Source organism: Leptodactylus fuscus, chromosome 9 (assembly GCF_031893055.1).
Source record: "Leptodactylus fuscus isolate aLepFus1 chromosome 9, aLepFus1.hap2, whole genome shotgun sequence".
Classification (NCBI taxonomy): Eukaryota; Metazoa; Chordata; class Amphibia; order Anura; family Leptodactylidae; genus Leptodactylus; species Leptodactylus fuscus.
Window position 1 is genome coordinate 66025850 of NC_134273.1, and position 243793 is coordinate 66269642.

The 243793-nt window shown below is 42.5% G+C and overlaps 5 protein-coding genes across 5 annotated transcripts; 2 read left to right on the forward strand and 3 right to left on the reverse strand.

Annotated features, from left to right (window-relative positions):
- Nucleotides 1–8090: 8090 nt before the first annotated feature.
- MYOC (myocilin) lies at nt 8091–22785 on the reverse strand. The gene is made up of 4 exons (XM_075287187.1): nt 22125–22785; nt 15196–15270; nt 11179–11307; nt 8091–9623 (listed from the first exon to the last, which is right to left on the reverse strand). The coding sequence occupies exons 1-4, from the start codon at nt 22660–22662 to the stop codon at nt 8839–8841; spliced, it is 1527 nt and encodes a 508-aa protein (XP_075143288.1). The 5' UTR covers nt 22663–22785; the 3' UTR covers nt 8091–8838.
- A 32999-nt stretch (nt 22786–55784) lies between these two features.
- On the reverse strand, nt 55785–78156 carry VAMP4 (vesicle associated membrane protein 4). Its single transcript, XM_075286237.1, has 8 exons — nt 78031–78156; nt 75507–75643; nt 70521–70567; nt 66169–66219; nt 61767–61867; nt 60231–60310; nt 59839–59890; nt 55785–57549 (listed from the first exon to the last, which is right to left on the reverse strand). Exons 2-8 carry the CDS (start codon nt 75570–75572, stop codon nt 57521–57523), a joined length of 426 nt encoding a protein of 141 aa, XP_075142338.1. The 5' UTR covers nt 75573–75643; nt 78031–78156; the 3' UTR covers nt 55785–57520.
- An 11577-nt stretch (nt 78157–89733) lies between these two features.
- On the reverse strand, nt 89734–96988 carry ITPA (inosine triphosphatase). The gene is made up of 9 exons (XM_075287820.1): nt 96834–96988; nt 95255–95312; nt 94584–94648; nt 93525–93598; nt 93106–93137; nt 92292–92407; nt 92095–92171; nt 90743–90855; nt 89734–89817 (listed from the first exon to the last, which is right to left on the reverse strand). The coding sequence occupies exons 1-8, from the start codon at nt 96894–96896 to the stop codon at nt 90750–90752; spliced, it is 591 nt and encodes a 196-aa protein (XP_075143921.1). The 5' UTR covers nt 96897–96988; the 3' UTR covers nt 89734–89817; nt 90743–90749.
- A 2584-nt stretch (nt 96989–99572) lies between these two features.
- METTL13 (methyltransferase 13, eEF1A N-terminus and K55) lies at nt 99573–114263 on the forward strand. Its single transcript, XM_075286394.1, has 8 exons — nt 99573–99757; nt 101395–102148; nt 103704–103903; nt 105584–105779; nt 106227–106391; nt 107483–107695; nt 112885–113016; nt 113897–114263. The coding sequence occupies exons 1-8, from the start codon at nt 99605–99607 to the stop codon at nt 114169–114171; spliced, it is 2088 nt and encodes a 695-aa protein (XP_075142495.1). The 5' UTR covers nt 99573–99604; the 3' UTR covers nt 114172–114263.
- A 2758-nt stretch (nt 114264–117021) lies between these two features.
- DNM3 (dynamin 3) lies at nt 117022–243494 on the forward strand. Its single transcript, XM_075286183.1, is given in 18 exon segments — nt 117022–117086; nt 119739–119779; nt 119782–119897; nt 120166–120311; nt 126093–126228; nt 126741–126808; nt 127905–128043; nt 129353–129439; nt 130352–130422; nt 138604–138652; nt 139347–139378; nt 141282–141348; nt 147670–147783; nt 186822–186931; nt 209527–209635; nt 235534–235701; nt 242388–242602; nt 243254–243494. Coding segments are annotated over 18 exon segments (1974 nt in total).
- Nucleotides 243495–243793: the final 299 nt, after the last annotated feature.

Sequence of the window (243793 nt, forward strand, 5' to 3'; positions counted from 1 at the left end):
CAGTCATGTAGGTGTATGGCATGTAATCACTGCAGCAGTCATGTATGTGTATGACATGTAATCACTGCAGCAGTCATGTAGATGTATGGCATGTAATCACTGCAGCAGTGATGTAGGTGTATGGCATGTAATCACTGCAGCAGTCATGTAGGTGTATGACGTGTAATCACTGCAGCAGTCATGTAGGTGTATGGCATGTAATCACTGCTGCAGTCATGTAGGTGTATGGCATGTAATCACTGCAGCAGTCATGTAGGTGTATGGCATGTAATCACTGCAGCAGTCATGTAGGTGTATGACATGTAATCTCTGCAGCAGTCATGTAGGTGTATGGCATGTAATCACTGCAGCAGTCATGTAGGTGTATGACATGTAATCACTGCTGCAGTCATGTAGGTGTATGACATGTAATCACTGCACTAGTCATGTAGGTGTATGGCATGTAATCACTGCAGCAGTCATGTAGGTGTATGGCATGTAATCACTGCAGCAGTCATGTAGGTGTATGGCATGTAATCACTGCAGCAGTCATGTAGGTGTATGGCATGTAATCACTGCAGCTGTCATGTAGGTGTATGACATGTAATCACTGCAGCAGTCATGTAGGTGTATGGCATGTAATCACTGCAGCAGTCATGTAGGTGTATGGCATGTAATCACTGCAGCAGTCATGTAGGTGTATGGCATGTAATCACTGCAGCAGTCATGTAGGTGTATGGCATGTAATCACTGCAGCAGTCATCAACTGTTAGGTCATGATGTGATGTCATAATGCCACAATTTGTATTCCGCACACACAGTGCACCTGCTACAGTCTTGTCCTGTTGGCACAGAGATGCGCACCGTTCAGCTGCAGCTCTTGTGACCCATCCACATTTACATACAAGGGTAGCCAAGATACCCCAAAATACACTTAGGAGAGCAAGGTAAGTACACTAAAGAATATGAAAAAGGTCGAGGGATGTAGCTAAGTAGGACTGTCAGTTCAGAAAATTTAGATAGAAGTTTAGGAAGGAGGAATTCACCTTTAGTCCAGGTGCACGAATGCTTAGATATAGCTCTGCAACTTCTTCCTCCGAAACGGCCAAATCAGTTGAACCCTACAGATGTGACCACTAGTCATTCACATGGAAAATATGGAGAGTGAATCTCCCGATGACTCATTTTCTCCTAAAGTCTTAGGGCTGGACCCAGAGTCTTTACTCCCTTTCGGGTTCTTTGGTGTATCCATGTTTAGGGCTTCAAATTTACCATCAGCAAAAATTTTGTAAATATTCTACAAAATGTTAAAAGTGTAAGGCTGAGGCTCCATGTTGCAGAAATGCAAGTTTTATTGTTGCAGATTTTGCTGCAGTTTTTTTTTAGCCAAAGCCAGGAATGGATTGAGCAGAAGGGAGAAGTATAAGAATTTCCTATATATATCCCATTCCATTTGTAGCCATTCTTGGCTTTGGCTCAAAAAATCGCAGCAAAATCTGCAACAAAAAAACTGCATTTCCGCAATGTGGGGCCTCAGTCTAAAAGTGCTGAAAATTTATCTCTGTATTACAGCAACCAATCAGAATCCAGTTTTACTTTATCAAGGTAGGTTTTTAGATAAAGTAATGGTCTGACTGGCTGCTATGACAACTCTGGAACTCTTTCGTGCAATAGTGTGACATCACAGACGGATGTGGTTCCGAACATAACCATTATAGTAAGATAAGATAAGATAAGATAAGATAATCCTTTAATAGTCCCACCTTGGGGAAATTTCAGCGTGTTACAGCAGCATAGTAATACAGATACAGGATAATACAGAGTAATATGTTACAGACGTAGACACAGATAAGCTGAGAAGAGAAGATATACTAGGAGTCCATGGCAGCTAAGGAAAAACAGAAGAGAAAGAGGAAGACCTCATGGTCATCCTCATAATCATTAGTTCTCTGTGCGGAGAGCTCTTCGTTTGGTCTGATGTAGATTATACAGCCTGGTCGCGGTTGGTCACACTTGGGGTGAAGCAGACGGTCACATACAGTGCTGCCAAGTCCCATCAGGGTCCCATACATGGGGTGGGATTTGTTCTCCCGCATGGAGGTCACCACGGACAGTATCCTTCTGTCACCCACCACCTGTACTGGGTCCAAGGGGCTCCCCAGGACAGAGCTGGCCCTCCTGATCAGCCTGTCAAGTCTATTTCTGTCCCTGGTTGATATACTGCTTCCCCAGCAGGCCACACCGAAAAAGATGGCTGAGGCAACCACAGAGTTGAAGAAGGCCCTAAGAAGTGTCCCCCGGACTCCGAAGGCCCTCAGCCTCCTGAGCAGGTAGAGTCTGCTGTGGCCCTTTCTGTGCAGCGCCTCCAGGTGATCAGCCCAGTCTAGTTTATTATTGAGGAGCACGCCCAGGTACTTATAGGTCCTGACTATCTCAATACATGTCCCTTGGATCTCCACCGGGGTTGGAGCACCTCTCCGTTTACTAAAGTCCACCACCATCTCCTTGGTCTTCCCAGCATTAATCCTGAGCTGGTTCTGCTGGCACCATTCAACAAAATCCCGTATATAACGGATTTATATAATATAACCACTCTTCTATATAGTAATGTACAAAATTATAACAAACTAAAAGTAAAATTGTAACCTGTAATTATGTATTTCAGATAATCACAAGGATGGGATGATAATAAAGTCAGTAATAAGACAGAAGAGACATACGCTAGGAGACAAGAACACCGAAAACTGAAAAACAACAGAAAGTGACCTAAGTAAGGGTCAGTCACTGCAGAGGCGTTTGGGAAGGCTGTCTCAGACAGTCACTGTGTAGGCATTTGGGAAGGGCTGTATTGGACAGTCACTGGAGAAGCGTTTGGGAAGGCTGTCTTGGAAAGTCACTATGGAGGCATTTGGGAAGGCTGTCTCAGACAGTCACTTTGGAAGCATTTGGAAAGGCTGTCTTGGACAGTCACTGCAAAGGAGTTTTGCAAGGCTGTCTTAGTCAGTTACTATGGAGGCGTTTGGGAAGGCTGTCTCGGACAGTCACTATGGAGGCATTTGGGAAGGCTGTCTCGGACAGTCACTGTAGGTGTTTGGAAGGGCTGTATTGGACAGTCACTGGAGAAGCGTTTGGGAAGGCTGTCTTGGACAGTCACTGTGTAGGCATTTGGGAAGGCTGTCTCGGACAGTCACTGTGGAGGCGTTTAGGAAGGCTGTCTCGGACAGTCACTGCGGAGGCGTTTGGGAAGGCTGTCTTGGACAGTCACTGCAAAGGTGTTTGGAAGGGTTGTATTGGACAGTCACTGGAGAGGTGTTTGGGAAGGCTGTCTCAGACAGTCACTAAGGAGGCATTTAGGAAGGCTGTCTCGGACAGTCACTGTGGAGGCGTTTGGGAAGGCTGTCTCGGATAGTCACTGCAAAGGAGTTTTGCAAGGCTGTCTTAGTCAGTTACTATGGAGGCGTTTGGGAAGGCTGTCTCGGACAGTCACTATGGAGGCATTTGGGAAGGCTGTCTCGGACAGTCACTGTAGGTGTTTGGAAGGGCTGTATTGGACAGTCACTGGAGAAGCGTTTGGGAAGGCTGTCTTGGACAGTCACTGTGTAGGCATTTGGGAAGGCTGTCTCGGACAGTCACTGTGGAGGCGTTTAGGAAGGCTGTCTCGGACAGTCACTGCGGAGGCGTTTGGGAAGGCTGTCTCGGACAGTCACTGCAAAGGGGTTTTGGAAGGCTGTCTTAGTAAGTCACTATGGAGGCGTTTGGGAAGACTGTCTCGGACAGTCGCTGCAGGCGTGTTTGGGAAGGCTGTCTTGGACAGTCACTGCAAAGGTGTTTGGAAGGGCTGTATTGGACAGTTACTGGAGAAGCGTTTGGGAAGGCTGTCTCGGACAGTCACTGCAGAGGCGTTTGGGAAGGCTGTCTCAGACAGTCACTGCAAGGGAGTTTTGGAAGGCTGTCTTAGTAAGTCACTATGGAGGCGTTTGGGAAGGCTGTCTCGGACAGTCACTGTAGGCGTGTTTGGGAAGGCTGTCTTGGACAGTCACTGCAAAGGTGTTTGGAAGGGCTGTATTGGACACTCACTGGAGAGGTGTTTGGGAAGGCTGTCTCGGACAGTCACTGTGGAGGCGTTTGGGAAGGCTGTCTCAGACAAGTCACTATGGAGGCATTTAGGAAGGCTGTCTCGGACAGTCACTATGGAAGCATTTGGAAAGGCTGTCTCGGATAGTCACTGCAAAGGAGTTTTGCAATGCTGTCTTAGTCAGTTACTATGGAGGCGTTTGGGAAGGCTGTCTCGGACAGTCACTGCAAAGGTGTTTGGAAGGGCTATATTGGACAGTCACTGGAGAAGCGTTTGGGAAGGCTGTCTTGGACAGTCACTCCAAAGGAGTTTTGGAAGGCTGTCTTAGTAAGTCACTATGGAGGCGTTTGTCTCAGACAGTCACTGATGGCGTGTTTGGGAATGCTGTCTTGGACAGTCACTGCAAAGGTGTTTGGAAAGACTGTATTGGACACTCACTGGAGAAGCGTTTGGGAAGGCTGTCTTGGACAGTCACTATGGAGGCAATTGGAAAGGCTGTCTCAGAGAGTCACTGTGGAGGTGTTTGGCAAGGCTGTCTAAGACAGTCACTATGGAGGCATTTGCAAAGGCTGTCTCGGACAGTCACTGCAGGCGTGTTTGTAAATGCTGTCTCGGACAGTCACTGCAAATGAGTTTTGGAAGGCTGTCTTAGACAGTTACTGTGGAGGCTTTTGGGAAGGCTGTCTCGGACAGTCACTGCAGACGTATTTGGGAAAGCTGTCTTGGACTGTCACTGTAGAAGTGTTTGGGAAGGCTGTCTCGGGCAGTCACTGCAGAGACTTTAGGAAGGCTGTCTCTAACAGTCATTACACAGACCTATGCAGTGAATGCAGTCATAGCCAGTCATTGCATACACATGCGTGAAGGCTGTCTTGGACAGTCAATACATCTTCTAAAATCATTACATTAAATCCTATAAGCCAACAAATTAGTTTTTTCTCTGTTTTTGGCTGGTTGGTGTCCTGTGTACACAGGCCAATAGTCAGAAGCAAGAGCTGGGTTTGCCCCATCACTGGCTCCTGCCTGCTGTAAGTCACCTACTGCTTGTTTCCTACAGCCCCTTAATGCCCAGAGGGAAGGGCAGTCCTCCAGCCATGGTTCCCCAGAGGTTTCCCCCACAGGGGGTTTTTCCTCTCCTGAGTGCTGGTGGATGGCTCTTCGTGAGTCCGGGGTTGGGGTATTATGTGATCCTTTTATGACCTCATCAAACAATTTGCCTGACAATTATAATTATTACAAATAAATGTTTTCTTTTGTTATTGTAATACAATGTGAGTCGGTTCCATTATTACCAGTGTATAAGTCTTCTACCCTTCCAAAATCCCTAATACCTGTTAGAACTGCCTATATTCCCTATTTATACATAGAAGGTATTATAATAGTTCCCCTGCATGAATAGTAACTTCTTAATATTATGTCTGCCTATGTATGTAGACCTCTCCAGGTGTCCTGTAGTATCTGGTACCAAGAGATTGGCAGATCCTCTTCACATTTTTTAGGTGCAGCCTCCATGAATCAGATTAGTTTTTACAGAAAATCTCAAAGATGATCTTACTTTAGAGGCCAAGTCATCACCTGGACCTCTGTCCTGTTCCTCAAACCATTCCTAAGCAGACTTTTCAGTGTAGCAGGGTTCATTATCCTGCTCTAAGAGGCCACTAAGACACTGGGGGAAACTATTGCTATGAAGATGCCTACTTGGGTCAGCAACAAGGTTATACAGGTGGTTCATGTCAAGTAACATCCACATGAGAACCAAGATCCAAGCTTTTCAAGCACATCATTGCTCAGGACATCACACTTGCCCTCTTCTTGAAGTGCATCTCCTCCCCAGGTAAGTGAAACACACACCAAACCGTCCACATGATAAAAAAAAAATAGGACAGGAACAAACCAATGTTCTTGTTGTATGGTTTGGTTCTATTGCTCACGTGCTCATTGTCGGGATGATATGTATTACAGTATTTCTTTTGTGTTGTCCAACTAAACAAGCTAGACTTCATTCCCTATGTGTGAGTCTTGGGTATCAATGACCCTTATTTCTGGTTCATTGGCTGTCCTTTCTTGGACTACTTTTGGTGAGACTAACCATTGCAAACTGGACGTGACCTGCCAGTCTGGCCTTTGTCATTCATCCTTTTTTCTGATTCTACCACATCAGCTTCAAAAACAGTTTAGTTGCTGCTGAAGATATCCGCGCCATCTACCATTGTACCCGGATATTCACTTCACACGTCAGTGGCTTTAATGTTATGACCGATCAATGAAGATTTGCTCTAGATTGCATTGCCTTACATGCCTTAGCTCAGGAACTTGGCACTTACAGAACTGTGGCTGAGCTGAAGGACAGAATGCAGGACATGGCAGGCAATACTAAAGAGCCATATCCTATAAAGACTGTGGCATGGCAATGCTGGGACAACGTTCTACTTAGTGCCAGAGGTAAATGCTGAAGTGAAAATTATAATATCCAGAGATCACTGGTTATATGTGCGTATCACATTGAAAGCAATAGGTAAAAAAGCCTCCCATTCATTTCAATGGGTAGCGTGCGAATGCCGGCACCCATAGAAATGAATGGAAGCTGCTTTTTAGGCGCTCATTCTGAACAAGTATTATGTTCAGAATGAGCAGAGCTGAAATTTATACTTGGGAGATGTATGAACGCTGGGGGACTTGTCTCACCATCTTATTAAAGAACTGTATGTCCGATGCCTAGCTGCATCGGGAGCGCGCACGCAAAGCCAGCGGCATAGAAGTGATGTCATCTCTTCGCTTGCTTTGAATATGAAACCCCACCCACCAATTGATGCCAAAAACCAGGAGGAAAGAAGTCTTTACAGCAGCGAAGACTGGTGAGCCAGGGACATGGGAATACCCCTTTAAATAAACTACGTCAGTGTTCTTCCTCCTCGGCTGAGAGGGGAACTAATACCAACATTGTGTGTCTGGTGTCATTTCCTCACTGCTGGCACTCCGCCTTACTAATTAGGACGACGACAGGTACCTAGAATTACGGGTCAATTGGTCATGAACACGGCCTCTGACCTTATCACAGACATTGTGTGAAAATGACATTTACTACTGAAGAACAGGGCAGTTCAGCAAAAACAGAAACCAGCAAAGGAAACGATAGAAAATATTTCTTTTATTTTTAGAACATACAAGATTTTTAAAAGCAACAACTGCATTTTATATTTTCATATATTTTGACCAAGAAAGAACAATATTCTTCATATATGCATCTAATAACGAAACCTGTAGTAAGGAGAATCCTAACGTGACATTGGAATGTATTTCTAAATCTTTTACCTGTATGATGAAGATGAATTTGTATTTGTCAGTAAAAGCTGTTCTAAGTGTCAGGTAAGCTCATGTATAGATATAGCTCCTACCTTATATAGGGTACATGTGAGATCATTATACAGGTTACATTCTGAGAGTCGTACATTGACAGTGCACTTTGTGTATATATATATACGTCTGTAGTGGCATATGCTTTCTCATGTGTACATTAAATCCCTTATTACTTAGATGTTCAGCAGCATTGACTTAGTAAGGACCCAGTAATAGGGCTGAAACCCCATAAAACTAGCAACTGGTCAGCAGATGGCAATGGTAATGGTGGGAAATATTTCTTGTAGGTTGTCTTCTGAAGGGGTTCTCCAGAATTAGAACAGCATAGTTACTATATCTCAGAAATAGTACTATAAACGTCTTCAGACCCTTCAGGCACCATGCACAAGTGGCAATCCAGACCACAAAATTCATCTGTATATTATTGGGACTCCTAGCGTCACAGTGAGGAGTCCTTGCCTGACCATAACTGTATACAGTACAGCCAGTAGACTTGTGAGGAGGCAGGGACTCCCAGCATCATAGATCGCAGTGTTACAAGGAGGTCCCCTGACTGCATTGGAGCCAGGAAACCCGGCCAATACATGGAACAGGTTTGCTAGCCTGGATTGCCTGTGTGCATGGACCTTAGGGTATCCACATAAGGTAGGTGGGGTTCTCAAATAGTATTTTACTTGGCCAATAATGCTGAAATTTTCCCCTCAATGGAGAACTTAATATGGTTCTGATATCCCATAATAACTGATGTTCTTATTTAATCTGCCTTACCTAGAAGGATCCTTACAACATTTGTACTTTGACGTAAAGATATACAGATATATAAAAGGTAAGATTTGGCGCTAATAAGCCTTGATATGTTGTTTTTTAAGGGCACACACAGGTACGTAGATACCACCAAGCTGAAGTCACATCTACAGATGTTGGTTAAACCTGTTCACCTATGTCAGATCATAAGTGCCACTGCTAAGATGTGTATGTATACACCTTATCCATCCATTACTTACAACCTACAGACTTTTCCATCATGTTACTTCGTATTTGTGACCAGTCCTGGTGGTCACACACACCAGTTCTCTATAATTATACAATACTCAACAGTGCCGGCATAACTGACCCATGGGGATATACTCGGAAACTAAGAATGCAAACATGGTTCCTTTCTGGATTCTCTCTCGTAATTCCACCACCTATGCAAAGCATTATTGTTTCCCATATACTCGTATAAGTAAATGGTGCCTCACTGCAAGAAAGAACATTTTCCAGTGGCTAAAGCACAGATAATATTGGGAGACATGAGAGGCAGTTCCTCTTAGTTCTTGGCTTTCTAAGTCAGCAAAGCTTTTCCCGCCCTCCAAATGTACCCCATGCCAACTGGCAGTCTTCCCACCCTGCCCATTTCACATATGGTCTTCCATTTCCGTGTCTCCTCACATTTTAGAAAGCCTGACATCATAGGTCACCATGTTATAATTGTCCCAGCCGTATATTTTTTTCTCGGTTGGGTTGTAATCGATCATGCTAGCATAGCCATAGAGATTCTGAAACGGGACGCTCATTTGTTTCTGGACGCCTGTGCGAGTATCGAATGCAAAGTTGACGGTGGTGGTTGGCGAGGAATAGCTTCCTACCGTGTATAGAGTGCCGCACACCATGAACGCGTTAGCCACTGAATGTTTTCTAATTGTGGTGTTCCAGCTTTGCTTCACTTCCAAGGTTTTGGGATCTAACTGTGAAATGACTATAGATCCTTTAGTATTTTCTGTGCTATAGATTACCCACAAACCCATCTCATCCACCGCCAGATCAATATCTGTATAGCCTCCCCAGGAATAAGGGAATTTACCATGATACCCAGCGTCAACAAGCTCTTTCTGGATTGCAACCGTTTCTGTACCGAAGTCATATTTTACTATAATTCTGGACTTTTTGCGTATATAGTAAAGAGAGCCTTTGTATACCACAGCCCCATTGCTCTCCATAGAACGGGGCACAACATACACTTTGGTTGGATAACCTTTTATCAATTGGTCAAGCTTTTCATACTCAAAAACCTGACGTATGTCTGCTCCGACAGTATTGATTCTCCAGATAGTTTCCAGGGTAAATGGAGATTGTGGCTCTGGATCTTTCATCCAAACTCCATATTTACCGGCAATGTTATCTGCCTTTCGGTGAGTAGTAGGTTCTCCGATCCAGGTAAGTTCACCACATCCTGGAAGAGAGTTGCAATAGAAGTTATTTTTTCAGACCTATAACACTTAATATAAGACATATAAGACTTAATAAATGGGCTGCACCATGAAAGTGGTATAAACTACTCAATCGTTTTTGGTGCACAATGGCACATTTAATCCCCTAAGCCCTACTTGACACTTTTTAAGACAGTGGGTGGAACAGGGATTTCCTGGTCCATGATATTTACCATAACTCATGTCAAAATGGATGAAGTAGATTGGAGTTCAAACCTATAGGAGCATAAGAATCAAGAGTAGGGTTGAGCCGATCTTGAGATTTCAAGATCGATTTTAAAATCCTATTTCCGATCATTTTCCAGCCGATCTCGATCCCGATCTCGATCGTGAAATTTGCTTGATCGCCTATCAGAATCCGATCTTTTCCGATCCCGATCCTCAACCCTAGTCAATGCTTTTCTATGGGAAAAGTCACTTTTGGGGTTGAGCCGATCTTGAGATAACCTCCAATCTCGATCTCGCTGGAAAAGATTGGGTCGGAATTCCGATCGCGATCATGAAATTTACTCGATCGCCGATCGGAATCCGATCTTTTCCGATCCTGATCGCTCAACCCTAATCAAGAGGCAAGAGTCTCGTAGTACTTCAGGCACATATAGTGTCTGTGAAGGAATTAATAAGTTCTCCCCATTGTAGAAAAAAATATCAATGTATTTCCTAATTCTAGCCCACTAATATAGCTCCAATGGAGGCAGACTACGCAGCTAGGATGGGGGAGGAAGGCCTTGGACGAATGCTCTCACTGGCTGTTCCACCTTATCAAACCTAGTAATGTGTGCCCAGTCCGCATCTGCAATTCCATGTAAGTGTATGTCCGACTTCTCTGCTGTCCTGTAGATTAAAATTGTCTGGGTGCTGGCCAAGTTTTCCGAAATTTTTGGCCTATCTCTTTGGCGCCATGGCTCTTCCTGAAAAGGCAGGGGGACAGTGATGGCACGGACCATCTCTGACTGTTCCCTTCTCCAGCCAGGGCTGTTATATATACTTTGATTATCTACCGGAGCTACTGGTAAGTATACAGAATGGCAGTTTAGGCTTAGAGGGGCATCACAATGAATGACTCCACAGTAAGTTTTTTTTGTTTTCATTTCTAAAATTGAAACTTGTTCTTTTATGTGGGCCAGGGGAAGTAAGCCTGGATTTTGCTATTGGGCCCCATTATTTCTACGTACGCCTTGTTTCCAATCTTCTTTTGTTAATGAGATTTGCAGAGGACCAATTTTTTGAAGAGCTGCCCTTGAACTTGATGAGTTCCAGGCTGACCTATTCCCCGTTGCCTAGACATGACATACACAATTATTTCATAGCTTCTACTACACAAATTGACCTGAATACTTCTGTCCCTGAGCTAACGATAATTAGTTATAGCCAATATTTTGATGGTCTTTTTGGGAAATGTTAATGGAATATTTAATGTTAGGTTGGTGTAATGTGATCTAAGGGTGGTGCCATAATGTGTCCAAACTTGTCTATTTTTTTCCTGACACATACATTTAAGAAGAAAAAAATTTGTACCAGTTGTCCCCATGTCCTCTGAAACTTGGCTGGCGGAGTGACTTTCTGGAAGCATTCTAGAAGCTGGAAGTGCTGTAAGCTCTGATTTCAGCTCCTGGTACCCCACCCCATCCGCTCCCCAGCGAGACACTAGAATATTATTGTAAAAACATACTGTCAGAAGACTGCAAGAAGAACGTTACAAATGGAAAGAATTATGTAAAAATGCGTAATATTTATATATGATCACATTATATCTTAAGACATCTTCAATCCATTAACTTTTTGAAATGTTAGGCCTCCGATTGGAGCAGTGATTCTACCACCTCCCCCTCTGTATATTCCGAGACCACCACAGTGCTACACAGCGCAATACAGTGATAAACAACATACAAATGTTATATACATCACTTTTGTAGATTTAGGGAGCCTGCACTCGGAGTTACGCTCCGCTCATTCTGAATGTAAAACTCGTTCAGAATGAGCGTGTAAAAACCAGATCCTATTGATTGCAATGGGTGCCGGCATACGTGTGCTACCCATTGAAATCAATGGGAGGCTTTTTTCCCCTATTGCTTTCAATGTGATATGCGCGTATCACATTGAAAGCCTCCCATTGTTTTCACTGGGTAGCGCACGTATGCTGGCACCCATAGAAATCAATGGGATCTGGTTTTTATGCGCTCATTCTGAATGAGTTTTACGTTCAGAATGAGCGTAGCGTAACTCCCTTTGCAGGCTCCCTTAATGTGCTCTATAACATGGTTGTTGGGTAGCTTGGGGAAGGTGGTAGACCTTTAACGCAACTCCCCACCATCAAATTATAATTTATCCAACCATTACCTATCTAAAGTGCCTGGTGCCCCCCATGTTCCGGCCAAACCCGTGTTCCAGCTGCCATGGGCTTTGTAATTGCTAGAAGGGCTGGACTTGGGGTGCGGATTTAACCTTATCTGCCCCCTGTCTTCTGCCAGCAACTTGGAAGACGCCAATGGCAATGTAGTAATGTCTATGCATCACGTATGCCCAAGCTCGAGTGGACTGCAGGGAAACTGGTTGAGATGAAGAATACCATACTTTTTGTTTGTAAATTTTTCTGTAGGGGCTGCAAGGAGGGGCATTATCTACAACTGTGTGAGGTTCATAAGAGGGATCATTATTTAGACTAGGTGGGTATCAAGGAGGGGGCACTATATGGACTAAGCGGGCCTCAAGGAGGGTGCATTATTTATACTGTGGGGGACATAGTGAGAGTGACATTATACCGTGTAGGGACGACAAGGAAAACATGAGGGCATTATAATATTCGGGACAGAATAGGCTACTATTTGGAATGGGTACAACTAAATGAGGGCATGGCTTATGAAACCTAAATTCACCAATTTTATCTTTCTTTTGGTCGATTTGAAAGTTGAGAGATATGTAGTTATGCCTTTGTGGGAAAGAAGACTGGGATGTACACAGCCCCCATGCCAGGGTCTATCTTATGCCAATGTAGGGATGGACAGGCATGCCTGTGATGTACAGACAAGGGTCTATGTAGATAATAGCAGCTATTTTGTACCGGAGAAGACAATCTGAACACGAATTGAAGCTTGCAAAAGAGGCAAAGAGTAAGGTAAAAGGATTTTGGGGATATGTTAAAAGCAAAAGAAAAGTGAAGGAGACCTTTGGAGTCCTGAAGAATGACAAAGGAGAAACAGTTAACATGGTGGAACAGCAGGTGGAGCTACTAAATTCATATTTTGTATCCGTCTTCTCCCAAGAAACTAATGGAAATATCGACATTAATGGTGATGGAGATGAGGGGAAGGAGGACTCCAAGCTGACTATAAGCGAAGGTCTGGTAAGAGAGCACTTAGCCAAGTTACAGGAAACCAAGTCCCCAGGACCAGATGATTTACACCCTAGAGTCCTGAAAGAGATAGCAGAGGAAATAACAGAACCCCTTGCTATAATCTTCGGTAAGTCATGGGAAACAGGAGTGGTCCCTTTAGATTGGAAAAGGGCAAATGTTGTCCCCATCTACAAAAAGGGGAAAAGGGACGATCCAGGAAATTACAGGCCGGTAAGTCTGACCTCGATAGCAGGAAAAATCTTTGAGCAAATTGTCAAGGAACATTTACTTCGGTACCTGGATGGGAAGGCATTAATTAACCAGAGCCAGCACGGCTTTAGGACCAATAAATCTTGTCAGACTAACCTGATTTCCTTCTACAACAAAATCACTGAATGGTTGGACCAAGGGAATGCCGTGGACATAGTATATCTTGACTTCAGTAAGGCATTTGATAAAGTATCACATAACCTTCTTATTGAAAAAATGATTAAGTATGGCTTTGACAAAAAATCAGTTAGGTGGATTCACAACTGGCTTAATGATCGGGCACAACGAGTAATACTAAATGGCTACACATCAAACTGGAAGAAAGTCAAAAGCGGGGTGCCGCAGGGCTCTGTTCTGGGCCCAGTACTTTTTAATATCTTTATAAATGATCTGGACGATGGAATTATTGGGAAACTCATAAAATTTGCAGATGATACGAAGATAGGAGGAATAGCCAACACTAGAGAGGAGAGAGAGTGTATTCAAAAGGACTTAGACACACTGGAACAATGGGCTGAGGCGAACAAAATGGTATTTAACAGGGACAAATGCAAAGTTCTACATCTGGGTAACAGAAATGTAAAAAACATATATAGTATGGGAGGAATAGAACTAAGTGATAGCATAGGGGAAAAGGACTTGGGCATAATAGTAGATCACAAATTCAACATGAGCCAACAGTGCGGTGCTGCTGCAAAAAAGGCTAATAAAATTCTGGGATGTATTAAGACAAGCATTGAATCTAGATCAAGAGAGGTCATTATTCCGCTGTACTCTTCCCTGGTCAGACCACACCTGGAATACTGTGTACAGTTCTGGGCGCCTCAATTCAAGAAAGACATTGATATATTGGAGCAAGTCCAGAGAAGAGCAACCAAAATGGTGGAAGGTCTGCAAACCATGTCCTATGAGGAGCGGCTAAAAGAACTGGGATTGTTTAGTTTGCAGAAGAGAAGGCTGAGGGGAGATTTAATAGCAGTCTACAAATATCTGAAAGGTAGTCACAGTGCAGAGGGATCTACCCTATTCTCATTAGCACAAGGAAGTACAAGAAGCAATGGGATGAAACTAAAGGGAAAGAGATACAGATTAGACATTAGGAAAAACTTTCTGACAGTGAGGGTAGTGAGAGAGTGGAATAGGCTGCCACGGGAGGTGGTGGGCGCTCCATCAATGGAAATCTTCAAGCGGAATCTGGATAAACATATAGCTGGGATGATTTAGGAAAACCTGCACTCGCAGGGGGTTGGACCCGATGGCCCTTGAGGTCCCTTCCAACTCTACCATAAGAATAAGAATAAGAATAAGAATCTCTAACACAGGGACATGGCGGCTGGAATGGAGAGTTCCCACTAAGCACATGTCACATAAGTAAAGGATGGTTCACTCTTAGTTTGATAGTGACGGGTTGCTTGATTTGGGCCCAAAAATGCACCTGTATTAGGGTGACTTCCCATGCAGCAAATTTTGTTGCAGAAATTTCTGGACTGTCCTATACATTTCACACGCCACTAAACCTACCCATTTCTTTTAGCCACAACATATTTGCTCTGTATGACTTATCCCCTTACATTTGTTTGATACTAGCTTTACATTACACTTTCTGGTTTTCACACTGGATTATTCTGAGTATTGGAATATTGGAGTATTCCTGATGGAAGCATTTTCCACCTATCCTCTGGATCTGATCGGTGTCACTCATGACCAGAACAAGGGGCCCTGTTCCCCTATTATCCTGTGCCCCCCAACTAAAGATTTAGGCTAAGAAGCATTTCAATAGAGTTGAGTTGCTCCATTCAAAGCCTAAGACACTGACACAAATCAATCACCTGATAAATAGTTCAGGCTGGAATACCCCTTTAATTTTTTTTTTTTGATCCTAGTACCAAATAGTCTACTCATTTCTATTACACAGAAGTAGATATTCTTACATTCAGATGGTCCACCTTTGCCATGTACTGAGGATGTCCTAGTTGCGCCGCCATGACCTCCTGTTGCAGATGGTGCTGGAAAATAAATGCAAATAATTAAAAGATTAATAGAATTACAATTATGTTTCCTAACCAGGGGCCACTTCTTGTATTTGGATTGCAACAGTTTCTGCACTGAAGTCATATTTTACTATAATTCTGTGCTTTTTGCGCACGGCCCCGTTGCTTTCTATAGAACGAGGCACAACATACAATTTGGTTGGATAACCTTTTACCAATTGGTCAAGCTGTTGTTTCTGTTATCAATTTGTCACAACGATCTACCATAAAATGGCTATTTGCTGTAAGGTTAGACTGGTCTCCCAGAGGACAAGACTGTTCTGGGTCCAGGACTTGATGGTTTTATGAGCAGGGGTTGTTACTTGAGAGGTTGCCAAGGGTGCAGGCGTCTCGGGGACCGGGAATCTTAAGGTGTGAATGAGCCCGAAGGCTGTGTATAAATCTTCTTCACATGTCCCCATAGCACCAGATTGCATGGGTAATAAATTTATCATACACAGACTGACAGCCATTAAAGGGGTTGTCCCATAACAAGGATCCTACCTATACTGCTAGCTTATGTGGATTTAAGACCTTTCCTAAATACATTGCTTTATCAAAACTGCTTTGTTTGGCCGCTATCTTAATTTATTCACTTCATTGTTGACACTAGTTTCCATGACCAAGGAGCTTATCTGCTCAGTCGCCAGTGACTGCTCTCAGGGGGGAAGGGCTGAGTGCACAGGAGCCAGCCTGTATTTCTGTTCCTGTCCCTGCACCACACTTAAAACCTACAGACTTTCCCATCATGTTACTTCATATTTGTGACCAGTCCTGGTGGTCACACACACCAGTTCTCTATATTTAGTTTTTAGATAGTTCTAATTGGTATAACTTTTGGTAGTATTTTTCATGTACTGGAATTCATGTTCATGGAACCAGGATATGACCACATTACAAATCAAACAAATCCAATTGCAACACCACAAACAAGGTTAATGAAATAAATCATTTTTGATCATTGTAAATTGTTACTGTAGGTTTGATATTGAGAAAGTGACTCACATAAACTTGGATCGTGTCTTCTATATACAATGCCAATGCATACTCATAGCTCTGCCAACGAATGCATGACACTGTGTGGAAGAGCTCTAGAGAATACTTAAATACGTGTTTGGCCATTGTGCAGACAAATTTACAAATAATGGGCCCCAAAATTCCTGATGGCAGCAATCTTTTTGAAGCCAACATCACAGCTCCGTCTCAAAAATTCTTGAACACACATCTTGGCTCTTGTACATATGTGGTGGGGTCCTCTACTTAGGAAGCTGTTGGGTGGGCATCTTCCTGGGCCTTAGGCCCTTCAGTCCAACAGTGAATACAGTACTCAGGATACCAGCATTACAGAAATTCAAATAATCAAATTTTTCATAATTTATGCAAGAAAAATTTCTATCTATAGCATGTGACCCACCATAATCCGCCCCCTAACAATGGTGGTCTATGTAGACCGCCAAGCGGGCTGCCCTTTCTTCAGGCGGGAGCAACCTCCGTAGTCGGCCCATTCATTTGAGCCTGCTCCGAAGGGGGAATCCGCAACTGTGGGAAGCTGCAACAGTTGTAGCAGGAGGGTGTGAACCTGGTGTTAGACTATTTGGACTGTCATAGATCAGCTGTTGCCTGGAGTACATGGCTCCCAATATTGTTTACATGCTGGGTGTTGTGGTGCTCAACCACCTTATTCATGATAACCGCAGTTGTGGGTACTTTAGCTGTATCCTTATCAACTATCTGAGATATTTATGCAGCACCCATAACTGTCACTATCAAGGATACGCTGTAGAGAGGCGGTAGGTACATGAAAAATGTATTTGCACATATCTCTCTATATTATAAAAATGAATTCCTGTCTGTCTGTCTGTTCTTTATGCGCGACCAAACGACTAGACCAATCTTTACCAAATTTGGCACACAGATACTTCAGGTGTCCAGGAAGGTTTCAGACCAGAACCCAACTCATTCGGACATACCGTTTAGGAGATACAGCTTTCCCAAATCCCTGACCTCCCCCCTTCCCATTAGACAAAACAAGCCTGCAAGTCTTTCACTCATATTCCAACTGCCATACACACGGTCACTCCACATGTACAATCCAACGCTGATATACAAACTGGGATAAACGCATCAGAGGATTAGATACACAGGTCAGCACACAGTATCACATGTCAGAAGATATAAATAATCCCCAACAGTGCTACCAGCAAAGCACCCCCACACCATCACACCTCCTCCTCCATGCTTCATTGTGGGAACCAGGCATGTAGACTCCATCTGATCACCTTTTCTGTGTCGCACAAAGACACGGTGGTTGGAACCAAAGATCTCAAATTTGGACTCACCAGACCAAAGCACAGATCTCCACTGGTGTAATGTCCATTCCTTGTGTTCTTTAACCCAAACAAGTCTCTTCTGCTTGTTGCCTGTCCTTAGCAGTGGTTTTCTAGTTTTACCATTAAGTCCTGCTGCACAAAGTCTCCTCTTAACAGTTGTTGTAGAGATGTGTCTGCTGCTAGAACGCTGTGTGGCATTGACCTGGTCTCTAATCTGAGCTGCTGTTAACCTGCGATTTCTGAGGCTGGTGACTCGGATGAACTTATCCTCCGCAGCAGAGGTGACTCTTGGTCTTCCTTTCCTGGAGCGGTCCTCATGTGAGCCAGTTTCTTTGTAGCACTTGATGGTTTTTGCAACTGCACTTGGGGACATTTTCAAAGTTTTCCCAATTTTTCGGACTGACTGACCTTCATTTCTTAAAGTAATAATGGCCACTCGTTTTTCTTTGCTTAGCTGCTTTTTTCTTGCCATAATACAAATTCTAACAGTCTATTCAGTAGGACTATCAGCTGTGTATCCACCTGACTTCTGCACAACACAACTGATGGTCCCAACCCCATTTATAAGGCAAGAAATCCCACTTATTAAACCTGACAGGGCACACCTGTGAAGTGAAAACCATTTCAGGTGACTACCTCTTGAAGCTCATAAAGAGAATGCAAAGAGTGTGCAAAGCAGTAATCAAAGCAAAAGGTGGCTACTTTGGAGAACCGAGAATATAAGACAGATTTTCAGTTTCACACTTTTTTGTTAAGTATATAATTCCACATGTGTTACTTCATAGTTTTGATGCCTTCAGTGTGAATCTACAATTTTCATAGTCATGAAAATACAGAAAAATGTTTGAATGAGAGGGTGTGTCCAAACTTTTGGTCTGTACTGTGTGTGTGTGTGTGTGTGTGTGTGTGTGTGTATGTATATATATATATATATAGATATATAGATATAGATATATATAGATATACACACATTCATGTATTGCATACATAAAGTCTGACATTTATACTTGGGAGATATATGAACACTGGGGGACTTGTCTCACCATCTTATTAAAGAACTGTATGTCCGATGACTAGCTGCATCGGGAGCGCACACGCAAGGCCAGCGACATAGAAGCGACGTCATCTCTCCGCTGGCTTTGCATATGAAACCCCGCCCACCAATTGACGCCAAAAAACAGGAAGAAAAAAAGTCTTTGCAGCAGCAAAGGATGGTGAGCAAGGGACATGGGAATACCCCTTTAAAGGAGATCAGAATGGAGAGCAAAGAAGTTTAATCAGCCTTAGTGTGGCAAAGGTAACTTGTAGGTTTCCCTGTTTTCCTTTTCTTGTAGACGGTTTTCACCCATCACAATAGACAGTTTCAGAAGCAATATCATAAATGGATGAGGTTTCATTACAAAAAAAAGTTGTTAGATTCCTATTAGGATGTTTGGCATGGACACGATAAATTAGGCTGGAGTCAGGTGACGGTCCACATAACTTCTATTACTGACACTTGGCCAGGCCATGGACTTGTACAGTTATTATCAGAGACTATAAATTCTTTGCTGACACTAGATATGGACATCTCTTTACGTATGTCCCGTATCATGTTACTGGTCCTTGCAACCTAATGAATATGCTGTCACTTAAAGGGGCTCTATCATTGGGAAAAGTCATTTTTAACTAATCACATCTTTGCAAAGCCTTTGAAAGTCTATTCCACACCTACCTTTAGTATGTAGATTGCCTCAGTGGTTTCTGAATAAGTCAGTTTTTATTCATATACTAATTAGACTGGTGCATGATACATCGTGCACCCCTTTGCTATTGTTTCCTATAGGAGGCTGCTGCTGATGATAATGATGACTCAGCTTCCTGTTTGCCTCACACACATAGGAGATAATAGGAGAGAGGAGGCTGCTGGGAACTTCCTGTGCTGGCTGAAGCTCATTAGCATATGAATAAAAACGGACTTATTCAGGAACCACTGAGGCAATCTACATACTAAAGGTAAGTGGGGAATAGCATTTCTAAAGTCTATGCAAGCATGTGATTAGTTAAAAATGGGTCATGATCTATTCAATGTAACGTCAAGGGGTAATTTACGCAAATCAGTCAGGCCGTGACTTAATGGATGGTAATCTTCAAGTTCTTGTAATCTGCTTTCTGCCTTGTTATGTGTGTCTTGGAAATGTTATAACACAGGGGGGAAAAATCCAATAAAATAAACAAAAACAATTGAAATTAAATACAAATTTATTATTAATTGTGCATTGATCATTATATTTTATTTTTCTCTGATGTCATCACTCCAAACTACTCAAACTACTTGATGCTTTATAGCAGGGGTGTAGGGATCTCCAGCTTTTGCAAAACTACAACTCCCAGCATTCATACTGGCTCTGCTGTTCTTGGAACTCCCATGGAAGTGAATGGAGCATGTTGGGAGTTGTAGTTTCACAGCAGCTGGAGAGCCGAAGGTTCCCTACCCTGGCTTTATAGGCGGCAGACTGAGGTCTGGTTCACATCTGCATTGGTAATCCTTTTGGGGGAGTACGCATGGGGACCCCCCCCCCCTCCCAAACGGACTACCGAACGCATTGACAAGCGGTGTGCAGTAAAAGCACACGGACCCCATAGACTATAATGGGGTCCGTTTGCTTTCACACGGTGTTCTCACGAGTCATGCAGACAGGAAAGTAGATCGTGAAGTACTTTTCTGTACGCATGTTCCGTGCAGAGACCATGCAGAAAGCACACAGAGCCCAGTCTATGGGGTCCATGTGCTTTCACTGCTCAACGCTTGTCAATGTGTTCGGTAGTCCGTTTGGGGGGGTCCCCATGCGGATTACCGAATGTAGATGTGAACCAGGCCTGACTCAACAGAACAACAATCCATTAGGGTCCATTTACACCATGCTTTTTATATGTATTTAGTAGATCAGATGCAAAAAGAACGCACTCAAACAAGTGGCCATCTGTTTACATAGAGATCAATGTAAAAACAAAAAAATGAAACAAAACCATAATATACTGTACTCTTTTTTTACATTGACTTCTACATAACTGGTTGGCCGTCTATTTGCACCTGCTTTACACAGACGTAAAAAAGCGTGATGCGAATGGACCCCTAGTCGTCTAACAATGGTGTTTACACACAGGTCTGTCTGTGCTATGTCGGCACCATCACAGTGATATTAATGGGAGTATCCTCATTGTATTTATTCCTCCCCTTATTTGGGGCTGGCCATACAGTAGAGGAGTGTTAGAATAAGGACACACTTTAGGTTTTTTGATGCAGTTTTTGAAGCCAAAACCAAAAAGTACCATCTGTACGTCACAGGTTCTCACCCTTTATGATCTACAACTGGTTTTGGCTTCAAAAGCTGCATCATAAAACCTGAATGTGTGACCTTACCCTTAGCGTTCAAGTGTTCACACAGGGACTATTTCAGCAGCAACTGTACGGACAACATATGGTGGTTGGTAACCTAGAAATGAAGAATCAGGACTGTGACAAACATGAATCAGATGGAAGGAGGACAACATTCAGAAATAAGAACAGATGGACTTTGGGGAAATTCTAGGATTGTCCCTACATAAATAGGGACATGTGTTGAGGATGTTTGAGTTCCCGTTTCACAGATGTAGACATTGTTTCACCCCGTGAGTGGGTGACCCTGCACCCTGTAGGCGACAGGTGCATGTCATATGTCAGGTGTCACATAGAGATCCTTGTGTTAGTGCCACAATAATTCCAAAAAGTTCTAAATGACAAAATATCCCCAAAAATAAATGAAAGCACGTATACAGGGCATTGCTTTCGGATGCTCACCTAATATATGATGCTTACTTGATATATGCATGTATATGTCCCTGTATTGTAGCATTAGACAATAACTGGAGTCAACTAAGCAATTTGTGATAAACTTTAAGAGAAATTGTCTTGGATTGTTTTTTTTCTTCCACAAATGGTATGACTCTAACATCTGTGAGATATAACAATGTAGCCCCATTCACTTAACTTTTATTGAACTGCAGTACCAAACATTGCCTGCTAACACAAGTGGCGCTGTTTATGTTTTTTGAAGTTAACTCAAATGTTCAATATTGTAGTTGTGAGACAATCTTTCACATCACTTTTATAGGTTTGATTGGATCTTGACAGACCATGAGGAAGCCTTGTAAAGAGTAGTGGATACAGTAAAAATACAAGTTATTGCTTTCTACATACGACTGGAAGTGTTGTACATGTCAGTAGTTAAATATGATCCAGATGTCTAGCGATTTGGCAGATGGGGTACTGAATATTTTAAGAATATTTGTAGTTTATAGTCCCGTATTGCAGTATAACAGAATATGTTTTAGTATGTTGGAGCCCAACATTCACAAGTGTGTAGACCGTTTTATTAACATCCTCTGAGATTTACATAAATCCTTTAGTTTATCCTTGTTGCCTGTATCTTACGTAAAATATTAGCAATATTAGTTGACATTAGTCACATTAAGACTCACCTTGTCTTGGAGATGATGGTTGATCTCTACTTCTAGGTGTCTCGACAACTTGAGGACATTGCCTTTGTTGCACCTGTTCTAGCCTCTCGGTCAACCTCTGTTTTTCCTCTTCCAAGGAAGACTTCTCCCTCAAGAGATCGGAATAAGCCATCTCCAGACTACCCCTCTGACTTTCCCATTCATCCTTCTCCAACTTCAGCTTCTGCAATTCTACATGAGTACCTGTAGAGGACTGAGGTGAAGACATTGACTGTCCAGATGTATCGCCTCCCAATAATCGGTTCACCACCTTCTCCAATATGCTCAGCCTAATTTTTAACGCGTCTGTCTCTTGTTTGGCAGCGACATTTTCACGTTGCAGTTCCCTTATAGCTGTCATGGCTTCTCCAGGTTCTGAGCAGGTTCCTTCCTTTGGGCTGGGGACAGTGAACGTGTAGGTGCATTGTCCTTGACGATCATTCGCTCTTCGAAGTTGGGGACTTCCTTGTGCCAAACATAACATAAGTGAAATCAAAACCGGAAGGGTAACAGGCCCCATCGTCCTATGTTGGTGCTTTAGAAGTGGTGAAATAAGTTTGCAACAAAAAGTTCAGTCTCCAAGACAAGTATCACAATGGAGTAAACTTCTTTACACTATTCCAAGCTGCTCTGTATTGAGCAACTCACCTCAACATCTCCTTTATACACTGAGGATGGATGAGGGATGGTGTGGGGGGCGTGCCGAGAAAAGGGGGATAGATAAAATGACAGGAATCTTCCAGACTCCGGTGTCTGAATGTGGAGTGACACCAAGCCTGAAGCCAGCTCATGTTGCAGCCTCTTGCTGTTTGGTACTTTCTGCTCTCAAGAAAGCTAAATCAACATGAAAACAGCCTGTGCTAAGATTGTTGACAGACTAAAGCAGGACTTAAGTTACTAAGTGCTGAGATATCATCATATACTACTAAGGAGCAGACAGCTTTACATGAATTATTACATTTATGAGCCAGATTTATATTCTGATACTGTAGAATTATAAGCACCAATACATTTATTGCAAATTTTCTATTTTTAACAATTGTAAAGTAAGTGTTTTCAATTAATCATAAGTCCATGGAGTCAGATCTACTGTTTCAAACTATTACCAGGTTATAATGAGTCTATCACCACCAAAATCTATTCTGAGCTACATATATACTGTTGTAAGGGCTGTTAGCACTCATTTTGGCCTGTGGTCACCACCGAGATTTGCCCAAACCCCTAACATTAATTTGACAGGTGCCAATGTGCAGTGACCACAGGTGATCCAGAAGACTCAGTCATACCTGGGTTGAATGGAATAAGTCACTTACATATAGATTACGCTGGGTTCACACCAACATTCGGTCTCCGTACTCAGGTTTCCGTCTTCTGCCGGCAGAAGATGGAAACCTGTCAGAGCGGGTCTGGGTCTTCTAACGAGCCCTTAGAACGCAATAATGGTATGTTCACTATGGATCTAATGGCCCTTACAACACCATGTAAATGGTATAGAAGCAATGTTGGTGGTGGTAGACTATCTTTAAAGGGGTTGTCCAGTACCTGAAGGTAATTGATACTGATGACCTATCCACAGAATAACCCCACATTCCCTTGCGTCCCACCAGCGGCACAATATGGGGTATTTTCTGCCCCTGTGTGCTGGTAGCACAGGCGGAATTTTTAATTAGCCAAGTTTAATCACCTGGCTGGTCCCTATAAGAGGGCACCGCACCCCTCCCCCTGCGTGTTTTTTTCTGTCCTGTGTGTGGACAGGTGGGGAGGACTTGGTGTCCTCCTATAGGGCTCAGGGCTAAGGTAAGTCTACCTAGTCCTGGGTCCTGTTCTTGTCTCCTCCTGCTTCCATGGTCCTAGAGGAAGCAGAGGGGATTAGCAAAGCTTTCTACCCTCCCTCCCGTCCTCCCCCCTCCCTTCATTTACCTCCTGCAGCGTGCTGGCATCTTCGGCCTGGGAGTGCGCGGTCCGGCGCTTCCCCAGCGGGTATCTGGCTCTGGCGTGTGGACGGCTGCGAGGCGGAACCCTAGTCAGGGTCCTCTGTGTTGGGAGGACGGATTTCCTGGCCGCACACTTCCGGTGCAACCGCACTTCCGGTCGCGGCAGCGACCGTTTGAATCAAATTATGGTCCCCTTGGCAAAGGGATTTTGGGAGAATATAGGGAGGCAGGGGCCTCCTCTCCCCTCTCCCCTCCCCCCCCTCTTTTGGATGGCTGTATGAGGTTTAAGGGGGGGCGGGTTAAGGGCGGACTCCCAGGTGGCCCCGCCCCTCCGGAAAAAAAAAAAAAAAAAAAAGGCGGCACATTAAAAGGTAGTGCAGTGCTTTGTATCCCTGCATTCCTAGATCCCCTAGTGGGGCTCCTAGTCTTTGACTACGGTCCAGCAGAGTACAACTTGCAACGTCGTGTATTGTGCCGCCGGTGGGCAGTTCGGGCATTATCACCTACGCCTGGTGAGAAATCTCTTATTATCTTATGGTTGTACTCCTTTTACCCAGTGATTTGGCTTAGGTGAGTGTAGCAGTTGCTACCCTTTTTCCACCATGTCTTCCTCCACCACCCCCCTGGGTCCCAGAAGAAAAGGAAATCCTCCGCTAAGAGGAAACATTTTTCCTGTCGGGACTGTGACATCCCTTTACCTGTTGGTAAGCGTGTACAGGGGTGTAGGTGGTATGGTCCTCCCTGGCAGAGGCCTCCCTACTGAGGAACACTCCCCTAGAGACATAGTGGTGTGGGTAAAGGAGTATATGGTGAGTACGGCACAGAATACAGTGGAAAAGTGGTTTCCTCACTTCTGGTAAGCTCCTCCTCCTTTCTTTTAGGATGAGTCGTTAAAGGACATTCGTACCTCCATTACCCAGCTCTCTAAGAAGCAGCGCACTGAGTGGCGCTCTGCTTCCCTTCCCTCCCTGGAAAGACTGCAGGTCAAGGTGCAGTCGAGTATTGCCAGCAAACCCATTTTTCAATGGGACAAAACGTCAACATTGCTGAAGGCCATCCGGTCAAGGGACCAGGATGGTATGGGGGTAGCCTCCGCGTCTACCTCTGGGGGGCAGAGGGCCTTCCATGTAGACGCAGCCCTATCTGGCATTATGGAGCAAGAGTTGAAGTCCCGGAAAAGGCTCATGTCGCCTCCAGAGTGTTCAAAGATCTGTACCCTGTGGACTCGGCCCAGCTCGACCGCGGGGGTCCTCCTCCTAAGGTGGACCTCGCGGTGGTGAAGTTATCCCGCCGGACCATAGTTCCTCTGGGGATGGGTCCAATCTGCAAGATCTCCTGGACAGGAGAATAGATTCCACCTTTAAAAGGCGTACCCCACCGCATCTGCGCAGTCGGCGGTAGCAATATCCTCCACTGAGGTTCGGATTTTCTCCATCCTCGTCTGGCGCAGCTGGAACATGACATAGATGCTGGCATCGGTAGAGATGAGATCCTGGCGTCCATGGCTCCTGTTCATCTGGCAGCTGATTTCCTGGGGGAATCCTCAAGACAGCAGTTACGGTTATCTGCCAAAACAATGGCTCAGACTACTGCCGCAAGACCATTGTGGCTGTGCCCTTGGAGAGCGGATTTGTCGTCCAAACATGCACTCTGCGGCTTACCCTTCCAACCTGGTAAGGTTTTCGGGGGCGGATTGGATGACCTTATGGAGGGTCTGGCTGAGGATAAAGGCAGATCTCTGCCGCAAGCCTCCAGGAGTAGAAGTCCTCCTCCGGTGAGGGGTCGCGGGGCCTCTCCCAGAGCCCAACCTCAAAGGCGGTCAAGGTTCCGGTCCAGAGGTTCAGGCGCGCCAGGGAGGAGCCAAAAAGGTAGCCGACCTTTTAAGGGTACGCCGCTCTTTGTGGCCGAACATCGTGGGTGGCCGTCTGGCCCACTTTGCCACCGTGTGGAATTATTTCATCAAGGGTCCTTCCTGCTGCCCAGCAGAGCATCCTAGAGGCAGCGGTCCTGGAAGACAGGTCAAAAAGGGGCCTTGGAGAAGGTCCCTCCTCAAGAAGTAGGGAACGGAGTCTATTCTCCTGTTTTCCTAGTCCCCAAACCATCCGGGGACTGGAGGATGATAATAGACTTGAGATTTCTCAACCGGTTCCTATAAAGAAAACCCTTCCGGATGGAAACTATAGACTCCGTGACATCCTTCATGTAACAAGACAAGATGATGGCAACCCTGGATCCCAAGGACCCTTACCTACACATGCCTATCTTCCTTCCACACAGAAGATATCTGAGAATTGCCAGCCAGAGATCTGGCCACAGAGATCACTTTCAGTTCACCGCCTTCACTTTTGGCATATCATCAGCCCCATACGTCTTTACCAAGACGGTCGCCCCCGTTGCCGCCGCTCTGAGATTAGAAGGCCTTTTCGTGGTTCCTTACTTGGATGACTGGCTCATAAAAGCTCAGTCTACTTCAGTGCTTCTTCAGCATTTTCAGATCGCCGTATCCTTCCTGCAGAAGTTAGGATGGGTGATCAACTGGGAGAAGTCCGAGATAGTGCCAGCCACCCTAAAGAAATTTCTTGGGTTCATTCTGGATTCCCAGAACATGCAGATCTATCTTTCCAGCCCAAGGAAACTAAAGATAGAGGCGGCCGCCCGATTCCTCCTCAGAACTCGGCGGGTGACCATCCAGACCGCCATGAAGGTTTTAGGCCTGATGTCATCCTCGGCCAGGGCGGTCCCTTGGGTCTTTATGGCATTTGCGTCCCCTCCAGAAGGAAGTGTTGAGCGCCTGGAACAGGTCTCCACAGGGACTGCAGGAGAAGATCTGCCTTTCTCCCAGTACCCGTCTTTCCCTCAGATGGTGGATACACCTGAAGGACGGAAGGTCCACGGTTCCAACAAAATGGATCCTGCTGACTACAGATGCGTCCCACGGGGGATGGGGAGCCCACCTACACGACAGGACTATACACGGCGTTTGGGCACATCCGGAAGAGGGGTCACCCAACCTGAAGGAGCTTCAGGCAGTATACCTTGCCTTGTGTCATTTCGCCCCCCTCCTCAAAGGGAGGGCGGTCAAGGTCCGGTCGGACAACAGGACAACGGTTATATATATAAACAAGCAAGGCGGCACCAGATCCCCGACCCTTCAAAGAACCACGAACTTAATCTTCACATGGGCAGAGAAGAACCTGTCCCATCTATCCGCTGTTCACGTCAAGGGCTCCCTGAACATAGTAGCGGATCAGTTGAGTCGGGGTATCACCGTATCGGGAGAATGGTCGCTTCATCCAGGAGTGTTCCAACAGATCGTCCAAAGATGGGGTCCCAGATGGGGTCCCAGAGGTCGATCTTATGGCGACCCGACTCAACGCCAAGGTGGAAACCTTCTGTTCCCTGTATCAGGAGGACAATCCCTTGGCAGTGGATGCCCTGTCCATCCCATGGAGGTTCAGGCTGATTTACATCTTCCCTCCAGTTCCCATCATACCCAGGGTATTGATGAAGATAAGACAGGACCAAGTCTCGGGTATCGCCATAATCCCGTTCTGGTCAAAAAGGACTTGGTTTGCCCAGCTCATGAGGATGAGTCAAGGCATATACTGGAGGCTTCCCCCCCCTCCCAGACCTGGTAACTCAAGGAGAGCTGATCTGCCAGGATCTGAGGAGATTCAACTTGACAGCCTGGAAGTTGACCAGTCCCTATTAAGGAATAGAGGACTTTCAAGTGCCGTCCTGAAGACGATGTCATGTGCCCGCGCAGTATCAACAAACAAAAGTTACCAGAGGATCGGTAACATATTTAATGACTGGTGCCGGGAGCACGAAGTGGACTCCATGGATCCCCCAGTGGGGGTGATCCTGGACTTCCTTCAGGACGGCCTAGACAGGGGGCTCGCGGTCGCAACCCTGAAGGTGCACGTGGCCGCCCTGTCCGCCTGTCTGGGGAGGCGTTTTTCTCAAAACTCTCTAGTAAGCACCTTCCTAAAAGGTGCAGGGAGATTGAGACCCGCAGTATCTGCGCCTGTCCACTAGTAGGGACCTCAGCACGGTCTTGACGGCACTATGCAAAAAGCCATTTGAGCCTCTGGAGGCTGTTGAACCAAAGTTTCTCACCTTTAAGGTGGCATTCTTCTTGGCAGTAACATCGGCCAAGAGGGTGGGTGAGTTGCAGGCTTTTTCCTGTAAGGAGCCTTATACCAGTTTCTTTGAGGACCAGGTCCAATTGAGATTCCTCCTGGGTTTTACAGCCAAGAAACCTCCGCTTCCAACAGAAGTCAGTTGGTCACGCTTCCTGTATTCCATCCAGCTCCCTCTACAGCGGAGGAAGTCAAGCTGCACTCATTGCACCTATCCAGATGTCTAAGGATATACATAGAGCGCACTCGCTCTTTCAGGAGAGCAGAAAACCTGTTTGTCAATTTCTTTGGGAAATTGAAAGGGCTGGCGACTTCTAAACCCACCATATCTAGGTGGGTGAAGGAGGTCATTAAAATATCATTTACGTCCCAAGGTTTACCTCCACCTTCCTTGCTGACAGCGCACTCCACGAGGGCGGTAGCCACCTCCTGGTCAGAGAGATGCGCTTTGCCGCTGGAGCAGATTTGTGCGGCAGCGTCGTGGAGCTCAGACTCCACATTTGTGAAACACTATAGGCTAGCCAGCCATACTGCTGAGGCCTCGGCATTTGGCTGGACGGTGTTGAGCTCAGTTGAGCACCAAAACCCACCCTAAGTGGAGAATTACTTGTTATCTCCCCATATTGTGCCGCTGGTGGGACGCAAGGGAATGAATGGTTATGTAGATAACCTGTTTTCCCTAAGTCCCAACAGCGGCACAAGTCTCCCTCCCTAGAAATCACTGGAGGAGAGCAATACAAAACATGTACTGATTGTTACGTGCATTTTTATGTAAAACTGAGGTGTGTTGTGTATATAAGGATGTATAAACATCACAACAATGTACTAGATGCTATGTATAGGACCTATGTTGGTTACTTTGTATTAACATGCAGGGGGAGGGGTGTGGTGCCCTCTTATAGGGACCAGCCAGGTGATTAAACTTGGCTAATTAAAAATTCCGCCTGTCCTACCAGCACACAGGGGCAGAAAATACCCCATATTGTGCCGCTGTTGGGACTTAGGGAAAACAGGTTATCTACATAACCATTCATTCTGGCCTCGTTCACATCTGCGTTGGTAATCCGGAGTCCGCATGGGGATCCCCCCCGAACGGACTATCGAACACATGGGCAAGCAGTGTGCAGTGAAAGCACATGGACCCCATAGACTATAATGAGGTCCGTGTACTTTCCACACGGTCTCCACATGAGTCATGCGGACAGGAAAGTAGATCGTGAACTACTTTTCTGTTCACATGTTCCGTGCGGAGACCATGCAGAAAGCACACGAACCCCATTATGGTCTATGGGGTCCATGTGCTTTCACTGCACACCGCTTACCAATGCGTTTGGTAGTTCATTCAGGGGGGTCCCCATACAGACTCCCGCGAATGGATTACTGACACAGATGTGAACCAGGCCTCACCCGGACCAAGTTTCACACCTGAAACTCAGTCGTGTGAATGCACGTTAAATTATTAGTATCAGATTGTTTAAGGTCTGACACCCAGACCCAGTCCTGATCAGGTTTTTTGTCCACCATAAGCCATACTAGATATATGGCTAGGAGCAGCCCTGTTCCTATTCAAGTGAATGGAAGAGGGGATGTAGTTCCAGGTGTCACCCACTATACTGCATGGACTGGAATCTGTATACAGTGTACTGAGCTCCATAGAAAGTAGTAGTGGCACTAGGAGCTACAACCCCCACTCCCTTTCACTTGTATAGGAGCAGGACTTGCTTCCGGCCGTATATCTATTATATGGCTTACGGCAGCCAAAACACCTAATCAAAATGGGGTCTGGGATTTGAACCCCGACCAATCTACTGTGTATAGATCATCAGTATAAATCGTCAGGTCCTAGACAATCCCTTTAATGTAATACTGGATTTAGGAGGCCAATATAAATTCAGCAATATTTCTAATTTGGACATGGGCCTAGAAAACCAGTGAGGTGTCTCGTAGATAAAAATGAGAAGCCCTATAATAACATGTGAAACCATTCTTTTTTATTATTGTATTGTACTCATTTTCAGCTGCCAAACCTTTTTTTCAGCAGATCTTTATTAAAAAGTTGAAGCCATTTTTAGACCCCATGCGCGTGACCAAGTCTGCATCAAATATGGGGTCAATGTGCTTGGAATCCAAGTGCATTCTGTTATCAATTCAGTTATGCAGTCACATCTATGGGGGCTTCCAATCCACTGTACTCCGATGACACAGAGCAGGATAAGACCGCTCTAAAATCCTACGTGTCATCAGAATGGAGTGAATCGGAAGCTCCCGTAGATGTAAAGTATAATGGAATGTACTCAGATGATTTTGCAATATACTTCATCTCTCCACCCAGGACAAGTGACGTAGCTCCCTGCTCTCAGGAGGGAGGGGGAGCTCAGTGCTCGGAGCAGCTTGTATTTCTGAGCTGTTTATCTCTGGCTCTTCCAGTTATCAGGTCTGCTAATTGAATTTTGCTGATAAGGGCTGAGACAGGGAGTCCATTACCTCTGTATGTAAACACAGACCTAAAACTGAGTTTATTGCAAGCTGACTCATGGTCCTGTAGCATGTAATTTGTGATTCTCATCAGCTTAACAAATCCAGTTCTGCTACATCAGCTTCATATTGTGCATCTTCCAGTTATACTGTGCCAATTTATTTACAGCCATCCCTCATTACTGACTAAAACATGTACTGCTATGAAGAGAGCTAAGCTTCGCCAGAGAAACCCCACCCACCAATTTACAGAGAAAACCAGGAAGTGAACAGAGCACACAGCCTGCAAGTTGGTGAACAGGCGAGTTGGGAATACCCCTTTAAGGAGTTCTCTTTTTCCTCCCCCTCCCCTCTCCATAGAGTTCTATTGTACGGATTTGATCAGTGACAGAATGAGGAACTTTTCTTATATAAAGCTTGTATATTACAAAGTTTCTTATCAGCTGAACAATGGAGTTATACAAAAAAATAAAAATGTATTTACACGTTAAGATGGTTAAGGGTTATCACTGCATACTGGGATGTCTAATATATAAAATATATAGTAGTTTTAAGAATTAGGGTTTTTTTCCACTGAAAAAATAATCTACTTGCTTCAGCGTCTTGACAGAAAATGTAAACTTTAATTTCAGTTGACATTTTTCTTGTGACATATTTCTTCTGGCATCAGAAACTTGTGTTAGTCCAATGTATACACTGGCACCAGACGTGCTATTAATCCTGCACTGGAAATATCGGAGGCAGTCATTTGTATGTCAGTCAAGAGTCAGCCTGTGCCCGTGTCATCCTGCAATTTATGTCTATTAGGCCTTATTTACACAGTGCATTTTTGGTGCAGTTTTCATGTGTTTATTCTTTACTTTATTTCTTTATTTTTTTGCACAATATCAGGAGTCTATCTTAAATAGAGGCAATGGGGGGAAGGTATGGAAACATGGAAAGGTTGTTGCATATTGAAATTGCAGCATTTATGCTGCAGATTTTTTTTCTGCAATATGTGGATGGGATTAGCTACAATCCCATCCATTTTGCAGCTAGTGTAAATCGCAACGGTTTTGGCCTCAGCATTTCCACCAAATCCCTGCATTTTCTCAACGTGGGGCCCTGGCCTAACTGTCATATGATATTAAAGCTACGGTTATGTTCACACTTACGTTGTGGCTTGTGTTCAAAACTAAAGCCTCAGTGCTGCACTGGATGACTCAAAACACAGATCGCTCTGGCACCCAATGGCAGTCCATTGGTTTTGGGTGTAGTGTTTGACATTTGAATGGGAAAAATAAATTGCTGTTATACTTGTATGCAAATGAGGGGGAAAGTGTTTTGGGGGTGTGGCTTAATTTGTCTGCAGTTTGGTTTCAACTTCAGATTCCTGGGCAAAATGCTGTTCATTCAGTCTGACCACAGTCAGGCCTCATTCGCATCTGTGTTGGGACAGATGTCCCCGCATGGGGACACCCCTAACGGACTACTGAACGCATTTGCAAGCCGTGTGCAGTGAAAGCACACAGATCCCCTTAGACTATAATGGGGTCCGTGTGCTTTCCGTGAGATCTCCGCAGGGAACATGCAGACAGGAAACTACTTCACAATCTACTTTCCTGTCCGCATGATTTGTGTGGGCAGTGCGTGGCAAGCAAACGGACCCCATTATAGTCTATGGGCTCTGTGTGCTTTCCCTGCACACCTCTTGCAAATGCGTTCGGTAGTCCATTAGAGGTGTCCCCATGCGAATCCCCCGAATGAATTATCAAACGCAGATGTGAACCAAGGGTCAGATTGATTGTAGGTGTATGACTTGGTGGATGGTGAAGGAAATGTGACGCCGGAGATAGCAGCTCTGCTGCTCCCATTGATATTCATAGGAGTGTGGGTTCATTTGTCCACCCAGTGATGTGCCTACATTCAGAATAGCTACGGTCAAGATGAATACACGGTGAGGGAGAAAACACCCCCTATTCTTTGGATCGGTAGGGGTCTCTTCAGTCAATTAGGTATCAATCTTTTATCCTATATATAGAGGGTAAATAGCTTCATAGCACAACCCCTTCAATATTAGCGAGTCCAGAGAAGTGTATGCCAAGTATATATATATATTAGCCCTCTCTTTATAACTTTCCCTTTGTCTAATCTCTGAACTTTAGTTTCAATCGGTTTAATAATAAGGTGATCCCCGGCAGCCCTCAGCAGTGGGATCTTGTATTTATCATATAAAAAATATATTTCATCATTCCTGGGATAATCTGCAAGTGAATGGTAACCACAGTCTAAGTCAATAAAGACCGTTTTTCTTATATCTACTTCCAGACTACAATCCTTCGCCTTGGCAGCAGTGACTATAAACACTACTATGTTACAAAGCGTCTCTGCTGTTTCATAGGTGCATTGTATGACTCAGATTACGCGCTTTCTTGAATTTTCATTTTATTATTGCCTTGTAATGGGTGTGACATCTTATTAGGTGTTTCACATATTTTTATGTTCTAGTAAAACAAAATCAAATTCAGACTTTAGTTCTAAAACTACAAAACAGATCTTGTTTTCCCCGGCCTTCCCCACTTGCTGCGCACTTTGCGTGTCGGAGTTTTGCCCATCATTAAATTCCAGTATTCCTTGGAAGCCGCCAGGGTTCTGCTTCAGTTAATTTGCCTTACATATGACACCGAAATACAGGTCTCAGAGGGGGCTGGTTGGCATAATGTGTGGAGTTTATGCCGCCTGTTACCGTAGACACACATTTCGTGCCAAGGTCTAAAAAGACTGGCTAAATGTTACTCTATAATGGAGAAATAATTGTTATTGCCTAGAAATGTCTCCTGTACTTACTACAGAGGATATTTAACCATCCTACTATATTGACTTCCATAGTCTAAAGTACAAAATTGTTCCAGTCTATGTTCTAGTCTATGTCTTCCATCTGACAGATCACGAGCAAAAAGTAGAATACAAAGGGGTAAATAGTACATGGGCTGGTTTTGCACCAAGACGATGAGGAACCTAAGCAGAAGGAGAAAAGTGTAGTAGTGTCACCTGTAATAAAGACCCGATATCATGGAAATCCTTTACAATGCAATAGTAGGACTTCCTATCTTTGTAAATATGGCACCCAATCAATTTTTTTACATACTTGCACACAAACATCCATTTGTCAGCGCTGTAACTTACCTTCGCAATGCGTGAACACACGAGAATAAGCAGCCCTAACCTCTTCCATTATGAGGGGCCTCTTGTTTTTCAAAACACCATTAATCTACTATGGAGGTCAAATGGCCCATTCTACAAAGAGCTGTTGTAAATCACCCAGACACAGGATTGGTGGTTGTTTATTGCAGATCACAATGTGACAGCTTTTATTATCCAATCCATTATACTGTATTTTTCATGTTTTGTATGTATTCATTCCTGGTTTGTATTAGGCGGACTGTTCCGCTGCAGTATGAGTCACTGTACTTTACTACCATTCCCAAGGTATGCAAGGAAAAAAACACACAACACATTTTACATAATGTGAGACAGACAAGCAAGCAGAATAAAAGGAAGCCATTCTATATCTTATATACCGGACACTATATTATTATTGTTTACATAATGAAAAGTTGTACAATTTTACAATATACTTTCTGTATCAATTCTGGATGGTTTTCTAGATCTCTGCTTGCTGTTAATCATTGTTTATTTCCTTGGATAAAAATAAGTCCATGGTCATGTGATGTACAGTCTATGGTCACGTGATGTACAGTTTATGGTCATGTGATGTACAGACTATGGTCATGTGATGTACAGTCTATGGTCACGTGATGTACAGTTTATGGTCATGTGATGTACAGACTATGGTCATGTGATATACAGTCTATGGTCTTGTGATATGCAGTCCATGGTCATGTGATGTACAGTCTATGGTCATGTGATGTACAGTCTATGGTCATGTGATGACACACACAGGTGCACAGCTCATTACAGTCACAGCACAGTAATCAGACATATGTCTTTTAACAAGCCGTGCACCTGTGTGTTCATCACATGACTATGGACTGTACATCACATGACCATGGACTATCAGTACATATAGAGCAGTAGATATACATGTTATGGATAAAGCAAAGCAACTGTAAAACCGAGGGATAATCTTGTTAGCAGTACTATATATATATATATATATATATATATATATATTGTTACTGTCTTGTCCACATGGTTGAACAGCTCACAAATAATTTTATGATATTAGCACACACAGACCTAGTCAATACTATACTATATATTCTCTTTACTTTCCCAGTGATGTGACTCACAAGATGACACGCTTTTCAAAACAGTATTTTGTGATACAATGTCACAAGATGTCTATGTCTTGCCGCCCAATGGTTGAATTGTGAATTGCAGCCCATCAAGGGTTTTTGTAGCATATGTCAGGGTCTAGGGTTGTTAGGTGGGGTGGCATAGACACACAAGTCCAGTTTCTTTAGTCCAAAACAAAAGTAGAGTTTTATTTTCACTCAAAAAGGTAGTGCAGCAACAAAAGGAAACAATACAAAAATAAATCCCTCCCCGGCTAGGCTCTAACTAAACATAGAATAGGTTACCTCACCTAGAATAACAGAAATCAAAAAGCCAGTAGAATCATTCAGGACACATCTTCAAAAATATGACCTCTCTGTCAGCTCTCCAGCCAAACTCTTCCCACAGTCTGCTGCTGGAGCTGGCTTCTTAAGCCTCCTTGACGAGGAGACTCTTAACAGCTGAGTTGCTGCCGGGACATCCCCAAAGTGTGGACTGGAGGGGCGTGGAATGACAGGTCCCACTACCAACCTACCTGCCATTCCTAAAAATCCAGCCCAATACTGAGCATTTACCAAAATGCTCAGCAGATGAAAGTTGTCTGCTGAGAACAAACATTCCTTCTGGAGTTTTCTCATCTCACCTACCTGAGTAGTCTGGGTAAGATGTACACCCCCTCCATTACCTGACCAGCCATCAGCTCACATATACCCCCCCCCCCTTCTCCAGTCCGGAGGGCTGGGCCTTTGTGGCCATCATACAATACACCCTTGACAGGGCATCAGAGTTTCCCAATAATTTCCCTGGCCTGTGTTCTACATCAAATGCAAAATGTAGCAGAGACAGGAACCATCGGGTAACCCTAGCATTTCTGTCCTTATTGATTTTCATCCATGTAAGAGGAGTATGGTCAGTGATGAAGTTAAACTTTCTGCCCAGGAGGTAATACCTCAGAGCATCCAGTGCCCACTTAATGGCCAAGCATTCCCTTTCCACAATAGTGTAATTTTTCTCAGTGGGGGACAGCTTCCTTCTCAGGTACATCACTGGATGCTCCTCCCATTTACAACCTGGGACAGCACCGCTCCTAGACCTGCATTTGAGGCATCTGTCTGGAAATCTCATTCAATTTTCTAAAATCGTTGCAGAACCGCCAAGTAGTGCTTTGGTATAAAAACAATTGAGTTAGACCACTCACTTTTGGATTCCTCAATCACACCTACCTCAGCATGTGTTTAACCTCAGCTGACACCACCTCCCTACGTGCCTCCGGTATTCTGTAGGGTTTTGAGGTTTACTTTCCCAGGTTCTGTCACTACATGGTGCTCTATCAGGTGTATACGCCCTGATAGATCAGAGAACTTGCGTCTATTTTTCTGCAGGAACTCTTTTGCCTCCTGTTGCTGGGGCACTGAGAGGGTCTCATTCACACGGACTGGAGGGATTGGTGGCAACGAATCACCCTACTCTGTATTTGACGCCACAAAGGATTCCCTCTGGTTCCAGGGCTTAATCAAGTTCACATGGTAGATTTGAAAAGGCTTCCTTTCCCCTGGTTGGTGAACCTTATAGTTGACTGGCCCTACTTTTTCCACAATTTCATATGGGCCTTGCCATTTCGCTAAGAACTTGCTCTGCAGAGTAGGCACCAAAATAAGGATTTTGTCCCCTGGATTAAATTCACAGACTCTGACCGAACGCTTATAAATTCTGCTTTGGGCCTCTTGTGCTCTTTGCAGATGTTCTTTTACAATTGGCATGACTGTTGAAATGTGATCCTGCATTTGGGCTACATGCTCTATGACACTACAGTATGGGGAAGCCTCCGTTTCCCAGGTTTCTTTGGCTATATCTAGTAAACCCCTGGGGTGTCTACCATAGACTAATTCAAAAGGGGAAAAACCTGTAGACGCTTGTGGAACCTCTCTAATAGAGAACATCAGGTATGGCAACAGGCAATCCCAGTCACAACCATCTTTTTCTACGACCTTTTTATGCATATGCTTGAGAGTCTTATTAAAGCGCTCCACTAACCCAACTCTCTGGGGGTGATACACAGAGGTCCGTATGTGGGTAATTTTAAACAGCTTGCATAGTCTGTCATCACCTTTGACATGAACGGTGTGCCTTGGTCGGTCAGTATCTCTTTAGGTATGCCTGTCCTTGAAAACATAGAATAACTCACGGGCAATACTCTTTGATGTCGTATTACGCAAGGGAACCGCCTCAGGATAGCGAGTAGCGTAATCTAAGACAACCAGACTATATTGGTGACCTCTAGATGACTTGACTATTGGACCGACCAAGTCCATACCATTCCTTTCAAAAGGCACTTCAATGATGGGCAGGGGAACCAAGGGACTACGGAAATGGGGCATGTACCTGACACGTAGGACAGGACGCACAGTATTCCTTCACTTCCCTGTACACGCCTGGCCAATAAAATCTTTGGAGAATCCTCTCCTGTGTTTTCTCCATCTCTAAGGTGTCCCAAGCACATGATTATGGGCCATATCAAGTACCATACCCACCTGAGTAGTCTGGGCGAGATGTACACCCCCTCTATTACCTGACCAGCCATCGGCTTACACATATTATAATATTATAATTAAAAGGTTTAATGGGAAGTTGGAGTCCTTAGCTAATCTTGAGCTAAGGTAAAGGTGAATACATCTGTACTATGAGGCCTCTTTACTACTACCAGCTTGCTTGTGCCTGGAGAAGCTATGGAGGCAGCGGGAAGTTCCTGTAAAATCCCATGCTTTAGAAGGTATACATACTCAGCACATACCTGGATACAGAGTTCATGTGATTTTTCCATGGTTATAGCAAGATTCAGTTATAGCCATGAGGAATCAAAAGAAAAAAGCCTAGTTACAAACAGTGCAGAAGTGAAATAGACCATACTAGGGACTGACCGTCATTGGATTTAAGATGGCTTCATAAGAGATCTGGAGAACACTTTCATCTCCTTCAAATACCGTAGAACCAAAAAGATTCTACAATATAGATTTCTCATGAAACAATAGGATTTTGCAAATTACTTTATAACTAAAGATTCTAAAAAAAATGTGCCATGTTTCATAAACCTGATGTTTCTTATACATATTACAAGAGCACTGTTAGATTTGTTATCTAGTTGTTCAACATTCTTCTTGCCAACCATCACAGAGAGATGTTACTATAATCAATGTGCATTGACTAGGGGCTCACATAGACAGCAGAGTGCTAGAGTGGTTGTGGGCGCCTTGACTGCATGGTCTCTGTGCAGCGGCAGAGGATGCACATATGTCATGTCCGCTCATGACATAACCCATTGTAAAGAGAGGAACATTGTTTTCTAGTATGCACAGATGTATGCCAGTCTTGCCAAGAACAACATGCACAACAAAGACAGAATAATGAAGTAGTGATATTGTGACCAGGAATGTAGCTTACTCTCTACAGACATGGCCTTCTCGTTTGTAATTAAAAAAAAAAAATGTGGTAGGAAGATTTTTGGAAAAGAAAAACTTGTCTGGAGACATAAAAAAATCTAGCTAAACCAACTCCTCTACTCTGTGCATCAGTTGTGATAGAGAATGGCTTTTCACTAGTCAGTGCCCGTAAAGCATATCATGATGGGGGGACTGACTGATGGGAGGATTCATCAAAACCAGCATATTGTACTCCGGTCTTGACGTCCCCTGAAACTAGTACAGGGAGCACCTAAAACTCATCATAAAGTAGGCATAAAGTAGGCTCTTTAGTGTCATGCTCAATTAGAGAGTACATGGGGGTCAAATGAATTGACAACTAGGCTTCCTCTTTGACAACAGGTTTATTGTTTGGATTCCTGATGAGCTTCACAGGCTACTCAAGTGACTACACAGACCACCCAGACGGCTGCTGTTGCTCTAAAGATAAGGCAGAATTCCACTATAAGAATGTCGGGACTTAGATCTTGCTGTAAATATCTTCAGGTCATGTGTTAAGGTCTCAGAGGAAATTGCATTTTAACTGAAGAGCAAATCTCTTCAGCACCCTGATTTGGTAGGACATATTGTAAAAGGAACCACTTGATCTGTATACTTACAGTACAAGGATAACATGACATTGTTGTACGATCTGTGGTTTGTTGTAATAATTTTTATATATATCGAAATTTCGGAGAGAATAGAATCATCGTGTCATGATAAAGTCAAGGGAATTATGTTCTGTCTTTAAACTTTTGACTTCTTTACATCCCAAATTCGATTGTAGTTGATTATAATTATAGAAAAAAAAATTAAATACAAAGCAAGAAAAGTACAATTATTACAGATGCAAGAATGCATGTCTATTAGAGACTTAGGGAAGGTGGGGCTGAATATGCCATTCCAGGTACAAGGAAAATGTTTGTTTTGGTACCGTGTTAGCCAGTGGTTATGAAATATAATATTCCAGGTACAGTTACTATAAGTCGTAGTATTAGCATTCGTAGTCAGGGGCATAGCCAGGATTTTCCAGAGGAGGGTCCACTGGAGACCCCACATTACCCCTCCCTGTGTCTTCAAGAATCTGTCCATCTATCAGTGTTTTCACAGTGTCCTTCTAGGAGAAGGAGCATCTGAGAAGTAGTGGATGTGGCAGAGGGGTCACCAGTCTCCAAAGCCTCCCAGTATATCCGTGCAATATAGTGTAGTTGTCAAATCAAATCAAAGAGGCTTTATTGGCACGTCCGAATAGACATTTGGCATTGCCAAAGCATAAAGAGTGGGTATGGGGGGGGATAGTGGGTATGGGGGAATAGTGTATGCATGGGGTGGGTGATTTGAGGCATAGTACTCCATGGGGTTTCATCTTCCCCTGATTTGGTGGCAGGTGGTCACGTATTGGGTGGCGATCTCCACAGTGGATTCTTCTTCTCCCAGTAGGATGTAGAGTTTCCTCTTCTCCTCTGCAGATGTGAAGTCTTGGTCTGTCTCTTAACCCATGAATGCAGTACTAGCAACCAGGTTTATTGCTTATGTGATCAATGGCACAAGCCCAAAGAGATATGTTTTGGGGAAGCAGGTCGGGTGGCCTGTATCATAAATCATGGTGCAAAGAGCAAGGGAGAAAGGATTTAAAATACATAGGATGCCAGATAGTACTATGGCTCGTCCAGCTTTCTGACCTGGTTGGAACTGTGACCACTACAGCCCCTAAAGCTACTCCATTGATTCTACCAGTTCTGAGACATTCTGCTATTCTGGTGATCTGCTTCATTTTCTAGATGGATTGTCAAGAAATAAAAAAATATTATAAACAAAGAATATGGTAAAATAAGAAGAAATAACTCCCACTGATGAGGATGCAATGATGACGATTGGTCATAGACATGTGCAGGACAAGTTAACAATTCCTGGAAAACACTTCTGAAGAAGAAGCTCAGAGGAAGCTTCGAAACGTCATATTCTGTCATCATTATGAGTTAGCCATTAAAAAAGGTATCACCTACTGAAGACTTGCAAAGTTTTTTTTTTGTTTTTTATATTTTATAACCACTGGCTAACACGGTACCAAAACAAACATTTTCCTTTTACCAAATGGAAAACACTGTTAACTGGAAAATAAGGTACAATAACAAGAACTATATGGAGTATATAATCTCTGTTGTATCATCAAGTCAATTCAAATAGGCTTTATTGGCATGTCCAATTGGATATTTGGCAATGCCAAAGCTATTAAAGTGTGTGTGTGTGGGGGGGGGGGAGTTGGAGTCGAGGAGGAGAGATGGGGGGGTTTGTGGCTGATATCATCCTGACGTAGTTATAGGGCCTCGTGTATAGTTGGGTAATACTGTACCACTAAAATTAACAAATATTCCAAAATATGTAGACTATATCCATCGAAATAAGGTTACAGTATTTTTTATTCAAACACTTTACATGTAGAGCTTCACAATTCATATAGTTACAAGTATCTGTACCTATATATACAGGATAGGTGACGGGTAACAGCTCATTACTCATGTGAAGGCTACATCACTTCCTTGGCCATTTCCTGCATTGTTACTTGGAGCTGCCAAGTGATAATTGGAATACCTGAGATATATATTTGGATCCAATTCCAAGACCTTCTACAGCACTTGATGAAGTAGCAGTTATATGGTCACCTGGAACAATCCTGCACTGGATAATTTAGTACATTGGTTCCCTTCCCAGTTTACACTTTGTCGGCTTTTGGCCTCCTTTTGACATTTCACACCACAGTCGTGTAATACATTCAGGAGACGTTTCTTGATGACATCATCATACATCACATGTGTGTACATTACCTTGCCATGGTTTGTTAAAAGTAATGTTATAAAAATATTACAGAGTGGACTAATGGAAAACCAATGGATGTTTTGGGCAAAAGCCATAGAGTCAACCAACGACTTACATAAGTGACAAGGAATATACGATATATTCACACCCTTAGGATGTTATGCTTGCTGAAGTGAATGACATGAATGGCACCCGTCACATCATTGTACTGCATAAAATAGTTGTCAAACACAAATTTTAGTTGATTGATTTCTTTAAAGATACAGGTAGGTAAAAGAAGAACTGTAGCTGATAGTGGTGGCCATCTGTAGGGCAGAAGTTTGAAGATGTGACAAAGAGAGTTTAAATAAAAGAATAATAATAAAACCTTAATATTCCATTATATTTACAGCCATTGCGATGTCATCAGATGTAACACATAGTAGGACAAGAGAGCAAGGTTGTCATGAGGTCATTCACCTAGAATCTTAGTCCGTGTGAGGACCTCTATAGTCAGGGGTGAACCTGCCCTTTTCGCCGCCCGAGGCGGCTGACAGAAAACCGACCCCCCCCCCAGGAGGAGGGGGTGGAGTTGAGGGGGTGTGGCAGAGAGGAGGGGCCGGGATGAAGCGAAGGGGGCGGGGCTGCTTGTCCTGGACTGGCTTAGGTAAGCAAAAATGCCACCCTCCCTGGGGCCCTGACATAGCGCCGCCTGAAGCGGTTGCTTCAGGTCGCCTCATGGGAGGTGTGGCACTGACTATAGTGCTAGTATCATTGTGGAACTGGGTGAGGAAAGTATATGGGTGACTTTCTAAGAATAGACTGCGGATAGATCATACATTTATTGAATGGGAAAACTCCTTTAAGCACCACAACTTAAAGAAGACATTTTACCAGTTCACAATGAAAGTTCTTAACATCTGTTAATAGTTGTTGCTCCATTGATTCCAGCACAGTTGGAATTTTTCCTCTAGCCATCACCAATCCCAAGCAACAAATACAACTAGTCTGTTGGCACTGCTGCACTGATTTCAGCACAGTTGGAATTTTTTCTCTAACCCCTGCCATTCCCAAGTAACAAATGCAGTTAGTTTTGGTGCCTGATGTGCTATGTAAGCTCTGTAATGTCAGAAGGACGGTGTCAGTCAGGGGGTGTGATTCAGAGCACCAATCAGAGGCAGCCAGTGTCAGAGCTCAGAATCACACCCTTTGTCTGCTCCTGCCTGACACTGGCCTCCTGGCAGTACAGACCTAAATAACACATCAGGGATCAAAACTAAGAGTATTGATTGCTCGGGAAAGGTAGGGGCTACAGAAAAATTACAAATGTGCCAGAATCAGTGGAGTACGCAGCTATTCATTTATGTAAAGAACTGGATTTGTTGGCAGTGGCGAAAGGTCCTCTCTATATACCAGACCATCACCTATGATATTGAGACAGACTTATAGTTCCTTCATATCCTAATCATCTTCTTGGAGAAGACAACTCCTTTTGAAGGCCAAAAATGAAATTTTGATCTAAAGATGGTCAGTCTTGTTTGCTTCCTCTGCAATACTTCCCAATCCATAGTCTTTGTCATTGTTCATATGCACAACTTTCAATACAAAGTATTTAGCAGAGTACAGGAAACCCTCCATCTCACATGACAACGTTTCATCCAAGTATTGTACATGATGTTTTTCTAGAAGGAAAGGCTGTAAGAAGTCTATGTATATTATTGAGTTAGTGGAACGCCATGATGTCATTTAGTCTTTCCTTTAATCAGAAGAATGAGTAGGGGGAAGCAGTCGACCATGTACAGAGATTATTTACACTCAGCTGGAATGTACATTTATGTAATACTTAACACAAGTCTTAAAACGATTCAGAAATTGGTTCCACAAGACATGTATTGCACAAGGGACTACAGTTATATTTAATGGGAAACTGTTTTCAGGCCCCTCCAAGTCACATGGAAGCAAATAAATACCTTCCATGTACCCGTCGCTTCATATGTGAGACACGTTTGACAAAGAACATGAAAGCAAGAAGGGAATGAAATCCTTCCATGTTCTCCATATATTAGACAAAGAATAAAAGAATATCATATCAGCAAAGGCACTAGCATAATCATAGATAATATGGTGTTTAACCCCTTCCCACCGCAGCCAATTTTTCCATCTCCCGACTTTGGAGTCTTAACTTTTAATTTTACATCAAATTAACCCGATGGGGGCTTGATTTTTGCAGGACAAGTTGCATCCAACAGACACAAAAGGAACCCAAGGGACCCCATTGACTTTTAGGGTCGGTGTCTGTCTGAAATTGGCGAATGAAAAAGTCAGGCTTGCGGAACTTAATTATCAACTTTAGGTAGATTTATGCCAAGGACACCAACACAGATGTGAACACTGCCTTAGAAATTTGGGGAGATTTAGTAAGCCTCTACACTAAAGTAAAGAAAAGCTGCAAGCGGAAGGTTTTATGCTGCCATCACCACTATCTGATAAGGGGGCATGTTGTGGGTGAGGCCATCATAGTCTTGGTGGCAAAGTAATTTTTTTTAATGGTATTTACTGTATAGGGTAAATAATGTAATATTTTAACACGTTCAAAATGTAAGAGTAAGTTCACACAGCGGAAAGAGAAGAAGATGGGGCCACATGGTGGCTCAGTGGTTAGTACTGCCGCCCTGTAGCGCTAGGTCCTGGTGTTCAAATCCTGCCAAGGGCAAAAACCATCTGCAAGGAGTTTGTATGTTCTCCCTGTGTTTGCACAGATTTCCATCCCATAGAAAGACATACTGATAGGGGGAAAAAAATGTACAGTGTGAGCTCTATGTGGGGCTCACAATCTACATTTAAAGGAGCCCTATCAGCAAAATCATGCTGCTAGAGCCCCACATATGCGTGCATAGCCTTTAAAAAGGCTATTCAGGCACCGTAAATGTTATATTACACTAACCCCCCCACCCCCCACCCCCGTCTTAAAATAATAACCTAAAAAAGAATGTGATCTACTTACCGAACGTGCACGCTGGGCGGACATTCAGGGTGTGTCTTCTTCTTCCTCCATGCCTCTTCTTCCTCCGATGTCCTCCGGTCCCGTCCTCCTCTGGCGATCGCGAGAGGACACTGATATAAAAAAATGGCCTGGGCGCATGCGCAGTAGAATGCGGCTTCTACTACGGCTACTGCGTATGCGCCCAGGTTATTTTTTTTCATCAGTGTCCACTAGCGAGCGCCGGAGGAAGTCAATTGCCCAGGGCCCCGCAAACCCTGGATCCGCCACTGCGGCCGCCATAGCCACCGGCTGTGACAGCTCCTGCTTTAAACGCCTATGTATTCAGCTCATCGGCGTCCGTAGGGACATGCTGACCCAGGACCGGCCCCAGGTTTTTATGGGCCCTTGGGCGACAGAGCCTCAGTAAAGGAGGCGGGGGGAGTCGAGACACTGTGCGTCGCAGATGAAGTGAGTGACGTCATGCAGGAGTGTGGCGTCACTAACGCCATACCTCCCAATTTTCAAAGAGTAGAAAGAGGGGTAAAATGTGCAGCGCGCTCTGCGCGCCGCAGCAAATCTGGCTCCACCCACTTTTATGTTGATTCCACCCATTCTCATTCATTTATCATGTGCTCCCACACAGTATAATCCTCCTACAGTCACCCGTAAATTATATGCCCCCCTCCATCTCTCCCCCAGTTTCATATACACCCTTCCTCTGCCCCCAGTTTCATGTCCCCCCTCCATCTCTGTCCCCAGTTTCATCACGTTCTCCCCCTTTATCTGCCCACAGTTTAATGTCCCCCGTCTCTGCCCCAGTGTCATGCTGTTCCCCCCTCCCCTTCATTTGCCCCCCAGTTTCTTTGGGCCCCCTCCATCTCTGTCCCCAGTTTCATGCCGGTCTCTCCCCACCCCCTTCATCTTCCCCAGTGTCATGCCGGTCGCCCCCTCCCCTTCATTTGCCCCCCAGTTTCTTTGGCCCCCTCCATCTCTGTCCCCAGTTTCATGCCGTTCTCTCCCCACCCCCTTCATCTTCTCCAGTGTCATGCCGTTCCCCCCCTCCCCTTCATTTGCCCCCCAGTTTCATGGGCCCCCTTCATTATGTTCCACCTTAATATTTAATACAAAACAAACACTTACACTCACCTTCTATCACTCACCTTCCATCGTTCCTTCGACGCTCCTCTCTCTCACTCCAGTCACATACGCGATGCAGGAGCTGTGAGATCAGCTCCTGCTTAGCTGCGGCCCGGCTTGCGTGTGTAAGCGTGATGTGATGACGTCATCGCGCCTACACACGCAAGCCGGGCCGGAGCTTTAAAGCAGGAGCTGAGCTCACAGCTCCTGCTTTAATCGCGATTCAGCTCATCGGCGGACGGACGCCGATGAGCTGAAATCGTGACAGGCAAGTGCCGGGGGGCCCCCAGAGGCTCTGTGGGCCCCGGCACTTGCCCGACTATGCCGAGCTGACGGGACCATTTTGTTAGGGCGGGGCCCCGGGCGGTTGCCCAGCTCGCCCGGCCCTGGATCCGCCCCTGGGCGGCCACCCGGCTCCCGGGCGGTCACCATAGTTACAGACCCGACATGCGCCGTACTATTACGGCGCATGTCGGGAAGGGGTTAAAAAAAAGAAAGAGAAGAGGAAACTTTCCGCCGCAAGATAGGGCATGTTGCTTCTTTTTCTCGCTAGCTGAAAAAAAAACAACGAGTGGCTCCTAATGAAGTGAATGGGAGCCTTTTTTTGCAAGTGGATTTTTTTTTTTATAATGTAGATTTTGAGCCCCATATAGGGATCACAATGTATATTTTTTTCCTATCAGTATGTCTTTGTAGAATGGGAGGAAATCAATACAAACACTGGGGAAACATACAAACTCCTTGCAGATGTTGTTCCTGCCGGGATTCGAACCCAGGACTCCAGCGCTGCAAGGCTGCAGTGCTAACCACTGAGCCACCGTGTTGCCCCTGCAAGTGGATTTTGAGGAGAATTCCACATCAAAATCTGCCTGCAAAAAAACTCAGTTTGAACAGACCCTTAAGAACAGACCAAATTTTTCTGTAACAGATTCCTAATACTCTTGAATATTCCTTATATTGGTATTCTTTTTTATACCTTTTAGAAGATCATTGTCACTACAAAATTAAAGGGAGTCAGTCACCACATCCCAGCATATCACCCCAGCTTGGGGTGATATTGTTGGATACATCGTCCCCATACAATATAGAACTCCTTTTTTGCCCCCTCCCACCGTATATGACCCAGTTTGTTACTCCTCTGATGTTATACTTGACTTGCTCTGTGCTTCTAAATATGAGCCATAGCACACGTTACATTACATTAGGGGATTAGATCTAATTCACTTGATTGGAAGAAGATCCCAAACTATAATTCTGTGACCATCAGACCTGGTTAGTGAGATTGTCCAGTACATTACTTCTCCTGTTCGGCATGTGCTGGGTTGCCTTGTAAGTTTCCTCTCATGTTGTGCACAAAATAAGGGCTGTTTTTAATACTGTGAGATAAGGATTGTACCAGATGTTCTACAATTGAATCCTGAGAAATATATTTCGGTTTCCTGCTGGGACCTACAAAAACGGAATATAAAGTGGAAATATTCTTGGCTGTTTGTGTGTCCTTTTTCCAACACAGTGGCGAAGCTACTGGAGAAAACATCACAAGTGATGCTTAGCCATTGCTGGAAGGCTGGAGGCCACATCATCATACAACAAACAAACTTCTATAAAAGAGGCTGTATAGTGTCCATGGTTAGGAAACAACAGAAAAGGAATAAAGCCATTTTGATACAGGGGCTTCAGAAATATGTTGTACCAGACACATAAACAGTCATTCGAGAAAAGGGTCCCTTGTGCAAGAATAGTATAGGGTTCCCTTGTTTTCCAGTAACTCATGATAAAGCACCACCAACAATTCACCATCCCCTTACGCACATCACTATATACCTTTCCAACACTCCACCACAAATCCATTAGCTCAGCTCCCTATATACAACACTATACGTCCCTCCAACGCTCCACCACAAATCCATTGGCTCAGCTCCCTATATACACCACTATACGTCTCTCCACCAATCCGCCACAAATCCATTAGCTCAGCTCCCTATATACACCACTATACGTCTCTCCACCAATCCGCCACAAATCCATTAGCTCAGCTCCCTATATACACCACTATACATCTCTCCAACACTCCACCACAAATCCATTAGCTCAGCTCCCTATATACACCACTATACGTCCCTCCAACGCTCCACCACAAATCCATTAGCTCAGCTCCTTATATACACCACTATATGTCTCTCCACCAATCCGCCACAAATCCATTAGCTCAGCTCCCTATATACACCACTATACGTCTCTCCACCAATCCGCCACAAATCCATTAGCTCAGCTCCCTAAATACACCACTATACATCTCTCCAACACTCCACCACAAATCCATTGGCTCAGCTCCTTATATACACCACTATACATCTCACCAACACTCCACCATAAATCCATTAGCTCAGTCCCTTGGCAAAGAACAGTATAGGGTTCCCTTGTTTTCCAGTAACTCATGATAAAGCGCCACCAACAATTCACCATCCCCTTACACACATCACTATATACCTTTCCAACACTCCACCACAAATCCATTAGCTCAGTCCCTTATATACACCACTATACGTCTCTCCAACACTCCACCATAAATCCATTAGCTCAGTCCCTATATACACCACTATACGTCTCTCCAGCACTCCACCACAAATCCATTAGCTCAGTCCCTATATACACCACTATACGTCTCTCCAACACTCCACCACAAATCCATTAGCTCAGTCCCTTATATACACCACTATACGTCTCTCCAGCACTCCACCACAAATCCATTAGCTCAGTCCCTTATATACACCACTATACGTCTCTCCAACACTCCACCATAAATCCATTAGCTCAGTCCCTATATACACCACTATACGTCTCTCCAACACTCCACCACAAATCCATTAGCTCAGTCCCTTATATACACCACTATACGTCTCTCCAGCACTCCACCACAAATCCATTAGCTCAGTCCCTTATATACACCACTATACGTCTCCCCAGCACTCCACCACAAATCCATTAGCTCAGTCCCTATATACACCACTATACGTCTCTCCAACACTCCACCACAAATCCATTAGCTCAGTCCCTTATATACACCACTATACGTCTCTCCAGCACTCCACCACAAATCCATTAGCTCAGTCCCTTATATACACCACTATACGTCTCCCCAGCACTCCACCACAAATCCATTAGCTCAGTCCCTATATACACCACTATACGTCTCTCCAGCACTCCACCACAAATCCATTAGCTCAGTCCCTTATATACACCACTATACGTCTCTCCAACACTCCACCACAAATCCATTAGCTCAGTCCCTTATATACACCACTATACGTCTCTCCAGCACTCCACCACAAATCCATTAGCTCAGTCCCTATATACACCACTATACGTCTCTCCAACACTCCACCACAAATCCATTAGCTCAGTCCCTTATATACACCACTATACGTCTCTCCAGCACTCCACCACAAATCCATTAGCTCAGTCCCTATATACACCACTATACGTCTCTCCAGCACTCCACCACAAATCCATTAGCTCAGTCCCTTATATACACCACTATATGTTGTGAAGGTTGTAAATATATGAATCACAAAAATTGTTATCCTTAAAACTAAATGCAGTATAACTATTTATGTTTGAAACGGAATATGATATTACGTGAGAAGATGACATCTGCACCCAGGATCTCAGTGAAGGCGGCCCAGAAATAGAAAATCTGTAATATCTGAATACAGCTATAATATGACTTCCTGACACAGCGGAGGCTAAAACCATATATCCATGCTGCCATCTGGTAATCCATTGTTGGCAGGTGGAGACGATGGTCCCCACTCCAGCTGGCTTGAGATGTCTCCCTTTAGCTAGAAACAATGGACTCTGAGGTGTCTGGTGCAAAAAGTGGATAAGCATTTCAATAGAGCCAATACAATGGATAAAGACGGTAAATAGACAATTCAAGAGGACATCTCTACACAATGGTGAAAAACCAACTAGGCTGTCAGAAAGCATGAACAGATAAGATTCTAACAGAGACAGTAAATCAAAAGACCCAGCCCCTCACAAACCTTATTTTCTGTCAACTATATAAACCCTAAAGGACATGTACCACCCGCTCTTACTGAGAGAAGAACTCATATCAATGCTCTGTGTCTGATGTATTTCCTCGCCGCATGCACTCAGTATATACTAATTAGGACAGCGGCAGTCACCTGGTGTAGAACTACAGAGACAAACTCAACAATGTCACTCCAGCAATCCACCAAAAATTCATTAGTAGAGATGAGCGAACACTTTTTGGATCAGCCGATCCGAACAGCACGCTCCCATAGAAATGAATGGAAGCACCATTCATTTCTATGGGAGCGTGCTGTGAGCGTGCTGTTCGGAACAGCTGTTCTGAACAGTGTTCGCTCATCTCTTTTCATTAGCCCATCCCCTTACATACATCACCATATGTCTCTCCAACAATCCACCAGAAATTCATTGTCTCAGCCACTTATATACACCGCCATATGTCTCTCCAACAACCCACCAGAAATTCATTGTCTAACTCACTCCCCTCCACCCCTCTCCCTTCCTGTAATATGGACATGCTGGCAGGACTTCCCTTGCCAGCTGCCCACCATACAGAGGTGCCGGCCAACACCTGCTTTTGTCACAGATACAGACAGGCACCTCCTCTTTGTCTCTTTGGCACCTCCACTGTACATGCTGACATTCTGGCTCTATTGCACAGACATGGGTGGCCAGCACACGTCACAAAGAGGAGGTGCCAGCCGCCCAGAAGAAGGGACGCCCGGTGCCTCGAAGGTCCGGGCCAGAAGACAGGTAAGTATAATGGGGTGGGGGTGGTTGAGTAGATGATGTTCTATTTCCAGAAGGGGAACAACAATATCCCCAAAACAGAACATAGTAACCAGAACCGCTTAGCGCCATCACAAGTGATCTTGAAAAATACTTGTGGCCACATAGTTTTGGCCATGTTCGGTATAGGTGTGGGGTAGTGGAGCGGTCATACAAGTTAATAACTTTAGCTATATGTATGTTTCCATGAAGAGATTAATAGAGACCACACATAATAGTAAAATCAGCTGTTGAGTCTTGGAAGATTTACAATACACCTTATCCGCTGCCTCACCTGCGATATACATCATGTATCCCTGAAGAGCCGAGGATCTATTATAGATACATAATAACATGTTAGGCATGTAGAAGCTAACTACTATATCAATACGACATCATGCCAACCCCGGAGGGACGGTGCCAATAGTTTACTTACTTATTACTCACTTATTTTGATGTCATCTCTCTCGAGACAGCACTGAAGCCTTCAAGACAAACATGTTTATTTCTTCAGTAAACTTTAAGGGGGTCTACAGAAAAGTACACGCATTAAAGCAATTCAGGGATGAGCTAACCAAATGGTTTTAGCCGACAGTGAAAGTAATCTGAAGAGTGAAAGTTCAATCTCTCAGGAAACACGAACAAGACAGCGCTGTTCAGAAACGAAAATGTACTGGCAGAGCCAAGACAGCCGAGTCTAAGCAATACATATGTCAGACGTAAAGAATTACTGCACTAGAGATGTAGCTAAATATTCTTACAATCCGTCATTCTTATAGTTTTACACAACTATAGACTTGGACAGCTGTTCTCTGTAGATATATCCCAAACTTCTTAACCTAAGACATCCCTATGCACTTGAAGATAAATATTTCACGTGCATGGTCTTCTTAGAGTGGTCTACCAGGCAAACAATCTTGACGACGCCTGGGACCCCTGCTGATCAGCTGTTCTCAGCAGTCACTGAGTCAGAAGCAGACATCTCTGTTCTCTGTGTACTGGCTGTTCCGAGTTACTGCAGCTCAATTCTTATACAAGTGAATGGGACCTGAGCGGCAGTACTACATGGCTACTACACAGAAAACAGCTATCTACTTCCAGCTCAGTTCTCTGTAGAGTGGCTGATAAGAACAGCTGATCGGCAGGGGTCCCGGTATTGAATCCCTGCCAATCTCATACTAATGACCTATCCTAATATCATTTGCACAGAAACCCCCTTTAAGGTTACATCTACACATCTGTCAGATTTTACGTTGCTCTTTGACTATCAGCATAGTATTGCTCGTTGTATTCTTCTTGGTCACAGATTCTCACACAGATCAGGAACCGTCACAACATGGAGAATCCACTCTCCTCGATCCTATGCAAACAGGGTAGATCCTTTAAATGTAAGTAAAACGTCATTCGTTACTCTAACGTTTGATGAGTATCAGACCAGTATTTCTATCATTCCTATACCCAGTCCGTCACGTTCATTGATAGGCGGAAGCAGATTGTATCTTCTCTAGAATACCGATGTCCTTCATTTTTGTCTAATCATTATTTTCCATCGTTTTGCACTTTTTGGACGCCCCGCTAGTAGACATTAGGTAGTCTCTTGCAAAGCCATCAAAACAATCAAAATTGTGGTGAAATCTAAAAGACGGGAAATGAGTCAAAGAACAGATAAAAATCAGAATAATATGTTCTGTCTCCTCTTTCTAATTCACTTACAAGCCACGATAGAGTCTTAGTTCTAACAGACGTCCTCCACATGTATTAGGTTTAGATATTTCACATTGTCATCTATTGGTCACAGATTAGTTTACCGCGACTTTTGATGAATCTATTTTTCATCAGATCTATTGCAACATTTCTAATAGACTGGAACACCCTAAAGGGAAACTGTGTCTTAACCCTGATGCAATTTCTGGCAGTAGCATAAAAGTGCTGCGATTTACAGTAAATGAGGATTTTGTTATACAAGATTAGAAGGAGCTATAGCGGAAAGTATCACCATCTAAGACCTGGTACACATTTGTGTTCGGGTTATCCGTTCGGAGAGAAAAGTCCTGCATGCTGCACTTTCCTTTCCCCATCAAGCAGAAACCACATGGATCCCATTATAGTCTATGGGGTCTGCGGTAGAGATGAGCGAGTACTGTTCGGTCAGCCGATCTGAACAGCACGTTCGCATAGAACTGAATGGGCGTAGCCGGCACGCGGGGGGTTAAGCGGCCGGCCGCCGTCAAAGCGGAAGTACCAGGTGCATCCATTCATTTCTATGGAACGTGCTGTTCGGATCGGCTGATCCGAACAGTACTTGCTCATCTCTAGTCTGCGGGTTTCCTAAAGTAACTGCTTTTTTATGCAGAATAGGCTTCCGCCCCAAGTGGACTCCCCAAATGGAAATCCATGCAAAGATGTGAACCGGGTCTAAGCTTTGTAATATATCTTATCACATGAAAATACCTCTTTTGCCTCGTACCAAGCTCCCGTCCTCCTTCTCCTATACTGATCGTTTCGATTCAGTTAAATCTGTACACAGAAAGATCAGGCTACAGCTGCGTCCATAGAAGATAATGAAAAACACAAAGGGAGCAGCTGCAAAGAGACACACAAAAAACGCAATGCAGCTTCTACTGTCTCATACCAGTGCTAGATTCATTGCAGCTCTTCTTGTTGTTGCTGTGTAATGTCCTTCATGCTGCTGCTGCTGTGCAGAAGATAGGGGGACAGGATCTCCTCTTGTATGCTGTGTATGGCAGACAGTATAGCAACTAGTCTCCAGCCACTCTAGAGCGGAGATCACAAATCTGACAATTGCAGGATTCTATATAGGGTAAACCAGTGATAAACACCGTTATATAACAGCCAGGCATAGTAGTATTTTTTACGTACAGACATAATACTGTATTCTGGAAATTCACAAAAAATGATAGACACACTTCAATGCCTTTACCATATTTTGAAGTACATAAGGTCAGTGTTGGTATCATGGCAGCATTAATAATGAATAGAAGCTTTGAAGGGTTTCTCCAGAACAATGAAAATAATGAGAATGTGGCTTGAGCACGTGTTAAAAAGAGGTTACAAAATACTGAAATACCGTATATACTCGATTATAAGCCGACCCGAATATAAGCAGAGACCCCTAATTTTACCACAAAAAAACTGGGAAAACTTATTGACTTGAGTATAAGCTGAGGGGCGGAGATGCAGCAGCTACTGGAAAATTTCAAAAATTAAAATGGTTGGAGTTTTTGGGTGCAGTAGTTGCTGGGGAAGGGGAGGGGGTGTTTTGGTTGTCTGTCTGCCCCTTCCCTGAGCTTGAGGACTGGGTTTTTTTCCCCCACTTGGAATTCAGCCTGGCTGAATATAGGGCATCTGCAGTGCTCCTATTAACCCCTTCCCGACGGAACAGGATCACTGCAGATACCCTATATTTGTTTTTGGGGTTTTTTTGCTGACTCGAGTATAAGCCGAACTGTGCTGAAAAATTCGGCTTATACTCGAGTATATACGGTAACCTCTGAAATAATGAAGATATGCTTTAAGTAATAAGTGAATGTGTCTCCACACATAGACCTGTGATGAAAAAAAAAGCACATAAAATAATGTATATACGAATATACAAAACAGATTTGAGAAAGAAAAAAGTTTCGCAAATGGCCATATAAACCCTAAGCTATTTTCTTATTTTTGTTCTTACTGTGCAGTCTATACAACATAGCGAGGACTGTGAATAAGCAGTAGAGACCTGTCCAATGATCCCTTAACACATAGGCCTATAACAAGGACTACGGGGCATCCTCTGTGTCTAGAGGGAAAAAAAAACAACTTTTAGCATCGTCATAGACAGTTCTTTTTTTTTTACTGTAAGGGTACGTTCACATTTGCGCTGGATGGTGCACATCTGTCACATATAGGAAGGTGAAAAAGTTCTGCAAGCCCTCCTTTTTCGTCCAGCAATTCCTCAGATCAGAACATACAATAAACCGCAGAAGTGAATGTAACACAATAGCGGTGAGATGGTGGAACGGATGCCACAGGATGCTACTATCGATAACTTCTACAAGTTCAGGAAGGGCGTGGATGTCTTAATATTTTTACTTTCGAGGAAAAGTTATGGGTTATTATTAGTATGTTAGGATGGGATTTTGATTGATAGCTGGAGTCAGGAAGGATTTTTTTCGCCAAAGGTGGGGCAATTGGCATCTACATCATTGTTTTATGTTGCATCTCTCTCGCTGGAAAGCCGACAGTGCTCTGAATTTAGCGCACTGATGGCTTTCCCATTATGTGCCCCGGGGGAAATCGGTGCCATTACGGATAGCTCTTCACTGTCAGAAGGGCGTTCCCGACAGTCTAACTGGGAATGCCCCTCCTGACAGTACTGTGTGTAGTGCTATATTGTGAGGGAGCATTCCTTTCCACCCAGCCATGATGTTGAGCTGTGAGGAATGCCCCTCCTCCTCCTGACAATATCCGTCCTTAGACTAAATCGGGGGGGGAGGGGGGGGGTTCCTGACCATTCAGCATCACGGCTGAACCATAAAGGTTAGTTCACACTGGGTACGGTATGGCATATTTTGGTCCCGATTGTGACGCGGGACCAAAATGTGCCTGCCACTAGAGATGAATGAACACTGTTCGGATCAGCCATTCCGAACAGCACGCTCCCATAGAAATGAATGGAAGCACCTGGCACGGCGACCGGCAAAGTGTACGTGCCAGGTGCTTCCATTCATTTCTATGGGAGCGTGCTGTTCGGAACGGCTGAGCCGAACAGTGTTCGCTCATCTCTACCTGCTACAACTGTCGCAGCTTCCAACAGTTGCGGCTTCCTGCTCTGGAGTAGGCCCAAAGGAATGGGCCTAGTCCGGAGGGTGCTGCCGCGAGGTGGAGACCGGGGCTGAATCAGCCGTGGAATCCGCCTGAAGAAAGGGCAGCTCGCTAGCGTTCTACACAGACCTGTATTGTGAGGGGGCGGATTCTGACTTGGATTCAGCGCCAAAATCTGCGCCCTCCTGCCCCGTGTGAACGAGCTCCAAGGAATACCCCCTCACAGTAAATGATTCAGACCTCAGTTATATTATAACTCCTGTTGGCCGCATGTTATCAGTGTTATCTCTATGAGGTTTCCATCTCCCCAGTCACTGCTGTGCAGGTCTGGATGTGTTACCTCAGTTCATTTTTGACTCCAGGGTGACAGCCCCACTTGTGATCTGAACAAAAGAAGCGCAGCGGTGCGGTCATTGTGTCTGGTACCAATATTTGTGCACAGTATGGAGAAAGTTATGTTTCCGTGAAGTGCGTATGAATGGATAAAGAAGTGTCAGCCATGAAGACGGAGCCGGATGCCCATCCACGTCCACGACTGGTGACAACATTAAGCGTACGCGTCAACGAATTCTGTTTCATAGAAGAGTGACAGTGAATAATGTGGAATGATTCACATCTGATGGAGAGGTGAGGACCGCGGTGAATGTCTATTCTGACGGATCATTTTTGGCTCACCCTTGTAATAAAATAAAAATGCAATCGTGACCTTCTTTACAAAGCGCCACAAGGTCAGTCCGTCTTATAACGCTATTTTAAGCCTAACACATGAGCAAAAAGCACAAAAACAGTATGAAAGCAAAACCAGGAGAAGAGAAACATAATGCTATAATTGGATAAATTATATAAATAGACAACATAATGCACTATTAACAGCTGAACTTATATACAAACAGATAATAGAGCAAAACTACAGAATAGATAAGCAAGAGAAAAGATTTCAGTTCTCGTGAACACATAAGCTAGTAGATGTCTCGGACAGCCTGGCACTATGTGAGTGTTTGGCAGCATATAGTGTAGTGCAAACTATGTCCGTCTTATTTTACAATGGCAGAAATGTACATTTTTGACTTTATGATGCTACATATAGGAATGCACAGTGATGCATATTTCTCCGTGTGAACTAGTGTGTAATTCCATAACCACGGCCAACCCGTCACCAGGATACAACTGTCACCATAATTCACAGTCTATAATAGCTGTCTGTCAAGGCCCTGGGGTAATCCAAGGACAATATACACTTGTAAGTACACAGTACAAGCACATGAATGGCATGATATAATCCAGGGAACTTGTCACTATAAGTAGTCCCATTTACATTATGGCCTCGGTTCCACATTATAAAGATGAACTAGAGGGTGAAGTTCTCCAGAAAGGTCCAACCTGTGACCAAAAGACGTAACTCTGGCTGAGGGAACCCATAGAAAGGAGAGTCCTACTATATTGGCACTCTAGATCTTGTGCCACGGATTAATAAACACTAGTCCAGTCATAGTAGGGCATGACATTAATGTCTTAATTTAAAGAGACGGCATATCCAACTATTATGTGGGTGTTAGGAATGGCAGGATCGGACGTGATAGGTGTTCCCATTATAGTGTACCAAATACAAGCTTGCCCTATGCCATGGTACTTGGTAAGGAATGGATATCATCTTCATAAGATGTGAAAACTTAAAGGGGTTGTTTGATACTCAGGACACTGATAAAGGATAGGTCATAGGTATCAGATCAGCTGGGGTCCAACACCTGGGACCTGCACTGATCAGCTGTCAGAAACTGTATACAAGGTCAGAAGCAGATCTGCTCCTACTGAAGTTAATGGGAGCAGAGCTGCAGTTCCCCAGTGCCAGCATTACAGTGTACAGAGCCAGGACCTGAATACGGTGTATAGAGTCATATACCGTAGTGTTGGTGCCAGGGAACTACAGTGCTGCTCCTATTCACTTTAATAAGATGAAAACCTCTTCTGGTTGTATACCAACATGGTGTAACAGAAAATTATACAGATGAGATCCCTAAAAGTAACCCAAGTGTGACTGTACTATAGCCTACTAGCAGTAGCCTTTATGGCAGGAACAGGTGACGTATGACTTATCTGCTAGTCAGCAATTGATGTATCCAGATAGCTTTGTCCTTGGTCAAATCTATAGACATGTCATATATACATCTACACACATATTATCCCTTTCGTGCCACGTGGTTGCATGCTGTATATACATTAAAAACGTATACAGAGCCATTGCTCGGCCCCAGCAGATGTGCGTCCAGAAGGAGAACCAACACCTCTATCTCTTGCTTGTGCAAAACATGTTACTGAACCAACCAAAAGACAAGTAAGAAAAGCAGGAGAGCACTTCAGTTCTTCTTTCACATGTACAGAAACGTAAGGAATTATCGTCCATGAGGAATGTTGACCTGGTCCCTTTACTTGGAGAAGACGAAACTGAAGTATTATAACAAAAATAATACAGAGTTCCTCTAAGGAGATCCCAGAATTTGTAGTCTGAGTAGAACGGCTCATATCCAGATGGTTAGGAGCGATACTTCAGGATGATGGGAACTGTCAGAAATAAAAAAAAAATTATGTTTATTAGAGAGTTATATAAGTTTAAGTATATTGGAAGACACTGTGTTTTTTTCTTATTATCAAAGGGTCTGTTCACCAAGTTATAGGAATGTTAGGGAAGATTTCTAAGAAGATGACATATCTCCTATTGATCTTGTGTTACAGCCTATAGTATAGTACAGACTGTATGTACAGCGCTGCAGGTTGTCATTGGAACACAATTGATCAGATTTTCTTAAAAGCTCAGTTAGGGCGTGATCAGAAGGCGGAAAATGAAGAGGCATTTGCTTCATTTTCCACTGCATTTTTGCCACAGTCCAGCCATGACCGGATGCCGATGCAGTGCCTCGGATGAACGGGCCTGAATCAGCAGTGGAATCCATGACAAGATTGAGCAGGAGGCTTCATCTTTCTGCATCCTGCTGCGACCTCTGCCTCCCATTGAAAACAATGGGAGGCGGATTTCAGGAGTAATCTGCTCTGGAACCAGGGCGAAATCCGCGGTAAATTCCTCCATGTGAACACAGCCTTAAACTCCCATAACACAGAAGGAAAGTTAGTTTTACACACATCAAATGAAGCTAGGTTCACACCCAAGCTGGGGTTTGCAAAATGGAAACTCAATCCACTTAAAAAGTGGTTACCTGTGACCCAATAAAATATCATGGGGTCCACCCAAAAAAAATGCGGAGAGAAAAGTCCTAGTTGTATCTATCAAGCGGAATGGGAGATGGAATGGAAACTTAGCGAAGGTGTGAATTCAGTCTTACTCTGCCTTGTCTTGTGTACAGATTACCGTATATACTCACATATAAGCCGACCCAAATATAAGCCGAGGCCCCTAATTTTACCACAAAAAAACTGGGAAAACTTATTGAATTGAGTATAAGCCTAGGGGGGAAATGCAACAGCTACTGGAAAATTTCAAAAATTAAAATGGTCGGAGTTTTTGGGTGCAGTAGTTGCTGGGTGATGGGGAAGGGGAGGGGGTGTTTTGGTTGTCTGTCTGCCCCTTCCCTGAGCTTGAGGACTGTTTTTTTTTTTCCCCTCCCATTTGGAATTCAGTCTGGCTGAATATAGGGTATCTGCAGTGCTCCTATTAACCCCTTCCCGACGGAACAGGAGCACTGCAGATCCCCTATATTCAGTAGACCGGGCACTGTCAGACACAGGGAGACCTAATGTGTTTGTGTGTCACAGTAATTTTCTACTTTTATATGTATTCTAGGGAAAGGAGGGATTTACAACTTTTATTTACTTTATTTTTTTATTATATTTTTTTTAAAGCTTCTTTTTTTAACTATTTTATGGGAGATGCTATACATTACTATTATGGCTGGACATAGAGCCCCTCTCCCAAAAAAAAATAATATATATTTTTTTTTGCTTGACTCAAGTATAAGCCGTGGGGGGCTTTTTCAACACAAAAACTGTGCTGAAAACTTCAGCTTATACTTGAGTATATAAGGTAGATTCAGAATGTAAATCACCATGACAAACCATGCAGAAGTTGGGTCAGCAAAGGATGCTGGGAGATCTATGCTCTGAAGCCTGCAGATTTGTGAATATAGATAGTATACTGGAGTATAATAAGGTCTGTATCCCAGGATCCAAACAAGATAAGTAAAGAATTGTATTACAAAGTTGTACAACTTGTATAGATAAATTCTACAAGTAAAACATTGTTTAACACCAATCTCCAGCCATAGCAGCACCAATGTGTACCCAAAAATAAAATCTGTTTGTGAAGTCTGTTCCCTTTCGAAAATCCATCTATAATTATAAAGATTTTTTTTTTTTTTAGCAATCTTTATTTAAAATGTTTATGTATGTTTATCTTAAAAAACTTTATAGGTGACCGCACAACAGCATTTTTTTGGAAAAATATCACTGCAGTTTTTGGCGCTATAGGGGATCCAGGAAAAAGGAACAGTGTACTGTCAGAAGAGGTGCAACTCACAGCCCAGCTAGACTGTCAGGAACGCCCTTCTGACAGCAGGTAGACATTGGTGCCATTAGAACGGCATCGCTATCTCCAGCCATGGGGCACATAACGGGTGGTTGGACCCCACCAATCTGCCACTTATTCCCTATCCAAGAGCAGCAGCAGCAAACAATGCATGTCCTTAAGGTCAGTGGCAAAGCCCAAGAAGTAAAAATGAGGCAACACTCCATTGTGTGAAAAATAAAGGGCTTTTATTAGCCCAAAAACACTTTGGCGTGCTGCCTCTTTTTTTAAACAGACTTGAATATTAAAGAGGAGAACAAACAGCACATACATACCGATAATGACTAGCAGGATGAACACAAAGACCAGCGCAACAATTGCCTTCATCTGTAAGATAAATAATAGGTATGGTGTTATACTGAAGCCTCCACCAAAAGTCGACCTTACTAAGAGTCCTCCATTTCTAATGTCTGGTTATAGAACAGCTGGGTAAGTACAGACAGGTATAGAGCGCTGGTTTATATGCCCTGACAGTCTGTCTGGGTTCAGATGTCTAAATGAATAAGACTCACAAGGGCCACAGACATGAGATAGTGCCTCAAATGGTCAAGAAGGGGGAAAGAGACTTAAGTCTCTACCAAACGACTAACGTAAAATCGGATATAATAAAGAGAGACAAAAAACATCACACAGGACGTAAAAGCTCTGTCCGCCATGATAAAGTTACCTTGCATTCCCGCCACCACATTTGTCTCCGGAGCTGTCTTGCTCTGCTGCTGAATGCTGTTGCGTTATCTGATAAACTTTCTGTGGATAAAAGTAAAAAAACAAAGGCAAAGATGGGAAACCAGAAAAGCAAAGAAACTTGGATCCAAGTGGAAAACACACCCAAAGCAACATAGTAGATAAAAGTGGGACATTTACACGTGTCTGTGCGGAGCCACAGGGAACGAGGAGTAAACATTTGGCGGACACATGTCGCTGCAGCCTCTCTCTTATGAGAACAAAAGGATCAGGCATACTGAAATTCAACATGCCCCAGTCACCTGATACCAACCAAATCTGAGCCATACCTCATTTTTCTAAATAAACGTTGCTTAAAGGGGCTCTATCAGCAAAATCCTGCAGATAGAGCCCCACATATGCGTGCATAGCCTTTAAAAAGGCTATTCAGGCACTGTAAAAGTTAAATTAAACTACCCCCCCCCGTTTTAAAATAATAACTTAAAAAAGAATGTTCTCTACTTACGGAACGTGCACGCTGGGCGGGCATTCTGGGTGTGTCTTCAACTTCTGCCCCGCCTCTTCTTCATCTGATGTCCTCCGGTCCCGTCCTCCTCCGGCGCTTGCTCGCGGACACTGATAAAAAAAAATAGCCCGGGCGCATGCGCAGTAGCCGTAGTAGAAGCCGCGTGCTACTGCGCATGCGCCCGGGCTATTTTTTTTTATCAGTGTCCGCGATCAAGCGCCGGAGGAGGACGGGACCCGAAGACGTCAGAGGAAGAAGAGGCGGGGAAGAAGAAGACGGCGCACCCTGAATGCCCGCCCAGGGTGCACGTTCCGTAAGTAGAGAATATTCTTTTTTAAGTTATTATTTTAAAACGGGGGGGGTAGTTTAATTTAACTTTTACAGTGCCTGAATAGCCTTTTTAAAGGCTACGCACGCATATGTGGGGCTCTATCTGCATGATTTTGCTGATAGAGCCCCTTTAAAGAGGTTTTCCGGGAAGATTTTTTTTTTTTCTTTTTTAGACAGGTCCGTTAGTGCTAGTAATGGGTTAATAAGTACACTCATATACCTTTAGCAGTGTTTGGAGTGTTTTCTGGGCGTCTCTGGTTGCTCTTGCATCCTTTACATTGGTTTACATAGTGTTAGCTTCCTGTGCAGCTTCTACACTAGTTCCCTCTCACTCAGCCTCCCCCCCCTCATTCACTTACACTCCCCCTCCCTACCCTCCCTAAAATCTTCTGATATTATTGGTGTTTTGTGGGTACAGAAATTTTAAAGGAATATTAATAAAAATTTATTTTTAATACATCCGTTATTAGGGTTCACAACCTACTTTTTTCTATTCATTTTTGGCACGTAATACCTTCCTAGTTTTCCCATTTCCTAGAATTTATCTTATACAACCCCTTTAAATCAAAGTACGGGCAAATATAAGAAACTTTGTCTCCGTCTTTCTCCTCAGGCTCATTCCCTTCTCCCTGCTTCTTTCTAGATTGTCAGTCAATATGGTTGCTGATCCCTTTCCCATCTCACCTGACTTATCCTGCAGTTCATCCAACCTTTCTCCTCGTTCTATCACTTTGGTGATATTTTCCTGCATGACATCAATGACCTCGTCCACCTGGTTTTGAACACTGTAAAAAGACAAGAATACAAGAGTCAATAAAAGTGGAAATTAAGTGGTCTATGTCTGTGTTCGCCCCTTCTAGTGTTCTTAGTGATCCCAGTAAGTTCACATAGGGGCAAGGAGGCGGATTTTGACAGCGGATTTTGCCTCAAAATCTGCCTCCATACAATGGTGGTCTATGGAGACCACTAGCGTTCTTTGTTCCGCTAGCGACATGTCACCACTAGTGGAAAAAAGAAGCGAGTTGCCCTTTCTTCAGGCGGCAGCAACCTCCGGTGTCGGCCCATTCATTTGAACAGACTCCGGAGGGGGATGCAGCGACCGCGACAGTCGTGACAGGCGGGTTTTGACCCGAGAGTGAAGCGGCTCCCCGCGTCACTCTCGGTGCCAAAATCCACACTACCACCCCCCGTGTGAACGAGCCTTAACACAGAAAAGGTGACAGATGACGGAGCTATCTACGTAAGTAATAATGAGGGGTAGCGGACATGTTAGGCCTTGTCGTCTCCAGCCTATTTACAGCAAGTGGATCACTTAACTCGGTTCAGGAAAAATTTGCCTATACGCATTCTGCAGGTCGTGTTCCTAACCGGATTAGGACAACACCTCTACTCAGTGACAAGGGTCAAGGGTTAAATACCAGCACTAAAACAAATAGAAATAGGAAGAGTCTGCCCCGTGATTTACACCGCTGACACTTTCCTTTGACTCCTCCATACTTCACATAGCCATCAGTAACCTCTCCATTAGGTCAATAGCTGCAGTAAATCTAGAACCACGTCAATGTCCAGGACCTCATGGGTAACTGCGTGTACGGTACGTAAGTGTATATACGTAACCACATATTCACCTATATAGGCTTTCCCCACTGTCTATTATCACAAATGTTCTGTATTATGAACACCAAGGGTTAAGGGTGGCACAGATGTCCTGGAATAAAGAATTATTCACTTCTCCGTAACTGGAAAACATCCTGGTTTGACTCATTCACAAAGCAGGTTTTATTTGCATTCCGCTCGCGTTGTCCAAATGACACACGTGGACCCGCGCTACAAAGGGATCTGTGACAGAATGGCACTTCTCTTCACAAACTGGCAAAGAATGACAAGGAATCTTTCCATCCAATGACAGAAAGCATTCCCCATAAAATAAAATATTACATTTCAAAATTTATGGGAACATTTTGAGTTTTCTTCTTCTCTCAAACCAGTCTCTGAGGAAACGGGAAGAAACGGACATGGCCACCGATACAGCTTAAGGACAATCTGCGTAGGTGACGTGTAACACATGATGCTTCATAGGTTTTCATAGCACAATACAGCCATCATAAGTAGATATGAGCGAGTAGCATTCGATCGAATACCTCGCGTGTAAGCGGCCGAACACCAAGGGGTTAAGCACATAGAATATTCGACGCACTTAACCCCTTGGTGTTTGGCCGCTTACACACATTCCTATGGGAGCGAGGTATTCGATCGAATACTACTCGCTCATCTCTAATCATAAGCAAAGATCACTCCGCACCGAGAACTAAATGATCCTGAGTCTTTCTTTTCTTTTTAGTTGTTCTGACTCCTAGTATCTTCTCTGCTATGAGCTTTTATGTGTTTTTTCTTGTAATATATTACTGTATTATCCATGCTGCTGTAACATACTGAATGACTATTAAAGGATTATCTTATTCTATGTTATCTTATCTCATCTAACCCTTTTTTAAAAGGTCCGCCACCACCAAAACCTTCCATAATTTTACAATTTGGACAGTAAAGTAATCCTTCCGAATTTTATGCACTTCCTTAAGCCGTACCCTGGGTTCTTTAGTTTGCAGCACAAATGGTTTATTGCATAGGGTTTTGCAAGGACCATTAGGCTAAATAAATTAAAATTTGATAGTCTGTCTCCATAAGCAAGATCTGTGTTTTCCAACCCAAAGTCGATTTTTTGGGCAGCACAGTGCCTCAATGGTTAGAACTGTGGCCTTGAAGTACTGGAATACTGAGGTCAAATATGACCAAGGACAACATCTGCAAGAAAATTGTATGTTCTCCCCATGTTTGCATAGGTTTTCCCTGGATACTCTGGTTTCCTCCAACACTCCAAAGACATACTAATAGGAAGATAGATTGTGAACCCCACATGGGACGGTGACTGACAATGCCTGGAAAGTGCTGTGGAATATTTTGGCGTTATACAAGTAAGAGAAATAAATCATTTTTAATAGTTATGACCTATCCATCAGTAAGTGACCTGCGGGTTACGACACACCAGCTGTTGCAGCAGTAATAGGAGCGGAGCTGCAGTTCACCGGATGCAAGGCTATGGCACCCAAATGACCTGTGCAGGGTCTAGGTGTCGAACCCCCCACAGATCAAATACAAGGTCATCAGTAAGAAAAATCCCCTGGTCATTCCCTGGAAAAAAGAGGACCAAAGTAAAAACAATGGCCACAATAAGTGGTGTAGTCTGGTGCACCTTTTAAGGCGTAATCCATACTGGAAATGCATTATATGTATATAATCGATTATTAGTAGTATATTAGTATAGTATTAGTATAAGCCGAGGGGGGCTTTTTCAGCACAAAAACTGTGCAGAAAAATTTCGGCTTATACTCGAGTATATACGGTACTTTTAAAAGGGGTTTTCCAGAAGTTAAAGGGCCATACAATGGAATTACAGCCTCTCCCATAAACATAGGATGTAATTGCATTGTACGACCGCTAGGAATCAATGTAATGTAAATAGACTCTAAATTCTGGTCACCATTTGCAAATTCTAGGACACACTAGAGACCATTTTGATCACCATCTGCAGCCCTTCAGATTACTAAAATATTATAATGACTTTAGTCAATTTCTCTTTTATTGGTGATGGTGAGGATAAGAGGATTATAGGGCATTTGGTAAAAATTTGGAAAATGCTTTTTTGACTTTTTATCTCAAGACATCAACAGAAAGTAATCTGAAGAATATCCCAGTCTCAGCAATCTAGCAATCCAGCCTGGAGACACACGGGATTTTGTATTTTTGGCTGGGTTCACATCTGAGCTTGCATTTCTATTTCTCTGTTCTGTTATAGGAACAGAAAAACTAAAACAACAGCAGTGCTGGATCTTTTGCATGGTGCCCAGCAGACTATGGAGTATAACCAGGTTCTTTAGATTTCTGTCAAAGCAATGTTCTATTTTTTGAAAGAATCTGGGTAAGGAATACAAATAAGACCTCAGTGGTGAAAAACAGGAATTTGATCCTAGTGCACCTACTGGAAGGTAGCTCCCTAAGATACAATAATCCTTTCATAGCCCCACAGTGGGGAAATTTCAGTATGTTACAGCAGCGTAGTAATACAGATACAGGATAATACACAGTAATATATCACGGAAGTAGACACACATACGCTGAGAAGAGAAGATATACTAGGAGTCCATAGTAGCTAAGGAAGAGAGGAAAGAAAGAAGGAAGCCTTCAGGATCATTTAGTTCTCTGTACGGAGTGATCTTCGCTTGGTCTGATGTAGATTATGTAGCCTGATCGTGGTTGGGAGGAAGAACCTGCGATAGCTCCTTCTCACACTTGGGGTGAAGCAGACGGTCACTTACAGTGCTGCCAAGTGCCATCAAGGTCTCATACATGGGGTGGGATTTGTTCTCCTGCATGGAGCTCACCACGGACAGTATCCTTCTGTCACCCACCACCTGTACTGGGTCCAGGGGGCTCCCCAGGACAGAGCCTGTCAAGTCTACTTCTATAGATTAATACCTGGTTTTCAAAGAAACCTAAGGGAAGGACAGTAACAAAAAAAAAAAAAATGTATTGTCCCCCTTAAAAGAGTATAGTGGATATCTGAGGATCTGCGGGTGGTCTTCCCACTTGGATGTTCACCATTTATGACGTTTGGGGTTCACCCCCAATCTGAATGGAGCAGCAGGTTGCAAATGCATGCTGCCATTTCGTTCATTCTCTAGCCGTCCCACAGTCATGCCAATAATTTAGCGGTACCAGGGACCCCCATTCTTGTGATTAGTGCAGGTTTCAGTAATCAGTCCCCCACCAATAACATAGATATCTCCTATCCAGTGGTTAGGGAACAAGTATAAATTACTAGGTTGCAGCTTGTGTGTCTTTTTTTGCACTTTTTCTACATGTATTTTGTAACCTCTTTTCTATACTGTGTGCAGGACGACCTTACTACGCAATACATGTATGTGATCCCTCCTGAGGCACACGAATGTACAGAGGTTAGATCCATGTTATATATATAACCATGCAGCAGGGAGATGGTTCACTTTCCAGCTGTCACCCACAGACTTACTGTCTGATCTTGTCATTCCTTGGTCCAAACTTAGGCGCAGAAGGTCCCCTCCTGGCAAGACAGAATATTCAGTGTCAGTATCGTATCGTGTGACTTCAGATCTCAGCATCCACAGTACATGGAGGGAAAACAACATTGACACAATGAAAATATGTAAAATTGATTTGTTATTTTCACATATCTATCATATCCCTAAGAATTACAAAGTGGCAGCTCGTCCCATTATACTAGCTGTAAGATCCTCTATTGGTGAAGAATGGAGTTTTATAGAAGTAGACCTATAAAAATAGAAAAATATGGCGTCAAGTAAAAGGTAAAGCCCTCCAAAAATCCCGAATAATAATAAAAGAAACCCAAAAGATCTATTTTATGCTTGGTATCAAAAATTTCCAACTTCCCTGGTGATCTGCACATTTTCTAATTCAAGATGGCGCCATCATTCTTGGTGCCTACAATGGAAACTCCATAAATATTGTTCCCCAGCATTGCTTTCCTCTCATTCCTAGTCACCAGCGTAACTCACTCTCTCAATCTTGGTCCCTAACGTGACATCCCTTTAAATCATAAAGATGGTTCCCCTTCCAGACCCAAAACACGGCTCTCACTCTTGATTCCTAGCATGGCTCCCAATCTGGTTCCTAGCATGGCTCCCCCTCTCGTTCCTGTTTCCTAGCATGGCTCCCCCTCTCATTCCTAGCATGGCTCCCCCTCTCTTTCCTGGCTCCTAGTATGGCTCCCCCTCTCGTTCCTGTTTCCTAGCATGGCTTCCCCTATCATTCCTGGTTCCTAGCATGGCTCCCCCTCTCGTTCCTGGCTCCTAGCATGGCTCCCCCTCTCGATTCTGCTTCCTAGCATGGTTTCCCCTCTCATTCCTGTTTCCTAGCATGGCTCCCCCTCTCGTTCCTGGCTCCTAGCATGGCTCCCCCTCTCGTTCCTGTTTCCTAGTATGGTTCCACCTCTCGTCCCTGGCTCCTAGCATGGCTCCCTCTTTCGTTTCTGGTTCCTAGCATGGCGCCCACTCTCATTCCTGTTTCCTAGCATGGCTCCACCTCTCGTTCCTGGCTCCTAGCATGGCTCCCCCTCTCGTTCCTGTTTCCTAGTATGGCTCCCACTATCGTTCCTGTGTCCTAGCATGGCTCCCCCTCTCGTTTCTGGCTCCTAGCATGGCTCCCCCTCTCGTTCCTGTTTCCTAGCATGGCTCCCACTATCGTTCCTGTGTCCTAGCATGGCTCCCCCTCTCGTTTCTGGCTCCTAGCATGGCTCCCCCTTCAGTTCCTTTTTTCTAGCATGGCTCCCCCTTCAGTTCCTTTTTTCTAGCATGGCTCCCCCTCTCATTCCTGGCTCCTAGCATGGCTTCCCCTATCATTCCTGGTTCCTAGCATGGCTCCCCCTCTCGTTCCTGGCTCCTAGCATGGCTCCCCCTCTCGATTCTGCTTCCTAGCATGGTTTCCCCTCTCATTCCTGTTTCCTAGCATGGCTCCCCCTCTCGTTCCTGGCTCCTAGCATGGCTCCCCCTCTCGTTCCTGTTTCCTAGTATGGTTCCACCTCTCGTCCCTGGCTCCTAGCATGGCTCCCCCTCTCGTTTCTGGCTCCTAGCATGGCTCCCCCTTCAGTTCCTTTTTTCTAGCATGGCTCCCCCTTCAGTTCCTTTTTTCTAGCATGGCTCCCCCTCTCATTCCTGGCTCCTAGCATGGCTTCCCCTATCATTCCTGGTTCCTAGCATGGCTCCCCCTCTCGTTCCTGGCTCCTAGCATGGCTCCCCCTCTCGATTCTGCTTCCTAGCATGGTTTCCCCTCTCATTCCTGTTTCCTAGCATGGCTCCCCCTCTCGTTCCTGGCTCCTAGCATGGCTCCCCCTCTCGTTCCTGTTTCCTAGTATGGTTCCACCTCTCGTCCCTGGCTCCTAGCATGGCTCCCTCTTTCGTTTCTGGTTCCTAGCATGGCGCCCACTCTCATTCCTGTTTCCTAGCATGGCTCCACCTCTCGTTCCTGGCTCCTAGCATGGCTCCCCCTCTCGTTCCTGTTTCCTAGTATGGCTCCCACTATCGTTCCTGTGTCCTAGCATGGCTCCCCCTCTCGTTTCTGGCTCCTAGCATGGCTCCCCCTCTCGTTCCTGTTTCCTAGCATGGCTCCCCCTCTCGTTCCTGTTTCCTAGCATGGCTCCCCCTCTCGTTCCTGTTTCCTAGCATGGCTCCCCCTCTCGTTCCTGTTTCCTAGCATGGCTCCCCCTCTCGTTTCTAGTTCCTAGAATGGCTCCCCTTTTGGTTCCTGGTTCCTAGCATGGCTCTCCCTTTTGTTTCTAATTCCTAGCATGGCTCCCCCTCTCGTTCCTGGCTCCTAGCATGGCTCCCCCTCTCGTTCCTGTTTCCTAGTATGGCTCCCACTATGGTTCCTGTGTCCTAGCATGGCTCCCCCTCTCGTTTCTGGCTCCTAGCATGGCTCCCCCTCTCGTTCCTGTTTCCTAGTATGGCTCCCACTATCGTTCCTGTGTCCTAGCATGGCTCCCCCTCTCGTTTCTGGCTCCTAGCATGGTTCCACCTCTCGTGCCTGGCTCCTAGCATGGCTCCCCCTCTCGTTCCTGTTTCCTAGCATGGCTCCCCCTCTCGTTCCTGTTTCCTAGCATGGCTCCCCCTCTCGTTTCTAGTTCCTAGAATGGCTCCCCTTTTGGTTCCTGGTTCCTAGCATGGCTCTCCCTTTTGTTTCTAATTCCTAGCATGGCTCCCCCTCTCATTCCTGGTTCCTAGCATGGCTCCTCCTCTCATTCCTGGCTCCTAGTATGGCTCCCCCTCTCGTTCCTGTTTTCTAGCATGGCTCCCCCTCTCGTTCCTGGTTCCTAGCATGAAAGTAGATATTCACAATATTGTGTACATTTTTGGCACGCTGTCGATTTTGCACCAAAATTGCAAGTTTCAGGTGCATGGAGAGTTAGTGATTTGCAGGGGATTCAAATCATTAGAACAATTCAAGGTAAACAGCGGGTGGCAACATATAATGATGCCACAATGGCTATGTGTACAGGGACTGCCATAGATTGTTTTCTTGAAATCAGGAATAATAGATTGGATTTAATAAAATAAATTGCTATTGCGGAATTTAGGAGAAAGTGATATCCAGTATGAGAGTCCAGAAGAAGCATCGTTTTCCAAGAATAGCTGGAAAGTTAACTTGGCTTGGTTTTATATACCAGTTACTTAATTTGTATCACGGCAACATAATGGAAGGAACATGGGACGAGCACATTGCCACAGCGGACTGTCTAGTAAAGCAGACGAACAGCAGCGCAATAAATGCTGATCGTGATCCTTTTGTGAACCTTGTTAAAGGGGTTTACACCATGTTGACACTTATACCCAATCCACAGGACAGGGAACAAGGGTCTGATTGCTGAGGGTCCGACTGCTGGGAACCAAAAATAAGGAGAATGGGAGGCAGCATGTTCCCTCCGTACGAATTTGCTACAGTTTCCAGCACCCAGATGCTGCCAGAACAGATGATCAGTGTGGGTTTTTAAGTGTTGGTATATTTTGGCCTGTGCTTTTGGGGCACTGACAGAATGTATGCTGCCATGGATAGGTGTACAGTCTACCAATGGGGTATTGTTTTACTTCAGTTGGCAGAAAGAAGGGGAAAAATCACAATGGAGAATATTGAAATTTGGCAGAATTAAAGGGAATGTCCAGCCAACTAAATATTTTTTTTCTAAATTCTAAGAATGTTTCACTAATAATACAAGTTATACTCCCCTTACCAGTTCCCTGACACTCTTTGGGGACTCTAGCAGTCTCTATGCTTCCCGTTCCAGCAGTCGGTATTGGTTATTGACTGCAGTGATCACATGAATGCTAGAGCATTGGAACAGAGACAGGTAGGGGGCCCAAGAAGAGTCTCATGGGAGCTTGGTAAGGTAAGTATTTTAGATGGCTGAACAACCCGTTGTTGATTTAGCGCCTCCTGCTGTCCATGAACAGGGTATGACAACACTGAACAGAGACGATTTCTGCATTCATGTGACCTATGGTGGTGGCGGTCACAATAATTCCCAACATGAGTGCTACCTCAGCTTTGCTCTTCTGCATAGGTGCTGAACAGTAGCTGAAAGGGTCCAGATCAGATATAGGCAGCGGCATGTGCTGTATCTACACAATGAACGCATCCAGCTACCATTTAGTATAGGTGCAGAAGAGAAGGCAGTCGCCATTTGGGTGTCATTCCACCTTCATCTTGGATCTTATGGACGCATCAAGGAGAGCTGGGGGTAAGGACTAACCCCACTAACACTATATAACAGTTTAGGGCACGTTAGGAAATTTTAGTATATAAAGCGACCAACTCTTTTATCCTTAAGACACTTACAAGAAGAAGTCTTCCTCTTCATCAGAGTCTTCCTCCAACAGGTTTCTCTGTGTAAAAAATATAGATATATAAATTATTATGGACGCAATAAGAGATGGATGAATATTAACAGCGACAGGCAGGGTGGTTGCGTCACGTTACGGCAGACATTTAGCGTTATTCCTGTGTGTGTTGTGTTTGTTCTCACTTTAGATATAGACACAGTACACAAGATAATTAGAATGTGCAGAAATAACAAAAATATACGCAGCGATAATAACTAAACCTGGCGTACAATAATTATACATGTCACCATGAACGCAAACAGCCAAACTCCGATGGGACAGAGGCTGAGGTTGTTGTTGTATTACCATGTATGAAGACGCAGGGGGATATTCCGTTTATATTTGCTTTATCTATCCGTTTGTAGACAAAGTTTCTTATATTAGTGCAATTGACTCGTGTCTGCATAGTAGAATAGGTAAACCACAGTCCATTCCTTTGTAATGCATGTAAATAGGATTAAACATGGCGTCAGTCGTATGATTAGAACAGCGATTTTTTTTTCTTATTGCGATTATTACCACTATGTTTTTTTGTCAAGTATTGGGCTCATCTTGTTGTAATAAAATTGGCAAAAAAACTCCATCCAGTGACAAAATAAGAAAAAAATGAATTAGCCTCATGACAGACACGGACGGCATCCAAAGAAACTTATGAACACAACAGGCCGGTCATGATTTGGTCAAGGTGTCCATCAGGTCAATGGAAAAAATAGCAGACCATGTAGAACAATTTATTCCATCAAGTAATGGAGAGGTCAACAGAAGCTGGAAATGGAAGTGTGAACAGAGCCTACGAGATACATCTGGAAGGCTATGACACAAATATGATGCTGAGACGCAGCTGTACATGGAGATAATATGAGAAAACTCTGCCTTTCCAAAGTATTTTCTATCTGCCAATAGCAGCAAATCGCAACTGCGTTGGACATTTTTCAAGAGCAGAATGCCAAATGAAAGCAGTGTTGTGAAGAAACAGCACCACACCTGTCCACAGGTTGAATGTGGTATTGCAGCCCAGCTCCATTAAATTGAATAAAACTGAGCTGCTATATCAAACAAACTGTGACTCTGTTTCTGGAAGAAAGCAGCCATTTTTTTCTGATCCTGGACTAAATGGGCCACATGTAGCCATGTTTAGTCCTAGTCAGTGGTCCTATGGATACATTACAGAAGACTAATAGAGGGCAGACTACTGGCAACAGGACAGGAATAAGATAGATATGTGCAAAGGGAGCTTATCAGAAGGTTTTGGGATACTCAACCATCAGCATGTCCATAAGCACCAGTTGATTTGGTTTCCAAAATTTGGCTATGCCAAGTCGATCTGCTGCAGGGGTGTTATAGAAAAAGACTTTGATAGAAGAGGAGTCAGTGATGCTCTGGGATATGTACAATTCTATCATGAAGCTCGGGTCAGTACACATTGGCGTCCTTGCACTGAGATGTGATGACCTCACCAGTCCAATGAGATCAGCAAGTTCATCTCTGAGTAACTATTATAGGACTAATGTATATGCTCCTGGGTATAAGACCCTAAACCACCAATGAATAAGGACACACATATATATATATATATATATATATATATATATATATATATATATATATATATACACACACATATATATGTATATATATATATATAAAAATTGTATGTTTTCCTATTCAACAAATACATTTCACTTATAAAAACTGGAATATCCCTTTAAATCTAGCAAAATGTTACATACATAAACATCCAGCCTACTATGTCTCACTAGTATCAAGGCCACTATGAAATGGAGGTAGGCAAGACACAGAGCCAGGTCCACTAATCCTTGTAGTATAGAGAAAGGAATCCATTTACATCATTCCAAAGATGTTCTCCGTATTCAGAATTGGAGGTCACTAAAAGTCCCTAATTCCTGCGTGAACATGATCTCAACAAAAAGCCATTGTTTCCTCCAGGGTGACATTTCATTCTGGATGGAAACACATCATAACCTTTTTATGAGCAGATTTTCCCTGGTAAACAAGTCATTTCGCTCCCATTAAGCTATTACACAGCATAGTGACTGGTGCCATCTTTTCACGTCGTTATAGTAAAGGATTAACGCCCAACTCCAATCCATTTCTTTCCTGGACTATTAAAGTAATAATATTGCAGGGTCAAAAATACATGATGTACTACTGTATACAGTGTGTGTGTTTTATATATATACTAGCTGGTACCTGCGACTTCGTCTGCGGTGATTGTAGAAGTGGGTATATACAGGCGCGGATAAGGTTTTCGTACTGTGTATAAGGGATGGGATATGAAATGTAACTGTGTATCTTGTTTTTGCTGTAATTCAGAGAATACGTGAGACTTTTGTGTTGAATGTAATTTGTATTTGAGCTGTTATACGGTGTTGGTATAAACTGTACATAGTGACTTTGGGACAGAGGTATTACAAGTTAATATACCTCGATATACGACATTGTATGCTTTGTTATTTTCTGCCAGTAGTGTGTTGACCTTTTTTTGTTAGTTGCCATATTCTGACAGCAGTCACTTTTTTATTTGTCTGTGTCGGGGGTTGTGTTTTTTTGCGGGGCCGGGTGTAGTGTTTAGTTGTTGCATTTTCGGGAAATGCTATTGGTTTGATCACTTTTGATTGATATTTGTATGATAATGAAAATAGTGAAAAAACAGCAGTTTTGGACTTTTCAGTATGTTTAGCACTACGGCGTTAAGTGTCCAGGCAAAATATTTGTATAGCTTTGTAGAGCGGGCGATTTCGGACACAGGGATACCTAACATGTATGTGTTTCACAGTATTTAACTACTTTTATATGTGTTCTAGGGAAAAGGGGGGGATTTGAATTTGTAATACTTTTTATTTTTTATTTTATTTTCCCTTTTATTTGTTTTTGCATTTATTAGACTGCCTAGGGGTATTGACATGGGTGGGGGGTGTCGCGGATTGTCAGAGCGATGGGGGTGGGCAAACATGGCTGCTCCGGAGCGTTAAAGAGAGCCTCCTGGAGTATCGTTAAGGTGAGGGGCAAAGTGGTAAATTATATGTATATGTGATTGTGTGGGATTAGGGGCGAGGCTGTAGAGGGCAATATGAATTTTGTGGCTTGCTATGGTCCAAAGTGTGTGAGATTGCAGAGATGGTGGTGTGAGTTTGGGTTTTGTGGGGGTCCTGGCACAAACGTATGTGCGCTATTGTGACGAAAAGTAGCCTACTGCGCAATCGGGTGTATTAACTATGTTTGTGGAAACTTTCAGCCAAAACGGTCGAGCGGGTTTTGCGTGATTGAGGAACAAACATCCAAACACACAAACTCTTAATAGGATATTGCTGGAGGTGGTACAAATAAGAAGGCACACCAAGAGGGGGCGCTATTTGAGTGCAGTAACCCAATAAGTATTAAAATTAAGAAATTAAAAAAAAAACAAATAAGAGAACACGGGGATGTCACCAACATACGTCTCCGGTTGCTCACTGAGGCAGTGGATTGGTCACAGCGGACACATGACTTCCTGCAACAATACACCGTCATGAGCCCGAATGGACAATATCGGCAGGCAATTCCTGGACAACCCCTTTAAGAGGGAGCAGTACATGACATTGACTCAAAGAACAACAAGCGCAACTTTGTGGCATACACCACATCCTCAGACAACTACACCGGACTGACCACAGGGCTTCAGTTTCATCTAGGCCGCAGACAAGTGCAAGGACACATAAAACACCCCATCAGTTTTTAGGAGCTTTCCCATTAAAGTTTACTGCAGTATTACAGAACTGAAAGGGGTTTCCCGCAAGCTAGTAAATATGGCTCAAGTGACGGAGAAGTAGACGCAGGCCACCATCCTAATATACACACTGCTGACATCTGATCTCAAGGAGCGCTGCTGTGGAGAAAATGTTTGTTTACAGGATGCATATCTGTACAGGCGTCTCTATGGAAGGGACACATACCGTACAATGTGGCCTACGTAAATAGGAGATCCGTAGTGCAGCCGTGTGAGTGAGAATCATGCTTAATGCAGTAGTCAGAAGATGATGACAAATAAATAATACAGACTGAATATCGCCCGTGGGTGCTATAACTATGTCACTAGACCAGATGGTTGATGATTCGAGCCCCAGTTCAGTCATACAGTCATGAATCACATAATCGTATCCTTAGGATTTCAAGTCTTACTACCCCAGCCTCTACTCTACTTGGTTACAGCTCAGGGGGAATAGACAGGGAAGGGGCCAAATATTCTGAAATGTCAGGTTTTGGCCAAAGTGAGGAGTGAATTCACCCCATGATGTAATAACGCATCAACTAAGTGGCTAAAGTTATGTCATTGTGCTATTAAATTATGGAAAAATCCCCAGCGTGTGTTGGCTGTGACTAATAACCAGTTAAAAATCCCCACAACGTGATCACAGGGCGCCAACGATTGATCATAAAATCCGGAGGCCTAACAAACACTCCCATGTCCGCCACGTGTGCTTGTTTATACTGCGCAATGAATGGCATACAAAGACTTCAAAACACAATGGTGGAATTGCTGTTTCTTTCCACATTAAATCTTCTAAAAACCAATAAAAGTTCAAATAAAACTTAATGAGGTGTGTGTCCCTAAAAACAGGAACGCTGAGAAAGTATACGGTAACTCATCGCACCTATTAAAAGCCTTTATGAAGCTACGTCAGTGGATAAATAAAACATCGTGCGGGAAACCAAAAAACAAATGGATAAAGATGGACAGAAAGATGGATGGATAGTATCGACTATGCCCTACAGAATTCTATCATCGACTCAATGGCGGCACTGAGAATATCTGCACCCCGTACAAGACGTTTCAGGCTGCGAGGTTTTTTATAATGTGAACAATCATGATCAATGGCAGGCAATATCATGGCACCCATAGGACTGGGGACGGATTTGGTCGGTGTGTCAGTGTAATACTTACCCTTTCACTCTTTATGGACCCTGTAACCTCCTCATCATTGAGGTGCCGCTTAAACTTTGGAGGCATGGCGAGGGATTCGAGGTACGGTCCAGCGGTGACAGGATGTATTGGTCGCTTTGTTATTCAGCTTCTGCGCACTGCAAAGACAAAACATCGAAGTGACCCAACTGCAAATCTAGACTGACATATTTTACATCAGGGATAAAACAAGGCTGCAAGCACCGTGTACATTTGTAGGAGGCTTTCCTATACCGCACAGGGACTCTGCTGTTAGGTCACATGACTGACAAAGGGAGCCCAAATTGCTGTCTGTTTCTAAGGGCAACCAACAAGTCCTTATTATAGGGGTTGTCCCAGGATAAGGGATACGTTTTACATTGCTGGGGTCCAAGTGCTGGGTACCTCAGCAATCAGGAGAACTCCTCCCGGCATCCACCCTGTAAATAAAGCACCACTTCTATGGGGCTGACGGAGACTGAAGCAGACTGTGGCACACCCACAGCAGTCAATGGAGTGCCCGTCATGCAAGTGCACTAGAGCTTCATTACAGGGATGATACAGGGACCACCAGCAATGTGACCTGTATTCCCTATCTTGTGGACAAGGAATAAATCATTAAACGCAGCATATCAGCCCAGCCCTGTAGATAGATTACAGTCACCAGAATCCTTTTGAGGGGCCGGGTTCTGGATTTTCTCTGTCTTAGTGGTGAGTCTTTTGTCTTCATATGTTGTCAATGGAGACGACCATGAATGCAGGAACTTTCTAAGCTCAGTGACGCAACTGTGATTTCCTTATTGTGTGGCCGGGTTACCTTCTCATCCAGAAACAAAGAACCTGGCAGAGACAGAGCAAGGACAGGATGGTAACTCAACCATAGTAAGAAAATCACTGCTGGACTTCAGACTATAGAAAGTTCCTTCACATAGGGTCGCATCCATCAAGACAGTAGATTGTCACCACTAAGATAGTAAGAGAACATCCTTCATAACTCTGCAAAATATAGAATTATTGTATTCATATCAGCAAAAATATTTCACTTTTCACTGACTACAAATTTAAAGGGGTTGTCTGGGCTTATACAAATGATGACCTATCCTATCGAAGGTCAGTGGGGGTCCAACATATAGAACCCACGGCCTCTCCACTGACACCCCAGCACAGCCACTGTACAATCGCTTTACTTGGTAATGCAGCTCAGCTTCATTCACTTGAAAGGGAAGGAGCCGAAATCAAAGGAAGTGTCGCAAACAGGTCATGTGATGGATGACCACAATGTTACTGTTCCACTACTGAAGTTTTATACTGAGCCACTGTTCCTTCCAGCAGCTGATCCGCAGGGGTCCTGGGTGTGGGACCCCCACTGATTTTCAAATCCAGGGAATAGGTGATCAACTCTCTAAGGCTGAGGCCCCAAGTTGCGTTTTGTTTTTTTTAACCAAAACCAAGAAAGTCTATAAATGGAATGGAAATGTAAAGGAAGATCTTATATTTCTCCACTTCTGCTCAATCCACTCCTGGCTTTGGCTCAAAAACCGCAACAAAAAAAGCTGCGTTTCCGCAACATATTGCTTACATTCACACTGACATCTTTCAAGTCCAGTGATCTGATCCATCGTACGATCTGAGCAATACATTGAAAAGCTGAGAGAGTGACTGGTGCAGATGGAGAACCTCCATATACATGTATCCTAATGTTAGAAACAAGATGGAAGCTTTCTTTTGTCCTGTGACTTTCTATTGAAATAGAATAAACAAGACAAAAGAAGTCAAAGAAAGGGGGCGTTCAAACTTGCGCCCGTGTCCGCCTGTCGGGTCTCTTTCCTATTTCCTTGGAAAACTGCATAGGGGACAGCTGCTGGGAAGTCGCTCCCTATCCAGCTCTCCCAGGGAATAGGACAGAGACCTGGCGGGAGGACATGGGTGTAAATGTGAACGCCTCCAAAGCCTCTTTTTTGCTCTAGAGTGAATGGAGATAGATGTAGACAACTGTGGCTTTAGCTGCAATCAGTCATTCTGTCCACTTTTCAGTCCATTGCTCTCATCCTGTGATGGATCAGAACAATGGACTTGAATGATGACAATGTGACTGTAGTGTATAAATCTTGCATTGGGGTCCTAGAACCATATCTTACACCCCTGTACACACCTGTGATCCTCAGTACTAGGCAGAGCTCTTCCATAAGATATAGCTCCCTCTGTTAGTAGGAGCACAGCCATGGTAGCAAAGCTTATATACCAGCAGGACATGACGTCACGTCTAGCACATAGGCTTCTGTAATCCCTGCTGGCCTTACTATAGCACTGCCCCCACTACACATGTATATACGGTATATATTAGTAGTGCATACAGCTATGACTAGTGCATATACTACTATATATACTGTAGGTGTATGGGCAGCTCTGCAGGTGCTATCACCGCTGTAGCCTAGGACAATACCAGGTTGCACAGCACGTAGATCACACGCCCGTTGTGGCAATAGTCATCTGTGGGGGGCGCTGTCACGGTCACCAAACCAATTACCAATGTCCCGGTGTCGGCTTTCCCCGTAGACCTGCGCCGCTCTTGTGTCTATCAAGCGTCTAACATGGCGATTCATCTGCTACCGATACAGCCTCATCACTCGGTGCTCTGCTGCTCTTCCTGTTGTGGTCTGTAATAGAGCGGCCGTGTAATGCTGCGCAGGCGCACTCGCCGTGGTGAAGCTTTACCGCCGCCATGTTTGTACACCAATGACAACTAGAAAATAGTCAGTTTAGTGTTATTACGCCCCTTAGCTTCTGACTGAACCTTAGTTGTTATACAATTAGTAACAGCTTCTACAATTATTAGTGAGGTTTATATCAATACAGCTTTTATATACCAGAACTGATGTACATTAAAGTTTGCCTGTTAGGCTGCATTCACACAGTGCAGTTTAAACTGCAACAGAAAAGCTATGAAGTTTTAGTATGATTTTTTTTCTGCAATGTTTAATTGTACAGGTGATACCTTAAATAAATGTCACATATAAAACTAAGGAACTGCATCAATAACCGAATTAAGGGGGTGTAATAATTTATAATAATTCATTGTTTGGTGAGGAGACGTCAAGTCCTGCTTATTCTTGAAGAGTCTTCTGGATCAGAACTTCTCATAAGGGCTAGTTCACACGAGGGCAAGGATTTCACTTCAAAATCCTCCTCCATACAATGGTGGTCTATGGAGACCACTAGCGTTCTTTTTTCCGCTACCGGCATGCCGCGGCTTCCTCCAGGGTCGGCCCATTCATTTGAGCCGACTCCGGAGGGGGAAGCCGCGACCGCAACGGTCGTGGTAGGCGGGTTTTGACCAGAGAGTGACATGGCTCCCCGTGTCACTCTTGGTGCCAAAATCCGCCCCACTACCCCCCATGTGAACGAGCCCTTAGTCATGTGGATCATTGTAGTCAGAGGTCACCAAAAATCTTGTACATGTAATGTTATGCACTATGCGTAACACCTAGTAACAATAACCTAGAATTTACTTATCAGTATAGGGTCCTATCACGCCTATAGAAAGGCTCAGAAAACTGGACAACATAGCAAGACCGAGTGAAGGATAGAAATGACTGGTCTCGATAGCCAAAAACTTTTATTGTTGTATGTTTTGGAGACAGGTACAAAAGCTGCTCTTTATATATTTGTTTCTGATACGATGTACATGTTTGGACTCTATTGAGTTGTATTTTGTGTGTCATTGTAGTGCTGTTGGGGGTCATTTTAGGCTTTAAGGACTTTATCGTATCCTATTACACATTGGGCCATTAAGGAGGGTATTGAGGAAGGTGGACTGATGTGGTTTGGAAATTTTTTAAAGAGGACCTTTCATGGTTTGGGGCACAGGCAGTTCTATATACTGCTGGAAAGCCGACAGTGCGCTGAATTCAGCGCACTGTCATCTTTCTCGATCTGTGCCCCGGGGGAAGAGCTAGCGGTCCCGGTACCGTAGCTCTTTACAGTCAGAAGGGTGTTTCTGACACTCTGTCAGGACCGTCCTTCTGTACAAGCAGTGCCAATAGCGCTGTACTGTGTGAGCGGGGAGGAACGCCCCCTCCCTCTGCTCACAGTACTTGTCCATAGACGAGTATTATTAGGAGGGGAGGGGGCGTTCCTCCCCAGTCTCAGAGCACAGCGCTATTGGCACTGCTTGTACAGAAGGACGGTCCTGACAGAGTGTCAGAAACACCCTTCTGACTGTAAAGAGCTACGGTACCGGGACCGCTAGCTCTTCACCTGGGGCACAGATTGGGAAAACCGACAGTGCGCTGAATTCAGCGCACTGTCGGCTTTCCAGCAGTATATAGAACTGCCTGTGCCCCAAACCATGAAAGGTCCTCTTTAAAAAATATCCAAACCATATCAGTCCACCTTCCTCAATACCCTCCTTAATGGCCATATGTGTAATAGGATAGGATAAAGTCCATGGGTAAGCATCTGCCCAAATAAATATTATCATCAAAAATCTCAACAAATTAAAACCAGCTGGGATAACCATCTTTTAGCTTTCACTGACGCGTTCCCTGGCCAAAGTTTCTGAAAATGGCCATTGTCCACAGTTAAAAAAACATGACTGCTTCCAGAAACAGAGCTGTACACATTCATTGGTTGTCTAATATTGCTGCGGAACTGCTTTTAAGTGGAAGGGGTAGAGCTACAGTATCATACAAAACCTGTGGATAGCTGTTTGTGAAAGAAAGCAGCCATAGTTTTCCATTATTTTTTTTTTTTTACAGGCAATCCTTTAAACAACCTAGAGATAGCTAGCCATGTACTGACCCCAGGCCCATGTATGCAGCAGTGAGCCTGGGGCAAAACTCAGGACATGTCCTCTACCTTTCCTGGGCTCACTACAAATGACCACGTGTTACAATATCCATTTTATAATGTGAGTTATCCAGTCTATAGATACATTGTATCATTGTATCATATATGTACATTAGTTAAGCAAGATGGGATCATAATGAGTGGAAGGGGGTGGTCTGTTCTGTCTTCACACAGTGAATAGAAAGGGAAAGAAGCTGATTCTCCTCACAGCTTGCACAAACATGTCTGCAAACTGTTGCTCTGCGCAAAGGACTGAACATTCTACAAATCTCAATGTAAGAAAAAGGTCTTCTATATACTTGTTTCAATTTTAAATGCTTTTATGATTATAGATAGGTTTTTATCCACAGGCAGCAAGTGGATTTCTTGACTGTGTTCATGGATTGTTTTATTTCCTATTTTAGCTGCATGCCTGTGTGTATTTGCCCTGTATTTACAGTCCAATGTCTCAGGATCTCCTATATTATGGTCACTATGGTCATGTATGTAGGTAGTATATACTATACAGTCAAAAAACAGACTCCCTGGCAAGACCTTGTACATATTTCATCTTTTTATTAAAACTCAGGTACCCTTTAAGGGCCCATTAACTCATATTGCCTTTTTTAAAAAAAAAAAAAAATGTTTTTCAGATCTTTCTTCTCCTCCTCAATAGTAATTTATTTTCTTTTGGGTTAATCTGTGTCTGAAATCTTACCAGCAGCTGATATTGTCAGTCTGGAGTCTACATCGTGATGTATTTACTGAGCAATAGTGATTCTGAGATCTGGTGTAAGACTGTATATAGGCCAGAGGGAAGGTATTGCAGCTATTGGAACTTATGTGGAAACTGGGATTGCTTAGCAAGGTCTAAGAAATTGTGATTTATTTTTTTTCACGATACAACTCCTACAAGGAAGTATAGACTCTCTCACAGGGAAACCCAAAGTCACTACCCTGGAGTAGTCTTCATTAGCAGAAGATGAAAATGATACAGTGGCGTAACTACCGCCATAGCAGCAGAGGCGGCTGCCACAGGGCCCGGGACATTAGGGGCCCGGTGACAGCTGCTACCGCTGCTATCATTATACTCGGGGGTCTTTTCGGACCCCCGAGTATAATGATTGGCGGACCGGGAGAGATAAGAAACATAAAAAACACTGTTACTTACCGCTCCACGATCCTGCCAGGCCTCCTTCCTAGTTGACTGACGTCTCTGACGTCACATGAAACCGGCCTGCATCCTGGGTCATGTGACGTCCGACGTCATTGATGAGGGACGGCAGCGGAGAAGACAGCGTAGGAGCCGGGGACAGGTAAGAAACAGTAGTTTTTTTATGTTTTTATTCCCCCGGGTCTCCGATTATTATACTCTGCGGTCTGAAAAGACCCCAGAGTATAATAATTGTCTATGGGTGTCCACAGTGGAGCATAATACTGGGTGCAAGGGCCACTGTTGGGGATAATACTGTTTGCAGGGGCGACTATGGTGGATAATACTGTGTGCAGGGGCCACTATTGGGGATAATACTGTGTGCAGGGGCCACTATGGGGGATAATACTGTGTGCAGGGGTCACTATGGGGGATAATACTGTGTGAAGGGGCCACTATTGGGGATAATACTGTGTGCAGGGGCCACTATGGGGGATAATACTGTGTGCAGGGGTCACTATGGGGATAATACTGTGTGAAGGGGCCACTATGGGGGATAATACTGTGTGCAGGGGCCACTATGGGGGATAATACTGTGTGCAGGGGACACTATGGGGGATAATACTATGTGCAGGGGCCACTATGGGGGATAATACTGTGTGCAGGGGACACTATGGGGGATAATACTGTGTGCAGGGGCCACTATGGGGGATAATACTGTGTGCAGGGGCCACTATGGAGCATAATACTGTGTGCAGGGGACACTATGGGGGATAATACTGTGTGCAGGGGCCACTATGGGGGATAATACTGTGTGCAGGGGCCACTATGGGGAATAATAGAACGTGCAGGAATGCGTAGAAGGGGGTTGGTCAAGGTCGTTGGCGTCAGCGTCGGTGTCGGTCAGGAAGGGGGGGGCAATGTCAAAAGTTCGCCACGGGCCCCGCCATTCCTAGTTACGCCACTAGTATAAAGACAGTAGGCAGAAAGCACAATCAGGCAGGCAGAGGTCAGGGCAGGTAGAGTATGTTCACAATAGGCAAACCCAGGGCAGAGAAGGTGAAATTGGGTCAAAGGTGTAGCCAGGCAGAAGGTCAGGTTTACATCACGATTCTATGATCTGCTTAGGTGATACATTTAATGGATATACTAAAAGAAAGTTTACAAATGGATGACAATGGAAAGGCTTCCGTTTTACGTAGCCTTTGTTTTTAACAGTCCTGCCCAAATGGACACTGACATATGGGTGCATCCATTTTTTGTGTAAGCAGATCATAGTCTAAATTGACATCATGTTTCTAATGTTTTATTCCCTGCCAATTTTCTCAAGACTATCTCTCTTCTTGGATATCGGGGCTTATGCATAAAGGATTACCATAGAAATAAGGATAGACTGGGAATAACATCAGAAATTCGGGCAGAATTTAGCTGTGTCATAGTTTTGTAGACACAAATAACTTGGTGTAGACTCCATTTGTAAGCCTGATCTTAACCACATAGAGAAGACCTGTCTGGATGGCTTCTTATACTTAACATGACTAAACATCTGTAATGTTTTTCTGTTCTGTGGAAATACTAGCACAAACCTACTTTTTCGAAATTCATAACATTTACCAAATGTTGTACTTCTGCCTGGAAAAAGAAGCATACATTCCTGCCTGCAACATTTCCATCTGAATCCTGCCCCGTACATCACCTCGGAGCAGTGGAGTGGTAAAAACAGCCAATGGACATTCCACCGGATCATCAGATGTATCTGTGAAAGAGATCAGCTCTTGTGAGTAATACCGCAGCTGTACGCCAGTGAGCCCGGCCAATGTATAACCCAATATTATAATGCTCAGATTATTTCTTCTGTGCATCTTGGTTATCTAGGGTCATCTATTTCTTCTGAAAACAAACAGCACACCGAATTCTGTATTTAACCATTCGGTAACTGGAAGCGGGGGAAATAACTGTGTAGAATCTAGAGGTATTCATTCAAAACTATATCTCCCAATAAAACATCTTGAGGTTGGCTGGATATATAGCTAAGGATAACCTGTCTGGTGATTTCATCTGCTGGATATCATTGAGGGTAAAAAGCTGAGCTCTGTGTTGTATGTGTATGGCAGAGGAAGAGAAACTGGGCTCTGTAATACATAGGGTTACATGATAGAGGAGAGAAGCTGAGCTCTGTAATATATAGGTTTATAGGATAGACGAGAGAAGCTGAGCTCTGTGATATATAGGTTTATAGGATAGAGGAGAGAAGCTGAGCTCTGTGATATATAGGGTTATAGGATAGAGGAGAGAAGCTGAGCTCTGTGATATATAGGGTTATAGGATAGAAGGAGAAAAGCTGAGCTCTGTGATATATAGGGTTATAGGATAGAGGGAGAGAAGCTGAGCTGTGTGATATATAGGGTTATATGATAGAAGGAGAGAAGCTGAGCTGTGTGATGATAGAGGCGAGAAGCTGAGCTCTGTGATACATAAGTGTATATGATAGAGGAGAGAAGCTGATCTCTGTGATACATAAGTGTATATGATAGAGGAGAGAAGCTGATCTCTGTGATATATAGGGTTATATGATAGAGGAGAGAAGCTGAGCTGTGTGATATATAGGTGGAAATCATAGAGGGAAAGAAGCTGAGCTTTGAGATATATAGGGTTAGAAGGAGAGAAGCTGAGCTCTGTGATATATAGGTTTATAGGATAGAGGAGAGAAGCTGAGCTGTGTGATATATAGGGTTATATGATATAAGGAGAGAAGCTGAGCTGTGTGATATATAGGGTTATATGATATAAGGAGAGAAGCTGAGCTCTGTGATATATAGGGTTATATGATAGAGGAGAGAAGCTGAGCTCTGTGATATATAGGGTTATATGATAGAAGGAGAGAAGCTGAGCTCTGTGATATATAGGGTTATATGATAGAAGGAGAGAAGCTGAGCTCTGGGATATATAGGGTTATATGATAGAGGAGAGAAGCTGAGCTCTGTGATATATAGGGTTATATGACAGAGGGAGAGAAGCTGAGCTCTGTGATATATAGGGTTATATGATAGAAGAGAGAAGCTGAGCTCTGTGATATATAGGGTTATATGATAGAGGAGAGCAGCTGAGCTGTGTAATATATAGGTTTATACGATAGGTGTGAAGTTGAGCTGTGTGATACATAGGTGTATACAATAGAGGGAAAGCTGAACTGTGCAATATATAGATTTATAATAATAGAAGGAGAGAAGCTGAGCTGTGTGATATATAGATTTATATGATAAACAAAGAGATGTTTTGTAATTTATAGGTTTTTATCATTTAGAACAGGATTTGTGAGAAAAAAGCAGCGTGAACCCTGCCCGGACTCCTAAGAGATATAGTAAGAGTCCTGCTGACCCAGCTACACGCAGTGATTGCCAGTTTTCCCTGCATTAGTGAGCGCCGGTAATTCTATGATGCCGTACATCTGAGGGTTCATATACAATACACAAAATAGTATACAATACACAATACTAAAAGTGACCAACTAGTACAGTAAGACGGCCCTGCCTGCAAGGGCTTACAAGACGTTTTCAGCCTGTGTCTGCCTCAGCTTTCTGTATGCAATCCTGATAAATCAGACCGTTCTTGGTGTACCTGCAGACTGACTGCATATCCAAAAAATGTATTTTGCATTACTTGATAAGTTTGTGGTCACATAGATGTGTTTTTGCTCCTATTAAAGGTCACTACATGGCTCTTTTATGAGGTTGGGAGGTAATATGGATCAGCAAATGTATATTCTGTGCATATTACACTACTTTATGGCCCTGACTGGCCAAGAGGCGCTATAGCACTTTTATATCAGAAGAGTCAGTGGCTTTCTGTACATGGAGCGGCCTGCAGTGACCTACCGAGCTGTTTCCTTAGGGCCTGGGTGGCCACAATGTACCCTAAAGGGATTCTACCATTAAAACCTCTTTTTTTGTGGATAAAACGTCAGAATAGCCTTTAGAAAGGTTATTCGTCTCTTACCTTTAGATGTGGTCTCCACCGCGCTGTTTCTTAGAAATACCGGTTTTTACCAGTATACAAATTAGTTCTCTGGCAGCGATGGGGGCTGAAAATGTGATGGGGGCGTCCCCACTGCTGCTCAAGAACACGATCCTGCGACGCCTCTATCTTTGGCTGGATCCTCCCCTTCTCTGTCGTCTTCCTACTGCGTCACCTCCGACGCCTGCGCAGTTGGCTCTGCCAGTGAGACACCAGCAGAGCCGAGTGCGACTGCTGGCCGGCGGCCATTTTTGGGAGGCTGCTCCTGCATTGAACTTCAAGAGCAAGAGCGGCCTCCCAAAAATGGCCGCCGGCCGGAATTCGCAACGGAACGGCGCGGCGGAGATCACATCTAAAGGTAAGAAACGAATAGCCTTTCTAAAGGCTATTTCGACGTCTTATCCACAAAAAAAGAGGTTTTAATGATAGAATCCCTTTAAGATATGAATGTAGCTCCTTATTTGCCAACGAATGGCCATGCGAATTAAGTAAAGGCCAGGCAAACCTCCAGGTGCGTATGAAGGCCTTACAATTGTGGCTAAATGTGAGAATACAAAGTCATGAGAAACCTCTTAAGGATCGAGCATAATGCATAGACAACAAAGAAAGTGCTAACTTCTATAAAGTCATTTACTGTAGCTCTGTAATTTTCCCGTAATATTAATGAACTTGTCAATTTTGTACATAGTTCTCTCCACCTCCATGTGTATAATACAGGCTGCATGGGATTGCTCTGCCAGTTTTCCCCTAAGCTGTTTTATAGACTTACTGTCAATGACTTACTTACATTTATTTATACCGCTTCCTACATAAACGGAGGAGTTCTCAGACATTGTAAAGAAATATTGAGTCGGTTTATTGAGGACGATTGAGTCATAGACCTCAGTATGAGTGTAATGTAATCCACCGGCTCAGGAAATATCACTGGAGTGCGGACTGGTTTATATGTCTGGCTTAGAGGTCACGTCAGTGCTCGGACATAACAGGTGCAGGTCTGAAGGTCCAGCCGTAGTAAGAGCTTTGAGATGGAACAGGCTACAGTTCAGAATGGAGATTTATCATTTATACATTCACTATCTGAACTATTACAGTTTATCAGATTTACCAGCAATGGTATCCAGTGGGACTGCTGCAAGGACCACCAGCTAATGGTGTCCCGGCCAGTAAACAGCAGGAGTGTTATTCACTCTTAAAGGGGTATCCCAATTTCTGAAATCCTTGTTAAACTTTTATTTTTTTTTAATTTTATTATTTAAGCATTTTCTTACTACCGCCAGTGCAATGATCAATATTTAGCAAATTCTAGAACATTCTGGTATTTCCCCTTCCTAGACAATTTTACAGCTTTCCTCTAATCTAAAGGACCCCTCCTGGCCTGGTCACCCTGCTCTTCTGTGCATAGAATTTACTAGCCCTAGAACCATCCTACGATATTCCAAAGAGCAATGTCTTCTACTTCCAGCACGGATGGTAACGCACACATTAAAGTACAGGACACAACTGCTCCAGAGTCTGGAACCAAGGAACAGGTAAGGGCGGGTTCAACCCTAGGCCCGGTCTCCGCATTACAGGTTTTGGTCTGCTGCCCAAGAAATTGGAAAGGAGACGGAAACCCGGCAGTCAGTTTTCAAACTCATTCACTTGAATGGGTTTACAAAGTGACCGCCCGTGAGTGTCTTCTCCCTCTCTGCAGTGAAACTGTTTTTTTTTAACGCTTGGTTCACACTAGCGCCGGGACTCCATTCTGAGCCGTCAGACCGGGTCCGGCCGTGAGCACCAGTGAGCGTTTTATGCTCTCCGCCGCAAAACCGTTTTTTTTTTTAAACGGACACAGAGTACTGCATGTCCGACTCTGTGTCCGGTTTAAAAAAACGGTTTTGCGGCGGAGAGCATAAAACGCTCACAGGCGCTCATGGCCAGACACCTTTCAAACCCATTCAAATGAATGGGTTTGAAAGAGTCCTGCAGCTTTCTGTCTCCTGCTGTTTTGTGCAGGAAACGGAAACCTGTATGAACGGAGACCGGGCGCAGATGTGAACGAGCCCTAACTAGACACAAAGTCCTGCATGTCCAGCTTTGTGTCTGGTTAAAAAAAACCAAACAGTTTCAACGCGGAGAGGCACAAGACACTAATAGGCACTCACTTTGCAAAGCCATTCAAGTGAATGGGTTTGAGAACTGACTGCCGGGTTTCTGTCTCCTGTCAAGTTTCTCAGGCAGAAGACGGAAACCCGCGGAGACCGGATGCAGGTGTGAACCTGCCTTTATATAAATGGTTATTTCATGCCAACCATTTTGGGACTTCCAGCAATATACTGCCCCATAGTAATTATAGTACAGGATAGTATGTCGCTATGAGGTAGGGTCTCCTAACAGCATAGATAACTATAATGCTAGGAGTCCCCCTTCCAGAATACTGTTCAGGCTGGTAAATCCAGCAAACATACAGACCGGTATGAATGATGGGTTAGTCATGGGAGCTGTGATGGTCTCAATGAACATCCGTATCAATCACACATTTCTGGTGCCGATGTACAGACACCAGAAGAAATGGGTGCTAAATTGTATACGGGTTCAAGTAGTAGTAAGACTGCATATAGACCCAAAACCTGTAGGTGTCATCATTCCCCCCTACAACAGCATATAAGGGGGTTAGGGTAAGTTCATACGGGGTTTTTTGGTCAGGATTTTGAGGCCGTATCCGCCTCAAAATCCTGACCAAAAAGAGGGCTCCCATTGAAATCAATGGGAGCCGGTCAGTTCCTTTTTCCGGGAGCCGTTTGTTCCAGCTCCGGAAAAAAGAAGCGACATGCTCATTTTTCATGCCCAGTCGCCTTGCGACATCCGCCTGAAGACACTCCTCCTGACTAGGCTCATTGATTTGGGCCTAATGCGGAGCGGAGTGTGCGACTGGATGCTGGTATACTGCACTGGCATCCAGTCGCAGCTATCCGTATTTTGGTCCGGAACCTGAGGCGGCCTCCACCTCAGGTTCTGGACCAAAAAACCCCGTGTGAACTTACCCTTAGAAAGCATTTTGATGGTGCTAGACTCCCTTTAATAAATTGAAGCAGAGTACATGTGTTTTGGCACATCAGTAAATCCGCCTCTTTGTGTTAGTCAGTGGGAGATGTCCTGCATACATTTTTCAGAAAAACTACTATCTAGTCCCAGCTTTCCAATCCACAACCCGAAATACAATTTACAATAAGTAATATCATCATATTAGGATCACAGATTCTAGCAATTCTCTGTAATATTTATTTCTGGACAGATGGTGACTTTTGTAAGTTACCAGGCTGCAGGTTGGCAAACTTTAAAGGAAATGCAATGTTGCCAGGGCCGCTTTGTTCTGCCTGGAAAATTACTCATATAGTTACAGAAATCGCATGTTATTTAGGACATATTTGTTCACGAGTTACCACATTCCTGCTTACATAACCCTTCTTCACACCTTCTCAGTATCCTAGGACTGGCCAGTAATAGGACTCAACCTGCTACTGTTGTAGGTGTTATGACTGTAATGGAGACATTTTAGTCTAAATTGTGAAAGCGATGCCAGAGTTGTTTTATCCAATCCAAAAGTTTATTCTCCGAGTATGCCACATATTTATATATACTTACTGTAGATACTAGTCCATACTGCAGCTTGTCCTATCCCATAGGCAGCACCTTCAAGTGAATAGGACAAAGTGGTAATACCCAGAACAGTATCAACAAAGTATATGGCATGCAGACCTGTGTAAACAGGGGAGCCTATCCGTGTGCTGTGGCCCCTTCATACAGTTGGGGGTGCTGTATGTCAGATCCTCACTTTTCAGATCTGAACCTATTGAAAAGTGTGCACTGAAATGTACTGTCACAGTAGTTACTGGGTAGCAAAGGACCGGTCCCATTTTGGATCAAGGTGATAAGGGCATAAAGTATTACTATGATAGCAGGTGCTGGACGCCATTTCCACTAGGACAGTGTTGGCACTTGTTGCCTGAGACAAAACCTGTTCAAGTGTTAGATCACGTACCAGCAGTGGCCCTAAAAATCTGGCACCTTGAGATTAAAAGGTAAGAACTATATCCATTCCATTGCTTGGGCAGACGATGACATGAAACAGATGTTTTGCGTATGTTTTCCTTTTATCCTGCCTTGCTGAATTTTTTTTGCATTCAGCAACTTTTTAAAAATGAAATGTAGCCTAAAAATTCACAACACAATATTCGTATAAAAACAATAATGTATTGAACATTGTGCATCATATCAGGACACAACAGCGGGATTGTGGACTTCTAATGATTGAAACCGTCTGCTCCATAGATATCAATCCTGAAATGACAAGAAAATGCAAACCAATAAAGACAGAAAAATATATCTGTTGATAACTACATCTCAATATATGAATTTCATGTTCTTGAAGAAGATATGAATATTAAATTCAGGATACTGCCTATATGCCTTAAGACTCCTTGAACACAAGCGTGTGTTTCTGATGTGGCGCCGAGTCTGCAGCGGTGTGCACTCAGTGACATTACAGTGCATTCATGACTATGGCGGCTACTGATTCATTCTATTCCCATGACAAGGAACAAATAGGCCCTGCTTGATAATTATTTGTGTCGTCAGAATGGAATTAATCTGAAGCCTCCATAAACATGAATGCAACACCGAACGCACTCAGATGTCATTCTAATGTCACTACTGAAAGTCATCCGACTGTATTCGACTAAACTTGGCCCCACATGAGAAACGATTGTGTGCATGGGCCTTAATAATCAAATACACAGCCTTGAGTCCCCACCTTTTGTTACACCCTACAGGTGCTGCATTGACTAGTGATCATTGCATCGAATGGGTTAAACGAATGTGATTAAAGTCTCTTCAGATACCAGCCAGCGGTTAGTAAACACAAGCAGGTATTAAAGGGGATTTCTGGGATTTACATATTAAGATAGGTCATCAATATTAATTTATGGGCCCCCACGTTCAGGACACCATAAATCAGATGTCTAAAGACCCTCTTTCATGTGGCGACATCATTTGAACGCTATAGCCACTTCAACCAGCTGATCTGTAGGGTTCCTGGGTGTCTGACTCCCAAAGATCACATACTGATGGATAGGTCACTAATATCCAGGTCCAAGACCTCTTTAATCACAGTTGCCGGCCACTTCTGTTCACACAAGCACATCAGGGCCTCAGTACGGCTTTTATAACCCCCATAGATTTCCCATCGCTTAATCCCAATACTTACTTTAGGCTCACACCTTGGGGGCACCGTTCTGAATAAAATAATCTGACATTTCTTTCAGGGCTCTGTACCGATGGGAAATGGTATTCTTCACTTCTTTAGGAAGCTCTGCGTACCTGTAGTACATAAACCAAATGAAAGTAAGATCACATATTGTATTGTGTACGTACGCACCTTCACATTATATTATCGATTTGTAAACCCATCTAGGAACAAGTCCTGTAAGATTCAAACTAGTTTCTAAAATCTGCCTTTTGCATTATGACTAAGAAATGGGCGACACCTTGTGGCACTGAAGCATACTGCACCTCTCACAGGTTTAACATTGTACAAATATACTAAAAGTATCAAATTATGTTAAAACCCCTCAAGTCTGTGGATCAGACAGTTCCTTGGCAGAGGGGACGGTGGATTAACCTGGGAAGCAGAGTTGAGGTTGGAATGGAGGGGAGCAAGGCATTAGCTGGGAGGTCACAGAGAAGGATCTAAATGATGAGGACATGGACTAGGAATCTTGTGAACTCAGGGTTGAGGAAACAGAATTCGATAACGTTTTTTTTGAGTTAGTGGTGGCAAGGGCTTGCATGTGAGGCTTGAAGGACAAGGCAGAATAATATATTACCCCCGGGCAATGGCCTTGTAAGACTAGAGTACGTATGGTACCATTATTTTGTATAGACAGTTCAGGTTGGGGAGCCGTACAAGGTGGGGTAGAGAGAGACGAAGAACCCTTTTCTCTATATTAAATTAGAAAATAATAGTTGGAGTAGTAGGCGGCTACATCTCAGGAACTCTAGATAGCAGTGCGGTAACGTCTGGACCAGAGAGGTATAATCTGAGAGTCACCGGCAGAACAAGGATATTGAGAGCCATGAGACTGTGAGCGGACCCAGGCTGAATTTATAGATTGAACATAGTGGAGCGGGCCAGGACACTTACAAAAAGAAGTGATTTGTGAGTGGGAGACGCTAAGTGTGCAGTTGTTAAGGTTGGAGGAGATAAAAGAAAAGGGCCAAGTCTGTGCTGTCAAGGGTGAAAGGATTTGTTATGGAAGGGAGTAGTCAGATATAAGAGAGAAGAGTATTGGTGTTTGGCAGCAGAGAAGGCTGAACACAGGGACTTCCATCACCCCGCTGTGCTCTGCAAAGTTTTCTGTCCCCCTTTAATGTCTATAGGTACTACCAGACCCTTGTACACTGCCTGATAATAGGGAGATATAGACTGATAAATGTAGGTGTTATGTTGCCCTGAGATAAGCTGCACCACTATGTTATGTTTCTAAAATGCATCAGGATCAATGGGGAATGAAATCTTTTGACTGCCAGCTGAAAGGTCCATTATCAGAATCCACTTACGTTTGTTCATAGCCATCAGGCTGGAAACATGGATCCCAACCAAAGTCACGAGGCCCTCGTGGAGATACAATCTGACCCTGAAAATAAGAGGGGAGTCCACAATGTCAAAACACACAGAAAATAAAATGCAGCCACAATTAACACTACTAAGCAGGGGCGTGGGAGGGGGAGCCTTGACCAATGTCAGGCATACACACCAGTGTTTTTCCTCTGAACAGCAGTACAGGATCTTCTGGCTGTCCAGTGCTATAGGCAAATGTGCAAAGGGCATATGCAGATTTATCCTCAAATCCTGCCAACATCTGATGCAAGCCTGGAAACAGAATGAAGCGTACATTTTGTAGTAAAAGGGCTAATAAACTGATTTCTTTACGATCAGTCCTACAAGGCTGAATGTGTGTGCGGAAAACCAGCATATCCATCAGGGCTGTGGAGTCGGTAGATCAGAATTCTGACAACCATTTTTTCACACCCCTCCAGCCTCTTCCCAACACATTGGCCAAAAATGGGACAGAATTGTCCAAGATGACTGAGACAGACCAGGTAGCTATCCAGAAAATCATTGACAATACCCAGAAGCTTAAATAAGAGGGTAACCATTGGCTAGAAGAGCAGCATCCATTATAAAGGACTGTGCCAACTCTAATGAAGCAGAACAATGGAAGAAAGAACACGTGCTGCCTCTTACAAGTGCGGATTATGTCAAAGAAGAGTCCATTGCTGAAGCCATATTACACCGGCTTGAGAAAGATTTCATCTTATGTCTTGGCAATGGAGCCTGACTCAAAATGGAGCTGCAACGCAGAATAAGTAAGACATATTTGGAAAGTGTATACGTGCTTTAGTCTGCTACGGATTTTCCTGCTGACAGACTCCCTTTAAAGGCAGAGATGGATTTGGTACGTTTCAAACCATTTCACCCAAACCTGATCCCCCAACTCCACAGTCCTGGTATCAATACAAATGAGGGGGATGATGATGAGCGCCTTCATTAAAACACACTACACATACCTTCAGGTTTTAGCTTCTCAAGGAACCATTTTCTGCAAAACAAAAGGCAATTATCATAGTACAACCACTGGAACCTGACATTATATCAAGAGGGGGGGGGGTCAGTATTGGAAAAAGTCGACTGAATAATCTCAGTGTGATTATTATTATTAAAGGGGTTGTCCGCTTCTTGGCCGGATATCATAATGCAAAGCAACATACGTGGTCCTTTACCTTGTATTATAGGAGTGCAGCTCAGCCCTATTCAATTTAATGGGCCTGAGCTGCTGTACCATATGGCCACATGAATATGTCATGTCCTACAGTGAAGGGGGAGCGATTCCTCTATTTAAAGAGCTGTGGATTACAGACCTAAGCTACAGTTTTTGGACTAGAGAAATGTCATAGAAATGATTTTTTTTTTAATTTCAACTACTTACATATAAGGGCCGGGAAGACCACCCAGAGCGTTAAAACATAAGCAGGTGTCCTCAACAATGACTGGACCTTGAATCTGAAAATGAAAAGTTCATAAAAGGCATCAAAATTCTATATGGCCTCACACACAGACTGATCCCTGGACCGGGCTCTCTACTACAAGTGCAGAGAGTCTAGGACAGAGCTCGGCCCACTATATGGCCAGTAGTGGAGAATGCAGCATTGTGTTTTTTTGTTTTACACACACTCCGGATACACTTACTGTACAGCCCCACTTAAATGTTCACCGAGATATCATGAATGATGTTAGAGATTGCGGAGGCCCAGTCATATGATATACAAAAAATATACTGAGAGGTCTGTTCAGTCAGGGATCCAGCAGGGAGTCTACATTCGGGTCTTCGGTTACCTTTGTCTGACACGCTTGCATGTGACAGATAAGTGGATGAACGCTGATGCTCTGTTTGCACATGGCATCACTGCTCACCAACTGACTGACATGGTGGTATAGGATAAAGATCAGGAAGACCAGGAACCTGAAGTGAAACACTCTTTTAGCCAATTTTGTGTCAGGATGCAGCAGGTCCTGTTATGTTGGTTGTGGGGGAAATGGGGTGCTGGGGTTATGTATATAGGTGCTGGACAACTATAGCCTGATCGAACAGTATCAGAATCAAAACATATTGTGCACCCCACATTATCACATGACCGTCACCTTACTTGTACACATTTGGAAAACTAGGCATTCCCCCCCCCTCACGGATTGTAGTTATATCAACACCTTGTACCTTTGCATCCCCCAACTTTCACCACTTGGGCCTGTCTGTATTCTGCAGTGAACCATTGTTTCACCTAACATCAGGTAAATAAGGCCTTCTTTCATTGATATACTTCATTTCAACCATTAAAAAATATACCAACGTTTGCAGTGTTTTTTCTCCCAATATCATTTATATATAGAAGTGTCATCAGACTGCTGCCGCAGGTCATCTTCAGAACGCAATACACTCCTATCTATTGCTTATAAACTGCCAGCAATACATTGCGTGTAATATATTCACCTGTTTTGCAGCCTCTTTACATTTCTGAATTGAAATTTCATCAGGTTCTCCCTGGTACTCGGGCACTGAATACGGAAGAGAAAGAAAAAAAAGACTTTCATACGTAACTTATAAAGCGGAAGATAAAATATAAATTACAACAGCAAACCAGGATTACCACGTCCAAGTTATTGGGGATTTCAGATGGAAGAGCGATCAGCAGGTTAAATGCAAAATAAAATATCACATAAAACCTTATTAAAGGGGTTCTGGGTATAACATTTAGTAGTCATTCCACTGAACCCTAAGGTCAGGGCCACACGGGACAAACTCACTGCAGATCTTCCTGCGCAGAAGGCAAGCTGCTGGCACTTTTCCAGGGGGTAACCTGCTTTGATCATGGGGCTGTATGACCTCATCTAAGGCTTTGTTCGCAAAATAGAAATTTGATGCAGAACATATCCCATGCCATGATCCACATGACGTGCAAGTTACTGGGTTTCCATAACTCTGTTCAAATGTATCAGAAATAAGTGACCGGTCAATCATTTCTAGCAGGAAACACAAGATCTCAGTTCTCGAGGTGCTCTCTCTTAATCCGGGTATTGTAAAGCAGAGCAGGGACGACTGATCAGGACGTCACAAGATCACACAAACTCTTTACAAGTTAGCCTTTGTAGGAATGCACTTACAGTCAATTTTCTTGGCTATAAGTTTACAAGGAAATTTGTCCCCAAGTATCTGAATAACCTGTGGAAATAGAGAAAAAAAACAGAATTAGGCTCAACATTTTTAAGCAATGTTTTTAAAGCGTAGTATCCATGTAGATGTTTATTAGAGATGAGCGAGTAGTTAAATACTCGATATTCGTTTCGAGTAGCCCCTCAATATTCGACTACTTGAATCGAATCCTATTATACTCTATGGGGGAAAAATGCTCGTTTCAGGGGTAGGCAACATTCGATCAAACTGAACTTACCAAGTCCATGAGTGAGGGTCAGGCTGGATTCTCTGAGAAGTCTTCTCCATGCAGCGACCCCGCGGTGTCTTCCAGCTCTGAATTCCAGCTCTGAACAGTCAAAGCGGCCATTTTCTTGTAGCGCAGACATGCGCAGTCGGTTCTGCCCAGGCCTGATGTCTGGCAGAGTGAATTTAGAGCTGGAAGACGCCGCGGGGAAGCTGCACGGAGAAGACTTCTAAAGGTAGGAGAAGAACCAGCGTTGATGGGCCGACTGTATAGCATTCGGCCAATCAACGCTGGTTCTGCATCAAATTTTTCCGTTCGAATAGCGAGTAGTATTCGATCGAGTACGAGTATTTCAAATACCATAGTATTCGATCAAATACCTACTTGGTCGAATACTACTCGCTCATCTCTAGTGTTTATTTCAATCTTCCAAAAGGCACCCAATTAGATCTATAGATCCGCCATGTCTATGTGCCAAATAGCAAACCAGAAGCCATACAATGGACTCACAATGTCCTGTATACATCAGGGGTGCACTGCTTCTGCCTCGCAATCCTTCCCAGAGACAGTTGCTCCATGCTACATGGTTCTAATAAGGCAACCCTTCATTCAGGAGCATACGTTTATGTAGGGTTGTCATGTACACACGATATGTACCGAAAAGTCTTCCAATGCGCTCACTATACTTTTCAATTGGGTCACATCAGTCAGAAGGATAGAGTGTCCCTATGGCAATTCACTGGCCAGTATACTGCTTAGAGTAGTGGACTGTAGTATCCAAAGCAAAGTAGATACATTAATCACGTTTGTTTTTCTCAATTGGATCCCATGATGACAGATGCAACCGTATCGCATTTCTATAACATATGTTTATAGCATCCATTATGGATGCTATAAATACGAGGACTGGACTTTTCTCCCACAATACCTTTGCTTCATGGGTGGTCTAATGAGACCGGCTGCTGATAACTGCATAGACAGTAAGGAGGAGTTCACACAACCTTTGCTAATGTCAGTTCCTGTCTTCTGTCATAGTATGACAGCAACGGACATTAAACTGTCACAGAGAACTGACTGATTCTGTCTCCATTCCTATGCCGGCATGATGTGAACCTCAGTAATGTGAATAGAGCCCTATATAAAGATGGCATCTGTTATTACACCGCCCCCCTTCATTGTAACCTGGTGATCAATGAGGACTACCTGGAGGACCCCACAACTTTGTCACTGCTGAGGTTCCTGTACAATGCATGTCCTGGTCCTCCATAGAACTGCATGTGGCAGTGTGATGGCAGATCACCTACCTCCTCCAGCTTCTTGGCATTGCCAGTCACAAACACAATACTCCTGCCAGTCACTGCAGCCATGTCTACAGAGTCTATTACACAGACAGCATGGAGCCGGCAGCACACACCTCCTGCCTCAGCCACCTCCCCGCAGACAGAACAACCAATCAGAAGCCACCATTAGATCTTGAAGTAACTGGCAAGACCCGGAAGTGATTGTGTGGCCAGGCAGTCACCTCTTCTCTATAAGATGGTGCCATGAACATGAGCTGCCACTAGATGGCGCTGTCAGTGTATAGAGAACACAGTTCTCAGCTCTTCACAGACATTGTGTAGAATTTGTAGGTCCTGAGCCTTTAGTGGGGTCCCCACTTACTATATGTTACCTATAATACAGGTGTATTCTTATGTTGTAGAGAATCCTTTGGGACACCTCATGGTCCAGGAGCCAATTTTTTTCATAAGACATGTGTAATCTGCTATCAGGAGATTGTCCTAATACGCATTACGATTAGAGATGAGCGAGTAGTATTCGATCTTAGACTCCGCCTCCTCACAGACGAGCCTCCGGCAGAACCAGTGTTAATTGGCCGAATGCTGTACACTGTATAGCATTCGGCCAATCAACACTGGTCAATGCATTCCTATGAGAAAAAGTAAGCTCCCTCGTAATAGCAAGCTGCCAGCTCTCCTGACTAGCAAGGACGAGCCTGCTGCAGAACCAGCATTGATTTGCCGAATGCTATACACTGTACTGGGCCAATCAATGCTGGTTCTGCAAGATGAATAATGGCCGGTACACATTAGCGCTTGCCTCCTGTCCGGAAGGAGTCCGCAGGAGGACCCCCCCCCCCCCATCCGAACGGAATATCAGCGCAACTGCAAGCGCTGTGCAGTTAAAGCGCACGGACCCCATAGACTATAATGGAGTCCATGTGCTTTAACTGCACAGCGCTCCTCCTAAACACTCTCCTCCTGCTACTCATGGACTTGGTGACTCTCCTTTAGTCGAATAGTGGTTTCCCCTGAAACAAGCATTTTTTCCCATAAACTATAATGGGATTCAATATTCAATCGAGTAGTTGAATATTGAGGCTCTACTCAAAGCGAATATAGAATCTCGAACATTTCACTACTCGCTCATCTCTAATTACGATCTGTTGAAATCAACTTTTATCTAAAATGTATTACCATCTATAAAGGGGTTTGTCCAAGATTGGACTACGATGGCGTATCCTTGAGCTGAAATAGTACGGCACAGTCTGTAGACATTGTCCAGATCCGCTGTGCTGGAAGCGACTGAGTGTTGAGGTTTTCTAAATTATTGCTAAAATTTCCCATTGCCAGGATTTGTAATAAAATAATCTATATTGTCCATGCCACTTTCAAGACCTGTACACAATAGCACAGCCGCTTTTTCTGAAGTTTAAACCACTTAATATTTTTTCCAGCTTTGCAATACATGATATGGAGTATTAAATGGCGCAACAAGAAATTACAGCTAGTCCTGAAAAATCAAGCAGAGGAATTGGGAAGTAAAAAAAAAAAAAAATGGCTGAAAAAATCACTAAATAGATTTGCGCCAGATTTAAGCATTTGTGTCGCAGTGAGAAAAAACACACAGCGTATAATGATGCTTCAGATTTTCTGTGCCGAAATTTAGCACATTCTGCAGGGTTTTGAGGCTCATGGGTTCACACCATTGTACGCCATGTTCACATCTATCCTTTTTTCTGGCCCATGGCAAGACCAAAACAGGAAAACAGACAGCAATGGATAATATAATAATAATAAATTTATTTATATAGCGCCAACATATTCCACAGCGCTGTACAATTTGTAGGGTTCAAATACAGACAGAAAGATGCATTACAAAGAAAGTCATTTCACACAATGGGACTGAGGGACCTGCTCACAAGAGCTTACAATCTATGAGGTAGAGGGGGGATCCTGGGGGACCCCATTGACTATAATGGGGTCCATTTATTTTAGTGAAATCATCCAGCGAAAGAGTTGGCCTTGCAGGACGTTTTTGTCCAGCGATTTTTGACGGACACTGCGACTGCAAATTGATGAAGAATGTAGATGTGAACACAGATTTATTTGACAGGGCAGGGGCGTAACTTGAGGGGTTGCAGCCGCATTGGGCCCCAGGAGCCTTAGGGGGCCCATAAGCACTGGCATCAGTAATGAGATTGCAGCTTCCATCTGGCCCATAAACCAAGGAGACCCACAGATTACCCGAACCACACTAAGGGCGATTAAATTTCTTAGCCCCCCTCCCCATAACCATCACTATCAAGAATTCTCTGTACGGATGAGGTAGGGGGCCCAGGACAAAAGATTGCCCAGGGGCCACATGACTTTAGTTACACCACTGTGACATGGGCACCTGGGCCAAGCAATAGGCAGGTACCAGTAGTTAGTGCACTATTATGGGCACCTCTGGTTGACACAAGCTATTAGGTTGGTTTCTGTGGATTATTTGGGCGCTCACTTTGCCAGTATACCAAGTAATTCTCATTAGCTCAGTCATAAATCGCATAGTGTACATGCACACCTAGCTACAGACACGATCTATCATCACTGCTATGAGATGACAGCCGCAGACACACGAGCACATCACAGCCAGCAATGACAGTACAGTCCCCGCCCTCTAGCCAATGAAAAGTTGCGCCGGCGAGTCACTGACCAATCAGAACACTCTCTTCCTCTCCTTGTAAGCAGAGTGACCCGGAAGTGATTGCGCACACGTGACAGCCATGAGCTAGAGCCCAGCGGTCCTTACCATGAACCTGTTACCGAGGAGCAGTAAGGAGTTCTCCTCCAGCGAGTACTGGGAGCAGTTCTTCAGGCGCCGGGGGGAGCGGGCGTTTGAGTGGTATGGAGGCTACCTGGAGCTGTGTGCGGTGCTGCACAAGTACATCAAGCCTAAGGATAAGGTGGGAGCGCGCCCCCTACTGCTCATGCTGCGGCACAGTGTGTGGAACTACATGTCCCAGCTGCTGGTTTAGGACTGTATTTACATGGTGAATTTGCGGAGGGTTTTGAGAAAGATCCTAAACCAACTGAAATGCAATAAGTGTGAACAAGGTTTTAAAAACTCCATGTAGAAAAAAATCTGTTTGGGCTTCAGGAATTAAGATAAAATAATTCTTTAGTGTTCCCACCATGGGGACATTCAGAAACTAGAGGGTGTATTTATATATTGGGGTAAAACCATATGTGATATATTACATGCAGTACTGCTGCGTATTATAATGTGTTGGTGGTTTTTATAGATGAGGTGGTGGTAACATTTGCGTTGTTCAGTCCGTTCGTCTGGTCCGTCATAGGAATAGATGAACAGACCTGTCTAATGACAGACAGCAATGGATCCTGAGGGGCCCCTATTGGCCTATGTGGATCGTGTCCGGTTAAATGTGTGATAGAAACATTCTTCACTTGTAAAACACATTCACACTAGCGATGTGGACCCGAAACATGGAAACCTTGTCTGCTTTAAAAGCAGTTACCCCTGGACCCATAGACTTCAATGGGGTCTGTCGGTTTCACTATAAATCTCAGCAGAAGATCCCCTTTGCAGGACTTTTCTCTCTGCCGATTTTAAGCGAAATCTCCAACGCAGCCCTGTATTGTAATCTGCTATAATCCATAGGCACAACCTGTAGCTTTGATGTGATTTCTAACGTGACAGAGGTATTCCTATGAACATGACTATATAGAAATTCAGAGTCGATGAAAAGTTATACACTATTACAAATATAAAAAAAAAATTTCTAATAATTTTAGTGTTGACAGTCTGTTGTCTTGATCTGTTGCCGGTTAATATGGCTATAAATGCAGGACCTTTCTGTGGTCTGGTACTTGTCAGGTCTGGTTCACATCTGTGTTCAGTATTCCGTTCGGAGAGTCTGCTTGGGGACCCCTCGATTGGAAAACCAAACGTATTAAAAAGCGGTGAGCAATGACAGTCTACTAAGACTAATGGGGTCTGTGTGGTTTACGCTCAGTGTCCACACAAATCATGTGAAGAGAAAAGGGCTGCAAGAAGTACTTTTCTCTCTGCATGATTCGTGCGGTAAACACATGGACCCCATTATAGTCTATGGGGTCTGGGTGCTTTTCATTGCTCACCGCTTTTTAATGCGTTCTGTGTTCTGTTCGGGGGGGTCTCCAAGTGGACTTCCCAAACGGAAAACCAAACGCGGATGTGAACCAGGCCTCAGAAACCCAGCCATGATGTCCTTATTGTATCCAGGTTATCAAGCAGCGGCACTACGCGTACAAGAAGATAATTCCTCTACAATATGGAAATCATGGATGGATTTTAGATCATGCGGTGCCGCCCAATCCCCTCCCCCCCCCCCATTCTTTCACCCCCTTGCCATTCCACCTTTTTTGCGCATGGCAAGTGGGTGCAAGAATGGGGGGGAAGGGATTGGACGGTATACCAGGCCTAATAAATCTGCCCCTATGTGTATATTCTTGAGTCAGACGACCAGATGATGGCGTGCTTGAGTTCTTCTCATATGAATACTAATACTCATGCTTGTCACTCTTGCCTTATTTCTGCCAGGTATTGGTTGTGGGATGTGGCAACTCCGAGCTGAGCGAGCGACTTTATGATGCCGGATGCCAGAACCTGACTAACATTGATGTAAGTGAGGTGGTTATTCGACAGATGAATGAGCGCAATGCCAGTCGCCGACCCAACATGACTTACCAACTGATGGATGCCACCAAGACTACATTTGCAGATTCTCACTTCCAGGCTGTGCTGGATAAGGGGACGCTGGATGCAATACTCACCGACACCGAAGCTGGCACGCTGGAAACGGCTACTAAGTTATTGACTGAAATTGGCCGTGTCCTCCAGTGTGGTGGACGCTACATGTGTGTATCCCTGGCACAAGCCCACGTCTTGGAGAAGTTGGTCACACAGTTTTCTCAAGGAGGATGGATGGTTCGTATTCACCAGCTCTCTGAGGGCAGTGGTAAGGAGTCTGATAGCCAGTTTCCCTTGCCAGTCTTTGTCTTTGTGATGACTAAAGTTAAGGAGATGCCAGGTTTCCCTCAAGTCTTGGAGATGATGCCAGATGATGAGGGTGGAAAGTCATTGCGTTGTGGAAGCCCCAGTGAACTGATGGACATGGTGAAGGAAAGACAGCGCTACGCACTGATCCGAAACCGCTTGAACCAGAGCCAGAGCTCTCCAGAGGTGTCGCTGGAGTTGTGTGATGGGATTTCTGGAAAGACACGTTATACCTTCTATGTGGTGGATACTCCGACCATACGAATTTCTCACACCAATTATTTTTCTATATTTATCAGTGAGTATTTTCTGTAGCAGCTTTACACACTTTAAAGCCAGCTGTGTCTTAGGCGCTATTCACATCTGCGTTCGGGTGTCCGCTTGGGACCCCCCGGACGGAAACCCACAAACATTAAAAAGCAGTTACCTGGGAAACCCACAGACCCCATGGACTATAATAGGGTGGGTGTGGTTTCCGCACGAAACCTGCAGAGAGAAAAGTCCGGCAAGCAGCGTTTTTTTTCTCTGCATGTTTCGTGCGGAAACCACATGGACCTCATTATAGTTTATGGGGTCCACGAGTTTCTTTAGGTAACCGCTTTTTATGTGTATAGGTTTCCATTCGGAGGTGAACCGGGCCTTAGCTTGCATACATTTTTAATAATAAGTCATGATAATACATATTAAAAAACAAAACCGTTGAACATATTTTATTTTTTGGTCCCAATGGTAACATAACATTAGGTAAGTGGTAGCACTGATTATTTGCGGGAATAGCCACTCTGTTTAGTTCTGCTGTTGCATCACACAGCTTGCAATCTCACTGAGCGTACCAGATCTCCTGTTCATACAGCAGGTTCAGACTTTACGTCGTGTGATGTAACGGAGGACGACAGAACAACTAATTCAAAACCTATGTTAGGTCCCACTAGTTTTCCAGGTCTCTGTTGTTTGGGTCTACACAGGGACTCTGTCTGCTTTAGCAAAGGGGTTACCTGTGGATTCCATAGACTATAATGGGGTCCACCGATTTCCGCATGGTCTCCGCCAGTTTTATACTGAAACCGGCAGAAAGAAAAGTCCCTTGCAGGACTTTTCTCTCGGCCGATTTCAAGCAGAATATGCAGCGGAGACTCCAACACAGAGTCATTTTTCACACAGTTATTTTTTATCACATACCCACAGGATCGGTGATGATGTCTGATCACTGAGGCTTCACCACCCCCTACTCAACACTAGGATGAGGATTCTGATTTCTTCTCATAGTATGGCTGCAGTGAGGAGTTAGAATGAAGGAGCGGTCCAGCATGGGCAATGCTACTCCATTCATAGTCTGTGACAGAACAGATTCTGCCTCAAAATCTGTGACCCGTTCCATCCTGAATTTGCCTCCTGTTACATTAAGTGGGAGGCAGAAACTAACACAGGACACTGGAAGAATAAATGTCAGGCTGGATTTTGGCACGGGTTCTGTGGCTGATTCAGGAGACGCTCCATTCATCTGAGGCTAATCCGTAAGTAGAAGCCATGGCACAAAGCGTAGAGCCAGGGAGTGTAGAGAAATCTGAAATGGAAATGACTCTTTATTTTCCAGTGTGTGAACAGGGCGTCTTCTGTCTGCTCCATAGGCATTGAATGAAGCAGCGCAGACTTGTTTAACCACGACTACATACAAACTCCTCATTGTGGTCATAGTGAGGGAACATGGTGGTTTTGGGACTCTTATTATTGTGGAGGTCCCAGTGATGGGTAGATTATGAATATCAATTGTGGTAAAACTCCTCTAAATCAGAGATAATTGTATAATGGATTATTTTCATTCCTGTCTTCTACATCTTGTACATATTTTACAGTCCCACAAGGAAGGGAAACAGAGTGGCTTTTCGGTTCAGAAACAGGACGAAAGCAACTGGCAACAAGTGTCGGATTCCGTCGTCTGCTAATTGTGGCCTTGCATAGAGACCAGGAGTATGAAAGCCTGGAAGCCATTCAGGCAGAGTTGTCTACCAAAGTGCTGGAGCTCGCTCCTCAGGGGCTGCCTGATAATCAGAAGGTGAGGCTTACCCAATACCATTATCTTTACAAAGGGGATCCCTTATAGCTACTCAAACTATTTGTAGTCGGTGAAAAATAAGAAATGATCCATAAGCAGAACTTTCTGTGAAAGTGGCAAAAAGCAGCGATGCCGACAGTCATGAAGCTGTGTGTGAACAAGTGGCTACAGTAATGATTATTCAGACTCATACAGCATCAGTGATTGCAGGTGATAAGTTATGTTATCCCTGTGCCAGTGAGAAAAGTCCCTGTGCAAAATGTGTGACTCTGACCATGAAGCCATGTTTCACTAAATTAATGATGTCTACTTCATTAGTATCTGCAGCTCCCAACAGCTAAAGAGCCTTAGGCTGAGTTCAGACAGGGTTTTTTTGGTCTGGAATTTGCCGCCTCAGATTCTGGACCAAAAAATGGGTAGCCGAGACTGGATGCCGGTGCACTGCTCTGGATTAGGCCCAATGAATGGGCCTAGTCAGGAGGGAGTGACTTCAGGTGGACGTCTGCGGCTGAATCAGCCCCGGAATCTGCCTGAAGAAAGAGCATGTCGCTTCTTTTTTTCCCACGAGTGGGAGCAAACTGCTCATGGAAAAAAGAAATGACCGGCTCCCATTGATTTGATGCAGAAACTTTTTTTTTTCTTTTTTTCTTCATGATTTTTGTGCCGGTATTGATGTGTTTTTTTTCAAAAACTGCAAAAAAAGTGTTTTTGTTTTTTTTTGCCTTCCATTGGGTTTTTCAAGGAGGAATCCTGCTTGTGACTCCCATTGAAAAGAATGGGAGGCAAATTTTGAAGCGGATTCTGCCTCAAAATCAGCCTGCAAGAAATTGTGAGAACATTCCTTAAAGAGGATGTTTCATCAGATTGGGCACAGGCAGTTCCATATACTGCTGGAAAGCTGACAGTGCGCTGGATTCAGCGCACTGTCTGCTTTCCCAATCTGTGCCCCAGGTGAAGACCTAGCGGTCCCAGTACTGTAGCTCTTTACAGTCAGAAGGGCGTTCCTGACAGTCAGTCAGGAACGTCCTTCTCCACAGCAGTGCCTATCACGCTGTACTGTGGAGCGGGGAGGAATGCCCCCTCCCTTCCTGATAATACTCGTCTATGGACGAGCACTGTGAGTAGAGGGAGTGCCGTATACGGCAAGCTCTGCTCATGCCGGAGCGTACACGCCGGCACTCCCCATTCACTTCAATGGGACTGCACGGAGTGAAAGAAGCAGCCCATTCATTTCTATGGGGAGCGCTCGTATCCCCGCTCCCATAGAAATGAATGGAGCTGCTTTAGACGCCGCTTATTCTGAACGTGTTTTACGTTCAGAATAAGCTAGCGTTTACTCAGTGTGAATGCACCCTAAGGCTGTTATCAGACTGTCTGTCATGTTTCACAGACCAAAGCAAATATCCAGCCTCATATATATCTTTGATAGGAGCTGATCGCTACCCATGGATCAGTTATTAACAAGTGAAGCACATTCATTCAGACTTTATCACAACCAGATCAAAAACCGCAGCAAAGCTGCATGCATTTTTTTTTTTTCTGTAGTTTTGATTTGGTTATAACCTCATCAAAACTTAGTTGTTTTTTTTGTATGTTTTTTTTGTCAGTAGATTCCCTTTAAATGGTTCTAACTATTATAATTTCATGTTTTCTTTTTATCACCTCTGATGCATTGCCCAGATCCTGTTTTTGTCAGCTGGTGGAGACATTGGAACCCGGACAGTCCAGTATCGTGGCAAGAGTGAATTGAGCGGGGAGTACGTGGTTGAGGATGTACGAGGAGATGGCACAAGCTATTTTAGGCGACTCATTTTCCTCTGCAACCAAAATGTAGTTCAGTCTGAGGCTCGTCTACTGCCGGTTAACACACAAATTGGTAAGATGGGATATTTGTGGTGTTTTAAGGTTTGGAGGTAAACTAAAGTATTGCTAGAACCTTGTATTTTTCATATTGAATGATTCGCTATGGCTGACAGTGGCACATATGTCAGCAGTGCATATCAGGGGCAATACTCCTAATATACATCTGTTGGAAGACGCAGATGTGCCCTGAAAAGGAGGCTAGAAGGGATAGAACACTTGGGGCCCCTTTCTAATGATCGGTGGGGGTCCCAGAGGTAGGATGGGAGATAAATATCCAATGTTGGGCAGCCCCTGTAACCGCTGGTAGCTTATTACATATTAGGTTATATATTAACAAATTCTTAGATTATACTGAAGAAACCATGATATACCTGCCTCTGGTTATACAAATGATGTAAGGACTTTGTACCAGCTTTAACATTCTGGACACTTTTAAGTACTCTTGTCCCTTCTTATCCAGGTCAGAAAAAGAGGAGAAAAGAGAAGAAGAAACAGCAGCAGAAAGCAAACGACAAGGTAGAGCCTGAGACTGCACATGTGATCGACAAGAGCTACCTGTGCTGTGAACACCATAAAGCAATGATCTCTGGCCTGTCACTTCTTCGTAATCCTGGAGTAACCGAAGGTATAACGTGATGCTCCATAATGATGCGGATGTCTGGGGTTGGTAATCTGGAGATAGATGCTAAAAAAAAATAGACGGTGTTGCATGTACCGTATATACTCGAGTATAAGCCGACCCGAATATAAGCCGACCCCCCCCCCCTAATTTTACCACAAAAAACTGGGAAAACTTATTGACTCGAGTATAAGCCGAGGGGGGGAAATGCAGCAGCTACTGGAAAATTTAAAAAATGAAAATGGTCGGAGTTTTTGGGTGCAGTAGTTGCTGGGGAAGGGGAGGGGGTGTTTGGTTGTCTGTCTGCCCCTTCCCTGAGCTTGAGGACTGGGTTTTTTTCCCCCACCTGGAACTCAGCCTGGCTGAATATAGGGTATCTGCAGTGCTCCTATTAATCCCTTCCCGACGGAACAGGAGCACTGCAGATCCCCTATATTCAGTAGACCAGGCACTCTCAGACACAGGGATACCTAATGTGTATCACACTAATTTTCTACGTTATATGTAAAAGTTTCTTTCTTTTTTCACCATTTTATGGGATATTCTATATATATTACTATTGCGGGAGGTCGTAGACCCCCCCCCCCCCAAAAAAAAAAAAAAGCGTGGGGGTGTCTTTTTCAGCACCAAATCTGTGCTGAAGAACTCGGCTTATACTCAAGTATATACAGTAAGCGGAAAACATTACAATACCTGTTATGTAGCGCCCTCTAGTGTGTAGTTTCAATTCTGCTCTTAAACTAGTCTAGGTGTGAAAATATGTGATGCTGCTGCGTTTTTAGGAATTGAAAGGTTAATATCTGAGACAGAGTTTCCAGCATAGCTGGGTGGCCAGAAGTGAAAAACAGTGAAGGTACTGCAGAGCTGAAGCTTCTTTATTCTCAGGGTCAGGGGGCCCCTACTAATCCTTCATTGATGGCTTATCCTAAGAATATCCCATCACTTTATGAAACCTCCTTTATTTAAATGAAAAAACAAACCTCTGGTGATCTAGCTGGTTTGTATAGCACTTCTAATGTATATGGGTCTGTGTTATAGATGTATGGCGCTGCTGATTTTAGTAGTGTGAAAAACTTTGTGTCCTTCTTCTTTTGCAGACCAAAGTATATCTGTATTGGTGGTAGGGCTCGGCGGAGGCAGTCTGTCTCTCTTTATCCATGACTATTTCCTGGGTGCACAAGTTGAAGCTGTAGAAATTGATCCTGCAGTGCTGGATATTGCCAGCCGCTGGTTTGGGTTCTGTCTAGATGATCGACTAAAGGTTCATCTTGCTGATGGTCTGGCTCATATAAATGAACTGGCAAAAAAAGGTAAGCGTTCTTGGTATGTCTGCTCAACAATGGGTTCTGTATCTATGGCATCCTGCTGCATATACACACTTGATTCTATTACCTAGAACTCATTTTTGCTGTGGGCCACATGACCGTTATGGCTGTAAAAGGCTGTAGTAATTCTGTAACTGTATAAATGTAGCTCTGCCAGTTATGTGTAGTTACATTTATAGGCCGTTAAAAGCAACAATAAGGCTGCTGAGGGGAGGGCTACTTTTATTAATGTCAGGAATTTGGGGTTATTAACTAATTTTAGTAACTCCATGTCCCTCACATTAACCCCTGTGTGCCCCATATAAGGGTTACTAATATGTGAGACACATGAGGGACTAATACAGGACCTCAATGATGAAGATAATTATTTATTACCTGCATATGTCTCACATATCAGTAACCCTTATGTAAAGCACACAGGGGTTAATGTGAGGGACATGATGGGGTTAACTGCTATTACTATGAGGCACATGGAGTTACTAAACTGTAATGTACATAACCATACTTTTTATTCACAACTGAGGATAAAAGTATGGACCTAGTGGCATGAGGGCGGGTTCACACCTGCTCCCCGATCTCCGCTTTCAGGTTTCCATCTTCTGCCCGAGAAACTGGACAGGAGACGGAAACCAGCAGTCACTTTTCATCTGAATGGGTTTGAAAAGTGTCCGCGCGTGAGTTTTTCTGTGGTCTCCGTGGCAAAACCGTTTTTTTTAGCTGGACACACAGTCGGACATGCAGGATTTTGTGTCCAGTTAAAAAGAAAAAAAGAAAAAAAATATTTTGCCATGGAGACCACAAAACGCTCATGGGCAAACTTTTGTCCTCCTCCCCACAGCTGTGGGCCCCCTGCACACAGTATTATATGCCCAGCAGTGCTCCCACCACACAGCATTATATGCCCAGCAGGTTCTCTCGCCCTTCCCCTCCCCCCACCCCACAGTATTATATGCTCTCAACAGCCTCCCCCCGCTCCGGGGCTATTATTATATTCTGGAGTTTTCTCAGACCCCAGGCTATAATAATCCGAGGCCTAGGGAAGGTCAATAAAAATACTAAACACTGATACTCTCACCTTGCCTCACCTTTCCTGGGCATCCTGGCTCCGGCTGTCTGCAGGATCTTCGGCCATCTCTGCTGAGGCCTGTGATTGGTCCTCAGCGGTCACGTGGGGGTGTACTGGCGTCAATACGCCGCTGCACCCCATGTGACTTGTAGGGCCTGATCACTAGTGCATTTCTGAATTGAATAACCAACGCAGATGTGAACTAGGCCTAAAGCTGAGGCCCCACGTTGCAGAAACGCAGCGTTTTTGTTGCAGTTTATTTGAGCCAAAGCCAGGAGTGGATTGAGCAGAAGGTACAAACATAAGCACTTTCTTCATGTTTCCCATTCCTTTTGTAGCCATTCTTGGCTTTGGCTGAAAAAAAACGCAGCAAAATCTGCAACAAAAAAGCTGCGTTTCTGCAACGTGGGGCCTCAGCTTTAGGGTGTTTCTTTTCAGGTGGTGACACACTGTGTACCCAGGTGTGGCTATAGCCAAATCCAGTTCCCAGGTACCAGTGCTGTCACTTTGGGGAAAGTGCGACACCCATTAATTCCTGGTGGTGTTTTTGCTGTTGCCGCACAGTCAGGAATTAAAGGGACTGTAATTAATCTGCGTTTCACTTCTAGAAAAGTGAAAGTACCGGTGGCCCAGGACTGGATGCGGCATCCAGATACATAGTGTGTCACCATCCTGCTCACTCTGCTCCCTGTCACATACATTTATCTCTAATTCTAGGTTACATGTGTACTTACATGAGTTCTAATGGAAAAGTACACGTGTATTCAGGCAAATAGTGGTAAACATATGTGGTTGGGAGCACAGTATGGCAGCACCCCTGTGTTACAGTTTGTGGTATGACTTTAGTGTAGGTGTCATCAATATTAATATTATTGCGCGGCACTCCGAGGACCTCATCTGTGATTTTTTTTTTTTTTTTTTTTTTTTTCTTAAATCGACACGCCAAACAAAAAAGGTTGCCTACTCCTGGTGTAACAAAAACCCCTTTAAGGCCCCATTCACATCTGCGTTTGGATTTCTGTTGAGGAAGTCCGCTTGGGGACACCCCAAACGTTGACCTAATCCGCATTAAAAAGCAGTTACCAGGGAAACCCATGGACCCCATAGACTATAATGGGATCCAAGTGGTTTCCTGCAAGCTCTATTTTTGTCTCCACATAATTTGTGCAGAAACCACATTATAGCCATGGGGCCCAATATGGTTTCCTTTGGTAACTACTTTTTAATGCATATAGGTTTCTGTAGGACTCCCCAAATGGAAACCTGAACACAGATGTGTTTTTAATGCATCTATGTGAATCCAGCTATTAGGATGCAGAATTTAAAGTTCTATTAATAATGTTTGGTTTATATTACATAGAATTTCTTTAATTTAATTAAAATATAGTTTAAGGTGATTATATGTGTATTCGGTTACTGAATTATGACGTTTTTACAGTATCTTAGAATTTAGAGCCCCACTTGAAAACTCGCCCAGGGCCCCATTTTGCCTAAAACCAGCCCTGGTTCTCCCTACTCCATACTGCATCACATGCAGACCAGGGCACACAATTCTGGTGAATACTTGCCTTTTCTTCCTGCAAAGTGCTGATGTGGCGCCCGGCTCGTTGACTCTTCTATTGTTCTTTTGCCTACCGTTTCACCTGCACTACGGTACCATAAGCAATACCATAGAGTGGGAGACTGCATAGAAGGAAGGACATTAAAGGAGGTGCACAGCCATCAGGGCTTTGCAAGAAGAAGACGTAAGTATTTAATTCTCTACACCTGGAGACAGTAGTGTGGCAAGAGGGGCCTATGACACCCCCTGGTTTAGGGGCCTGGGCACATAGCTGATTGTTCGGTCTTTCACTGGAAGGTCCACAGCACTCCCCAGCTATAGAGTACTGGGGATCTTCCAGCCAAAAACAGAACGAAGTGATGTGGCTTACTAGCCCACAACACATAATTAGGCTCCCTTTTATTGTGGCCCCACAGAGAGAACTGCCTTTTTTTTTTTGGACCCCCACACAAGGATATGTTAAGCCACTACCTATTGGATTATTGCAGTAGGTAGTGGCCAATAATTTACTTTATTATTCACACTCTTTTTCTGGGCCAGCCTCCACTGCCGCCACCAGGGCGCGCTATGCCACACACTGAAGAACTCTTGGGGGTGGGGGGGTGTAACATTATGGTATTCTTCAGCATCAAGCTGTAACCTACATTGCTGCCTAGATGTATGATTTCTGAATAATGAATGTGATCTAAAAATTGATTTCTGTTTGTTCTTTATTAGAGATGAGTGAACACTATGCGAAACAACCGTTTCGAATAGCACGCTTCCATAGAAATGAATGGAGGCGGCCGGAACGCAGACTTGGCCGGCCGCTTAACGTGCTACGTCTACGTCTATTAATTTCTATGGGAGCGTGCTATTCGAAACAATTGTTTCGAATAGTGTTCGCTCATCTCTAATCTTTATTCATGTGTTTTTTTTTTTTGTTTTTTTTTTGTTTTTTTTTGTCTCCCTCTTCCCCGACCCCCCCCCCCCCAAAAAAAAAAAAAAAAAAAACAGAGGCATGAACTGTATAGTAAAACTTAGCCTTGCATCCCCAACCCAGTATACCAATGACATATAATAAGCAGTATCCTCTGTGCATTTTTACAGCGATATACAATATTTTCTTCTCTATATCTCTGTGTAATCTCCATTCCTTCCTGCTACCACATGATGTTTCTAATTTATTATATTACCTTTCATTATGTTTTATGTTACTTTGTTCTGTAAGACTAATAGATTCTTATTATTTACTGATCCTGATGTATAGCTAATCTTACAGGCCACAGCTGCATACACAGTTCTCAGCTGAACTTTCTAAGCGTTTGCAGCTGGCTAAATGGCTGTCCAAGCTTGATTTGGTAATTTACTTTGTTGGCTGGATCTTTAAAGGGATTCTACCACTAAATCGGTATTTTTTTTCTGCTTTAGACGTCGAAATGGCCTTTAGAAAGGCTATTCGTCTCTTACCTTTAGACGTGGTCTCCACTGCGCTGTTCCTTGGAAATACTGTTTTTTACCAGTATGCTAATGAGTTCTCCTGCAGCAATGGGGGCGGGCCCCAGCGCTCAAACGGTGATGAGGGCGTCCCCACTGCTGCCAGAGACCTCTCTCCAGCGACGCCTCCATCTTCAGCTGCATCCTCCCCTTCTCTCGCCGTCTTCCTTTAAGCGTCAGCTACGACGCCTGCACAGTCGGCTCTGCCAGCGAGACACTAGTAGAGCATGCAACCATTTTTTCGAGGCCACAATTGTGTGCACGCGCAGTACGCTCCTCTAAGTCTAAAAATGGCCGCTGGCCGGCATGCACAGTCGGCTCTACTAGTGTCTCACTGGCAGAGCCAACTGCGCAGTTGTCAGAGATGACGCAGACAGAAGACAACGAGAGAAGGGGAGGATGCAGCTGAAGATGGAGACGTCGCTGGAGAGTTCCCTGGCAGCAGTGGGGACGCCCCCATCGCCATTTAAGCTCTGGGGCCCGCCCCCATTGCTGCAAGAGAACTCATTAGCATACAGGAAAAAAACGGTATTTCTAAGGAACGGCGGCGCAGAGACCACGTCTAAAGGTAAGAGACGAATAGCCTTTCTAAAGGCTATTCCGACGTCTAAAGCAGAAAAAATACCCATTTAGTGGTAGAATCCCTTTAATCCAGATGCCATACAGTAATGTGATACAGTAATTCTCACAATGTGGGATTTACTGTAATGAGGCTATGCTGCATTTCCCTGTTGGTTTGCCAGGAGTGCCGTAGTACACTGAATAAGCTGAAGATACTGTACTTTCTGTACTTTAGATCCCTTTGTTCTTATGATCATCAGACATTCATCAGAGGTCGTACAGTCACCACTTACGTGGTTGGGCATATCTTGGTGTCCCAAAGCATTAAAGGAACTTGGCTAAGCTAATAAGTGTGTGTATGTAAATTGTGAAGCAGCTCTGAGCTTCTGTAATATGGGTTGTAGAAGATAAGTAATGCAGTGTATGTGCAAGGTATTCAACGGTGTACATTATTATTATTATTATTATTATTATTATTATTTTATTTTTTTCAATTTCCCTTCTCCCTAGGAAAAGCGTCTTACAACGTGGTAATGTTCGATGTAGACAGTAAAGATACCAGCCTGGGTATGAGTTGCCCACCTTCTGCTTTTGTGGAGAAGAAGTTTTTACAAAACGTTCACAAGATCTTGGAGGATCACGGTAAGGAGATTTAGATACAATTTGGTTCTATCTGGTCTGAGAAGGTGACAGGCAGAGTGCTGGAGTCCAGATATATCAGCCCCAGGTTTCTGACCTATGTGTGGTCCAGGGTGGATCTGGAGTAGACCTTAGTCCATGTGCAGATACTTGGCTTATTACTTAGCCAGAAATAGGCTGCAGATGCTGCATTGCGGCGCAGTTCCATGAGGTGAGAGGAGGTGTATGGTTCTCTCCTGTAATCCTGAGTCTGGTGAGACAATACTGCGCTTGTTTTGTTTGTGTGGCTGGTAGTACGCCACATGTATTATCAGTTCTGTTTAGTTAGTTGCTCAGACGAGCAGGATTTTTATTTTTTTTTTTGCCTGAAGTTAAGGCTGTATTTTGTTTTGCTCATTTTGTGCCTGAAGTGAAGGTTTATTTTCCTTTTTTTTTTTTTTTTTTTTTTTCTTTATATAAATAAACCAGTTTGCTGCACATTTTGACTGTTTGGGTCCGCACCACTGCTTTTACCGAGCTTCCTTCCCCACACTGAATATGTTTAATTTCCCCACCTGCACCTCTACTCTGGTCCTCTATATAATGTTCACATGAGTCTTGCTCCCTGTTCTCAGTTGACTGTAGATTCACATGTACTTTCCCAATGAGAATATTGTAGAGATTTGTCTTTAATATTCCCTTATGCGCTACTGTCTCTTCGCTATTGTACATTTCAGCAGTCAAATGGTTCACACACATTACCTTTCTGCTAATGACAAGTAGTAGCACCAGTTTCTACTATCTATACGTCTATGGACGTTTGCAATGCATCTTTGCTTCACACTGTTTGATGTCAATGTTACCTCGTCTACAACTTACAAAACTCCATCTTCTTCCCTTATAGGAGTCTTTATTCTTAACTTGGTCTGCCGTAACCCTGTGTTGAAGGGGAAAGTGATGGATACAATTCATGAGGTTTTCCCTCTGATTTATGTGCAAAAGATTGAGGACGAAGTGAATGAAATCCTGTTCTGCCGGCCTGTTTCTGGTCAAAAGCGGGACCTCTCTGATCTAAGACAGTCTGCAAGAAGTTTAGAGAAACAGATAAAGAGACCAGACATGCTCTGGGATGAAACCTTTGTGCTGGCGGACATGTTCAAATCAGTCCAGATTATCTAAGATGGCGTGGAAATCACTAATGGTCACCCTAGCAAAGTAATCCCTGGAGAAAATACATGGACACAAGAACACCAATGTATAGCATATCAAAATCTTGACAATTTAATAATAAAAAAGTCACTTTTGATATATTGGTTTTTATATCTGTTGAAAATTTATTTTCAGTTTAGATCATACTTTATTGGAAAACTGATGAATGATCTAATAATGTTATTAAAATTGTCTAGAAACAATTTTTGTACCATATTAGGGAATGCTCTGGAAGACTTGTCCTGTCCTGCATTGCGCAACCCATTGAATGGGCACAGTGTAATGCTTAGTTTCTACAGTGGGTGGCGCTGCATGGAAATCGGACACTTACTGTACCAGGTTTCCACAATGATTACAGCCGATTTTCAGGGGACACTTATGGTCAAATGAATCTTTTAACAAGTAGGAATTATTATTTATCACTTAAAAATTTACATAGTAACCTAACCGAAGGTAAATCATTACAGGAACACTCCAGACAAAACTAATCCATTGCATTATACTTGGTGCAAGACCTGAGGGGAGTAGGAATTGAGAGAGGTTTTCTACCTTACCCCGAATGCTTTATCCTCAACAGAACTGCTCTGTGAGTGAGTAGTGTTAGACTCAGTTTTTTGGTCAGGATTTTGAGGACGAATTCGCCTCAAAATCCTGACCTAAAAGACGGCTCCCATTGACATCAATGGGAGCCGGTCAGGTCTTTTTTCCAGGAGCCGTTTGTTCCGGCTCCCGGAAAAAAGAATGGACATGCTCATTCTTCAGGCCGATTCGCCTCGTGAATCCGCCTGAAGACACTCCCTCCTCCGAACTATGCCCATTCATTGCCCGACTGGATGCCGCTACACTGCATGGGCATCTAGTCATGGCTACCCGTTTTTTGGTCCGGAGACTGAGGCGGCCTCCGCCTAAATTTCCGGACCAAAAAACCCCGTATGCACTCAGCCTTAGGGTGCAAAATGTTTTTCTCCATGTACCACCCATAGGAGACAGCATAGCACCTAGCCCCCAACCAACAGCTCAGGGAGAACAGAATCAGAGAGAGCACATGCAGAGAGGAAAAATGCTAAAATTCAGGCTCCAATTCATATAAGGGAAAGAGCTAGTGTTATATCTTGTGCACATATGTGGAAAATTACACATCCAAGGTGTTCTTGCTTCTCAATACATGCTTAAATTAACTACTTAAAGAGATTCTACCATTAAAAACTTTTTTTTTTTCCTCCCTAAGGGTGCATTCACACTGAGTAAACGCTAGCTTATTTTGTAGAGTAAAATTACACTTGTAAATTTTGCTATCCCATTGACTTCAATGATATTTTTTTACAAGTGTAAAAATACGCCTGTAAAAAATACGCCTGTAAAAAATACGCCTGTAAAATGTCATTGAAGTCAATGGGATAGCAAAATTTACAAGTGTAATTTTACTCTACAAAATAAGCTAGCGTTTACTCAGTGTGAATGCACCCTAACACGTCGGAATAGCCTTAAGAAAGGCTATTCGTCTCCTGCCTTTAGAGGACTTCTCCGCCCCGCCATTTGGTTAAAATCCCTTTTTCCGCCGGTATGCAAACGAGTTTTCTCGCAGCACTGGGTTGTCCCCAATGCTGCCAGAGAACTCTCCAGCGCTGCCTCCATCTTCTTCCAGAACGGGGTGTTCACCTTGTCTTCTTCCAGGGGTTGGCTTCAAACTTCTAGGATTCGGGCAAAGCCGACTGCGCATGGCCACCGGCCACAAGAAAATGGCCGCTTACAATACTGTGTAAGCGGCCACTTTTCTTGTGGCCGCGGGCATGCTCAGTCGGCTTTGCCCGAGGCCTAGAAGTTTGAAGCCAACCCCTGGAAGAAGATGCGATGCCCCAGTGCTGCAAGAGAACTCATTTGCATACCGGCGGAAAACAGGATTTTAACCGAACGGTGGGGCGGAGAAGACATCTAAAGGTAGGATACGAATAGCCTTTCTTAAGGCTATTCCGACGTGTCAGGGAGAATCCCTTTAAGCTACCTCTCTTCTGATACCAAGGCCATAGACTGCGATAAGGTTGGTTCACATCTGCTTTTGTATTCCGTCCAGGGAGAGTCCGCATGGGAATCCCCCTCCAACAAAATACAAACAAGTACAAGCAAGTGCTGTGCTGTAAAAGCACACGGACCCTATAGACTATAATGGGGTCCGTGTGCTTGCCGTGCATTGCCCGAATGAATCATGCGAACATGAAAGTAGATTGTGAACTACTTTCCTGTCCACATGATTTGTGCGGGTGGCAAGCACACGGGACCCCATTATACTGTATGGGGTCTGTGTGCTTTTACTGCACCAGCACTTGCAATTGCGTTTGGTATTCCATTCGGGGGGGTCTCCATGCGGACTCCCCCAGACGGAATCCAAACGCAGATGTGAACAGGGCATTAGACAAGTGTCCGGGTCTCCGCTGTCACTCCCTATCATGTAACACTTATCACATGCATCATAATAAAAGTAAATTATGAGCCCTATATGGGAGAGTCTTGACAATATCAGTAAAATGCTGTAGAATATGATGGCGGTATAGAAATCTACTAAATAAATAATACAACGATCCCGCTATGAGCGATAGTATTAGGGGAACTTGCTTTTACCTATGACATTCTTACTGCACATGAGATGTCTCCTCCACGTTCCTTTTTTACATGATCATGTTTTACATCTAGGCTGAGCCATTAGGGGAATGTAACGTTTCATGGAGGACAGTGTATTTCATGGGATGTGAATGAAGCTGCTGCTGATACTAGAACAAGAAGTGTTTTGTCTCGGGTTCCCTCTGCCTCCTAATGACTCTAGGGATGGCATTTACATGCAGACACTGTGCTTTTGACCTGCTCTTGGCTCTCTCCAGTCATTTCTCTATGTAAGTATTTTACACTTGTTTTATTTAACATGTATTTCTGTAAACCTAGCGGCGTCCTATAATATATAAGGTTTAGTTCTCGTTGGGAGAATTTTCTTTGCTTAGGTTTCAATGGGTAACCATCAATCATTGATATTGTAGTGAAACGTGATCTGTTACATAATATGGCCATACGTATTTAGTAGTATTTAATGGTATATGTAGTTTTGGGGTATAGTGGTGGGGGGGATAATACTGATTTATTAATGAAAGTGCTTATTAGGATTCATCTCTTAATACAGAAGGGGATGGAGAACCCTGATGAGATCTACTAGGTAATTCATGGTACATCATATATGTATAGAGTTCATTTTAACCAATTTTCTCATAGTATAGTAGATCATATAGGGGTTTGATCACCAGTGTCTTGTATCACGTATCTGCAATAGGTCAGGCTGAATTCACACACACAACATGTTGCATATTTGTTGGTGTATAAAAAAAGTATTACCATCTCGGATATTTATGACCTAGCCATAGAATATTCCATAAATGTGCAATAGTTACAGGTTCCATCTCCATCTTGAGAACAGGGAACCTCTAAACCCTATTTGCGGTGGTATAGTGGGGCAATATTTTAAATGAACGAACAAATAATTCAGCTTCAAAATATAATAAAGTTGATAAAAACATTCAAAAAAAACAAAAATCACTGCATCCGAAAATGTCTAAACTGTTACACTCTATCAGTATTTATCTCAAACAATGAGCGCTGTAGGGGGGGGGGGGGAATCACGTTACGCAATTCGAAATTCCAGGTTTTTTTTTTGCCACCTCTCCAATGTTGAAAATTTTACAAATACTTATCAAAAAGTCCTATGCACCCCATAATAGTATCAATAATATGTACACATGTTAAACAGCGCTTTAGATGAAAATATATATATATTTTTTTAAAGTATAAAAGATTATAAATGTATCACCATCACCGTACTGGGCTGCAGAATAACACAGCATTTGTACTGCGCAGTGAATGCTGTATAAAGCACAACAATAATGATAGAATTGTATTTTTCTTTGATTCCGCACCACAAAATATTTTATATTGTCACACAATACATAAAGGTAGAATGAAGTGCTGCTATTAGCAAATGCAACCGACCATGCAAAAAAAAAAAAAAAAAAAAAAGACCTTATACAGATTTAAAAATTATGGTTTTCAAGTTAGGAAGGAAAAATTAAAATAGAAAAAAAAGCAAATTGCCATGTCCTCAAAGGATTGTGCTATAATCTGAAATAATTCCTTTTCTCCAAATCGGGGGGTGGGGGTCAGAGGGTGCAGTCGCAGCGGGGTCCAGGAGCCTTAGGGGGCCCATAAGCACTGGTATCAGTACTGAGATTGCAGCTTCCATCTGGCCCATAAGCCAAGGAGACCCACAGATTACCCTAACCACACTAAGGGGGATTAAACTCCTTGGCACTTGTAACCATCACTGTCAAGAATTCGCTGTAGGGAGGGGCAGGGGGCCCTGGATAAAAGATTGCACCGGGGGCCACAAGACTTCACGTATGAGGCTAGGAGTCCTTTCTTCCCTGTGGAACACCTGTTCTGTGATAAAAACATGATTACAGTATAGGACAGTACTCCCGCAGGAGGCAGGGGCTCCTAACATCATACACAGCTCCAGTCCATATTTCACAGACCAAATATATCCGTGTGAATCTGGATGAAGACAAACAATTTTTTGCTTTGTAATCACATAAATATAAAACGTTGCAAATGGTTTTGATAAAAAAAAAACCCAAAAACTTACCAATTAGCGTCAACAGCATAGAACTTATAGGATATTATCTAAACCCTATGCAGATTCACTCAAGAACGCTCCCAAATCAGGATAAACTATTTTATTTATTTTATTTTTTTTATTTATTTATTTATTTTATTTTTTTTTGGGGGGGGGGGGTTGGTTCATGGAACAGCTTCCTAAAAATTGGGGCTACTTCTCTGTGTTCCAAGGATTAATATATTTAGAACCAATCCTTAGGATAGGTTATAAATATCAGATCAGTGGGGTGTCTGACCCACAGCACCCCTACTGATCAGCTGATGTCAGCAACCATTGGAACTGCACAGTATATGGAACCAGAAACAGACAGCTATTAACACAGTAAAAAACTCCATACCCAGAACGTGCTGCAAAAAAAACTACTGACTAAAAGCTGTGTATATACACTTTTTAATATTTCATTATAGACTGTAAAGTAATAACTGCAGATATCCAAAAGAAAAATCATAGTAATTGCCAATGAAAATATCACTAAAAAGTGGCAAAGTACTGTGTGAGCTTTCAACTAAACCCCTGAGCAACATCTGCGGTAAATGTAAAGCAGGTATATAATATGGCGTGGGGCCGGGACACTTGAGGCTCACTGTCAAAGATCAAAGCAGAAGTTACATTTCTATTTTGTCATCTCTATCACTATTAACTGTGACCTCTGAGCAGATAGTCAGGGGGGAAGGATGGGGGTAAAGAAGCCTTGCTGTGGAGCTTCACTTTAATAACTTTGGGTATATGAACAAATTGGCAATCCCATCTCTGACTCCTAATATTGCTTCTTCCAAATGTAACTGTAATGTCTTTTTAACAGCTTTTAGGCTTTCAGCACTTGAAGATGTCTTGGAGTGATGAATCATAGCCAAAGAGATATTGATGGTAAAAGGATAGACACGCTGCTCTGTTAGCAGACAGGAGATCTTCTCTATTTCATCCAGCTTACAGGCACATGGCGGATCACCTTGGAACACCACATCTTCAGGAAGTTGTCACTCAGGTATGTTAGGATGTTATCATAGATTTGATATCATAGTTATGTGAGATGTATGATGTATAGATTGCAGAAACATGGCATTGGCTACATAAGTAAAGTCCAACGTCATCAGGTAGATGGGGGGATACTGACACCAAGGTTGTCCTGATTGATAGAGATATGTGATTTGTTTCCATAAGATAAAGTAAAAAAAAAAAGAAACAGTATTATAGTATATAAAATAGATCCATCACTGACAATATGTATTTATTCTTTAATTTTGTCTACTAAGGAACACTCCACTAACCGAATACAGAATACACAGTCAGAATCCAGGCGCAAACTGCAAAACCAGACAATTTCCTTAGAACATGATGCTGATGTCGGGAAAAGTCTTATGGCTGAGGGGCCATTAAGGAAGACCAAAGCTTTGTTAAAGTAAGTCGCTCTATTGTGTTGATCTCTTGTGACTTTTATTACTATTTAAAGGGATTCTATCATTAGAATTCCCTTTTTTAACTAAGTACATGTAGGAATAGCCTCAAGAAGGGCTATTCTTCTTTTCCCTTTATTATTCTGACCGGCGCTGCCATTCCTGAGCACATTCTGCTTTCTTCCATATGTAAATGAGTTTTCAGACAGTAATGTCGGTGTCCCCTGTGCTGTTCGAAAACTCTCCAGCAGCGGCTCCATCTTTTCTCCGGACTGCCTCTTCTCCTGCGTCACCTTTGTGTCTTCATCCAAAAGCGCCAACTGCGAATGTCCGCCAACCATTTTCCTGTGGTTTCTCCCATTCGGCCACAGGAAAATGGGGCTCACATTCTACATAAAAAAAAAAAAAAAAAAAAAAAAGATCAAATTGGGACATATAGCTCCTACACCCAAGGATGATGCACTCCTCTTTAAGAACGCGATATATATGCCTTGGAGTGTAGTAAACCAGACTTTATTGATAAACAGATAACGCGTTTCGTATGATTACATGCAAGCAGCACGCACCCCTTCATCAAAGCTGTATAAAAGAATAATAAAAACAGAAAGGAAAGAAACTCATATTCTAATACATAAGAAAAATAAAAGTAGAATCCAATAGATCCAATGGTTTTGGTGGTATACATCATGACATGACAATAGTTCCGATAGCCAACAGACTATGTGTTAAAAACGGACATAATTCCTTATAAAGGAAAGGTACTCCAATGTATAAATAAAGATTATTATTCTTATGTTATTCTATATCACAAGTGTATTGCAGTGGTATACGAATAGATAACAAACGTCAATGGATAACAGTAGATTCAGCAATAGCCATTCTTCAAATAAGAAACACACACAGTGCCTAAGTGGTCTTTGTACAATACACCTTGCTTTATTCTTGCTTTATTCTCCATTATATTCTGTAGTATATGGATTATCAAACAGCATCTTAAGATAACGATGGTTTTAATGGAAGTCAGACTATGTCTTCTAAGCAAGTGTGGACTGACACTGTGATGTATAGGTCATCTTTGTTGCTTGTATGTTATCTTATGTTTGAGGATACAATAGTCCTATTCCTTATTCAATAGCTTTTATCAAAGATACTATTAGTTCCTTTTAGAATGTTTAAAGGGATCCTATCATTGGATACCCTGACTAACACGTAGGAATAGCCTTAAGAAAGCCTATTCTTCTCCTACCTTTACATGTCTTCTCCATGACGCTGTTCTGTAGCTATCCCAGTTTTCTTCGGTATGCAAATGAGTTCTCTCGCAGCACTGGGGGCGTTCCCAATGCTGCGAGAGAAATCTCCAGCGCCGTCTCCATCTTCGTCTGGAACGGCCTCTCCCTGCGTCTTCTTCCAGTGCTGGATTCAAACTTTTACACATGCACAGTTGGCTCTGCCATCGGGCCTCGGGCAGGGTCGACTGCACATGCCGGCAGCCATTTTTTGTGGCTGCGAGCGTAATCATAATAATAAATAAATAACAATGAATATATCATAAATATCAATACATATTAGTAACAATTCAAATCAAATTACTGTAGATAATAACAAAAATTCTCAAAAAACCCCCCAGTAAAACTGAAGATGAATAATTAGATAATGAAAAATTTACTAAGTACATAGTAATCTAAAACTAGGATGTATATGTAAAAAGGGGGAGGGGCAGAGTATATAGTAGAGCCAAGATATAAACGATGTTGACAATGATTGTTTGAACCGGGACAGGTCTATAGATAGATGGGGCAACTAATAATGAGGTAGATGTGTGACAGGTCGTATCTTAATTTGGCTGTTCGGATTGAGTGTGTTCACTTTAATATCCAGAACATCTCTCGTTTCTTAAGGGTCTCCAACCTATTGTTTTTATCTGATGGAACTTGCTCAATTATAGTGGCTTTGAAGGAGGAAAAATTGCTCTAAGGTTTCAACTTAGCGTGTCCGGAGACCCCATGTTTGAGAGGACCCCATGTTTGAGAGGACCCCAATAGACATTTGATCTATGGTTATTTACTGTATAATGGAAAGGGAGTGTGGTGAAGCCCCCGTATTGTAGACTGCAACCGCACTCCACAAGATATAGTACAAAATTCAGTTTCGCATGTCAAATTTTGTTTGATTTTAAAGTTTTCCCCTGTCGTATTGGTTTGGAATGTGGCTGTTTTGTGGAGAATAGTCAGACAGCATTTCCATCTATTCTTACCGCATTTATAGAGACCATTGGTTATTTATCTGTTGGGGAGTTGTGTTGTTTTTTTCCTCACATATTGGAGCCTACTGGGTGCTACTATATATTTTTTTATATTTTTGACCCTCCTAAAAGTCAGCCCTGGATTGACCGGTAGTAACTTCCCAATGATAGGGTCACTCTTCCAGATGTGCCAGTGTTTTCTCAGAATGTTTCTGATAGTGTTACGCCTATTGTGACTGTATGTGGTGATGAAATGTAATTTCCAGTTCTCACTACTGGAGCTAAGTGCTTTGGGTTGGAGGCAGTCAGTTTGTGTGAGTCTCTTGCAGCTAATATGGCCGAGCTAGGGAACCTTTTCTCTGTAAATCTTCTGGACATGACACTACTTTGCTTATAATAATCCTCATTCCGTGAACAGTTTCTACGCAGCCTTTTAAACCGGCTAAAGGGAATAGTTTTTGAATGTAGGGAAGGTTTAATAGGGAAGGTTTTTGAATGTACTTCCCTATTTACTTAGATCTACTATTAAGTGGGGGAAATAGGGAAGTACATTCAAAAACCTTTATATCGGGTCTGCTATACACTCTGACCCTCCCCCTTCCTTTTTACATATACATCCTACTTAGATTACCAGGTATTTAGTCGATTTTTGATCACCTAATGATTAATCTTCAGTTTCACTCTCCATTTTAGAATTTTTGTTATTCTCTATTTTGATTATTTATTTATTGGTAGTCATTAGTATGACTATTTATTTATAATGAAAGAAATTTTATTTCTTTTATTTATTTATATAACAAATTGTTACTAATATGTATTGATATTTATGATATATTCGTTATTTATTATCCTTAGTTCAACTATGTGGAAGCTTCGGTCAACACTCTTAAAAGCAGTTTGTCTCAGTGGAGAATGAAAAGGTGTTGTAAAGCCCTGTTAATATATGCAGAGTATATACAGAATATAGTATATAATCTTATATATACAGAGTATAGTATATAATCTTATATATACAGAGTATAGTATATAATCTTATATATACAGAGTATAGTATATAATCTTAAATACATATATATAATCTTATACCGTATATACTCGAGTATAAGCCGAATTTTTCAGCACAGTTTTTGTGCTGAAAAGGCCCCCTTGGCTTATACATGAGTCAGCAAAGAAAAAAAAAAAAAAGATTTAAAAAAATAAAAGTTGTAAATCCCTCCTTTCACTAGAATACATATAAAAGTAGAAAATTACAGTGTAACACATACACATTAGGTCTCCCTGTGTCTGACAGTGCCCGGTCTACTGAATATAGGGTATCTGCAGTGCTCCTGTTCCGTCGGGAAGGGGTTAATAGGAGCACTGCAGATACCCTATATTCAGCCAGACTGAATTCCACATGGGGGAAAAAAAAAACGTCCTCAAGCTCAGGGAAGGGGCAGAAGACAACCAGAACACCCCCTCCCCTTCCCCAGCACCCAGCACCTACTGCACCCAAAAACTCCGACCATTTTAATTTTTGAAATTTTCCAGTAGCTGCTGCATTTCCCCCCTAGGCTTATACTCGAGTCAATAAGTTTTCCCAGTTTTTTGTGGTAAAATTAGGGGCCTCGGCTTATATTCGGGTCAGCTTATACTCGAGTATATACGGTATATATTCAGAGTATAGTATATAATCTTATATGTACAGAGTATAGTTTTATGGAACTGTACAGATCTTTTTGTTGTCTTCCGTACTAATCAGTCTCAAAAAAATGTATCGCGTTCCATCTTATTCTGTACGTACAGTATGGCGGTATTCTAACCAAAAAGCAGTTTCTATGTACATACAGTCCTATGAAAAAGTTTGGGCACCCCTATTAATCTTAATCATTTTTAGTTCTAAATATTTTGGTATTTGCAACAGCCATTTCAGTTTGATATATCTAATAACTGATGGACACAGTAATATTTCAGGATTGAAATGAGGTTTATTGTACTAACAGAAAATGTGCAATATGCATTAAACCAAAATTTGACCGGTGCAAAAGTATGGGCACCTCAACAGAAAAGTGACATTAATATTTAGTACATCCTCCTTTTGCAAAGATAACAGCCTCTAGTCGCTTCCTGTAGCTTTTAATCAGTTCCTGGATCCTGGATAAAGGTATTTTGGACAAACAATTCAAGTTCAGTTAAGTTAGATGGTCGCCGAGCATGGACAGCCCGCTTCCAATCATCCCACAGATGTTCAATGATATTCAGGTCTGGGGACTGGGATGGCCATTCCAGAACATTGTAATTGTTCCTCTGCATGAATGCCTGAGGATTTGGAGCAGTGTTTTGGATCATTGTCTTGCTGAAATATCCATCCCCGGCGTAACTTCAACTTCGTCACTGATTCTTGAACATTATTCTCAAGAATCTGCTGATACTGAGTGGAATCCATGCGACTCTCAACTTTAACAAGATTCCCAGTGCCGGCATTGGCCACACAGCCCCAAAGCATGATGGAACCTCCACCAAATTTTACAGTGGGTAGCATGTGTTTTTCTTGGAATGCTGTTTCTTTTTGGACGCCATGCATAACGCCTTTTTTTTATAACCAAACAACTCAATCTTTGTTTCCAAAATGAAGTTGGCTTCTCCAAATGTGCTTTTGCATACCTCAGGCGACTCAGTTTGTGGTGTGCTTGCAGAAACGGCTTCTTTCTCATCACTCTCCCATACAGCTTCTATTTGTGCAAAGTGCGCTGTATAGTTGACCGATGCACAGTGACACCATCTGCAGCAAGATGATGCTGCAGCTCTTTGGAGGTGGTCTGTGGATTGTCCTTGACTCTTCTCACCATTCTTCTTCTCTGCCTTTCTGATATTTTTCTTGGCCTGCCACTTCTGGGCTTAACAAGAACTGTCCCTGTGGTCTTCCATTTCCTTACTATGTTCCTCACAGTGGAAACTGACAGGTTAAATCTCTGAGACAACGTTTTGTATCCTTCCCCTGAACAACTATGTTGAACAATCTTTGTTTTCAGATCATTTGAGAGCGGGCTGTCCATGTTCGGCGACCATCAAACTTAACTGAACTTGAATTGTTTTGTAGAAAGAAATGGTCCAAAATCCCTTCATCCAGGATCCAGGAACCGATTAAAAGCTACAGGAAGCGACTAGAGGCTGTTATCTTTGCAAAAGGAGGATGTACTAAATATTAATGTCACTTTTCTGTTGAGGTGCCCATATTTTTGCACCGGTCAAATTTTGGTTTAATGCATATTGCGCATTTTCTGTTAGTACAATAAACCTCATTTCAATCCTGAAATATTACTGTGTCCATCAGTTATTAGATATATCAAACTGAAATGGCTGTTGCAAACACCAAAATATTTAGAACTAAAAATGATTAAGATTAATAGGGGTGCCCAAACTTTTTCATAGGACTGTATACAATATAGTCCTATATTCAGACTCACTGCAGAGAACTCTAATGTGTGCATGAGTCCTAAAGAGCATTTTTAGTTTCTAGTTTCAGATTAGGATAAACACTATACCTCTTTTTTTAATTTTCAAGATTGGTACAGAATTTTGCACTTGATTTTGAGAAAAGAATTGGAGGATCCGGACATCAAGTGGATACCCTGGAATTATCAAGTGGTGCAAAAATCAATCGGATCTTTCATGAGCGCTTCCCGTTTGAGCTGGTGAAGGTATAGACTTATTCTTGTAAAAATCCTTTTATTAGGGGGATGGAACAAAAGGTACTGACATGATTGTGGCCCTTATTGCAAATGGTTAAACACCAGGATTACATTTTTTTTTTTCATTTAAGAGTATGTTCACACAACAGGCGTTTTTGGAGCCAGTTCTGAGGCGGCCTCCGCGTCAAAATCCGGTCCAAAAAAGGGAGAGAGGTTTGAGGTGCCATTTTAATTTTTGCCTAAGGCAGCAGATAACTTGGACTCAGCTCTGACTGGGACCCATGTTTATCCTAAAAGCTGCGGTCCCCTAACCCCAGTTCCGTGGCTGGTATGAGTGAAGAGGTGGCCACACATTCACTGCTCTCTCCATTCACTTCTATGTAAATTCTGAATCTATCTGAACAGGCAGACCTCACTTCTTTAAATAGGTGCAGATTTCAAGGGTGTATATTTAGAAAGAGATGTTATTGTGGCCATCATGGAATATACTGTTATGCTCATATGTTCATGTTTTAATGCAGACAGAGTTTGAGGAGAAGGACCTAAGAAGAGAGATTAGTTATGCCATCAAAAACATCCATGGCATCAGGTATTTTGGATCCTTGTATATTACATTTGGTTATTTTTGCTGGAAAGTAACTTCTTGTATTTGCAGTGTATGAATTGTCCATATGTGCAGAGGCATAACTTGGAGCTTCTGGGCCCCAATGCGAAATGTGTAAGGGGACCCCCACTTACATTGTGCTATATAGAATACTGGTGTTGTCTTATGTTGTACAAAGACCTTTGGGCCGCCTGAGGATCCAGGGCCCAGTAGCGATTGCTATCTCTGCACCCCCTATAGCTACGCCCCTGCAATGAAGCAGGCAATGGGATAAAATAACACAAGAAGCATTTTGTACTTGTCAGATCCTTGACTGTGCCAGTGCCAACACTCTGGTGCTCCCCACCTGCAACTGTGACGTCACATCAACAACACGTGACTGCTACAGCCAATGAGTGGCTTTAGTGGTCAAGTGGGGCCCCATGTCAAATGTTCACCTTGGGCCCCACCATGGTCATGCTTCTTTCATTATATCAATCCATTGTCTCTCTTTGTCCCTGTGATCTTGGGCAACTACTAAATGTTCGCATAAGTTCTGTTTTATTCACTAAAGTACAAAATCTATCCAAATCAATACGTAGTAGTAGTACATAATAGTGTAGAAGCATATGTAGAGGTGCAGTTCTCATGATTGACCAGCAGGGGCCAGCAGCAGTTTTGATAAATTGCTCACATGATAGTAAGCTATGTCAGTATTTTGGGCATAGAGGACCATATTTTGTCCTGGAAAAGATGAAATGTGCACACTATAGTTTACATGATATACGTCTAAAAATCACCGCTATAACTGTTATCTGATACTATACATAAAGTGCATCTTTCCAATGAATTCATTTCCAGCAACAACAACTTATTTGCAAACAGTGACGGCTTTTGGACTGTCTTTGATTGCCATTTGGGTTGTCAATGATTAATCATAAAAACATGGCTGCTTTTTTCTAAAAACAGCACCCCACCTGACCATAGGTTGTAGTAGGTATTGCAACTCAGTTACATTAAAGTGAATGGGCTTTACTTGGCCAGGACTGATTTTTTTTTTTCCTTATATTTACCATTTTCTATGTTTTATTTCTTTTTACAGAACTGGGCTGTTTACTCCTGATATGGCATTTCAAGCAATAGTCAAAAAACAGATTGTGAAGCTAAAAGGCCCAGCTTTGAAATGCGTCGACCTGGTTATGCAGGAGCTCCTTAACTCTGTTACAAAATGTATGACGAAGGTATAGTATGACAATAAGAGGTTTGTACTATTTTATCATATACGAGCACATTTGGACAATGAGCAGTTTTCTAATTTCTTATCACTATGCCTATGGCAGTCTGCCTGCCTTACCCCTGGTTCACGTTAGCGTATGTGTTCCGTCTGGTTAGAGTCTGCATGAGGACCCCCCTTGAACGGAATACCAACTCAACTGCAAGCGGTGTGCAGTTAAAGCACACGGACCCCATAGACTATAATGGGGTCCGTGTTCTTGCCGCGCACTGCCCACACAAATGATTTGTGCGGGCAGTGCGCGGCAAGAACACGGACCCCATTATAGTCTATGGGGTCCGTGTGCTTTTACAGCGCAGCGCTTGCACATGTGATTATATTCCGTTCGGGGGTCTCCATGCGGACTCTAACTGGACGGAATACATACGCTAATGTGAACCGGCCCTTAAAGAGAACCTGTCACCAGGTCTAAAAAGCCCAAAGCCATACAATAGGCTCTGTCACCCCTGACCATTTTGGTGGCTGTTATTATCTAAAGACATGAACGTTTTACTATTGATACAGATTAACATTGCATGATATATAGCACACAGAGACCCTACCCCAGGGGTTATTGTGCACTTGACTAATATACTTTAATCTGCATCAACACTAAAAGGGCTTATATCTTTGGAATAACTGAACCAATATGGATAAACAAAACATCTACATGGTCAAGGAGGCAGTGCCCATCCGGTTGTGATGTATTCCATTGGACTCTACAAATCTGCTTTCCTGCGGGCTTGAATGCTTAGGTCTGGTTCACATCTGTGTTCGGGTATTCCATTTGGAGAGTCCGCTTGGGGACCCCCTGAACGGAATGCCGAACGCATTGACAAGCGGTGAACAATGAAAGCACACAGACCCCATGGACTATAATGGGGTCCATGTGTTTTCTGCATGGTGTCCACATGGAACATGCAGTAAGAAAAGTACTTCAAGAACTACTTTCTTCTTTGCATGACTCGTACGGACACTACGTGAAAAACACTCGGACCCCATTATAATCTAGGGGTCCGTGTGCTTTCATAATACTGAACGCAGATGTGAACTAGATCTCAGACTCTAGGGGTGTCTAATTATCAGTGATTGTAAGGCCTCAGAGTTTGTATAGGGCGCCTTTAAGTAACCTATTGTGAGACAGATAAATAACTGGATCATCATAAACATGTTTCCATCTACCCCTCTACCACTATGTAATGTAAAACTTAAGAAAACCCAGTACTATAGTAGCTGTTAATGTTATATTAAAGCACATATATTCTAATTTTCTTTAGTTATCTGAATACCCAAAACTCAGAGATGAGACTGAAAGGATAGTAACTCTCTTCATCCATCAACGAGAAGAGAAAACTAAAGAGCAGGTGAATATAAGAGAACCAAAAAGCACAATTCTTACCGGAGTTTACTTATCAACTAACCCACTGTCACATATAATCCATATACAGTATGCCCGATATTACTGATACTATAAAAACTCTTCTTATAGGGAGTCTGTCAGCAGGGAGTCTGTAAACCCTCAAAATTGCTGACAACACTAGATAGGTGACAGGGAATGTAATTACGGTGTATGGGAGGTGATGTTTATGCTACCAGTAGCTGCACAAGAAGATTATAGATATCACATTGCTCTGTGATTACAAGTTCCCCTTAATGTTCAGTGCCTGGGTTTTCTGCAATGAGTGAACCCCAAGCCTCCCCTCGATAGCTCGATCGTCCAATCAGAAGACCACTACAAACTCAAGAAGGGAGGGGTGGGGAGTGCTGAAAGGGTCCAGGGCACCACACAATAGGGAGTAGAGAAAAGAATTCCAATCGCACTGAAATTAGTGGAACAGCAATAATTTGTAATGAGACAGATTTGTTACAAATTTTCTAAAAATTCCAGGTTCAGCCAAACCCAAAATCTATGGGGTTCAGCACCAACAAATTGTTATTATTGTATATTTTTGGACTCTTCTGAGGCTCAGCGGAGTTGCGCTAAAATAATAATCACTGACACTTCCCTTCCCTCACCTCTCCTGGGCTCCCTTGTGCATTGCTTGCCATCTTCAGTTCTCTACGAGTTTCTTTCTGCTTCCATTATACCTAACGGTTTTGGAAATCACAGTGTGTCCACTGCACATATTTTTTCACAAGGTGTGGATGGAATTCACTAGAATCGCATCCATCTTGCAGTGACTGTAAAACGCAACATTTTTTTCCCCTGGCCTAAAGATGCACTAGATGTACTATTCCCCCCAATTATTCGTCATTTTATTGATTTCTTTTCAAAGGTATTACTCCTGATTGATATACAGCTGTCATATATCAACACCAACCACGAGGACTTCATTGGCTTTGCATAGTAAGTTGTTTTTTTCGGTTGCATGGAATTTAGTAATTTGGTAATATTATTATATGTGGCTGTTTATGTGAAAAGGGCCCACACTGTCGATATGGAGTTCTTGGTATCATTGTAACGGTTATGGTTAACATAATTTGTAAAACATTTTGTATCAACAAATTTGTAAACTTGACATATTTTTAAATAAAATTTTTGCATAAAACAAAATTGTGATTTTTTTACCCAAATATGTTTTGGACTATTTTCTCTATAATTAGTATCGACGATCTGGGCCCTTTTCACGTAAACAGCCACATATATTTATTATAGAGCATCTCTCCTCTAGTCTTTCGTTGCAAACATTTTAAAAATATCAAGAATTAATCGATAATATTTTTGGGGCTTTTGTGCATTACTGATTCATACAAGATTTGGTTTCTCAATAAAATGTCACCAGTTCTCTGAACTTAAAATGGAATTCTGGTATAATCCACCATTGCAAATATTAGGGTAAGGGTTTATTCACACGGAGGAAAATGGTGAGGAATTTCAGCGCTGAAAAATACCCCTCCCATTGACTTCAGTGCTGAAATTCCACACCAAATTCCTCACCATTTTCCTCCGTGTGAATGGGCCCTAAACCCTGGGCCACGTGTTGCGAGTTCCTTGCTGCAAATTACAGATTAGAATAAGAAGAAAGAATTAAGATATGAAAACTATACAGATAAATAAAACTGCCATATAAAGTTCAAATATAGCATCATATAGACCTTAAAGAGGACTTGGGGCGATCTCCAACTCTTAGCAAGCATCCTTCAACAAATGTCTCTTCACTGATTTGGGTTCTATTGGCATGTTTCTTTAGGCCCCACCATTTCTGAGCAATTGGTTCTGTTATTTTCAACACCCAAGATGCTAATTAGGCTGTCTATGGTCAGGTGGGCGGTCCCATCCTATCTGCTGACAACAGCCAACTGCATAATCGGGTCGAAATTAACAGATATGATTGCTCAGGAAGGGTGAGGGCTAGAAAATAAATTTTGACTTTGGCATAAAGAGAAGGGAGTCACCTATTAAAGGATATCGGAGTTGGGAGAGGTGATACGAGGTCCTCTTTCAAAAATTACGGGAATCTAGCAATTGTTGACAATGGATTAGAAAGTGTTTAAGTCTTTTTTGTAGTTCACTGCTATTACAGTACTTAGGTGCAGGTAGCGTGCACGCAGTATGTTTGGGGAGGTAGTCACCTATACATACATGCATACAGTGTGTCTATATATCACAGTATGGACGTCTGCTGTGCATTTGTACATAGCACTTCATCTATTTTCATTACAGTGCACTAGATTTTACTTGTCGGCACTGTCTATTTATGGAGGACTAGTAGACTATAATCTAGAATCTAGCAGAAATGCCATGCAATAAAGCAGCAGGGGTTGTAAATGCCGGCGTCTGTTACCATTTGGGGGGTGGCTGGAGCAGAAAGCAGTCTGGTCCTGGTTCTTTATTTCATAACAACACAATGCTTTCCCATACTCCTCTAGCCCCAGCAGTAATGCTATGTGCCAACACGTAGTTTGTGACAATGCAAGTTATGATCTGAGGGCTGGATCCATCTTTCTTTGGTGCGTTTTTTTACTATAGTGGCCAAAGGTGTAACTTGAAGATCCTGGGCCCCAATGCAAATTCTGTAATGGGTCTATCACATACAATATGCTTTCTATTTTCCTTCGTTGTAGAGAGTCCTTTGGGCTCCTCAGGCTCCAGGGTCCAATAGCGATTGCTACCTCTGCACCCCCTATAGCTACACCCCTGATACGGGTGCTGGGCTTTGAGGTTGTAAACCAAAGGTTTGCGTGAAGTAAGAGTTATCACTTACTGATGTCTGTACCGGAAACGTCTCTCTAGGCCAATCTCATATGCCATATGCAGCAAAACAGTTTTTTTTTTAGTCGGACATGCATGCAGTGTTGAAAAAAGACGGTTTCGCCACGGACAGGTACAAAACGCTCACGGGCGCTCACTTTTCAGACCCATTCACTTGAATGGGTTTGAAAACTGACTGCCGGGTTTCCGTCCGCTGTCCAATTTCTAAGGGCAGAAGACGGAAACCTGGCAGGATTGCTTAAAGCGTGCGCGGGCGCAGTTGTGAACCCGCCCTTAGTTTGTAATCACTTTGTGTTGGTTTTTGACCAATTCGTTTTTTTTCTTCCCCCTTCTTCATTCTGAGCATGCACAGAGGGAAAAACGGATTGCAAGACAGGCACAAACTGATTAATATCAGTTTGTAATCCGTTTTCCATTGACCTCAAAAACACATTACGCTGGGCTCACACCAGAGCCTGATCTCCGTTTTCAGGTTTCCGTCTTCTGCATGCAGAAGACAGAAACCTGTCATGCTGAGTCCGGCCGTGTGCGCCAGTGCGCGTTTGTGCTCTCCGCGGTGAAACTGTTTTTTTTTTAAAACCGGACACAGAGTACTGCATGTCCGACTCTGTGTCCGGTTTAAAAAAAACGGTTTCGCCATGGAGCGCATAAAACACTCACCGCCGCACACGGCCGGAGACTTTGCCGGCAAGTTTCTGTCTCCTGCCCCTGTTTTGTGCAGGAAACGGAAACCTGCAGAACGGAGTACGGGCGCAGATGTGAACAAGCCCTTACTTGCTGTCCGTCTGGAATCCGTATTTTTAGTGCGGAGACAAAATCCTACAAGTTCTACTTTTCTCTCAGCACAAATAAACTGAAACCAGAGGGAAATAGCACAAACTGCTACATCCAGATTACGGATGGGTTTTAATTAGAGATGAGCGAACACTAAAATGTTCGAGGTTCGAAATTCGATTCGAACAGCCGCTCACTGTTCGAGTGTTCGAATGGGTTTCAAACCCCATTATAGTCTATGGGGAACATAAACTCGTTAAGGGGGAAACCCAAATTCGTGTCTGGAGGGTCACCAAGTCCACTATGACACCCCAGGAAATGATACCAACACCCTGGAATGACACTGGGACAGCAGGGGAAGCATGTCTGGGGGCATAAAAGTCACTTTATTTCATGGAAATCCCTGTCAGTTTGCGATTTTCGCAAGCTAACTTTTCCCCATAGAAATGCATTGGCCAGTGCTGATTGGCCAGAGTACGGAACTCGACCAATCAGCGCTGGCTCTGCTGGAGGAGGCGGAGTCTAAGATCGCTCCACACCAGTCTCCATTCAGGTCCGACCTTAGACTCCGCCTCCTCCGGCAGAGCCAGCGCTGATTGGCCGAAGGCTGGCCAATGCATTCCTATGCGAATGCAGAGACTTAGCAGTGCTGAGTCAGTTTTGCTCAACTACACATCTGATGCACACTCGGCACTGCTACATCAGATGTAGCAATCTGATGTAGCAGAGCCGAGGGTGCACTAGAACCCCTGTGCAAACTCAGTTCACGCTAATAGAATGCATTGGCCAGCGCTGATTGGCCAATGCATTCTATTAGCCCGATGAAGTAGAGCTGAATGTGTGTGCTAAGCACACACATTCAGCTCTACTTCATCGGGCTAATAGAATGCATTGGCCAGCGCTGATTGGCCAGAGTACGGAACTCGACCAATCAGCGCTGGCTCTGCTGGAGGAGGCGGAGTCTAAGATCGCTCCACACCAGTCTCCATTCAGGTCCGACCTTAGACTCCGCCTCCTCCAGCAGAGCCAGCGCTGATTGGCCGAATTCCGTACTCTGGCCAATCAGTACTGGCCAATGCATTCTATTGGCGTGATGAAGCAGTGCTGAATGTGTATGTTTAGCTCAACTACACCGGTGGAGTAGTTGAGCTAAGCACACAGATTCAGCTCTGCTTCAATCAGCGCTGGCCAATGCATTCTATTAGCTTGATGAAGCAGAGTGTGCACAAGGGTTCAAGCGCACCCTCGGCTCTGATGTAGCAGAGCCGAGGCTGCACAAGGGTTCAAGCGCACCCTCGGCTCTGATGTAGCAGAGCCGAGGGTGCACAAGGGTTCAAGCGCACCCTCGGCTCTGATGTAGCAGAGCCGAGGGTGCACAAGGGTTCAAGTGCACCCTCGGCTCTGCTACATCAGAGCCGAGGGTGCGCTTGAACCCTTGTGCAGCCTCGGCTCTGCTACATCAGAGCCGAGGGTGCGCTTGAACCCTTGTGCACACTCTGCTTCATCAAGCTAATAGAATGCATTGTCCAGCGCTGATTGGCCAATGCATTCTATTAGCCCGATGAAGTAGAGCTGAATGTGTGTGCTAAGCACACACATTCAGCACTGCTTCATCACGCCAATACAATGCATTAGCCAGTGCTGATTGGCCAGAGTACGGAATTCGGCCAATCAGCGCTGGCTCTGCTGGAGGAGGCGGAGTCTAAGGTCGGACCTGAATGGAGACTGGTGTGGAGCGATCTTAGTCTCCGCCTCCTCCAGCAGAGCCAGCGCTGATTGGTCGAGTTCCGTACTCTGGCCAATCAGCGCTGGCCAATGCATCCCTATGGGAAAAAGTTTATCTCACAAAAATCACAATTACACACCCGATAGAGCCCCAAAAAGTTATTTTTAATAACATTCCCCCCTAAATAAAGGTTATCCCTAGCTATCCCTGCCTGTACAGCTATCCCTGTCTCATAGTCACAAAGTTCACATTCTCATATGACCCGGATTTGAAATCCACTATTCGTCTAAAATGGAGGTCACCTGATTTCGGCAGCCAATGACTTTTTCCAATTTTTTTCAATGCCCCCGGTGTCGTAGTTCCTGTCCCACCTCCCCTGCGCTGTTATTGGTGCAAAAAAGGCGCCAGGGAAGGTGGGAGGGGAATCGAATTTTGGCGCACTTTACCACGCGGTGTTCAATTCGAACATGGTGAACACCCTGATATCCGATCGAACATGTGTTCGATAGAACACTGTTCGCTCATCTCTAGTTTTAATCAATGGGTTTTAATCCGGACAGTTCGAAATTTTTGAAGATTACAACTACTGATTTCGAACGGATTTGCCGAACACAGATGTGAAGCGGGCCTCAGACTTATTTTAACTTATTGAACATTGTGCAGCATCACTTTAACAGGCCTAGCAATGATCCGGATGCAATACACATTACTTGTCTACTTTCCTGAATTATCTGCAGTGTGAGGATCCCTCTAGATCAGATCTTCCAGACTCTTGGCAGAAAAGGCAAGTTTCCTGCCACGACTGCTAGCTGCTGTCTCTAGGGGGAGCTTGCAGCATTTGTATTTATACCGCTGCTATTGATATAGGTTTTGCATTGAGGCCTGGGAGCGTCACGCTACACCTCTATATAATGTATACAAAGAGTGAGTGTGAAAGTTTCCATACAGGACATGAATGAAGATGTTTTACATTGTTTAACCTTGTACTATCTACATGACTGTAGACACTTCTCATCTCTTATCTGCACAATTTCCTGATTTTAAAGGATTCCCACAGTTTTGTTTATGGGAAGTCTAAAGTTTATTGGTATTGTCCTTATACCTGTACAGCAGGCCTGGATTATTCTTTAGCCAGGTCTCCTGAAAATACGCTTCAATTGTAACGTACAAGCCCTGTTATCACCACAGCCCCTTCCGCAGGGAGGAAGACCTGTTTGATTTTTGTCCATTGTTCCCCACCCTGATAAATGTCATATTTATTGTCATACTAGCCTCTGCCTGTGACTTCGTCTGTGAGTTGCTGTCGTCGATAGTTTGCTTGTTCCGGCATTTCGGCAGCTCTCAAGCTGTCCTGCTGCTGAACTTGTTCCTCAAACCGTGCCTGTGAGTGTTCCGGCATCTCAGAAGCTCGCTGGGACGACATATAATGAGCGTGTTGTTGGTGTTGATGATCCCCCTCAGCTCCGCTTGAGGAAAGCTCTGTGACTTCTGGCTTCCTTCATAGCTGTCGTTGTTTGTGACAAATTTTCTTTTCTTTTTCCGGGCATGTTGAGAATTGGCAAACAGACAATTTGGATTGAAGGTGTTTGCCTATGTCTGTTTGTCTGCAGTGCCTGGACCAGATCAGATAATATGCAAATGCATGAACACAAAGCACTGAGGGTTAGCGTGTGTTTACTCAGAGATATAACAGACCTGGCTTTCTCAGAAGCCAAGATAAGAGCAGTGTAATATAGTATGTGAACATAAATTCATAACAGTCACAAAGCCATGTCATTTACCGGGATAAAAAGTAGCCTATGTGTTAATCGAGGTTACAATCTATCTATGTGCCAAATTTAATTCAAATCCGTTCAGCCGTTTTTGTGTGATTAACTAACAAACACACAAACATCCAAACTTTCACATTTATAATATTAGTATCTAGGCAAAGTATGTAACTCTAAGCATGTTACATCATTTTTTCGTGTTAATACACAGTAAACTGGATTATATATATAAGCTGCCTAGAGGTCTCCATCTACCATAGAAGAAAATATGGCACTCCATGCTGTCTACATAAGGGGGTGTTCACACATAGGAATTTGACGCCGAATGTGTCAAGCAGAAAATTTCTGCTTCAGGAATTTGAAACTGATATCTCTACTTGAAGAAATGACACAGAAATTAACACCAAATAAAAAAACAGATTTTGAGGCTGAATTAGAAGTGGAATTTAGAGAGGAGGCCACTGTATTGTGCCTATTTTGCCTTTATTGAGCAGAGCCAAAATCCAAAATTTGTGTGAAAAGATATATTTTCTGTCTTCCGTTCATTTCAATAGGAGTTCTGAGGCAGAAACCACAACGAGCAGGACCAGGGGTGTAACTACTGGGACCTGGGACATTAGGGGGCACGGCGACAGCCACTACCGCTGCATTTTTGGGGTTTTTAATAGGAGTAACTCCAGCCGGTAACAGGCCCTATTTACTTAATTCTCCTGGCTCTGGGCTGGCTTCTGGCCTCCTTGTGTGACATCCCAGACATCACATGACTGGGGCCTGAAGTCCTTATGCGTCGCAATGCAGGCTCTTGGTCACGTGACTTTCTGTATGTCATTGAAGATGGATGACATCAGTGACAAGTCCAGCGAAGCCAGGGAGAGGTAAGTAACAGTGTTTTTTGTGTTTGTATGCACCCTTGCTCCCGGTATCTGATTATTATACTCTGGGGTCTGAAAAGACTTAAGAGTATAAAAATCGTTCGTGGGTGTCCACAATGGGGCATAATACTGTGTACAGAGGCCACTATGGGGCATAATACTGTGTACAGGGGCCACTATGGGGCATAATAGTGCATGCAGAAATGTTGGGGGGGGGGGTAGGTTGGTTGGGGTCTCCGGCATCAGTTGGGGGGAGGCACCATGTCGAAAGTTCACCACAGGGCCCCACCATTCCAAGTTACGCCTCTGAGCAGGACACTTAGGGTCAGTTCACATGTGCAGCGCCCATGCGGGTTTTGACAAAACCCGCCTGCCGCGACCATCGTGGTCACGGATTTCCCCTCCTATGTCGGCTCAAATGAATGAGCCGACATAGGAGGGTGCTGCCGCTAGGCGGAAGCTGCGGTCCAGCGCGCCGCGGCTTCCGCCTGAAGAAAGGGCATGTCGCTTCTTTTCTCCACTAGCAGCAGCCCGCCGCTAGTGGAAAAAAGAAGACCAGCGATCTGCATAGACCACCATTGTAAAGTGGCGGATTTTGCGAAATCCGCTGTCAAAATCCACCCCTCTGTTCACGTGTGAACGAGCCCTTATTTTTTTCACTAGCTGAAAAAATCAGCTACCACCTTCCATTAAAATTAATGTGAGGCAGATTCCACCTAAAATTAAGTGTCAATTTCCTACGTTTGAAAACATCCTTTAGGCTGAAGCCCCACGTTGCGGAGACGCAGCTTCTTTTGTTGCAGATTTTGCTGCATTTCTTTGAGCCACACCTAAAAGTGGCTACAAAAGGATTGGGAAATTTATAGGAAGTTCTTATACTTCTACCTTCTGCTCAATCCACTCTTGACTTTGGCTCAAAAAACCGCAACAAAATCTGCAATCAGCCTTAGACTGATTCTAGCGCATGTCTCACAATTATCGATGGACTGGGATGTTTTGGCAAGTTACCTGTTAGAAAGAAGCAGCTCATACTGGGAATTTGAGCAAAAGTTACATAAAATATGCAAATCAATAGAAACTGAAATGAAAAAATAAAATCTAACTTTAAAAAATTGAAATGAAAATAAATCTTGAGCCATTTTTGATGATTTCTAATATTATTGTCCTTTGTTAGCGCACATCAAGGATGCAATCTGCAGAAGAAGAGCGCAGCAGGCAGTCAGGTAAGAGCGGCTTTACTGTATTTATAGTCCATTTCCCTATTTTAAGAATATTACTGGGCTCGGCTTCTTTTCCTCTATCATATCCAGCCTTTAGATAAGGCACAAAAATCACGGCCAGGTTCACTTTAAGCCCCAGAAATCCCCCTAAAGCCACTGTATTCTGTATGAAGACATAGATTTTGCATTTGTCAATGTTGGAGAGACCATGATGCCGTGACCTAGAGAGAGACTGTTCTGCAGAGCTCCGAGTGCACGACATGTATTCTGACACTTCTATTCTACGCTACATTTGGACTGATGGTGATCGAGCAACTCTTTGATGATTTCGCTCTAGTTTTGGTCAATATCAAGCTTTATAATGACCTGCTAGTTTTTCATTCCCAACATCAGTATGTTCCTACTAGAGATGAGCGAACACTGTTCAGATCAGCCGTTCCGAACAGCACGCTCCCATAGAACTGAATGGAAGAACCTGGCACGGCGACCGGCCGCCTGCAAAGTGTACGTGCCAGGTGCTTCCATTCATTTCTATGTGTGCGTGCTGTTCGGATTGGCTGATCCGAACAGTGTTCGCTCATCTCTAGTTCCTACTAAAGCTGCTATAGCCATGTCATGATTCCTAATAGGCGCACAGCATTATCCTATATTACATTTGGTATCTTATGGAGATTTCTTTTTTGTTTTACTTTACTAGGATATAAACAGAGTATTTTCTGCTTGCTTGAAGTAAGTCGTTATGCTTCTTAATACATTCTAGTATATATCGTATGTTGTAAATTCTAGTATACTCAATTTTTAGCTTTTTATATGCTTACTGTATAGGTGCTAACTGTATATGTACAAAGTGCAGCATTGTTTTTATTTTACTCTTCGTATGCATTGATCATTTGTTACATATCTGGAACTGTAAGGCTCAGTTCACATCTGTGTTCGGTATTCCATTTGGGGACCCCCCAAATGAAATACTGAATGCATTAAAAAGCAGTGAGCAATGAAAGCACACGGACATAGACCATAATGGACTCTGTGTGTTTTCCGTGCGGTGTCCGCACAAGTCATGCGGAGAGAAAAGTAGTTCAAGTACTACTTTCCTGTTCACATGACTCGTGCGGACACTGCGCGGAAATTACATGGACCCCATTATGGTCAATGTCCGTGTGCTTTCATTGCTCACCGCTTTTTAATGCTTTCGGTATTCCGTTCGGGTGGGGAGTCTCCAAGCAGATTTCCTGAATGGAATACTGAATGAAGATGTGAACTAGGCCTAAGCGGATATATAAGTTGCTTGGACACACGTCTGGCAAGATATACCAAATTTATCATACATTGCGAGCCACTATGATAATTTGACACATCTTTAGACTACATGAACAGTTTACTCTGTCTAAGTATTAGACAGGATTAAGAAATTTGTATTTGTATGGTAGTCAATCCTGGAGACCTGGGTTCAGATCCATCCAACATCTGCATGGAGTTTGTATGTTCTCCTGTGTTTGCATGTGAATAGAGATTAGCGAACACTGTTCGGATCAGCCGTTCCGAACAGCACACTCCCATAGAAATGAATGGAAGCACCTGTGACGCCGGCTGGCCGCCGGCAAAGTGTACGTGCCAGGTGCTTCCATTCATTTCTATGGGAGCGTGTTGTTCGGAACGGCTGATCCGAACAGTGTTCGCTCATCTCTACATGTGAACCCTACTTGGGTCAATGAGTGATGACAATATCTTTAAAGTGAAACAGAATATGTTGGAGCTATTTATTCACATATACATGATATCACTGATAAGGTGTACATTTTCAGATAAATATGAGTTTTTATGTGACACTTTATAGTGATCTCTTACTCACCTGAGTCTTTACGTCAAGGAACTTCTATGGGTAGAGTGTTATAGACTGATAGCGAAGGCAAATGGTACCTTCAAAACCCATAAGCAAATATGAATGTCAGAAATGATGAGTAGTTTAGTTTAATTTATTGTCATATTCGGAAAATTCTGTCCTTAAAGGGTCACTCCAGTGATTTTTATTTTACTCTTTATATTGTCTGAACGACCATCCACTCAACATTAATAGTTGGCCGCCAGTCCGCCAACATCTGCCATGACTGTCCAATGACAAGACCCAACCTCTAACCCCACTCTACATTGTCAAGGGAGCGCGGATGGGACTCTTCACCATGCAGTAGAATGTCTGTCATCCGTATAATCCTTTCCCCTATCAACTCCCACCAATGCTTCCCCCTTTCCTGGTAATTTTTCCCTCCCTCCAGGACATGTTATGCTAGCCTACCATGAGGCTGTGCTTGGCTTCATCCCAACCTTTCATTTGTATGGCGACATGTATTTCCTCTCCAGCTGCCACTGTATGAGAAATGCTTGGCCAGATAGGTCTTCATATAATCGTATGAATAACAGTTGACCACCATTGGGTTCTAGAGCTGGACCCATGGAAATCAGCTGGTTTTTGTGCCGGTCTCACAATAAGACAACCTCTTCGTATATAAGGATACTGCTTGTGCTACATTAGTAAAAAGTTGGTATAAATCTGAGTAGCCAGACCTGTCCTCTACATGTTGCATAGTTTAATAGAATTGTAAAATGATTGTTCCATTCTTTATATTTTCAACAGCACTTGTAACAAAACCCTGGATTTGGAAGACTTTCCTCGAGCTTCGCTTAACCGTGTGTTTTGTGTGGTGAGATGGTCACTCTTAGTTGCTGGGACCGGGCATTGGTGTCTTCTATCTTCATGCTCTTACTCTTTATAAGGCCTCTCATATTCCATTTATCCTACTATTTTCCAACCAAATCGTTTCACTCTTTCTGCTCGATATATAATATCATTACTACAATATAAAATTTCACATTCAGTCATTATAGTTCAAAAATTTGCTAGCCTATCATAGGATGGGTCAACATTATTACATTGACAAACATATGACAAAGCTGAAATGCCAGTGTTCTGGTTTATGAGGCCATGGTACTGCAATCCATTAATCCAGTTAATCCAATAGTATAGGGCATCAGTACTGAATATCATGAGAACCCCTTTAGGTTAAAACCCCACCATAACAAAACACTATTTGATTCAGGAGATCCGAATCTATCTATATGTAGGGCAGGGATGATATGCTGGGTTCTAAGGACAATGTAAAATGGTAAGAGAACACAAGAATACAAGTTTCACAACTCAATACTGTGAACTTGTCTAGAATTGACTCTTCTGGTGTATCCATATAAATGGGCATCCTGGTCACTGGTGTTCCCTTGACATACTGAGATCTATAGTGATATGTATACAATTGTGTACATGTGATCATGTAAAATACATTGAGATTAGGTGCTTTAAATCGTAATACACTTAGTATTGCCGTACGGCTCAGTCTGTATAAATAATAAGTACTACTCTTAAGATTTATGACCCAGACCATCCATGTATGTAGACCTAGTCTCTAGATCATAAAGAGTCATTTCTGAGCCTTAATTAAAACTACATTTAGGTGAAACCTGATGCCGTATATCAGACATCTGTGACTCTCCTGGAATGTGAGTGGTTAAAATAAATACATATGTAAGTATTTAGGAGGCCCATGCGGAAAATATTTTTAAACAAAAGCGTAAGATGTACAGACATCTGCTGGATTACCCCCTGCAAAAATGAAATTTTGACAGAACAGGAGGTTGCTCAGTCATATCAGCCAGTTATGTTTTTGACATCCTACAGATATGTTCTTAAAGGGGAAGTATAGGATTGAAAAAACGTGTTTGATTTCTACCCTCAAAATAGTCCCAAATCTATACACAGGTTACGATAAAAATATGGGCAGGTGTAGTTTTCTAAAGACATTGGGGCAAATTCAATAGTTGCATAAAAAGTTGCAAACCTTGTGTTTGTGGCTTTTTTTTAATGCCACATGCAAAAATTTGTGTGCCAAGTGCCTTTATTTTTTTATCCTGTCCTTAGTACGTTCCATAAAGGATATGTGGTGAGGGCAGGCAGTGAACATTGCCATTGGCCGGCACAGGTATCATCAAGACTGGCATACAATATGTTGGTCTTGATGACTCCCCCAATATTTGTACTAATGGGATTGTCCACCCATTAGAAATTTATGGCCTATCCTTAGTAAATGGCAGCCTTTGTGTAAATGTAATTGCCCAGAACACAGGACCTTGCCCAGATCTTGTCATACAGTGCACACATGAAGCAGTCTACTAGATACCTACATTATAATTTCTAATAGATTGTTTCATGTATGCCCTGTATGACAATACCTGGGCAAGGTACTGTGTTCTGAGCAATTGCATTTATGCAAAGGTCACCAGGATTTGCTAATTTGGAGCCAGGTAGAGCTGCACCAATTCCTAATATATATAGGCAATGATAAGCCTTCAGTTTAACCCCAGCCACATGGGTTATTATTTCTGAGATAACACCTTTGTGCAGTCACGCCGACCAATATCCTTCCTCTTATCAATCACACTATATAGGGGCCCAATAACCAATCATGTTGATTAAAGAGTTAAAAGAGCCTAGTTCAAGGCAAGAGCCAGGCAGCAGACTACTGACAGTATCCCAGGATAGAAAGAATCAGAAGGCAAGGGCTACACAACAAGCCTTCTTCAGCCCCACTAAGCAATATGTCTATGTGATTCATAGTGTGCCAAACCCAAGCACCCGGAAGACCACAATGTGCTGGATACTCATGGTCTCAGTGTTGGATAGCCCTGTTGACAGAATAATAAAATTTCCAACATCTGTCTTACCATTGCTGCCCTCTGATCCCCAGCCTCCGGCAGCAGTCATTCTCTTGCTTGCTAGGGGCACCACCCCGCTGCAGTCATGTCACTTGTATCCCTAATATCAGTAGGTCCTGAGCTTGTCAACCTCTGCCCGCCTCCACTTCCCTGGCCCTAACAAGTGTCTGCTCAGTAAACTTTATATTCCTTTCCCACTTTGCAATGCTCCTGAGTGATACCGTTGGATTATTCCGATCAAAAACCTGAGCTTCCAACTAGATAACATGGTTACAATGTGAGGATGGGATTAGCCAGATTCCCATCCACTTTGCAGTTGATATAAAACACAGCATGGGGTCCAGGCCTTATATTGATTTTCTTTTATTGGATTTTGGGTCTTTCCAAACACAAACATAGTTACATTTCACTTCCACGTGATTGTGACTGCTGCCTGATGGTAAGTCCATAGATGGTCCATGATAAAAGTGGATAAACTACGCTCTTTCAACAATAGCAGGTCATTTTTAGAAAGTTATATTTTCCTGTTGACCTGATCTTCAGGGGAAGGGAGGGCGATGGCTGTTTTCACAAGCTTAAGTAATCTTTCAAAGTCACTTCCTTCTGTTACTTTATTCATGTAGAGATGGCAGGAATTCTGAATAGGACAGTGTGCAACCCAACTGAGCTCACTGGAACCTGGAGGGAAGGAACCGTGTCATCCTTCATTCATCCTGTCAAGTGTACCCTGCTGACAGCTGCACTATTATCTCCTGTCCCTGCTACTACTGCATGTGTTTCCCTTCTTCCTGATTTACTCAGTTTTATGCCAACAACCTTCTATCTTCTCCAACAGCACATGATCGCTCTAGCATTAAAGCAAAATGAGACAAAACAAGGGCTGCCGTGATAGTTTTACATTACAGAACGGTCATTTTCAATTTCTAGAATGGATTTTCCCACAAAAGAGATTTATGGCATATCCACAGGATGTCTGGTAGATGTGGACCCTACTTCTGGGATATGAATCTCTAAAATGATGCCCACCAGCCTCCATGTCCAACACTTGTCCAGGAGACTGTTACTATTAATGACCTATCCTTGCCAGATTTGTAGGGATCTCTTGACATTGCTGCCGATCAATGTACTAGAATCACAGGGAGTATGTTATCCTGCCAAATGTAACAAAAAAGTATCCCACTGTTTACCCACAGATGTATCATGCATAGATAGAATACCTAGTCCCCTCCATTATAAATGGGTTATTCAAGAGTTCTAAGGATAGTTCTTTTATATCAACTCTTGGATAACCCCATTTATTTTTCTCCAGTCTCATTTCCCTATTTTTTCCCCCCAGTTTTTCAGTTTTGTGCATACACACTGTGCTTTGGTAGCTTAAGAAGCTTCTGCTTCTGAATGGTTCATCTATGGACAAGGGAGTCGGTGTTCACTGCAGAGTATCTACAGTGTTGGTATTTTGAAGCATTCTGCTCTTTGATTGTCTTGGACTACCTTATTTCCACTGTTCTTAGTCTTCTGATAGTCCAGTCAAGAGCAGGGAAGAATTGCTTTAAGACCGGGCCCCAGGGGATGGAAACACAGTGATTTGATTGAAAAATTGCGGTGTTTTACAGTAACGGCAAAGTGGATGGGATTCTGGTGAGCCCCATGCCCACTTTGCAGTAGAAACTGCAGTGCGGACACGCCACGATTTCCAAAACTGGCACGGTTTTGGAAATTGCAGCATGTCAATTATACCTACGGAACGCCGGTGGTTTCCCCATAGGTGTAATTGTAACAGAAAGTCTGCGGAGGAAAACTCAGAACTTTCTGTCTAAATGCTGCGGGAAAAACCGCAGTTTTTCCCGCAGCACCTTTTGGTATCCCATGGGGCCTTAGCCAAAAGGAGTCTATCCGCAGAACCCAGCATATCAACCCAGGTCACACTTAGATATCTTAGTGTCATCTGAATCAAGCAGTGTTTCCACAAGTAAATCATTGCCTCTGTTGCTGAGATATGGCTGTGTTTCGCAACACACAAATTAACCTTTTTGGGCAAAGAAAGCATTGCCAGTTACCAGTTTGGAGCATTGAAAACACCCACATTGCTCAAAATAGCTCATTTGCAAATTGACAATATCTCAGAAATAGAGACACCGATTCACAAGGCGAAGCAATGTTTGATTCAGGTGACCCTAATCTATCTATCTGCGGGGCTAGGTTGATGTGTTGGGTTTGACAGACTCCCTTTAAACTACCAAAGAATAATTTACATTGCCTGGAATGGTGAAGTTTTGGTCATTTTACAGAAAACAAGAGGGGATCGTGAATCAGTATATGTCAGGAACTGGGAGACTGTTGCTATACAGAAATATAATCACAGAATATATGTGTGGTCGGACAGTGTTACAATATATGGCAACGGTATTGTGGAGACATTCAATATCATCTAAGAGGGGCAAGGTCGGGAAATAGTCAGCTAACGTCCTGGGTTACAGTTAACATGCTTGGATAAGTTTGGGGTCCATAGGACATCACCAAAAATATCCAAAGTTATGTTCCATTAAGTAGTGGACTTTCAGATACTAGCATATACATTGTGTAAAGTAAATTCTAGAGGACGGTCGATAGAACCTATGGATCAGTGGTGGGAATGAGTAGGAACATTGACACAATAGACAAAATTACATCCTGGAGAATAGATTTGCATATTTTTTACCCAGAATCCCTAGCAGAGCAGGAATGACTTGTACCTTTCCGTACTGCCTATGTAGGCACACACTCTCCCTAATGTGTACGATTATCCCCTGACCCTGGTCTATAGTCTCTCACTCTGCCAAATCAGTATCCCTGCGCTATGCTGAGGAGGTCCAAAAGACCGAAACAGCGCTGTCCATAGCTGGGAATCTGTTCCTTTTGGAATAGAAATACTAATTTGGCAATAAACTCCGCTTCATGTCAGTAGGCTTATTAACTGAGTCATGCATGATGTTAAGGAGGCTGCCCTCTAGAGGGCGGCACACAGAGGCACTGTTCTCCTAATTACATCCTGGAGAATAGATTTGCATATTTTTTACACAGTAGACAAAAATCATTCAAGAGTAAAAAAAGGGGCATGAAAGTGAAGGGTAAAGAAAAAAGGAATATGAGAAAGGTGTCGGAGGTAGGTTGAGCACACACAGGGTTTTTTGGACCGGAAAACACGCACTCTGCTCCGGATCAGGCCCAATGAATGGGCCTAGTCAAGAGGAGGGAGTGTCTTCTGGCAGATTTGCTAGGCGAATCGGCCTGAAGAATAAGCATGTCCATTCTTTTTTCGTTTTGTCATTTGTTCCGGCTCCTGGAAAAAAAAGACCTGACCGGCTCCCATGGATTTCAGTGGGAGCCGTCTTTTTGATCAGGATTTTAAGGTGAATACGACCTCAAAATCCTGACCAAAATAACCCATGTGAACTCAGCCTAAGGAGTCTTGAGGGAGGAGATTTATTATGCTACTGTGCCTGTTTTCTGGTGTAAGGCCGAGGCCCCACGTTGCGGAAATGCAGCAAGAAAAAAAGCTGAATTTTTGTTTCATTAATCTCATCCACACATTGCGGAAAATAATAGCTATATAATAGCTAAAAATAAATTTTTTTTAAAAACACAGCATGTTAATTTTACAAGCGGTTTTCCTATGAATTTAATAGAGGAAGAAAAAATGTGGAGAAAATCGCAGCAAAAGCTCAATAAAAAATTCTGTGGAAAAATAAAACGTGATGCATTTTCTCTGTGTTTTTTTTCTGGCAGTGCTTTAAAATACTGTCAAATTTTGGGCCAAAATTTACTTTTTACCATTTTACATCTCTGATTAATGGGTGGGGGTTAACAGAAGGGGGGTAACCGGTTCGTCCAACAAATTTACTAGAATTACATTAGAATTTTGCAATTATATCTCAAGTGTAAAGTAGTATCTAGTTAAAGCAGAACTCCAAAAACGTTAGATTTTTTTTTCTGGCCCCTTAGAAAGGTACATGATGTATATTGTAGTGAAGGTAATCTTTCTACCGTTAGCTATATTTGTGAGTTCTGCATCCCTCCTGGTCCTCAGCAGTGTCATGTGACCACTAATATAACATTTCAACTGACAGTGTCCTATGTGTTATAAATATGGAGGGCACTGCTAATACATTATGTACATGTAATGGTCATCTGTAAACACCTACTAAATATCCATAAACTAGTGCTATCACAGTTTTATCACAGTTACTGAAAACTGAACATCAATTTGACTCATTCTGTAGGTGATTCAGAAAGGATGGTTGACCATAAACAACATCAGTCTCATGAAGGGAGGCTCCAAGGACTACTGGTTTATTCTCACTGCGGAAAGTCTCTCCTGGTACAAAGATGATGAGGTGAGTAGTGTCTCCTTCTATGGTTTTAGGACATGCTCCTTCTCCACCAAAACCTCCATATGAAATTGTGGGTTCGGAGCAAATTGAGGTTTTCTGAAATATTTTATTTGAAATTTAATTTACACAGTAAATAGATCTAACATGTCCGCTGTACCTCCCTGTCCTCTCCACCCTTACGATGCTATGGTATACTGTACACAATGCAAAAAGTAAATTTAAGAGTAAAAAAATATAACTACTATATTAAAGAGGTTTTTTCTCATAGGTGTTTATGGAATATTCACCAAATATAGCAATAAATGTGTGGTAGGTGGCGGTTCTTCAAGAGAGGTCGACCCTCTCCCTTTAAGTCTATGGGAATTATGGACACCGCTGAGCTTCTGAGGTTACCCCTGTTTCCCAGAAATGGCACCCTTACCATTTATCCTGTTTAGGGTTGGTTCATATCTGCTTTTGTATTCTGTCCGGGGAGAGTCCGCATGGGGACCCTCTGAATGGAATACAAACGCAATTGCAAGCGGTGTGTAGTAAAAGCACACGGACCCCATAGACTATAATGGGATCCATGTGCTTGCCCAATCTAGAAAAGTAGATTTGGAACTACTTTCCTGTCTGCATGATCCCTGCGGACATCTGCCAGTAAGCACACGAACCCCATTATAGTCTATGGGGTCCGTGCGCTTTTACAGCACACATGCGTTTGGTATTCCATTCAGGGGCAATCCCCATGCGGACTACCCCGGAGGGAATCCAAACGCTGATGTGAACAGGGCATTATAGACCATATCTATGGTGAGAAAATCCCTTTTAATCTAAGCCCCATGTTACGAAAACGCAGCATTTTTGCCTTTAAGGAAACACCATGTACCTGCAAAGTGAATGAGATTCTGGTTAAACCCCTCCACACATTGCAGATAAAATTCCGCTTCGAAAAAGCTGCGTTTTAATTTGGAGCATGTCAATAATACCTGCGGAAACGCTCGCATTTTCCCTATAGGTATAATAAGGTAAGAAAATCTGCTGAGAATAACTTAGGAAAAATGCAATGAAAAATGCTGTGAAAAAAAATGTGATGCGTTTCCACTACGTTTTTTTAGCTCCAAGTGGGGCTTTAGCCTTAACTTGTAACTATTTTATAGAAACATACAGACAAATATATAGTTTATAAACATAATTCAATTCTAACAAAAATCAGTTCCCTACTCCAGAAGATACAGTTAAAAAAGACTAAGAACAGTATGTTGTATTATTGCTGTTTTTTGCAGTTTTTGTATCATGATATGTATGAAGCTTATGGTAATGCAATATATAAATAAATATATAAATTTAGAAAATGTGAGGGTTTTATTAGGGACAATTTTCCAGTTTGAAAGGTTATAGAAGTCACATATAAATTTCCAGGTAAAGGGAATGACTTCTCACCCAGTAGGAAAAATTTTTTCTAGTGCCAACTATAGCAAGTACTTAGGAGATTCAGTACTATATGAAAGCTACCTCCAATAGGTGGCTCTAGAGATACAGTCTTCATCATTTTGGGGGAGAGCTAATTTTATGAACCTTTTCCCATGGAGTATTGTGGAGTATTATATCCCTGCTAAGCTTCTCTTTCTGCTACTATTGTATTATTGATCTCTGACCCTTGGCTTCCCTTGTGACTATTCTCTTGGATTACGATTTTGTACTGCATTGCCTGACTGTTACCAGACCCTTGGTTGGCTGACCTCACTTTGTTGTTGTTTGTCTTGTTTGTGTTCAGTGTTGTCACGTATATATAGGAAGGGCTTTGTCAACCAGTTGTCCTCTGCTGCCTAGGGCAGTGAGGCAAGCGGGTAGGGGCAGTGGTGGGTTTAGCTTAGGACTCACTGTCTAGTCGTGCCCCTTCCCCCAGTGTTCACCAGCAGCTACTGGGGAATTGCTCCTATTGCTATTCCCTTACAGGTATCTGTTGTGATATATATATATATATATATATATATATATATATATATAGTCCAATGAAGTCAAGAGCAGCATCATGTATAGAGTCTTTCTTCCTAGGGAGGGTGCAAAGCTAAATAGACCCGGCATAGGTTTTATATACACATATGTTACCATACATATATATATAGTTACTATACAGTGTATATAGTGTGTGTGTATAATATATATATATATATATATATATATATATATATATATAAAACTGTTACTGTATATATATGTATACATGTCTATCTGTCTACCTACCTATCTATAGATATATATATATCTGTTACTATAGTGTACAGCATATATATATATATATATATATATATACACATACACACGTATATATATATATTTATATATATATATATATATATATATATATATATATATATATAACACATATCTTTGTGTTTCTAAGGAGTGTACTGTAGTATTAGGTGATTTTTATTACTATTAAAGATGCACTTTTCAGGCAAGCCAAGTCCTTCCATGTATCATAAAAGCTGGATTGGACAGGATTTATTTGTAGCCAAGTCCATTGTTTCGACAACTCTGATTAAAAGCTAAACACTAACAAAATTCAATTAGTGTTTCTGGCCAAATTGGATATAAGAGAGATTCTTTCTTAATTCCTTAAGGCCACACGGATTACCCGTCCACGGTTTCTGCTCTGTGTTTTCTGTTAATAAAAAAATAATAAAATGTCTACGTTGATCTGGAATGCATTTACATGATGTCGTGAGTTTTCCAGTTGGAATTTGAAAATGAGACCATCTGGTGTGTAGTGTTGTTACCCTCTGCAAACAGAGGGCCCCCAATGAGCCATGAAAATAAAGGCTCTGTTATCCTTTAGCTGTCACTCATAACCCTCACCACTGGAATGAGCCCAATTAAGGAGGCCCTCTGCCGGCTTCAGTTTACATTCATGCGTTAACCTATTTTGTGCCAGAAAGCACATGGTATAGATTTTAGGACATTACTTCATTTCAGCAATCGACCATTTTTTTCTTAGACCTGATACAAGACACCCTGTAAATCATTTCAGGAGAAGTAGTTTTGCGCCGTACTGCAATTTTGTTGGAAACCTTCTCGTTCATTCATTCATTCATTCATGCAGACGTTTTAATCCGATATTGACTAAGAGGGAAAGTATAATCGATGGCTCAGGCTAGATGGCTAATAACCCATACAACATGGTATATAATGTCACCTTTTGGCATAATTTCACATACGACTTGAGAATATTGTTGGGATTGCAGTCTGGTTCCAGTTGTAGTGATAGCGCACAATGCACATTGACTCTTTTGAGCATGGAATCAATGAAACGCTTGCCCTTCTGCTATGACTTTGGCTTCTATGGAAGCCTATTATGTATTAAGCCACAAGCATGAAGTCAGCTGCAAATTATGGTGCTTTTTTGCCATAGTGGCATGGTTTCCCAACATTAGGATTGCAGTGACACAATAAATATGGCAGCTGGAGTCATCCATCCTGGGCAGAAATGTGTTAAGACTCCACTCCATTTATGTAGATTACACTTAAACACTTAATTTTGGGTTTTTGCTGCCATTTTTTTTCTATTGCTCTTTTTTTTCCATCACTAGATTTGTTTACTGGCCCTCTAACCTGTATTGGTTATTGATCAATGTATTTACTCCCATTATATGTGTTACTAGTACTAGAATTATAATTCTGTAACTGTATATCAATAATATACATTATTTTATTATTTTATTTTATGCTTACTTGTATAGCACATCATATTCTGCATCATAGCAATATTAGTTCTAATTCTAGAACTGTATATCAATAATATGCATATTACATGTACATTATAGCAATATTAGTTAGAATTATAGAATTGTACATTAATAATATGCATATTACATATACATTATAGCAATATTAGTTCTAATTCTAGAATTGTATAATAATATGCATATTACATATACATTATAGGAATATTAGTTGTAATTCTAGAACTGTATATCAATAATATGCATGTTACATGTACATTATAGCAATATTAGTTAGAATTATAGAATTGTACATTAATAATATGCATATTACATATACATTATAGGAATATTAGTTCTAATTCTAGAATTGTATAATAATATGCATATTACATATACATTATAGGAATATTAGCTATAATTCTAGAACTGTATATCAATAATATGCATATTACATATACATTATAGCAATATTAGTTATAATTATAGAATTGTACATAAATAATATGCATATTGCATGTACATTATAGGAATATTAGTTATAATTCTAGAACTATATATCAATAATATGCATGTTACATATAAATTATAGCAATATTAATTATAATTGTAGAACTATATATCAATAATATGCATATTATATACACATTATAGCAATATTAGTTTGCATTCTAGAACTATATATCAATAATATGCATATTAGATATACATTATTTTTTTTTATTTTATTGCATGCTTACTTGTACAGCACCATCCTATTCCGCAGCATAGCAATATTAGATCTAATCCTATAACTGTATAATAATAAGCTTATTATCTAGCAATGTTCTGCTTTTTATAAAGCTGACTGTGATCCCTACTGAATTCAGACCTGGGACCTATTTCAGTTTCATTTGCACTGTTTAACATTGCGTTTTCTTATACTGTCATATCCTATTTTTGCGACTGACTGTATTTCTCTACGTCACAGTAACGTTTTGCTTTACAACCAGGACGATAATATCTAATAAAGCAGTGCAACAAGATCATAGAAGGTGTTTTTTATTGTGAGGTCAGTACCATTATGTCTAGTCTATGCAGCTTGTCTCTCAGGAGACCATATAGGAAAGGCATTAGAACTAATAAAAAGGTCAAGTACAGGTGGTTTCTCGGTTGACAGAATGAAACGGCTCTTGTGTTGTAGTTGCAGCTGAAGCTGTGGTACTGTAAATCATGATGTGGATGCTGCCACTGGCCGGTAGTCCCTCAGGCTGGGTTGTCATGTGACTGCCTGTCTGTGCCTGCTGTACAGGTGAGAGGATGTTCTGCACAGCAAGTGTAGACAGGCAGACACATGACAACTCCTTCCAGCCAGTCCCACGATTCCATCGGCACATTCTGATAGGAAGGAGCCTACATCTCTCTTAGTACTTTGATCATTATTGCAACACAATGAGAACAACGAAGAACACAAGATATTGGTTTTCAAAGAACATACATTGCATTATAGAAGTTTGGAACTGGAAATTACACTTTATTCTCCATGAAATACAACACGGACCAATAGTTCCCAGCATACTTTAATTTGCAGCATGGCATTGGCACGGCCAACATAAACATTGGATCGTCACATCATTGTATATAAACACCGCCATTATATAGGAAAATGTGCAAAAACGCTATACAAGGAAGGTGGAGCTCAAATAGCCAAACCCTAAAACAACACAGAGTTTACAGATTTAATACCTGAAAATAGTCATTTCAATTTTCTGTGAAGAAGGAGCATGTGCTAAGAAGGAAAGGGAAGAAAAAAAACTAAAAATCATCATAATAATAGTGGTAATATTAATTCTATATAGGTGCTTGTGTATGTAGATTTGAAGTGCTTTATATTATTCTATATGACATACTCTATAAAAATTAATAATAAATTTAAAAAAATATATATATATAAAAAATAAATCTATAAATTAAATGTAATACAAATTTTACTTAATTGAGTAAAGGATAGTGAATTTACACGTTACAAATTACAAGGGTCAATATTAACGTACTGTATGCAAGGCCATTATGGAGTATGTCTTACACAGTAAACCAATATCGCCAGGCCTAAAGCTGTGAATATTGAAGACGCAGCTGTCACTTACTACGCTGGCTTTGATTGATGGGATGGGATGTAAAAAGAGAGGATTTACCAGCTCTTTCCCATGAGGTGTCTGCAAAATGTGGGGTCTCCTGCAGTATATGGAGGGCATTGAGCTGAATGCCTGCACTGACCTGGATTTTCGTTGGTGTTCTATGAGAAATCGTGAGAATTGTCTATGGGGATAGAATAGATGGATTAAGAAGAGAGAGGGGGATAAAAAATGGAATTAAATGTGCAAACAACAAACATATACTATACACAAAATATAGGAATGATGTATAAGAATATAGGTGCACTACCTGCAATATTCTAGAGGTTAGAGTAGGACGATGTATTGTGTTCTGCGGTCTTTGTTGGATATACAGTGTGTGTGTATGTATGTGTGTATGTGTGTGTGGTCTGTCTGAACCACAGATAAGATTAGTTACCTGAAGTTCTCTTTAGTTTTTATAAACATATTCACAAGAGTCTAGAAGGCCAACGCCAGACAGGAAATTCCATGGCCCTGCTAACAGATGGGGAGCATGAGGGAGACATATGGAAGCTTTCTCTCTTGAAAGCTGACTTCCCGTTGTAGTTAAGGGCAAAGTTTAACTTTGTTTTATGCATTAACTGAAAGTGTCCAGTACAGAGAATATGCATTAGGAATAGTCACATAGGACTGCTTTTTAACCCTTTCTCTTAGACATCATGCCTAATGGAGCTACACATCTCACTTTGTCTGTCTATCTATCTATCTATCTATCTATCTATCTATCTATCTGGTACGTTCATATATATATATATATATATATATATATATATATATATATATATATATATATATGTAATTTGGATATACACAAGAAGCATATATATATATACATATATATTATATTATACATATACACACACTAATACGTGATGTGAGTAAATTACTTTCTTCTTTTCTATTATGTGACAACATAGTACAAACATATAGAACATTTAGTCTGATGGCATGCCTACAGCTTACAATAGGCTGGCACATACGATAAGCAATAGTCTGCTGAATGTCACCAGATTAAGTTATTTTATTGATTACTTTTTTTGGCCATTTAGCTAAAAAAAAATATACAAACCATTTTCAATAGCCATTTTTTAAAGACTGTCTGAAATGAAATAGTGCATGTTAGAAATCTGGATCTATATAATCTATTGCAATGTCTTTGCTTAGAATTCCTTACTATTACATGTCCTAGTATAATGCTGGCAAAGGATTACTGTACAGTATACTTGTAGGATAGGCGAGACTCATGCAGGGCTAGATTGTTATTACAGCTGCTTACTAGTTACTTTAGTCATTTGTTTGTATGACTTTGTAAAGCTTCTAAAGCTTTAGATAGACAAATAGCTGATTGTTTTATATATATATAAATATATATATATATATGTGTGTGTGTGTGTGTGTGTGTATGTATGTATATATATATATATATATATATTTATCTATGTCTATATGAAATGTAAATGACTAACTCTAGACAATATAAATTCTACTAACACAATTGAGCTAAAGAAATAAATATGCATTTTTTTAATGTAATATTGTAAGTAATCGAGATCTGACCTTATTTTACAAAGGGTTAATAAATCGAAACTCAATATCTTTTTTAAATTTTTCTAAACTGGCCTCTGCATAGAAAGGAACATCTGGTTGCAACGTTGTGCCTATTGCAACAATGTACCATTCGGTTTCTTAGTGATTTGTTCTATAGATTAGATTACAATTGTGTTAAGCCATACGTCCATTTATTTAATCTAATTCACATTAGGAGTTGCAGGAGTAAAAAACTGAGTTAAATGAGTACTGAAATAATAAGAATAGCCTGCAGCCTCCGCGTATGGTGATCTCATTGTAGCCTAAAGTTTACACTATATTGCAACACACTTCATTTATCTCTTGCTGATTCACTCCTTACCATTTCCCATCTGTTCTTGTGACAGCTCTACCGTCTAACAAACATAGAAATCCGCACAGATTGTATGGGTATTAACCCTTATTCTGCTGCATAGCGTCACACTCCCGTCTACCTACAAGGACATATATCCAAATTTACACAAAGCAATGACATTTACTGCACTCAATGCTAAGACAGGCATCGACTCCTGCAGAATAATCCAAGAGATTGACAGGGCAATAACATTTATTTACTGTTATATATACTTGTTAAGGTGTATGATATGTGTCCATTAACACCATATAACAGATAAGAAAGACAATATTGATTCAGCAGACTGGCAGACATAAAACTATTCCCAATAGTTACTGGCCAGGTGATCTTCCAAAGTTAGGCCTTACCAGTATGCCTTCACCTGCACCACTGCGGAGTCCTTCTGTCCATTCAGTCCTATTTCCCTATGTGAAAAACCTGCGAAGAGAAACACTTCACATGAAAAGCTTAAAAGGAGGAACGCTAAGTCACCCCTCCACGGCATCTGTGTCCCCCCTTTAATCCACGTCGCTGCTGTCCCATACCCAGTCTAACCAATGTGCAGACTACTGTACAACAGCATTGTCCTGAACAGGTAGTCTGAACACTGGGGCGACGGAGCAGGCTTTCTCTGGAATGCAAATTTCTCCGTTTTGGTTAAAATCCTCTTTTCAGTCTTCTTTGGTAACATTTTCCCATTTGCTGATTTTACCCGCGGGTTGAAAAAATATCAAAAAAAAGAATAGTCCTTTTTTTTTTTTTTCCTTTTGGTACCCCTCACAATCTACCAGCGTAGACACACAAAGTCACAGAAAGTGTTCTGATTCCCAGTCTTGACGTGGCACATTTGCAGTAAACTGGGGATCTGGCAATGAATTTAGGACCAGGAAAAGGGGAGGGCAGGGCTTAAGAGTCCATATATGGGATGATGTCACCCTTGGGAGGTTTGGGTATGCACTGTGCTAGAGGAGAGACAGCTAGAGTTGCTCGTGCTAAAGACATAGGTCTGTGTATAAAATGGTACCAGATGTTTTAGTGTAATGTTAAGCAGTCATTTCATCTTCAAGCCAGATTTTTTTTTTTTCCTTTTGCTTGAGCGAGGCAGGAAGTGGGCCCCAGAATGGAAAAGCTGTGCTAAAAAAAATAAATAAATAACTCCAATCTGCCGTTAAAGAGCCGCCAACTGAAAGTGAAGGGATGTGACCCTTTCTATTTGACATTGTCTTAGTATAGGACAGGAAGAAATAGCCATCGATTTGTTTGGATGTGGTGTAATCTCTTTCGCTCGGGGAAGTTGTAGGGAATTAACACTGACTTGGAGATACCCGGCTTACTGTGAATGAGTTAAGTCGTTCGTGGCGTATATGCGTGTTTCTGTTTTATCTTGGGGACGTCTACTATGTCTCGTTTTTCACGTCATTCTTTTTCCTCTAGTCTTGCCTTTGCCAGCAATGTGTAGGCTGCTCTGCTAGACCTGAACAGTAATTATAGCCACTTCCTGAAAGTGAAGCCCCCATGATAAGTCTGGAGAAATGGTCTTTGTCATGGCCTCCACGTGAGTAATTAGTTCCACATGTGGCTTCCCCGCTCTTTCTTCCCCCTCCCTTGCTTAAGCCTCTAGCTGTTTAGGCTAGCTGATGGCCAAATACTTTCCTCTAAATGAGGACCTTAGCTTTAAGAAAGCTTTAAAGATTTATACATTAGCCTTTCCCTTTAAAGAGATGGTTCCAGTATCTTAATAAAACGTTTCTCATCATAGTAAGAAGATTTCTACCCTTACTGTCATGCTTATCCTCAGTTCTCATCTCATCTCATTGTTAGACCAGAATTTGACATAAGAACTTTACCAAGTCATCTCAATAACTCTGCTTAAAGGGTTGTATCAAGTTTTCGGTGTCTTTCTGACTGCTGAGACCCCCATTGATCACAACATTGGGCGCCTGGAGCAGTGGTCTCGTATTCAAGATAATCCATCACTCCCTTCAGCCGTCCTATCATGATAAATGGAAGTGGCAGCACGTATTCTTGACCACCACTCCATTCATATACATTCATATATACAATGATGGGGGTCCCAGTGGTTGGATTCCACTGATCAGACACTTAACTTTCTGGTCTATAAGTGATAAGTTTAAAACTTGGAAGAACCACTTTAAGGTGGAAAAGCGGCTTTTTTTGTTGCAAATTTTGTTGCGGTTTTTTGAGCCAAAGCCAAGAGTGGCTACATAAGGATTGGGAAATATAAAGGAAGTTCTTATACTTCTGTCTTCTGCTCAATCCACTCCTGGCCTTGGCTCAAAAAACCGCAACAAAATCTGCAACAAAAAAGGCTGCGGGCCTTAGTCTAAAGAGGACCTTTCAACAGGTCTGAAAAGACCAGTGACATACATCATCTGAGAGGTGGTGTCACCCTGAGCATTTTGGTTACATCTTTATCCAAATCAGTTTGATCATTCCAGAAATATGACCTATTTTTTTTTTATGAAAATTAGGTTATTCTTGCCAAGTTGGATTCTTTGGGGCAGGGTCCCTGTGGTGGGGTTACCACCCACTTACCAAGTATACCTTAATGTTCGTGAACACTAAAAGGGCTCCTCTTGAAGATCAATTCGGGGTTGTATAATTGATAAAATTGTGGATACATCTAATGTATGTGGGGTATCCCAAATATCCAAATGGAAAATGTCAATAGGAATTAGGATTGGTCTCTTGGATTTCAATATACCCGATCTTTTTGTGCTAAGGCTAAACTGCTACCAGAGAAGTCTGCCATTGGTTACTATTGTTTCCCCGGTACCTGCACACTGGCTTATTTTTTTCCAGATCGAAATGGAACGTAAACGTTTTACTGAACGTAAAAGGGGCCATATGTTCCCTAAATGAAAACTGAAGCAGGGGAATGGGTTAATGATAGAGATGAGCGAACAGTGTTCTATCGAACTCATGTTCGATCGGATATCAGGGTGTTCGCCATGTTCGAATCGAATCGAACACCGCGTGGTAAAGTGCGCCAAAATTCGATTCCCCTCCCACCTTCCCTGGCGCCTTTTTTGCACCAATAACAGCGCAGGGGAGGTGGGACAGGAACTACGACACTGGGGGCATTGAAAAAAATTGGAAAAAGTAATTGGCTGCCGAAATCAGGTGACCTCCATTTTAGACGAATAGTGGATTTCAAATCCGGGTCATATGAGAATGTGAACTTTGTGACTATGAGACAGGGATAGCTGTACAGGCAGGGATAGCTAGGGATAACCTTTATTTAGGGGGGAATGTTATTAAAAATAACTTTTTGGGGCTCTATCGGGTGTGTAATTGTGATTTTTGTGAGATAAACTTTTTCCCATAGGGATGCATTGGCCAGCGCTGATTGGCCGAATTCCGTACTCTGGCCAATCAGTGCTGGCCAATGCATTCTATTAGCTTGATGAAGCAGAGTGTGCACAAGGGTTCAAGCGCACCCTCGGCTCTGATGTAGGAGAGCCGAGGGTGCACTTGAACCCTTGTGCACCCTCGGCTCTGCTACATCAGAGCCGAGGGTGCGCTTGAACCCTTGTGCACACTCTGCTTCATCAAGCTAATAGAATGCATTGGCCAGCGCTGATTGGCCAATGCATTCTATTAGCCCGATGAAGTAGAGCTGAATGTGTGTGCTAAGCACACACATTCAGCTCTACTTCATCGGGCTAATAGAATGCATTGGCCAGCGCTGATTGGCCAGAGTACGGAATTCGGCCAATCAGCGCTGGCTCTGCTGGAGGAGGCGGAGTCTAAGATCGCTCCACACCAGTCTCCATTCAGGTCCGACCTTAGACTCCGCCTCCTCCAGCAGAGCCAGCGCTGATTGGCCGAATTCCGTACTCTGGCCAATCAGCACTGGCTAATGCATTGTATTGGCGTGATGAAGCAGTGCTGAATGTGTGTGCTTAGCACACACATTCAGCTCTACTTCATCGGGCTAATAGAATGCATTGGCCAGCGCTGATTGGCCAGAGTACGGAATTCGGCCAATCAGCGCTGGCTCTGCTGGAGGAGGCGGAGTCTAAGATCGCTCCACACCAGTCTCCATTCAGGTCCGACCTTAGACTCCGCCTCCTCCAGCAGAGCCAGCGCTGATTGGCCGAATTCCGTACTCTGGCCAATCAGCACTGGCTAATGCATTGTATTGGCGTGATGAAGCAGTGCTGAATGTGTGTGCTTAACACACACATTCAGCTCTACTTCATCGGGCTAATAGAATGCATTGGCCAATCAGCGCTGGCCAATGCATTCTATTAGCGTGAACTGAGTTTGCACAGGGGTTCTAGTGCACCCTCGGCTCTGCTACATCAGATTGCTACATCTGATGTAGCAGTGCCGAGTGTGCATCAGATGTGTAGTTGAGCAAAACTGACTCAGCACTGCTAAGTCTCTGCATTCGCATAGGAATGCATTGGCCAGCCTTTGGCCAATCAGCGCTGGCTCTGCCGGAGGAGGCGGAGTCTAAGGTCGGACCTGAATGGAGACTGGTGTGGAGCGATCTTAGACTCCGCCTCCTCCAGCAGAGCCAGCGCTGATTGGTCGAGTTCCGTACTCTGGCCAATCAGCACTGGCCAATGCATTTCTATGGGGAAAAGTTAGCTTGCGAAAATCGCAAACTGACAGGGATTTCCATGAAATAAAGTGACTTTTATGCCCCCAGACATGCTTCCCCTGCTGTCCCAGTGTCATTCCAGGGTGTTGGTATCATTTCCTGGGGTGTCATAGTGGACTTGGTGACCCTCCAGACACGAATTTGGGTTTCCCCCTTAACGAGTTTATGTTCCCCATAGACTATAATGGGGTTCGAAACCCATTCGAACACTCGAACAGTGAGCGGCTGTTCGAATCGAATTTCGAACCTCGAACATTTTAGTGTTCGCTCATCTCTAGTTAATGACAATGGCAGCTACACTGACCTGTCCTAGGCTCTGCCATCCCAGTCACTACTTTGTGCTCCCCAGCATCGGTTTTCCCTTCTGTTGCTATCTATATATGTTTCGAGTCTGCTCACAATGACACAACTGCTGCAGCCAACCACTGGCCTCGGTGGTCATGTTCAAGTGGCCAAGTACATCATCGCTGCAAAGGTCCCAGTTCTTCTGCACAAAACCAGTCTGCAGTTAAAAGGTTATCTCTGAGAGACCTTACCAAACTTGTTGGATTTGACTAACATGGCCCCCAACAAGAGAGTTGTCAGTTGAAGCAATGGAAAGGATTATAAAACGCCTTCAGGGTGGTTTCACACACAACGATTTTTGGAAAAACGCCATTGCAGGATTTTATGTAATTTTTTTGAGCAAAAGCCAGAAGTGGATCCAGGAAGATGGAAAATAAAAGTCCTTGCTTAATATTTTCCTTTTTTGATGTCCACTACTGGCTTTGGCTCAGAAAATGCATAAATAAACTGATATGGCATTTTCCAGAAAACGCTGCGTATAAAACCATTCTTAGGATGGAAGTCCAACATGGATTGTGAAGTCCAGCCAGGAATGTGGCAAAAGATGTTGGTTATTCCTAGTCAGACATATGAACGTTCTGATGCAAGCATCAACAAAATCTTTACATTCCACAACATGGAGCCATAGCCTAAATCGGTTATTTAGGACCTGAAGGTAATTGATAGTAATGACCTATCAACAAGATAGATCATCAGTATCAGATCGGTCCAACATCCAGATCCTGTCCCAATCATCTGTTTCAGTCACCAGAAACCATATACTTGGTATATGGCTGGAAACAGCCCTGCTCCTGTTCAAGTGAATAGGAGTGGAACTGCAGATCCAGGCGCGATTGCTACAGTGTATGGACTTGTGCACATTGTATGAAAGAGATGATCATGGTGAAATTCCAACCAATCAGATACTGATGACCAATCCTGTGGATAGGTCATAAGAATAAATTACCTTCAGATTCTGGAAAACGCCTTTAAAGCATAAAGATAGAACACACTGAGTCCTGGTTCACATCTGCGTCGGTAATCCGTTCGGGGGAATCCACATGGAGACTACCCGAACAGACTACCGAACGCATTGGCAAGTGGTCTGCAGTGAAAGCACAAGGACCCCATAGTTTATAATGGGGTCCATGTGCTTTCCGCACAGTCTCCGCACTGAACATGCGGACAGAAAAGCAGTTCACGATCTACTTTCCTGTCCGCATGACTTATGTGGAGACCGTGTGTACAGCACATGGACCCCATTATAGTCTATGGGGTCCGTGTGCTTTCACTGCACACCGCTTACATGTGGACTCCCCCGAACAGATTACCGAGGCAGATGTGAACCAGGACTAAGAAATATGCCTTGAACACAAGTGTCCCCTGACAGACCCATATGACAGAGAGCCCAGTGAAAGTGTGAACCTATCGTAAGTGTGAATGCAGCCTAATTATTGAGAAATTATTCTGATTGGAACAAAACTCTACAAAGGAAAACCTACCTTTGGCCATGCTTTAGAGAAAAATTTTAGGTTTCATAAAACCTGGATTCCCAACACTGAACCAGTCTTCATCTTTAGGCTTCCCATTCTGAAAATGATAGGACTAAAAATTCCATACCCTTCAGATAGGTATTATTTGGCAAATGTAACTCATTAGAAGGTTGCTTTAATGGTTTCCTTTCTGGAGCACACAGCCTAGATATTTAAAGGGGCTCTGTGCGGAAAATTATGCTGATAGAGCCTCACATATGCGTGAGTAGCCTTTAAGAAGGCTATTCAGGCACTGCTAAAGTTAATTCAGGGTCCGATGTCATCTTCAGCCACGCCTCCTCTTCCAGCGATGTCCTCAGGTCCCGTCTAACTAGTGAACTGACATTGATAAAAAAAAATGGCGCGGGTGCATGCGCAGTAGCATGCTGCTTCTACCACTGCTACTGCGCATGCGCCCACGCCATTTTTTATCAATGTCAATTCACAAGTTAGACGGGACCCAAGGACATTGCTGGAAGAGGAGGCATGGCTGAAGATGACGTCGGACCCTCAATGCCCGCCCCCCCGTGCACATTCGGTAAGTTAAACAAATTCTGTTTTAGGGTTTTATTTTAAAACAGGGGGGGATAGTTTAATATGACTTTAGCGGTGGCTGAATAGCCTTTTTAAAGGCTATTCACCCATATGTGGTGCCCTATCAGCATGATTATGCTGATAGAGCCCTTTTAAAGGGTACCCTGAGTTTTTATGAAAAGTTGAAATATGTGCAGGGCAGCTTGTTCTATGACTGTATAGACCTTCGTACTTGGTGTACTCTCAGTTTTTCTGCTGCTAATAATCATATTATGACTGCAGCACATTTTGCATTTTTCCCTGAGGCTGTTGGCATGTACAATAAGGAGCAGTCTGACTCTCCCCTATCCATTATAACAATTATTGGCTTATTAACATGTAATTCTGCCAAGAGTAACTATACAATAGCAATCAAATAGCTGAGAAAGGACCAAGTGACCATAATATAGGAGATTCAGGAACACTAGAATGCGAATACATGTACGCAGGAAATGAGCATTGTCAGGAAAACTGCTTGCGGTCTGTGAATAATATCTGTAACATCTGTAATTTCACCAGCAGCCAGAAGTATATCCAAATAAATACAGAAGATCATTTTTTTCTTACATTGTAAGCTGTGAGATTTGCAGAATGTTCAGTCCTTTGCAAAAGAGCAACAGTTTGCAGACATGTGTATGCAGGGAATGAAGAGAATCAAGCCCTCCTCTTCACACCATCAGAGGCAGAAAGCAGCCATATTTTCAATTAAACTGCATTACATTTGTGTCCAGAATCACACAATCTATGAAATGAGATATAAAACTGTCTGAAAAGTTAATGACCATTTACGTGTACCAACATGAAAGCGGTTTTCTGGACTAAATTATTCATGACCTATCCTTAGGTGTCAGATTGATGAGGGTCTGACACATGGCACCCCCACTGTTGAGCAGTTCTTAGCAACCGATACACAGAGAAGTAGACAGCTTTATTCTCTGGTATTGCAGATCAGCTTCCATTCAGAGAGGGGTGACAAATTTGAGGTTATCCAGTTTAGAATAAAGATTGCCAAATACCAATGTACAAATACTTGAAGGGACAGTACAAAGATCGTTCTAATGATCTTTTTATTCCCAGACCAGTGATGGTGAGAAGGGGAAATTCTGGCAAAGACAAGTTGATCCAGGATTTTATACTGATTGTTGGATTTGGAGTCAGGAAAGAATTTTTTTTTTAGCTATTATAGGGCAATTGTCATCAGTCCCATGTTTAGTTTTTTTTTTTTTTTTTGCCTTCCACTAGATCAACACTGTAGGGTTATAGGTTGGACTTGATGAAACTGTTTCTTCATCCAACCTGAGCTACTATGTTACTTATTTCATACTCTACACAGAGAGCAGAACTGTCTGCTTCCTGCGCCATTCTCTGTGTATCAGATATTCATGTCATGTGAATGTGACCTATTTTTTTTTTTGTAAGACCTGTATATTTTATGATTTAAATGGGTTTTCCCATCTCAGTGTCTCAGCAGTCTGCCTGCAGTGTCTGCTTCTCACTTCCTGTATTTCTCTCCACCCTCCTCCCTCTCACTGAACACAGAACAGTTATGCAGGTCACATAATATGCAGATGTTTGTAGAGAATGGACTCCGTGTTATCTGTGTGTTTACATAGACAGATAACAGACACGACTTTATCAGCAAACTGCAATTAGCTGAACAATTGTGCTACCAGCAAGAGCAGTGAGTGACGTCACATGTCTTATAGGTCCGTGGTTATAGCAATGCTGTGTAAACAATGGGAGGAATAAGGTCACTAACAGGAGAGTAAAGCAGAATTTCTAAAGCAAAACATTTATGAAAAGGCTTCAATTTTCATAAGCTACCAGTATAGATAGGATCCTTGAGATGGGACAATCCCTTTAAGTGACTATAAGGTGTAGAAACCTAATTCTTATAAATTGCCTTAAGTAGATGATCTAGGATGGGACTTCACTACTCGTGATTCTATATTCATGTGTTGTGAAATATATTTAAAGGGGTTCTCTAGTTTCTAATATTGATTGGTTTTGGTTGTTGGACTATCTCCAGATCAAATATTGATGGCCTGTTCTGGTGACACTTTCCCTCTAAAGATGTCTTACACTTTCAAGTACATAATGCTACTGTACATGAAGAAACGTTGTGCAGCTCTCGAATGCACGGTGTTTTATATGATGAATGTTATTGTCAAAAGTTTACAGACTTGAAATTAGACATAAAATCCCAGATTAGGAACGCGAGTGTCACTGTGTCTCCAGCTTGCACGTTAGTACCATGCTGCCATATGCCAAAAGTAAGATAACCATAGAGTCTAGGAGCAGACAGCTTGACACACAGTGTCAGGACGATCCAACTACTCCAGTTTTGGTTTTGAGCTTTTATAGGCCTATAAATCACTGTACAAGTAGCTGCTTGTGAGCCTTGCAAACTATGTGCTAACAATAGAAAGGATAAAGGAAATATATACTGTCAACTAAAGTAATGAGTATTTTTGGGCACAAAGTCCTGGTGTTAACCTAGTGACTCATAGATACATTCCAAGATGGAGGGCCACTGTATCTTGTGGAGAACTATGGTAGTCCTCCAAACCAAGTTAACGTCTTTTTGGGGCATTACATATATTTTGTAGTCTGACTGCACTGTACTGTTTGTACATATTTGATTATCCCCTCTTAACTCTTCCACACCCAGGGTCACGTGATCACTGCAGTTGGAAACTCCATGAGTTGATGGGTCTTAGAGAACCCAAAACAGCTCTGGAGCACAGCATAGGAGTCTGCACTCCTCCTGAAACTGGGGTCATTGTACTAGCCCACGATACAGGCGAAATTGGCATATAAAATGAAAACTAGAATGTCCCCCCAAAGGTTGATTATGACCTTATGGGGGGGGGGGCACAAGGTGTAAAAAAAAATCACAAAACAAACGCCACTGCTATGCCCATGTCAGAGGTTCTAGCTGGGCCCCTAGGGATACGTTAAGTTTCATCCACATAAAAATGACGGTAACAGAGAGAGGAAACTAGTTACGATTTTTTTTGTAGTACTTTGTGCTATAAAAAACATGAAAAATGTGAAAAACAGACATTTTTGCTATTTTCTTGTTTACATTTTCTTGGATATTAAAATAAAGAAAAAAGTTTGAAAAAAAACAAAAATGTGTCTGGTCCAGAATCAGAGAAAATGGGCCAGTCTTGAACTGGTTAAAAAAAATCCGCAAGTTACTTCCTGCCTACAAATCTATCAAGAAGGGAGGGGGAGGAGAAGGCTACTGGAAAAAAACACTGAAATGATGACTGCTGTTACCCTCTGCAATTCTGTGAGTGAGGGATAGCTGTTTTGACACTGCAATATCTTCCAGATAAGAATGTATCACTCCACAGAAAGAAATATAAAAAAACAAAAAACTTGCAAGTCTTCAGTAGGTGATACCTTTTTTAATGGCTAGCTCATTATGATGACAGAATATGACGTTTCGAAGCTTATTCTGGGCTTCTTCTTCAGATATATCTGAATTTTTGTTTTTTTATATTTCATAACCACTGGCTAACACGGTACAAAAACAAACTTTTTCCTCCACAGAATGAGGCAATAAGTCAAGTAACCAGCGGTCAGCAGCCTCCTGCTCCCCCTCCTCTCTCCATAGAGTTGTAGGTGTTACCTGGATACAGAAAGGGGATCCTGTATAAACAAACAGCCTGAATAAAGATAAGAAGGAAGAGATCATCTTATTGGGTGGAGAAGGAAACTGATTTCTGTAATAAGATCTATTATAAAGTTTCTCATATTCACCTGTATTATTCATTTATGAAAAATTGTTTATAGTCAGAGGTTATGGATTCCCATCTGCGCTGGAGTCTTGGACATTCCTTCTGACCGAGGACATTTCTCTCTGCTGCGCCACTTTCAGTTTTGAAATAATGGACAGCTGACAGACACCTGATATACCCCATTATAGTCAATGGGGTCTACCTGTGTCTGTGTGTAACCACTGTTTTAGTGATCTGGCTCTCCATCAGAGAGCACAATGCTAGTGTGAACCTAACGCTATATAGGCAGTGTTTTTATAACAAGCTTTGCCTAAATCAACAGTACAAATGATTATAAGGAAGTTTGTAATGTAATCTTATCTATAGAAATCTATAGAGAAGGGACGGGGAGGAGCGAGCAGGTATTCCTGGTGATCAGCAAAGAAAGGAGTTGAATGGAAGTTTCTATCACAGCCCAGGCACTTTACAAGTCAGCACTTCGCTATATATGTCCTCATATAGGTTATCTTTGTTGACATTTTGACCCATAAATAACAGGCTTAGCAACGTGGGAGATTCTGAATCTTGATTTAATGCTGCTGATGTGCCAGGATTGTATTTGTAACGACGGTTCCTCTTTGCCAGTAGAGTCTGCCCATATGTTTGGCATATGTTGTTCTTAGAACTTTGAATCATTTTGATGTGTTTGTAACTGAAGGGTTGCTGTTTCGAATCTACTATTTGACCGCCTAGGAAACTGGACGTTGGCCATTGTCTTGCATACTGGCAAATAGTAGTAAAAATAATATGTGGTTGCCAATTCCATTTGCATTTAATTACCAATGTTTAGTAATGTTTGGTTCACTTTCTGTAGATAGATAAGAATTGGATGACATCTTTTTAACTGGAAAATCAGTCTCTGCAGGACAAACACAGAGCATCGGGCGGATGAGCAGCAGTTTGAGTTTGCCATTTGGGCTCAGTTCAACAATTTTTAACATGCAGTTGTGAAAAAAAAAGAAAATGAAGGGAATTTACCATCTCCGAAATCTCTTCTAAGCCACGTATATGCTGTTGTAGGGCTGGTTAGCGGCATAGTGAACATGCCGTTTTTTGTGCCAAAGTGCAATCTCACTACCAAGAAAATAAACTTTTAATGCAAATGCAAACTATTTGGTGTATGGAATGTACTTGCACGATCCATGTTTCGCTGTTACCCAGTTTTGCCCCCTAACAAATTGCTAGGTGCTTTTGTGCATCAACCACATTCGAGAACAGGTTCTCCAGTAAAATAGCGAGCCGCAGCCAAAAAGCGATGTGGGAAAAAATGCTGCTGAAACGCGTCACGGTTTTTCCCGCAGCACTGCAGGCTTTTTGCTTCGATTACGTATAACCATCAGCATTTCCATAGGTATAATTGACATGCTGTGATTTACAAAAAAAAAAAGGACATTTTTGAAAACGCAGCTTTTCCACTGTGGATATTTTTCTGCAATGTGGGGATGGGATATGCCAGAATCTGATCCACTTTGAAGGGAATGTAAAACACAGTAAAATCAAGGCGTTTACGCTTCATAGAGCCCCAGGCCTAAAGACGTTTTCTGCCCCCACATGGAGTCTTCATATGGACAACCTATCCACAGCATGGGTCATCTGTATGTAATCTGTGGGGGACGAAAACTGAACCCCATACAGATCAGCTATTTCGGTAGTCTACATGTGCTGGAAGTGGTGCAATAATAGGAGCAGAGCAGCATCCCTGTCCACTGTATAGCGGTGGTTCTTAGGAATTGTAGCAGCGCTCCATTCATTTTATTTATTTTGCTTACTTATATTGCGACATCATATTCCGCAACGCTTTACAGAACAGTATTGTCAATCATTGTCCCATATAGGGCACACAATCTACATTCCCTATCAGTATGTCTATAGAGTGTGACCCCTACTACTTGCATAGAAGCCACCTGCACGCTCTTCCTCCGCCGCACCAGCTTTTGGCACCTAGAGGCCGCTGGAACAACTCATCTGTGCGGGGTTCAGATGTCATAAGTATGTGGATATGTCATCAGTATTCAAAGTCTATTTGGGGCTGGAAAACCCCTTTAATTTAACCTTCAAGACTATGGAACAAACTGACTAAATAACTAACCATATACAAGTCTGGGAATCCAAGTAGAAATCAAGGACAAAACAAAGTGCATTTAGCAAACTCTTCTGGCAGGCTTCTTCTGGGAGTTTTTGGATTTGCTGTTTGATATTTTGCGCGTGTTCTTTGTTCTTGGTAGTTACTCTATGCGTTACCTGAGAGTCAATGGAAAGTATGGTTCTCCATTGACACGTTTTCAATGTGCTTTCTTTTATTTTCATGGCACCATACTAATGTATATCTTTCTTGGCATCTCCAAAACTGGACTTTTTGTGAAGAACTGCTGTTATATTTCATATATCTTATATACACTCTTACCACTGTAAGCTATGTAACTGTGTTTTCCATGAACCATAGCCATAAGTTAAATAACTTTTTTTATTGCCATAAACATATGTCCTGATGTCTATATTGTAGAGGTCTTGGTCATGGGTTCCCATTAATGATGCTGTATTTTCTGGTTTCCCTTCAATGTGGTTTTTCAGTTCTTTTTTTTAACATATAGGGAGGTTTAAAATAGAAAACAGTATATACTCACCTGTCCATTTGGCCAGGGGTGCAGTGGAGAGTCTCCATAAGGGTCCCCATTCTTCCTAACACACTTCAGCCAACCAGTATCTGAGCAGGGATGTTATGTTCATGTAGAACATTAGTGATCAACCACATGGGATGCTCGTTCTCAGACACAATGTAAGCAAAAACAGGGCGCCCGAACTGAGACTCTCTTGTTGGGTCCCTGCATGAGCAGATTGGTGAGTATATAGGGTTATAGCTACAGGATATGCAAAGGTACTGAAGTGGTCCAATGATCAAATTGCTACACATAATGCCACAAATATTATACCTATACAGTGTACAATTCCTCAATTATAGTTATGGGGACATAGCTATTAGGTGTGCACAGATACTGAGGGGGCCCAATGACCATAATGCTATTATAAATGTCACATGGTAGATGGTACAATTCCCCAATTATAGTGTTGGGGACATAGCTATAGGGTGTGCACAGATACTGAGAGGGCCCAATGACCATAATGCTATTATAAATGTCACGTAGTAGATGAGTACCCTGTTACAGATTTTACATTGCAGATCAGGGGCTTCAAGTTATTCCTCTTTAACCTACGAACTTATACAATATGTACTGTACCCATAGATATTAATATTGCCTATTTTTAAAGCCCGTGCATTTTTAAGGCCCCTCGTGGCATCTAATATGCAGAGACTGTTAACTTCTCTCTCTGCTATTGTCACTTCTTCACCGCAAGTTGATGTCTTGAAGACAAGCCCAAGAGTTGCCAACAGTCCTGAATTAGCTGAGACTGATTCTGTTTTTTAAGGTTGACCCTGGATATTATTTTCTCGGGGCCGTGCCCTACAAAACAGCGGAGGAATTTTTTCTTAAATCAGAGATGCGAGTAGTTTAAGGGCATGATCTGCGGTCTAAATTTTGGGGAATAAATTATGATATATATAATATAATATATATATATATATATACACAGTGTATATATATATATATATATATATATATATATATATATATATATATATATCTGTATATATTTAAGTTTAATGTGAGGACAAAGAAAATCCATCTCTGCTTTGGAATCCCGTATGAGATTTAAATTGAAAATAAAAGTTTTCAATAAAGTCTTAGCTATAATTTTACATTCCAACCAGTCCAAGTGTCGTGGAGAGACGGTGGAGTTTTCATCATAGAGGATATAAGAGGTAACGCTTGCACATGGACAATACAGTAGGTCCACAGAGTAGCTAGCTTAGAATTTTGGCTCAGGCTAAAGCACTAAGGGAATTCAAATACCATTGGAAGACAATCAGCAGAAAGGGAACGAAGGCCAAGGATCAACAGGGGTCTGCTGTTATAAAACAGACTGGAAAGAAAGAAGGCGAGCAGAGCCAAGTGACTCATATTCACTTTCATATTTGATAATCAAGGCTATATTGGTTTTCATACCAAATTAATGATGAAGAGTTTCGGGATAAACCATTATTTATTAAACATGTAGGATTTAGGATCCATCTGTTTAGTTTATAGGACAGACAAGAAATTTAACTCCTTCTGGATATCTAAAATGCTACTTGCCTATTAGTACAAGACACAGATAACCCATGTGTTGTCCTGTCCCTGTGACTGCACTTGGGACATGCGTTTTTGAGCGCTTAAAGGGGTTGTCGAGGATTATGGATGGCAGTGATAGAGGGCAAGCTGTCAATCACTAATAGGGCCGCCTCCTTGACTTTTTAAGAAAGAACAGAGATGTCAATGGATGTAGAAATATATTCCAATGGAATAGGTTATACTGAGTCTTTGCCAACAAACGTATACATCAGTCTACTCAGCTCCATCTGCTCTATAACATGCCGCCTGCACATTGGCTGCCATTTTTTTGTGACATGTTCCCTATAAGATCTAACATTACTCTTTACATACTACAATAAAGTGATATTCCCAAGCAAATACGAAATTGGTGATAACTAGTTTTCATATTATCATGACAGCAAAGGACAGATGAATGGCTATTGGATGGATAAGCCTAGAAACGCCAATGGCCATAGCACACGTGTTTGAGATGGTGTCGAACAAGGTTATTTTTCCACTTAAACTGTAAATCTCTCGGTGCCCTCATTGATGGCTTTAAGTGACTGTATTTGCTTTTGTTGGTACGGATCAGTATATTCAGAGGTGTTATGTCTAGAGCTGCTAAAACTTCACCATGCTAGTCTAAACTCTCGTAAAACACAGTAGTTTTCCATTAATCATTGTAATTACTTGGCCATTATCTACAGACCTACCCGGACATGATAATATAAAGTGCAACCACTGCAGCCTTTCACCAGACTCCATGTTACCTGACCCAAATTTTCACTTACCCAAAATGCTCCATTGTGAAGATTCCTCACCATTCTGTACTTTTCCGCAGCTCTAATAAGCAAAGTTCAATGAGTTAGTAGTAAATCAGCACAAGTGATATGTACCAAGTGCATCGCACAATGACAATGTGATAACTTGGCAGGGCTGTCATGAGCCTTCCCAGAGTTGGTAAAGGAAATACACAATGCTCCACCTGCCAAATCCACTGCTCATGATGTTACTGAACTTGAATTGTTTCTATAGGGGAAATCTAAAGCAGCTTTGCTTCCATTTCCAAAAAATCAAATCTAATGGTCATAGATACTCAACACCCAGCTCCCAAACTGATCAGCTGTTCTGAGCATGGTGTACAGAACCGGAAGCAGACTCTGTTCACTGAGCAGTGGCTTCACTATTGCAACCCTGCTCCCATTCAAATGACTGGAAGCTAAGTTGTAATAAGGTGGCTTGGTTTCTACAGAGTATATGCTACTGTCTGTTTCCGGCTCAGCTGATCAGTGCGGGTGTTGGTCTGCCCCGATGTCAAGTTCTGTCGAGATCTTGAATAACCCCTTAAGACTAAATTCTGAACATTTTGCTAACTTTGTCTTATAGCATGTGTCCAAAATGCACCAGATATACAAAGAGGTTATGTGTGTTTTAGTAAATTGGACACAAATTACTCCATCTATCTCATGCAGCACCAGTCCCAATAAATCAGCCACTTTTAAGCTGTGAATGGCGCTAGCTTTACATAATGAAGGACATCAGCAGAAGGATAAAAGTTTATGGTAATGTGAGTAGTTTTAGTGCAAAAAAACCAATTCAGTATAAAACCGATTAAGATGACTTCAATCTCTCGGCTTATAGATGATCTGATTCTTTTGTTCTGTGTACTGAAGTCTCATTGATATTACTGAGTCAGCCCTGAGTGTGTGAAAAACTTATTGCATATGTTGAAGTTAACTTAGAAATGTTTCTCCTGGCAACATGCGTAGAAATGTGCAAAATGTGATAGAAAAATGTTGGCCACATCGACCATGTCTGAGCTGTTACAGATTTTAGCATTTTTCTTTTGTGTATTTTTACACTTTTTTAATCTAAATAGGTTGATTCCTTTCATCCCTTTGTACTATGAGACCATAATGAATGACATCAAGTTATTGACCGTCTTAAAGACAACGGACTGTACATCTTCTGCATGTAGTTCATACCCTCTCCACAGGGAGCAGCACCTAGGCAGACAAGCAACAGAATATTAGACTGGCAAGTTAAAAAAAAAAAAGCAGGGCACAAATGAGCATGTGCAGCAACTCACCTAGTTATACACACTCACAAGGTAAGGCCTCTTTTGTGTACAAAGCCATAGCGGTCCATGGGAACCTTGCAAGTACTTCCATATGGTTTAATGTCATGTTAGATTCTGTACAAATCCAACAGAAAGAAAATAATGGCAGGAACCCTCAACACCATATGCAAGAAGATATTCTGCCCCAGAAATGTTGAGTCGACATCTTTGTACATAAAGAGTCTGATACAGCCTGGACATGGCGGCTGTACTGAACCAGGAGCCATGCCAACTGTGTGCAAAGGGCTCTACTATTCAGTGTCAAACCCTCCAGTGGACCCAGACCGTACCACAATAATGGTCCAGCAGAAAACAGCCAACTTTTTTGGGTAGTATAGTCTCTTTTCTAGGGATTCTTGGAAGGTTGGCCCCCAGAATCTGGGGGACCAAGCAACCCCATGTAATTGAAACCCTAAACCACTGCAGGTACTGTGCCTATGTGCCTTTAAAGGCATTTATTCAGTATCTATATACCCTATGTAAGTGACAATTTGCTATGCACATAGATTTCCATTACTTACCCTAAAGCTTTCATGTTCTCAGTAAGGGTCTGTTCACACAGAGTTTTTAGGCAGTGGATTTTGACACGGAATCCACCACAAAATCCGCCTCCAAGAAATGGCTCCCACTGACTCTGTTGCGGCATCCTCGGCGCGAGGCTCCCTCCCGATTTAGCCCATTCATTTGGGCCTAATCCGGAGCGGAATGTTCACCCGCGGAATGCAAATTCCACCATGCCAACATACTCTAAATGTCCACATCCAATTGAATATGTTTCCTTGTCTTTTATCCTTGTGTTGCACTTTACAGTTTCTCTTTTTTGCTTGCATAAACTGCAATGTGTATGTGTAATGTTTAAAAAAATGGGACCAGATATTATATGTAATAAATTGTATATCCCCAATGTATATGATGCATCACAGATAGAGTTACAATTCTGTTTGAGGTTCTTTCATAGTTCCAATGTTCAGTTTTTATCTTGAATTGTATTTTGTTTAATATCTAATATAATTGCCTTTCCTAAATACCTTCTTCAAATTAATATATACTGTGCATATAATATACTATATATAGATGTACTATATATATATATATATATATATATATATATATATATATATATATGTAATTTTTGTTCTTGAGGTCAGTAATAAGAAAAGTGTTTCTGAATGTGGAATGTCGGGGATATAGTTTCCTTATTTTTTTTCATAAAAGCATAATTCATCCCAGTTACTACCTTTCAAGTCGCAGCAGCTGGCTAGGTGAGACGTCGTTGTCGTGGTAACCGCACATAATATGTACCAGCAGCGGCGGAGTATAGAGGTGTCAGCTAGTTTACGAGGCTTACCATTGGCTCTTTCATAAATTTTACAACCCCAGCCCCGCTCTAATCACTTTTTGCTAGCCTGCCCTTGCCTTAAAGTTCAGATGGTTTTGTAGGTAATGAAAAATATTTAGTCAGGCCTTTTTATTTCCCTCTGCATTTCTTCAATGACCAAAGTCACAAAATGTTTACTGCTTTGTTCACTGTATCATATAAGGTTACCAAATCTGTAACCTTACTATAAGGGAGCAAATGGCAAGGGCAAGGTTTCTCTTCATTGTGTCTTTGGCTGTGACTGCCTGCCGTCCGTCTATTAGAATTGCCTGCTGTTTGTGAGATTGTTTTAGTAAGTACATATGGACTGTACAATAAAAACTCAATATATTGGTTTGGTACTTTGCAAATAGTTATTAGGAAATGTATACTAAGGTAACTACTATAGGACTAATGTGATAACCTTGACCAATGCATTTTTATAGGGAAATATTGTGTCTTCTAAAATTGTATATACGAGTAATTCAATTTCATATATTACACATAGACATGGGTTGACCGCCGTACAACATTCTACATGACCAATTGTTGGATTCTCTAAAAACTGAAAGGCCATATAAGCTGCCCTATCTGAGAGTATAATATAGTAGGGGGGGAAGGCTGAGCTCTGTGATATGTATAGTTATATGATTTGGAGCAAGATATCTGAGTAACAGGCAGACTAAGGACTTATTCAGACATCGACATAGACCGCACATGGATCCATTTTATGTTACTATTCAGGTGCCCATTTTTTTATGGGCTGAGTCTTCTGGAAAAAAAAAGAGACAGGGTCTATTTTGTTCCGTTTTGCGGACCATTGTAATCTGTAGGTCCATGAAAATCGCAGACAGGGCATGGATGCTAGCTGTGCATCATTGGTTTTTTCGAGGATCCAAAGTTTCTAAAAAAAAAAAAAAAAAAAAAAAAAGGCTGATACATTTGTTCACATCAGTGAAAGCATAGGCAAACAGGGCTATAAAAACAATAGATCTATGCGGTTATTGGGAAGCATTAACACTACATGTCCATGAATAAGGAACCTGTGATTGAGGCTTAAATCCTGGCAGGACTCCTAGGAGAGACAGTGAGAGTCCTGACTACTCCGATCATACACAGTGATTGGAAACTTCCACTGTGTACCAGCTGATACAAGGAAAGCTGCTACTTATCCTGTTTACCTGTAGTAAGCTGGACTCTCACTGTAGGAGTCCTATCCTAATTTAATCTACATTTTAGTCAAAATTCCTGCTCCAAATCACAAAACTTCCATATCTATATAGTTCAGATATCAAATAGCTCAGCAGAAATCATCAAAATTCCAATACACATTTCCTCCATGTTTTGAGAGTTTAGGGATCTGCCTAAATCTTATGTTTTGAAAATGATCTGACATGTTGGAATCTTCCATGACTAATCCTTAAAGGTCTTCTCTACGTACACTTACTTTAGAATTTTTAGGCAGCATCTAGGGTTCCAGGCTGGGTCAGGTGAATGAAACAAGCAACTGGCCCCCAAAGTCGGTCATGCTCTTCTCCCATGTCCACAGCTAGTTGTTACCTGAGAGTCTTCCAGGCCTACTATGTGAGAGGAGGCAGAGTGACTCAGGTCCGGGTGTTGGTTCTAAGCCCCCAACCCCTAGGTACGCTGACTAGGAGCCCTAGAGAAAGCAAGAACTGTCCCAACTGCCAGTAATTTCATCCAACTCCACCATAAACATGCATATTTGCCTCAAGCAATTGTACAAGTTTATTTCTGCTTATTACAGATACTACTGATCACATATATTGAAATCCACATAATTGATGCTACTTATTCCTAAAATGTGCATAAGGCACAAATGGGTGGTGGGTTTGGGCAACATTTTTATAAAGTGCATGGCCAGCGGGATTGTTATCAGTCATTTCGGTCTTTAGTAGCAGTGGTAATGGGAAGTTGAGCAGAATGTTTTCCACCCTCTCCCATGATCACTGCTTTATGTCACAGATCTCCAGTCCTGATACTCACCAGAAACATTTACATACATAAATGTGAATAATATTAGAAGTTCTATTTATAACCATGCCTTCCTAACAATTCCTGCGACTGCCCCATTCATCTGAATAGGACTTGCTCCATGGAATGCATGGAATGGATATTCAGTCACTGAAGGTTTTGCGACAAAATCTGCCATGTGTGAATATCCCCTATCTCATGCATGACATAAAATACATCTTTATTCAAATCCTCTGCACATTTCCTTTTTATTGTTGCATATATTATAATCCATATATTGGAACATTCAGTAGTCTGTGCTGCAAGTAGAGCAGGTGAAAGGTTATCCACAGGGACATTGACCAGCAAATTCGTGACTACGGTATGGATGTGCATTGTAATGTGAATATAGACAAGTAGATAAGATATGTCAGGAAATATTCTAGCAACTCTCTAAGGCTGTGGCCCCACATTGCTGAAACACAGCTTTTTTTGTTGCAGATTTTGCTGCAGTTTTTTGAGACAAAGCCAGGAGTGGATTGAGCAGAAGGGAGAAGTATAAGAATTTCCCATTCCTTTTGTACCCATTCTTGGGTTTGGCTCAATAAAAGGCAGCACAATCTGCAACAAAAAAAGCTGTGTTTCTGCAACGTGGGGAACAGTGTTTTCTTGGTATTGCTTTCTTATGTAAGTAGGTGAATTCCAGTAACAAAGCAGAGCTCCCCTGATCCTACAACACTCAACATTCTTAAGCACCTCCATCTCCTTATTGTATCTAAGGAAATGGCCATACACTTCAAATAGCCATCGATGGATAGATATTCCTCTCAACCTCTTATATACTTGTATTCTCGACTTTGCAAAGCTTGCCTATATTCTCAATGGGAAAAGTGGAGACAACTCTGGCGGCGACTTATCTTTCCTGAGAACAAAAGGAACGGGCATGTCGAAATCCAAGTGCACACTCTTCTTCCCCCATTTGAAATAGAGGAAGAGACAGGAGGCCGCCCGGGTGTCTGTCCAGAAGACATCAGCTTAAATTTGTCTATAAAAATATCTATATAAAAATTCTGACCTAATGTATTATTTATATTTACAAAGATGTGCCAAGTAACGGTTGCAAATAATAGATTTTATAGATTTGCAGACAAAAATTTCAAACAACTGTCATCGACACGAGAAGAAAAGAAAATTTATGCAGAATTTTTATATCCGCAGCAGGATGTTGATTTGTATTGCTGATTTTTACAGCAGATTTTACGCAGCTGAAATTCTGCAAGAAGTTCTACTAGTAAAAGATGCAAATTTGACTGCAACAAATCTGTGATGGATTTCTGCCATTGCAATTTGTGCTCATGGGGTGTCCCTCCCAACTCATTGCTATGTAATGTCTTACTAACATTTGGCTCTGGAACAAATATGGGCGTCTTGTAAACTCTAACTTGGTATGTTGCTTTTCCAATGATTCACTAGTGAGGATCCCGCACTACTATATATACACCATAATGTATACTTAGTACTCTTAGTATTGGAATTGCTTGGCTTTTTTCAGTGGTAGGGGCAGTGCCATGGTAGGCCAGGAGAGTCATTGGGTACAGACATGACGTTATGTGACAGCCTGTGCCTGTTGATTCCTATGCAGATTACTGACTGCTACAAACTATAACCTGCAATCTGCAGTCCTACAGGTTTATATCATCTACATCTTCATCCTAATTCAATCATTAACCATATGTGGGAGAATGTATAAAATAATGCATACTAGTAGCTTTCTATAGCAATTCATATTAGTATTAACTTTATAATAATAAGCTTGTACTACTGATGGGAATCTACATACATGATCTGCATTACCAGAGTGTTATTCCGCAGATATGGGTATGTTAAAGAATTGCTATTGGTACAATTTACTGAAAGAAACCTAAGAAAGTAAGCAATGTTGCAAAGTCTGAATCAGCCACAGCAATTAGATTATTTAAGGTAAACCAGTTGTCGGTAATTTTTTTCAAAAACATTCCGCAAAGTGCTGTATCCTCTGCAGGAAGGCTTTTACCTGGACATGTAATATATGCTTTCCGTACTGAGCTGGAACAGGGAGCAGACACATAAGAAAAATAAACAAGGGAATATAGTGCAGCCATTACCATAATGCAACGCTGAACGTTACAACGACACAGGACCCCAGCCAGCAAGATATTGCCTGTTTCTATGATCTGATGTTCTTAGTAATAAAGTAAACACAGACTTAGAAAACTCTGTCTTGTGCCGCTCCGTGACCTCGTTTGCTACTGTGCTATGGATGAAACCTATGGCAGATGTTTGCTTGTGGCAAAAGCCATCAAGACACTTTTTTTTTTTTTGGCTGGAACGACTTAGATATTGGAGGATACAATTCTGTGAAAATGACGTTTTGTTAAGGATTTTTTTAAATGTTTAAAATAATTTATACAATATTAATTCTATAGCATAAAAATTCCAAGTCAATGTTTTTGGTGACTTCATAGGGGTGTAAATTTTTTAAAATTTCAGTATAGACTTCGATTTGGATTATTTTGAGGGTGAGTAACATCATTGTACTCACTCAGCGTGTTGTTCATTTTTCCAGAATAAGACAAGTGCATGTTTTTCGTCAAGTCCCTGGAACATTTTTTTTTGCCCTGATCGGTCCATTTTTGGAGTGTATGTTTTTCATCTCCCTTCTATTTAGCCGCATGGTGTCTAGATCCATTTATAGCACAGAGAATTGATTTCTAATTGTTTAGAGGTGTATAAATGGAGTATTCTGCATAACAAGAGGTTGCATTGTTATATGACAGGATGCTACAGAATTGCAGAATCTTGCTACAGTAGCTGTCGGAGCAACGTTGAATGAGCTACAGCTAATCTTATCTCACATGTTCTAGTAGTCAGATGCTTTCGCCATTGAAGACATCCTCAGAAGGAGTCAAACATTTATGCATTATGTACGGAATACGACCCTTGTGGCATTCGTTTCTGTTATAGGATGTCTCCAGTTGTATATAGCAAGACATTATGCCAAGAAAATAAAATTACGTACATCTATGCAAAACACATGGCTCATTGGGCAACAGACAAAAAAAAAAGACTCATTACTTCCCGGACAAACAAACACCACTGGTTTAACCATTGAAGGTGTCCGGGAATGAACTTGAATCTACTCTATGGAGTAATAGCTACTTAGTATAGTAGCTAATAAAAACGGAATTCTTCTTACTACGTGGACTATTCTCTGAATTTCTAAGTGCATAAAAAGTTGTATTTTTTTGCCTTTCATATACAATGGATTGGATGATAAGATTAGAATTGGAATCCGATGAGATATTTTATTATCTTATTTGCAATTTATCTCGCGTGAATTTTTTTCTTCTTTTTAGATGAGCGGTGTCCATTATCATTACTATAGTATTTATAGCCTTATAGTACTAGAGCGAGCATGCTTTCATGGAATATACCGTATTTACTCACTTCCTGTCACATAACCGGGTGACGTATTTTCCCAACAGTAAATTTATTGGGAAATACGGGATTAAAATCTGATTTTTGTACATCTGAATCTTGTTTTCTAGGAGGTTTTTCTTGCTCAATTGGTTTGCATTAATTTTACGTTATGCAGAATTTGGCGTACCGTCGTCTCGCTTCTCCATCGAGCCCCTATACATCTTAAGAGTAGTTAAACATGGAAGGAGTTAAATCTCCAAACTTCTTTTTTCAGTCTAAAGTCTGCCAGGAATATCACATCCAGACATAATGATAAAACAGCACTGACAGGGGTGGGTGTGGGGGACAAAGTTCTTAGCCAGCTGAGGACGTCTGGAAGAAGTGAGGGGCCCTGAGGCATAGCCAGGGGCTCTGAATTAAGCCAAACGTTTGAACAGGAAATGCCAAACCTGGAAATCATTATTCCTGCAAGTGAAAAAAAAAGAAGAAAAACTCAAATCTGCTTCTTTTTTACCCATTAAAAATGTATATACAAACGTTTCCATGGCAATGGTTGTTTATAGATGATGATTAATGGGACTTATGTTGCCAATGAAGGAGGGGTGCAGCTTAAGAATCCATTTAACCTTTTAACATCCATGTTTTAAAGACGGCAGTCCTGGATATTATCTTCTAGGTATATGCAGGGTAAATCTTCCGCAGTATATAAGTCACAGATTTAGGGTTTGACTTCCAAGGGAAGCGGCATCCTGTGTATTTCTTCTCATAGTAACTAGTATAAAATACTGATTTATTGCCGTAGGGCAAATAGTATTTCATGGAGTCAGATGATAGTATAAAGAAATACTAGCTGAGGTGAGATCTACAGACTTTTGTATATTCAGAAGAAAGCTAGACATGAAGATTGCTGCTCTTGAGGAAACTGTGAGCAGATTCAGTAGTATATAAGCACCTCGCATACAATGTATACATAGAGTAGAGAAGAACTCCGTGCCTTACACTATGTACAGTAGTCAGAAGGCAGAATAGTCCACCAAACGGATGGCTAGCAGAGGCTAAGGCTCCGTCCATTCACATTTATGGCCTCCATTTAATGCATGCAGCTGGACGCCCGTGATACGATATAGTTGAATACATCATCCATGGAGACCCATCATGAAGATATATATGTGTGTATATACATTTTCTTTTACTTGAATATTGTGGGTATTGTATTGCTTCTGTATTTCTTACTTTACTTTTGGAGTATACTGTTAGGTGAAGGCCAAAAGGACAATCTTTTGGTCTCCATCTGGCTCAGATCTGTATTTGGTATTCCATTCGGGGAGTCCGCTTGGGGACCCCTGAATGAAATACCGAACGCATGAAAAAATGGTGAGCAATGAAAGCACACGGACTCCATAGACTATAATGGGGTCCGTGTGTTTTCCGCATGAATCATGTGAAGAGGAAAGTAGTGCTTGAAGTATGATTTGTGCGGACACAGCGCGGAAAAAACACAGACCCCATTATAGTCTATGGAGGCTGTGTGCTTTCATTGCTCACCGCTTTTTAATGCGTTCGGTATTCCATTCGGGGGGTCCCCAAGTGGACTCCCCAAACAGAATACGGAACGCAGATGTAAACCAGGCCTTATAACTTACAATATTTTTTAACTTGCCAGTGGCAAATCAGGGTAATAAATAAGCAAAATCGGTCACTTGAGATAGCAATACGCGTCTTCTTCCAAACGCAGATGTGAACCGGGCCTAAGTCAAAGGACATATTTAATATGTGCATTGGTAAGTTTCTTGCCACACAACTTTTTTAGGCTGAATTCACACCTGCACTTATTGCCCATTTGGAGAATCCGTCACCCATTCCTCTTAAGAAATACAAAGAGACTTTTCTCTCCGCATTTTTCCAGCAGAAATCGGATGTAAACCTGACCCCATTATAGTCTATAGTCTCCACAAGTAACTGCTTTTTAAGTGGTTTGGGTTTCCATTTTTTGGGTCCCCGAGCTGACCTGAAGAACGGAAACCCTAGTGCAGATTTGAACCTAGCATTACAATGTCCTGTCCCCATTGTGGCTCCTTATCTAGATTTCCCTACCTCAGACGCACACTAAGTCAATATCTTAGGAAGCCACTTACTCTATTAGTATGTGTGGATGAAACCTGAACACCCACTGTATATTGCTCCATATCCGGTTTACGACTTACACCAAGCATGTTGTTTTGCTGATAATCTTGACAGGATATTGTCGACTCCTTCCAAGACCCTTAATCAATCCCTTCTCCCCCTTTAATTAACACATGCAATACCATGAGATGGATTTTATTGGCCACAGCAGCCTTTTTATTAACATAAGTAAATAACCTCTTTACCTAGGTGCCTGACGAAGGAGGTCCTTGGAGCCACCAGATCTGGCCAACATGACCTCAACTTTTTAACCCCAACCATTTAACACTGACTTGGAGACACCAAATCTCCCCACATGGATGACTGGGATTTCTCCCATTACACACAATTGCTGTTTGGCTGGACCAGAAGCTTCTTAAGTACCAAATTGTGAAGAGTCCAGAGTCTTATTGCCCCCTCAACCTCCAAACACTGTATATCCCTAAACCAACTCCAAGGACCCCCCTTCCCCGTCATGACAAAACAGCTGCTTGTCAACAAGCACCATCGAGGGCCAAATAGTCCACTAGCATGCCCAGCTCCCAAACCAGCGTATAAAAAAAAGGAAAATCATAAATCATTAAAGCGATGGTGGATGGGAGATAAATGATAAATTGGCTCTTCCCTCCTGCTAGTACCGTTACTTTGGGTGGGCTTTTCTATTTATATTACGTCCTCCCATACCCGACCTGACCCAACTCCTTAGAGCTGTTGGGCTACTTTCTTATAACAACACAGTGATACAGATATAACTCATGTGCCACAGTGGTAACGTAAGGCTCCAGCATACTGGGCATTACGGGTGGTGTTTTGGGGTAACTATTGCTTTGGGTACTATATATACCTTTATGACTAGATATTTCGAGTATTGTGGCTATAAGTACTATTGCTATGTATATTATAGATATGGATAGTATGGCTGACCTTAGAGGACTCAATCCTGTATCCTATATGTGGCTATTAAATACTCACAAGAATCACAACGACTAGTTTTGTATTTGTGTTTTGTGACTCTCTTCTGGGCCTCTCCTGCCCTTTTTGTGGGACCTCTTCTGGTCTCTTCTGGGGGATATAATGTGCTAGGAGTCAGTCACAGACCTCAGCGGTCACATATCGGGCATGACAACATCATGATGCTCCATGCGCCACAATGGACCTGTCATTGAGCCTCAGCACTGACATTGGAGTGTCTTATGTCCCCCATGAGGCCAGAAGAAGACCCAGAGAGGGCACGTGATGCCACAAAGAGCTGAGGTAACATGACTATAACTGGTTTATTTTTTACACTTCCCTTAGGCCTCCTCCTATTAGACTCTGAGGTCTGAAGCGGTAATATAAGTTTCAAGTTTGGATGAAAACAAAATTTGGGTCGAATCTGCTTTGATGTACATATGGAATCAAATCTCTTTGATGATAACTATAGTGTATATATACTACAGATAGCATTATGGGCATTGTGATTATATGAAGGGATATGGTGAATGACTTCTACAAAAATGTACTACTTAGTATCACATCATTGAAAGGTATGAGATATAGAAATATTGCGTATCTTTATTCTTGTATAATTGCGTCACTTTTACAGCATTTTTTTAGAATTAGAAATGATTTAAGGTACTTAAAACAAAATTTTAACATTTCCAACAATGGGATTTCCTCCGGCAGGTTCGTCTGGGTTATATAAATGATATAGTAGTTTTACAAACATGAGGTTAACAAGTTTCAACATGTCTTCCCAGATCTTCTTCCACCCACAGCAGACGTGTAGGCCATTTGTGGCTTTTGTGGCTTTCTTGTTTGACTCTTCTGTCCACTCTTTCTTTATTATATTCTGCAGGATTCAGGTCTTAGTCAGGTCAGGTTTTTTTTTTTTGTTGTTCTGCAGATGTCTCTGGTGCTACTTTGACGTACGCCATGGATTGTTAACTTTCTTAAGAAATGACTGCTTTGCCAGCTGCAATCCTGTCTTGCTCACTTCAGGCGTACACTGGAGTAAGCAATGTGTAGACATATGCATGGACGCTTGCGGGTCTCTCATAATAACCATTTTCATCATTACGCAGAGGCTCGGGCACACAGGGGGTATTCACTTTGCTCACAGAGCACAGCCAGGTCATTGCCAAATACACCCATCCATCGCTGGTGTCCATCCCCCTCACCAAATCAAATAGGTTTTATTGACACATCCGAATAGATATTTGGCATTGCCAAAGCTAGTAAAGTGTGGGGGGGAGTTGGAGTCGGGGGGGGGGGATGGAGGAATGGTGGGGATGGGGGGCGGGGTGGTTGATTTGGCGTATAACAGTCCGTGGAGTCTCATCTTCCTCTTAGTTGGTGGCCGCTATATGGGGAGGTGGGGTGGGTGGTTTGGGGTATAACAGTCCGTGGAGTCTCATCTTCCTCTTGTTTGGTGACAGCTGGACATGTATTGGGCAGCGATCTCCACAGTGGCCTCTTCTTCTCCCAGTAGGATGTAGAGTTTTCTCTCTCTCTCTCTCTCTCTCTCTCTCTCTCTCTCTCTCTATATATATATATATATATATAAATATTTTTTGAACACTACAGAACCTCATAGCTGTAGAACACTACAGCGAGGTCCACAGGCCCAGTGGTGGGCGGCTATATGTTTGAACTCAAAAGGAACACAATGTGAACTGCTTCCAAGAACTGCAGCGTAAAACTTAATGTGCATAACTGTAGAACACTACAGCGGTACTTAATGTGCATTACTGCAGCGATACTAGTGTGAACAGCTGCCAAGATACTGCAGTGCATACTAAGTGTGAATTACTGCAAACACTGCAGAAGTACTTTAATGTGAACTGTGTGATACTCAATGTGAATGGGGTGCAAATAACCTGCCAGTTAGCTCACTGGCCAGGTGCACCAGTACAAGTGAAACACACATGGCTGCCAAGGGTTAAACACTCACCCCAGGCCAGCAGACACAAACAGACACACTTACCCCTTCCACAGCTAGGGGCCACCACAGAAGTTTTAGGACATGCTCCGCACACAGCTTGGAGCCATAAACACTCATGCTCCGCACACAGCTGGGAGCCATACGTGAAATCAGACAGTACCATAGGCTATCTCAGTGACCATACCTGCCGCAGATCTACAAGCTGGAATGGCGTCTACCGCTCCCAGCCCTTGCGTCGATCTAGCGGTTCAGGATTTACAGGTCCTAACTAACAGCACCCAGGAGAACTAGAGGAACCCCACACAAAAGCCCAGTCTGAAACCTGCCTGCAATGCTGGAAGCCTATCCCTGACACTACTGTCTTTCAAAAACACTCCGTGGACTTTGGAGTTTTTAGTCAAAGTGTGAGCACCCGGCGGGCGTCAGCTCACACTATTTAAAGGGAAGTCCCCACCCAGTAAAGGCGGTGGTGATGACCTCACCGCTCATGCCCAGTAGGGGAGAAACGGCACTTAGTTTTTTGAGCAGCTCCAATAGGTCTGAGCATGCTCGGTAGGCCAAAAGCTGGACCTGGACTGGGCCGCAGGTGGCGCTGTGCGCTATGATGACAACCTGCGGGACCCAATCCTAACACACAGTCTGTTCTCCCGTGGCTTGTACGTCTGCCTGTGTCGCCACGTCTCCATCTCTAGGCTGTGGGCGCTCAGTCTGTACTGGCTCAGGGTCTGTCTGTTTTTGGGGTGGGTATTCTCTCCAGGTAGGTGGCCATGGTGTAGTCTCTTTGCAATGACTGGTACACGGTGAGTTTCTTGGAGTTATTTATTGTGCTTCTCCATTCCTCGATGTACCATCTTCAGATCTGCATCATCCACAACTGAGCACTGAAATGTCGTGCTTCTGTGTTTTGCATACATCTCAGATTCTGTTTACCCAACATTAGATGGTCAACCTATTTCACACATATTGGTGAATTTGGTCAACCATAGTCTCAAGCAGTGATTCAACCCACGATACATGCAACCCCAGGGGTAGAATATCATAGAATAACACCTTGCTCTTTAGGACTGTAGAAATCGAAAACTTTTAATATGTAATTTCCTGGTATAATATTAATAGTTTAAATAGTTATCAAAGCAACACTCTTATCGCCCAATGCAGGGACTGAGGAGATGGTGTATGAGATATAGTTGGTGTTCTTTGTATTGTGTAACAACCATAAGGCCTTTTACGAGGCGTGATCTAATCTAAAAACTTTATCTGAAGTTTTTATTTAACTAAGTTAAAAAACCTAACCAATATACAAAATTAAAGAGGATTTTATTGGAGGTATCAACCTTTTATTACACCAACAGTTCTGCAATACACTGTTCCAGGTGCAATGAGATCCTTAGGGTGGGTTCACACTACTGTTATTTAATGGTTCTTTGCTCTCACCCGTCATAGGATGAGAGCAATGGACATTAAACGACAGATGCAGACAGAGCCTCCTCCGCCTGGTGTCTGTCTGCATTCACCCCATATAAAAAAAAACATGCCATGTTTTTTTATTCTACACTTTTCTTCTGTGTATGATCAACTTTGCTATAGATAAATGCAACAATCGTAGTCTATAGGTTGCAGGCTGAACCTCAGCGCTACCAAAGGGATGATGATGACAATGATGTCATCTCTAGTAATAAGTATGTCATGTTTAGGTTCAAGACCAAGATTTTCCACTTATGCAAGCTTTTTGGGGGCGGAAGGTCAGGCCTTACCTGGGTAAAACAGGGATTTCAAGTTTTCCTTAAAAGCCTCCTGCTAGCAGCTCTGCATAGCAATACTAGTAAATCTAGAAGAGGAGGCAAGCTTTCTTCTGACCGTTTGGCCATCAGGTTTTATATGAATGTGCGGCACCGTCCAACTGGCTGTCTAATGGGTTTTCTGATTTGGGAATACTAATTTATAACTACTACTGGCATTTGGAGTCCAGAGTAAGTTCATGCTTGCAGTCATGAGAACGGCATATAATACATTTATTCATGATGAAATGGCAGCGTTCTGTGAAGCCAGTGGCACTGTGCTTTCTCAGATATTCCTTGACTTGCTAGCAGACCTTTCCAGCTGCCAAGCTCATTTAGGTTTAATTGAGGTGAAGGAAGTAATGCTGTGCAATGCTGGCACTATGTGAGACCTCTACTGTATCCAAGCTTATTGGTTTGTTTTTGCTTCTTCTTTCCGTGTAGGAAAAAGAGAAGAAGTACATGCTACCTTTGGACAATCTCAAAGTCCGTGATGTGGAAAAAGGCTTCATGTCCAGCAAACACATCTTTGCGCTGTTTAACACCGAGCAACGGTATGGTGGGGACAAACTAGAAACTAAACTGTTCTATTTTATATGATCCCTGAGAAACTATTTTTCATTGCGTCCAAACATATTTAGAAATGTTCTTCCTCGCAAGGTCCCCGATGGAGAATTGTTCCAGGGTTGTGCACTGTATCCAGACCAAGAGCCATTGTTTCCAATAAATTAAGTTGTAATATGCCATGTTAATGCTTCTTGGTTAATACGCGTATCGTCTGAAGGTGTTCAATCTTGTTCGCCATATACCGCCATATACCGCACATGATACAGCAAAGGGGAATGGTGCATGGAATACTCCGCCCAGGCTAGGTTCAATTCTATGACTTATGTCATAACATGACATGACAGATATCGGGGGAAAAGAAGGATCAAGTTGTTGGATTGGAACATGCTTGCTCCTTTATTCTCAGGTGAGATAAGCATGGTAGCAGTTGTCTTCTCTTGCCCTATCCAGAACACACATATGGGCAGTGTAGCCAGTGGGAAATCATATGGGAAGTCAGGAGGAATTGTCCCTGTAATTGTCCAAGAAGCCTACCAGGCTCCACATTTTACCGATGTTTTAGTGGTCTACCTCTCCAATGTTCAGGTCTTCCGATGGACCCAAACAATGGAGAGGAGATACTGAACCTAGCATAAATATATTAGAATATTTAATGTATTATTTTAAACAATCATAAAAATATATTATCCTATTATGCCATTGCAGGCAAGAGGAGCCAGTTGTAACCACTAGCCACACGAGTCATGCGGAGAGAAAAATACTTCAAGAACTAATTTCCTCTCCGCATGATACGGCAAACACGTGGACCCCATTACAGTCTTTGGGGTTCGTGTGCTTTGATTGCTCACCACTTTTTAATGTATTTGGTATTCCATTCGGGGGGTCCCCAAGTGGACTCCTTGAACAACATACCAAATGCAGATGTGAATCGGGCCTTACATCTAACAATATTTTTTAACTTACCTGCAGCAAATTAGGGTAAAAAGTAAGCAAAATTGGTTACTTAAGATAGCAATACACATCTTCTCAACTGTCAGCTGAGAATCACTCGTAAGATAATTGACTGTTCTTGTAAAAATCAATGGGATTAGACAGCTCTGCTCCTACAGTACATGTATTGGCGCCTTTAGACTATCCGGTTCAGTACCTGTTTGTGTCTTTTGATTTGGAGGAGCAGGAGGAGAATAACCAAGAGTCATAGCTGGGCAGTTATAAAGAGATCCACAATGTGAACACTTAACAATTACAAAATTTAGCAAAATGCCACAGCATGAGTGAATGGTAATAAATTCCAAGTAAGAAAGCCTTTGGATGCCTTTTGAGTTGCACTAGTCAGTGGTCTCCTACATACTATGAGGTGTTGCTTCCTCTTTATACATACAAGCAGCATAAAAGATGTAGTTAATAATGTATGATCATCATTGGAACATATAGAAATCAGTTTTGTAATACAAAGTCACTGTTAGAAATCCTTTGCTGTGAGATACATTATAAGCTCTCTGCATGGTATATGGTATGGTATATAGCGAGTCTGCATTGTACTGGGATGTCTGTAGAGCGGCTGCAGGGATTTCCACACAGCTTGGCTTGTCTATTGTTACAGTCCACATCAGCTAAAGGGAATAAGTCCTGAATACTGAACATTCACATTGTATTTATCATCTAGTATAATACAGGTATTACTTTATAAAAGCGTAAAACTAGAAGGAAGCAAAGCTCCAGCAGAGCCTGCCTAAACCCCACCTAAATACATTTGGGTATGTGTAAATGTCAGCCAAACCCTTCCCCTCTTTAAAGACTCATCCCATTGACATCAGGGCATTTGTGATGATAAGATTTACTGCAAGTGGTGTTTGTTGTGCGTAAATACAAAGGGAACTGATCAGATAGAAGTATATTCGCTCCAGTACAGCTAGATACATAATGTCAGACCTGAACATGTTGGGTGTTCGTAATCCACTTGCATGGCTTCTGTAAATGTATTTTCCATGTGTTCCTTCTGTGTAGACAGACTCTTCCTGATGTAATGCTTATCCTTACTTTGTGTTTTTTCTCTGCCCATACATCCAATACAATAAGATACTCAAATAGATTTTTTGAGACAATGAGGTTTATGAAGACGTAAACTTGGACTCCACAACTTCTGCAACTCATAAGCAGCATTGTAGGTAAAAAGTGTGAAAAAAAAAACATGCTATAAGCCTAAATGAATGCTTAAAATGATGACATTGGAGGCAACACAGTAGCTCAGTGGTTAGCACTGCAGCCTTGCAGCGCTGGAGTCCTGGGTTTGAATCCCGCCAGGTACAACATCTGCAAGGAGTTTGTATGTTCTCCCCGTGTTTGTGTGGATTTCCTCCCATTCTACAAAGACATACTAATATGAAAAAAAAGTATTGCCTCCATTGCTGCGTCAGTATCCTGCACAAAATAAATTGTTGTCCAAAAAACACAATTCTTATCAGGAAGAACTGTTTCTGGGGATACTTGAGTAGTAGAGAGCTGCAACATGCACCTATGGAGCTGTATAATACAGTATATAATATATACACTAGTGTACCACCATATACCTCTGAGCTGTTATGAGAGAATATCTGTCATTATACTTATTCCTTAGACAGAAAACTATTATTGGCTCCTGCATTCTTGACTGTTATTATGGAGCTGATCTGTAAAACAGAACTGAGTCGTTTCCTATTCCACATATGCACAATGTGCTGCGGTACATTGCACTGGAGATCATGGAGGGCGGTAAAAACAAAAGTAAAAAAAGTTTAAAATATAGTATTGAAATAATAATAATAATAATAATAATAATAATAATAATAATAATATAAATATGCTTAATGTAAACAAATAACATAAACAAACATAGGTATTCCTCATGTATGTATATGTATGCATGTATATATATTTTTTTATCCCATATAGTGAACAATGTAGAAAAAATATACTTCAATGAGCAAATGAATGTGTTTCTGCCTCATTAAAGGGTTACATTTGATTTTATTTTCATCCATTGAAGATCCGTGGGAGTGCGACACCCGGGACCCCTGTGGATGAGCTGTCTGAAGTGGCAGCAGCACTCACTAAGCGCTGTTTTGTTTCACAGGCCATGTGATGTCATATTCATCGGTCACATGACCCAAGTGAATGGGCTAAGCTGTGATGTAAGCGGCAATGTGGTTGGTCAGAACTGAAGTTGATGCAGCATTCACCCAAACACTGCAGCTTCTTCAAACAACTAAACGGCCAGGGGCCCAGGTGGCAAGGCATAACATGAAGCTTATGGGCCCCCAATGCAAAATCAGTTCCAGGCTCTCCAAATATAATGTCTTGTTTTTAGTACTAGTCTTTCCATATTGAGAAGAGACACTTTATGGGCCCCCTAAGACTCCAGGGCTCAGATACACCCTCTGCTTGCCCTAAAGTTACACCCCTGCTCGTGGGTCAGACCCCTAACTATCTTTAATTGATGACCCACCCTAAGGATAGGGAAGGAATGATGTAACCTGAAAAAAAAAAAAAAACCCTTTAGTATTGATGACTGGTCTTCAGCATAAGATTGGCAGTGGTGCAACATCCATCACTCTCCAGCTATTTGAAGGGTCTGTAGGACTTGTATGAGCAAGGTAGCTTCTTCAATGGATACCAAGCAGAGTATGATACATTGGACTTGGCGTTGTAGCTCAATCGCTTGTGCTTGGATGGGACAGAGCTGCATATGAATGTGACCTCATCACACAGCTGATCTGCAGGGCTACCAGCTATTTGAGCCCTTTGATCTGGCGTTAATGATCTACCATTCTGGAAAAGCCCTATAAAGTTTAATTAAATGGGTAAAAAAAGTAAAAAAAATATATGTTTTTTGTTTTTTTTCTTGACACTAATTATATACTATGGGTCAGACCTGAAAATAATAAGTAAGAACTTAAAGGGGTTGGCCAACAAAAAACATTCATCCATGTGATAGATGAAGTCACAAGTCAATAATGTTTTCTTGAGAACTCGAGTACTAACGCATCACATTCCCCTGATAACTGCGACCAACCCTCCCGGAGTATAGTACATGTCCTAAAAGTTTCTGTGTTCTGTGACTGTTTTCATTCTACTTGCACTTTTACACTTAAAACCTCAGAGACTCTCAGCCATGTTGTTTCGAAATGTAAACAATTGCAGCCAGAATAGACACGGGGATCACTAAAATACTTGGCAAAAACACCACTGACAAAGAACTAGAGAATCATTTTTCCTCTATTACTTTCTTCTGCCGTTGACTGTCCTGCTCTGCCCCGGCTCCCTTTTTTTACTCTTCTGGGATATTTGCAGTTCTCATATGGTTCTCATATAGTGTAATTCTTAGACGCTTCCTGTTTGGTGAATAGTTTCCCCGATCCTGTTTGCTGCCGTACGTTACTACTCCACATTCATGGAGTTCTAGTACAGTTAGGGTTGGATACACCTTCTACGCATTGAGGAGTCAGTTTTGGCAAAGTAGCCTATTTGTTTTCCGAAGTCCTCTTTAAACATAACTTAGATAATCCCTTCACGAACCACAGCCGTATTACAATGTGTGAGCAATTTGTGCCGTTGGAAGCAAAGAGCTTATAGACAACTGAGGCAGATCCAAAACAACTTAAGATGATGATCTTGGAACTCACCATAATACATCTTTTTTTTTTTTTTTAGATAAATTAGGAACCTCATAAGTCTTCTGGTCTCCAGACAAAAGTTTTAGCTGGAAATTGGGTCTCTGACTCAACTGGGTCTCACAAATAGTTTTCCATTTCTGACCAAATCCTTTTGTATTATGAAGGTAAAGTGGACAGTTCTTTTAAATGTTGCAGCTACTATTTCTAGTTGTGGACACAACCTGGTGACATAGAGAGTCTTATAGGTCAGGTATTGCTCACCGGGAACAAAAAAATATGCATGTTAGCTGTCATTCAGGGAGACAAAAGCTGCATCTGTATTGCCATCTATTGGAGGTAGCTATACTATACGTCAATATTCAAGTCTTATGCAAATAAGGAAGTTGGTGCACAGTGGGTTGTTTTCAGAGTGGCCCTCTCCTGCGATAGTTTAGAAAAAAAAATCAAATTGCCGCAGCTGCCGCCCCTTCCAAAGTGCCGCCTGAGGCCATTGCCTCAGCTTGCCTCATTAGAGGTGTGGCCCTGCTTCCGCTACTATGACATCACCCATCCTACTTGAACAAAAAGAGCAGTGCCCCCAGGGCTGAAGTCCTGCCCGCAGTGCACCAACTGCCTTATTTGTATAAGAATTCAAAGTTGTTTTTCTCCAAATCGAAAACAGTTGCACATATAACAAATATATGTTGTGTATCACTGTAATGGGCACTGTAATGCAGTTGTAGCACTAGAATATGCTTGGGGGAAGTTGTAGACTCTCTTTAAGTGACAACTCATATAGCTGTTTCCTATATACAGTGCATGTCAATATAGATTGTTCTTGATGTTCTGCTGTAATTCTTTAGAATGTGATATATCCCAAAGTGGGTAAAAATGAATCATATATTCCAATAGCTTAATAATGATAAATCTCTACAGATTAGGTTTCAAAAGGACTGGAGACAAGTTTCTTTCCAGATAGTATTCCCTTCACACCACTGGACCTATTTACTTCCAAGGTTTTGCCTTCCCGTAAAGAAAATGTTTTTTATCTTTTCCGAGTTATTGACTTTGTAACTAGAATGTTTTTCGATTAGTCTAAAGTAATTGATATGACATATTTTACTTGTTGTTTTTGGCATTCTTTGTGTACTATACTGATAGTGATGGCTTCTAGAAGTTCACTGAAATAAAAGAAAATTATATAGGATTATATCGGACCACTAGAATTTATATAATGTGAATTGATACTTTGCTGGAGAGAATCTCAAGAGAAGCCTCAGCTGACCCAAGACACTAGTGTATGGCACTAAAGGGAACGGGCAGAGACATGGTCAGGGGAGAGGCTGAACTCAGAGCAGGCAGAGTACGTTTGTCTCAGGGAACAGGCCACAGGTCAAGGCAGTTGGCACAGATTCAGTATGGTAAACGGGCTGAGGTCTGGACATGAACAGGATCAGGTTGGGTAAACAAACAGTTATCAATCAAACTTACTTTACCAGGAAATATCAAGCTAGGAACCTTATTGTTCAGGCACCTTCTAGTGGAAAAAGGTGCTTTAAATAGCTGATAGGTGCAGAGGATTGGCTGGAAAACAGAGAAACTGACTTCCTCTCTGCATGTGAGATGGAAGGTGAGAGTATTGGTCACATGATACAACTGTGGATTGGGAGGTAGTGATGTTATAAAATAAGAGTCCAAGAGACGGGAGCTAGCAGAGAAGACTGAAGACGTGCATGGCAGACTTACGCCTATTGCTGCCTTGCATCTTCCATAGGGGTTCCCTGACCATTAAGCTGCAATGCATTGATATCCGTGGAGCTGCCAAACACACTGACATCTGACCACAAGCACATTTGGGTATTTTACTTGTCATATTCATCTATTTTATTTAGTTTGGGTTTTTTTTGCTATTCTACTGTTTTTTTTTTTTTTTTTTTTAGCTTTTCAGGTTTTCTCTTTTTCGCCTCTCCAATTTTTGTAACTATTTTTACATGTCATAGTATTGCCTGATTCCTTTTGATTTAATCATGGAGCTATGTATAGTCACATATAAGCAACTCTGGTGGCACATTGACTATTCAGCCATATATGCTGCTTACTAGTCTATTATCTAGGTGGGGGATGGAAATCCAAGGGTTGGCCAATATTAAAATGTAAATTTTATTAATACCATTAACAGAGGATGTATACACTACACAATATAACCCTAAAAACAAAGGACAGATACCAAACTCAAAGCCTGGAAGTAAATAAACCATTGGGTCGCTAAATTCCGCTCTCCAGCTCAGAGGCTTAGCATTGAAAATTCTAAGCCACAGCTGAAAACATACTGTGGTATCAAGTAAAGCATGTACTGTATGTTTGTCAATTTAGACGGGTAGCAGTGGAGTAACATTCGCAGTCACAGGGGGCGTGATTAGACCCCAGAACATCATGATAGTGGTCGGGGAAAGCCTGGTTCCCCGACCGCCAAACATATTATTAAAGGGGCTGTCTGGGCACAGAAGAGGTGACACAAAATAAGAAAATACTTATACTCACCTGTCCTGGACTCAACATCTTCTCTGGCGCTCTTCCAGCCGGGGACTGAGGTCACGTGCACCATGCATCACTGCTGAGGCTTGTGATTGGGCCCCAGTGGTCACATTGGTGTAATGACTTCATCACACCTCGTATGACCACTGAGGTCTAATCACAGTCCCCAGCAGTGACATCTGGGGCATGTAACCTCAGTCCCAAGGAAGATGGGAAAGTCACACAAACAGACCAAAGATACTCAGGAGAGGTGAGGCAAGGTGAGTATAAGTGTTTGTTGGGGAGCACCCAGAGTATAATAATAGCACCGTCTCTGTGGAGCATATAATACTATGTGGGGGCCACTGTGGAGAATACAATACTGTATGTGCGCCACTATGGAGCATATAAAACTGTGTGGAGACCACTACGGGGCATATAAAACTGTGTGGGGTTCACTGCGAAGCATATAATACTGTATAGGGGCCATGCTGGAGCATATAATACTGTGTCGGGGACACTGCAGAGCATATAATAGTGTGTGTGGGTCACTGCGGAGCATCTAATATTGTGTGGAGGCCACTGCGGAGTATATAATATTGTGTGTGGGCCACTGCAGAGCATATAATACTGTGTAGGGGTCACTCTGGAGCATATAATACTGTGTCGGGGACACTGCGGAGCATATTATATTGTTTACATGCCAGGTGCTGCTCACTCACTGTATTCTTGGTAACTGCAGTTGCAGGTACTAAAGCTGTATCCTTTTCAAGTATCTGAGATATCGCTGCATCACACGTAACCATCACTCTATCAAGAATTCGCTCTAGGGAAGGGGTAGGGGGCCCTATAGAAAAGTTTGCACTGGGGCCTACAAGACCTTATTTACGCCACTGGCGGGTAGGGCTCATTGTCTTCAACTTAAAAATCCACTAAATCTCATGCTGTGTAACCAGCTGGTCCCATTTACCCTTCCTAACTGGATATCTCACCAGATCAATACCCATAAAACGGATGCAGAAGGGATCAGTGTAATGGAGAGGATATGTGTAGCAAGGGAGATATCCCGTTTATGTTGGATATCTCCCAGGTGATCTCCTATACATCGCTAGAATTCTCTAATGGTCATACCCACATACTTGAGGTTACAAATACCTGTGGCCTTATAAATGATGCCCCTAGAGCAGCAGTTAATGAATTCCCTCACTTCATATTGCTGACCTGTAACCTGACCGGGGAAGGATTTGACTGTTTGGATATATTTGCAATGACTACTACAGCAAAACCTCCACATACTGTATCTTCTGCTGCAATGACATACTTTTATGGATGGTGCATATGAGAAGAGATTTCTGACAGTGGGAACTACCATGCTTATAGGTAATTTGTGGGTGTGTACCGATTACTGGGGCTATATCAGTATCCATAGTAAGGATACCAAAATTTTTCACAGTGATATTATAGACTTGCCCAGCCACCCTGCCAAATCTGTTTGGTGATATCTCCAATAGTGTGGGGGTAAGAGAGCCAGCGCATTCACAGGTAAGGGCATGCTGGAAGGCAGACCGCAAGATATAGCTGGAGTAGCCCCTAGCCCTGAGACTTCCTCTTGGGCTGTTGAAGTCTCAATTTTCCATCTTTGAGAATACCCCTTTTGAGCAGGGTAGGGTGATTGCTCTTCAATCTTAACAATGAGCTGGGGGGCTGTGGGTTTGTGGTAGATGGTTTCGGAAACTCACTTCCAGCAGATTTAGTAATCCAAATGTCAATAAATGTTAGGTCTTCAGGATTGGTTTCAAAAGTGAAGTGGAGCCCAATGTGGTTAGAGTTAAGTGACTCTACTAAATGGCCAAACTCCCCATGGGAACGTTTCAAGATTAAAAAAATGTCATCAAAATATCATTCCCAAAATGGATGTGCTTTATTGTACCAGCTCATATGGCACAACTCTTGAGCTTACTCTTGAAAATGGAATAGTTTCTAGTTAGAAAAAGTTCAAGGTGCATTGTGGGCATGATATTGGCATCTTTTGGCATCAAGAAAGTATCTGACTGCCAACAATCCATGATGGGGTGCAGAATAGAGGAATAAAGTGCTGCAATCTCAATAGAAGCCAAGAAGGGGATCCTTGGGTTATAAACTGAGAAAGGAACGGCCAACAGTACCTTGGGATCCTTAGACAACCAGACGGTGAACTAGGATGGCTGATACACAAACACCGCGCTCACCAAATTGTAGTCAAACTTGGAACTTTCTTGGTACCAATAAAGTTCCATGTTTGACTATGTTTTGGTGAGCACGGTGTTTGTGCATCAGGCCATCCTGGTTCACCATCTGGTTGTCCAAGGATCCCAAGGTACTGTCGGTCGATCCTTTCTCAGTTTTATACAACGTCGTGGAGACATCACGTATTTGATACCAGCTGTCCCAAAGCCCTGAACCTGGAAATAGGGTATTTACAATATGTTTAAGGTTATCATGTCCTCACACAGCGTATAAGGTGAGAGTCTCTTCTGTTTTGCTTGTTGTGCCATCTCAATTGGGACAGTCTCACGCTATGCACAGCTCGGTGCTGTCTTTTTTATTTCTTTAGTGGATATGGGTTATATCAGTGGGGTGTTTGTCATTGAGGATACCCTGATACATAAAGCTTTTGAAAGTGTTTATTACTGGTATGTCCTTTGTTATTGTGCCCATGTCTTTGCACAATAAAGTGGATATTTCATTCATTTATGATGTGGAATATGCACTCTATTTTTGGGTGTCACCTATGTATTTCGTTGGTATTTTATTTGTGTATGGCCCCTTGGGCAGCACCTTATTTTATTTTTGAGATCAGTGCCTGCTTTCTATCTCTCTATTTCTTTTGACCGTCCATTCAAATGAATGGTGCTGAGCTGCAATACCAAGCACAGCCACGGCGTAAAGTACAACTCTGTGCTCGGTATTCACTGAAGAGGCCACATCTCTAAACTGAACCGTGCGGTCTCTTCATACAACTGATCAGTCATGGTCGTGGGTGTCCTACCAATCCAATTGCTAGGCCATAAACATGTAACTTTTGGAAAACCCTCTTAATAAAACATAGTTTGCTTTCACCTGTAGTCCTTGTTGGTAGGGACACTATAACTCTAAATTTATTACTTCTAGTGACTTGTTTTTCTAGAGATTTCATTTTAATCAAGGCGAATACTGAGGAATAACGGCAAGATTTTTTTCTTCATAGAAAGTACATGGGTTAATTTAATGAATGAAGATCTGGTTTGCAGTGCCCGAAAGGGGACACGCCTAGTTAGAAAATGTTAGTCATACACTTCAGTTAACTAGGAGCAGATGGATCGTTTCACAAATATAATTCCAGACACATAACGTCTTCACTTCTCCTGTCCCCAACTACATTTCAAGCCTTCAGATACCGAGGTCTGAAGGACAGGAAGGCCTTGCATGTGAGGTGGCTGAGATGTGAAACAAGAAATAATTAGAGATGAGCGAACACTGTTTGATTGAATAGATATTTAATCGAATATCAGGCCGTTCGAGGTATTCGATTACAATCGAATACCACAAGGCAAACGCACTAAAAAATTGTATCCCCTCCCACCTTCCCTGGTGCTTTTTTTGTACCAATAACTGCGCAGGGGAGGTGGGACAGGAACTACGACAATGGAGGCATCGAAAAAAAATCGGAAAAAGTAATTGGCTGGCTAAATCAGGTGACCTCCAATTTATACGAATGGTGGATTTAACATTCGGTTAATATGAGACTGTGAACTATGTGATTGTGAGACAGGGATAGATGTACAGGCAGGGATAGGTAGGGATTACCTTTATTTAGGCGGGAATGTTACTCACCGAGCTCTTTGGGGCTCGATCTGGTCAGGATCCCTGTCAGCTTGCGATATGCATAGAAATGCATTGACCAGCGTTGATTGGCCGAATGCCATACAGAGTACAGCATTCAGCCAATCAACGCTGGTTCTGCCGGAGGAGGCAGTGAGGAGGCGGAGTCTAATATCGGACCAGCATGGAGACTGCTGTGGACCGATCTTAGATTCCGCCTCCTCCGGCAGAACCAGCGTTGATTGGCCGAATGCTGTACTCTGTATGGCATTTGGCCAATCAACACTGGTCAGTGCATTCCTATGCCAAGATGTAGCAGAGCTGGCCGTGCTGATCCTGCCTGACTAGGTTAAGGGTAAGTTCACACGGGGATTTTTGGACCGGATTTTGAGGCCACCTCAGAATCTGGTCCAATAAACATCTAGCCATGACTGGATGCCGGTGCAGTGCACCAGCATCCAGTTGCGGCATTCTGCTCCGGATTAGGCCCAAATGAATGGACCTAGTCGGGAGGAGAGTGTTGCGCCGTGGACAACGCAGTGGATTCAGCCACGAAATCCGTGGTAAGAATGGTCATGTGGCTCCTGTTGAAGTCAATGGGAGCCGGATTTGGCAGCAGATTTTGAGGCAGTTTCTGCATCAAAATCCGCTGCCAAAAAACTCCGTGTGAACTCAGCCTAACACAGCGGAAAAAAACATTTTCAAAAATATTTTAATGCATGGTTATAAAAATATTCTATTTTCAATTTCATCCATTTTTAACATTTGTTTTTTTCACTGTCATGTGCATGTAGCCTTAAGCCATAGTCACACATCCACATTTTGCAGATGTGTGATGCCCGTTCTAATCATGAAGGGCACGCCACCCTGCTTATTTGCTGGCCGTGTGCTGTCACATCCATGAAAACAGATCCTTTTTTTTTTCTTTTTTTTTTTTTTGGGGGGGGGGGGGGGGGTGTTAACATTTCGCAATGCCTCTTGGTCTGTGAAAAACAGATGGCACACATATGCCGTCATTTTTTTCACAGACATAAACTTGCGTTGATGTGATGCATCCATAATTGGTGTAAAAAACTAACATTCTTCCATTTTGGGTTTTTTTCATAGACCCATAGTCCAGGAATATAGTATACATTTATATAAATACATTGAAATGGATGGATATGTATGCCTTCTGCAAATAATGGAAGATTATAAAGATAATCTGTTTTCCCTTAGCCCAAACAGCAGCACAAGATGGGGTATTCCTGCCCCTGTGTGCTGTTAGGACAGGTGGAACTTTTAATTAGCTAACAGTTTTTCCCCCTATAAGAGGCCAGAGCGACCTCCTCCCCCCTGTGTTAGTCAAAAAGTATAAAAGGCAATATAACAATACAAACATTACCATAAACAATGGGAGGGAGCCTTGTGCTGCTGTTTGGGCTAAGGGAAAACAGATTATCTTTATAATCTTCCATTCCCCCTACGCCAAACAGCAGCACAAGATGGGGATCTAGCAAGTAAAATCCCAACTAGGGTGGGAGATCTTGGCAAGCAGATGCCAAGACAGAATGTCCGAAGGCTGTGGCCTCTGAGCTGCGCCAGTCCAATCTGCAGTGTCTGGCGAACATCAGATGAAAACTCCAGGAAGCAGCGGAACATATCTGCTCTAAGGAGAGCGAGCGTCTCTCTGACCGGGAAGTTGGTCCAATTCCGGTACTGGTAGGTCTTGAGCGCGAAGAGAGCAAGCGATGGCCTCCCTGATCCATCTTGACAGGGTGGCTTTAACACCTTTGTTACGGCCGTAGGTATTGATGAGCAGGTTCTTCGAAAGGAAGCTGTACAATCCAAATATATGCGCAGATATATGCGACCCTAGGACAAAATCCCTGGATGAACCCAAGTTGAACCCTATCAGGGAAAAAGGTAATGAATGGCTCCGAGGCAGCCAAAGCTTGTAATTCTCCAATCCTTTTGGCAGAGGTAATTGCCAACAAGAAGGTTACCTTGTAGGAGAGATATCTCCAGTCCACTTCTGTTAAGAGTTCAAAGGGGGGAGAACAAAGCCCCTGAAGAACCGCAGCCAAGTCCCATTGCGGGACAGGGGGCTGCATCTGAGGGCGGAGCCTAGAGGCCCCTTTAAGGAATTACTTTAATAGAGGATCTTGTTATAACCAGGTCCCTAGAAGAGCGGAAAGTGCTGAAACATGAACCTTCAGGGTAGCTGGAGTTAGCCCCTTATCCAGGTCACTCTGTAGGAACTCCAAGACCGATTCGATAGAGTTATTAAGCTGCCTATCCGAGATCCTTTGGTAACTCCTGTTAGTTGAATCCGCTCTTGAATGGGCCAACGTTCTTAGAACGGCCTGGGATAATCGTCTATCTCCGTATACGATGCGGTCAACCTCCAGGCCATGAGGTTGAACCTGTCCAGGTCCTGGCAGAGCTGTCAGTTCAGAATTACCAGGTTTTGGACTTGTGGAAGCCTCCAGTAGGTCCCTTGACTCATTAGGATGAGGTGGGTAAACCATGCCCTTTTTTGGCCAGAACGGCATGATCACTATTGCCGAAGTCTGGTCCTGCCTGAGTTTCGCCAATACCTTCGGAATCATCAGAATAGGAGGAAAAACGTATGCCAGTTTGAACCTCCAAGGTATTGACAGGGCATCTACCGCCAAAGGATTGTCTTCCCGGTAGAGGGAGCAAAACCTTGTCACTTTGGCGTTGTACTGGGTGGCCATCAGGTCCACCTCGGGGAGACCCCACATCTCAGTGAGATGATGAAAGATGTCCGGATTTAGGGACCATTCGCCTGTCATCACCAGGCCTCTGCTTAGCTGATCCGCAAGGATGTTCAGCCCACCTTGAATATGAACCGCTGATAGTTGTGAAAGATTCCTCTCCACCAGGAGAATATTAGATTTGTCACCTGCAGAAGCGAGGGGGATCTGGTTCCCCCCTTGTTTGCTGATATATCGGACTGCTGTTAAGTTGTCTGTTTCACTCTCACAGCTTTCCCTTGCAGGTGGGGTGCAAACATTAGAAGCACACGGTGCACCGCAGTGAGCTCTCGCCAGTTGGACAAATGAGCCTTCTCTAAGCTGGTTCCAGGTCCCACGTACCGGGGTCTCCCCCAGAAGCACTCCCCATCTTGTGAGGGAGGCATCTGTGGTCAACAGGGTCCAGGATGTCTGGACCGTGGATTTCCCGTCTCTGAGCTGGGACCACCAAGCCAGTGATCGACGGGTTCTGATGGATAACTGGATAGGCTTCTGTAGCCCCGAAGGACTGTGGTTCCCGACTCTCAGGATCTCGCACTGTAAGGGGCGCATGTGCCATAGGGCCCACAGAACTGCCTTGATGGCTGCGGACATGAGACCTAGGACCTTCATGGCGGTCCTGGTAGTAACCTTCCGGGTTGTGGATAGGTGATGAGCCGCTTGACCAATCTTCTCCTTCCAAGGAGGAGGCAGGGAGATCATCATGCTGAGAGAATCCAAGATAAACCCAGAAATTGAATCGGGGTAGATGGAACCACTACCGACTTCTGCCAGTTTATTAGCCAGCCCAGCTCATTTAGGAAAGCCACAGTGGATTCCAACTGTGTGGCAAGCACCTCCTTTGACCGGGCTTTTAGGAGCCATTCGTCTAGTTATGGGACAATAAGATCCCTTGGAGGCGCAGGGCGGCTACGACCGGGGCCACTACCTTTGTGAAGGTGTGGGGGGCCAAGGATTTGCCGAATGGGAGAGCTGTCTAGATAAAGTTGCTTGATGCCCTTGAGAGGGAGGGTCCTTACGTATTTGTCTGGCTTGAACAAGTTGAAGGACCGATGGATCTTGGATAAGCCGTGATCAGGCGGACATATGATGAGACCAAATAGCCTACCCAGCCGATCTAGATGTGCTCTCCTCAGAGAGGGAGGCATAGGTAGTCAACAGGGTCTGGCGTTAGATGGACCATGGCCACTCTCCACCAGAGAGGGATGCATCAGTGGTCAACAGGGTCCAGGTAAACTGGACCGTGGACTCTACATTTAATTTCATGTTCCTCCTATGGAATGCTTCTCTAGATGTGCTCTCCACCAGAGAGGGAGACATAGGTAGTCAACAGGGTCCGGCCTTAGCTGGACCGTGGACACTCTCCACCAGAGAGGGATGCATCAGTGGTCAACAGGGTCCAGATAAATTGGACCGTGGACTCTACATTCAATTTCATGTTCCTCCTATGGAACGCTTATCTGGATGTTCTCTCCACCAGAGAGGGAGACATAGGTAGTCAACAGGGTCCGGCCTTAGCTGGACCGTGGACACTCCCCACCAGAGAGGGATGCATCAGTGGTCAACAGGGTCCAGATAAATTGGACCGTGGACTCTACATTCAATTTCATGTTCCTCCTATGGAACGCTTATCTGGATGTTCTCTCCACCAGAGAGGGAGACATAGGTAGTCAACAGGGTCCGGCCTTAGCTGGACCGTGGACACTCTCCACCAGAGAGGGATGCATCAGTGGTCAACAGGGTCCAGATAAATTGGACCGTGGACTCTACATTCAATTTCATGTTCCTCCTATGGAACGCTTATCTGGATGTTCTCTCCACCAGAGAGGGAGACATAGGTAGTCAACAGGGTCCGGCCTTAGCTGGACCGTGGACACTCTCCACCAGAGAGGGATGCATCAGTGGTCAACAGGGTCCAGATAAATTGGACCATGGACTCTACATTCAATTTCATGTTCCTCCTATGGAACGCTTATCTGGATGTGCTCTCCACCAGAGAGGGAGACATAGGTAGTCAACAGGTTCCAGCCTTAGCTGGACCGTGGACACTCTCCACCAGAGAGGGATGCATCAGTGGGCAACAGGGTCCAGGTAAACTGGACCATGAACTCTTCATCCAATTCCACTTTATTCCTATGGAACTTTTCTCTAGATTCGCCCCACTAGTGAGAGAGGGGCGTTTATAGTCAACAGGGTCCAGCGCTAGCTGGACCATGGACATCCCGTCCTTAAGATGGAACACCACCTGGATGAAAGACAAATTTTGAGGAATAACTAAATTGGCTTGACCCAGACTGCTGAGTTTTTTGTCAGCTGGATGACACAGCCTCCTCCATCCAATTCCTCATTGCCCGTATGGGAATCTCCTGTAGATGCGCTCTCTACCGGAGAGGGCTGTCTCTGTGGTCAACAGGGTCCAGACTATCTGGACATGGACATCCAGCCCTTAAAATGAAGCCCCTCCAGGCCCCACGGGTTGTGATTCCAGGCCTCAGACTTACCTTCTGCAGGCCGCATGCGCTATATGGCCCAAGGGACTGCAACTGCAGACTCTGACATAAGATCCAGTAACCTTTGGCAGTTAGGATGGAAACCCGCTGTATTACCTATAAATAATGCACTGCTGATATGATCTTTTCCCACCTAGAGGAGGGAGATTTTCAAGCAGACAGAGTCCAGCATGAAGTTTAGAGACTTTCTCCATGTGAATGGACCATGAGAACCACAAGTACCTTATTAACTTTTTTTTTTTTTTTTTTTTTTTTTAATATCACAAATGCAAAGTGCAACTGGGATTGAACCCAGGATACTGTGGATTCAGGCATACAAGTCTGTAACCCTACAGCTTGAGCCACTAGGGCTTCTATTTCTAAGTAAGACCTCTTATGAAAACTGGGAGAGGGAACCTTACCAGAAATCTGCATGTACTCCTTCACCCAGGAGATGACAACAATAAATGAAGGGCTCCTAGCTGGAGGACCCCGTACTGACAGCAGTGCAGACATGCATAACCTTACAACAAATTGCCTTAGAGCATCCACCATCATGTGAGCAATAAGCAAATATGCACCTAATAAGTAATGATAGTACATAGGTATCTGAACCCTTCTTTTAGGTTCACAGCATATAGTCCCCGCTTAGGAATTAAATGCACATTGAAAAACCGCAAGAAATACAAAAATTTGGTTGGATCTTACCATAATGGCGGTGAATCGACTTCGATATTGTGAAGTTGACAGAGTGCCCATAGCAATAGAAATTAGTGCTTTTAGTCTCTGCAGTGAACACAGAGGGAAAGCTGAAAGAGGACACGGCTTACCTTACTGCAGGGCAGTAAATGAACTGCAGCTGAAAAAGTCAGTAACCTGCACAAGGCAGGTAAGACAAAAGACTGCAGTATAAACCTAGATCTTTCACTCAGAAAGAAGGGAAAGAGAAGAAAGGATCTAAGACACCTTATTCTAAACCCTAGAGGAGGCCACAGCCTCCTCCACCTGTCCAGTCGCACAGGACAGAAAAAAACACAGGGGGGAGGAGGTCGCTCTGGCCTCTTATAGGGGGAAAAACTGTTAGCTAATTAAAAGTTCCACCTGTCCTAACAGCACACAGGGGCAGGAATACCCCATCTTGTGCTGCTGTTTGGCGTAGGGGGAATGCGGATAAATTGTGGACATGTGAATAAGGCCTCAGGTTGCTATTACACAGCAGTTTTTTACCTATGTTAAGGCCAAGGCCGCATGGAAATGCAGAATTTTTAGTTGCAGATTTTTCCTCAATTTTTAAGTTAAAATCAGGTGTGACTTGAAAAGAAATGGAAAATATAAAGGAAGCCTAAGGATGCATTCACACGGAGGAAAATGGCGCTGAATTTGGTGTGGAATCCGCCTCAGATTCAACTCTGAAAAAAAGCCTCCCATTGACTTGAAGTCAATGGGAGGCTTTTTTTTTCAGTGCTGAGTTCCAGACCAAATTCAGCTCCAAGTCAGAATCCATGTGGAAAAGATGCCTCCCCATAGAGTTCTATGGGTTGAAGACTGAATACACTCCCAACTAGGCCCATTCATTGGGCCTAATCCGGAGCAGAGCGCGCAACTGGATGCCGGTGCACTGCATCGGCATCCAGTCGCAGCTACCCGTTTTTTGGTTTGCCTCAATTTCTGGACCAAAAAAACCCGTGTGAACCCGGCCTCTGGCTAAGGCCCCACGTTGAGGAAGCGCAATTTTTTTTTGTTGCAGATTTTACTGCGGTTGTAGGTCAATACTACAAGTGGATTGAGAAAAAGGGAGATATATAAGTGATTCATATATATTTCCCATTCCTTTTATAACCATTCATGGCTTTCGCTAAAAAAAAACAAAAAAAAACCCAGTAAAAACTTTCCAAAAAAAAGCTGCGTTTCCACATCGTGGGGCCTAGAGCTGTTTTTATTTCTACACCAATTAAAATTACAGTCATCAAAAATTCAAAACAAAAAGTGTTACAGTCCTATGAAAAAGTTTGGGCACCCCTATTAATCTTAATCATTTTTTGTTCTAAATATTTTGGTGTTTGCAACAGCCATTTCAGTTTGCTATATCTAATAACTGATGGACACAGTAATATTTCAGGATTGAAATGAGGTTTATTGTACTAACAGAAAATGTGCAATATGCATTAAACCAAAATTTGACCGGTGCAAAAGTATGGGCACCCTTATCATTTTATTGATTTGAATTCCCCTAACTACTTTTTACTGACTTACTGAAGCACAAAATTGGTTTTGTAACCTCAGTGAGCTTTGAACTTCATAGCCAGATGTATCCAATCATAAGAAAAGGTATTTAAGGTGGCCAATTGCAAGTTGATCTCCTATTTGAATCTCCTCTGAAGAGTGGCATCATGGGCTACTCAAAACAACTCTCAAATGATCTGAAAACAAAGATTGTTCAACATAGTTGTTCAGGGGAAGGATACAAAAAGTTGTCTCAGAGATTTAACCTGTCAGTTTCCACTGTGAGGAACATAGTAAGGAAATGGAAGACCACAGGGACAGTTCTTGTTAAGCCCAGAAGTGGCAGGCCAAGAAAAATATCAGAAAGGCAGAGAAGAAGAATGGTGAGAACAGTCAAGGACAATCCACAGATGACCTCCAAAGAGCTGTAGCATCATCTTGCTGCAGATGGTGTCACTGTGCATCGGTCAACAATACAGCGCACTTTGCACAAGGAGAAGCTGTATTAGAGAGTGATGAGAAAGAAGCCGTTTCTGCACGTACGCCACAAACAGAGTCGCCTGAGGTAAGCAAAAGCACATTTGGACAAGCCAGCTTCATTTTGGAAGAAGGTCCTGTGGACTGATGAAACAAAGATTGAGTTGTTTGGTCATACAAAAAGGCGTTATGCATGGCGTCCAAAAAAACAGCATTCCAAGAAAAACACATGCTACCCACTGTAAAATTTGGTGGAGGTTCCATCATGCTTTGGGGCTGTGTGGCCAATGCTGGCACCGGGAATCTTGTTAAAGTTGAGGGTCGCATGGATTCCACTCAGCATCCGCAGATTCTTGAGAATAATGTTCAAGAATCAGTGACGAAGTTGAAGTTACGCCGGGGATGGATATTTCAGCAAGACAATGATCCAAAACACCGCTCCAAATCGACTCAGGCATTCATGCAGAGGAACAATTACAATGTTCTGGAATGGCCATCCCAGTCCCCAGACCTGAATATCATTGAACATCTGTGGGATGATTGGAAGCGGGCTGTCCATGCTCGGCGACCATCTAACTTAACTGAACTTGAATTGTTTTGTAAAGAGGAATGGTCCAAAATACCTTCATCCAGGATCCAGGAACTGATTAAAAGCTACATGAAGCGACTAGAGGCTGTTATCTTTGTAAAAGGAGGATGTACTAAATATTAATGTCACTTTTCTGTTGAGGTGCCCATACTTTTGCACCGGTCAAATTTTGGTTTAATGCATATTGCACATTTTCTGTTAGTACAATAAACCTCATTTCAATCCTGAAATATTACTGTGTCCATCAGTTATTAGATATATCAAACTGAAATGGCTGTTATAAACACCAAAATATTTAGAACTAAAAATGATTAAGATTAATAGGGGTGCCCAAACTTTTTCATAGGACTGTAAAACGTGTAAAAATGCAGATGTTTAATAGAACCCTAACATGTGAATATAATACTGCAATATAATACTATAACTTCTATCATATAATATCATTTCATCTTATAGAGTACAAACAAATTTTAGAAGAAAATTCAAGTATGTGACCAGTGTTGAAACTGATCTGATCTGTGTGCCCTTTTATTTTTATAACTGTTTTGCATCTGTTTCCAATTCATGTGCCAGTATCCAGTGGGTCTGATGCTGGGGTTCATTTGAAACTCAAGCAGGACTTTTCTGTCCACAAATTGTGGGCAGAAACTAGGGGGAAACCCGGCAGACCCCATTATAGTCTATGGGGTCTGCCAGGATTCCATGGGTATAGGATTTCTGTTTTTCGAATCCCCAAGCGGAACCAAAATGGTAACCTGAACGCTAGTTTGAATCTAATGTAAGAAACTCACCATTTCATGCTGGAGCTTTTTCACTTACTACAATATTCCCAGATGTAACCTTGTGTGGCCTTCATGTTTAAACTGCATCATCATCATCAAAATAATCATAATGGTTGGCAAACTAACATAGTTACCCCGGGATTCTTGGTTTAGCTGGAGGCAAACCCTGGCTTCCTGCAATCACAAGGTTTGACCCTGTCTTCTTTGTGAACTCCTTGCATTGAAGGCCCGGCTTGTTCTTGGTGACCCTTGATCGCTACATATAATTAGCACTTCCACCTCTTCGCTTCCTACTTAAGTGACCATAAGTTTAATTTCTGTTATGTCAGACGATCTTTTGTCCAAACTGCTTTCAAAATGTAAAATGGGATTCAGTTCCTATTCTTTTATTTTCAACATTTGTATGTGAATTTTGTTCCCTCTCTGTAGATGGCAGGTTTACCGTCTCCGTAGATATTGAATCCATTTATAAACTTAATAGAGACGTTGAAAATAATATGTCAATCATGGAATTCCTAAAGGTGAAACTCAATACCCAAAGATTTTTTTTCTTGTCTGGCACAATGTCTGCTGCGGAAAGTAGGAATTTTTACAAAGCCTATTTACTATTAGATCAGTGAAACGGTTACAGAAAATTATGATAATTGTAAGAAACACATATCTGCAAACATTTAAAGGAGATTATTTTTTACCAAGAATTTTTTTTTTTAACAACATAAATTCAGTTTCCTATCCCCAGCTCTCCCCATCCCAACTCTTGGACAACCTCCCATCATATGACCTGTAAGAAACTTAGAATTGGGAGCAATTTACTATAACATATTATAAGTCAGCCATAGACAGTCAGGTAAGAAGGATATGACTTTACCATTGTGGCTTGGTAGAAGCAGTGGTGTGGACCCGAACAGTTAAACACAGGGACACAAAATATGCAGCAAACTGGTTTATTTAGAAAAAAACAAGAAAATAAATAAACCTTAACTTCAGGCAAAAACAAAACAAAAACCTCGTCTGAGCAACTTACGCTGGGTTCACACCTGCGTTCATGTCTCCGTACTATGGTTTCCGTCTTCTGCATGGCAGAAGACGGAAACCATAGACCGGCTCCGGCCATGCGCAGCGGTGAGCGTTTTAGGCTCTCCGCCGCGAAACCGGATTTTTTTTATCCGGACACAGAGTAGTGCATGTCCGACTCTGTGTCCGGATTATAAAACCCGGTTTCGCGGCGGAGAGCGCAAAACACTCACTGCCGCGCACGGCCGGACAGCTTTCTCACCCATTCAAATGAATGGGTGAGAAAGTCTCCTGCAGGCTTCCGTCTCCTGCATCTGTTTTATGCAGGAAACGGAAACCTGCAATAAGGACCGAACAACGCAGATGTGAACGAGCCCTAACTCAACAGAAATGATAACCTAACTATACGTGTGGCTTACTGCCAGTCACTCGAACAAAACATGCAAAATATTGTCTCACCGGACTCAGGGTTACAGGACAGACCCGCACACCTCCTCTCACTCCCTGGATCTTCCTTGGAGTGCAGGATCTGCAGCCTTTTTCTGGCCCAGTAATGAGCCAAAGACTCAGACCTGGAGCTGAGGCCTACTCAAGACCAGTCCTGGACCACACATATGTCAGAAACCTGGGAGAGATATAGCGAGATTCCAGCACCCTGCCTGTCACCTTCTCACACCATCTACACTGGAGGAGATTTTTTGTATGCGGGTTAGCATATGAATCTTATTCTGGAGCGTCAGGTCAGGACACTGCTATTGCTAAATTCTTTTCTGATAATGTCATTGTTTGCATCTACGAATACACCAACAAAAATAAAAAATGGCAACTCTCCAAAATCTTCAGTGACCAAAAAGTCTGTGGTTTATTCTCCCATGTGACTGCAATGTTTCAGCTCTGCTTTAGGCTAAGGCCCCACATAGCAAATTGTTGAGAAAACGCTGCGGAAAAGACTCTAGCGGAAACGCGTCAAGTTTTACTCTTCAGACTTTCTGCCTCAATTATGCCTATACAGAAAATGCCAGTGTTTCCGCAAATAGAATTGACATGCTGCCATTTACAAAAACTGAAGCATTTATGAAATCGCAGCATTTTCAGTCATACTCAATTTACTTCCTATCCATGTGCTGAGAGTGTGTCCTACAGTTGTTTTGGAATTGCCTTTTTTTTTTTGTTATTTTCTCCATATTAGCGGAATTTTTGGTGAAACAAATTGATTTTGACCCGTCCTATGTTTCACTGATGCTTTGACTCTTCTGGTTTGTAGGAATGTTTACAAAGATTACAAATGCCTGGAACTTGCCTGTGACTCCCAGGAAGAAGTGGATAGCTGGAAAGCATCTCTCCTCCGCGCTGGAGTATATCCAGACAGGCAGGTAAAGATCCTATTTCTCATGGCATGAATTTACCTTTTGTGAGTTGCCTTGGAATGTCACAAGTTTTGTCCCTAGTAAAAAAAAAAAAACAAAACAAAAAAAGCAAAATACTAAAATATTAGTGGCCAGCTAAGAATTTTCTGTTGACACCCAGAGATAGTCTGATACTGTGAACATGGTGAGGATCCCAACCGGGGGACTAATAATATTAGCAAATTCTTCTTCACTTTTCAATTAGGTTCACAGCCACAAACTTGTCCCCCAAATAACCAACCTCTATCAAGTCATCAAAACAGGCTCATTTTGCTATGAAACTATTGCTTTTAGCAATCAAACTGCCATGTGTGTCTATGTCTGTAATATATTACTGTGTATTATCCTGTACCTGTATTACTATGCTGCTGTAACATATTGAAATTTCCCCAATGTGGGACTATTAAAGGATTATCTTATCTTATAACACCACAGATAAGAATTAATTAATTAATTGCATAAAAGTGATGGCAGAGCAGTGTATGGTTAAACTCAATTTATATACACCGCTTACTTACCATCCTTCGTTTCCCAGATGTTAGTAGTGCTCAATATTACCAATGGCAATAATATCCAACTTTTCTGCTGGGCACAGTAATATTGCCCCATTTAGGAGTAACATAGTAATAGTGCACTGTGTTTAGTCCCTAAAAAGTAATATTGCTTCCATTAACCACTACCTTTGATCCTAAACAGTGATATCACTTGTTAGGGTATGTTCACACAGAGTATTTTGGAGCAGATTTTGACACGGAATCCGCCTCTAAATCTGGCTCCAAAAAATGCTCCAATTGACTTCAATGAGAGCCGCTCGCTTCTTTTTTCCGCTAGCTAGTAGTGGAAAAAAGAAGCGAGTTGCCCTATCTTGCCCCAGATTCCGCGGCGTGAAGCTGCCTCCTGATTAGGCCCATTTTTCGGGCCTAATCCGGAGAGGAATGCCACGACTGGATGCCGCAGCACTGCACCAGCATCCCATCATGGCTAGCCGCGTGGAAGTGTTCACATATGGAATGCAAATTCCGCCATGTGAACAAACCCTTTTACTGCCTTCTAAGCAGAATTCGTGCCCTAGATAATAAGTGTCCAATCTAGTAACAATGCTCTCAGACTCAAAATGCCTCCTTGAGGTCCCAAATAGTAACAGTGACCTTTTATTTCTCCAACAAAGTAAGAGTGCCCCATTATACCCAAACAATGCTCCACTTTGGGACCCCAAACAGTAATAGTGACCTTTAGAGTCTGAAAATGTGACTCCAAAAACATAATAGTGTGCCCCTTTAGGCCCCGTATAGTAAATAGTACTGATATTATGTTCCCTAAAAACTATTAGCCCTATATTGTACTCTTGTAAATCTTTTATAGTGTCCCACTGGAAGAAAAAAACCTCAAATTCACATCTCAGTCCCCATGCCAAGATCTTTACTGCTCTTTCTGTTGTGGGCATGTAGGCACAGGTGGACACTGTGTATGCTATACTTGCATGAATTATGGGGCCGCCAAGCCCCCTACCTCCTCTGGGCCCAGTAGCTGTAAACCCCCTCCCCTGTGACTGCAATCAGTATACCCATGCATACAAGCATGAAACTCCATACCCAATGATAAATGTCAACTGGATCAGTGTCAACTGCTGGAGCTGTCACACACGCCCTGGAGAGATGGATCAGGCTTCAGACATGTCAGGAGGATCTGGTTTAGGAGGATGACATGAGAATATTTCCTACTCTAATCCATAGTGTCAACTGCAAAGTTTAATGGACGGTGTCTTATACCTAACAGTGTAATATATAGCTTTCTTCTTGCTCTAGAAGAACATCTTACTCTCAGACCAAGTCTCGCAGAACATGTCTAGATTTTACTGAGTTTTTTTTATAGTTCTGTTTCTTTACTATCTAGGACGCTGCCAGCTTGGCTGCATTGCATGCAATAAAATGTACAGAACATCTTGAAGCTGAAGTGAATATGGACATAATAAAATGCTGGGAAAATACTTTTCTTATGAAGTTGTCCAACATTGCTTCGATGTCCTTACTTCTGCCTGCACTTGAATACTTGTCTCAAATATGACCCTAAAGTATTTTGCCTCCCAAGTTGCATTAAAATCTGTATTATTGCCTTCCTTTTTCCAAACAATATTTGTGTCAGAGTGCCAGGAGCAAATCCCAAGCACCGTCCTCTTCAGCCTTAGAACAGGATATCCATTTACCAGCAAGCTCAGCACTGGCTTTATGTATCTACAGAGTATCCAAATACAAGCCGGGCTCACAGCAATAACTGCAGCTTTGTGTCCAACCTTTCCAGACTGGATTTCTCTGAGGTGCACCCATGTTTATTTTGGCTCTCGTCCATGGTACATGGGACATAGAGAAATTCATATAGGCAGCTATAAATGGATGGCTTACATGGTTCACATCTTTGTTTGCTTACTTCAGGTCTCCTGCTCCCTGTATACCCCCCATGGTCTCTGATTTCTTTCTAATATATGAACACATGTTCCCTTGAATTTGGACACCACTGCTGGTGGATTCCACAGATCTTGAGTTCACTCATCGTAACGTCTTGTAGTTAGAATTTTGAGGAGAAGACAAATATTTGGTAAATTCTTATGTAGCCAAGGTTCTGTTCACATATTGTGTAAGTCTTCTTGATTCCTGATGTATACCTCAGACAATGGACTACTTTGTCAATTGTCTTCCATGGCCATTGTCTCTCTGTGTATTATTATTTTTTCTGTATCTTTTAGTCTTAGAGATGGGCAAATCTCTAAAGATTCATTTCATTTTGGGCTCAGTTGGTTTGGTCCAAAAATTCATTATGGGCCAAACATGTTCGTTACAACTCAGAAGTACAGTTGAGCTGATCTTGAGATTTCAAGATCGATTTTAAAATCCAATTTCCGATCATTTTCCAGCCGATCTTGATCCCGATCTCAATCGTGAAATTTGCTCGATCGCCAATCGGAATCCGATCTTTTCTGATCCCGATCCTCAACCCTAGTCAATGCTTCTCTATGGGAAAAGTCACTTTTAGGGTTGAGCCGATCTTGAGATAACCTCCGATCTCGATCCCGCTGGAAAAGATTGGGTTGGAATTCCGATCACGATCGTGAAATTTACTTAATCGCCAATCGGAATCCGATCTTTTCCGATCCTGATCGCTCAACCCTACTCAGAAGGGCTTTTATTATACTCTGGGGTTTTCTTCCGGCCTCCTGAGTTATATCAACTGGGGTGCACTGATGTAAAGACGTTTTAATGCAATGGTCCCCTTGGGGCACGTCACACCACTCAGGAAGCCGGAGAAGAACCCCAAGAGAACATGAAGTGCCACACTTAGGTCTATGAAGAGTGAGGAAAGGTGAGTATAACTATTTATTATGTTTCTGCACTTCCATTTACTATTCTCAGAGATTTGAAGAGACCCTAGAGTATAATAGTAAAAAAAAAAAAAAAAAATTTGTACAAAATTGTATTGACCCAACTTGAAAAAGACATAAGATGGCGTTGAAACCTGTTGTTGTTTACTTGGGTATATGTATATTTTTTGATAAAAACAATTTGGAACAATTTCTAGATTCTTCATACTGGTAGCATTGACATTTTTTACTACAATTTTTTAGACCTTTGGTCTTTTTTGGCTATTTTGAATTCCCATTTGGGACAGTAGAGAAGCGTAAGTCCAGATGCTCATTATCAGGGGGGAAGACACACCAGTGAGAGGATCTTAGCATGCACTATCCTACCACCCAGAGCGTCCTAAATCACCTGTCCTTTAATTGGAGATAAGCTTGGCAATTGATGTGGAATAGGAGAGACCAGTCCCATACCCTCATCTTCACTCTTTATTTCTCAGGATGTGCCTGTTCTCTTTTCTTTTTAGCACCTAGAATAATAGCGATTCATGAGTTTGGGTTTGGGTCAAGCCCGAAACTTTTTGAAACCAAAACCAGTTCACTTATCTATACTGTGTCTACTCTATTCTGTACATCAAAGAAAAAAGTGATGCTGACAATTGTTGTCATACACTGGGTAAATGGGCCCTAAGGAAATATTTCGGTATGTCCTTGGAGTTTTCTTAGCCTATACAAAGAACGTGATTTACAAATGATATGTGAACAGAGGCTCCTCGACATTTATGCTTATCAAGGGAATATGGGAAGATTTTCAGGGTCTCCCCTGTGGGACCTGTATGTTTAATGACGGAGTCCCCTGACCACGTCTAATGGCTTTAATGAGGGAAGGAGAAGTCAACAAGCAGGAGCATGGGAGTTCTGAAAATAGCCAAGGCTGCCTGAGGTGGGATACAAATTTATTAGACATTTATGACATGTTCTGTTTATATAGCCATAAATGTCCAGCTTGGAATTATTTATTTGTTTCGATATAGTGTATAATAGTAATATAATTTTATTATAATTTTCTTGCTGGATGGTCTCAACTGTAGGATAGAACAAAGCCAAAGTTCCCCCTTTTCATTCCGATAACATTGAACAACAAGTGGACGTGCTGCCGTGCAGATATATATATATATATATATATATATATATATATATATCCTTCTGTGTGCCATTTCTGTACTATGTTATAGTTTCTACCTGCCATGTTTGGATGAATGTCCTTCTGTTCTGTGACCTTCAAGTTTCTCTTATTGGGATTGGCCTTGGGGCTTCTGTAATACAACTGCAACCCATGACCTTCATATTTTATGAGATTCTGCAATAACTGTGCCATTCGTGGCTTTGCGTGGATATGTCTGTCCTTCTGTTATGCTATCCATGGCCATTGGGTTTTTGTGTGGCCTTGCATAGTCTGTCCTTCTATTATGTCTGTATCTCCAGACTCCTGCAGTACCTCTGCTACCTGTCCAGATGTCCTGCCATGGAATCCTGTTTTCTGTATGTTCTGGTCTTTTCCTTATCCAGTACCACTGAAGCCATTCCTGACTTCCTTCAATTTTCAGTTGATGTGTTGATTTTGTGTTGTGTTGCACCATAGTTTGGTCAGCTACTGCCAAACAGAAGACACCTTGACAGACTCCCTGCAGAGAAGTCCAGATCCCTGTATGGAGGTTAAAGGGTGAAAACCGGGGAGTCGGACAGGCAACACCCTTAAAGGTGGCCATAAGTCAAACCAGTTTGGTAGCACAATGGTCCACAGTCTGCTGTCCACTATAATGATACATGGATAATACATGATCATTGGTTTCTGATTCGCACTTAGTCACCAACATGTTCTAACCTTTCTGGTAAAAATGTATAATTGAGATTAATGTTTGTTAGTCTTTGTAGAATCATATGATGGTTAGTCACAGGATACACATGCAGGAATAACTAGCAAAAAATGTGATTTTTTTTTTTTCTACACACTGACATGACTAAAATAACTAATCTAAAATGAAAGATTTGTGTGCAAGAAAATTAATATATGTCCCATTTTTGAGCAATGTACTACTGCTTGCAAGCCTCGTCTATCAGTCCTCATTGTGATTATATGCCTGGCCCCTGATCAGTCCTAGGCTGTACCAGAACCAGGACTTCTGCAATGAAGCTGAGATATAGCAGGTTAACCTAAGAAATTCAAAAGGAACTTCAAAGACTTTCCCTTTATTCTTGCAGTCTGCTGAACCTTACCCCTCGCAATGGCAGGCATCATACTTTTTCCTCTTACCTATAACCCACTCAGTTAGTTTTATGAATTAACCTTTTAACCCCTTTACTGCAAAATATGTTATAAATTAAACATCTGGATTTCTCCTCTTTGCCATCACGCTGTTCCTGGGGGCCAGGAGAGAGCACACTGTAGTTTAAGATACATGTGGCTTTTGTAGTTCGTTCCCTTGGCTCTGAATCCATCATAAATATCATATATATATATATATATGTATAGAGTGATCTACAGACACTATGTCTAAACTGTTCCGTTAACCTTTTATTGGTAGCTTCTCAATTCGATTTTTGTGCTTAAAGACCTTTCATGTCCACATAGATGTGCAGTATTATATATGGATAGATAGAAAGCCGACATTGTGCTGAATTCAGCTCAATGTTGGCTTTCCTGATATGTACTCCAGGGCTGGAGATATCATTGACGTTAATTTCGGCACCGCTATCTCCCCACTGTCATATTGGCGAGTCTTACAGCCTAGTATCGCCGCCAGGCTTTAAGGAACTCTCCTCCTCCCTGACAGTATTCTTCTATAGGCTTTCTAGTGACATATAATACCGCACAGCTAAAACGTGAAAGGTCCTCCTTAAATATAGATTGTGAATTGAAAAGTCCATTTGGTCCTTGTGAACAGATCACTCAAGCGAATGGGACTAAGTAACAAATCTCAGCATTGCTATTGGTGGTTTAAAAATAACCAGCGCTGGAGAACCTTTAAGCCAATGAGGAATATTTATCTGTAGTATCATCGGAACTGCACTATATATTACATTTATAAAATACCATTAAAATTTGTTGAAGCCTTTTCAGGGCTCTCCTGCAACATCCAACAAAGACATCTCTTGGCATTTCTTGCAAGTTCAGTCTGGACAAGGTTTTCCCTTATTTCCTCTTGAGACGTGTCTCTAGAAGATTCATGATAAATGGAGGCCTAATATTCATGAGACGTCTATGTGGCTTTCTAAACTCAGGACATTTGTAACTCAGAGGCTTCATGTAGTTTGTTCACAGACTTAAAAGTGCCTGAGTTTTAGACAGACTTCATCAATTCATTCCTTCTATTGAAACCTAAATCTTCTGGATATGTGAAGAAACGTCTAATGTCTAAGGCTATGCTCGCTTCTCTGTTGGAATTTCCTTTTTCTGCTAAATTATAGGAACAGAAAAACTGAAAACCTGACAGGGACAGACGGAAACAAATGGATCCCTATGGACTCCATTGACTGTAATGAGGTCCGTCTGGTTTCCGTTATGGTATCTGTCTCTTTGCCAGACAGAAAAGTCCTGTGTGGTTGGGACATTGTATCAGACACTTGGATCCTGAAACACATTTCTCACTCTCAGCTCAGATATGTGAAAACGAGCACAGGTATAACATGGTGTTGTCTCTTGTACATAGGTAGCCTGAATAGATGAAGGAGCTTTATAAAATCATTGTATTGGATGGACAGGATGGGCTGACTTTAAAAAAAAAGACATCAAGTTTATTGTCTAAGGCTAAGTTCACACTAGTGTTGGTTGTCCATTGTGCTGATCCATCAGAGCATCAGAACACGTCACAGATCTAGTTTTTTTAATGGAAGAAATAACAGAATGATGGATTACTTGGCCGATCTAAGACTGAGTGTCTTGTCTTGTTAGTAATAATATAGAGATGATAAGCTAATTCTGGCCTCAGAATCACTTGGAATAACTCTGTCTCCCTTGTATATTATTAGCACAACAGTCTCTACATGTTTACTGTCAGTCATATTGTTGGTACACCAGGCGGTCTTTACTGTTGACTGATCTCTTCCCAGATGACTGAGGCCAGCATCTTTTATTGTCTCCACAATATTGCTTTGGTATCTGTGGTTTAGACTCTGGTGACCCACACTTTGGAATTCACCAACTCTATGGTTACTAACCCATCATTTTGTTCTGCTGTGTGACTGTGGCTCTCTGATGCCCAGTCCCTTTGACTGTCTCTTGGAATCCTGCACCAGGCCTTCCTCTCTCTCCATCGCACATGTTGCCACTCACCGAGCACTGTGTTCCCCAAATGCCTTCCCTGGGAACTTCCCTTTTCTCCAAGAGTGACTTCTATCCGAGACTGTCAACTCTTTCATGTGGTGGAGGGCAAGCATATAAGTATTTCTGGAGGAACCTTGAAGACCTATCTGTCTACGATAATGTGGAGATCAGGGCAGGTTGCGCTGTTATATCAAATATGCACATATTGTTATATAAAGGGGTTGTCCAGGGTAAACCGATAATTAATCTCTAAACTAAACTCCCTCTCCCAAACTAACTTCTAATTTACTTCAATTAAAAAAAAATCTATAATTACCCATATCCCTGGAGCGGTCATGTGACCACCCCAGGGACTGTTTCTGTTAATCCAGTGACGTTCCATTTCACCGCTTCCGAAACGAAACTTCACAATTACTCTTCCCCCTCCTCCATCCCCTCAATACTTACCAAGCCTTCCTGTGTCCGGGAATGACTCCTCCCCTCTTCCTGTCTTCTAGCTGTGGGTGGAATAGGTTAGCCAAGGAGACGGGAGAGGGTTGGAGGGGCTAGTAATGGGTGGGATCGATAGACTTAGAGGGATAGGGAGGGTGAGAGGTGCTAGTAATGGACAGGATCGCTAGTCAGAGTGGGAGGGGCTAGGCTTAGTGAGACAGGGAGGGTGGGAGTGGCTAGTCTTAGTGAGACAGAGAGGGTGGGAGTGGCTAGGCTCAGTAAGACAGTGAGAATGGGAGGGGCTAGGCTTAGTGAGACGGAGGGCTTTGTAACAGAATGAGAGAGGAGGAGGGGTTGAGTGAGAGGGAACTAGTGTAGAAGCTACACAGGAAGCTGCAGAGCAGGAGGCTAACACCAAGTAAACAAAGGCAAAGGATGCAGCAGCAACCAGAGACACCCAGAAATCACTCCAAACACTGCTAATGGTATATGGATTTACTTATTAACCCATTACTAGCACTAACAGACCTTTCTAAAAATAAAAAAAATGGTCTGGAAAACCCCTTTAACCATTTCTTTGTACATTATTGACTTTCAGGTGTGTAGAAGTAGACTTTGTATCTTATCGTGCAGGGTTGTAATTGTAGGACTGTATGGGTTATTGCTTATAGGAACTATAGGATTTTTCTGCATAATGCCTGAACTATAATATACTTACTGTGGTAAGAGAATCATCAGTATAGTGTTAATACCATATAGCTGTAAACTGTGTATAGCAGATGAAAACAGCCAGAACCATTTTTATAAAATCCAATATTATTTCAGGATTGGTGTGAATTATGTAGGATGGAGTTTTCTAGAGAGATCTATTAATCTTACATTTTGTTTCCTCCTTTGCTCTACAAAAGCCAAATAACAGAGTTAGTCATTTTTACTGTATTTCCACTGTGTTTGCACAAAATTTTATTATCTGCTCTTCAGGTGCCAAGAAAAGCAGGACTTTATTTTTAAAGAAAAAAAAAATCATTTTTAGAACATGCAAAATCATACTTCTGAACATGACAGGGTAATCGCTAGCTGGGTACAAGGTTAATACTGACAGATGCACCTACTTATTGTTCACACTTAATCCGTATAGACCAGGTTCACTTTTGCAACCAATTTGTTGCTGTTCCAATGCATCTATTGTAAGATGGTGACAAAGATGGACATATCTTTTTAAGCATTCTGTATCATTTGATGTTCACGTTCTGTTGGAAAAAAAAGATATTTTATGTGATTATAAGTATCTGCTATTTGTCAAGTTTTTGACGATTGCATGAACTAGCATAGTCCGCTGCTACCTACAAAAAAAAAACTTATATTGAGAGTATAAAAAACAAAATAGTGTAAGAAAACTGGAGACATGTTCAGTGGCAGTATACAGAAATGCATGCCCCATGGATTTTATGTGCCAAATGCATGCTGAAGAACAAATACCCTGCTACAGTGGCATAATAAGTGGGCCAATGCAAAATGTGGAACAGGGCGCCTTGACATGACCACCTTCTTCAGCACCTTCAAAGCCTGAAAGATTTTTCTGATGCACGGTAATAATGCACTCAGTCATGTCACACTATAGGGATAATATAGAGTGATGTCACAGTAAATAGATAATGTGCAAAAGTGATGTCACAGTACAGGGATAATCCACATAGTGATGTCACAGTGTATGATTAATGCACACAGTGATGTCACATTACAGGGATAATGCACACAGTGATGTCATATTACAGGGATAATGCACATAGCAATGTCACAGTACAGGAATAATGTACATAGCAATGTCACAGTATGGGGATAATGAACATAGCAATGTCACAGTACAGGAATAATGCACATAGCAATGTCACAGTACAGGGATAATGCACATAGCAATGTCACAGTACAGGAATAATGCACATAGCAATGTCACAGTACAGGTATAATGCACACAGTGATGTCATGTTACAGAGATAATGCACAAGGTGATACCACAATGCAGGGATAATACACACAGCATTGTCACAGTACAGGAATAATGCACATAGCAATGTCACCGTACAGGGATAATGCACACAGTGCAGTCACATTACAGGAATAATGCACATAGCAATGTCACAGTACAGAGATAATGCACATAGTGATGTCATATTACAGAGATAATGCACACAGTGATATCACAATGCAGGGATAATACACACAGTGTCATAGTAAAGGGAAAATGAACACAGTGATATTACAGTACAGGATAATGTACATAGTGATGTCACAGTACAGCGATAATGCACACAGTGATGTTATAGTACAGAGATCAGACATATTGTGATGATGTCACAGTATAGAATAATACACATAGTGATGTCACAGTATAGGTAACGTGTTAGGGCTGAGATACAGTTCCCTGCACAGCATATGTTGGGTCTAGCACTGTGTAGAGAAATTATCAAGGCTTCTTCAGTCTTCTCATGAGTGGGGTCACCTGTGGTCAGACCCTTCCATCAGGATATTCTAGTGATTTGCTGTCACTTGTCCTAGCTGCAACAATTGCTTAACCTCCCACATTGTTGGAGTCTAATATTGGACTATGTAGATACAGTGTGTTAGTCAGTGATGACACCATCACCATCAGACAGTTTTCTTAGCGAATACTTCTATTTTGACTCAGACACTTTCTTGTGGTTTCAGTTTGTTTATCATAGTTTGTAGCTGACTGGGAACATCTTACACCAATTTCCTTAAAGCTTTGGTTTCAGCATTGGACATTACATTGCATCCAGACACGGCCATTTAACACATTGGTGGGCCCAGTTCAAAGGTTTCATAAGCCCAACCATCACCAACAATTAGAAATACTCGACTTGTAAAATTTATAATGCCCCCTTAGTGGCCCTCACATGGTATAGTGCCTCCCTCCGGTCACATGCAATATAATGTCTCCTTCCAGCTATCTTCACAGTATAATATTCCCCTCCAGCTCCACTTGTTGGATAGGGGATACATTTCAGATCATAAGGCATAAGGGGGATTGACTGTTGCTTCCCATTCTGAATGAAGCCATGGTCAGACAGGTGTGCCCCCTTTTCAATAATTTCAATGGGACCCTCAGTTGAAGTGCAGGCTATTTCTAGCTATCCCACTGAAATGAATGGAGTGGGGTCCATGCCTGTTCACCCACCACTCCATTCAGATCAGGAAGCAAAACTGCACCATTCTTTCAATTAGTGGGGGTTCCAGTGTTCAGACCCCACCACTCTGCAACTCATCCTGCTAGAAATTCCAAATAGTGGTACCCTTCCAGAGTACTCAGATGGAAGGACCCCTTTATTCCAGTTGGTGTTAAAAGAAGTCTATCACCTTCCTTAACCCCTTCAAGATGCCACCATAGTACAGTAGGTGCTGTGATATGCTTCCATTTCACACCTTCATTATGTGTCACAGTCCCCTGGATGCCAAGAAAAAGATGTATTCTTTATGGAAATTAGGTGCACAGGGGGTGTTCCCAGATATCTCAGAGTACAGCTTGCACTGTTAAAAACACGTCCCTGTATACTTTGTTCCACCCCCTGGCCAGTAGGAACTGGGCAGATGATGACATCATACCAGACTATCGTTTCCCAATGGCCAGTGGATGGAGCATAGCATATGGGGGGGGGGGGTTTCAATGGCCAGGACAGTGACACATAATGAAGGTATGATATTTAAGCGCGTCACAGTGCCTGTAGTGCTATGGTGGCAGCTCGAAGTGGTTAAATAAGGTGATAACTCCCTTTAAGCTGCAGCTTCAATCATCAATATGTATAACCTGATTGAATGGTTTGGACTCATTCGCCAGTTTGGGAAAGTGGTAATTTTTGGTTTGTTTGTTTTTTTATATTTTTTTTTACCGTGTTCTTGCTTTTCCAGCATTGAATGTTGACTCGAAAGAATGAGCCATTGTATGACTGGCGGGCTGCAATGTGACCGATCGTAATCTTAGAGGGGTTATCTGAGCCTTTAAATTTCTTGGCCTATCCTTAGTATGGCCTTTAAATATTTAATCTGCTCTTAGGACTCTGGATTGTGAAGTGGGCATGGTGGCTTTGTTGGCAGCGCTGAGATCCTGGATTCAAATCCAACCAAGGACATTGAGTTTGTATGTTCTCCCCATCTCACATGTTAAAAATATACTGATGGGATGCCGATGAGTTGCATACAATGTGGAAGCGGTACGCTCATTGCTTCCCAATTTATCCCTTCTCCTACCCCGGAGCTGCAAGTGTGATGGGATGACGTCACATCGCGCCTTCAGCTCCCTGAAGTCTCTGGATCCAAGACAGCGGGGGGGGGGGCAGAGCGAGGAGAGGTGAGTATAAGTTCCTTCTGCAAGCCCTCAGCAACTTTTTATGCCAGATATCTAGGGTAAATGGATAATAGATATGTTTCCATTATGTTTGGTATCACAAGCTTATTTACTTTATGGACCTGAGTAAGCACAACCCCGGACATGTACCACCCTGTAAGGGGGCGTTCACACTTGTGCCTGCTGTCCGCCGACACAAAACTAGAATGCAGACGGGCTACATACATTCAGTTTAAAAACCTATTGATTTCAATGGGTTTTTAAAGCAAACCACAGGTGTCTGTATGCATCCTCTCCACCATGAAACTGTTTTCTTTGCACGGACACAAAGTTGGTCATGCACATGAAATTTCTGTAGCTTTTTTTTGGTGCAGATTTATTTACTCTCCCTGCTCAACCCGCTCCAGCCTTTGTGTCAAAAAATGTAGCAAAATCTGCACCAAAAAAGCAACATAAACTCCATGTGTGTCCGTCCTCCAGCCCTGTCCCTGCACGATTTGATAGCTGTTCCCTATAAAGCGCCCTACCTAAACCACAGATAAGATCCAAGATGGATAAACTGCCGCAGACAGACATCGCCGCAAGACATAAAACAGATAAATCAGATCAGATCTGCTATATTAGGGCAGTTGTTGGCTGTACAGAGTAATGTATTGCACTTTCAGGTTTGGAATTTAGATGAATTGCAAAAAGCAAATCTGCTTCCATTTCTGTAACCTTTTTAAGCATTTCTGGGAGTATTTACTGACATTGTCAATGTTTCTTGTAACTTAAAATACGAGTCTGCTTTCTAGTTCCCGCTTCTTTGTTGCTCTGTAGTAAGTGGTCGCATTGAAACCCAATTCCATCACACATTTTTCTTTTGTGGGAGCTGTCAGAAGCGGGAGTGATTTAGTGAATGTAATAAAGTAGTGGGTCTGGATCATGGATTTCATTTTGTGTGGCCTGAAGTGCCTGTAGAAAAGGCCTCATACAATTCTCTGGTGGTTTCTTGAAATTGAGCGAAATGACGCATTGCTGTATTCCTTGGCACTGTGTGCACTTATTCCCAAATGGAATAAACTACAGACTTTAGCAGCTCCTTTAACTGTGAACATATAACTGTATCACTTACATTTGGGGTAATGCACATTCATAAATGCTTTGGAAATTTTTGTGATTTATCCGTTTCTAAGATAGGATATGAACCATATTTATGAGGCCCTGCAACAGATGCAAGGGTTTTACAAAACTGAACAGGTCTCTCCAAGTATATCTCGTTTATTAAAATTTTCTGCCAAGGACACAACTGTACTTTTTACCTGCAATTGTGGATAGAAGCATGGACACATTCATTTCTATGGGCCCATACACGTGCCACCATGGTGCAAAAAAATCATATATACCTTCTGATAGCACAATAACTATGATACAGCTCCAGTGAAGTGAATGGTGGCTGGGAATGCTACTGTACAAGGAAAGGACTGCAGCACTAAACCACACGCAGACCTGTTCATTCTCAGTATCAATGAGCAATCCTACAGCTGGATCTCTAGTAGCAGATGCAATATACCATTACTAAAAATTTATATATGGGTGTATACTGTATATATGAATGATATGAAGGTTTCAATAACTAACTTACTCAAAAGATCCAAGACACTGGTCAATTGAGGTACAGAGGTCACCACGGGAAGGTGACCCCAGGAGAGGGCTGGAGACAGACTCATCATAGAAGGAATAACACAAGGTCCGAATCAATTTATTAGAGTTGTCCAAGACTTTGATATTACTGACCATATTACTGCCATATTTACACTTAAAAAAGGGCTTTGTATGACTGAAATGCATTGTGTAGATGCTAATAAAAGTTGTTCAACCGGATCAGCACCAAGGACCCTGTTTTTTTTCTTGGTGAATTCTTCTCCGATTGTTTGGATCTATCCTTTACTGCTGATCACTTGATCTGTACATTTATTATAATGGGCCAGAGAGGCAGTACTGCGGCACAGTGTACAGAACTGTGTGCTTCTAGCTCTCTACTCTGAGCAGATTTGGCAGTCTCAGCAACTGATTGGCAGGGTTGCTGTGTGTCTGGGTGGCCATCGGTTTCAAGTTTTGACAACCCCATTAAGATGTGAGATACATCTGATGGGTGTTAGCTTGTCCATACCTATATGGGAAAAATGCCACATCATCCAGAGTGCGGAGTGGGCTCTCACAATTACGCAGAAACGCATGGGTGCCAAGTACCAATGAGGAGACGATTTCACGACAATGGGGGGATGAAAATGAGCTCATATCAAACAAACCAGAGACTCCCATCTGTAGACAGATCTGTTTCGGGGTGTCTGCCTTTCATTAGTACAGGGAAGGTTTTCTCGAAGACTGTGATGGGTGCCACTGGTTTGACTGGCATGAGCTAGTATGAATATCCCACGGCCTGAAAAAAAGCCTTCATACACTACTATGTTAGTCGAATGAGAAATAGTATCCCCCGAGTGCCATAACACATTTCAACCTGTCATCCCGCAACCCTGTTCTGTGCTGATGAGGGGCAAGAATCCAGAAACTGTGCTGTCTCCAGATAGGTGTCGCTGGTTTGACTGGTATGGCCTCTCTGTTTTATACGCTTTTAAGAGAAAACATCCTTTTTTTTAACTGTACGACTGTAAGTATGATTTATTATAGTACGTTAAATTTTGTTGTAAGTTGTAAGTATGTATGGCAGGACTGGACAAATATTATAAGCCTCGTTCCTCTAAAATTGTGATGCATGTAACTTTTTGGGTTGCTGTCTAGAATATCATTGTTAGTCCATTAAAAAGATCGGACTGACTCTTCAATTGGTCTAAATGACTCCAATAATGTGACAATCCCGTTTTTTTTTTTGTCTTTGTTTGGATGAAGAAATAGGTCAAATGTGAGGACCTCATAGACCGAGATATTTTATGGTCCTGTAGCATATGTGACCTTTGTCATGCTACAACTGCATTTGCATTAATTTCCTAGTTTAACCAAGTCGCTCCATGAAAACCCGAGTTTTATCACCCCTATGGAGAGAAAGGTTAAACGTTCTCATACTCTTCACGCTCTAAATTCCCATTTTTAATTCCTTCTCCTTACACACTTCGACAAGATCAGAGACCAATGGCTATTTTTATTTCAGCGTTCTCTTGATGGGGATAATGCTTAACATGTGTCCTTGCCCTGCTTAGCCAGCAAAAGTCTCCTATTGCAGCCCTGTAATTTAAACAAAGAAAACTCCAAAAGCACATACAGGATATAAGTGATGGAGGGGGGAACAAGAGCCAAGGGGTGGAGAGAGAAAAATTCCAGTCTGATTCTGGGGGCGGACGCGAGGGAATAAGCTGTCTACAAAATGTGGTTTCAGTAAAAATAAAATGTATTTTATTATACTCTGTACAATCGGGGTTTTGTTTGGTTTTATTCATCGGGTACGATGGGGTGATGGTGTTTGCTTTTGTAGAAGTGTAACAATGAAGAAGTTGTAACAAAGGCAGGTCTGTGACCGCACGCTACGTGTAATCACTCCGAGCTCTCCGTGTATGTTTGTACTCAGGGCTTTGATCACGTAGAATAGTTTAGGGTCATTTTGGATTTCTTGCTCTACGTTTCGTTTCAAGGTTTTGATGAAACGCTCCGGCTAAGGCAGGTTTAGCTACTATGGTGTTATGGACATACACAGGAAGTTTCTGTAACCATTTCTAAATGGCTGAAATCTTTCAGTGCCAGAATAATTCCGCTGTATGTTTCTGGCACTCCATCTATTTGCTTTGTTTGGGCTAAGTGGTTGAAGTCTAATTGAAACAATATTGCCTTCATACAAAGGGGTAGCCTGTAGTAAATCCACAGCAAAATAGACCCCTTGTAAGTGTATTAGTTGTACCTCAGCTATCTGGAGATTATACTAGTGCATTTCAATACATTTGTCACAATACCCTTTCTATTTTCTAGAGACCAATGGCTGGGAACAGTGAGTCTAGCAATAGTAATATACAAATTGACTTACAGTCTGTTCTGTGGAAGGCAGGGAGGCTTGGCCGGAAGCAGTGGTCCTATACTCAGCAGGAGGGCTTGCTGGAGGCTGTAGTTCCACGGCTCCTTGGGACCGGGTGGGTGGCAAAGTCCTTGTAGCAGGAGGGCTTGCTGGGATCAGTAGTTCCACGGCTCAGTCTGTTCTGTGGAAGGCAGGGAGGCTTGGCCGGAAGCAGTGGTCCTATACTCAGCAGGAGGGCTTGCTGGAGGCTGTAGTTCCACGGCTCCTTGGGATCGGGTGGGTGGCAAAGTCCTTGTAGCAGGAGGGCTTGCTGGGATCAGTAGTTCCAGGTAGCAACCAACTTGCAGGTAACTAACCAACTTGGAACAGTCAGTTTAAGCTTGAGGACCTTGCAGAAGACAGGCTTCTGAAAACAATACTCAGGCAACTGGGTAATCAGAACACACATGCTAAATAATCGAGAAATCAGGAAATCAGGGTAAGTCACAGACAGGAAACACAAAAGACTCCATTTTGACTGCTGGCAAAAAAGAGTTCAATAAAACAAGATCCTGACATTACTCCCACCTCAGGAGCGGCCTCCGGACGATCCCAGACCAGGCTTCTCAGGATATTTATCATGAAATTGTTTAATCAATCGAGAGGCATTGATGTTGTCCAGAGGTTCCCAGGAATTCTCTTCTGGAGGATAGCCTTGCCATTTGATAAGATATTGTAACTTGCCCCTGAGAATCCTGGAATCCAGAATCTTCTCCACAACAAAATGTTCTTGATCATCTACCAAGACAGGACCAGGAGGAGGAGATGACCGTCCCGGAAAAGGATTTGAAATTGTAGGTTTCAGCAAAGAGACATGGAAAACAGGATGAATCTTCATGGTCTTTGGAAGATTCAATCGACAGGTTACTGAGTTTACCAGACCACTAATCTTAAAGGGACCAATGTACTTTTGTCCCAATTTTCGTGACGGCACCCTTAATTTCAGGTTCTTGGTAGATAACCAAACTGCGTCTCCTACCTTGAATGTTGGTGCTGGTTTACGACACCTATCAGCTGTGTTCTTAAATCTCTCTTGAGCTGTGCGCAATGTCTGTTTTAACAAATTCAGATCTTGTTGTAAAGAGGCGATTCTTTCTGTAACTGCTGGCACAGGGGCATCCACCGGAAATCTGGGAAAGATCTTTGGGTGATAGCCTTGGTTAGCATAGAATGGTGTTACTTTTGTAGAAGCACTTTGCGAATTGTTGTAGGAGAATTCTGCCATGGGAAGCAAATCAACCCAATCATCCTGTAAATGGCAGACGTAGCATCGTAGATATTGTTCCAGAGTCTGGTTAGTACGTTCTGTCTGTCCATTTGATTGTGGATGGAAAGCGGAGGACAAACAGACATCTATGTCCAATGCCGCACAGAACCCTCGCCAGAATCTTGCAGTAAATTGAACACCTCGGTCAGACACAACCTCATCTGGAACTCCATGTAGGCGAAAGATATTTTGAATAATTAAGTCAACAGTGTCTTTAGCTGAAGGTAGACCTGCACAGGGTATGAAGTGAGCAGCTTTCGTCAGACGATCAACCACCACTAAAATTGTATTTTTTCCCTTGGAGGTTGGCAGTTCTACAATGAAGTCCATGGAGATTGACCCCCAGGGGCGAGTTGGGATAGGAAGAGGCTGCAGTAGACCTGTTGGTGCAGAACGTGGTGTCTTACATCTGGCACAGACATCACATGAGCGAACATAATTCCTGACATCTTCTCGAAAACTTGGCCACCAGAAAAAACGAGAAAGGGAATCTTGGGTCTTCTGTATTCCCCTGTGACCTGCCATCTTGGAATCGTGCATCAGCTTCAAAATTTTTACTCTCACCGCTTCAGGAACATAAAGGCTTTGCCCTTGAACCCACACTCCGTTCCTTAGAGTTAAACGTACATCCCTTGTGGGTTGTGAAAGAAATGGATCTGAATTATAAGCCTCCTTAATGTCTCTCAACAAATCTTGATTGTGAATTACCCCTACAAAATTGGAATTTGACAGTATTGTCTTGGGTAAAGAACCCGGAGTAGGGTCAGCAGCGTACATTCTGGATAAGGCATCAGCTTTACCGTTACGAGAACCTGGCCTAAAAGAAATTACAAAATTAAATTGATTGAGGAATAAACTCCAGCGAGCCTGTCGGGGAGACAAACATTTAGCAGATCTGATAAACTCCAAGTTACGATGATCAGTGAGGACAACAATCTGTTGTGATGCTCCCTGGAGATGATGCCTCCATTCCTTAAAGGCAGCGATGATGGCCAATAATTCTTTATTCCCTACATCATAATTTCTTTCTGCGGGTGACAAACGTTGAGAAAAGAAAGCACATGGATGTAATAAATTCTTCTCTCCTGTTCTCTGAGAGAGAATAGCTCCCATAGCACTGTCCGATGCGTCTACCTCAACAATGAAGGCCCGTTCAGGATCAGGATGAATTAAGACTGGGGCTGTGGTAAATTTTTCCTTTAAACGGTCAAAGGCTTCCTGTGCTTGAGTGGTCCAAATAAACGCTGTTGACTTTCTTGTTAGTTGGGTAATAGGGGAGACGATCCCTGAAAAGTTCTTAATGAAGCGTCGGTAGAAATTTGCAAAACCAATGAAACGTTGAACTTGCTTAACGTTCTTGGGAACAGGCCAATCAAGGATTGCTTGTATCTTACTTGAATCCATGCTCAATCCTTGAGGGGTGATTATATACCCCAAAAACTGCACTTCAGTTCTATGGAACTCACATTTCTCAAGTTTGATGTAGAGATGATTTTCCCTCAGGCGTCCCAAGACGGTCTTTACATGCTGTTGATGTTCCTCGAGAGAATTTGAAAAAATCAAGATGTCATCCAGATATATGACCACGAAGAGATCTAGAAGGTCCCTGAAAATGTCATTGACAAGGTGTTGGAAGGTGGCTGGAGCATTACAAAGTCCGAACGGCATCACAAGATATTCAAAGTGCCCATACCGAGATCTGAAAGCGGTCTTCCATTCATCCCCGGTCCTGATGCGGACTAGATTATATGCACCACGAAGGTCTAATTTTGTAAATATCTTGGCCTGTCGTACTCTCTCCAATAATTCTGGGATTAAAGGCAAAGGATAGCGATTCCTAACTGTAACTTTATTTAATTCCCGATAGTCTATGCAAGGTCGGAGAGAGCCATCTTTCTTCTTGACAAAGAATATGGGAGCTCCAGCTGGAGATGAAGAGGGACGAATAAAGCCTTTAGCCAAATTTTCATCAATGTACAACTTGAGAGCTTTCAGTTCTGGCCCTGCTAGTGGATAAATGCTCCCAAAAGGTATCGATGCACCGGGTCGGAGATCTATCGGGCAATCATATGGACGATGTGGAGGAAGTAGATCGGCTTTCTTTTTGTCGCAAACATCAGAGAATATCTCATAACAAGGTGGTAAACTTAGCACTTGAGCTGGATCTTGAATCTTTATGCTGGTAAGTGGTACATTTGGAGCTGGAGCCGGATCCCGTATATGCATGCTAGCAGGGAGATCCTTTCCCGGAAAACGTATCTCACTAGTCTCCCAGTTGATATCAGGGTTCTGGGTCTGCAACCATGGAAAACCCAAAATAACAGGAAAGTGTGGCGAGGAAATCAGCATGAAGGTAAGTGTCTCTTGGTGATCAGGTTTCAGCTGGATCCTCAAGGGTACTGTCTCATGATCTACGGGCCCTGAGACTAGTGGAGATCCATCCACTGTCTCCAGTACCACCGGTGAAGCCCTCTTCCGGAACTTGATTCCATGCTCCTTGGCAAACAATAGATCTATGAAATTTCCACTAGCTCCTGAGTCAATCATGGCCGTACTAGTAACCCACTGAGAGTTGATCAATATCTGAATTGGAAGGAGGCAGTGTGATCCTCTTTCCTTTTCTTTAGGGTGCAGAGTCACAGGAGCTATGACAGCATTCAGAAGCAAAGCTGACTCCGAAACGACCGACTCAGAATCAGAAAAGTCACATTCAGCAATTGCTGCAGCCGTTCTAAGGGGACGATTAGGACAATTCATAAGGAAGTGACCCGAACCACCACAGTACAGGCATAAGCCCTCCCGAAGCCTATGTTCTTTACGGTCCTGACTTTGACGTCTCTGTAGAGAATCTATTTGCATAGGTTCAACCCCTGCATCCCGGGGAGGTTTACTCAGTGGATCCTTCACGGATGAAGAGGGGAAAAAATTACTACTCCGATTCAGGGCGAGCCATCTCTCTTTCTCCTGCCTCCGTTCAGAAATACGCGTGTCAATACGGATACAATGATTAATGAAATCGTCCAAGCTGGAAGGAGCCTCTGCTCGGGATAATTCATCCTTAATAATACTGGATAGGCCCTTACGAAAAAGAGGAAGCTGTGCCTGACTGTTCCAGGTGGTATCCACAGCCCATCTTCGGAATTCCATAGCGTAGTCAGTAACAGAGCGCCTGCCCTGACGTAAAGTTAGAATGGCAGCTTCAGCTGTAGCACATCGATTGGGGTCATCAAACATTAGATTCATAGCGGTAAGGAAATCGTCCAATTTGTCCAAGATGGGATCTTCAGTCTCAATGAAAGGGTTGGCCCAAGATATGGCTTTATGAGTCAGGAGCATGATAATACACAGCACTTTGGAACGATCAGTTGGAAACTGGCTAGCATTGGCATCAAAATATAAACGGCATTGGTTTATGAAGCCACGGTACTTGTCACGTTCACCGCCAAATCTAAAAGGTGGTAACTTAGGAATGGGACTAGGAATGGGAACTGGTGCCTGCGCCTCCAATTGTGCAGTGCGGTTACGTAGTTCCTGAATTGCTTGCCCAAACACCTGGGTATTATGGTTAGATTGTCCCTCCATTGCATCAATCTTTGCTTTTAGAGCCTGCATCTCAACATGCATAGAGGTAGTCAGATTGTATAGTTTCTTGAAACGTACCTCCAAACTCTCTGAACCAGCGGTCTCCGTCATCATGGCCTGAGTATTCTGTCACAATACCCTTTCTATTTTCTAGAGACCAATGGCTGGGAACAGTGAGTCTAGCAATAGTAATATACAAATTGACTTACAGTCTGTTCTGTGGAAGGCAGGGAGGCTTGGCCGGAAGCAGTGGTCCTATACTCAGCAGGAGGGCTTGCTGGAGGCTGTAGTTCCACGGCTCCTTGGGACCGGGTGGGTGGCAAAGTCCTTGTAGCAGGAGGGCTTGCTGGGATCAGTAGTTCCACGGCTCAGTCTGTTCTGTGGAAGGCAGGGAGGCTTGGCCGGAAGCAGTGGTCCTATACTCAGCAGGAGGGCTTGCTGGAGGCTGTAGTTCCACGGCTCCTTGGGATCGGGTGGGTGGCAAAGTCCTTGTAGCAGGAGGGCTTGCTGGGATCAGTAGTTCCAGGTAGCAACCAACTTGCAGGTAACTAACCAACTTGGAACAGTCAGTTTAAGCTTGAGGACCTTGCAGAAGACAGGCTTCTGAAAACAATACTCAGGCAACTGGGTAATCAGAACACACATGCTAAATAATCGAGAAATCAGGAAATCAGGGTAAGTCACAGACAGGAAACACAAAAGACTCCATTTTGACTGCTGGCAAAAAAGAGTTCAATAAAACAAGATCCTGACAACATTAGAATAGCATCAAAAAGTTACAGACTGTTGTTCAGTGGTCAAAGGTGTTTTCAGATGAAAGTACATTTTGCATTTCATGTGGAAGGTCCCAGAGTCTGGAGGAAGAGCGGAGAGGCTGCTGTACACAATCCAAGCTGCTTGAGGTCTAGTGTGAAGTTTCCCCCATCAGTGATGGTGTGGGAAGCCATGTCATCTGCTGGTGTAGGTCCACTGTGTGTTATCAAGACCAAAGTCAGCGCAGTTGTCTACCAGGGAATTCTAGAGCACTTCATGTTTCCCTCTGCCCACAAGCTTTTTGGAGATGCACATTTAATTTTCCAGCAGGACTTGGCCCCTGTCCACACTGCCAAAAGTACCAAAACCTGGTTTAATAACCACAGTATCACTGTGCTGATGGGTCAGCAAACTTGCCTGACCTTAACCCCATGGAGAATCTATGGTGTATTGTCAAGAGGAAGATGAGAGACCCCAGACCCAACAATTCAGGCGAGCTGAAGGCTGCTATCATACAACCTGAGCTTCCATAACACATGGTCTGCCGTGCCACAGGCTGATCCCTCCATGCCACATTGTCACATTGATGCCGTCATTCATGCAAAAGGAGCCCGACCAAGTATTGAGGACATTTACTCAGACTTCTCATTTGGCCAACATTTCTGTGTTAAATAATTTTTTTACAGTTGGTCTTATATATTATTCTATATTGGCTATAAGCCATAATCATCAACATTAACATTCCCACTGTTTGTAATGACTCAATATAATATATGGGGGTCACTTTTTCAATTCAATTACTAAAAAAAAATATATCTTTTTGATGATATTCTAATTTATTGAGATGTATAGTGTATCTATCTATCTATCTATCTATCTATCTATCTATCTATCTATCTATCTATATGATATATATTTAGTAGATTAATAGACACTTTGATGGAATCACCTGTTCTTGTACAGTATGAAAGTATGTGACCCCAGAGTGCAGCATGAAATCAAGTGAGATAGTTTTCTGTCGATCAGTTTAAGCATGGATATACATTAGAATGGGGAAATCCAGAATTTTAATGATGTCTGGTCCTTGGGTCTAAACTAGTTAGGGTCAATACTTCAAAACCTGTGGACCTCATGGTGTGAATGGAGTGATTGAAGTAAAACATAAAGGTTGACAGAGGCAAAGCATTAGATGGAAATCTCTAATAGATAGATAGATAGATAGATAGATAGATAGATAGATAGATAGATAGATAAATGATAGATAGATAGATAGATAGATAGATAGATAAATGATAGATAGATAGATAGATAGATAGATAGATAGATAGATAGAGTGCAAAAGTTTTAGACAGATGTATGGAGGGGGGGATGCTGCCAAATAAGAATGCTTTAAAAACAGAAGTGTTAATAGTTTATTTTTCTCAAATAACAAAATGAAGTGAGTGAACAAAAGAGAAATCTAAATCCTATCAATATTTGGTGTGACTGGCCTTCAGAGAAGGAGTCCTGGAAGTGAAGATATGGCCCCCACGGAGCCCTGATCTCACCATCATCCAGTCTGTCTGGGATGACATGAAGGGACAGAAGGATTGGAGCAAGCCTACATCCACAGAAGACCTGTGCTTAGTTCTCCAAGATGTTTTGCATCACCTTCCTGCCGAGTTCCTTCAAGTCTAGTCTACCTAGAAGAACTGACGGAAGGCAAATGACAGTCACACCAAATATTGTTCCCGGACATTTAACCCTTTGATTGCTGCAGTTCATAGTGACATAGCATGATGAAAGACTTCTGGGTGATCTGATAATGGACTGTACAGTCAGCCTGTTCCTAGGACACACAGAGTGTTGCTCCAATGAAAGCCTGTATTGTAATCATACAGTGGATAATGTATATAAATATACAATAATAAGCTAATTCTAGCAATCCTTTAAATAAATAAAAGCTATATCCACCTTACCGATTCACTACTATGACCATTCACACACTGCCTAGTACCCTGCTGGTTTCCACCTCTGACTATGACACACCAGGAAATGGCTGGGAAAGCCTGCTTGGTCAGTCATTGGTTGAGGCCGGTCACTGCTGCGGGGTCATTGGCCAAGTAGACATTTACTGCCATGTTGTGCTGTGTTGAGACAGGGGCAGTAAGAAAAGACCAATACTTTTCATTGCAATCTTTTTATATACAACTGCTATGATGTATCTGTTTTTTGAATGGATGCAGATGTAGATCATTCAGCAATTCTGATAATAAGAATGGGTCTGCACACTGTCAAAAAAGCTAGTGTGAACCAAGCCTTAACCAAAGCTTTATTTGTGGAACTTTCCAGTTACGCTAGCTTCTTGCACTGAGCTATGCTTGTATTTCAAGGGTTGTTAATCTCCGATTCTGCAGCCAGAAGAAAACGTTTCCTCTAATTCTACGGTCACCCTGCCCTCTTCGGCTTTGTTTTGTCCTCATGGAAATCAGACTCTTCTGGTCGGTCATCTTTAAATGTTATATACTGATACTTAAGATGTTCTTGTAATTTGGCTTAGAAATTAGAGATGAGCGAGTAGTGTTTGATCGAGTAGGTGTTCAATCGAATACTACGGTATTCGAAATACTCATACTCGATCGAACACTACTAGCTGTTCGAAGTTTAAGGTTCGATGCAGAACCAGCGTTGATTGGCAGAATGCTATACATTCTGCCAATCAACGCTGGTTCTTCTCTTACCTTTAGAAGTCTTCTCCGTGCAGCGTCCCCGCGGCATCTTCCGGCTGGAATTCACTCTGCTTAAGCATCCGGCCTAGGCAGAGCCGACTGCGCATGCGCGGGCATGCCCTCGAATGTGCAGTCAGCTCTGCTCAGGCGTCGGGCCGGGCAGAGCCGACTGTGCATGCGCAGTCGGCTCTGCCTAGGCCCCGATGCCTAGGCAGAGTGAATTCCAGCCGGAAGACGCCTCGTGGGCGCTGCACCAGGCGAAGACTTCAAGGAGAATCCAGCCCGACCGTCACTCGTGGACTTGGTAAGTATAATTTTATCGAATTTTGCGTACCCCTGAAACGAGCATTTCCTCCCATAGACTATAATGGGGTTTGAAATCCGTTCGAACAGTCACACAGTGTGCGGCTGTTCGAATCGGATTTCGAACCTCGGACATTTTAGTGTTCGCTCATCTCTATTAGAGATCTTTGTAAATTAATTCGGATAACATTTGCATGAAGCAAAGTTCTGGTTTTCTTACTTAATAGTAAGTAACTGCCGTGGATATAGGAGAGGTTACAGACTGATAGAATTTGTCACTGGCCTAGTTCTGAAATGCTATAGACATTAGATGTGCACTCCCAGGTGTCACACATTATACATAGCTCCCAACCGTCCCGGATCCAGTGGGACAATCACGATTTTACACTGCTGTCTCGCCGTCCCAGGTTTGTCCCACTAACCCTACCCTAACAAACTTTGTTAGGGTAGGGTAAAGTCTAAATGGTAGATGCCAAATCCTAGTGACCTAAAGGACCTTTGATGACATCATGGTCCAGCAAACCAAATCTAAAGTAAGTCAGCTGCCCATAGAAACATGACAGATTCTAGACCTGTACTTTGGTTCTCACAGCCCCATAGAATAAGGAAAAAACAATGTAGCTGCTTCCTGAGGGCATCTTGTCCACCAGTTTTAATAATTTGCCTTTTTTGTACAACAGAGGAGTTTAGAGACAGCGAGGTCCATACTATTTACAACCAAGGAACCAAAACCTATGTTCTTTTGTAGACAGATCCTGATGAAGAGTCATCTCAAGCAGATAACTTGTCAATGGATCCACAGCTGGAAAGGCAAGTGGAGACCATCCGCAACCTGGTGTATTCCTACATGACTATTATAAACAAGTGCTTCAAAGATCTGATACCCAAGACCTTAATGCACCTGATGATCAACAGTGTGAGTATGTGTTTGTCTATCGGCTTGAAGCATCATATGTATATCTCATATGTAGAACATTACTGTTGAGATAGTTTGCAGTGCACTTGAACAATGGAGAGCCCATTGTTATAGTAATAAAAAATTGCTATATGATATATTATATTCTGCTTATTTTATGGCTTTTTGCCACCTACCTCATGATAAATATACATATATTGTGTGTGCAGCTTCAATAGTTACGGCCGGCTGTCTACTTCCATTGTAATCACATAGCGATTGACCAACCTCAACCACAACCTGTACTTAGTGAATGTGCGGAAGCTACATTGGTGTGATGTAACATGTAGAACTAAATGCACAATATCTCAAGAAAATGACTGCTTGTCCGAACCTATACTTTTCGCTCAAACTACACTTTTCGGAAACATCTCAGTACCAGGGCATGCTTGTAAATTCAGGTAAATCTCAGGAAGCTTTTAGTTTGGCTGCTCCATAAATGGTTTTATTTTACAAATACTTTTGATGACATATTTATCCCCTCATGTTAAGTATAAAGATGTCAGACCCTCTCCTTACTGTGACTAACTTTATTTCTCAGTAAATTGCCAGTACAGTCATAGATCTTTCCAGGGGTGTAACAAGTCACCTTAGAGATCCACAGTAAAACTTCTTATAGGGCCCCATTCAACTATGACAATGTTCAATGGCAAGTTTAGAACATGAAAAGATTATTAATATAATTTAGTTTCCCTAATGCAGCACAATGATGCACACAGTGATGTCTCTGCAGTGGAATAATGAGCACAGTGATGTCACTACAGTGGAATAATGAGCACAGTGATGTCACTACAGTGGAATAATGAGCACAGTGATGTCACTACAGTGGAATAATGAGCACAGTGATGTCACTACAGTGGAATAATGAGCACAGTGATGTCACTACAGTGGAATAATGAGCACAGTGATGTCTCTACAGTGGAATAATGAGCACAGTGATGTCACTACAGTGGAATAATGAGCACAGTGATGTCACTACAGTGGAATAATGAGCACAGTGATGTCACTACAGTGGAATAATGAGCACAGTGATGTCACTACAGTGGAATAATGAGCACAGTGATGTCACTACAGTGGAATAATGAGCACAGTGATGTCTCTACAGTGGAATAATGAGCACAGTGATGTCACTACAGTGGAATAATGAGCACAGTGATGTCACTACAGTGGAATAATGAGCACAGTGATGTCACTACAGTGGAATAATGAGCACAGTGATGTCTCTACAGTGGAATAATGAGCACAGTGATGTCACTACAGTGGAATTATGGGCACAGTGATGTCACTACAGAGGAATAATGAGCACAGTGATGTCACTACAGTGGAATAATGAGCACAGTGATGTCACTACAGTGGAATTATGGGCACAGTGATGTCACTACAGTGGAATAATGAGCACAGTGATGTCACTACAGTGGAATTATGGGCACAGTGATGTCACTATAGTGTAATTATGGGCACAGTGATGTCACTACAGTGGAATAATGAGCACAGTGATGTCACTACCATAGAATTATGGGCACAGTAATGTCACTACCATAGAATTATGGGCACAGTGATGTCACTACAGTGGAATAATGAGCACAGTGATGTCACTACAGAGGAATAATGGGCACAGTGATGTCACTACAGTGGAATAATGGGCACAGTGATGTCACTATAGTGTAATTATGGGCACAGTAATGTCACTACAGAGGAATAATGGGCACAGTGATGTCACTATAGTGTAATTATGGGCACAGTGATGTCCCTACAGTGGAATAATGAGCATAGTAATGTCACTACAGTGGAATAATGGGTACAGTGATATTACGGTGGAATAATGAGCACAGTGATGTCACTAAAGTGTAATTATGGGCACAGTGATGTCACTACTGTGGAATAATGGGGACAATGATGTCACTTAGCGGGATAACAGCCACAGAGATGTTACAAGGCAGGAATAATATCGCAGTACAGAGATGATACACAAAGTATTTTTACACTCTGTGATATAATAAAAGTCTGGTAGTTCAGTTAGTGATGTCACAGTACAGGAATTATGCAAACAATAATTCTATAGTAATAATGCTCACTAGAGATGAGCGAGTATATTCAATTGAGTGCATAGTTTTTGGTGTAAAAAAAAGCGCCAGGGAAGGTGGAAGGGGAATTGAATGTTTACCACGTGGTATTCGATCAAGTACACCAATAACTATGCAAAGGGAGGTATTCAATCAAATTATACTCACTCATCTCTAATGCTCACTATGATGTCATATCATAATCCAGACACTAGGTCAGTTAAAGGTCATCAAGCACAGTGACATCACAGCAAAGGAAAGAAAACAATGATGTCAGCATAGAGGTAAAATAAACACATGAGGGTCACTTATGAAAATTTTCACAACAGTGTGACTCATTTTTGACACGAGGATATTTGCATAAAAAATGGATAACTTTTTACATCTTCTGGCATGCTTAAGTGGGGTTGGGATCAAGGGGAGATGGGTCACAGACCCCTCAGTCTGACAGATTTACTATAACTCATGCCACTTTGTACTTCATAATTTTAACATTTGATATTCTATACAATGTACTGGGAAACTGGAAAAAAAATATGGAAATAGAGAAAAACTGTGTTTTCACGACTTTCGTATGGGCTTTGCTTTTACGGTGTCCACTGAGCAGTGAAAATGACATGTTTCCTGTATTCTGTGGGTTGGTATGATCACAGGCATACTGAATTTATATTGTTGTTGTTACATTTTTTTTTAAAAAAAAATTCAAACTTTGAAAAAAAAAATTTTGGGAAGTCATCCTATTCTGACTTTTTTGATTTCTATATACAGAGACGCATTAGGCATCTTTTTCTCCAGGACCAGAGATATTGTTTCATTTATACCATTTTGATCTTATGTCTTGATAGCTTTTTGTTAAAATTTTAATTTGTTCAAATTAAATTTTTAATTAACAAAAAAGCTCTTTTCTTTTGCTGATATGGCATTCAACTGCTTGTAGATCGTGAATTTTCGAAAGCAAGGATAATGTATATGTGAATTTTTAAGATTTTTCATATTTGAAGACCTGGCATGCACTTTAATAGCATGGGAGATGTTGGGAAAGGGTTAAGACCTACGCTCCACTTGCTGGTTTTAATAAATTCCATCCTCGATCCACATTACAGAAATAATGTAGTGATGTCAAAGAACAGAAATAATGCAAGACCCTACAAATACGTAGAAATGGGCCCCATTCTGATTAGAACAACTTGTGCCCCTGCTCTATTCAGTTTAATGGGACTCGATATATAAAAGAAATATATATACATATATATATATATATATATATATATATATATATATATATATATGGTTCTTTTATATATCAAGTCAGTTAATCCCCAGGAAATAGTATCCATGGCAATGCAAAAGCTCAGAAAAGCCCTTGAACTTCCTCTGTTTGCTCCTAGTGGCCTTTAGGCAGATCCCACAAGAAGCCCAAGGAGACTGGCTGCATCTTATCAAATACTTCCCTTTCCAGATTACGAAACAGGAATCTCTTCCATGGGAAGGCTTGTAAGGAGCCTTTAAAAGGATATTCTTATAAGGCATCTCTTATCTGTATTCACAGCATCCAGAACACCCTGTCTATTGGCATCCTTGTTTATTGTGACCCTTAACTTTTACAGGAAACTGCATTGATAAGACATGGAATATCACTGGACAAATGTCAAGTACAGTAGAAATGACTGTGAATATTTTGTTAGACAATGTATTATCCTAAAATGCCAGAACAGGAAAATGAGCTAAAAAAATAAGAAAAGCAAGTATAGTTCAGGGACTGTGGACGGCCATATATCTCTGCGCTGACTCCTTTACTTGTCTACAAATATAGATCCAAACAGGAGAAATGTATTGGGGAAATTAAAGATTATTCCCATCTTAGGCTCGGTTCACATCGGTCTCCATATGGGGATTACGTTCCCCTCTCCACGGCAAAATGCAAACAGTGCTATTCTCTGCATTTTTCATCCTTTTCGGGCGTAAACCAAATGAAAACTATGCGGACCCCATTATAATCTATAAGGTCTGCAGGCTTCCTAAGGTAACAGCTTCTTTATGTGGATCCCCAAGTTGACCTCCCAAATTGAAACCTGAGTGCATAGGTGGGGTCTCACATTTATGACCCCCAACTATCAAATAGGGTCAGTGACTGATATTCCGGCTGAGAATAATGGATATGGAAAGAGTCAGATTGGGTTTAAAGAAGAACCCTGGAACATGAACCTCATCAGGCCAAATACAGTATTGCATAGTATAAGATAGTCAGCAAATTTGGTTTTACTTGGTTATACCGGTCACTCAGAGAAGATCCATAAGTTCTGGTGACATGCCCGTGTTAGTTAATATTTGTATTCCTCATGAAATAGCAATTCAGACAAATCTTTGCTTATAACTCAGTTATATTTCACAGTCATTCCTCTTCCAAACTTATGAACAAATTGCAAAGTGGCAAGGAATGTTGTACTATAATGTTTAGTTCTTCCTGGGAGGAATTTTGTGTAACAAACAAATACCAAAGTGATACACAAAATACTTCCCTAGAAGAACCAAACAGATACAACAATGTAACACAACATATCTCCCTAGAAGAACCAATCAAATACTACAGAGATAGACAAGATACCTCCCCAGAAGAGACAAAGACCACAGTGCACCACAAAATATCTCCCTAGAGGAACCAAATGTCACCAAGAAAAAACAAACAAAGACCACTATGATATACAAAATACCTCCCTACAAGAGCCAAATAAATACCATAATGCAGCACATTATATCTCCGTAGAGGAACCAATCAAATACTAAAGTGACAGACAAAATGGATCCCCAAAAGAGACAAACAAATACCACAGTGTACCACAATATATCTCCCTAGAGGAGCCAAATACCACAGGGACGCACAAAATACCTCCCTAGAAGAACCAAACAGAGACCATTGTCATATACAAAATACCTCCCTAACAGAGCCGACCAAATACCATAATACAGCACATTATATCTACCTAGGAGAAGCAAACTAATAACACAGTGATACAAAACAAAGCCCTAGAAGAACCAAACAAATGCCAGAGTAATATGCAAAATACCTCCCTAGAAGAACCCCAATGTAGCACAATATATCTCCTTACAAGAATAACTACTACAGGGATGTACAAAATACCTCCCCAGAAGAGCCAAATACTACAGTGACTTCTTTAACCATCTTCGTAGTTCCTTGCCAATAGATATGACCATAGGAGCTTTCTATTCAATGACACGTGTGTGTCAGAAATACAGCCATGATTTCATTATTTTGCGGGGTTATGTTCTTTGTGCAGGCACACTATATACTTGAGAATATAACCTGGCCACAAAAATCATAGCTGGGTTTCTAACAAGCGCCAAGCGCCAGACCATAGCATGTCAGGACTGTTACCGCACTATTACATGTCAAAGATATGTATAGATTTTTTTATGTTTTACTAGTTTTGCACAATACCAGTACATTTCATTGAAAAAAAAGTTATTAAAGTTAATATTAAAATATTTTCCAGCCTGTAAAGTAATTTAACAATAACTTTTAAATAGCCACTATTGAATTTTTATTTTATGTCACATTACATCATCCGGCAGGGTATCTGGACATTGTAATCGCTGTATATATAGGAATTTTATATCTGTTTAAATAGGAAAAGAAAGGACAAAAGGAAATCTAATTAAAAAAAAACAAGGATTACACAATACAGAGAATGTGCAAGAGAATGCTATATGTGAATTATGGTAAGAACAAAGGAAACGATATAGTTGGGAAGGAAAGCTCTCAGGTCGGACCTTGAAGCTGTGAATACAATCCCGGGTAACATGCAGCAAGTTTATATCAAATTCTACTAGAAAGCACATGTGTATGTATTCAATTAAATGTCACATTAGAGGTGATTGAGACAGTAGGCAGAATCGACATACAAGTGTGTCCAGGGTTATAAGGAACACGTGTTCTTGAAATGCGTGCAATCCCCCAAACTTAGCTTTGTTTAAAGGAGTTCTTATAAGAACATTGAACTTTGTAAAGTGAAATCTGACCCGCGGCTGCATTTCTTTCTTCCCAGTTCTACAACAGGAAAACTTATTCATAAATTCATAAGGATATAAGGCATTATTATTATAAGAATAACCAGAATTGCAGAAAAAGTGAGGTGGCTAATATAGAAAACTAAATCCATCAGAGAAAATGGGCAAGTTTTTTTTTCATTGAACTCTCAATTATATAAAAATATCTATTTTTTATTTTTATTGCATGCCGTTGTATGGCATAGTATGATCTACTACATTATTCCTTATTTTTGGGAATGTGGACCAGCAAGATGGGGGCCAATAGAAGACCCTGACGGGCTCGAGTAATGGAGAACCAGCGCTAGTATAAACCTTGCGTACTACATACCTGTGTTAATATAGTGTAGTTAAAAAAAGTGGGTCAAATTGAAGAAATATTGTATAAAATAATATAATGTTTCTCAATATGTTCCCAAAAAATAGAACTTGTCTTACAAAATCAAGAGCAAATAGTCTAGTTATTGATTTGGAAGTTGGGTTGGAAAACATGTCTGAATACTTTATGATTTTTTACAGGTAAGAAAATTCATACATGCTGAGTTACTGGCTCACTTGTGTTCTTCCGAAGACCAAAACACTTTGATGGAGGAAATATCTCAGCAGGCACAAAATCAAGAGGAGACGTTAAGGGTGGACCAAGCTGTATCAGAAGCCCCACAGATTACCAGCGATAACACCGCTTTTACCCCATTGCCAACTTCTGAAGACCCTTCTTGGCCACAGTTTCACTGGTACAGAACATTGTTAATAGTTTGAGTATAATCTGAAGATAATATGAGTAGAAGGAAGGATGACAATTGGTTGACGTCAAGTATAATACCAAAATGTGTAGGTAAAATGCTTATTAAGCTTGTAGAGTTGGACCAAGTCTCCGTAAAAGCTGTAGGCTTCATCTCTCAACATATCTGAAGTTAGCTTATTTTTCCAGAAAAAGCACCATATTGGTCCATGGTCTGTATCTGGTATTGTATTTCTGCCCTATTCACTTGAATGTCAAGATATAGCCCATGGATGGATGTCGTGCTGTAACACGAAGTAAATGGTTTGTCTATGTTGGGTCCTCCATTGGAAAAGACAATTTTAAAGTCAATAGATTTTCCATGTAATGCATGTTGGTCCTCCAGAAGAACCAGATGATTTAGGTTTATCAAATAACCATACACATTCATATGTCCCCTTGGGAATGAAGTTATATTTTCTTATGGACAAAGATGGAGTAAAATCCTCTAACCTGTTTAACTTTATGGTGACACTTGATGGTCAGTGCTCTTTATAACAGTATTTTTTACCAAGTTTTAAGAAATTCTAATTCTACTTAGTTGACAGACATGTCTATATCTCATAGTCAGTGCTTCTATTCTTATCTGCTTTTTTCCTCACAGTTCTCCATCTTCTAGTCCAACATCTCAAAGAAGGTCTAATCACCATGCTCCAACAGGAAAGCCATCTCCTTCACCGGCAGACTCTTCTCCTACACATTCTGCCATATGTCTAGACTCTGAACCTGGAACACCACCTGTACTTTCCAACCCTGGTCCTTTCTCTGGTAGTAATGAACCTTCTCTGGCACCACCACATTTCCCTTCTCGTCCATCACGTGTTCCACCAAGTGTCCCCAGGTAATAGACAATGAAAAGTGATTTGATTTGGTTTTCCTGGACTTTAAGAGGACCTTTCATGTCCTCAGGCCTGACAGTCCTGACAGTCTAGCTGGGTTGTGAGGAACGCCCCCCCCCCTACCGCAGTACTTGTCCATAGCCCAGAGGGGGCGTTCCTTATCGCCCAGCTATGATGTTAAGCTGTGAGGAACACCCTCCCCCCGGCAGTACTCCTACATAGACTAGTACTGGGTGGAAGAACGTGTTCCTCATATCTCAGCGTCAGCGCTGGGCAATAAGTAATGCCCCCTCTGAAAATAGCCA

Coding starts and splice junctions, on each gene's coding strand:
- MYOC (XM_075287187.1), bottom strand. CDS start 22,662: ATGGGGCCTGTTACCCTTCCGGTTTTGATTTCACTTATGTTATGTTTG. Junction 15,271..22,124: donor ACCATCATCTCCAAGACAAG/GTGAGTCTTAAT, acceptor TTTATTTTCCAG/CACCATCTGCAACAGGAGGT. Junction 9,624..11,178: donor AGAGGACATGGGGACAACTG/GTACAAATTTTT, acceptor ACTCTCTTCCAG/GATGTGGTGAACTTACCTGG.
- VAMP4 (XM_075286237.1), bottom strand. CDS start 75,572: ATGCCTCCAAAGTTTAAGCGGCACCTCAATGATGAGGAGGTTACAGGG. Junction 60,311..61,766: donor TGAACTGCAGGATAAGTCAG/GTGAGATGGGAA, acceptor TTTTATCCACAG/AAAGTTTATCAGATAACGCA. Junction 57,550..59,838: donor CATCCTGCTAGTCATTATCG/GTATGTATGTGC, acceptor TATTTCTGACAG/TTCCCATCATCCTGAAGTAT.
- ITPA (XM_075287820.1), bottom strand. CDS start 96,896: ATGGCTGCAGTGACTGGCAGGAGTATTGTGTTTGTGACTGGCAATGCC. Junction 94,649..95,254: donor TATAGCCAAGAAAATTGACT/GTAAGTGCATTC, acceptor TTCCGTATTCAG/TGCCCGAGTACCAGGGAGAA. Junction 90,856..92,094: donor CCTGATGGCTATGAACAAAC/GTAAGTGGATTC, acceptor TATGTACTACAG/GTACGCAGAGCTTCCTAAAG.
- METTL13 (XM_075286394.1), top strand. CDS start 99,605: ATGAACCTGTTACCGAGGAGCAGTAAGGAGTTCTCCTCCAGCGAGTAC. Junction 102,149..103,703: donor TTATTTTTCTATATTTATCA/GTGAGTATTTTC, acceptor CATATTTTACAG/TCCCACAAGGAAGGGAAACA. Junction 105,780..106,226: donor GCCGGTTAACACACAAATTG/GTAAGATGGGAT, acceptor CTTCTTATCCAG/GTCAGAAAAAGAGGAGAAAA.